The sequence below is a fragment of the Anomaloglossus baeobatrachus genome, chromosome 4 (assembly GCF_048569485.1).
Source record: "Anomaloglossus baeobatrachus isolate aAnoBae1 chromosome 4, aAnoBae1.hap1, whole genome shotgun sequence".
NCBI classification, from domain to species: Eukaryota; Metazoa; Chordata; class Amphibia; order Anura; family Aromobatidae; genus Anomaloglossus; species Anomaloglossus baeobatrachus.
In genome coordinates, this window is record NC_134356.1 from 679,729,629 (window position 1) to 680,012,128 (window position 282,500).

The 282,500-nt window shown below is 46.9% G+C and overlaps 1 protein-coding gene and 3 non-coding genes across 4 annotated transcripts; all 4 read right to left on the bottom strand.

Moving 5' to 3' along the window:
* Window positions 1-11,987: 11,987 nt before the first annotated feature.
* On the bottom strand, window positions 11,988-12,059 carry TRNAD-GUC (transfer RNA aspartic acid (anticodon GUC)). Its single transcript has one exon. It is a non-coding gene; the product is annotated as a tRNA-Asp (tRNA).
* Window positions 12,060-72,736: 60,677 nt separating this feature from the next.
* GUCY2D (guanylate cyclase 2D, retinal) lies at window positions 72,737-201,634 on the bottom strand. Its single transcript, XM_075343205.1, has 18 exons — window positions 200,974-201,634; window positions 199,943-200,241; window positions 199,491-199,842; window positions 196,727-196,811; window positions 192,686-192,779; window positions 192,478-192,609; window positions 187,421-187,501; window positions 93,438-93,614; window positions 91,500-91,656; window positions 91,258-91,407; window positions 91,024-91,172; window positions 77,905-78,068; window positions 77,601-77,793; window positions 77,341-77,515; window positions 76,401-76,499; window positions 75,452-75,546; window positions 75,282-75,367; window positions 72,737-72,893 (listed from the first exon to the last, which is right to left on the bottom strand). The coding sequence occupies exons 1-18, from the start codon at window positions 201,632-201,634 to the stop codon at window positions 72,794-72,796; spliced, it is 3,249 nt and encodes a 1,082-aa protein (XP_075199320.1). The 3' UTR covers window positions 72,737-72,793.
* Window positions 167,885-167,958, bottom strand: TRNAI-AAU (transfer RNA isoleucine (anticodon AAU)). The gene has a single exon. It is a non-coding gene; the product is annotated as a tRNA-Ile (tRNA).
* Window positions 201,635-275,822: 74,188 nt separating the features above from the next.
* Window positions 275,823-275,894, bottom strand: TRNAQ-CUG (transfer RNA glutamine (anticodon CUG)). The gene has a single exon. It is a non-coding gene; the product is annotated as a tRNA-Gln (tRNA).
* Window positions 275,895-282,500: the final 6,606 nt, after the last annotated feature.

Below are 282,500 nucleotides of genomic sequence, written 5' to 3' on the forward strand. Positions count from 1 at the left end.
AAACAGGTCAGGGTACCTAATCCTGGAAAAACCTATACGATCTCCCCATCGGAGAATTGAACATCGGTCTCCCACGTGACAGGCGGGGATACTCTCCACTATACTAACGAGGAGTGGCTTGTGCCCAATTGGAGGCATCATTTCGTTTTCAGCTTAGCAATTCAGGTCAATAAGAAGAAATTCAATTAACTGCCCCAAAATACACCAAGAGTTGAAAAGATCAACGGAATCAATAAGATTCATGAAAAGATCACAAGACATGTACACCGAATACAAGCCAAAACAGTTGGGACCCACCACACAAAAAACGTTGCGCCAAACACGTCAGGGTACCTAATCCTGGAAAAACCTATACGATCTCCCTGTCGGGGAATTGAGCCCCGGTCTCCCGCATGACAGGCGGGGATACTCTCCACTATACTAACGAGGAGCGGCTTGTGCCCAATTGGAGGAGTAACAGTTACATGTTACTGACTGGGCACTGGGTAACTATGGTGAGAGATGGAGAAGGGTTTGCTGTACAAGTCTAGCCATCCCCATGAGTTGTGTGTCAATCCTTCCTCTGTATGTACAAGTTCCTCCACTGCTTCTGCCTCCTCAACCTCATGTGGGTCCTCCACCTCGGCCCTAACCCTGTGTGATCAGGCCACCCTTCCTTGTAACTGCGCCCAAGGAATCCCACACACCTCCTTACTATGCTGGCAGCACAGCTCAAGGCCATCAGGCAGTCAAATGTTTACTTTGTAATGTAGGGGAAATGTGAGACACCGCTGAGGAATTGTGGACGGTTAGCTCTGGAGAGTGAGACCGAGTTTCATCAATGGTTGTCTCCACTCAACCAGCAGTCAGGGAAGGTCAGGTGCGACAATGATGCAAACCAGTCTGCGACCCTTCTTCAGGGCAATTTGACACACGTGCCTTGTATGGCTCACGTGGTGAACCTGGTTGTCCACCAATTTTTAAAACACTATCGAGGCCTGGATGGCCTTCTGCAGAGGACACAGTGTAACGCCTGCCTGGATCGACACACTCAAATGGGCTGTAAAGGATAGGCTAGAGGCAAGCCACTCACCAAGCTGGACACCCAGAACCCTGAAACCCTTTAACCCCTATACAGTGATTTGGAATTGCACAGGGCCCAAGTTGATCAATACCTGTGGAAGGCTGCAGTTCCAGAGGATAGTAGTCATGCAGGGTCAAAAACATTAATTTAGGAAGAGGAACAGAATGGGATGGCCAGGACTTAATCAGAAAACAAGCAGAGGTGAAATGCGGATCGGCCAACGAGGTACATAAACAGCAAGCAGGAAAAGTAGTCAGGTAACAAGCACACAAACTCATAAAACTGAACTGGGGGTAACAGTAACAAGAGGTTCATAGCTTTGTCTGGCAGTGGTCTGCAGACAGGAGGGGCCTAAAAAAAGGTGTGGTGTCTTCCCATTGGTTGTAGCTGAATGATGGTACTTCATCTGTGAGATACCCACCACCTACATTCAGCCTGTGGTTCTGTATCTGTCAAGGTAACGCAACCCAGTGGGTGACCATAACCTGCGTCCACCTGCGCCGAAGTCATCGACTCCTTTCCCATCATCAGCACTATGCACGAAAGGAACACGTTGTCACCTGGCGACCGGAGTACAAATTGATTGAGTGGACTACGTTGGTGACTTAACAGCCGTGTGCGGCAATGATGCAAACCTGTCTGTGGCCCTTCGTCAGGGCAATGTGACACACGTGCCTTGTATGGCTCACATGTTCAATCTGATTCTCCAGCAATTTTTAAAATACCATCCCGGCCTACATGGCCTTGTGCAGCGGGCACGCTGCTATGTGCTCACTTTCATCCTTCGCACCCAGCAGCTCAACAACTTTCATCGCTCCTGAAGTCTTAGGGTCTGGCGGTTAAACGCCGGAAATGCGATGTTCCGCCACGCAGGAATTGGAATCTGAACATGTTGCAGCGTCTGTGGCAGCACCGCAGAGCCCTGCTGAAATACGGTATGACGTATACCCTGAGCTAACTTGATCCAGAGGTGGAGCAGATCACGCTGCTGGAGTGGTGTCAGATCAAGGATCTATGCACCCTTCTACACAGTTTACAAATGTCGACGAAGATGTTTAGTACTGGCGATGCCATTCTCAGCGTGACAATTCTGGTCATCTACAAGATGGAGCACACTGTAAGCATTATTCGGAGTCAGGTGTTGGTACAAGAGGAAGGTGAGGAAGTACAGGAGGAGTCATATGCAGAAGGGATAATAAGATCTACAAGGTCCATAAGGTGAGCGGCACCTAGGCGGCAGTCATGGTGGGGGATAGGGATTAACAAGGGTGCATAGTATCAGCAAAAATTGTTGAGGAAGGTGCAGGAGCCCATGAAGAAATGGAGGACGAACTGGCGATGGGCATGGAAGACTCAGCAGATGAGTGAGAGCTTGCTCACATTTCAGTTGTGCGAGGTTGGGGGGAGAGGGCAGAGGAAGGAGGCACGATTCTCACCTCTCTGTCACCAACACACCAAGGACTTGGTCCTCCTGGATGCACAAGACACATGAGCGCCTTCTTGCTGCACTACCTACAACATGACCCTCGGATTGTACGAATTCGAAGTAATGCTAACTACTGGGTTGCCACACTGTTAGATCCCTGGTACAAGACAAAATTTGGCGAAATAATTCCTGCCATAGAAAGGGACGCACGTATACAGGAGTATCTGCAGAAGATGGTACAGATTCTTAGATCTGCTTTTCCAGTAAACACCAGTGCTACACAGAGTGAATCTCAACGCTTTGTCATGGATAGGAGGAAATGGGCTTTTACTTGTCCACATCTGAGGGACCGAGGGCTGGCTGCTGTGCTGAGATGGCATTGAGTACGGTGTCCCTGCAGAGTTGCACTTTTGGTCATATACCAAATGAGTTGAAAAAGGACAAATGGTGGTGGAAAGGGGAACAGGTGTGTTGGAAAGGGGAAAAAAGTTTTTGTCCTTGGGTTTGTTGGTTAAGCAAAAGTAACATTTGATGAAGAAACACCATGTGTTACGGTGGGACTGGCAGATTTGGATAAGGTGGTATATACTATGTTACCGCTATATAACGAAAATTAATAAGAAAAGAAAGAGAAAGGTATATATCCCCATCAGCAGTCAATGTCCACCGTGCTCCCAGATGGAAAAGGAGAGGTTGGCAACTGGAAGGTTTGGTGGAGGATACAGATCTGTGTGGCTATGACACTAATAGTTGCCTAAACCGAGTTGGACGCCACTCGGATCTTGAGACTGGGAGCCCTGTTAGCGTCACAGGGTCCACACGCCCACCCAGACCAGGAACTCCCTGTTAACATCACAGGGGCCATTGAGTACGCTGACCGTGTGCATTGGAGCCACACCTGTGGACAGCAGGCGCATCAGCAGCAGCAGGCCTGTTAATGCCACTGGGCTGCACAAGCAGGACTGGTAGGACAGGAGCTGGTCTTAACCGTTCTGCGTTACCAACTGTGGTGGCGGCCTGCATCGACGCCCTATCCCTGCCTATCTCTGGCCTAAAGCCGCAACGGGTTCAACACATGGAGGTGTGCTCTTTCGGAGCATAATAGAAGACTGCGCACCTCCTTGTTGGCTCCAGCCCGTTTTATAACCTGGGTCCGCCCCAAACCAGGGTGGACCACAATGCACCTCCTGGAGACAAAAGCAGAGTGACACGTCATGAGTGGCATAACTAGCGTCCTATTTGGAACCGCAACTTCAATAATGACCTCATGGCTGCCACGACACAAACACCTCACCAGTCATCGTCTGACCATCAATAATGAGGTGACAAGTCATAGGGGCGGGCCTCTGCAAGCCATTTGGGAGTGGCCTGGCCACATCGTCAGGACACCTGATGCCCTGTGGTCTATATGGGCCCCCCACATCAGGGGCAGGGCCAAAGAGTTCATTACCGGACCTAGTCTCTGATGCAGTAAGTGCCTGACCATGGTCAGTTGCATGAAATACAGTCTCTGAAAAAAGACTATCAGCTTTAGCATGGTGTCTAGGCACAAAACAGGACTTAGACCCGGCACGGAATGCAAGTACCTGTGCAAAGAGGTTTTTCGCACTAAGTGTGGGAGCATGCGCTGTATCCCGAAATGAAGACTTAGCCTCAGGAATGGCACAGTCAGGCTGAGCATACTCACTAGGTGAAACACTGTAATTAGGCTGCGGCTGGGGTAAATCGGCACACGCATGCGCACTAGCTGCCTCTCCACACTTACACGTGGAGGAGAAATTGCTCTTCGGGTGTGGACTTGGAGATGCTGTCTATGAACAGAAGGAAAAGCTAAAGGAAGCCTCACTTTCTATCCTTCCGAATTATCAAATGCAGCAATGAATTTCCTGAGTTTGCTATAACATTAGCGTAGCAAAATGTGCATAAGGGTGTCCTGCACAGGTGCTAGAAATAGCTTGGCACAAGTGGGACAATAATGAAATACAACATCCAGTTCTATGATGCCGCTAAATGGCAGTATTTTTTGCTATCATTATAGCTTATTAAAAACAGAGCAGGAGGGTGTCCTGCACAGGTGCTGCAAATATCTTTGCACTAGTGGGACAATAGAGAAGTCCAACAGCCACTTTTAGGATGCCATAAGTTCACTCAGTGTTTGCTAGTATAATGGCTTAGTAACTATCAGTTTGAGTGTTCAATGCAGGCAGACGTGCTGCAAATATCTTTGCACTAGTGGGACTATACAGAAGTCCAAGAGCCACGTTTAGGATGCCACTAAGTTCACTCAGTGTTTGCTAGTATAATGGCTCATTAACTATCAGTTTGAGTGTGCAATGCAGGCAGACGTGCTGCAAATATCTTTGCACTAGTGGGACAATACAGAAGTCCAACAGCCACTTTTAGGATGCCATTAAGTTCCCTCAGTGTTTGCTGGTATAATGGCTTAGTAACAATGAGTTTGAGTGTGAAATGCAAGCAGACGTGCTGCAAATATCTTTGCACTAGTGGGACAATACAGAAGTCTAACAGCCACTTTTAGGATGCCACTAAGTTCACTCCGTTTTTGCTAGTATAATGGCTTAGTAACAATGAGTTTGAGTGTGCAATGCAGGCAGACGTGCTGCAAATATCTTTGCACTAGTGGGACAATACAGAAGTCCAACAGCCACTTTTAGGATGCCACTAAGTTCACTCAGTGTTTGCTAGTATAATGGCTTTGTAACAATGAGTTTGAGTGTGCAATGCAGGCAGACGTCCTGCAAATATCTTTGCACTAGTGGGACAATACAGAAGTCCAACAGCCACTTTTAGGATGCCACTAAGTTCACTCAGTGTTTGCTAGTATATTGGCTTAGTAACAATGAGTTTGAGTGTGCAATGCAGGCAGATGTGCTGCAAATATCTTTGCACTAGTGGGACAATACAGAAGTCCAACAGCCACTTTTAGGATGCCACTAAGTTCACTCAGTGTTTGCTAGTATAATGGCTTTGTAACAATGAGTTTGAGTGTGCAATGCAGGCAGACGTCCTGCAAATATCTTTGCACTAGTGGGACAATACAGAAGTCCAACAGCCACGTTTAGGATGCCACTAAGTTCACTCAGTGTTTGCTAGTATAATGGCTTAGTAACAAGTATTTTGAGTGTGCAATGCAGGCAGACGTGCTGCAAATATCTTTGCACTAGTGGGACAATACAGAAGTCCAATAGCCACGTTTAGGATGCCACTAAGTTCATTCAGTGTTTGCTAGTATAATGGCTTAGTAACAATGAGTTTGAGTGTGCAATGCAGGCAGAGATGCTGCAAATATCTTTGCACTAGTGGGACAATACAGAAGTCCAACAGCCACTTTTAGGATGCCACTAAGTTCACTCAGTGTTTGCTAGTATAATAGCTTAGTAACAATGAGTTTGAGTGTGCAATGCAGGCAGACGTGCTGCAAATATCTTTGCACTAGTGGGACAATACAGAAGTCCAACAGCCACGTTTAGGATGCCACTAAGTTCACTCAGTGTTTGCTAGTATAATGGATTAGTAACAATGAGTTTGAGTGTGCAATGCAGGCAGACGTGCTGCAAATATATTTGCACTAGTGGAACAATACAGAAGTCCAACAGCCACGTTTAGGATGCCACTAAGTTTACTCAGTGTTTGCTAGTGTAATGGCTTAGTAACAATGAGTTTGAGTGTGCAATGCAGGCAGACGTGCTGCAAATATCTTTGCACTAGTGGGACAATACAGAAGTCCAACAGCCACTTTTATGATGCCACTAAGTTCACTCAGTGTTTGCTAGTATAATGGCTTAGTAACAAAGAGTTTGAGTGTGCAATGCAGGCAGACGTGCTGCAAATATCTTTGCACTAGTGGGACAATACAGAAGTCCAACAGCCACTTTTAGGATGCCACTAAGTTCACTCAGTGTTTGCTAGTATAATGGCTTAGTAACAAAGAGTTTGAGTGTGCAATGCAGGCAGACGTCCTGCAAATATCTTTGCACTAGTGGGACAATACAGAAGTCCAACAGCCACGTTTAGGATGCCACTAAGTTCACTCAGTGTTTGCTAGTATAATGGCTTAGTAACAAGTATTTTGAGTGTGCAATGCAGGCAGACGTGCTGCAAATATCTTTGCACTAGTGGGACAATACAGAAGTCCAATAGCCACGTTTAGGATGCCACTAAGTTCATTCAGTGTTTGCTAGTATAATGGCTTAGTAACAATGAGTTTGAGTGTGCAATGCAGGCAGAGATGCTGCAAATATCTTTGCACTAGTGGGACAATACAGAAGTCCAACAGCCACTTTTAGGATGCCACTAAGTTCACTCAGTGTTTGCTAGTATAATAGCTTAGTAACAATGAGTTTGAGTGTGCAATGCAGGCAGACATGCTGCAAATATCTTTGCACTAGTGTGACAAAACATAAGTCCAAAAGCCACGTTTAGGATGCAACTAAGTCTCCTCAGTGTTTGCTAGTATAATGGCTTAGTAACAATGAGTTTGAGTGTGCAAAGGGCAGGAGGGTACAGTGGCAGGGTTGTGGTTCTCTGGGTAGAGGAAAGTAAGCCTGCCTTTCTATCCCTCCTAATGAGGAAATGCAGCGAGGAAATCCCTGACCTTAGCTACACAGACGCTGTCATCTTGTGTAGCTGGTAAACTCTGTTTTCACGGACCTGTCACCTATGTCTCTGACCCTGCCGGTATTAGCCCTTAAAAGGACTGATAAAAAGTGCTATCCCTATTCTGTACAGCGCTGTGTATAGAGCGTTCACAGCAGTATCGGAGATAGGCGCTGCGCCGGCGGTGACTGACACCAAGGACGCAGAAGAGATAATGGCGTCCGGACGGGCAGATACTCGTTTTTATAATGCAGGGACATGTGACATGGACATCCTATCACACATGCCGTTGCTTCTCTGGCTAAAAGTACACTTAGCTGTGTGTGTGTCTGGGATTGGCTGACATGCTGGCCCGCCCCACTACACGCGCGCGCTTAGGGAAGGAAGACAAGGAAAAAAAAAAAAAATGGCGATCGCCATTATCCATACAGCAGTGATCTGAATGCGCTGTTCCCGCACACTATACACTGAAATTTCATATTAGTGTGAGTCACAGAGTGACTTACACAATTACAGCGGAAAGCCAGCTAGTAATTAGCTGGTCTTTTTGCTGCTAGAACCGTTCTCGAACGTATCTAGAACTATCGAGCTTTAGCAAAAAGCTCGAGTTGTAGTTCTATCTAGAACAGCCCCCAAAATCACTCGAGCCGCGAACTGGAGAACATCGAACCTCGAACCGCGCTCAACTCTAGTTGGGACCCACCACACAAAAACCATTGCGCCAAACAGGTCAGGGTACCTAATCCTGGAAAAACCTATATGATCTCCCCGTCCGGGAATTGAACCCCGGTCTCCCGCGTGACAGGCGGGGATACCCTCCACTATGCTAATGAAAAGCAGCTTGTGCCCAATTGGAGGCATCATTTCTTTTTGAGTTTGGCAAATAAGGTCAATAAGAAGAAATTCAATTAACTGCCCCGACATACACCAAGAGTTGAAAAGATCAGCGGAATCAATAAGATTCATGCAAAGATCACAAGACATGTACACCGAATACAAGCCAAAACAGTTGGGACCCACCACACAAAAACCATTGCGCCAAACAGGTCAAGGTACCTAATCCTGGAAAAACCTATATGATCTCCCCGTCGGGGAATTGAACCCCGGTCTCCCGCGTGACAGGCGGGGATACCCTCCCTATCCAAACGAGGAGCAACTTGTGCCCAATTGTAGGCATCAGTTCTTTTTGAGTTTGGCAATTAAGGTCAATAAGAAGAAATTCAATTAACTGCCCTGAAATACACCAAGAGTTGAAAAGAACAACGGAATCAATAAGTTTCATGCAAAGATCACAAGAATTGTGCACCGAAAACAAGCCAAAACAGTTGGGACCTACCACACTAAAACCATTGCACCAAACAGGTCAGGGTACCTAAGCATGGATAAACCTATATGATCTCCCCGTCCGGGAATTGAACCCCGGTCTCCCGCGTGACAGGCAAGGACACTCTCCACTATACTAACGAGGAGCGGCTTGTGCCCAATTGGAGGCATCATTTCTTTTTGAATTTAGCAATTAAGGTCAATAAGAAGAAATTCAATTAACTGCCCCGACATACACCAAGAGTTGAAAAGATCAGCGGAATCAATAAGATTCATGCAAAGATCACAAGACATGTACACCGAATACAAGCAAAAACAGTTGGGACCCACCACACAAAAACCGTTGCGTCATACAGGTCAGGGTACCTTATCCTGGAAAAACCTATATGATCTCCCCATCGGGGAAATGAACCCTGGTCTCCCGCGTGACAGGCAGGGATACTCTCCACTATACTAACGAGGAGCAGCTTGTGCTCAACTGGAGGCATCATTTCTTTTTGAGTTAAGCAATTAAGGTCAATATGAAGAAATTCAATTAACTGCCCCGAAATACACCAAGAGTTGAAAAGATCAACGGAATCAATAAGATTCATGCAAAGATCACAAGACATGTACACCGAATACAAGGCAAAACAGTTGGGACCCACCACACATAAACCGTTGCGCCAAACAGGTCAGGGTACCTAATCCTGGAAAAACCTATATGATCTCCCTGTCGGGGAATTGAACCCCGGTCTCCCGTGTGACAGGCGGGGATACCCTCCCTATCCAAACGAGGAGCAACTTGTGCCCAATTGTAGGCATCAGTTCTTTTTGAGTTTGGCAATTAAGGTCAATAAGAAGAAATTCAATTAACTGCCCTGAAATACACCAAGAGTTGAAAAGAATAACGGAATCAATAAGTTTCATGCAAAGATCACAAGAATTGTGCACCGAAAACAAGCCAAAACAGTTGGGACCTACCACACTAAAACCATTGCACCAAACAGGTCTGGGTACCTAATCCTGGAAAAACCTATATGATCTCCCCGTCCGGGAATTGAACCCCGGTCTCCCGCGTGACAGGCAAGGATACTCTCCACTATACTAACGAGGAGCGGCTTGTGCTCAATTGGAGGCATCATTTCTTTTTGAATTTAGCAATTAAGGTCAATAAGAAGAAATTCAATTAACTGCCCCGACATACACCAAGAGTTGAAAAGATCAGCGGAATCAATAAGATTCATGCAAAGATCACAAGACATGTACACCGAATACAAGCAAAAACAGTTGGGACCCACCACACAAAAACCGTTGCGTCATACAGGTCAGGGTACCTTATCCTGGAAAAACCTATATGATCTCCCCATCGGGGAAATGAACCCTAGTCTCCCGCGTGACAGGCAGGGATACTCTCCACTATACTAACGAGGAGCAGCTTGTGCTCAACTGGAGGCATCATTTCTTTTTGAGTTGAGCAATTAAGGTCAATATGAAGAAATTCAATTAACTGCCCCGAAATACACCAAGAGTTGAAAAGATCAACGGAATCAATAAGATTCATGCAAAGATCACAAGACATGTACACCGAATACAAGCCAAAACAGTTGGGACCCACCACACAAAAACCGTTGCGCCAAACAGGTCAGGGTACCTAAGCCTGGAAAAACCTATACGATCTCTCCGTCGGGGAATTGAACCCCGGTCTCCCGCGTGACAGGCGGGGATACTCTCCACTATACTAACGAGGAGCGGCTTGTGCCCAATTGGAGGCATCTTTTCGTTTTCAGCTTAGCAATTCAGGTCAATAAGAAGAAATTCTATTAACTGCCCCGAAATACACCAAGAGTTGAAAAGATCAACGGAATCAATAAGATTCATGCAAAGATCACAAGACATGTACACCGAATACAAGCCAAAACAGTTGGGACCCACCACACAAAAACCGTTGCGCCAAACAGGTCAGGGTACCTAAGCCTGGAAAAACCTATACGATCTCTCCGTCGGGGAATTGAACCCCGGTCTCCCGCGTGACAGGCGGGGATACTCTCCACTATACTAACGAGGAGCGGCTTGTGCCCAATTGGAGGCATCTTTTCGTTTTCAGCTTAGCAATTCAGGTCAATAAGAAGAAATTCTATTAACTGCCCCGAAATACACCAAGAGTTGAAAAGATCAACGGAATCAATAAGATTCATGCAAAGATCACAAGACATGTACACCGAATACAAGCCAAAACAGTTGGGACCCACCACACAAAAACCGTTGCGCCAAACAGGTCAGGGTACCTAAGCCTGGAAAAACCTATACGATCTTCCCGTCGGGGAATTGAACCCCGGTCTCCCGCGTGACAGGCGGGGATACTCTCCACTATACTAACGAGGAGCGGCTTGTGCCCAATTGGAGGCATCTTTTCGTTTTCAGCTTAGCAATTCAGGTCAATAAGAAGAAATTCTATTAACTGCCCCGAAATACACCAAGAGTTGAAAAGATCAACGGAATCAATAAGATTCATGCAAAGATCACAAGACATGTACACCGAATACAAGGCAAAACAGTTGGGACCCACCACACATAAACCGTTGCGCCAAACAGGTCAGGGTACCTAATCCTGGAAAAACCTATATGATCTCCCCGTCGGGGAATTTAACCCCGGTCCCCCGCGTGACAGGCGGGGATACACTCCACTTTACTAACGAGGAGCGGCTTGTGCCTAATCAGAGGCATCATTTCTTTTTGAGTTTAGCAATTAAGGTCAATAAGAAGAAATTTACTTAACTGCCCCGAATTACACCAAGAGTTGAACAGATCAGCGGAATCAATAGGACTCATGCAAAGATCACAAAACATGTACACCGAATACAAGCCAAAGCAGTTGGGACCCACCACACAAAAACCGTTGCGCCAACCAGGTCAGGGTACCTAAATCTGGAAGACCTATATGATCTCCCCGCCGGGGAATAAAACCCGGTCTCCCGCGTGACAGGCGGGGATAGTCTCCACTATACTAACGAGGAGCGGCTTGTGCCCAATTGGAGGCATCATTTCTTTTTGAGTTTAGCAATTAAGGTCAATAAGAAGAAATTCAATTAACTGCCCCGAAATACACCAAGAGTTGAAAAGATCAATGGAATCAATAAGATTCATGCAAAGATCACAAGACATGTACACCGAATACAAGCCAAAACAGTTGGGACCCACCACACAAAAACCATTGCGCCAAACAGGTCAGGGTACCTAATCCTGAAAAAACCTATACGATCTCCCCATCGGGGAAATGAACCCTGGTCTCCCGCGTGACAGGCAGGGATACTCTCCACTATACTAACAAGGAGCAGCTTGTGCTCAACTGGAGGCATTATTTCTTTTTGAGTTGAGCAATTAAGGTCAATAAGAAGAAATTCTATTAACTGCCCCGAAATACACCAAGAGTTTAAAAGATCAACGGAATCAATAAGATTCATGCAAAGATCACAAGACATGTACACCGAATACAAGCCAAAACAGTTGGGACCCACCACACAAAAACCATTGCGCCAAACAGGTCAGGGTACCTAATCCTGGAAAAACCTATACTATCTCCCCGTCGGGGAATTGAACCCCGGTCTCCCGCGTGACAGGCGGGGATACTCTCCACTATACTAACGAGGAGCGGCTTGTGCCCAATTGGAGGCATCTTTTCGTTTTCAGCTTAGCAATTCAGGTCAATAAGAAGAAATTCAATTAACTGCCCCGAAATACACCAAGAGTTTAAAAGATCAACGGAATCAATAAGATTCATGCAAAGATCACAAGACATGTACACCGAATACAAGGCAAAACAGTTGCGCCAAACAGGTCAGGGTACCTAATCCTGGAAAAACCTATATGATCTCCCCGTCGAGGAATTTAACCCCGGTCCCCCGCGTGACAGGCGGGGATACACTCCACTATACTAACGAGGAGCGGCTTGTGCCTAATCGGAGGCATCATTTCTTTTTGAGTTTAGCAATTAAGGTCAATAAGAAGAAATTTACTTAACTGCCCCGAATTACACCAAGAGTTGAACAGATCAGCGGAATCAATAGGACTCATGCAAAGATCACAAAACATGTACACCAAATACAAGCCAAAGCAGTTGGGACCCACCACACAAAAACCGTTGCGCCAACCAGGTCAGGGTACCTAAATCTGGAACACCTATATGATCTCCCCGCCGGGGAATAAAACCCCGGTCCCCCGCGTGACAGGCGGGGATAGTCTCCACTATACTAACGAGGAGCGGCTTGTGCCCAATTGGAGGCATCATTTCTTTTTGAGTTTAGCAATTAAGGTCAATAAGAAGAAATTCAATTAACTGCCCCGAAATACACCAAGAGTTGAAAAGATCAATGAAATCAATAAGATTCATGCAAAGATCACAAGACATGTACACCGAATACAAGCCAAAACAGTTGGGACCCACCACACAAAAACCATTGCGCCGAACAGGTCAGGGTACCTAATCCTGGAAAAACCTATATGATCTCCCCGTCGGGGAATTGAACCTCGGTCTCCCGTGTGACAGGTGGGGATACCCTCCACTATGCTAACGAGGAGCAGCTTGTGCCTAATAGTATACATCATTTCTTTTTTACTTTAGCAATTAAGGTCAATAAGAACAAATTCACTTAACTGCCCTGAATTACACCAAGAGTTGAAAAGATCAACGGAATCAATAAGATTCGTGCAAAGATCACAAGACATGTACACTGAATACATGCCAAAACAGTTGGGACCCACCACACAGAAACCACTGCTCCAAGCAGGACAGGTTACCTAATCCTGGAAAAACCTATATGATCTCCCCGTGGGGGAATTGAACCTTGGTCTCCCGCGTGACAGGCGGGGATACTCTCCACTATACTAACGAGGAGCAGCTGGTGCCCAACTGGAGGCATCATTTCTTTTTGAGTTTACCGATTAAGGTCAATATGAAGAAATTCAATTAACTGCCACGAAATACACCAAGAGTTGAAAAGATCAACGGAATCAATAAGATTCATGAAAAGATCACAAGACATGTACACCGAATACAAGCCAAAACAGTTGGGACCAACCACACAAAAACCGTTGCGCCAAACAGGTCAGGGTACCTAATCCTTGAAAAACCTATATGATCCCCAAGTCGGGGAATTTAACCCTGGTCACCCGCGTGACAGGCGGGGATACTCTCCACTATACTAATGAGGAGTGGCTTGTTCCCAATTGGAGGCATCATTTCTTTTTGAGTTTAGCAATTAAGGTCAATAAGAAGAAATTCAATTAAGTGCCCCGAAATACACTAAGAGTTGAAAAGATCAACGGAATCAATAAGATTCATGCAAAGATCACAAGAAATGTGCACCGAAAACAAGCCAAAACAGTTGGGACCCACCACACAAAAACCATTGCGCCAAACAGGTCTGGGCACCTAATCCTGGAAAAACCTATATGATCTCCCCGTCTGGGAATTGAACCCCAGTCTCCCGCGTGACAGGCGAGGATACTCTCCACTATACTAACGAGGAGCAGCTTGTGCCCAATTGGAGGCATCATTTCTTTTTGAGTTTAGCAATTAAGGTCAATAAGAAGAAATTCAATTAACTGCCCTGAAATACACTAAGAGTTGAAAAGATCAACGGAATCAATAAGATTCATGCAAAGATCACAAGACATGTACACCGAATACAAGCCAAAACAGTTCGGATCCACCACACAAAAACCGTTGCGCCAAACAAGTCAGGGTACCTAACCCTGAAAAAACCTATATGATCGCCCCATCGGGGAAGTGAACCCCATTCTCCCACGTGACAGGCAGGGATACTCTCCACTATACAAACAAGGAGCTGCTTGTGCTCAATTGGATACATTATTTCTTTTTTAGTTTAGCAATTAAGGTCAATAAGAAGAAATTCACTTAACTGCCCCGAATTACACCAAGAGTTGAAAAGATCAACGGAATCAATAAGATTCCTGCAAAGATCACAAAACATGTACACCGAATACAAGCCAAAACAATTGGGACCCACCACACAAAAACCGTTGGGACAAACAAGTCAGGGTACCTAACTCTGAAAAAACTTATATAATCTCCCCAACTGGGAAGTGAACCCCAGTCTCCCACGTGACAGGCAGGGATACTCTCCACTATACTAACAAGGAGTGGCTTGTTTCCAATTTAATACATGATTTCTTTTTTAGTTTAGCAATTAAGGTCAATAAGAAGAAATTCAATTAACTGCCCCGAAATACATCAAGAGTAGAGATGAGCGAACCGGCCGCGGTTCGGCTCGAGTTCGGTTCGTCGAACGGAGGTCCCGTTCGAGTTCGGTTTGTCGAACGTTCGACGAACCGATCTCGAACTGCATAGAAAACAATGGCAGGCAATCACAAACACAGAAAAACACCTAGAAAACACCCTCAAAGGTCCAAAACGTGACAAACAACACAAACACATGGGAAAGTGACAAGGAAATATACTCATGCGAAAACAAAAGAGCTGGACAAGGAAAAAGAGGAGGACACACAGATATAGGCATGGCACGCCCTTCAAAAATCATGTAAAACACCGCAAGGTGACTCCAAGCGGAGTTCTCCCTTTTTTCCAAAAATTGGGCCACAAACACACCCACCCCTTCAGTGGTAGCACTTGTGCCCCAGTTGTACACTTCACAGCTAGATTTGCATCAAGCACATTCAAAAATACGCCATACTTAACCGTTTCCAGGATGACCCCGGGGTAGGTAGCAAAGGCTTTCCTGATCCCAGATCTGTTCATCTTGAATCATTTTAAAAAACACAGCAAGCAAGGGTTACTCTAAGCGGAGTCTCCCTTTTTTCCAAAAATTGGGCCACACAGACACCCCATCAGTGGCAGCAGTTGTGCCCCAGTTGTACACTTCACAGCTAGATTTGCATCAAGCACATTCAAAAATACGCTATACTTAACCGTTTCCAGGATAACTCCGGGGTAGGTAGCAAAGTCTTTCCTGATCCCAGATCTGTTCATCTTGGATCATTTTAAAAAACACAGCAAGCAAGGGTTACTCCAAGTGGAGTCTCCCTTTTTTCCAAGAATTGGGCCCCACACACACCCACCCATTCAGTGGCAGCAGTTGTGCCCCAGTTGTACACTTCACAGCTAGATTTGCATCAAGCACATTCAAAAATACGCCATACTTAACCGTTTCCAGGATGACCCCGGGGTAGGTAGCAAAGTCTTTGCTGAACCATGACTTGTTCATCTTGGCTCCTTTTAAAAAACACAGCAAGCAAGGGTTACTCCAAGCAGAGTCTCCCTTTTTTTTCCAAAAATTGGGCCACACACACACCCACCCCTTCAGTGGCAGTAGTTGTGCCCCAGTTGTACTCTTCACAGCTAGATTTGCATCAAGCACATTCAAAAATACGCCATTCTTAATCGTCCCCAGGATGACACCGGGGTACGTAGCTAAGTCTTTCCTGAACCATGACTTGTTCATCTTGGCTCCTTTTAAAAAACACAGCAAGCAAGGGTTACTCCAAGCGGAGTCTCCCTTTTTTCCAAAAATTGGGCCCCACACACACCCACCCATTCAGTGGCAGCAGTTGTGCCCCAGTTGTACACTTCACAGCTAGATTTGCATCAAGCACATTCAAAAATACGCCATACTTAACCGTTTCCAGGATGACCCCGAGGTAGGTAGCAAAGTCTTTCCTGATCCCAGATCTGTTCATCTTGGATCATTTTAAAAAACACAGCAAGCAAGGGTTACTCCAAGCGGAGTCACCCTTTTTTCCAAAAATTGGGCCACACAGACACCTAATCAGTGGCAGCAGTTGTGCCCCAGTTGTACACTTCACAGCTAGATTTGCATCAAGCACATTCAAAAATACGCCATACTTAACCGTTTCCAGGATGACCCCAGGGTAGGTAGCAAAGTCTTTTCTGATCCCAGATCTGTTCATCTTGGATCATTTTAAAAAACACAGCAAGCAAGGGTTACTCCAAGCGGAGTATCCCTTTTTTCCAAAAATTGGGCCACACAGACACCCCACCAGTGGCAGCACTTGTGCCATAGTTGCAAACAGGATGTTTTGATTTGCATCAAGCACATTCCAAATCCACAAGCATTTACTCTCCCCAGGATGACACAGGGGTAGTAAATTCCTTGTGGATCCATGACTTGTTCATTTTTATGAACGTTAGTCTGTCCACATTGTCACTGGACAGACGCGTGCGCTTATCTGTCAGCACACACCCAGCAGCACTGAAGACACGTTCAGAGACAATGCTGGCAGCTGGACACGACAAAATCTCCAAGGCGTAAGTTGAGAGCTCTGGCCATTTTTCAAGATTTGAAGCCCAAAATGAGCAAGGCTCCATTTGCAAAGTCATGGCATCGATGTTCATTTGGAGATACTCCTGTATCATCCTCTCCAGCCGTTGACTATGTGTGAGACTTGTTGTCTCTGGTGGCCTTGCAAAGGACGGTCTAAAAAAATTATGAAAAGATTCCATAAAATTGCTGTTACTAGCACCAGATACGGTGCTACTAGGACGGGTAGACTGTTGAAGATGACAAGACCGTCCCATGTTTGTCAAGTTACAACTGGGAGATTCACTCCCTGCACCTGCACGGTTGTTTGGTGGAAAAGCCGAGCTAAGATCGAGTAGCAGCTTCTGCTGATACTCCTGCATACGTGCGTCCCTTTCTATGGCTGGAATTATGTCACAAAATTTGGACTTGTACCGGGGATCTAATAGTGTGGCAAGCCAGTAGTCATCATCACTTCTAATTTTGACAATACGAGGGTCATGTTGGAGGTAGTGCAGCAAGAAGGCACTCATGTGTCTTGCGCAGCCATGCGGACCAAGTCCACGCTGTATTTGTGGCATAGAGGTGCTAACCGTTCTTTCTTCCTCTGACATCTCCCCCCAACCTCTTTCAACTGAAATTTGACCAAGGTCTCCCTCATCCGCTGAGCCTTCCATGTCCATGGACAGTTCGTCCTCTATTTCTTCATGTTCTCCTGCACCTTCCTCAACATTTTGCCTGCTACCATGCGCCCTTGTTGATCCCTGTCCCCCATGGTCCCATGCCTGCCGCGTTGGTGATGATGAACGTCTGGACCTTGGTGATGTTGTTGTGTCTTGCGCATATGAATCCTCCTGTAGTTCCTCCCCTTCCTGTTGTCTCACCTCCTGACTCCGAATAGTGTTTAGCGTGTGCTCCAGCATGTAAATGACTGGAATTGTCATGCTGATAATGGCATTGTCAGCGCTAAACATATTCGTCGCCATGTCGAAACTGTGCAGAAGGGTGCATAGGTCCTTGATCTGAGACCACTCCATCAGGGTGATCTGCCCCACCTCTGCATCTCGTTGGCCCAGGCTATACGTCATGACGTATTGCACCAGGGCTCGGCGGTGCTGCCACAGTCGCTGTAACATGTGGAGAGTCGAATTCCAGCGTGTCGGCACATCGCATTTCAGGCGATGAACCGGCAGGCCGAAAGACTTCTGGAGCGATGCAAGTCGCTCAGCTGCGGCGGTTGAACGGCGGAAGTGAGCAGACAGTTTTCGTGCCCAGTCAGAAGGCCATCTAGGCCGGGATAGTGTGTTAAAAATTGCTGGACAACAAGGTTCAACACGTGAGCCATACAAGGCACGTGTGTCACCTTGCCCAGGCGAAGGGCCGCACCCAGGTTTGCAGCATTGTCGCACACGGCCTTACCATGCTGTAGGTTGAGTGGAGACAACCATTTATTAAACTCAGTCTCCAGAGCTGCCCACAACTCAGCCGCTGTGTGACTCCTATTTCCAAGACATGTCAAGCTAAAGACCGCCTGATGCCGTTGCGCTCTGCTGCCAGCATAGTAATGAGGGGTGCGTGATTCCTTCTGCACAGTGAGAACGCTGGTGGCCTGACCAGGCAGGCTTGGGGGGAGGTGGAGGACCCAGATGAGGTGGAGGAGGCAGAAGCAGTGGCGGAACTTGGACAGACAGAGGATTGACACACAAGTCGTGTGGACGGCAAGACTTGTGCAGCAGACCCTTCACCATCTATCACCATAGTTACCCAGTGCCCAGTCAGCGACATGTAACGTCCCTGTCCATGCTTACTGGTCCAAGTATCGGTGGTGAAATGCACCCGTTCACACACAGAGTTTCTCAAGGAAGCGGTGATGTTGTGTGCGACATGCTGGTGTAGCGCGGGCACACCTTTCTTAGAGAAGTAGTGGCGACTGGGCATCTGGTACTGGGGCACAGCGACAGACATAAGGTCTCTAAAATCCTGTGTGTCCACCAGGCGGAAAGGCAGCATTTTGGTAGCCAAGAGCTTACAGAGGGATAAAGTCAACCTCTTAGCTTTTTCATGGGTCGGAGGAAATGGCCTTTTATTTGTCCACATCTGAGGGACAGAGATCTGACTGCTGTGTGTAGACAGTGTTGAGTAGGGTGTCCCTGGAAAAATGCAGGTTTGTGAGGAAAGTGCAGGCATAGACATGATGTCGCCTTCATCAAACGTTGGTGCTATCGATGTCTGAGAGAGCTGTACACACGTACTTGTTTACCCTTCCAAACCAACTGACGACCTACCAAGCAAACTGCCTGTTGCGGTTACAGTGGTGGAAGTTGTGCGTGGAAAACCAGGTGTGACAGCTGTCCCCACAGTCCTAGAAGATGAAGAGCGCGCAGATGCACTAGAAGGGGCAGGTGGTGGATGGTTCGCTCCGCTAGGCCGCATTGCAGCACGGTGAGCTTCCCACCGGGACATATGATATTTATTCATGTGACGATTCATGGAAGAAGTTGTCAAACTGCTGAGGTTTTGCCCTCTACTAACAGAATCATGACAAATTTTACAGATCACATAATTTGGGCGATCTTTTGCTATGTCAAAAAAGGACCAGGCTAGGCAAGGCTTAGAGGGCATGCGACCTGCTGATCCACCCCGACTAGTGCTCAGAGGCACAGTGGTGGCTGAGGATGCAGTTGTAGACGTGCTACCAGTACTCCTACTCTGTCCAGGAAGGCGCAAGGTAACTTCGTCGTCAGTTGCATCTTCCTCCACCGTCTCTGTTGACCTCCTCGAGGGCCTGACTGTGGGTTGACAGTAGGTGGGATCTAGAACTTCCTCATCAATTGTTGTGTTTGCACTCCCCTCACCCTCAGACCGAGCCTCTTCTTGCCCTGACCGAATATTTAAGTTGTCATCCCAATCTGGTATCTGCGTCTCATCGTCATCAGTATGTTCCTCATTGTCTATAACAACAGGTGTTACAGTTTGTGAAAAAGGGTCAACATTATGCTCAGAAACTTGGTCCTCACGGCCTGAATCAGAGTCACAAAGGTTCTGGGCATCACTGCAGACCATTTCCTGGTCTGTTCTCACTGTAGCTTGGGAGCAGACCTCTGATTCCCAGGCTATAGTGTGACTGAACAGCTCTGCAGACTCAGCCATCTCAGTTCCACCATACTGTGCAGGGCGGATGGAGACTTCAGAGCTGGGAGAAAGCAAGTTTGATTGGGATGACAACTCAGAGGACTGGTGTTTTTTGGATGCGGTAGTTGAGGTGGCTGAGAGTGCACTTGTTAGACCACTTGAAATCCATTCAAGCATTTTCCTTTTTTGGCCATCATCTACCTTTGTTCCAGTTGTCCGTGTCTGTAAAAAAGGGAGCACATCGGATTGTCCACGGTAAGTAGTAGACATCTTACTTTTGCTGGAAGACGGTCTATCTTCAGCAGATGTTAATGGAGCTTTGCCACCTTCCCCACGGACAAACCCTTTTTTTCCTTTTCCAACATGCCTCTTCCCCTTTCCACCAGCATCTGTCATTTTGCCACTCATTTTGATTGCGACAAGATTGTGCACTTAAAATGTGGTAGTAAAAATTGAGAGGTGGTGTAGATTTCAGCGGTGGTCTAGCTTTATTCACAGGAGAATAAACAACAATAATTATTCCTGACAATGCAACTACGGCCCTTAAACTGGCAACAGTGTTTGCTAGTATAATGGCTTAGAGTTAGTAACAATAAGTTTGAGTGTGCAATGCAGGCAGACGTGCTGCAAATATATTTGCACTAGTGGAACAATACAGAAGTCCAACAGCCACTTTTAGGATGCCACTAAGTTCACTCAGTGTTTGCTAGTATAATGGCTTAGTAACTATCAGTTTGAGTGTGCAATGCAGGCAGACGTGCTGCAAATATCTTTGCACTAGTGGGACAATACAGAAGTCCAACAGCCACGTTTAGGATGCCACTAAGTTCACTCAGTGTTTGCTAGTATAATGGCTTAGTAACTATCAGTTTGAGTGTGCAATGCAGGCAGACGTGCTGCAAATATCTTTGCACTAGTGGGACAATACAGAAGTCCAAGAGCCACGTTTAGGATGCCACTAAGTTCACTCAGTGTTTGCTAGTATAGTGGCTTAGTAACTATCAGATTGAGTGTGCAATGCAGGCAGACGTGCTGCAAATATCTTTGCACTAGTGGGACAATACAGAAGTCCAACAGCCACTTTTAGGATGCCACTAAGTTCACTCAGTGTTTGCTAGTATAATGGCTTAGTAACTATCAGTTTGAGTGTGCAATGCAGGCAGACGTGCTGCAAATATCTTTGCACTAGTGGGACATTACAGAAGTCCAACAGCCACTTTTAGGATGCCACTAAGTTCACTCAGTGTTTGCTAGTATAATGGCTTAGTAACTATCAGTTTGAGTGTGCAATGCAGGCAGAGATGCTGCAAATATCTTTGCACTAGTGGGACAATACAGAAGTCCAAGAGCCACGTTTAGGATGCCACTAAGTTCACTCAGTGTTTGCTAGTATAATGGCTTAGTAACTATCAGTTTGAGTGTGCAATGCAGGCAGACGTGCTGCAAATATCTTTGCACTAGTGGGACAATACAAAAGTCCAACAGCCACTTTTAGGATGCCACTAAGTTCACTCAGTGTTTGCTAGTATAATAGCTTAGTAACTATCAGTTTGAGTGTGCAATGCAAGCAGACGTGCTGCAAATATCTTTGCACTAGTGGGACAATACAGAAGTCCAAGAGCTACGTTTAGGATGCCACTAAGTTCACTCAGTGTTTGCTAGTATAATGGCTTAGTAACTATCAGTTTGAGTGTGCAATGCAGGCAGACGTGCTGCAAATATCTTTGCACTAGTGGGACAATACAGAAGTCCAACAGCCACTTTTAGGATGCCACTAAGTTCACTCAGTGTTTGCTAGTATAATGGCTTAGTAACTATCAGATTGAGTGTGCAATGCAGGCAGACGTGCTGCAAATATCTTTGCACTAGTGGGACAATACAGAAGTCCAACAGCCACTTTTAGGATGCCACTAAGTTCACTCAGTGTTTGCTAGTATAATGGCTTAGTAACTATCAGTTTGAGTGTGCAATGCAGGCAGACGTGCTGCAAATATCTTTGCACTAGTGGGACAATACAGAAGTCCAAGAGCCATGTTTAGGATGCCACTAAGTTCACTCAGTGTTTGCTAGTATAATGGCTTAGTAACTATCAGTTTGAGTGTGCAATGCAGGCAGACGTGCTGCAAATATCTTTGCACTAGTGGGACAATACAGAAGTGCAAGAGCCACGTTTAGGATGCCACTAAGTTCACTCAGTGTTTGCTAGTATAATGGCTTAGTAACTATCAGTTTGAGTGTGCAATGCAGGCAGATGTGCTGCAAATATTTTTGCACTAGTGGGACAATACAGAAGTCCAAGAGCCACGTTTAGGATGCCACTAAGTTCACTCAGTGTTTGCTAGTATAATGGCTTAGTAACAATGAGTTTGAGTGTGCAAAGGGCAGGAGGGTACAGTGGCAGGGTTGTGGGTCTCTGGGTAGGGGAAAGGAAGCCTGCCTTTCTATCCCTCCTAATGGGGAAATGCAGCGAGGAAATCCCTGACCTTAGCTACACAGACGCTGTCATCTTGTGTAGCTGTTGAACTCTGTTTTAAACTCTGTCACCTATGGCTCTGACCCTACCGGTATGAGCCCTTAAAAGGACTGATAGAAAGTGCTATCCCTAAGCTGTCCAGCGCTGTGCATGTAGCGTATACAGCAGTATCGGCGATAGGAGCTCCGCCGTGATGTCTGACACCAAGGACGCAGTAGGCAGATAATGGCGTGCTGGAGGAAAATGTCCGGTTTTAAAATGCAGGGACATGTGACATGGACATCCTATCACACATGCCTTTGCTTCTCTGGCTAAAAGTACACTTAGCTGTGTGTGTGTCTGGGATTGGCTGACATCCTGGCCCTCCCCACTACACGCGCGCGCTTAGGGAAGGAAGACAAGGAAAAAAAAAAAAATGGCGATCGCCATTATCCATACAGCAGTGATCTGAATGCGCTGTTCCCGCACACTATACACTGAAATTTCATAATAGTATGAGTCACAGAGTGACTTACACTATTACAGCGGAAAGCCAGCTACTAATTAGCTGGTCTTTTTGCTGCTAGAACCGTTCTCGAACGTATCTAGAACTATCGAGCTTTAGCAAGAAGCTCGAGTTCTAGTTCTATCTAGAACAGCCCCAAAATCACTCGAGCCGTGAACTGGAGAACCTCGAACCTCGAACCGCCCTCAACTCTAATCAAGAGTTAAAAAGATCAGCGGAATCAATAAGATTCATGCAAAGATCACAAGACATGTACACCGAATACAAGCCAAAAGAGTTGGGACCCACCACACAAAAAACATTGCGCCAAAAAGGTCAGGGTACCTAATCCTGGAAAAAACTATATGATCTTCCTGCCGGGGAATAGAACTCCTGTCTCCCACGTGACAGGCGGGGATATTCTCCACTATAATGAGGAGGAGCGGCGTGTGCCCAACTGGATGCATCATTTCTTTTTGAGTTTAGCAATTCAGGTCAATAAGAAGAAATTCAATTAACTGCCCCGAAATACACCAAGAGTTGAAAAGATCAACGGAATCAATAAGATTCATGCAAAGATCACAAGACATGTACACCGAATACCAGCCAAAACAGTTGGGACCCACCACACAAAAACTGTTGGAACAAACAGGTCAGGGTACCTAACCCTGAAAAAAGCTATATGATCTCCCCGTCGGGGAATTGGACCCCGGTCTCCCACGTGACAGGCAGGGATACTCTCCACTTTACTAACGAGGAGCTGCTTATGTCCAATTGGATACATCATTTCTATTTTAGTTTATCAATTAAGGTCAATAAGAACAAATTCACTTAACTGCCCCGAATTACACCAAGAGTTGAATAGATCAGCGGAATCAATAAGATTCATGCAAAGATCACAAAACATGTACACCAAATACAAGCCAAAACAGTTGGGACCAACCACACAAAAACCGTTGGGACAAACAAGTCAGAGGACCTAACCCTAACAAAACTTATATGATGTCCACATCGGGGAACCGAACCCCAGTCTCCCACGTGACAGGCGGGGATACTCTCCACTATACTAATGAGGAGCGGCTTGTGACCAATTGGATACATCATTTCTTTTTTAGTTTAGCAATTAAGGTCAATAAGAATAAATTCTATTAACTGCCCCGAAATACACCAAGAGTTAAATAGATCAGCGGAATCAATAAGATTCATGCAAAGATCACAAGACATGTACACCGAATACAAGCCAAAACAGTTGGGACCCACCACACGAAAAACGTTGCGCCAAACAGGTCAAAGTACCTAATCCCGGAAAGACCTATATGATCTCCCCATCGGGAAATTGAACCCCGGTCTCCCGCGTGACAGGCGGGGATACTTTCCACTATACTAACGAGGAGCGGCTTGTGCCCAATTGGATGCATCATTTCTTTTTGAGTTTAGCAATTAACCCCTTAACGACCTTTGACGTACTGGGTACGTCACGGTGACATGGTGCTAAACGACCCATGACGTACCCAGTACGTCATGGCGAAATCGCGGTCCCGGAGCCCCGGGGAGTCCAATTTCTCTGATTAAACGGTAGATTCGGGAAGGAGGGGACCTCTGCCTGACCGCAGGAGGGGTGGTGCCTCCTCCCCGAACCTACAGAGGCTGTGATTGGCTGACAAACGCCGCTCAGCCAATTACAGTCACTGTAATGTTCCAGCCATTGAAAATGGCTGGAACATTTAAATCCAGCCCTGATCTGTGCTGCTGTAGCACTGGCCATTGGCTGGAGCTGGGTGATCGGTCCTTCACCCGCCCCAGCTCTGATTGGAGAGACCGGTCTTGTGACCGCTCTCTCCAATCAATGTGGATCTGCGGCCTGTGACCGTCCCTGGAAGCCGAGGAGAGCGGTCTCTGTGGGTGCCCATCGGTAAGTTGCTGCCCCCGCCGCCCGCCCCTGTCTCCGATCGCCCGCCCCTGTCCCCGATCGCCCTGCCAGCCCCGCCGCTGTCTCCGATCGCCCCGCCCGCCCCCGCCGCTGTCTCCGATCGCCACCGCCAGCCCCACCCGCCACTGTCCCCGCCGCCATGCTCGCCTCTGTCCCCGCCGCTGCTATCGATCCACCGCTGTCCCCGCCGCCACGCTCGCCACTGTCCCCGCCGCCGCTCCCGATCCACCGCTGTCCCCGCCGCCGCTCCCGATCCACCGCTGTCCCTGCCGCCACTGTCCCCGCCGCCATGCTCGCCACTGTCCCCGCTGCTGCTCCCGATCCACCGCTGTCCCCGCCGCCATGCTCGCCACTGCCCCCGCCGCCGCTCCCGATCCACCGCTGTCCCCGCCGCCACGCTTGCCACTGTTCCCGCCGCTGCTCCCAATCCACCGCTGTCCCCGCTGCCACTCTTGCCACTGTCCCCGCCGCCGCTCTCGATCCACCGCTGTCCCCGCCGCCGCTCCCGATCCACCGCTGTCCCCGCCGCCACGCTCGCCACTGTCCCCACCACCACTGTCCCCGCCGCTTCTCCCGATCCACCACTGTCCCCGCTGCCACTGTCCCCGCCGCCACGCTTGCCACTGTCCCCGCCGCCACGATCGCCACTGTCCCCACCGCCGCTCCCGATCCATCGCTGTCCTCGCCGCCACGCTCGCCACTGTCCCCGCCGTCATGCTCACCACTATCCCCGCAGCCATGCTCGCCACTGTCCCCGCCACCACGCTTGCCACTGTCCCCGCCGCCATGCTCGCCACTGTGCCCACGGCCACGCTCGCCACTGTCCCCGCCGCCGCTCCCAATTCACCGCTGTCCCCGCCGCCACTGTCCCCGCCGCCATGCTTGCCACTGTCCCCGCCGCTGTCGCACCCACCTTTTTCAGCCGCTGCTGCCCCCGAATCGGCCCCCACTGTTCCCGATCGGCGGCCGCCGCCGCCTCCTTCATCGGCTGCCCCTTCTCCATCGCCACTACACCTCCTATCCCTCCATGTGCTGCAATCCACCCTCCCCCCACATGTGGGGGGAGGGTGGCTTGCAGCACATGTGGGGGGAGGGTGGCTTGCAGTGTGCAAATTACAAAATTTTCAAAATTTTCGCCAAATTTCCGAAATTTTCACAAATAAACGCAAAACATATCGGCCTAAATTTACCACTGACATGAAGTACAATATGTCACGAAAGAACAATCTCAGAATCGCCAGGATCCGTTGAAGTGTTCCAGAGTTATAACCTGTCAAAGTGACACTGGTCAAAATTGCAAAAAATGGCCGGGTCTTTAAGGTGAAAACAGGCTGGGGCTGAAGGGGTTAAGGTCAATAAGAAGAAATTCAATTAACTGCCCCGAAATACACCAAGAGTTGAAAAGATCAGCGGAATCAATAAGATTCATGCAAAGATCACAAGACATGTACACCGAATACAAGCCAAAACAGTTGGGACCCACCACACAAAAACCGTTGGGACAAACAAGTCAGGGTACCTAACCCTGAAAACACTTATATTTTCTCACCATCGGGGAAGTGAACCCCAGTCTTTCTCGTGGCAGGCGGAATAAGAAGAAATTCAATTAACTGCCCCGAAATACACCAAGAGTTGAAAAGATCAGTGGAATAAATAAGGTTCATGCAAAGATCACAAGACATGTACACCGAATACAAGCCAAAACAGTTGTGACCAACCACACAAAACCCGTCGTGATAAACAGGTCAGGGTATCTAACCCTAGAAAAACCAATATGATCCCCCCATCAGGGAATTGAACCCCCGCCTCCCGCGTGACAGGTAGGGATACTATCCACTATACTAACGAGGAGCGCCTTGGGTCTAATTGGATACATCATCTTTTTTTTAGTTTAACAATTAAAGTCAATAAGAACAAATTCAATTAACTTCCCCGTAATACACCAAGAGTTTAAAAGATCAGCGGATTCAATAAGATTCATGCAAAGATCACAAAACATGTACACTGAATACAAGCAAAAACAGTTGTGACCAACCACACAAAAACCATTAGGACAAACAGGTCAGGGTACCTAATCCTGGAAAAACCTATATGATCTCCCCGTGAGGGAATTGAACCCCGGTCTCCCGCGTGACAGGCAGGGATACTATCCACAATACTAACGAGGAGCGCCTTGGGTCTAATTGGATACATCATCTTTTTTTTAGTTTAACAATTAAGGTCAATAAGAACAAATTCAATTAACTGCCCCTAAATACACCAAGAGTTGAAAAGATCAGCGGATTCAATAAGATTCATGCAAATATCACAAAACAAGTACACCGAATACAAGCAAAAACAGAAGTGACCAACCACACAAAAACCGCTGGGACAAACAGGTCAGAGTATCTAACCCTCGAAAATTCTATATGACCTCTCCGTCGGGGAAGTGAACCGCGTCTCCTGCGTGACAGGCAGGGATACTCTCCATTTCACTAACTAGGAGCGGCTCGTGCCCAGTTGGATACATCATTCCTTTTTCAGTTTAGCAATTAAGGTCAATAAGAACAAATTCAATTATATTGCCCCGCGATACACCAAGAGTTGAAAAGATCAGTGGAATCAATAAGATTCATGCAAAGATCACAAAACATGTACACCGAATACAAGCAAAAACAATTGTGACCAACCACACAAAAACGTTTGGGACAAACAGGTCAGGGTTAGAGATGAGCCAACCTCTAGAGGCTCAAGTCCGGTTCGGTTAGTTGAACGAAGCCCGTGTTAGAGTTCTTTTCGGCGAGCCATTCGACAAACCTCTCGAACTCCATAGAAAACAATAGGAGGCAATCACAAGCACATAAAAAAACATAGAAAACACCTTTAATAAAGGTGTCCAAAAGGTGACATACAACTCTCAAGACAACACAAAAACATGGAAAAGTGACAAGGACAAATACTTATGCGAAAACAAAACAGCTAGACGAGGAAAAAGAGGAGGAGACACAGATATAGTCATGGCATGCCCTTCTAAAATCATGTAAAACACAGCAATGGGACTCCAAGCGGAGTCTCCCTTTTTTCCACAAATTGGGCCCCACAGACACCACTTCAGTGGCATAACTTGTGCCCCAGTTGTACACTTCACAGGTACATTTGCATCAAGCATGTTCAAAAGTACGCCAGCCTTAACTGTCCCCAGGATGACACCGGTGTAGGTAGCAAAGTCTTTGCTGAACCATGATTTGTTCATCTTGGCTCGTTTTTAAAAACACAGCAAAGGGAACTCCAAGAGGAGTCTCCCATTTTTCCAAAAATTGGGTCTCACAGAGACCACTTCTGTGGCATCACTTGTGCTCCAGTTGCAAACTGGACAGGTTGATTTGCATCATAATAATAATAATAATAATAATCTTTATTTCTATAGCGCCAACATATTCCGTAGCGCTTTACAATTCAGGAGGATCATATACAAACAAGTAACAGTTATAGAAATACAATATTTAAAGGGGAAAAAAAAATACAACCCTGCTCGTGAGAGCTTACAATCTACAATGAGATGGGGGGAGAGGCAAGGTTCAAGTGCTTATTTACAATGACAATCCAACCATCTCACGGAAATGGGGCTGGATAATGGTTTCCTGGACCAGTGGGCCCGAGCCTTGAGATGCCTTTGGGTGCCATGGAGTTTGATGTGGAGCTATGTTGTGAGAGGTTGTAGAGGGACTATGTGAATCGAATCTAATTAGGGAGTGTGATAGGCCGCCCTAAAAAGATGCGTCTTTAGGGTGCGTCTGAAGCTGAGTAAGTTGTGATTTGTCCTAACTTCTTGGGGTAGAGCGTTCCAGAGGGTTGGTGCAGCTCGGAAGAAGTCTTGGATCCGGGAGTGGGAGGTTCGAATTAGTGTGGATGTTAGTCGAAAGTCGCTTGCAGAGCGTAGAGAACGGGTGGACTGATAGACAGAGAGGAGGGTGGAGATGTAGGGGGGTGCTGCACTGTGGAGAGCTTTGTGGGCGAGAACAAGCAGTTTGAATTGGATCCTATGATATATGGGCAGCCAGTGCAATGACTGGCACAGAGCAGAGGCATCCGAGTAGCGGTTAGCCAGATAGGTGACCCTGGCTGCTGCATTAAGGATTGACTGTAGAGGAGAGAGTCTAGTTAGGGGGAGACCAATTAATAGAGAGTTACAGTAGTCCAAGCGAGAGTGGATCAGGGCCACGGTGAGGGTTTTTGTCGTTTCCATTGTGAGAAAGGGGCGGATTCTAGAGATGTTCTTGAGGTGCAAGCGGCAGGTGCGGGCAAGAGATTGTATGTGGGAGGTGAAGGAGAGATCAGTGTCAAGTATAACCCCCAGGCAGCGGGCTTGCGGCCTAGGACTTATCGTTGTGCCACACACAGAGAGGGAGATGTCAGGTTGAGGAAAGTTGGAAGATGGAGGGAAAAGAAGAAGTTCAGTTTTGGAAAGGTTAAGTTTCAGATAGAGAGCAGACATGACATTGCAAACTGCAGTCAGGCAGTCACTGGTGTTCTGTAGTACAGCGGGGGTGAGCTCAGGGGAGGAGGTGTATAGCTGTGTGTCATCAGCATAAAGATGGTACTGAAAGCCAAATCTGCTGATGGTCTGACCAATTGGGGCAGTGTAGAGGGAGAAAAGAAGAGGGCCAAGGACTGAGCCTTGAGGGACCCCAACAGTGAGAGGAAGAGGAGAAGATGTGGAGCCAGCAAATGATACACTGAATGAGCGGCCAGAAAGATAGGAAGAGAACCAGGAAAGAACAGTGTCCTCAAGCACATTCAAAAATACGCCAGCTTTAACTGTCCCCGGGATGACACCGGTGTAGGTAGCAAAGTCTTTGCTGATCCATGATTTGTTCATCTTGGATCATTTTTAAAAACACAGCAAGGGGACTCCAAGCAGAGTCTACCTTTTTTGCAAAAATTGGGCCTCACAGACACCACTTCAGTGGCAGCACTTGTGCCCCAGTTGTACACTTCAAAGGTACATTTGCATCAAGCCTATTCAAAAATACGCCAGCCTTAACTGTCCCCGGGATGACACCGGGGTCAGTAGCAAAGTCTTTGCTGAACCATGACTTGTTCATCTTGGCTCGTTTTTAAAAACACAGCAAGGGAACTCCAAGCGAAGTCTCCCTTTTTTCCAAAAATTGGGCCCCACAGACACCACTTCAGTGGCAGCACTTGTGCCCCAGTTGCAAACTGGACAGGTTGATTTGCATCAAGCACATTCAAAAATACGCCAGCCTTAACTGTCCCCGGGATGACACCGCTGTAAGTAGCAAAGTCTTTGCTGATCCATGATTTGTTCATCTTGGACCGTTTTTAAAATCACAGCAAGGGGACTCCAAGTGAAGTCCATCTTTTTTCCAAAAATTGGGCCCCACAGACACCAATTCAGTGGCAGCACTTGTGCCCCAGTTGCAAACTGGACAGGTTAATTTGAATCAAGCACATTCAAAAATACGCTAGCCTTAACTGTCCCCAGGATGATACCGGGGTAGGTAGCAAAGTCTTTGCTGAACCATGACTTGTTCATCTTGGCTCGTTTTTAAAAACACAGCAAGGTGACTCCAAGTGGAGTCTCCATTTTTTCCAAAAATTGGGTCCCACAGACACCACTTCAGTGGCAGCACTTGTGGCCCAGTTGCAAATTGGACAGGTTGATTTGCATCAAGCACTGTCAAAAAAATGACAGTCTTTACTCTCCCCAGGATGACACAGGGGTAGTAAAGTCCTTGCAGATCCATGACTTGTTCATCTCGATGAACGTTAGTCTGTCCACATTGTCACTGGACAGACACTTGCGCTTATCTGTCAGCACACACCCAGCAGCACTGAAGACACGTTAAGAGATTTCGCTGGCTGCGGGACACGACAAGATTTCCAAGGTGTAAGTGGTGAGCTCAGGCCATTTTTCAAGATTTGAAGCCCAAAATGAGCAAGGCTCCAGTTGCAAAATCATGGCATCGATGTTCATTTGGAGATACTCCTGTATCATCCTCTCCAGCCGTTGACTATTTGTCAGACTTCTTGTCTCTTGTGGCCTTGCATTGGATGGTCTAAAAAAATTATGAAACGATTCCATAGAATTGCTGGTACCAGCACCAGATACTGGTGTTGCTGGTACGGTTTGACTGATAATGATGAGACAGTCTCATGCTATGGCTGGAATTATTTCACCAAATTTGAACTTGTGCCGGGGATCTAATAGTGTGGCAACCCAGTAGTCATCATCACTTCTAATTTTGACAATCCAAGGGTCATGTTGTAGGTAGTGCAGGAAGAAGGCGCTCATATGTCTTTCGCATCCATGTAGACCAAGTCCTTGCTGTGTTCGTAGCACAGAGGTGTTAACCGTGCTTTCTTCCTCTGACATCTCCCCCCAACCTCGTTCAACCGAAATTTGACCAAGGTCTCCCTCATCTGCTGAGTCTTCCATGTCCATCGAGAGTTCGTCCTCCATTTCTTCATGGTCTCCTGCACCTTCCTGAACATTTTGGCTGCTACCATGCGCCCTTGTTAATCCCTCTCCCCCACCATCTTATGCCTGCCACCTTGGAGATGATGAACGTCTGGACCTTGTAAAAACGAAATTTGAAATTGGTGAACCTCTATTGAACTGGTTTGCTCATCTCTAATCATGGGATCTCTCCCCAGGAGAAACTGCCTCAAACGTACTCACAAATCAATCCTCTGCATCATGCACAGACTCTCATCGCCAATAAAGCTGCCAGATCTTCACTTTTCTGATAGATGAGTGGAACTCCTCCGCTCATGCAGAAACCGAATGCCGACCCCTACCTGATGCTTTATTCCTCTCCACCTTCAGAGACACCAGCTGTTCCGACACAATGGACTGTGAGTTAACGTCCAAATCTTCCTCATCTTGCTGGATTGCAGACTTTCTCTACTAACAGGATACACTTGCCTTTCTGTGCAGTGAATGGCAGATTGGGTTAACCACAGTCGAAATGTTCTTTAGGTCAACATGTGAAAGACCGATGTATTACAGTAGACAAATAAAAAGGATTATTACTAGTGATGGGAGAATAGTGAAAGGTTCAGGTTTGGATTATTGATCTTGAACATCTTGTTCTAGTCATGAATTTGTCATGAATCTAATACAAGTTAATGGGAAACTGGAATAATTACATAGTCACTGGTGTGCATACCTTATCTCCCCATAGTGATGTTTTTTTAGGTTTTTGCACCCAGTTTAGACTTAGAATGGTGTTCCAAACGTTATTCATTATTTATTAGATATATGAAACTGAAATAGCTGTTGCAAAATCTCAAATTGTTATAAAGAAAAAAGGTTAACATTAATAGGGGTGCCCAAACTTTTTCATATGACTTTATATACCTCGGTACCCTTGCTGGTAGTGTGACGCCCTGGACTAGCCAGGTAGTCACATACATACCAACAAACACACCCCCTCCCTAGGCAGTTACAACAGTCAATCAAAAACCCTTGTTGCCTCCCTCCAGAGTCTGATGTCCACACCAGGTGGGGCGGAGCAAGGCAGTTGGCCCCACCCACCGAGGAGTTCACAGGCCTGGAGGCGGGAAAAGTGTCAGTTCAGTCTTGGAGGTGAAAGTGAGAGGAGTGAACACTTGAGGTGTCTGGGTTGGAGCCCAGACACTGACAGCAAGGTTGCAGACGGTGGTGGCCGTCTGCAGGAGTTGATGGAACTTCGCAGAGCCGTAAGGACCGGGGTCGGGCATCGGTCCGCCGGTACCGGACCGGGGAACGGAGTGAAGCTAAGCACACAGGCAGGCCCATCGGACCCCGACCAGGCTTGGAGCCGCCGTCAATAGTCAAATCCGAATGTGACAGGAACCCCAGGGGTTTCCAAACTACTAAGTCCCGATTGAAGGCAACCGTCCACCCAGAGAGGAAATACAGCCACCGCCACAGGATAGAGATCCAAGGGCCAGCGCCTGCGGGCAAAACGGGCTCCTATGGCACCAATATGCCGGGGAGCAGACTACCGGTGGGCAACCACAGGAGTCAAGAGCATTCTCAAAGGTGCAGGGAAAGACAGCCCCATCAGCCGTCCAGGGAGAGCACAACAACAACACTGCAGCCGGCTGCGGGACCCGTCCATCCGGCCGTTTTGGTTTACCTACGACTCTGTCAGTGATTGTCTGAGTGTGTACACCAGTGCCGTCCGACACCGCGCCGCGCAGTCCCTGCACCCCAGCCATCCGGCCTCCCCGTTACACCATCGGGCCCCGGGATCACCAACCCCTGCCCACGGAGGGGACAACATCTCAGCTGCACCCTACCATCTCTCCAGGGATCCCGCTACCAGCAACGGTGATGCCAATATCACCATGACCCGTGGGTGGCGTCACGAACAATCTCCCTAAATACAAACCATCCCCATTTCACTCACGGGTGAGGAGCGCTGCTCGAGTCCCCGGGTCCGGTCCACCGCTCGAGCCACCACGCAGCAGCAGCAGAAGCCCCGGACCCGAGCGTGGCGAGCGCGTCCCCTCCGCCCGCGATAGTAGCATCCCAATAATCCTATGCAATAATATTCTAGCTGCCACCACCATACTTTATGGGAAGATTGGAGACACGTTTCAGACAGCATAAGGCTTTTCGAGTTTGGGGTTTATATATAGATCAAGAGGAAAGAAGTTATTACATTTTATATATTTAACCCAAAATAAAAGGCAGTGTTTATAAAATATACAGGAATTTACAGCAGGGCACAATACAATATAAACAGTTACATAAAACTAAAAAAGGGAAAAACTGAGAGAACACAACTGGTCATGGATATGGCTCAGATATAGGGGAGAGGCACCTTGGAAGAAGATGATGGACAATCCTATACACAGCATGTATTCCTCTTGTCATTGACCCAGAGTATTATGAGGTATTTGATTATATTAACTTCAGTCACACCCACAGACCCACCTCTGGTGACATCCTATAGGGGAGGGGGCTCCAACTCTCACAGAAGTATGGAATTCTCACTGTCCTCATATCTCCACCTGGTTGCGTACCACACAGAAGATATTGCCCTCATATGTCGAATTACGATTTTAGCAGAATAAGGATACTAAACAAGAGACATCTAATGTGAATCAACAGTATCCCATGCACCACTCCCCCACTCGTGCTGCTTGGTGCAGCTCTCCACCATCTGCAACTTTGTAAATAATCCAAAAAATTCCAAGGCACCGAGAAGCTCCTCTCCGTTTATAAATCTTTATTTGTTCCAGCATACAGAAGGAAAAAGAGAAAAAGAAACACATTTCCACCGACGAAGGGCGGTTTTCAAGGCATAAAAATTGCATACACACATTACAAAACTTGGTGTTCTTATATGAGGTTTGATTGCAGATCATTCCCTTCCTTCCTCCCACAGGGTTGCAACAATAGCAACACTAAATACAAATTAAAATACAATTAAAACACACAATATTAGGCTATGTGCCCACGGGAGATCGTACCTGTAGACTTTTCTGCAGGTATTTCCGCAGTTCACGCAGCAACCCCCCGGAATCCGCAGCTATCCATTGTTGTGGTATATCTGCAGAGTTGTTGCAGTAAACCTGCGGAAACCGTGCGGATTTTGTGCGGAATTCATGCGAAATTTCCACCCTGTATCTCCATAGTGGAGGGGCGGGAATTCCGCAGATAATTCCAAATGAATAATGGACATGCAGTTACGTACGGCTGCGGGACATACGCAGCATTTTCCGCAGCATTGATACAGCACCCCCTAAATAACAAAGGATAACATGGGGAGTGTCTGTACTTGCGTAAACCCGCAGATTTATCTGGAAAATCTAGAAAATCCGCGGTTACTTTCTCACGTGGGCATATAGCCTTAAGGCCCCGTTACACGCAACGACGTATCTAACGATATATCGCCGGGGTCACGGATTCCGTGATGCACATCCAGCATTGTTAGCGACGTCGTTGCGTGTGACACCAACGAACGGCCGTTAATGATCAAAAATACTCACCTTATCGTTGATCGTTGACACGTCGTTCATTTTCAAAAAATCGTTGATTGTTGAGGACGCAGGTTGTTCGTCATTCCCGAGGCAGCACACATCGCTACGTGTGACACCTCGGGAATGACGAACTGCAGCTTACCTGCGGCCACCGGCAATGAGGAAGGAAGGAGGTCGGTGGGATGTTACGGCCGCTCATCTCCGCCCCTCAGCTTCTATTGGGCGGTCGCTTAGTGACGGCGCTGTGACGCCGCACGAACCGCCCCCTTAGAAAGGAGGCGGTTTGCTAGCAAAAGCAATGTCGCTAGGCAGGTAAGTCCATTTAACGACTCCTATTTTGTGCGCCACGGGCAGCGATTTGCCCGTGACGCACAAACGATGTGGGCGGGTGCTTTCACCAGCTATATCGCTAGCGATGTCGCTGCGTGTAAAGCCCCCTTTAGACATTGAACATAACATCACATTAAATATTTTTATAAAAACATATAAATTATGTAACTCGTATCACTTAATTCATCTTCTTATCATAAATCCAACCTGCATATAGTGTCAGATCAATCAGACATTACATCATCCTCACATTCATTTTTTTTTTTGCATTTTTTCCTTCTGTATGCTGGAACAAAAAAAGATTTATAAACGGGAGGAGCTTCTCAGTGCCTTGGAATTTTTTGGATTCTTTACAAAAAGACATCTAGTATAGTGATGAGCAAGTACTAAAAAGCTCGGGTGCTCGAGGCTCGGGCCGAGTATCCCAAGATACTCGTGTACTCGGCCCGAGCACTGATCCCAATGTTATCCTATGGGAGACCCGAGGATTTTTATGAAATGACCCCCTGGCAGCATGTAGAAACCCTAAAAATGTCACAAACGTCTCAGAAGAGTGATCAAATGACATGGCAACAGCATGGGGAAGACCCCTTGATGCATTTATCACTCAAAAGTCACAGCTGTGAACAATTTTGTCTGCGTTTTACGCCATTTTTATGGACTCACCAGAAAACCTTCAAAAATGACACCAAAATGAATTTTCATGGCGGAAATGTTAAGGGCACATACCCAATAGTGAGATAGAGCTGGTGTATGTTACTTTTGGAGATTACATGAAAGATTTTACATGAAAACATTATGTGGCACTCCGATGTCCCTGAGAAAAGACGTACATGAAGGCCTCTTGAGTCTAATGTGCCCATTTTGAGGAAGTGAGTCTTTGTAGTATTTTCATTTGCCAGGGAAGTCCAAAATTGTGAGGTTCACCAATGCCCCTGCATACAGACGTGCATGAGGGCCTGTAAACCTGAAGTACCCATTGTAAGGAAGTGGGTCTATTGGAGTATAGCCCTTAGGCAGGGCAGCCAAAAATTGGGAGGCTCCACATTGTCCCTGGATAGAGACGTGCATGAGGGCCTGTATACCTGAAGTGCCCATTGTAAGGAAGTGGGTCTATTGTAGTATAGCCCTTAGGCAGGGCAGCCAAAAATTGGGAGGCTCCACATTGTCCCTGGATAGAGACGTGCATGATGGCCTGTAAACCAGAAGTGCCCATTGTAAGGAAGTGGGTCTATTGTAGTATAGCCCTTTGGCAGGGCAGCCAAAAATTGGGAGGCTCCACATTGTCCCTGGATAGAGACGTGCATGATGGCCTGTAAACCAGAAGTGTCCATTGTAAGGAAGTGGGTCTATTGTAGTATAGCCCTTTGGCAGGGCAGCCAAAAATTGGGAGGCTCAACATTGTCCCTGGATAGAGACCTGTTAGGTTCTTAGTGCATCCGTGCTTGCATTTAAAAACCGCACGCGTGTGCCTGTTGGTGGCAGCGTTCAGGTGCACTTGTGTGCGTTTTGCACAAACTTGGATATAACGCACAAGTCTAGTGAATACACATCAGCACAGCATTGCAAAATGCGCAAGGGCATTGGCAACGAACAAGGAAGTGGACGTGATGGTGGTGCAGGCAGAGACCGAGGTCGTGTGCAAGCTCTAATTTCGCCACAACAAAGGGCCACATCTACTCGCTCGCACATCCTGTCCCAAATTCTTGGGGACCGCAGCAGTACACCGCTCTTGAACCAAGACCAGTGTCAACAGGTTGTTAGTTGGATAGCGGATAATGCTTTCAGTCAGATTGGCACCACCACAAACACTCTGTCTTCCACACGGTCAAGTGTCAGTAGCCGTGATACTGCACCGCACATTTCAGAACCTGATCCTCCTTCCTACCACCAGGCCGAGTACACGTCCACGGACATTACTGATCCCACATTTGGACACTCGGAAGAGCTCTTCACGTTTCCATTCACACATTCTGGCCTCTCGCCAGCTCCTGTTGAAGTGGGTCATTACAAGATTGTATGTACAGATGCCCAAATATTTGAGCAGCCACGTTCTCACGAAGTTGGCAACGTGTCTCAACAAGGGGTGGACGATGATAAGACACAATTGTCAGGAAGTCAGGAGGAGGAGCAGGGTGCGGAAGAGGAAGACGACGTGGTGGATGATCCAGTAACTGACCCAACCTGGCAGGAGGATATGCAGAGCGAGGACAGCAGTGCACAGGGGGAGGGAGGCGTAGCATCCCAACAGGCAGTAAGAAGCAGGGTGGTGGCCCCAGGCAGAAGTCAGGCAACCGTTCCCCGGAACAACAACACGACACAAGGTGCCTGTACAAATGTTAGGTCTTCCCGAGTCTGGCAGTTTTTTAAGCTGGCTCCAGATGATTCTAAAAAGGCCATTTGCAACACCTGCCATGCCAGCATCAGCAGGGGTACCAAAACTAGCAGCCTGACCACCACCAGCATGATCAGGCACATGTCAGCCAAGCACCCGACTTTGTGGGATGTACAACAGAGTCGAGGAGCAGTGCTTGCTGATGTCACTGCTACGTCTTCGCTTGTTGTGCATGCGAGCCAATCCCCTGTCCATGCTGCCCGCGAACAAGCCTCCTCCGGCCCTGCACCTGTAGTTGCCCACGCAGAAATAACACCATCATCAAGCACGTCCTTCTCCCAGCGCAGCGTTCAGTTATCCATTCAGGAAACCTTTGAACGCAGGCACAAATACACTGCCAACGCCCCACATGCCACAGTTCTAAATGCTAACATTTCGCGACTGCTTGCGCTGGAAATGTTGCCTTTTAGGCTGGTGGAGACAGAAGCATTCCGCGACCTGATGGCGGCAGCTGTCCCACGTTACTCGGTCCCCAGCCACCACTATTTATCCCGGTGTGCCGTACCCGCATTGCATAACCACGTGTCACAAAACATCACACGTGCCCTGAACAATGCTGTTTCAGCCAAAGTCCACCTAACCACAGACACGTGGACAAGTGCTTGTGGGCAAGGCCGCTACATCTCGTTGACGGCACACTGGGTTAATATTGTGGAAGCTGGGACCCAGTCTGAGCGAGGGACGGAACACGTCCTTCCCACACCAAGGTTTGCAGGCCCTACCTCAGTCAGGGTTTCACCCACACTCTACAGCTCCGGAATGTCATGCTTCTCAGCCTCCTCCTCCTCCTGCGCATCCTCATCCACTTTACCCTCCACACCAGTCCCAAGCTGGAAGCACTGCAGCACTGCCTCGGCGAAGCGGCAACAGGCTGTGCTGAAGCTAATCTACATAGGTGACAAACCCCACAATGCAGAAGAGATGTGGACAGCTCTGAAACAGCAGGCAGATCCCCGGCTCACACCTCTGAACCTAAAGCCAGGAAAGGTCGTGTGTGACAATGGCCGGAACCTGGTGGTGGCTTTGAGGCGAGGCCAGCTGACACATGTTCCATGCGTGGCCAATGTGCTCAACCTCGTGGTTCAGCGGTTTCTAAAGTCATACCCAGAGCTGTCTGATCTGCTGGTAAAAGTTCGCCACCTGTCTGCACATTTTCGAAAGTCACCTACTGCTTCAGCCGGCCTTGCTGGCTTTCAGCGCCGTTTGCATCTTCCGGCTCACAGACTGGTGTGTGATGTCCCCACGCGTTGGAATTCAACTCTGCACATGTTGGTCAGGATATGTGAGCAGAAGAGGGCAGTTGTTGAGTACCTGCATCACCTAAGCCGTCGGGAAATGGGTCAAACTCCACACATAACACCCAAGGAGTGGAGATGGATGTCCGACCTATGTACCATCCGCCAAAACTTTGAGGACTCCACCAAGATGGTGAGCGGCGATGACGACATTATTAGCGTCACCATACTGCTTCTCTGCCTTCTAAAATGGTCTCTACTCAAAACCAAACATGATGCATTGCAGGCGGAGCGTGATGAGTTGGAACAAGAAACAGTAGTGGGTGTGGGTGATAACACACAGCCCAGCCTCGTCTCATCACAACGTGCAGTGGAGGACTATGACGAGGAGGAGGATGAAGACATGGAGCAACTCTCCAGCCAAATTGAGGATATGACATGCAGTCATATCCTCGGTTCAGCGTGGCTGGCCAGAGGACAGGGTAGATGATGAGGAGGAGGACAGCATGTTCAGTCATCGTGTTGGTCAGGATACTGAAGTGATGGCTGTTAAGAGTCTGGCACACATGGCTGACTTTATGGTAAGCTGCCTGTCTCGTGACCCTCGCGTTAAGAACATCTTGGCCGACAATCATTACTGGTTGGTAACACTGTTAGACCCACGCTAAAAGGAGAACTTTATGTCTCTTATTCCCGAGGCGGAGAGGTCAGGCAAAATGCAGCAGTTCCAGAAGGCCATAGTCACGGAAGTAGGCAAAGCATTACCCTCACAAAATGCTAGCGGCATAGGTCAGGAATCAGTGGACAACCAAGGCGTACAGCCGAGAGGGGCACAAGTCCAATCCGCCAGAGGTAGGGGAACAGTCTTTAAGATGTGGGACAGTTTTCTCAGCCCCTCACATACCACAGCCCCTGAGGTGAGGGGTAGTGCTATAAGAAATCCTAAGTTTGCCCAGATGCTCAAGGAGTACCTTGCAGATCGAACAACTGTACTCCGACATTCCTCTGTGCCTTACAATTATTGGGTATCCAAGCTGGACACGTGGCATGAATTGGCTCTCTACGCCTTGGAAGTCCTGGCCTGCCCTGCCGCTAGCGTTTTGTCAGAGCGTGTTTTTAGTGCCGCAGGTGGAATCATTACAGATAAACGCACCCACCTGTCAACTGAAAATGCTGACAGGCTGACTCTGATCAAGATGAACAAGGGTTGGATTGGGCCAGACTTCACCACACCACCAGCAAATGACAGCGGAATTTAAAGTTTGTAACGGGAATTTGCCATGTACCTCCACTCACCCATGGGTACACACTTCTGGGCTTTGGCTAATCGCTGGACTGCTCCTCCTTCTCCTCATGCGCCACCATGATGACCGTTACAATAGTTAGGCCGTTGTTTCAGGTATAACCCCAGTGGTAAATTTTTTCGCCCATTCTTTCAGAATGGGCATTACAACGACAGGAGACCTGCTTCTTTGCAATGGGAACAATGTTTTGAGGCCCTCATGCACATCTCTATCCAGGGACAATGTGGAGCCTCCCAATTTTTGGCTGCCCTGCCAAAGGGCTATACTACAATAGACCCACTTCCTTACAATGGGCACTTCAGGTTTACAGGCCCTCATGCACGCCTCTATCCAGGGACAAGGTGGAGCCTCCAAATTTTTGGCTGCCCTGCCTAAGGGCTATACTACAATAGACCCACTTCCTTACAATGGGCACTTCAGGTTTACAGGCCATCATGCACGTCTTTATCCAGGGACAATGTGGAGCCTGACGCTGCTACCGACTGCCACACACGTGCGGTTTTTAAATGCAAGCACGGACGCAATAAGAACCTAACAGGTTTTTAGGAGCGACAATTACTGAGAAGTTTGACACTATCAGACACTGCTGACGTGTAATATTCACTAGACTTGTGCGTTATATACTAGTTTGTGAAAAACGCACACAAGTGCACCTGTACACTGCCACCGACAGCCACACACGTGCGGTTTTTAAATGCAAGCACAGATGCAATAAGAACCTAACAGGTTTTTAGGAGCGACAATTACTGAGAAGTCTGACACTATCAGGACTGTTTTAGACTGTGTACACCAGCCCCAGATATGATGAAGGCTGGTATACGGTCACCACTAGGAATGGCTATATACCCTGCCTGCCTGCCTGCCTGCCTGTATACAGCTACAATAGTCCTGAGAAGGACTCTTCTGGTCACTAGCCTGTATTCCAACCTGGCTATACCCTGCCTGCCCTGCTTGTATACAGCAACAATAGTCCTGAGAAGGACTCTTCTCCTGTACTCCGACCTGGCTATGCCCTGCCTGCCTGTATACAGCTACAATAGTCCTGAGAAGGACTCTTCTGTTCACTAGCCTGTATTCCGACCTGGCTATACCCTGCCTGCCCTGCCTGTATACAGCAATAATAGTCCTGAGAAGGACTCTTCTCCTGTACTCCGACCTGGCTATACCCTGCCTGCCTGTATACAGCTACAATAGTCCTGAGAAGGACTCTTCTGGTCACTAGCCTGTATTCCGACCTGGCTATACCCTGCCTGCCCTGCCTGTATACAGCAACAATAGTCCTGAGAAGGACTCTTCTCCTGTACTCCGACCTAGCTATACCCTGCCTGCCTGTATACAACTATAATAGTCCTGAGAAGGACTTCTTGTCACACTGTTTGCAGCCCTGCTACGGAAATAACTATAAAGGGCCGCAAACCTTTCCCTGAAGCAGCAACACTCTCCCTGCACTGACTGTCTGGATGGCTGTGTGCAGAGCACAGCGTGCCCGCCGGTATAAAGGCTCGGTCACGCTGTGCAGGCCGGCCAATCACTGCAATTCCACAACTAACAGGGCTGTGGCATTGCAGTGGTCTGCCAGCCAATCCCTGCATGAGGGCTGGCTCTCAAAAGAGCGCCAACATGCAGGGATGAAGACCACGAGTACAGCACGAGTATCGCGAGATTACTCGATCCCCGACGAGTAGCCCGAGTACAGTGATACTCGTGCGAGTACCGAGTAGTGACAAGCATACTCGCTCAACACTAATCTAGTATATTCTGGATGGCAGATATTAATTTGGGGCTTATCCATATGTCCTACAATTAAGCTAACATATGTCTTACGAGTGTGATGGAATCCTCAGACCCACGGTATACCCGCCATATTTGTGTGACTTATTTATCTTGAAATATTAATAATTCTCCAATAATGCTAGTCCTTTGCCAATGGTGCCAGTCTGGCTACTGAAGTATTTTCATCAGAGGAACTGTCTTCCTGCAGGATGCTTCTACTCTGCCCTGGTGTGCACAAATTGTAACCGGACCATCTCTTAGCACTCGTTTCCTAAATTCAAAGGGTTTTTGTATCCTTTCCTTAATTAAGATAGTCACACATCTGCTAGGTGAACATTTGCCTGTATGTATAGGTTTCCATAGGGAGGAGGGTCAGGTAGACATATCTGACCATTATATTTTCATGACACTCAACTTCTTCTTTGTGGCAAAAAAAACAGCAGCCCTGTGCTCTTCTAAGCAGATGACTAGCACTTTGAAAATGAAAATGGTGAAGGCCCAGAAAGCAGGAGAAGGCTATAGGAAGGTTGCAAAGCATTTTCAAGTGTGATGATGACTATGGGATAGTGGGGAACTGAGGCTCTTAAGTTGTTCCTAAAGCAAGAGGGCCTTACGCTATCACTAACCCCTAACTCCTGGTAATGAAGAGGCTTGAGTCTCCTTCCTGGCACTGGTCCTGACCAGTCCTGATCTCATTCCCCCTCTCCTCACAGCGAGGGATGGGACAGGAGTATGATTAATCCCACAGATAAGGACAGACAAGGGAAAACCAGAACTCTGTCACACAGCATGTACACACACACAAAGGTTAAGACAATAAGATATTCAAGAGGAAAAAAAGAGCAGGAAGGAAGAACAAAACAGAGGTAAATACCTAGCAATAAGCACAACTTTTACCAGAAAGTCTTGGACACCACACCTCACAAACTAAAAAACTATAGCTGGCGTAGGTGGAAGCATTCAACCAGCATAAGTAGGAGGGGAGAAGATATGATAGGCCACCACAAAACTCGTGATCAAAGGAGCAGGCAGAACAGCAGAGGTTAACTGTTGCTAGCCTGCTTATGAATCAGCACACAGCAGGTCGACTGCTGAGTCTAATTATGTTGATCCCAGACTTCAGAGATTTAATTCAGCGAAGTATCAGAATCTGCAATCTGATCAGAGGCTGACACTGCATTGACAGTAGACGAAGTTTGTGCAAAACTCTATGTGACATCAAGTTGCCCTTTCTTCAGTTCGAAATGCAATTAAGAAATGGCAGTTAACAGTAACAGTGGAGGTCAACATAACGTTCTGGAAGACCAAGCAAAATTTTGGAAGTTGCTCATAGGATTGTTAGAAAGGCAAATCAGAACCACCACTTGACTGCAAAAGACCTTCAGGAAGATGTAGCAGATTCTAGACTTGTGGTACATTGTTCTACTATTTGGAGATAAGTACACAAATATGGCCTTCACAGAAGAGTCAATAGAAGAAAACTTCTCCTGCATCCTCACCATAAGTATGAAACCAATACTTAAACAACTTGATGCATTTTGGAAACAAGTCCTACGGACTGAAGAGGTTAAAATAGAAATCTTTGGTCACAACGATCAAAGATATTTGTATAGAAGAAAGAGCACAGAATTTCAGGAAAATAACATTTTGATAACCATTAAGCATGAGGATGAATCAATCATGCTTTGATGTTGTGTTGCAGTGAATGGCATGGGGAACATTTCACGGGTAGAGGGAAGAATGGATTCAATGAAATTTCAACAAATTCTTGATGCAAAACTAACAACATCTGTAAAAAGCTGAAGTTGAAAAGAGGATGGCTTCTACAAATGGATAATAAATAGGGATGATCGAATACCAAAATATCCGCTTCGACGAATATCCAACGAATAGGTTGCCGCTATTTGCGTATTCATGAATATTCGACTTCCAATGTAAGTCTATGGGAATCCTGAATAATTTCACGTTGGACCTGACGGTGAGCTGTGGTGACTGAGGAAAAGGCTGAAATGGATGGGAAAAGGCAGAAACAGTATGGGCACAGCCTGTAGAAGGTGCGTGACTGCATTTCTGCCCCCCCTACCCCCAAACCCCTCCTAATCATCCAAGATGGCAGCGCGCACACCACCGTGCCTCCTGCATTCACTCTTTTCCTCTGCCATGACACATGCAACAGAAAACTCCTCCCCGGGTCCGGCTAAGTAACCCCCAATATCCCCCGGTGTTCCCCGGTGTCTCTGTACCTGGTGCAGCGATGATCCCCTGTGATCCCTCCTATTTCACAATAAACGCTGCTTGCATGAGCAGAGAGCAACTGTGAGCTTAGCTTCCTGATTTGAGAATGGCTGTGCTGGAATCATGCCTGGTCTTTCTCTCTCTCTCTGCTTTACACTGCAGCTCTGCTCTTTCTCGTTTCCTTTCCCATGCTTTACACTGCAGCTCTACTTATTCACATTTGCTTTCCCAAACTTTACACTGCAGCTCTGCTCATTCACATTCCCTTCCTCATACTTTACACTGCATGTGCATTTCAAAAAGCATCCAAAACGCTGCATTTTTGATGCATTTTGAATGCATTTTTGACAGTGCGGTCCCACTCGGCTCTGCTACATCTACATAGAGCATCAGTGGCTTCGAGACAGAGCCGCGCGATCAGAATGAACTCGGATGAACTTCACCCGACTTTTTTGTCATCGCATGGCTCTGTGTGTGTGTGTGCCGCGAATCCCCTGAGTGACTGAAGTGAGCCACGCGATCAGCGGTGCCGTAACTCAGGTGACCCGTGGCCAGCTGCAGTCCTCCACCTGAGAGTAGTGGCCGTGGGTCACCTGAGTGACGTCATCGCTGATTGCGTGGCTCACTTCACTTGCTGAGTGGAGCTAACAGGAGTGACAGTGTTCTACGGCTGCTCCTGTCAGCTTCATGTATCAGAGCTGAAAGCGTCATGTGACCGCGGACCTGGAGGGGTATTTGGGGATTTTAATAAAGTGGTGAAAGAGGTTGATTTTTTTGTCTTTTATTCCAACTAAAGGATTTTTTCCGATGTATGTGTTTATTTACTTTCACTTACAGCTCCATGACTAACCTAGGGCTTAGTGGCAGCTATGTGCTGCCATTAACTCCTTATTACCCCGATTGACACCACACCAGGGCAATTCGGGATGAGCCGGGTAGAGTCCCAGGACTGTCGCATCTAATGGATGTGGCGATTCCGGGCGGCTGCTGGCTGATATTTTTAGGCTGGGGGGCTCCCCATAACGTGGGTCTCCCTATCCTGAGATTACCAGCCTTCAGCCGTGTGGCTTTACTTTGGCTGGTATCAAAATTGGGGGGAACCGCACGCCGTTTTGTTTTATTACTTATTTATTTATTTTACTGCACTACATAGACCCGCCCACTGGCAGCTGTGATTAGTTGCAGTGAGACAGATGTCACTCAGCATGGGGGCGCATCTGAATACAACCAATCATAGGCACCGATGGGCGGGGGAAGCAGGGAATACGAGATGGAATAATGAGAGGTCGGCATTTTCAAAAGCTGGAGAAGCCGCCGGAGCAGTGTGACAGCCGTGCAGCGCCGCGCTGGTGATAGGTCAGTGATCGGTGAGTATGAGAGTGGGGGGAGAGGGAGAGACTGACAGACAGACAGAAAAACCAAAAGACCTGCGTTCCATTTGTCAAAAAATGTATTTATGGAGCTGCTAGCAGGTACTGGACACTGTGTTCAGCCCTTACAAGGACTATTTTTTAGTTAGATCTATGAACGCTCTCCTGCACACAGTAGAGTCTATCTACACCGCCAGCTCCCTATGACTGCATGTTCACAAAATGGCGGCAGCCTTATATAACCCCTATGACGCTGTGCAGCCAAGTCAATCACAGTAACACCACAACAAAGATGGCTGTGGCATTACTGTGAGGGCAAGCAACATCAGATGTGTTCATTGGCTGGAAAACAGGCGCAAGAAAGTCAGAAATTAAAATGAAAGTATCGGAGCGGATGCTGTTTTATCCATCAGATAGCGAATAGTGTGAATAGCTTGTTATCCGTCGAATACTGAATAGTGGGGAATACATTCACTCATCCCTAATAATAAACCTAAACACACGTCAAAGTTCACAATAGATGACCTGAAAAGGCCCAAGCTGAAGGTTTAATATGGCCCTCACAGTTCCCTGATATGAAAATAATTGAAAATCTGTGGCTAGACCTCTAAAGAGCAGTGCATGCAAGACGAGCCAGGAATCCCACAGAACTGGAAGACTTTTCCAAGGAAAAATGGATGAAAATTCTTCAAACAAGAAGTAAATGACTCTTGACTGTCTACAAAAAGCGTTTACGAGCTTGGATACTTGCCAAATGGGGGTGCTAGGTACTAACCATGCAGGGTGCCCAAACTTTTGCATCAGCCCATTTTCCTTTTTTGTTCATTTAAAAATGTAAAATATTAAAAAATATATTTTTGGGGCCTAAAATACAAATGTAATGTGTCATCTTTAAATTTAAGGGGTTTTTTTAGAGATCATTTCATCTTCAACTGGCTTAACTGTTCAAAATAACAGAACTTTTGAGCAGAGGTGCCCAAACCTTTGCATGCCACTATGCCTGCCTAATAATTTTGATCCCATTGTAGAACATAGTAGCTGATGAAGAGACATGATAATGCCCGTCCATGAGGGGCATGTATTCAATAACTATGCAAATAACATATTCAGAGTTGTTGGAGGCCACTGACAATCAGGTCTGGTCATGTGTTTTTATGATATGGAAGAAAAAAAACTGAAATGAGGACATCAGCATTACTTACACACATTTCTTTCTTTCGGGGGTTTAGACACAATTACTAAATGACTGAGTGAACATTTTATATAACATCTGTTTCAATTGAACGAGTTGACAGCTGGTAGCTCCAGCTTGAACTAAGGGGACTTTTGTGGTAATAAAGTCAACTGTTAAATATCATCTTTCATCTTTCAGTCCATTCTCTGCAACATAAGTAGCCGATTAGCAAAAACGTGTGTAAATGCAGCCAAAGGTCTAATACATCACTTCAGAGTTACGTAGCGCCCTCTTGTGGTGCCAATAGAAGGTATTTCTTGATACACTTGTGCACAGATTGTAGATTGTACACTTATGGCCCGATTCCTTAAAATTGACATTATACTTACTGGACTTACTGATTATGAGTGCTGGAGGGAGATGCATCTAACTCCTTCTTTTATTTATTTTAACAGCCATCTGCTCGGTTTTGAGCCATGGGGACTTGATGGATGAACACGCAGTATTAAGATCGATCTTGTGCGAGCATAAGTAGGTCCACCAGGGTCTAAAATTGTGTGGGAGCTGGTATATCCTCTCTTAAGGGTGCTTTACACACAACGATATCGCTCACAATATATCGTCGGGGTCACGTCGTTAGTGACGCACATCAGGCGCTGTTAGCGATATCGTTGTGTGTGACTAAAAGGAGCGACGATCAACGATCGCAAAAAACGTTGATCGTTGACACATCGCTCCTTTTCATAATATCGTTGGTGGTGCATGACGCTGGTTGTTCGTCGTTCCTGTGGCACCACACATCGCTGTGTGTGACACCGCGGGAACGACAAACATCTCCTTACCTACATTCACCGGCAATGCGGAAGGAAAGAGGTGGGCGGCATGTTCCGGCCGCTCATCTCCGCCCCTCCTCTGCTATTGGGCGGCCGTTTAGTGATGCCACAGTGACGTCGCTGTGATGCCGAACGCACCTCCCCCTTGAAGGAGGGATTGTTCGGTGGCCGCAGCGACGACACTGAAAGGTTTGTGCGTGTGACGCTGCCGTAGTGATAGCAGCGATCACAAAATGACGCACGGGGGTGGGTGCTATCACTCTCGACATCGCTAGCAATCGCTAGTGATGTCGCAGCGTGTAAAGCACCCTTTAACCCTGTAAAGGGGTGGAAGTTCAGTGTGAAAAACCATGTGAGACTGCTGTCCCCACAGTCACAGAGGATGAAGAGCATGCAGATGCACTTGATGGGGCAGGCGGTGGTTGCACAGGCACGCTAGGCCGCATTGTAGCACAGTGAAATTCACATTGCGACTTATGCTTCATTTTAAGTCGTGTACAGGGTGGGCTCTCCAGTATGCAGCAAAACCAGGCAACAGGAAAAGGACACTAGTCAGTTGGGTTGATAAATGATTGTTTAACTTTACCAAAACAAACAATAAGAACCATGCATACAATTTAAATAATTGAACAATCTATTCTGTTGCCTACTACCTGCTAATCCCTCTGCGTAGCAGTAATTGTGTGTTTGTGCGTGTGTGTGTGTGTGTGTGTGCGAACACGACTTATCAGTGGCGCATCACAAGAGCTTCCCAGTTATCTACCTAAACAAAGACAAAACACATTACCCCCCCTGAATACCCTTGTTAGCTGAAGCCTCACAGATAAGGCAGATGATAACAGTGTGAATGCAAACCACACAGCTCTGCAACACAGTCATGGAAATATTGAAAATCAACAATCAATGCAAACATGTGTCGCTGTCCCTCTATGATTTAAACTGTACGTGACAATTTGACAGTGCAGAGGAAGCAAGTCTTATTGTCTATAAATAGTCGGCCTACCCAGAACAGATATGTGTTTTGCTAATAAAACAAAGTGTTGCGTGCCCGCATTATTGTCTGGGCACAGCCTACCGTACCCGGGTACTATGATGTCCAGTTGCCAGAAATACAGACTTTACGCTCCTCTCACGGTAAACAGTATAGACAGCACCGTAAGAATGTTGGTCTGTGGCACAGGATGCTGCTCACTGGCGTTATGGTACTCCTCACCAAACTCCAAAATGACTCCCCTCACAATTGAACGAAGTGTTTCCGCGGTGGCTCCTTGCTGTAACACACACCTTTAGCTTTTCCTTCTGTTCATAGACAGCATCTCCAAGTCCACACCCGAAGAGCAATTTCTCCTCCACGTCTAAGTGTGGAGAGGCAGCTAGTGCGAATGCGTGTGCCGATTTACCCCAGCCGCAGCCTAACTACAGTGTTTCGCCTAGTGAGTATGCTCAGCCTGACTGTGCCATTCCTGAGGCTAAGTCTTCATTTCGTGATACAGTGCATGCTCCCACACTTAGTGCGAAAAGCCTCTTTGCACAGGTACTTGCCCTCCGTGCCGGGTCTAAGTCCTGTTTTGTGCCTAGACACCATGCTAAAGCTGATAGTCTTTTTTCAGAGACTGTATTTCATGCTACTGAGCATGCACAGGCACTTACTGCTTCAGAGACTGGGTCCGGTAATGAACTCTTTGGCCCTGCCCCTGATGTGGGGGGCCCATATAGACCACAGGGCATCAGGTGTCCTGACGATGTGGCCAGGCCACTCCCAAATGGCTTGCAGAGGCCCGCCCCTATGACTTGTCACCTCATTATTGATGGTCAGACGATGACTGGTGAGGTGTTTGTGTCGTGGCAGCCATGAGGTCATTATTGAAGTTGCGGTTCCAAATAGGATGCTAGTTATGCCACTCATGACGTGTTACTCTGCTTTTATCTCCAGGAGGTGCATTGTGGTCCACCCTGGTTTGGGGCGGACCCAGGTTATAAAACGGGCTGGAGCCAACAAGGAGGTGCGCAGTCTTCTATTATGCTCCGAAAGAGCACACCTCCATGTGTTGAACCCATTGCGGCTTTAGGCCAGAGGTAGGCAGGGATAGGGCGTCGATGCAGGCCACCACCACAGTTGGTAACGCAGAACGGTTAAGACCAGCTCCTGTCCTACCAGTCCTGCTTGTGCAGCCCAGTGGCATTAACAGGCCTGCTGCTGCTGATGCGCCTGCTGTCCACAGGTGTGGCCCCAATGCACACGGTCAGCGTACTCAATGGTTCCTGTGATGTTAACAGGGAGTTCCTGGGCTGGGTGGGTGTGTGGACCCTGTGACGCTAACAGGGCTCCCAGTCTCCAGATCCGAGTGGCGTCTAACTCGGTTCAGGCTATTATTAGTTTCATAGCCACACAGCTCTGTATCCTCCACCTAACCTTCCAGTTGCCAACCTCTCCTTTTCCATCTGGGAGCACGGTGGACACTGACTGCTGATGGGGATATATACCTTTCTCTTTCTTTTCTTATTAATTTTCGTTATATACCGGTAACATAGTATATACCACCTTATCCAAATCTGCCAGTCCCACTGTAACAGATGGTGTTTCTTCAGCAAATGTTACTTTTGCTTAACCACCAAACCCACGGACAAAAACTTTTTTCCCCTTTCCACCAGCATCTGTCCTTTTTCAACTCATTTTGTATATGACCAAAAGTGCAACTCTGCAGGGACACCATACTCAATGCCATCTCAGCACAGCAGCCAGCCCTCGGTCCCTCAGATGTGGACAAGTAAAAGCCCATTTCCTCCTATCCATGACAAAGCGTTGAGATTCACTCTGTGCAGCACTGGTGTTTAGTGGAAAAGCAAATCTAAGAATCCGTACCACCTTCTGCAGATACTCCTGTATACGTGCGTCCCTTTCTATGGCAGGAATTTTTCCGCCAAATTTTGTCTTGTACCGGGGATCTAACAGTGTGGCAACCCAGTAGTTAGCATTACTTCGAATTCGTACAATCCGAGGGTCATGTTGTAGGTAGTGCAGCAAGAAGGCGCTCATGTGTCTTGAGCATCCAGGAGGACAAAGTCCTTGGTGTATTGGTGGCGGAGAGGTGAGAATCGTGCCTCCTTCCTCTGCCCTCTCCCCCCAACCTCGCACAACCGAAATGTGAGCAAGCTCTCACTCATCTGCTGAGTCTTCCATGCCCATCGCCAGTTCATCCTCCATTTCTTCATGGGCTCCTGCACCTTCCTCAACACTTTTTGCTGATACTATGGGCCCCTGTTAATCCCTCTCCCCCACCATGACTGCCACCCAGGTGCCGCTGACCATCTGGACCTCGTAGATCTTGTTATCCCTTCCGCATATGACTCCTCCTGTACTTCCTCCCCTTCCTCTTGGACCAATACCTGACTCCGAATAATAATTACAGTGTGCTCCATCATGTAGATGACCAGAATTGTCACGCTGAGAATGGCATTGCCAGTGCTAAACATCTTCGTCGACATTTGTAAACTGTGTAGAAGGGTGCATAGGTCCTTGATCTGACACCACTCCAGCAGCGTGATCTGCACCACCTCTGGATCAAGTTAGGCCAGGCTATATGTCATAACGTATTGCAGCAGGGTTCGGCGGTGCTGCCACAAACGCTGCAACATGTGCAGATTCAAATTCCTGCGTGTCGGCACATCGCATTTCAGGCGTTTAACCACCAGACCTAAAGACTTCTGGAGCGACGAAAGTTGTTGAGCTGCTGTGTGCGAATGATGGAAGTGAGCTCATAGCGAGCGTGCCCGCTGCACAAGGCCATGTAGGCCGTGATGGTGTTTTAAAAATTGCTGGAGAATTAGATTCAACACGTGAGCCACACAAGGCACGTGTGTCACATTGTCACGGCGAAGGGCCGCACCCATGTTTGCATCATTGTCACACCCGGCCTTCCCTGGCTGCTGGTTGAGTGGAGACAACCATTGATGAAACTTGGTCTCCAGAGCTAACCGTCCACAACTTCTCAGCGGTGTGACTCACATTTCCCATACATTTCAAAGTAAATGTGGCGCCCCTGACCTGGTCAGGCACCACTGAGTACTGCACCCATGCTGGGGACAGTACAATACAGGTAATCCAGAAGGCTGACCGGGGTGTGGTACACAGGCGCATAGTGATCAGGTCTCACACATGTACCTATGAGAGGACCCCTGGGGATTCCAGGAGGGGGTGAAGCATGAGCACAGCCTCCATCTCCTCTCAAGGGGTGTGGTAAGAGAGTCTGGTTGCTAGGTGGCGTAGGCAAGAACAGGAGAGGAGGGGCAGTGAGTCAGTTAGAGCAGAACTCCATAGGGCTCAGTGAGGAGCAGACCTGTGGGGCTGTTGCTGTCTAACAGCGCCCGCGCAGTGGCTACTGACGGGGGAGAACGGTCAACTAGGAGTGCTACCCGAAATCCATCTTCAGCTAAAGAGAGGGCACGGAGTGGGAAGTAAGGAGACTGCTAGAGAGTACCAGGCCCAAACGGGCGGCAGATCCCGGAGCGGAGATAGATCCAACTTTCTTTTGCTAAACCTGCCGGTGTGGGGCTCTCAAAGCCCACGCCACAACATTACCAAAAGCCGCAGCCACGTAGCCACAGTTAGGGCCCATAGGTCACAGGAGGCAAGCAGCTGGAGTGGCCTGGTCCAGGCGACAAGCACACGGCAAACGAAGGGGAGAGAGGCTGCAGCATCTTCCCTGGGTGACCCCCATAGGGACTAAAAGTCGGGGTTACCCCAAACCACCAAGGGCTAAGGAAGGCGAGTTAGTAGTCACCCTCACAAGTCAGCCTGAAGGACACCTGGTTCCCACTTGGTTCATCCCAGCTACGCCCGGGTCACTCACCCTGCCATCAACTGTGAGTAAAAACCCTGAAAGACATCCTGCCTGTGTTGAGTCATTCTGCGCCTTGTAGTTCTACACATCTACACAGGGCCCTGGGGCTTGCCTCACTCTCAGGAGGCTACTACATCCGACTGCACCCACCATCAGCCCCAGGCAGCCCTTAACCTGCAGTGGCGGTCCCCACTGACCGCAAATCTGAGAGTGGCGTCACGACAAGAAGAAGATCTCCTACCTGTGACCAGATCCAGCTGAGTGGAGTCCCTGAAGGTAATGCACCGACACTGCATCTACACCGGTGGGGCTTCACATCTGGCGTCACGAACAGGATAAGGACTAGACCTGTTCAGACAGGTGACTATGTGCCTGGGCGGTCCGCTTGAAAAATTGGAAGCGCCGCCATATTGCCACCATGAAAAGCGCGCTGAAAAACAACAGCAGCCCGCGCTGGAAGAAGTTACCGCCCACGAAGAGGTGTGGCTACCCAGAGATCCCCTGCAGAGTTCTGACCTCGCTTGTAAAGGGAGCGGAAGCGTCCAGAGACGGCGGAGCAGAGAAGAAGCCAGTAGCGTGCTAGAAGAAATGGAGTCCAGACACGGATACCCAGAGCCAGGCTCTGCTGCCTGGTGGTGCCGGGAGCTTGCTATCTTCTGCGACCAGCTGGAGGCCAGGATTGTGCGACGGCTCAGAGAAGAACGCAAGGAGCTTCTGGAGATGGCGGCGGCGGTTCGGACCTACGAGGAGGGAGCCGCGCGACGCATGCCAGACCGAGCGGCGACGACTCAGACCCCGATGGTGCCACCGATGGGTGAGTCCAGAGATGCCCCGGCCAGCGCAAGTGCCCCGACCCCTGCTGCCACGCCCGCGGTCCCAGAAGAGGCGCCCGGCGCGGCGCCACCGAACCAGGCCGCAGCCACGCTAGATGCGGCCCGCCAAATCCAGGCCGCCGCAGCCATGCCCCGCCTGGCCCGCAAAGGTCTGACCACCACTGCGATACTGATCCGTGCCGCAGGTGTGACGCTGACCCAGGCTGCCACCCTGCTGAGCCCAGTCCGCCAAGACCCCACCGCAGCAGCGACGCTCGTCCGCGCCGCAAGTGAGATGCTGAACCAGGCCGCAGCCCCGCCAGGTGCGGCCCGTCAAGCCCCGATCACAGCAGCGACGCCCAGCTCAGCCTGCACAGAGCCCTCTGCAACAGCGACGCTGATCCAGGCCGCCGCCATGCCAGGCGCGGCCCGCCAAGACCAGGCCGCCGCCATGCCAGGCGCGGCCCGCCAAGACCAGGCCGCCGCCATACAGGGCGCGGCCCGCCAAGAGATTGCATCACCATTTTCCCCGGCCTGCAAGGCCAGAGCAGATACCGCTCCCCGGTCTGAGGAAGTCCCTACTAGGAAATCCCTGATAGGTGAAGACTCCGCATACTGGCAGCTGAAGGCTGACCTGGAGGCCAAGTTCCCACAGGAGATGGTGGACAGATACATGCTCCCTCCGCATACCCCTAAGGCAACCCCTGCAGCGACTACGCTGAAGAGTCCACCGCCTGGGCCAGCTGAGGAACACTCATCCCCAGCGCTGCCACAACCAGAGTGCAGCGAAGAACTAAGGGGGAGAGGAGGCCAGGAAGCTGAGGAGCTGACTCCGGAGCCACCAGCAGTGGATCTATACTCAGAGCCGGAGATGTTGCCCTATTCCCGTTGGGATGAGGAAGACCTGACACCGTCCGCTGACGAAGATCTGCCTAAAAGTCTCACCTGGGAGCTTGCAAGCTGTACCACGCAGAGTTCAGGCCGCAAGACAAGGCGTCGCAACAGAACAACGCTGTCCCCTGCACCGCCATCTCCAGAGCAGAGAGAAGTCACGGCCAGAGACCTACAAGAAAAAAGGTTCCTGAGAAGAGCCCAAGCACAGGTTAGAGGACCCCTTTGTCGAGGAGTTGTGGAAGACTTTAACTTGAAAAGCGGATACGGCTTTATTGTGGCACCGGGTATGAAAGAGGGCATTTTCGTTAATAGGAGGGATGTGAGAGCCCACTTGCCCAGAGGACACCCTGGCAGAAACTTAAAAATGGGAGACACAGTGCAGTTCACCATGCACCAAGGAGAAAGAGGCTGGTATGCCTTAGATGTAGCACCATGTCCCAAAGAAGAAAGAAAAGACAGAGATAAAGAAACAGATGCAGCAAAGGAAACAGATGAAGATCAAGAAAGAAAAGACAAGGAACCTACAGATGAGACTACCTCAGACGACGACAAAGAGCAAGAAAGCAGCAGGTGCCGCAGCCCAACAGGCCCAAGCCCTGGTATGGAGGAGTAAAGGAAAGTAAGAAGTTCAGCAGTTAGAAAGTTAAAGTTTTGAAAAGTTTGTTTTGCAACGTTTACGTTTAAGCATGTGCCCACAAAAACTATTGTGAGAAAACCATAAACCTTAAGGCTATGAACTGGCTATAGCCACAAACTCTCGCAGTGTAAATAGTTACACCAGAGGGCACCACCACCACCAGAGTCAGCCTGTTTAGGGGCTTGGCTCGTCTGCAACCAGGAGGAGCCCGTCCGTATATAGGGCCTTGGCTCACCTGCGACCAGAGAGCATGCCTGTTTATGGGGCCTGGCTCTCCACCACAAAGAGGGTACCTGGTCAGCACCAACTGTGGAGGCCGCCTCTACATCCTGCCAGAAGAGGCTGAAGGCGCGGATCCACCAGGCCAGGTATACCCTGAAAACCACCAGCCCATGAAAGCCGCCTCTACATCCTGCCAGAAGTGGCTGAAGTCGCGGCCAACGGGAGAGGCAGATTGGAGGAAAGGTCTGGAGAAGTGGATGGCCCAGACCTGGTTACCAAAAGAAACCGGTGACCTGCCTCCTGAGAGGGTTTTTGGGTGGGTTAACGGACTTGTGGGTGGAGGGTGGTGATGTATGGTACCTGGTGCTTTTAAATGTTTTACATGTTTTAATGTTTTATGCATTTTAAAATGTTGTCTTGCAGCCCGAGGACGTGCTGGTGATAACTAAGGGGGAATGTGGCGCCCCTGACCTGGTCAGGCACCACTGAGTACTGCACCCATGCTGGGGACAGTACAATACAGGTAATCCAGAAGGCTGACCGGGGTGTGGTACACAGGCGCATAGTGATCAGGTCTCACACATGTACCTATGAGAGGACCCCTGGGGATTCCAGGAGGGGGTGAAGCATGAGCACAGCCTCCATCTCCTCTCAAGGGGTGTGGTAAGAGAGTCTGGTTGCTAGGTGGCGTAGGCAAGAACAGGAGAGGAGGGGCAGTGAGTCAGTTAGAGCAGAACTCCATAGGGCTCAGTGAGGAGCAGACCTGTGGGGCTGTTGCTGTCTAACAGCGCCCGCGCAGTGGCTACTGACGGGGGAGAACGGTCAACTAGGAGTGCTACCCGAAATCCATCTTCAGCTAAAGAGAGGGCACGGAGTGGGAAGTAAGGAGACTGCTAGAGAGTACCAGGCCCAAACGGGCGGCAGATCCCGGAGCGGAGATAGATCCAACTTTCTTTTGCTAAACCTGCCGGTGTGGGGCTCTCAAAGCCCACGCCACAACATTACCAAAAGCCGCAGCCACGTAGCCACAGTTAGGGCCCATAGGTCACAGGAGGCAAGCAGCTGGAGTGGCCTGGTCCAGGCGACAAGCACACGGCAAACGAAGGGGAGAGAGGCTGCAGCATCTTCCCTGGGTGACCCCCATAGGGACTAAAAGTCGGGGTTACCCCAAACCACCAAGGGCTAAGGAAGGCGAGTTAGTAGTCACCCTCACAAGTCAGCCTGAAGGACACCTGGTTCCCACTTGGTTCATCCCAGCTACGCCCGGGTCACTCACCCTGCCATCAACTGTGAGTAAAAACCCTGAAAGACATCCTGCCTGTGTTGAGTCATTCTGCGCCTTGTAGTTCTACACATCTACACAGGGCCCTGGGGCTTGCCTCACTCTCAGGAGGCTACTACATCCGACTGCACCCACCATCAGCCCCAGGCAGCCCTTAACCTGCAGTGGCGGTCCCCACTGACCGCAAATCTGAGAGTGGCGTCACGACAAGAAGAAGATCTCCTACCTGTGACCAGATCCAGCTGAGTGGAGTCCCTGAAGGTAATGCACCGACACTGCATCTACACCGGTGGGGCTTCACATAAACATTTGACCACATGATGGCATTGAGCTCTGCTGCCAGCATAGTAAGGAGGTGTGTGGTATTCCTTGTGCGCAGTTACAAGGAAGGGTGCCCTGACCACACAGGGTTTGGGCCGAGGTGAAGGACCCACACGAGGTTGAGGAGGCAGAAGCAGTGTATTAACTTCTACATACAGAGGAAGGATTGATACAACTCGTGGGGACAGCAAGACTTGTACAGCAGACCCTTCTCCATCTCTCCCCATAGTAACCCATTGCCCAGTCAGCGACATGTAACGCCCCTGTCCATGCTTACTGGTCCAAGTATCTGTGGTGAAATGCACCCTGTCACACAGTTTCTCAAAGAAGCGGTGATGTTTGGTGCGACATGCTGGTGTAGCGTGTGCACGCCTTTGTTGGAGAAGGAGTGGCGCCTGGGCATCGGCTCTTGGGGCACTGCGATGGGCATAAGGTCTCGAGAATCCTCAGTTAAAAAGGTTGAAAAGGAAGCATTTTGGTAGCCAACAGTTTGCAGATGCTGAAAGCCAAGCTCTAAGCCATGTCATGCCCTTCTAAAAGCATGTAAAACACAGCGAGGGGACTCCAACCACAGTCTCCCTCGTTTCCACTAATTGGGCCACACACACCCCACTTGACTGGCATCAGTTGACCCCATTTTCAAGATGAAAAAGATGCTTTGCATGAAGCACTCTCAAAAATACGCGTGCCTTTCACCTTCCCTGGCTGAGCCAGGAGAAGAAAAGTCCTCTGAGAGCCATGACTTGTTCATCTTGGTTCCTTTTTCAAAAGCGAGGGGACTCCAACCACAGTCTCCCTCGTTTCCACTAATTGGGCCACACACACCCCACTTGACTGGCATCAGTTGACCCCATTTTCAAGATGAAAAAGATGCTTTGCATGAAGCACTCTCAAAAATACGCGTGCCTTTCGCCTCCCCTGGCTGAGCCAGGGGAAGAAAAGTCCTCTGAGAGCCATGTCCACATTGTCAGTGGACAGACGCGTGTGCTTAGCTGTTAGCACACCCCCAGCAGCACTGAGGACACGTTCCGAGAAAACGCTGGCTGCGGGACACAAGATCTCCAAGGCTTACGTGGTGAGCTCAGGCAATTTATCCAGATTGGAAGCCTAAAATGAGCAGGGCTCAAGTTGCACAGTAATGGCATCGACGTTCCCTTGCATATACTCATATCTGTGTCTCCTCCTCTTTTTCCTTGTCCAGCTCTTTTGTTTTCACATGAGTATATGTCCTTGTCACTTTCCCATGTGTTTGTGTTGTGTTGTGAGTTGTTTGTCACCTTTTGGACACCTTTGAGGGTGTTTTCTAGGTGTTTTTATGTGTTTGTGATTGCCTGCCATTGTTTCCTATGCGGTTCGAGTTCGGTTCGTCGAACGTTCGCAGAACCGAACTCGAACGAGACGTCCGTTCGGCGAACCGAACTCGAGCCGAACCGCGACCGGTTCGCTCATCTCTATTAACAACACTTAAAAATAGGCGCATCTTACAACTGTCATTCGCCATGAGCAAATATTTTAGTCTTTTCAAAGACATTTCTGGGGAAAAGACCGTCATGAATCAAGGCATTGGTATAGATTGTGTAGGAAAAGCTATTTTTTTTTTTTTTTCATTTTCAGGCTCCTATAGTCCTGAGTAGAGTTGAGCGCGGTTCGCGGTTCTCCAGTTCGCAGTTCGAGTGATTTTGGGGGTTGTTCTAGATCAAACTAGAACTCGAGCTTTTTTGCTAAAGTTCGATAGTTCTAGTTACGTTCGAGAACGGTTCTAGCAGCAAAAAGCAGGGTTTTTTACAGCTACAGTGTGCAGGAGCCATCGCTGGCAGCCTGCCAGAAGCTGGTAACCAAGATAAACATCGGGTATCCAAGCAAAGCGCTTTGGTTAGTAACCCAATGTTTATCCTAGTTACGTGCAGGAAGCCCACACTTCCCCGCACAGCTCACTCCGCCCCCTCCTGCACGCGGCATGTGTACACACACACACTCACACTCACCTGTCCCCAGCCATGCAGTCCACGACACTGACGTCCTCAGCGTCACATGACCCCGCTAGGCTCCACCCACTTCGCACTCCGCCGCCAGCACACATGGCTCCGCCCACCTGTCATTCTGCACACATGGTCCCGCTAGGCTCTGCCCACCTGTCACTCTGCACGCACGGTCCCGCTAGGCTCCGCCCGCCTGTCACTCTGCACGCATGGTCCCGCTAGGCTTCGCCCGCCTGTCACTCTGCACGCACGGTCCCGCTAGGCTCCGCCCACCTGTCACTCTGCACGCACGGTCCCGCTAGGCTCCGCCCGCCTGTCACTCTGCACGCACGGTCCCGCTAGGCTTCGCCCACCTGGCACTCTGCACGCACGGTCCCGATAGGCTCCGCCCACCTTGCACTCTGCACGCACGGTCCCGCAAGGCTCCGCCCACCTGGCACTCTGCACGCACGGTCCCGCTAGGCTCTGCCCACCTAGTACTCTGCACGAACGGTCCCGCTAGGCTCCGCCCACCTGGCACTCTGCACGCACGGTCCCGCTAGGCTCCGCCCACCTGGCACTCTGCACGCACGGTCCCGCTAGGCTCCGCCCGCCTGGCACTCTGCACTCACGGTCCCGCTAGGCTCCGCCCACCTGGCACTCTGCATGCACGGTCCCGCTAGGCTCCGCCCACCTTGCACTCTGCACACATGGTCCCGCTCAGCTTACCTGCGGTGATGAAGTCCCGACCTCGGCGCTGTCACTGTCCTCCATGGCCGCCGCTTGTCACATCACCTTCTCTCGCTTCCGACCCGAGACTGACTAGCGGTGACGTCACGGGCCGCTCGTGATACTTGGCTGTGAAGATGATTGAAGTCAGTGTGCAGGAGATCAGCGCAGGTAATGTACCTCGCTGACAGCAGCACTTGTCATCCCCTGCAGTGACCTGGGCTGACCTATTGATGTTAGCTCAGGTCACTGCACTGCTCTCCCAGCCAATGGGGAACATCCTGCTCTTCATTGACTGGGACAGTGTGGATCGTCATGGCAACCCCTTGGATTACACCAGACCTGGATTTGTTTTTCTTTCTAATAAATTTGTTAAAGAGGGAATGTATTGGGGAGTGTTTTTTCAAATAAAAATGTGTTTGTTTATTTTTTTTTATTACTGACTGGGTTGGTGATGTCGGGTATCTGATAGACGCCTGACCTCACAAACCCCAGGGCTTGATGCCAGGTGACATTACACATCTGGTATTAACCCCATATATTACCCCGTTTGCCACCACACCAGGGCACGGGATGAGCTGGGGCGAAGCACCAGGATTGGCACATCTAATGGATGCGCCACTTCTGGGGCGGCTGCGGCCTGCTATTTTTAGGCTGGGGAGAGTCCAATAACCATGGACCTCCCTAGTCTGAGAATATCAGACCCCAGCTGTCTGCTTTACCTTGGCTGGTGATCCAATTTTGGGGGGACCCCTACGTGTTTTTTTTTTTTAATTATTTATTTAATTTAAAATAACAGCGTGGGGTGCCCTCAGTTTTGGATTACCAGCCAAGGTGAGGCTGCCAGCTGTGGTCTGCAGGCTGCAGCCGTCTGCTTTACCCTAGCTGGCTACAAAAATAGAGGGAACCCTACGTCATTTTTTTTTTCATTTTTTTGGCTAAATACAAAGCTAAGCACCCCTTAATGTCACATGAAAGGCATCAAAGGGTGCAAAATTACAAAATGCAGGAGAGTGGGACATTATGTGTCTTTCTGCCATTATAATGACAGAAAAGACTGATATGAAGTGCACAAGCACTGTAAAATCACCAGAGCGCGCTACGCTGTAAAAAGCAGTAGAAAATGGCACTGGAGTGAACATGTGACCGCCTCATGTAGGATGAAGCTATGGATCCTGGGTAAATTTATGTATTTTCCCTCCTTCAGTTTTTTTGAAGTACACAAAAAAATGGAAGGCACACGGATGACAAACGGATGACATACGGACCGTCTACGGAACGGAAACGGATGCCACACGGATGCACCCGTGAAAAAAAACGGACTGTTTTTTGCAGAAAGCAAAAATGGATCGGTCGTGTTAATGTAGCCTTATTCTGATCTGCCGTTTATAAACAGCAGGCAGAAATAAGTGAATAACGCCCCCCGGCGTCAGAAAATCTCCGGGGTTTCAGGGCTAGCTGAGACCCTGGAGATCATGATTCAGGACGGTTTTTCCGGTCCCCGCTCACGTGATCACAGGTATACACCGTACACCGAAGATCACGTTACAGTAAATGACAGCGCCGGTAAAAAATTATTTATCTCCCATCTGGCATGAACAAACATGATAAATCTCCTCCCCGGTCCCCCGGTGTCGCCAAAGTGCCCCCCCTGATGCCCTCCCAGAAATCCAAGATGGCCGCGCGCACAGCAGCGCGCCAGCCGCATTCACCCTACTCCTCTGATTTCTGTCGCATGTGCCATGACACATGCTACAGAAAACTCCTCCCCAGGCCCTGCCAGGTCACCCCCTATAACCACACCGGTGTTCCCCAGTGTCCCACGGTACCTGTGCAGCGTTGATCCCCCACGGCCCTCTCCTTCACAATAGATGCTGCCTCATGCACAGAGTGGCTGTGAGCTCAAGTTCCTGTGTTCAGACACAGTGAGTGGTGGTTATGCGTCTGTAAGCTAAATGGGTGGCATGGTGGCTCAGTGGTTAGCACTGCAGTCTTGCAGCGCTGAGGTCCTGTGTTCAATTCTCACCAAGGACACCATCTGCGAGGAGTTTTTATGTTCTCCCCGTGTTTGCGTGGGTTTCCTCCGGGTACTCCGGTTTCCTCCCACACTCCAAAGACATACAGCGCTATAGAATTAATAATGCTATATAAATTATTATTATTACTGCAACGCCCTGCTCATAAGGTAAGGAACATAATTGATCAGGAGAGCTATATACTACATTTCCAAATGGAGGGATTTGCTTTTATAGTTTCCCTGCTGAACGACTACCAAACATGAGAGTCCGTTATACGCCACAAGAAAACACATCTAAATAGCGAGCTCTGTTGTTAAGTATTCATTCAGCTGGATAAGGCTACTTTCACACATTCGGTTTGAGCCGTGCGGCTCAATCCGGCTGTGAAACATATGCAACAGATGCGGCGAAAATACCGCATCATTTGCATAAGTTTTTACATGCGGCCGGTCCATTTTTTTCCGGTTGCGGCAAGCTACTGAGCATGCGCAGTGGAAGAAGCCACATGTGGCGGCCGGATGCGTTTTTTTTTGCCGGAGCAAAAAACGTTGCAGGCAACGTTCAATCCGGCCGCGGCATCGGCTAAATCTGCCGCATGCGGCAAAAACCGGACCGAACGCAAGCCCATGCAGCACAATACGGCACTAATGTAAGTCTATGCAAAAAAAACCCGCAACCGGCGGCAAAAAAAAACGGTTGCGGTTTTTCTGCAGAGTGCCGTATTGTGCCGCAGAGCAAAAACCGGATGTGTGAAAGTAGCCTAACTGGACCTAAAGGGGTATTCCATCTCCAAGATCCTATCCCCAATATATAGTAGGTGGAATAGCAATAATATCAGCAAATACCAATATTTGGAAATGTAGAATAGTTCTCCTGATTAGGCATGCCCTTACCTCATGAGCAGGGCATTGCAGCTTTGGTAGCAACCATTACGACATGGACTCTGCTGCTGTGGACCCAGGGAGAGTGAGTGCAGATTCATTGCACCCACACTCCTCACATGAAGGGTCTGCACTCCTAGAAAATGGGGGATACGTTCCCTGAGTGTCTCCCCCCATATTCTAGACGGTCCAGAGTCGTCGTGGGACCCCTTTATTTTTTTTCTTACAATAAATTGGTGAAAGAGGAAATGTTTTGGGGACTGTTTTTTCAAATAAATTTCTTTTGTCGATTTTTTTTTGTTAGTACTGACAGTTTATGATGTTGGGTATCTAATAGACGCCATGACATCACAAACTGCTGGGCTTGATCTCAGGTGACTTTACAGCTAGTATCAACCCGATTTATTACTCCGTTTGCCACTGCACCAGGGCACGGGATGAGCTGGGGTGAAGCTTCAGGATTGGCGCATCTAGTGGATGCGCCACGTCTGGGGTGCCTGCGGCCTGCTATTTTTAGGCTGTGAAGGCCCAATAACTATGGACCTTCCCACCCTGAGAATACCAGACCACAGCTGTCCGCTTTACCTTGGCTGGTGATCCAATTTGGGGGGGACCCTCCTTTTTTTGTGTAATTATTAATATTTATAAAATAATTATAAAAAAAAGAGCCTGGGGGGACCTCCACATTGGATCCCCAACCACGGTAAAGCTGACAGCTGTGGTTTTCAGGCTACAGCCGTCTGCTTTACCCTAGCTGGCTATCAAAAATGGGGGGACCCAACGTCATTTTTTTTTAACTATTTTTTAAATAGAAAAAATTAATGGGCTTCCCTGTATTTTGATTGCCAACCAAGGTAACGGCAGGCAGATGGGGGTGGCAACCCATAGCTGTCTGCTTTATCTGCGCTGAGAATCAAAAATACCGCGGAGCGCTACGTCATTTTTTTTAAAGATTTATTTTTACAGCACTGTGATGTCCAGCAATCAAAATACAGGGAAGCCCTTTTTGTTTTTAGTTATTTAAATAAATAATTAAAAAAAATATATATGGGCTCCCGCTGCATTTTTTGTATTTGCTAGCTAAGGGTAATCCAAGCAGCTACTGGCTGCTAACCCCCACTGCTTGGTGTTACCTTCACTGGCAATGTAAAATCCAGGGAAGCATTTTTTATATTTTTTGCCAAAAAACTACAAAAAAAGGACGTGAGCTTCGCCATATTTTTGTATGCTAGCCAGGTATAGCAGGCAGGGGCTGGAAGAGTTGGATACAGCGCCAGAAGATGGCGCTTCTATGAAAGTGCCATTTTCTGAGGCGGCTGCAGACTGCAATTCGCAGCAGTGGGGCCCAGAAAGCTCAGGCCAACCTGTGCTGCGGATTCCAATCCCCAGCTGCCTAGTTGTACCTGGCTGGACACAAAAATGGGGCGAAGCCTATGTCATTTGTTTTCTAATTATTTCATGAAATTCATGAAATAATAAAAAAGGGCTTCCCTTTATTTTTGGTTCCCAGCCGGGTACAAATAGGCAACTGGGGGTTGGGGGCAGCCGTACCTGCCTGCTGTACCTGGCTAGCATGAAAAAATATGGCGAAGCCCACATAATTTTTTCAGGGGGCAAAAAACTTCTGCATACAGTCCTGGATGGAGTATGCTGAGCCTTGTAGTTCTTCAGCTGCTGTCTGTCTGAAGAAGAGCAGACAGCAGCTGCAGAACTACAAGTCTCAGCATACTCCATCCAGGACTGTATGCAGAAGTTTTTTGCCCACCAAAAAAATGACGTGGGCTTCGCATATTTTTGTATGCTAGCCAGGTACAGCAGGCAGCCACGGGCTGCCTCCAACCCCCAGTTGCCTATTTGTACCCGGCTGGGAACCAAAATTATAGGCAAGTCCGTTTTTTTTAATTATTTCACTTATTTCATGAAATAATTAAAAAACAAATGACGTGGGCTTCGCCCCATTTTTGTGTCCAGCCGGGTACAACTAGGCAGCTGGGGATTGGAATCCGCAGCACAGGTTAGCCCGAGGTTTCTGGGTGCCTCTGCTGCAAATTGCAGTCCGCAGCCGCCCCAGAAAATGGCGCTCTCATAGAAGCGCCATCATCTGGCGCTGTATCCAACTCTTCCAACAGCCCTGGAGCCGGGTGGCTTGTTGGGTAATAATGAGTTAATACTAGCTTTGTTTTACTAGCTAGTATTAAGCCAGAGATTCTTAATGTCAGGCACGTTTGACCCGGTCATTAAGAATCTCCAATAAAGGGTTAAAAAAAAGACACCACACAGAAAAAATACTTTAATAGAAATAAATACACAGACACATTAGAGACTCTATCTTTATTACCCCCTGTCAGCCCTCCACGATCCATGGTCTTCTGTCTTTCTCGTTCAACAAATGCAGCTCTGCTCCATCACTGCTGCATGGGGGAAGACGCTGCTTCCTGTGCAGCCTTCACTCCGTGGACTTATGAATAAGGACTTATTGTGTTTTTAATGTGAGTCCGAAACTCGTAAAGTTCCCATGCATGCTACCCCTTCTTCCCTCGGTCTCCACAGAATTTTTTAATGATTCAATAAAGTTTTGAATGTTTTTATTCTAAGAAGAAATTGGTGCCGGATCCTTTCCTTTTTCCCTTACATCTTTGCTTTTACCGGTTGGACCTACCGGTGGATCCCAGGCACCCGCAAGGAACAGCAGTCCAGGTTGCAGGTGAGCTGAAAAACTTTTTTGCTATTCCAGAGAATGATTGAGCCATTTGATTAGCAGTGATGTCACCCTCATATTTGCGATCACAGCTGGATGTTCCCGTGGTCCTCCACCTATGACAGCAGGTAACCTGATCTCAGATGACCTAAGTAAAGTCAGTGACCTCACCTCAGGTGAGACCTTCATCTCCTTGCAGAAAACTGTGGGGGGGTTTGCCAAGAGATGTAGATTTGGTGCTGAAAATTTGACACCATATTCCTGTAACTAATGTACACCTCCTGACAAAAAAAACACTTTTTTTATGCTTTTTTTGCTCCAGTTTTGATTTGATGCAGTTTTCTGCCAGGAGGTGGAAATTCGATGCTGAAATGTCTGCACCAGATTTGAGCACCAAATTTGCACTTCCTGGCAGAAAAATCTTTTTTTTGCATTTTTGATCAAGAGATGCAAATTTACTGGAGACATTTTTACACCATATTCCTGCACCCAATCTACACCTCCTGGCAAAAAAAATCTTTTTTTTTTACACAGGTTTTGCCTCATTTTTTAGCCATGGTTTTTTGCTGCGGTTTTGATGCAGTTTTCTGCCAGGAGGTGCAAATTTGGTGCTGGAATGTGTGCACCAGATTTCAGCACCAAATTTTCATCTCCTGGCAGGAAAAAAACTTTTTTTGCATTTTTGGGCAAGAGATGCAAATTTGGTGATTACATTCTTACACCATATTACTGCACCTAATCTACACCTACTGGTAAAAAACCCACATTTTTTATGTGCTTTTTCTTGTTGCGCTTTTTTTTGCCGTGATTTTGATGCAGTTTTAAAACTGCCAGGAGCTGCAAATGTGGTGCTGAAATGTCAGCACCAAATTTGCATCTCTTTGCAGAAAAAAATGTGTTTTTTTTGCCTTTGAATGAGGCAAATTTGGTGAAGAAATTTTGACATTATATTAATGCACCCAATCTACACCTCTTGGCAAAAAATGCATCAAAACTGCATGAGGTATGATGCAGTAGTGAAGAGATTTTTTTTGCTAGGAGGTATAGAATGGGTGCAGGACTATGGTGTAAAAATTTCAGCACCAAATCTGTATCTCTTGGCAAAAAATGCTGTTTTCTGCCAGGAGATGCAGGTGAGTTTATTGTTTATCAGTTTAATCAGGTCATCAGAGGTCCTTTGAGGCCCGGTTACCTGCGGTCACAGGTGGAGAACTCCAGCTGTGACTGCAACTAACCTGAATGACGTCACCATTGATCGCTGCAGATCATTTATTCTCTAGAGCTCAAAGCGGCCAGTCATGTTCCATGATCGTGCGCTGTGAGGTTTAGATGTACCAGAGCTGAATCGTTGTGGGACCTTGTGTAGATTACGTCAGACCTGCAGGGGTGTTTTGTGGTTAATAAAGTGGTGAAAGAGGGGTTTGTTTGTATTTTATACCAAAATAAAGGATTTTTTTGGTGTTTGTGTTTATTTACTCTCACTTACAGATTAGTGATGGGGGTGTCTCATAGATGCCGGCCATTACCAATCCAGGACTTAGTGGCTGCTGTGAGCTGCCATTAACTCCTTATTACCCACTGCACCAGGGCAATTGGGAAGAGCCAGGTAAAGCGCCGGGCTTCATGTAAGGGATGTGACAATTCTGGGGCGGTTGTAGGTTGCTATTTTTAGGCTGGGGCAGTCCTATAACCATGGACCTCCCCAGTCTGAGAATAGCAGCCCCCAGATGTAGGATTTATCTTGGCTAATTGTCAAAATTGGGGGGACTGTACGTTTTTTAATTAATTATTTATTTAAATTATAAAAAAAAGCCGCATGCGATTCCTCTTATTTTTATACACAGCCAAGATAGGCACATGACTGGGGACTGCAGCCTGTAGCTGTAGGTTTTATCTGTGCTGATATCATAATATGGGGACCCTACTCCAATTGTTTTATGTATTCATTTGGTTTTTATACCACGATAATGACCCGCAGACAATTGCACTTCCTTCCCTGCCCACCAGCCTTCCTGGCCTATCTGATTGGCTACAGTAAGCTGAAACACTGACACTCCGGATGGGGGCACGTCTGACTGCAACCAATTACACGTGCCGCTGGGTGGAGAAAGCAGTGAATATTCAATGAGGGTTAATTATTGGCTCCAGAAGTGAATGCGAGACCTGAAAGCAGTGTGCCGCCATGACTGATCCTCCATACGTACAGCGCATGCTCCAACCCCCCTATTCCCTCTACCAACATGTTTAATTTCCGGATTCTGGTCCCTGTGGAATTATATGGGGACTGGATTCCGGACCATAACTGGATTTTTGAAAAAGAGAACAGGGACCTGCCGGTCCCAGTTATCTGCGAGTCTGCACATCTCGTAATGCCGAAAAAAATCAAAAAGCCAGAATTACGTTTTTTTTGTCTCCGCAGCAATTCATTAAAATGTAATAAGAGGCAATCAAAACATCACATCTACAGCAAAAATAGTGTAATTAAAAAGCCAGCTCAAGATGCAAAAAATAAGCCATCACTGATCCCCCGAACCCAAAAATTAAGAACGAGACGGGTCTCAAAAAATGGCAACAAAAGTACAGTTCATTTTTTTTTTTTGGCAAATTTCAGATTCTTTTTTACTTTGTAAATAAAAAAAACTATACATGTTTAGTATGTATGAACCCAGGTCTGTTTTACCATATAGTGAACATGGTAAATAAAAATAAAACAAAAATATGTTGGAATTGCACTTTTTTCACATTTTCCAGTACAGTTTGAGGCAGAATGAGTGGTGTCAATCAAAAGTACAACTCATCCTGCATAATAACAAGCCCTCGTATGGCTATATTGATGGAAAAATAAAAAAAAGTTACAGCTCTTGGAAGAAGAGAAGGAAAAAACAAAAATGAAAAGCTGAAAATCACCCAGTGGTGAAGGGGGTTAAAGCAAACCTGTCAGGTGCAATATGCACCAGGAACCACGAGCAGTTCTAGGTGCATATTAGTAATCCCTGCCTAACCGTCCCTGTATACACAAGCATAGATAAAGGGATCTTTAGAAAAAGTATTTGTAAAGATCTTTTATAGTATGGTAAGGAACTCGGGAACTACTCCCAAGGGCGTTTCTCCCCTTAGCTAGTCGGCCCACATAGCCTACCAGCACGCCCTGTGGGCGTACGATCATGATAATGAATACCTCACTGTTCATGGCAGCCGGCAGAGGATAGAAGCGCACTGGGCATGATCTGGAGTCCTCAGCACTTCCGGTATTGTGCACTGTACCTCACTGAAGCCTGTAAGCTTGCACCCGGCATCAGTTTAATGCGCATGATCGGGAGCCTCGGGTACTCTGGATCATGCGCAGAGTGTATCCATCCTCCGTCGCCCACCATGAACAGTGAGTTATGTGCACATCACTGCGCATTCATTAGCATGTTAGTACACCCACAGGGGCGTGCTACCATGCTATGTGGGCCGAGTAGCTAAGGAAACTAACACCCTTGGGACTAGCCTCGGTACTCCATATCATGCGCAGAGTGCATCCATCCTTTGCCGGCCACCATGAACAGTGAGGTATGTGTGCATCGCTGTGTATTCATTAGCATGTTAGTACACCCACAGGGGAGTGCTACCATGCTATGTGGGCCAACTAGCTAAGGAAAGTAACACCCTTGGGACTAGTCCCTGCACTTGCATTAGCATATTATAAAAGGTCATTAGAAATACTTTTCTAAAGATCTCTTTATCTGTGCTAGTGTATACAGGGACAGTTAAGGGGGCTTTACACACTGTGATATCGCTAACGATTTATCGTCAGGGTCACGGTGTTTGTAAAGCACATCCGGCGTGGTTAGAGATATTGCAGTGCGTAACACGTACGAGTGAACTTAAACGATGACAAAAGAGACAAAAATCGTTGGTTTTGGAGAGGTCGTCCAAACACCAAAAATCGTTGTCTCGTACATAGCGATGTTGTGCCTCATTGCTGCGGCATCACACATCGCTATGTGTGACACCACAGGAGCGACGAACATCTCCTTAACTGCCTCCACCGGCAATGTGGAAGGAAGGAGATGGGCGGGATGTTACATCCCACTCATCTCCGCCCCTCCGCTTCTATTGGACAGCTGCCGTGTGATGTCGCTGTGACGCCGCACGACCTGCCCCCTTAGAAAGGAAGCGGATCGCCGGCCAGAGCGATGTCGCATTGACGGTAACTCCATGTGACGGGTATTAGTGATGTTGTGCGCCACGGGCAGCGATTTGCCCGTGACGCACAACCGACAGGGGCAGGTACACTCGCTAGCGATATCGGTATCAATATCGTAGCATGTAAAGTACCCTTTAGGCAGGAATTAGCAATATGCACCCAGAACTGCTCGTGGTTCTTGGTGCAAATTGCACCTGACAGGTTCCCTTTAATATTTTTACCCCATCTTAGCCCTCTGTTTATTATACTTTGGGGTCCAGATAAACCTCAGTGCATAATACATGTCTTTTTGGGGCAGATTCAACTCAGAAGAAACAAATGTTATTAGGAGGTGATAGAATCCAGCAGCCGATTCAAGAAAATCTGCGAAAAATGAAAATTTGGGGGATCTCCACATTGTTAGCAGTTGGGTTCAGCCATATTTTTTGGCATAAAGTTTTTATTAACTCACAATTTAGCCTATTGTAACATACTTCCACCACTACTGTGGTAAAGCTTCTATTACAAATTCAAACACACAAAAATCTGTTATAGATATACAGATTTTTAGAAAAGCTCAAGAAAGTCAAGAATAAAATACTTTTTCTTTATTGAAATATTTTCTCTATTAAAAAAATACATATATACAAAACTCCACTGTATAATACCCATGGACTGGTCAAAACAGGTCAAAATTCATAAGCCCGCATTAACAAATGGATTTAAGGATTCATGATGCCCTATACTTGAAGAGAACATATATAAGGCTCTAATGAAAATTCAAACTTCCCTTTTTCCAATTGCAGGGTTACTTAGTAAACAATAGACATAGTTACATCTCATGTGGTAAGTGATAATTAGGTGCAGATACCATATAATAATACTCTGTACCACTATGGGTTTCTTAATCTATTTAGTACATTCCCAAGTTTTGTGGATATGCAAACGAATTGTAATGCTATCAGGGTTGCACCAATACGCCACCCAGTTTACAATAAGAGCAGTGAACCCACTGACCCACCACAGAGATAACTAATGTCCGTTACCTATTAGAAGACCTGAATACCACGTCCTGCGACCCCAACACGTGTTTCGCCTTTTCTTCTTCAGGGGGCGTGTTCACGCCCCCTGAAGAAGAAAAGGCGAAACACGTGTTGGGGTCGCAGGACGTGGTATTCAGGTCTTCTAATAGGTAACGGACATTAGTTATCTCTGTGGTGGGTCAGTGGGTTCACTGCTCTTATTGTAAACTGGGTGGCGTATTGGTGCAACCCTGATAGCATTACAATTCGTTTGCATATCCACAAAACTTGGGAATGTACTAAATAGATTAAGAAACCCATAGTGGTACAGAGTATTATTATATGGTATCTGCACCTAATTATCACTTACCACATGAGATGTAACTATGTCTATTGTTTACTAAGTAACCCTGCAATTGGAAAAAGGGAAGTTTGAATTTTCATTAGAGCCTTATATATGTTCTCTTCAAGTATAGGGCATCATGAATCCTTAAATCCATTTGTTAATGCGGGCTTATGAATTTTGACCTGTTTTGACCAGTCCATGGGTATTATACAGTGGAGTTTTGTATATATGTATTTTTTAATAGAGAAAATATTTCAATAAAGAAAAAGTATTTTATTCTTGACTTTCTTGAGCTTTTCTAAAAATCTGTATATCTATAACAGATTTTTGTGTGTTTGATAAAGTTTTTATTGTAGCTTGGTACTTGCGATTGTTCGTTGGTGTGGTTATATTACTGAGATGAAAGAAATTATATATTAGATTTGGTGTAGAAAACTGTAGCATTAGCAATAGTTGGTTATAGAAAAATTACTCTTATGCGGGCGTCACACGAGACAAGCTATCGTGCAATGCATCGTCGGGGTCACGGTTTTTGTGATGCACATCCGGCATCGCTTGCAACGTCGTTTCATTATACACCTCCAAGCGACACAGAATCTCTCACAAATCGTGGGTCGTGTACTTGTCGCTTATTTTTAAAAAATTGTTTGCGCCGGTTGTTCATCGTACCCGGGGCAGCACACATCGCTCCGTGTGACACCCTGGGAACAATGAACACAGCTTACCTGCGTCCCGCGGCTCCCACCGGCAATGCGGTAGGAAGGAGGTGGGCGGGATGTTTACGTCCCGCCCATCTCCGCCCCTCCGCTTCTATTGGCCGGCCGCTGTGTGACGTCACTGTGACGCCGAATGTCCCTCCCCCTTCAGGAAGTGGATGTTCGCCGCTCACAGCGAGGTCGCTCAGCAGGTAAGTATGTGTGATGGGTGTTTAACGACTTTGTGCACCACGGGCAACTAATTGCCCGTGACGCACAAACGACGGGGGCGGGTACGATCGCTCGTGCAATCGCACGATAGATCATACCGTGTGAAGCCCGCATTAGAGAATATAATAAAATACTGTTGTGATAAAAAAAAAAAAATAATAATACTTTTGACAAAAAGTCAGATATAGAAGACAATTCCCCTTCGAAGAACTAGGACCAGCACTAAACCAGTCCTCAAAACAAGAGGCCTCGTAGAACCTGTAGTCACAAGGGAAAAGCTTACATTTTGAAAATGTTTAACATATTTGAAAAAAAAATGAAAAATTCCTGATCCTTATCTCTCCACACATCATTGGTTAGAATCAAGAACCCACATAGACATGATGGTTATCCAGTCTCACCAAATTCAGCAGGCGACTCTAATCTAAAGGCGCAGCCAGTGGATTTTTTTCCCCTTCCTCTTTATATTTTATATTGGGATGTCCGATGTAAACTTTATTGTACAAAATGTTTTCCATCACTCTTTTAATTATGGTGAAAAATTCTATTCACATTTTGAAAAATACAAATATAATTGACCATTCTACATTTCCTTCTATGGAACTGATGCTGAACGGGTTTATTTACAAAGTCACATACAGAATAATCCAATGAAGACCTTTTAGCAAACTTCCAGGTACGTCCAAAGAGTCTCCAAATCTTAACAAAATACAATCACTTTGTGTCCTCCCGTTCACAATAGTAATATGGTTATGTGCAAGTTAAAAATTAAACCACCCATAGAAATATATGGGCCAGTAGCATACTCCTAATGTGCCTCTGATTTGTTTTCTGGAATATTTTATATTATTTTGAAAAAATCAAGATTGAACCATTTTACATTATAGCATCGTCACATTACACTGGGATTGTCACCTAGAAGCACTGCTTCAGGGAAAGGATACCCCCCTTAAATGAGATTTCCCAGCAGGATGAGTCCTGTCCATCTGCCCACCTAGGACTTGAGAGCCTCATTTTCCCCATGAATCAAAATGGAGACTACTGGTAAGCAGCTGTTTTCGTTGTGCCGTAAGTCATGAATGGCCATTCATCTCATGGATGAAGAAGACATGGTCCTTGAAGTAATAATGGACAATATTGAAGAAGTTCATCACTTTTGATTCAATCACTATCCATTTTATTAGATCCCCATGCATTGTCTCAATGTACCCATTAATGTCTCATAAACTCATCTTAAAAAGTCCTTCAGAGTCATGAAAGCTAAACTTAGTCCAGTGACTCCACATACAGAATGCCGGGCGCTTGATGACCTTACAAAGAAATGTGGTTTAGATTATCTTCAACAGGGAACATCTACATTGTTCTACTGAACGACTTCCATGTGGTTGGAAGGATGTCCTTCCTTTGAAGATATAGTCATTGGGCTGTTAAAAGCACCGTCTCATTTGACAGACGGTGGAGTAATGCAGTGCGATAAACATGCTATCAGGCTGGACAACCTGGGTCACATGTCTGACGAAGCCATCTTTGAATTCATGACTTGTATTCGATCAAGTCAAAGCATATAAGAAGATGTCATTGTTGTGGTTTCCATAAAAAAAAATAACTTGAACAAAGTTGCATTATGTTCATATGATTCTCCAAAGGCTTTTGTTGGTAGAGTCACGGACATATGACAAGTCAATCACTTCATTTTTTGCTTGTTGACTATGTCTCTTTCCATCTCAAGCTTCTTTCTCCTGTTTTCGGGAATTTCATCAAGGCTGATTCCATGATTTCCCGCTCTGTGAGAGGTAGTATTGAAAGAATGGCAGCATTAAGCAGAGAATACAAGGGCCTGACTTTATCAAAGCCATGAGACAAATTAACAACTGGAATTTTTAAATCATGGCTTCAACGGAAAGAAAACAGCATGCTCCGAAAGCCGCATAGATATACTGAACATAAATATAAATGCAACACTTGTCTTTGTTTCCATTTTTTTAACTCAAATATCTAAACTTTTTCTATGTGCAGAGAAGGCCTTTTTCTCTCAAATATTGTTCACAAATTTGTCTAAATCTCTGTAAGTGAGTACTTCTCCTTTGCTGAAATAATCCATCTCACAGGTGTGGCATATCAAGATGCTGAATAGACAGTATGATTATTGCACAGGTATGCTTTAAGCCTGCTTTACACGCTGCAATGTATCTTACAATGTGTCGGCGGGGTCACGTCGTAACTGATGCACATCCGTCATCATAAGGTACATTGCAGTGTGTGACAGGTACGTGCGATTGCAATTAAACGGTAAAACGTTCATCGCATACACATCGTACCTTTCTCTAGAATTGCACGTCAGATTGTTCATCGTACCCGGGGTATCACACATTGCAGTGTGTGACACCCCGGGAACGATGAACAGATCTTACCTGCGTCCTGCGGCTCCCAGCCCACAATGCGGAAGAAAGGAGGTGGGTGGGATGTTTACGTCCCGCTCAGCTCCGCCCCTCCGCTTCTATTGGCTGCCTGCCGCGTGACGTCGATGTGACGCCAAACGTCCCTCCCACTCCAGGAAGTGGACGTTCGCCGCCCACATCAAGGTCGCATGGAAGGTAAGTACGTGTGATGGGGTTAATCGTTTGTGCGGCACGTTCAACAAATTGAACGTGCCACACATAAGATGGGGGCGTTGCAAATCGCATACGATATCGTATGCGAAATTGCAACGTGTAAAGCAGGCTTTTAGGCTGGCCACAATGAAAGACCATTTTAAAATGTGCAGTTTTATAGTACTGGGCAGTCTGCATCTGGTGTGATCACCATTTGCCAGTCAACCATCTGTCCTGTACAGTAAAAAATGGGATTCATCTGTAAAAAGAACATCTCCCCAACGAGCCAGACACCATCAAACGTGAGCATCTGATCACTCAAGTTAGTTACGATGACAAACTGCAGTCAGCTGGAGACCCCGATGAGGATGACGAGCAGCAGATGAGCTTCGCTAAGATAGTTTCTGACAGTTTGTGCAGAAATTCTTGGGTAATGCAATGATAGTTGCAGCCGCTGTTCAGGTGGCTAATCTCAGACAAACTTGGAGGTGAAGATGCTGGATGTGGAGGTCCTGGGCTCATGTGGTTAAGGCTGCTTTACACGCTGCAACATCGCTAGCAATGTCGTTAGCGATCGCACCCTCCCCGTCGTGCGTGCGTCACAGGCAAATCGCTTCCCGTGGTGACCAATATTGCTAGTAAGCGTCACACGCACATATCTTCCTAACGACGTTGCTGTGGTCGCCGAACAAACTCTTGTTTAAGGGGGAGGTTCGTGCGGCGTCACAGCGACATCACACAGTGGGCCACCAATAGAAGCGGGGGGGGCGGAGAGCAGCCGCATTAATATCACTCTCACCTCATTGCCGGAAGATGCAGGAACACTGTTGTTCGTCGTTCAGGGGGTGTCCCATGTAGCAATGTGTGCTGTCTCAGGAACGACGAACAACTTGCGTCCTAAAAGATCAACGATTTTTTTGGAAAGGAACGACGTGTCAACAATCAACGATTTTTCCCTTTTTTCGGATCTTTAGCGGTCGCACGTAGGTGTCACGTGCAACGACGTCGCTAACGACGCCGGATGTGCGTCACAAATTCCGTGACCCCAGTGATATCTCGTTAGCGATATTGTTGCGTGTAACAGGGCTTTTACACTTGGTCTATAGTTGTGAGGCTAATTGGACGTACTAACAAATTCTCTAAAATGCCTTTGGAGATGGCTTATTGTAGAGAAGTCAACATTAAACTCATGAGAACAGCTCTGGTGCACGTTCTTGTAGTCAGCATGCCAAAAAGTGCTCACTAACACTGATTTTGCCAAATTTGTGAATAATATTTGAGAGAAAAATGCCTTTCATGTACAGAAAAAAAGTCTTAGATTTCTAAGTTAAGCTCATGAAAAATGGGAGCAAAAACAATAGTGTTGCGTTTATATTTTTGTTTAGTGTAGTTAACATATAGCATATAACATTTAAAGTGCACGAAGGTCAGATAAATCTGATAGCTAAACTCAAGCTAAGGGTTTGCTCAAAACATCTTCCCACAATCCCCTCTCCTCTCCAAAAAAAAATTGGCACAAAAATGTATACAGAAGAGGAAGACCATTAACGAGTCGACCATTAACCATTGAGACACACTTACCCTGGCCCGACATCTGGAGGTTTCGGTATAGGTTTATCGTATCCTTCCCTTCCTACTAGCCAGAAGGTATCTTCTACACCTTTACCCTGCAAACCAACCAAAGTTTAACTGTTAAGCACATGGAAGTAACATGTAAGGTTTGAGCTGCCTGGGGAAGAATAACTATTTACCTTGAGTTCAGTTTTACCCCGTGTTTCAAACTTGTATCCTTCCTTTAATGAGTTCAGGATATTGACAGTGCTGAGATTGACATGAATACGGTATGCTGGAATGGATGGGAAAGAAGTCAGTATGTTTTGACGTTACACCTCAATTTTATCAACATCTTTAAGTTCAGATTTTTTATTTGTAACATTCTAAGAATTAATGACTGCTGTTGTGGCGCACCTGAGGCTCAGTCACCACAGGTTATTGCATCTGACGTAAGGTGCAGTACCCATCCCGGGTAAGGAAGAGGTTAACCACTGGTTTTCAATTACACAACACACACTCACATCTCAGGTGCTTTCCCACTGGAACTGGGCTAGGGGTGGTCACCATAGGAACATGACTTCCCCATCACCGTGACAGTGAGTTATCAGGAAGGTGGGGGCAGCATCAGGGAAGTGAAGAGCACGCAGACTTTTACCTCAGAATAGTCTGCCACTCAGAACAACATGGTCACTGTGGAGAGTGCTTTAGGGCTTCCACAGTTAGGACCGGGCAGACTGGAAGGAGCAGAGGATGACCAGTGGAGCTGTGGGACACAGGAGCAACAGGGTAGCTGGAAGTGGAGCTCAATAGTTCCCTCAGCACCGGTGCAGTTTAGGATACAGAGCCCTGGTCGCATAGCAACTCCTATCATCCTCATCATCACCCATCCTCATCCCATCTCCCTTTTGGTGTACACTTCAGGGCCATGAAGCCAGGCAGGGCCACCCTTGACATCCCAGACCTGACACCACGGGCCCGGCGATGAGTACATTTAACCCCTGCCCCGTGGGTGCTACACTGTAAAGTAGGAAGCGAACATTTAATAGATTGACATGTATGCATAAATATTAAATCCATCAGTTGTCATATTTAAAAAGAAAGTGTTGACTAATCTTAATAGAAGAACATTCCAAGATGAACACTCACGAAGCCCGGTAGATTCCATACGGGATGCCGTATTGACAGTATCACCAAAGAGGCAATATCGTGGCATTGTGAGCCCAACAACTCCAGCTACACATGGTCCTGTGAAAAAGATATGGCATAAGATTCCAAATATGAGCACAAAACAATCAAAAATCCTTATTTAAGCACTCACATAGGCTCTCAACCCTTTAAAAATGACTGAATTTTATTCCAGTAGGATTAAATCCTACTCAAATGTTATAAAAATATGTATTCTCCAGAATTTGATCTTTGTGAATTCAGCAAGAAAGCTGTCATCATTTTGCTGAAGCACAGAGAGTTGGCAAAAGGTTAAACTAAAATAAAAAAAAAAAATCACTGGCCACGTGTACTGCTTGTTCTCTTCCACATGCTACTTGCCACCTCTTCTTTCCATGTGCTGAAACCCTAGGCTTCTATACAATAGACCAGAACTTCTGACTGTGACCAGGCCCAGGACATCTCTTCACATAAGCACCATTAGATCACAGTGACACAATACTTCAAGACGTTCGCCATGACCTTACAATGCACACTGTAGGCCGAGACTCCTGGCCACAATTAGGCCCATGTTGTCTCTGCACATGAGAAGGGACATACTGGGTCTAATCAGGGCTAAAAGTCCTTGCTTAGCATGAAAATAGCCAGAGTTTCAACATGTGGTGCCGATAAGAAGAGGTGCTGAAGACCATAAAGGGGTAAAGAGTAGAGGAGGTGAGCCGTGAGGTATTGTTCTTTTTTTCTTGCATGTCATGTTTTTTATGCTTTGGGGTATTTCTAGATCCCAGAGCATAGCAAGGTACATTCAACTAGCATAGAAGACATGAGTTAAAAAGCAAGTTTAATTTAAAATCTATCAGTTTTGGTGAATCATTCGTTCTGCTTTTCTCTACTGCCCATGACATGTGGAAGCTCTGCTCACCAGAATGGAGCCCGATGCGTATTTTGACTGGCACTTCAGGCATATGCCTCATTTTAAATGACCCCACAGAACTTAGGATATCCAGAGACATGTTGGAAATTTCAGCTGCATGACGAGTCCCATTTCTTTTAGGCAATCCAGATGCCACCATGTAGGCATCACCTATGGTCTCCACCTTTTACGAAAGAAAGACCGAGAGGACAATTTTTAGAATAGCTCTCTACCAAACAGTAAAAACAAATCTGAAACTTCCACTCCACCTTGTAGACATCGTGAGATCCAATGATGGCATCAAATAATGTGTATAGATCATTAAGAAGGTCCACAACTTCGATTGGATCACTCAGGGAGGAGATGGTTGTGAAACCTACAATGTCACTAAAGTAAATTGTGACTTGGTCAAAGTACTCTGGTTCCACAGGAGCACCTGTTTTCAGAGCTTCGGCTACAGATCTGAAAAAATGAAGGTCCACAGGAAAAGCATAAAATGGATATTACATTGAAGTCTCCTTTGCCATCATACACTAATTAATTTGTTTTGCATACTCCATCAATACCACTTACGGGGGAAGCATCTGAGTGAGAAGTTTGTCTGTCTTCTGTTTTTCTACCTCTAGTTCTTCAGTTCTCTCTCGGATCAGGTCCTCCAAGTTACTCGAGTACTGCTCCAGCATTCGAAGCATTGAGTCAATGATATTTGTTTTGCGTCCACGATTAATCGTCTTAAACTAAAGACGATGATCCAAGAAGAAAGGTTTAAGTTAAGAAAAAAGAAAATAAGACAATGTTTGCCCAAACAATATTTGGATTAGCCCTGTGAATAAGCTCATTTGAACAACTTAACTTTTTGCATGTTTCAATTCTCATTTTTTACTTTAAGTTTGCTGATATCACAAATAATAATAAAAACAGGCAAGTGCCATAAATAGTGATGAACAAATCTGGAATTAGGAAAGTCGATTGGCATGAAACATCAAATGTGTCTTATGCTCTGTGGTTGCTACTGATTGTAGGGTGATTTAAATGTAGGAGAAAAACAATAAAATAAATCAATACTCACCTCTCCTTAGCCCTCACCTTATCTCCCCATTTGGTCCTTGTTTTGTTTAGTCCAGGCTCCATTTATATGCAGCTGTTCTTCTTCATCAGACTTGGTGACTTCATGCCATCGTTGCCTGATGCATGTCATGAAGTTGAGTAAAGCCTAGTCAGTCTAGGCCTCATGCAACATCATGGATGTTCTTTTTCGTGGCATGGGTCCCTTCAGGTCTTTGGCACGTTCAGAACCCACTAGGCCTTGTGACATCATAGCCCAAAATATAGTTATGTAGAATGAGGCATAGATAGTCAGGGTCTTATTGTAAGTCGGGGACATAGGTTAGACCACAACATCATAGCGTTATTAGACATTGTAGGCTCTAAAGGTGCCAAAAACACAACAGGACCCATGGTTCAAAGAAGACTGTTATCCTTTGAAAAGAAATCGAACTGGAACGACTAAGCAGGGTCCAGGTAATAGCCCAGAGAGATAAACATTTTGTATCCCCTTCCTAGCCATCTTAAATTCAGTAGAATGGTAGCTAGCTGCTAATTTGATGGATGTTACAAGAATATAAAAAATGTGGATTCTAGTTAAATCTAACATTTTACGAAACTCAAAGCAAATTTAATTAGCCTTGAATTGATTCTCTCATCCCTAACCACAAACTTACTAGGTGGAAAAACTGGTAGAGCGCATCCTGCCTCTGGGAGTCATATTTTCCATGAAGGATATATACACCATGTTCCACATTATTATGCAAATTGGATTTAAGTGTCATAGTGATTAATAATGAAACTCATTGATGTATTGTGTCTCAGGGTTCTTTGGATCACTGAAATCAATCTCAGATACCTGTGATAATTAGTTTGCCAGGTGAGCCCAATAAAAGGTAAACTGGATGCTCCACAAAATTAAGCAGCCACAGTTTTCAAGTAACATGGGAAAGAAAAAGGATCTCTCTGCTGCTTAAAAGCATCAAACAGTGCAATGCCTTGGACAAGAGATGAAAACATTAGATATTTCATGAAAACTTATTGATTGATTGTTCTCAGTGAGAAACAAAATTATAATTTTGTAGTTGTGATACCTTTTAATGGCTAACTAAAACAAAATAAAATGGTGTAACAAAGCAAGCTTTCGAGACATCTCAAGTCCCTTCATCAGGCATGGTATGACAAAATATCTGAAGAAACAAAAATATATACACAAACCAGAGCAGTGGGATGGCATAATAAGGACATTTAAATAAACAAACACTGAGCTTAGAGAGTGAATCCTTAATTAGCGTGATCATCGTACTGTGAAGAGATTTGTGGCTGATTCTGAGCACATACGTGTTCGTGCTGATAAAGGCAGAATGAGGAAGGTTTCTCCCAGGTAAGTTCATTGGATTAAGAGAGCATCTGGTAAAAAGCCATTACAAATCAGCAAACAGATATTTGAAGCTGCTGGTGCCTCTGGAGTCCCTCAAACCTCAAGGTGTAGGATCATTCAAAGGCTTGCTGTGGTGCATAAACCTTCTATTCGGCCAACCCTAACCAGTGCTCACAGGCAGAAAAAGTTCCAGTGGGCCCAGACATACATGAAGATTAATTTTCACAGTCTTGTTTACTGATGAATGTTGAACAACCCTGGATGGTCCAGATGGATGGAGTAGTGGATGGTTGATGGATGGCCACCATGTCCCAACAAGGCTGCAAAGTCAGCAAGGAGGTGGAGGAGTCATGTTTTGGGCTGGAATCATGGGGAGACATCTTGTAGGCCCCTTTAGGGTTCCTGAGGTGTGAAAATGATCTCTGCTAAGTATATAGAGTTTCTGACTGACAACGTTTTTCCATGGTACAAAAAGCAGGAACGTGCCTTCAGAAGCAAAATCATCTTCATGCATGACAATGCACCATCTCATGCTGCAAAGAATACCTCTGCGTCATTGACTGCTATGGGCATAAAAGGAGATAAACTTATGGTGTGGCCATCATCTTCCCCTGACCTCAACCCTATAGAGAACCTTTGGAGTATCATCAAGCAAAAGATCTATGAGGGTTGGAGGCAGTTCACATCAAAACAGCAGCTCTGGGAGGCGATTCTGACATCATGCAAAGAAATTCAAGCAGACACTCTCCTAAAACTCACAAGTTCAATGGATGCAAGAATTGTGAAGGTGATATCAAAGAAGGGTTCCTATGTAACATGTACTGTAACTTGGCCTGTTAGGATGTTTTGGATTTAAATAGCTTTTTATTTCAGTGAATGTGACCTCCTAATGCTGCAAATTCCACAAATGAGCATTTTCAATTCTTTAAAACATATACAATGTTTAGAAACTCTACTGTGCCTAATAATTTGGAACAGTGCATTTTGAGTGGGTTTTTTTATTTTGAAGATTATACTGTTATCATTGGGAGGTTTCTTCAATAAAATTCGATGTATACTCTAACGGGTGATGACTTTTATTAGACTGACTCATTTGCACCCACCATGTAGGAAAATCAAAGAAAAATATCATTTGCATAATAATTTGGAACATGGTGTAAGGGAGAGTGGAAGGTTTTTTAAACAGCAAGTTTGTATGAAAAGTGGTAGCTTTAGGTTTCATTCAAGGGTTTGGATGGTTTTAGAGAGTCTTATGTGATGGTACAATAAATTCCAGAACGTGGCAGATGCATTGTAGAAATCTGATGATGTGATGTGAGGACTAGTGATGAGCGAGCATGCTTGTAACTACTCGGTACTCGCACGAGTATCGCTGTACTCGGGCTGCTCGGCGGGGACCGAGTAATCTCGCGATACTCGTGCTGTACTCGTGGTCTTCATTTCTGCATGTTGGCGCTCTTTTGAGAGCCAGCCCTCATGCAGGGATTGGCTGGCAGACCACTGCAATGCCACAGCCCTGTTAGTTGTGGAATTGCAGTGATTGGCCGGCCTGCACAGCGTGACCGAGCCTTTATACCGGCCGGCGCGCTGTGCTCTGCTCACAGCTATCCAGACAGTCAGTGCAGGGAGAGTGTCGCTGATTCAGGGAAAGTTTTGCGGCCCTTTATAGCTTTTTCAGTTGCAGGGCTGCAAACAGTGTGACCAAAAGTCCTTCTCAGGACTATTCTAGTTGTATACAGGCAGGCAGGGTATAGCCAGGTCGGAGTACAGTAGCAGAGTCCTTCTCAGGACTATTGTTGCTATATACAGGCAGGGTATAGCCAGGTCTGAATACAGGCTAGTGACCAGAAGAGTCCTTGTCAGGACTATTGTACCAGTATACAGGCAGGCAGGCAGGCAGGGTATATATAGCCATTCCTAGTGGTGACCGTATACCAGCCTTCATCATATCTGGGGCTGGTGTACACAGTGTAAAACAGTCCAGATAGTGTCTGACTTGTCTGTAATTGTCGCTCCCCAAAAAAACCTGTTAGGTTCTTATTGCGTCCGTGCTTGGTTTTTAAAACCGCACGTGTGTGCCTGTTGGTGGCAGCGTACAGGTGCACTTGTGTGCAATTTCCACAAACTTTGATATAACGCACAAGTAGTGAATATACACGTCAGCAGTGCACAGCATTGCAAAATGCGCAAGGGCATTGGCAAGGAACAAGGAAGTGGACGTGATGGTGGTGCAGGCAGAGGCCGAGGTCGTGGGCAAGCTCTAATTTCGCCACAACAAAGGGCCACATCTAGTCGCTCGCACGTCCTGTCCCAAATTCTTGGGGACCGCAGCAGTACACCGCTCTTGAACCAAGACCAGTGTCAACAGGTTGTTAGTTGGATAGCAGATAATGCTTCCAGTCAGATTGGCACCACCACAAACACTCTGTCTTCCACACGGTCAAGTGTCAGTAGCCGTGATACTGCACCGCACATTTCTGAACCTGATCCTCCTTCCTACCACCAGGCTGAGTACACGTCCTCCTCGGACATTAATGATCCCACACTTGGACACTCGGAAGAGCTGTTCACGTTTCCATTCACACATTCTGGCCTCTCGCCAGCTCATATTGAAGTGGGTCATGAGGAGATCGTCTGTACAGATGGCCAAATATTTGAGCAGCCACGTTCTCACGAAGTTGGCAACGTGTCTCAACAAGTGGTGGACGATGATGAGACACAATTGTCAGGAAGTCAGGAGGAGGAGCAGGGTGCGGAAGAGGAAGACGACGTGGTGGATGATCCAGTAACTGACCCAACCTGGCAGGAGGATATGCAGAGCGAGGACAGCAGTGCACAGGGGGAGGGAGGCGTAGCATCACAACAGGCAGTAAGAAGCAGGGTGGTGGCCCCAGGCAGAAGTCAGGCAACCGTTCCCCGGAACAACACGACGACACAAGGTGCCTGTACAAATGTTAGGTCTTCCCGAGTCTGGCAGTTTTTTAAGTTGGATCCAGATGATTCAAAAAAGGCCATTTGCAACACCTGCCGTGCCAGCATCAGCAGGGGTACCAAAACTAGCAGCCTGACCACCACCAGCATGATCAGGCACATGTCAGCCAAGCACCCGACAACAGAGTCGAGGAGCAGTGCTTGCTGATGTCACTGCTACGTCTTCGCTGGTTGTGCATGCGAGCCAATCCCCTGTCCATGCTGCCTGCGAACAAGCCTCCTCCACTCCTGCACCTGCAGTTGCCTACGCAGAAAGAACACCATCATCAAGCACGTCCTTGTCCCAGCGCAGCGTTCAGTTATCCATTCAGCAAACCTTTGAACGCAGGCGCAAATACACTGCCAACACCCCACATGCCACAGTTCTAAATGCTAACATTTCGCGACTGCTTGCGCTGGAAATGTTGCCTTTTAGGCTGGTGGAGACAGAAGCATTCCGTGACCTGATGGCGGCAGCTGTCCCACGTTACTCGGTCCCCAGCCGCCACTATTTCTCCCGGTGTGCCGTCCCCGCGTTGCATAACCACGTGTCACAAAACATCACACGTGCCCTGAACAACGCTGTTTCACCCAAGGTCCACCTAACCACAGACACGTGGACAAGTGCTTGTGGGCAAGGCCGCTACATCTCGTTGACGGCACACTGGGTTAATATTGTGGAAGCTGGGACCCAGTCTGAGCGAGGGACGGAACACGTCCTTCCCACACCAAGGTTTGCAGGCCCTACCTCAGTCAGGGTTTCACCCACACTCTACAGCTCCGGAATGTCATGCTCTTCAGCCTCCTCCTCCTCCTGCGCATCCTCATCCACTGTACCCTCCACACCAGTCACAAGCTGGAAGCACTGCAGCACTGCCTCGGCGAAGCGGCAACAGGCTGTGCTGAAGCTAATCTGCATAGGTGACAAACCCCACAATGCAGAAGAGCTGTGGACAGCTCTGAAACAGCAGGCAGATCACTGGCTCACACCTCTGAACCTAAAGCCAGGAAAGGTCGTGTGTGACAATGGCCGGAACCTGGTGGCGGCTTTGAGGCGAGGCCAGCTGACACATGTTCCATGCGTGGCCCATGTTCTCAACCTCGTGGTTCAGCGGTTTCTAAAGTCATACCCAGAGCTGTCTGATCTGCTGGTAAAAGTTCGCCGCCTGTCTGCACATTTTCGAAAGTCACCTACTGCTTCAGCCGGCCTTGCCGGCTTTCAGCGCAGTTTGCATCTTCCGGCTCACAGACTGTTGTGTGATGTCCCCACGCGTTGGAATTCAACTCTGCACATGTTGGTCAGGATATGTGAGCAGAAGAGGGCAGTTGTTGAGTACCTGCATCACCTAAGCCGTCGGGAAATGGGTCAAACTCCACACATAACACCTGAGGAGTGGAGATGGATGTCAGACCTATGTACCATCCTCCAAAACTTTGAGGACTCCACCAAGATGGTGAGTGGTGATGACGCCATTATTAGCATCACCATACCGCTACTCTGCCTTCTAAAACGGTCTCTGCTGAAAAACAAACATGATGCATTGCAGGCGGAGCGCGATGAGTTGCAGCAAGAAACAGTAGTGGGTGTGGGTGATGATAACACACAGCCCAGCCTCGTCTCATCACAACGTGCAGTGGAGGACTATGACGAGAAGGAGGATGAAGACATGGAGCAACTCTCCGGCCAAATTGAGGATATGACATGCACACCAGTCATATCCTCGGTTCAGCGTGGCTGGCCAGAGGACAGGGTAGATGAGGAGGAGGAGGAGGAGGAGGAGGAGGAGGACAGCATGTTCAGTCATCTTGTTGGTCAGGCTACTGAAGTCCTGGCTGTTAAGAGTCTGGCGCACATGGCTGACTTTATGGTAAGCTGCCTGTCTCGTGACCCTCGCGTTAAGAACATCTTGGCCGACAATCATTACTGGTTGGTAACACTGTTAGACCCACGCTACAAGGAGAACTTTTTGTCTCTTATTCCCGTGGAGGAGAGGTCAACCAAAATGCAGCAGTTCCGGAAGGCCATAGTCACGGAAGTAGGCAAAGCATTCCCCTCACAAAACGCTAGCGGCATAGGTCATGAATCAGTGGACAACCGAGGCGTACAGCCGAGAGAGGCACAAGTTCAATCCGCCAGAGGTAGGGGAACAGTCTTTAAGATGTGGGACAGTTTTCTCAGCCCCTCACGTACCACAGCCCCTGAGGTGCGGGGTAGTGCCACAAGAAATCCTAAGTTTGCCCAGATGCTGAAGGAGTACCTTGCAGATCGAACAACTGTACTCCGACATTCCTCTGTGCCTTACAATTATTGGGTATCCAAGCTGGACACGTGGCATGAATTGGCTCTCTACGCCTTGGAAGTCCTGGCCTGCCCTGCTGCTAGCGTTTTGTCAGAGCGTGTTTTTAGTGCCGCAGGTGGAATCATTACAGATAAACGCACCCGCCTGTCAACTGAAAATGCTGACAGGCTGACTCTGATCAAGATGAACAAGGGTTGGATTGGGCCAGACTTCACCACACCACCAGCAAATGAGAGCGGAATTTAAAGTTTGCCATGTACCTCCACTCACCCATGGGTACACACTTCTGGACTTTGGATAATCGCTGGACTGCTCCTCCTTCTCCTCATGCGCCACCATGATGATGACCGTTACAAATTGCAATACTTAGGCCTTTGTTTCAGGTATACCCCCAGTGGTAAATTTTTTCGCCCATTCTTTGCAGAATGGACATTACAACGACAGGAGACCCGCTCCTTTGCAATGGGAACAATGTTTTGAGGCCCTCATGCACGTCTCTACCCAGGGACAATGTGGAGCCTCCCAATTTTTGGCTGCCCTGCCTAAGGGCTATACTATAATACACCCACTTCCTGACAATGGACACTTAATGTTTTGAGGCCCTCATGCACGTCTCTACCCAGGGACAACGTGGAGCCTCCCAATTTTTGGCTGCCCTGCCTAAGGGCTATACTATAATACACCCACTTCCTGACAATGGACACTTAATGTTTTGAGGCCCTCATGCACGTCTCTACCCAGGGACAACGTGGAGCCTCCCAATTTTTGGCTGCCCTGCCTAAGGGCTATACTACAATAGACCCACTTCCTTCCAATGGGCACTTCAGGTTTACAGGCCATCATGCACGTCTCTATCCAGGGACAACGTGGAGCCTCCCAATTTTTGGCTGCCCTGCCTAAGGGCTATACTATAATACACCCACTTCCTGACAATGGACACTTAATGTTTTGAGGCCCTCATGCACGTCTCTACCCAGGGACAACGTGGAGCCTCCCAATTTTTGGCTGCCCTGCCTAAGGGCTATACTATAATACACCCACTTCCTGACAATGGACACTTAATGTTTTGAGGCCATCATGCACGTCTCTATCCAGGGACAACGTGGAGCCTCCCAATTTTTGGCTGCCCTGCCTAAGGGCTATACTATAATACACCCACTTCCTGACAATGGACACTTAATGTTTTGAGGCCCTCATGCACGTCTCTACCCAGGGACAACGTGGAGCCTCCCAATTTTTGGCTGCCCTGCCTAAGGGCTATACTATAATACACCCACTTCCTGACAATGGACACTTAATGTTTTGAGGCCCTCATGCACGTCTCTACCCAGGGACAACGTGGAGCCTCCCAATTTTTGGCTGCCCTGCCTAAGGGCTATACTACAATAGACCCACTTCCTTCCAATGGGCACTTCAGGTTTACAGGCCATCATGCACGTCTCTATCCAGGGACAATGTGGAGCCTCCCAATTTTTGGCTGCCCTGCCTAAGGGCTATACTATAATACACCCACTTCCTGACAATGGACACTTAATGTTTTGAGGCCCTCATGCACGTCTCTACCCAGGGACAACGTGGAGCCTCCCAATTTTTGGCTGCCCTGCCTAAGGGCTATACTACAATAGACCCACTTCCTTCCAATGGGCACTTCAGGTTTACAGGCCATCATGCACGTCTCTATCCAGGGACAATGTGGAGCCTCCCAATTTTTGGCTGCCCTGCCTAAGGGCTATACTACAATAGACCCACTTCCTTACAATGGGCACTTCAGGTTTACAGGCCATCATGCACGTCTCTATCCAGGGACAACGTGGAGCCTCCCAATTTTTGGCTGCCCTGCCTAAGGGCTATACTACAATAGACCCACTTCCTTACAATGGGCACTTCAGGTTTACAGGCCATCATGCACGTCTCTATCCAGGGACAACGTGGAGCCTCCCAATTTTTGGCTGCCCTGCCTAAGGGCTATACTATAATACACCCACTTCCTGACAATGGACACTTAATGTTTTGAGGCCCTTATGCACGTCTCTACCCAGGGACAACGTGGAGCCTCCCAATTTTTGGCTGCCCTGCCTAAGGGCTATACTATAATACACCCACTTCCTGACAATGGACTCTTAATGTTTTGAGGCCATCATGCACGTCTCTATCCAGGGACAACGTGGAGCCTCCCAATTTTTGGCTGCCCTGCCTAAGGGCTATACTATAATACACCCACTTCCTGACAATGGACACTTAATGTTTTGAGGCCCTCATGCACGTCTCTACCCAGGGACAACGTGGAGCCTCCCAATTTTTGGCTGCCCTGCCTAAGGGCTATACTACAATAGACCCACTTCCTTCCAATGGGCACTTCAGGTTTACAGGCCATCATGCACGTCTCTATCCAGGGACAATGTGGAGCCTCCCAATTTTTGGCTGCCCTGCCTAAGGGCTATACTATAATACACCCACTTCCTGACAATGGACACTTAATGTTTTGACGCCCTCATGCACGTCTCTACCCAGGGACAACGTGGAGCCTCCCAATTTTTGGCTGCCCTGCCTAAGGGCTATACTACAATAGACCCACTTCCTTCCAATGGGCACTTCAGGTTTACAGGCCATCATGCACGTCTCTATCCAGGGACAATGTGGAGCCTCCCAATTTTTGGCTGCCTTGCCTAAGGGCTATACTACAATAGACCCACTTCCTTACAATGGGCACTTCAGGTTTACAGGCCATCATGCACGTCTCTATCCAGGGACAACGTGGAGCCTCCCAATTTTTGGCTGCCCTGCCTAAGGGCTATACTACAATAGACCCACTTCCTTACAATGGGCACTTCAGGTTTACAGGCCATCATGCACGTCTCTATCCAGGGACAACGTTAAGCCTCCCAATTTTTGGCTGCCCTGCCTAAGGGCTATACTACAATAGACCCACTTCCTTACAATGGGCACTTCAGGTTTACAGGCCATCATGCACGTCTGTATGCAGGGGCATTGGTGAACCTCACAATTTTGGACTGCCCTGGCAAAGGAAAATACTACAAAGACTCACTTCCTCAAAATGGGCACATTAGACTCAAGAGGCCTTCATGTACGTCTCTTCTCAGGGACATCGGAGTGCCACACAATGTTTTCACGTAAAATCTTTCATGTATTAATCTCAAAAAGTAACATACACCAGCTCTATCTCACTATTGGGTATGTGCCCTTAACATTTCCGCCATGAAAAATCATTTTGGGGTCATTTTGGAAGGTTTTCTGGTGAGTCCGTAAAAATGGCGTAAAACGCGGACAAAATTGTTCACAGCTGTGACTTTTCAGTGATAAATGCTTCAAGGGGTCTTCCCCATGCTGTTGCCATGTCATTTGAGCACTCTTCTGAGACTTTTGTGGCATTTTTAGAGTTTCTCCATGCTGCCGGGGGGTCATTTCACAAAAATACTCGGGTCTCCCATAGGATAACATTGGGCTCGTTGCTCGGGCCGAGTACACGAGTATCTTGGGAGGCTCGGCCCGAGCTTCGAGCACCCGAGCTTTTTAGTACTCGCTCATCACTAGTGAGGACCAAAGATTACATGTCAATAGGTATCAGAAGATTAGGGAAGAGATGTATGAAGGGCAGAAGTTGGGGACTGGAGATTACACACGGGTTAACATTGGTATAATAGGAAAATATGTATGAGGGTTCAGTTTGTGAAGAAGAGAGCAGTGGAAAGGTACTGGAAGATTAGGCCAGAGATGAACAGAGGGTGCAGTTTTGGATGGTCATAGCCAGCCTGTGAAGGAATTTGTAGAAAAGAGAGACGGTAGAGCAATAAAAGGAGAGGTGAATGAACAGGACCTGGATTGAAGTGGTGTAAAAATGTTAGATAAGACCACAAAACAGGTGTTGCAATAGGCTGAGTGGGTAATGATGATGGCACATACAACTAATTTTGAAAGCTCGAAGATAAGAATTAACAAATGTTGTTGAGATGATAAGCAGAAAAATTGAGGGTTTCTATGTGTGGTTCCTAATGATAGGCAAGTGTGCTCAGGTACTCACGGTGCAAAACCTAGTATCGGATGTTTCGTTCATGAAACATCGAACACAAACCACAGGCTCGCTCTACTGTATGATGTGAGCCGACACACCAGTGAAAGTCACTTGCAGTCTCTGAGTGACCCTCACTGCAGATAAAAACAATGCTGTTGGAAATGCTTCCATTCCCGACAAATGCTTTGTTTATGGATGGCTGTATGTTGGCATGGAGTTGAACTGGCCAATTATTGACTTTCATTATACTTGTTACTTGAGTTGAGGCTATCTGAGCGTCTGAGCTGCTCAACTCATGTAAAGAGCACTCGAACATGATAGTGATCACTCATTTCGATTACTGAGCACCAAGCATTGTACTGCTCGCCCATCATTGGTGGTCTCATATATGGGCAGAATCTGAAAAAGTAGAAAGTGTGCAGCCGTTTACAGTGATAGTAGTGAGATTTAATTGCATGGGAAAGGCAATGAATGTAGTTTATACAAAAAGGAGAATCGTGGATTGTAGAGAGGTGACATCAGGGCCTAAAGCCTGCTTTACACGTTGCAATTTCACATAAGATAGTGTATGCGATTTGCAACGCCCCCATCTTATGTGCGGCACGTTCAATGTGTTGCACACACAATTAAACCCCGTCACACGTACTTTCCCGTCCATACGACCTCGCTGTGGGCGGCGAACGTTCACTTCCGGGAATGGGAGGGACATTCGGCGTCACAGCGACATCACGTGGCAGTGGCCAATAGAAGCGGAGAGGCGGAGCTGAGCGGGACGTAAACATCCCGCCCACCTCCTTCCTTCCGCATTATCGGAGGCAGCCGTGGGAGGCAGGTAAGTTCTGTTCAATGTTCCCGGGGTGTCACACACTGCGATGTGTGCTACCTCGGGAACATTGAACAACCACATGTTCAATTCTAGAGACAGGTACGATGTGTATGCGATGAACGTTTTACCGTTCAATCGCAATCGCACGTACCGGTCACACACTGCAATGTACCTTACAGTGCCGGATGTGCGTCACTTATGACGTAACCCCGCCGACACATTGTAAGATACATTGCAGCGTGTAAGCGGGCTTTAGACACGATAAATGTAGAGTTTGGCTCCAGTCAATTATAGAGATGAGGAAATCTGCCAGAAATTAAAGTTGGCCAGAAATTTTTGTTTGCATTGAATTTATACAATATAAATCAAATGTGACTTATTATACTCTGAGCTCTCTCCAGAACCCAGAACATAACAAACTTAGTGCACAAAGGTTTTAAATAAAATAATACTCACCTCTGTGCCACCACAACCATCATCTGGTCCTCTACACATCTCCTTCTGGACCTTTCCTTACTTCTCCATGGCATATAATGACTTCTCCTTTTATCTTAACTCCACCATAGTTTCTAGTGTTAAGTAGGCCTCTGAAGTCATGAAGGGGCCACACCTGTTAAACTGTAATGCAGGTGTCAAAGAATGAGCAACAGAAACCTTCCGTGGTTAAGAAGGGCTAAAGTTTGTTTTGAGGAATGACTTTCAATAGATTGCAGGATTCAGAGAGCTGTTCTCCTACATACAAACCCTTGAGAAGGAATAAGGTTGTCTATGCATGATTTAGACGAGGGGTTTCCAGTCAAATTTGCTCCCTGAGATCTCCTTTAAACACTAGTATTACCGTTTGACATGGAGGAAGACGAAGTCATGCGCAATGGAGAAATAAAGAAGGGATTAGAGGGAGCTGCAAGAAGGCTCAACATTATATCATATGTATATGCTACAAGTCTGTGGACCAAGGGAAGGGTCTGAGGTTGTAAAACACATCTGGTGCCACAAATAAAAAAAACCTCAAAATTCCAGAAACAGGTGTTCAGTAGAGCTTGAAGGCCCTTATCAGACATCACAGTCCGCAGTGAGATGTCTCCAGGTGGTGTATAATCCAGTGATTGTTCTAGTGATTTCATTTCTATCCACTTCTCACCTGATCAAAAATCTGATCTATGTTCGGCCGTCGATCTGGATGTTCACTCCAACACTGTTTCATTAAATGAATACATTCAGGAGGGGCTTGGTCTAGAGATACCGATGGACGGCAAAGTGGAGGAGGGCGGCGAACCTTACGTATTATATCTGCAAGAAACATCACAAAAACATCTGTACAACTTTTTGGGAAAGATTGATGGAAGAAGAAGGGGAAATATATCAGCGTTCTTACCTTCTGCAGAAAGTTCCAGCATACAGTAAGGCGTCCCTCGAATAATAACCTCCTGCATTATAATAGCAAAACCATAAACATCTCCTCGATAGGAACCTTTATGACATGCAACTGGGTCACGTAAGAGTTCTGGGGCTGTCCAGAAAAGATCTAAAATAGTAACAAACTTTATGAAGTGATGAAAATATAAAACATATGCTGTGGTAGAAAATATATGACACATTTACATCTCAGAGCCCTACCTTCAGGTCTGTTATCAGCTGCAGTTAGTCTTTGAGCTTCATACAGTTCATTCACACCGTGATCCGTCACTTTCAGGACAAATCTACCATCTACTACACAGTTCCTTGACTTTAGACGTCCATGAGCAACTTCTCGGTGATGAAGGAACTTCAAGCCCTTAAATATAAAACAATAACACAAAGAATCTAAATTTATATTTCTATTAAACTTAAAAACACTCATTGTACAGAACATGTATCTAGGGATCTAAAAGGAAAAAAAAATACTGTTTTGAAAATTTTAAAAGGTTCTAAAAATGTATAAGTGGTAGGACTCCTTTCTAAAATGTTCTATGCTGCCCAGTATTTTCTAATTAACGAGATTTTCACCCAGTATATTAGTTATCGACAAGATAAGGGATCACATGCTAAGTTCTGTGGATCCGACCATTTGGATCCACACCAATCTTGACTAGAGATAAGTGGACCCGTTGAAGCTCGGCTCAGTAGCTTCATCCTGTCTTCAGAAAAAAAATGCAGTTTGGGACCCAGACTTGACTTGAACCCAAATGGAAGTCACTAATTGGACAGTTTGGGTCTCTGCCCACATACAGCCAGCCATAAACAGAAAACTTTGGGGGGCACGTGGGCAGGGTTTTTCCAATTTCTTTTTTTACTGCACACAACATCCAATTATGCTGTTGTTACCCCAAGTGCAAGCCATTCAAACACTGCAAGTAGCTCACTCTAGGCTGAGCACCATGCGAACCTGAGCACAGTGATACTCACAAAAATTGTGGTCATATGTAAAACACCTAAACTCCAAATCCAAACTGTTTTTTGGGGAAAGTCTATGTTTGGTACAGACACTGAACACCAAACCTCGGATGCTCTTATCTATAATCCTGACAACTGGGCTCTGCAGTCTCATCAGAATGGAGGTCGAGTATGCGCACCTTTGCTTCATTCATTTGCAATGGGAGGTTTGGAGAAAGGCAAGTTCTAGAGCCACGATGCCAATGCTCAACCTCCTTTCTATTCAAAACAACTATCATTTATCAAAATGTTATCTCCTATTCTATCAATATCAGATAACTTTTACACCTAGTGTAACTCTTTAAGTTATTATTTGTATAAATAGCCCATATCATTCTCAACTCTGGGACCCCACTTTTCGAGCAAATGAGTTCCCATCTCAGATGTCCCCTCAAGTCCTGTATACTTCAGTATAGAAGGCAATGTGAATGTCCAACCAACTACCTCCCTTATGTTAACAAAGGGTGTCACATGGCTTGAGATTTTAGATGAGGTCCACACCAAACTTAATCCAGATTCATGCTGAACAATACAAGACACGAGACCCTTATGTGATCTGCAAAATTCTATATGATCCTGATGCTTCCTAGAACACAACATCCTAATATTGCACCGTAATCAAGGGAGGGCTGGACTTGGAATCAGAGGGGAAAATACCTACCAGGTTTGTCTGATAGTAACTGTTGAATAACGCGCATACCTATGTTCATTGTGACTTTGTTTCTGCGCAGTATGAAGCTGGGTGTACGCGTCCCAGCTTCAGAGAGGTCTACTGCGCATGACTGGAAGTGCCAGGCATTTAGAAATGCAGTCACAATGAACACAGGTATGCGCATCACCGCTGATGATGCTGAATTGCATAACATGTTAGTACACCCTTGTGCGCATACTAGCATGCTAAGAGGGCAGACTAGTCGGGGGACATAACTCCCTTGTGACTAGTCCCCGTGCTCATTAGCATACGATAAAAGATCTTTAGAAATACTTTTTCTAAAGATCTCTTTATCTATGCTAGTGTATACAGGGACCGTTGGGCAGGGAATAGCAATATGCACCCAGAACTGCTCTTGGTTCTGGGTGCATATTGAACCTGACAGGTTCGCTTTAACCACCTTACAATATTTTGCTTTGCTATGTCCTCACCTTGATGAGATCGAGAAGCAGTGAAGATTTGAACATCCAGTCGAGCTTCATATCCTGGTTCTGGATGAGATCCTCCAGGCTTCCACGAGAGCAATGTTCTGCCACTACTCCAAGGACTCCCATGTCATTAAAGATACCCAAATAAAGATTCACATTTTCATGTCGCAGTTCTCGAAGCTGAAAAATATACAAGAAAAACAAGAAAAATGTATTTTGTTGTAATAGCTGTTTCAAATGATAATTAGCATTTTCGCAAGAACCAAAAATATCATGCTGAGGATCTTCTTCAAAGAGTACATCCACACATGCCAAAGTTATATGATCTACATTAGCAGCAAAGTGAAAGAAAATGTCATATTTTTCCTTGCAAAAAATGACTTGTGGTGTGGATTATTTAATGTACAGTGTGTCAATTTCTGATATGAACACATTACAGCTTTGTCACGTTTACTTAATGAGGAAATTAGGGCTTAATGAGTGACAGTTTGCGGCCCTATGGAACCATTGCTGTGTAGAGCTATCAGTTTGGTGAGTGACCACTCAGCCACTCAATTTAGTGCTGGGGCTTGCTGAGCTGTCGGTATGTTGATTAACAGATCAACCGTCCAATTTGAGATTGGGAGGTGCTGGGCTTTGGCAGGTGTTCCCTGTTTTGGGGGATTGGCCAGTTACTTAGCTGAGAAGTCAGTCCCAGATCACTATCAGTAGCATTGATAATTGGTGCATGTTGGCCTTGCTTATCTGTGCTCTGTGGTTTTGATCTGTTGCTGCCAAACCTTGCACTTCTTCTGACCATCCATTTGCCTTGTCCCTGTGCTTTCATCCACTATCCTCCTTAGTTTCTGACACCAGGCCATGACCTAAAAGAGTTTTTGTCTTCACCTTTAGTTCTCTCTTCGTATCTGACTCCAGAACATTTGACCATCCTGCCACACGGTTTGTCCGTAGTGGCAAACATCTTAAGTAATGATGAGCGAATGTGCTCGGCACTGCTCGGTACTCAACCAAGCATCAAGGTGCTTGGGTACACTCGGTGCTCGGCCGAGTATCATGAGTACTCGGATGTGTCATTCCTGAAACATCACACACAAAGTACTGGCTCCTTTCACTGAATGATGGGAGCCGACACTTGTAGCCTCTGAGACTTGTAGTCTCTGAATTGCTCTTACTGAGGGTAAAAACAAAGTTTTGGGATTTAAGGTGTCCCAAAAAACCCTGCCCTTCCCTGAAAATGTGTGATTATCACTTGCTGTATGTGGGTGTAGAGCAGAACTGTGCAATCATTGTCTTCCATCATACTCATTACTCAAGTTGAGCCCTTCCAAGCTTCTGATCTACTCGATTTGAGTAAAGACCACTCAGGCATCCTAGTGTTCACTCATAATTAAAAGTACCAAGCACCACGCATGGTAGTGCTAGCTCATTAGTAGTCACAAGCTTTATTGAGTTAAATGGGGAAGGGAAGATAAAATACTAAAGATAAGCAAATCAATACCAAACTAATTATATTCATTTACAATATCTGAAAGATACAGGCGAGTCCAAATTTTGGCAAATATGCTTTGCACGAATCCAATAACATATTAGCTTGCCTCCTCCTACCCTGTGACAAAGCGACTTTCCATTTTGTCAATGTGATTAGCCCCTTCCCACTGAGTAAGCCTCAAAAGATCATGGCATCCACCACAGGGGTGAAGTGTTCACATTTTGATACCTAAGATAAAAAAGCTCTGCACACGAGGAAAGACACATGGCTATATCAGGAGAACTATACTACATTTATATTTGGAGGTATGTGAGAATATGATTATTATTACACCTACTACATATTGAGTAGGATCTTGGAGATGGGAATAACCCTTTAAGGTATTCGCGATATCATTAGGCATCGAGTATTTTGCTCCTCACATACGTTTTGAGATTCCTTCCCAGCTTGTTTGGTGCCTGATTTTCAGCCTTTAAACATGTGGGTCTTGCTTGCCAATCACAATAATGCCATAGCCATCTTTGCTACTCGCATTACTGTGATTGGGAGGCGCACTGAAAAAATAAAAAATAAATGACATGCAATAAAGCAGGAGATAATACTTTACAGAATTTCCCCACGGCTGTTACACTGCTTCCTGGTTCGATCATTAAAGTTCATGAATATTCACTGCTTTCCCCACCCACCCTCTGTAACAGTGTCTGTGATTGGTTGCAGTCCTGCTTCTCCCACCCTCTATGCTGGCATCTCTATTAGGTTACCCTCACACTAGCTATCTGGGTCCCTAGAATGGAGTTTAGGAATAAATAATTGGAAAAAATGGCAAAGCGTCCCCCATATTTTGATACCGAGAGCAGATAAAGCAAATTGCTACAGGCTGCAGTCCCCAGCTGTGTGCTTCATATTGACTATGTATCAAAATACAAGGGACCGATATGGTTTTTAAATAAATAATTTTAAAAAATGATGTGAGGTCCCCCCCCCAATTTTGATATGAAGCCAATATAAAGGGTACAGCTGGGGGCTAGTTTTTATTGGCTCGGGAGGACCATGATATGGGTATTGGGTCACCTCAACCTAAAACTAACAGCCTGCAGCGGCCCCAAAGTTGTCGCATCTATTTGATGCACCAATTCCGGCACTATGCCCATCTCATCCTGATTGCCCTGGAACAGTGACAATCAAGGAAATATAAGGGGTAAATTGTCAAAAAATTACAGCAGTCATTAAGCTCAAGGTTAATAATGGGAAGGAGTCTATGAGACCCCCATTTTTAACCAAGTAAGTAAAAAAAAAAATTCAAACCACAGAGCAATCCGCAAAATACCCCTACAAGTCCAATGTAATCAACAGACATGACGTCCTACGATGATCCTGGTTCTGCTCCATCTGCAGTGCATGGTCACATTAGAAAACACGGTGATGTCACTGAGTTTATGTGACATAACAGCTAGCAACATGCCTAATCCAATAATCCGTTAATGAGTTCAATGGTGCCATAGTAACCCTAGCTGTAACTTCAGGTGAAGTCATTGCACGCATTCAATATTGGTTGCAGAAATTTCTGCACAAAATTTGCATCTCCTGACGAAATGCCACACAGATACCACATGCGTTTTGATGTAGTTTCAGTGTGGTTATTTGACAGGAACTGCAGATTTGGTGCAGAAACGTCTGCAACCGAATAGTCAAAATGTGCACATCATTTAATCCGGTAATCCGGCCCTGAGGTCAATGACTTCACCTGAGGTAAAGTCACTGAGTTCAATGAGTTCCTCTCAGGTCAATTCACCTGAGGTCACAGCTGGGGTAGCATGGTGTTCAAGAACTTTTTCATTTGTAACGCGTGTGGTTCTCTTTTTACATCACCCTCTACTTTCTATTTGCAATGTTGTCTGAGATGTCCTAACTATTGTTAAGTTTTTTTAAATGGAATTTTTCAAAATAAAGTTGAAACAAGATTTTTATTAACACCCTGGTGTGTGTGTGAACTGGATCCATTTTTGTATCACTCTATCCTCAAATTGAGCCATGTTAATAATTTTTGCTAGAGCAGAATGTGGACACCATGTTCCATCAAGAGAGCCCCTTAGATGGTTAAACAACAGAAACCCCCACAAGTGACATCATTTAAACTACATCCTTTGTGGAATGTGTCTAAGGTTGTAGTGTTAATTTTAAACTCAGATGATTGTATAACATAGGGCGGTGAAAATAAAAATGACATTGTTTCCACTAAAAGGTTGTTTTAGCTCCAAGTGTTTGATATTTTAAATGGCAGATACTTATCCTGAGTACAATGATACCTCATATGTGATGAGAAACTACTTTTCCACAACAGTGCACCATTTCAAAGGAAAACAGCTCCATATTGAGGTACAGATTTTGCTTGCTAGGTCGTGAGTGCTATGTCATTTTGGCAATTTTGGCAGAGCCTCTGAGGTGCCAGGACAGCAGACTCCTATAAAGTGACCCCATTTTACAAACCACACACCATCAACTAATTAACCACTTCCCAATATTGGATGTACTGGGTGCATCCTGATAGGCAGTGCATTGCCAGCTAATTACATATCCAGTACATCCTGGGGTTCCCAGGGGTACTTTGGCTGTGACCTCGTGATTGTCGCTGGGAGTTTTCACGGCCAGGGACAGTCCACAAGCTGTCCGTGCCTTTTAATTACACAATCGATATCACTCATGGTCACGATATCGCAGCGTGTAAAGCGGCCTTTAGTCTCTATATGGAACATCATCTTTTGCTGCTTTGTTTGCAGCTACACTGAATTGCAATGATCAAACCTGATACAGCACAGACAGAATAACTTAGAATCATGTTCCTGGTATGATCTCAGATGATTTCTGTAGCATGGTGACCCGGATGTCATCATGAAAAACAAATATGCTTTTCATTGTAGAGCTGACATAAAAGTGGAATAAAACTCGATCAAAAAGTCATATATAAATAAAAATTGCAAAGCTGAAAACGTCATCTTGTCTTGAAAAAACAAGACTGCTCCATCACCAAAAAAATAAAAAAGCTATAGCTCTCAGAATACAGCAATGCAAAAACTATATTTTTCTTTAAAATAATATTTATGGTGTAAAAGCAGTGAAACATAAAAAAACTATATAAATGTGATATCGCCGTAATCGCACTGACCTAAAGAAAAACCTGTGTTATCCCTTTAATGACATGGTGAATGACGTAAAAGAGAATAAATCCTGAATTGCTGTTTCTTCATGATTTGGCCTCACAAAAAGCGCAATAGAAAGTGATCAAAAATACTATGTGGCCCAAAATGGTAAAGATAAAAACTCCAACTCATCCTGCAAAAAAGCAAACCCTCACATAACTCTTTCAGTAAGACAAAACGATCACTGATCTCGGGGAGACACTGACGGCAGCCAGCAAAGGCGCTCAACACAGTGAAATCCTAGGTGCATTGCCCCCTGGGAAGTATGCAAATCAAAAAGATCCGTGGAGCCTCTGTTAGGAGTCTTGACACAGAAAATAGCCAGATATCCCTCCGCCAAGGACCTAGCCAAGGAGTGGCTCTTTCTAAGGAGACCACCATAACCACCATATTAAGTAGCCCTTTTAGTCAATATCCAACTCTTTGCTCCAGCTGTTTCGGGGTATTGCCCCTCATCAGTGTGGAGTAGGATTCTGGCTAGGTGGGAGCAATGCCTAGTAGACCAGTAAGACAAAACAATCAATGATCTCGGGGAGACCAGCCAGAGAAAACACTCAAAAAGCACTCAACACAGTGAAATCCTAGGTGCATTGCCCCCTGGGAAGTATGCAAATCAAAAAAGGTCCAGCACAGAAAATAGCCAGATATCCCTCCGGGAAGGACCTAGCCAGGGACACAGAAAATAGCCAGATATCCCTCCGGGAAGGACCTAGCCAAGGACCTTTTTTGATTTGCATACTTCCCAGGGGGCAATGCACCTAGGATTTCCCTGTGTTGAGCGCCTTTACTGGCTGCGGTTAGTGTTTTCTCTGGCTGGTCTCCCCGAGATCAGTGATTGTTTTGTCTTGCTGGCCTGCTAGGCATTGCTCCCACCTAGCCAGAATCCTACTCCCCGAAACAGCTGTCTGTGGATGGATACCTGGTCTTGGTATTTCCCTTGTCATATCTTTAAACTTGTCAAAGAGTTGGATATTGGAACAACCACGGGAAGGGCAGTCTCCAGTCAAGGAAACTGCCTATACCAAAACATGGTATCCATCCACAGACAGCTGTTTCGGGGTATTTGCCCCTCATCAGTGTGGAGTAGGAAACTTGCTAGTGGGAGCTATGCCTAGTAAAAGACTACATAAGCAAGGATGATTGACCTTAGGGAGATCAACATCCAGCACCACGGAGACACCATCACGTGTTTCTCAACGCAGTGATTCTAGAACAAGGCCCCCTGGGAAAATATGCAAAACAGGACTGCCGCAGAAACACCATCACATGTTTTAACGCTGGCAGGAAACTAGCCAGGTCTTTCACCGGGAAGGAAGAACCACGGGAAGGGCAGTCTCCAGTCAAGGAAACTGCCTATGCCAAAACATGGTATCCATCCACAGACAGCTGTTTCGGGGTATTTGCCCCTCATCAGTGTGGAGTAGGAAACTGGCTAGTGGGAGCAATGCCTAGTAAAAGACTACATAAGCAAGGATGATTGATCTTAGGGAGATCAACATCCAGCACCACGGAGACACCATCACGTGTTTCTCAATGCAGTGATTCTAGAACAAGACCCCCTGGGAAAATATGCAAAACAGGACTGCCGCGGAAACACCATCACATGTCTCAATGCTGGCAGGAAACTAGTCAGGTCTTTCACCGGGAAGGAACAACCACGGGAAGGGCAGTCTCCAGTCAAGGAAACTGCCTATGCCAAAACATGGTATCCAACCACAGATAGCTGTTTCGGGGTATTTGCCCCTCATCAGTGTGGAGTAGGAAACTGCCCTTCCCGTGGTTGTTCCTTCCCGGTGAAAGACCTGGCTAGTTTCCTGCCAGCGTTGAGACATGTGATGGTGTTTCCACGGCAGTCCTGTTTTGCATATTTTCAAGGTCAATCATCCTTGCTTATGTAAAAGAGTTGGATATTGACTAAAAGGGCCACTTAATAAGCTGGTCTCCTTAACACTAGAAGTCCCATAAATTTCAAGCTCCCCCCTGAAGTCCCGAAAGTGGGTCAAATGACCCTTAAGGCCACTTTACACGCAGAGATAAATCTTTGGCGGATCTGTGGTTGCAGTGAAATCATGGATATATTGTTCCATTTGTACACAGCCACAAACCTGGCACTGATTGTCCACAATTTCACTGCAACCACAGACCTGCCACAGATTTATCTCTGTGGGTAAAGTGGCCTTTAGTCCAAACTGTATAGAACTAACTAGAAACTAAATGGCTAAACTCAATGGAAAACAACAACCTCCTGTGGTGTGACAGTAATGACCTTAATTACAGAACAAAAGATGGTGATTATAGGATGTTAGCTAAAATCCTTCAGGTCATTCGACCCATCTCTGGGTTCCAAAGGTAGAAATGTTAAATGACCCCTCTCTGGGACTTCTAGTGTTAAAAAGAGCCACTCCTTGGCTAAGTCCTTCCCGGAGGGATATCTGGCTATTTTCTGTGTTGAGACTCCTAACTAGAGTTGAGCGCGGTTCGTGGTTCGTGGTTCTCCAGTTCTAGGCTCGAGTGATTTTGGGGCATGTTCTAGATCGAACTAGAACTCGAGCTTTTTGCAAAAGCTCGATAGTTCTAGAAACGTTCGAGAACGGTTCTAGCAGCCAAAAAACAGCTAAATCATAGCTTGGTTTCTGCTGTAATAGTGTAAGTCACTCTGTGAATCAAACTATTATCACATTTCAGTGTATAGTGTGCGTGAACAGCGCCTTCAGATCACTGCTGTTTCTATAATGGCGATCGCCATTTTTTTTTTTTTTTTCTTGTCTTCCTTCCCTAAGCGCGCGCGTCTTGTGGGGCGGGCCAGCATGTCAGCCAATCACAGACACACACACAGCTAAGTGGACTTTGAGCCAGAGAAGCAACGGCATGTGTGATAGGATCTGCATGTCACATGTCCCTGCATTATAAAACCGGACATTTTCTTCACGAACGCCATTATCTGCCTTCTGCGTCTTTGGTGTCAGACATCAGTGTCGCAGCTCCGTCCTCCTGAGTCCTATAGCCGATACAGCTGTATGCGCTGCATACACAGCGTTAGACAGCTTAGGGAGAGCACTTTCTAGCAGTCCTTTTAAGGGCTCAAAGCGGCAGGGTCAGAGAGCCATAGGTGACAGGTCCTGCAAACAGCAACAGCGTCTGTGTAGCCCAGGTCAGGGATTTCCTCCCTGCATTTCACCATTAGGAGGGAATAGAAAGGCAGGCTTCCATTCCTCTACCCAGAGCACCACAATCCTGCCACTGTACCCTCTTGTCCTCTGCACACTCCAACTCATAACTAAGCCATTATACTAGCAAACACTCAGTGTACCTAGTGGCATCCTAAACGTGGCTATTGGACTTTGCTATAGTCCCACTAGTGCAAAGACATTTGCAGAGCACGTCTGCCTGCATTGCACACTCCAACTCATTATAACTAAGCCATTATACTAGCAAACACTCAGTGTACCTAGTGGCATCCTATCTGTGGCTATTGGACTTTGCTATAGTCCCACTAGTGCAAAGACATTTGCAGAGCACGTCTGCCTGCATTGCACACTACAACTCATTGTTACTAAGCCATTATACTAGCAAACACTCAGTGTACCTAGTGGCATCCTATACGTGGCTATTGGACTTTGCTATAGTCCCACTAGTGCAAAGACATTTGCAGAGCACGTCTGCCTGCATTGCACACTCCAACTCATTGTTACTAAGCCATTATACTAGCAAACACTCAGTGTACCTAGTGGCATCCTATACGTGGCTATTGGACTTTGCTATAGTCCCACTAGTGCAAAGACATTTGCAGAGCGCGTCTGCCTGCATTGCACACTACAACTCATTGTTACTAAGCCATTATACTAGCAAACACTCAGTGTACCTAGTGGCATCCTATACGTGGCTATTGGACTTTGCTATAGTCCCACTAGTGCAAAGACATTTGCAGAGCACGTCTGCCTGCATTGCACACTACAACTCATTGTTACTAAGCCATTATACTAGCAAACACTCAGTGTACCTAGTGGCATCCTAAACGTGGCTATTGGACTTTGCTATAGTCCCACTTGTGCAAAGACATTTGCAGAGCACGTCTGCCTGCATTGCACACTACAACTCATTGTTACTAAGCCATTATACTAGCAAACACTCAGTGTACCTAGTGGCATCCTATACGTGGCTATTGGACTTTGCTATAGTCCCACTAGTGCAAAGACATTTGCAGAGCACATCTGCCTGCATTGCACACTCCAACTTTTTTAAACTAAGCAATTTTACTAGCAAACACTCAGTGTACCTAGTGGCATCCTCAAAGTGGCTATTGGACTTTGCTATAGTCCCACTAGTGCAAAGACATTAGCAGAGCACATCTGCCTGCATTGCACACTCCAACTTTTTTAAACTAAGCAATTTTACTAGCAAACACTCAGTGTACCTAGTGGCATCCTATACGTGGCTATTGGACTTTGCTATAGTCCCACTAGTGCAAAGACATTTGCAGAGCACGTCTGCCTGCATTGCACACTCCAACTCATTGTTACTAAGCCATTATACTAGCAAACACTCAGTGTACCTAGTGGCATCCTATACGTGGCTATTGGACTTTGCTATAGTCCCACTAGTGCAAAGACATTTGCAGAGCACGTCTGCCTGCATTGCACACTACAACTCATTGTTACTAAGCCATTATACTAGCAAACACTCAGTGTACCTAGTGGCATCCTAAACGTGGCTATTGGACTTTGCTGTAGTCCCACTAGTGCAAAGACATTTGCAGAGCACGTCTGCCTGCATTGCACACTCCAACTCATTGTTACTAAGCCATTATACTAGCAAACACTCAGTGTACCTAGTGGCATCCTATACGTGGCTATTGGACTTTGCTATAGTCCCACTAGTGCAAAGACATTTGCAGAGCGCGTCTGCCTGCATTGCACACTACAACTCATTGTTACTAAGCCATTATACTAGCAAACACTCAGTGTACCTAGTGGCATCCTATACGTGGCTATTGGACTTTGCTATAGTCCCACTAGTGCAAAGACATTTGCAGAGCACGTCTGCCTGCATTGCACACTACAACTCATTGTTACTAAGCCATTATACTAGCAAACACTCAGTGTACCTAGTGGCATCCTAAACGTGGCTATTGGACTTTGCTATAGTCCCACTTGTGCAAAGACATTTGCAGAGCACGTCTGCCTGCATTGCACACTACAACTCATTGTTACTAAGCCATTATACTAGCAAACACTCAGTGTACCTAGTGGCATCCTATACGTGGCTATTGGACTTTGCTATAGTCCCACTAGTGCAAAGACATTTGCAGAGCACATCTGCCTGCATTGCACACTCCAACTTTTTTAAACTAAGCAATTTTACTAGCAAACACTCAGTGTACCTAGTGGCATCCTCAAAGTGGCTATTGGACTTTGCTATAGTCCCACTAGTGCAAAGACATTAGCAGAGCACATCTGCCTGCATTGCACACTCCAACTTTTTTAAACTAAGCAATTTTACTAGCAAACACTCAGTGTACCTAGTGGCATCCTATACGTGGCTATTGGACTTTGCTATAGTCCCACTAGTGCAAAGACATTTGCAGAGCACGTCTGCCTGCATTGCACACTCCAACTCATTGTTACTAAGCCATTATACTAGCAAACACTCAGTGTACCTAGTGGCATCCTATACGTGGCTATTGGACTTTGCTATAGTCCCACTAGTGCAAAGACATTTGCAGAGCACGTCTGCCTGCATTGCACACTACAACTCATTGTTACTAAGCCATTATACTAGCAAACACTCAGTGTACCTAGTGGCATCCTAAACGTGGCTATTGGACTTTGCTGTAGTCCCACTAGTGCAAAGACATTTGCAGAGCACGTCTGCCTGCATTGCACACTCCAACTCATTGTTACTAAGCCATTATACTAGCAAACACTCAGTGTACCTAGTGGCATCCTATACGTGGCTATTGGACTTTGCTATAGTCCCACTAGTGCAAAGACATTTGCAGAGCGCGTCTGCCTGCATTGCACACTACAACTCATTGTTACTAAGCCATTATACTAGCAAACACTCAGTGTACCTAGTGGCATCCTATACGTGGCTATTGGACTTTGCTATAGTCCCACTAGTGCAAAGACATTTGCAGAGCACGTCTGCCTGCATTGCACACTACAACTCATTGTTACTAAGCCATTATACTAGCAAACACTCAGTGTACCTAGTGGCATCCTAAACGTGGCTATTGGACTTTGCTATAGTCCCACTTGTGCAAAGACATTTGCAGAGCACGTCTGCCTGCATTGCACACTACAACTCATTGTTACTAAGCCATTATACTAGCAAACACTCAGTGTACCTAGTGGCATCCTATACGTGGCTATTGTACTTTTGTCAATTCACAGTATTGGAACGTTATTTGCAGCACGTCTGCCTGCATTGCACACTCTAACTTTTTTAAACTCAGCCATTATACTAGCAAACACTCACTGTACCAAGTTGTATCGTAAACGTGGCTTTTGTACTTTTGTCTATTCACAGTATTGGAACGTTATTTGCAGCACGTCTGCCTGCATTGCACACTCTAACTTTTTTAAACTCAGCCATTATACTAGCAAACACTCACTGTACCTAGTTGTATCCTAAACGTGGCTATTGTACTTTTGTCAATTCACAGTATTGGAACGTTATTTGCAGCACGTCTGCCTGCATTGCACACTCTAACTTTTTTAAACTCAGCCATTATACTAGCAAACACTCACTGTACCAAGTTGTATCCTAAACGTGGCTATTGGACTTTTGTCAATTCACAGTATTGGAACGTTATTTGCAGCACGTCTGCCTGCATTGCACACTCTAACTTTTTTAAACTCAGCCATTATACTAGCAAACACACAGTGTACCTAGTTGTATCGTAAACGTGGCTTTTGTACTTTTGTCTATTCACAGTATTGGAACGTTATTTGCAGCACGTCTGCCTGCATTGCACACTCTAACTTTTTTAAACTCAGCCATTATACTAGCAAACACACAGTGTACCTAGTTGTATCCTAAACGTGGCTTTTGTACTTTTGTCTATTCACAGTATTGGAACGTTATTTGCAGCATGTCTGCCTGCATTGCACACTCTAACTTTTTTAAACTCAGCCATTATACTAGCAAACACACAGTGTACCTAGTTGTATCCTAAACGTGGCTTTTGTACTTTTGTCTATTCACAGTATTGGAACGTTATTTGCAGCACGTCTGCCTGCATTGCACACTCTAACTTTTTTAAACTCAGCCATTATACTAGCAAACACACAGTGTACCTAGTTGTATCGTAAACGTGGCTTTTGTACTTTTGTCTATTCACAGTATTGGAACGTTATTTGCAGCACGTCTGCCTGCATTGCACACTCTAACTTTTTTAAACTCAGCCATTATACTAGCAAACACTCACTGTACCAAGTTGTATCCTAAACGTGGCTATTGTACTTTTGTCAATTCACAGTATTGGAACGTTATTTGCAGCACGTCTGCCTGCATTGCACACTCAAACTTTTTTAAACTAAGAAATTTTACTAGCAAACACTCAGTGTACCTAGTGGCATCCTAAACGTGGCTATTGGACTTTGCTATAGTCCCACTAGTGCAAAGACATTTGCAGAGCACGTCTGCCTGCATTGCACACTACAACTCATTGTTACTAAGCCATTATACTAGCAAACACTCAGTGTACCTAGTGGCATCCTATACGTGGCTATTGGACTTTGCTATAGTCCCACTAGTGCAAAGACATTTGCAGAGCACGTCTGCCTGCATTGCACACTCCAACTTTTTTAAACTAAGCAATTTTACTAGCAAACACTCAGTGTACCTAGTGGCATCCTAAAAGTGGCTATTGGACTTTGCTATAGTCCCACTAGTGCAAAGACATTAGCAGAGCACGTCTGCCTGCATTGCACACTCCAACTTTTTTAAACTAAGCAATTTTACTAGCAAACACTCAGTTTACCTAGTGGCATCCTATACGTGGCTATTGGACTTTGCTATAGTCCCACTAGTGCAAAGACATTTGCAGAGCACGTCTGCCTGCATTGCACACTCCAACTCATTGTTACTAAGCCATTATACTAGCAAACACTCAGTGTACCTAGTGGCATCCTATACGTGGCTATTGGACTTTGCTATAGTCCCACTAGTGCAAAGACATTTGCAGAGCACGTCTGCCTGCATTGCACACTACAACTCATTGTTACTAAGCCATTATACTAGCAAACACTCAGTGTACCTAGTGGCATCCTAAACGTGGCTATTGGACTTTGCTATAGTCCCACTAGTGCAAAGACATTTGCAGAGCACGTCTGCCTGCATTGCACACTCCAACTCATTGTTACTAAGCCATTATACTAGCAAACACTCAGTGTACCTAGTGGCATCCTATACGTGGCTATTGGACTTTGCTATAGTCCCACTAGTGCAAAGACATTTGCAGAGCGCGTCTGCCTGCATTGCACACTACAACTCATTGTTACTAAGCCATTATACTAGCAAACACTCAGTGTACCTAGTGGCATCCTATACGTGGCTATTGGACTTTGCTATAGTCCCACTAGTGCAAAGACATTTGCAGAGCACGTCTGCCTGCATTGCACACTACAACTCATTGTTACTAAGCCATTATACTAGCAAACACTCAGTGTACCTAGTGGCATCCTAAACGTGGCTATTGGACTTTGCTATAGTCCCACTAGTGCAAAGACATTTGCAGAGCACGTCTGCCTGCATTGCACACTACAACTCATTGTTACTAAGCCATTATACTAGCAAACACTCAGTGTACCTAGTGGCATCCTATACGTGGCTATTGTACTTTTGTCAATTCACAGTATTGGAACGTTATTTGCAGCACGTCTGCCTGCATTGCACACTCTAACTTTTTTAAACTCAGCCATTATACTAGCAAACACACAGTGTACCTAGTTGTATCGTAAACGTGGCTTTTGTACTTTTGTCTATTCACAGTATTGGAACGTTATTTGCAGCACGTCTGCCTGCATTGCACACTCTAACTTTTTTAAACTCAGCCATTATACTAGCAAACACACAGTGTACCTAGTTGTATCATAAACGTGGCTTTTGTACTTTTGTCTATTCACAGTATTGGAACGTTATTTGCAGCACGTCTGCCTGCATTGCACACTCTAACTTTTTTAAACTCAGCCATTATACTAGCAAACACTCACTGTACCTAGTTGTATCCTAAACGTGGCTATTGGACTTTTGTCAATTCACAGTATTGGAACGTTATTTGCAGCACGTCTGCCTGCATTGCACACTCTAACTTTTTTAAACTCAGCCATTATACTAGCAAACACACAGTGTACCTAGTTGTATCCTAAACGTGGCTTTTGTACTTTTGTCTATTCACAGTATTGGAACGTTATTTGCAGCACGTCTGCCTGCATTGCACACTCTAACTTTTTTAAACTCAGCCATTATACTAGCAAACACACAGTGTACCTAGTTGTATCGTAAACGTGGCTTTTGTACTTTTGTCTATTCACAGTATTGGAACGTTATTTGCAGCACGTCTGCCTGCATTGCACACTCTAACTTTTTTAAACTCAGCCATTATACTAGCAAACACTCACTGTACCTAGTTGTATCCTAAACGTGGCTATTGTACTTTTGTCAATTCACAGTATTGGAACGTTATTTGCAGCACGTCTGCCTGCATTGCACACTCTAACTTTTTTAAACTCAGCCATTATACTAGCAAACACTCACTGTACCAAGTTGTATCCTAAACGTGGCTATTGGACTTTTGTCAATTCACAGTATTGGAACGTTATTTGCAGCACGTCTGCCTGCATTGCACACTCTAACTTTTTTAAACTCAGCCATTATACTAGCAAAACACTCACTGTACCAAGTTGTATCCTAAACGTGGCTATTGTACTTTTGTCTATTCACAGTATTGGAACGTTATTTGCAGCACGTCTGCCTGCATTGCACACTCTAACTTTTTTAAACTCAGCCATTATACTAGCAAACACTCACTGTACCTAGTTGTATCCTAAACGTGGCTATTGGACTTTTGTCAATTCACAGTATTGGAACGTTATTTGCAGCACGTCTGCCTGCATTGCACACTCTAACTTTTTTAAACTCAGCCATTATACTAGCAAACACACAGTGTACCTAGTTGTATCCTAAACGTGGCTTTTGTACTTTTGTCTATTCACAGTATTGGAACGTTATTTGCAGCACGTCTGCCTGCATTGCACACTCTAACTTTTTTAAACTCAGCCATTATACTAGCAAACACTCACTGTACCAAGTTGTATCCTAAACGTGGCTATTGGACTTTTGTCAATTCACAGTATTGGAACGTTATTTGCAGCACGTCTGCCTGCATTGCACACTCTAACTTTTTTAAACTCAGCCATTATACTAGCAAACACTCACTGTACCAAGTTGTATCCTAAACGTGGCTATTGGACTTTTGTCAATTCACAGTATTGGAACGTTATTTGCAGCACGTCTGCCTGCATTGCACACTCTAACTTTTTTAAACTCAGCCATTATACTAGCAAACACACAGTGTACCTAGTTGTATCGTAAACGTGGCTTTTGTACTTTTGTCTATTCACAGTATTGGAACGTTATTTGCAGCACGTCTGCCTGCATTGCACACTCTAACTTTTTTAAACTCAGCCATTATACTAGCAAACACTCACTGTACCTAGTTGTATCCTAAACGTGGCTATTGTACTTTTGTCAATTCACAGTATTGGAACGTTATTTGCAGCACGTCTGCCTGCATTGCACACTCTAACTTTTTTAAACTCAGCCATTATACTAGCAAACACTCACTGTACCAAGTTGTATCCTAAACGTGGCAATTGTACTTTTGTCTATTCACAGTATTGGAACGTTATTTGCAGCACGTCTGCCTGCATTGCACACTCTAACTTTTTTAAACTCAGCCATTATACTAGCAAACACTCATTGTACCTAGTTGTATCCTAAACGTGGCTATTGGACTTTTGTCAATTCACAGTATTGGAACGTTATTTGCAGCACGTCTGCCTGCATTGCACACTCTAACTTTTTTAAACTCAGCCATTATACTAGCAAACACACAGTGTACCTAGTTGTATCCTAAACGTGGCTTTTGTACTTTTGTCTATTCACAGTATTGGAACGTTATTTGCAGCACGTCTGCCTGCATTGCACACTCTAACTTTTTTAAACTCAGCCATTATACTAGCAAACACACAGTGTACCTAGTTGTATCCTAAACGTGGCTTTTGTACTTTTGTCTATTCACAGTATTGGAACGTTATTTGCAGCACGTCTGCCTGCATTGCACACTCTAACTTTTTTAAACTCAGCCATTATACTAGCAAACACACAGTGTACCTAGTTGTATCCTAAACGTGGCTTTTGTACTTTTGTCTATTCACAGTATTGGAACGTTATTTGCAGCACGTCTGCCTGCATTGCACACTCAAACTTTTTTAAACTCAGCCATTATACTAGCAAACACTCACTGTACCAAGTTGTATCCTAAACGTGGCTATTGTACTTTTGTCTATTCACAGTATTGGAACGTTATTTGCAGCACGTCTGCCTGCATTGCACACTCTAACTTTTTTAAACTCAGCCATTATACTAGCAAACACACAGTGTACCTAGTTGTATCCTAAACGTGGCTTTTGTACTTTTGTCTATTCACAGTATTGGAACGTTATTTGCAGCACGTCTGCCTGCATTGCACACTCTAACTTTTTTAAACTCAGCCATTATACTAGCAAACACTCACTGTACCAAGTTGTATCCTAAACGTGGCTATTGTACTTTTGTCAATTCACAGTATTGGAACGTTATTTGCAGCACGTCTGCCTGCATTGCACACTCCAACTTTTTTAAACTAAGAAATTTTACTAGCAAACACTCAGTGTACCTAGTGGCATCCTAAACGTGGCTATTGGACTTTGCTATAGTCCCACTAGTGCAAAGACTTTTGCAGAGCACGTCTGCCTGCATTGCACACTACAACTCATTGTTACTAAGCCATTATACTAGCAAACACTCAGTGTACCTAGTGGCATCCTATACGTGGCTATTGGACTTTGCTATAGTCCCACTAGTGCAAAGACATTTGCAGAGCACATCTGCCTGCATTGCACACTCCAACTTTTTTAAACTAAGCAATTTTACTAGCAAACACTCAGTGTACCTAGTGGCATCCTAAAAGTGGCTATTGGACTTTGCTATAGTCCCACTAGTGCAAAGACATTAGCAGAGCACATCTGCCTGCATTGCACACTCCAACTTTTTTAAACTAAGCAATTTTACTAGCAAACACTCAGTGTACCTAGTGGCATCCTATACGTGGCTATTGGACTTTGCTATAGTCCCACTAGTGCAAAGACATTTGCAGAGCACGTCTGCCTGCATTGCACACTACAACTCATTGTTACTAAGCCATTATACTAGCAAACACTCAGTGTACCTAGTGGCATCCTAAACGTGGCTATTGGACTTTGCTATAGTCCCACTAGTGCAAAGACATTTGCAGAGCACGTCTGCCTGCATTGCACACTCCAACTCATTGTTACTAAGCCATTATACTAGCAAACACTCAGTGTACCTAGTGGCATCCTATACGTGGCTATTGGACTTTGCTATAGTCCCACTAGTGCAAAGACATTTGCAGAGCGCGTCTGCCTGCATTGCACACTACAACTCATTGTTACTAAGCCATTATACTAGCAAACACTCAGTGTACCTAGTGGCATCCTATACGTGGCTATTGGACTTTGCTATAGTCCCACTAGTGCAAAGACATTTGCAGAGCACGTCTGCCTGCATTGCACACTACAACTCATTGTTACTAAGCCATTATACTAGCAAACACTCAGTGTACCTAGTGGCATCCTAAACGTGGCTATTGGACTTTGCTATAGTCCCACTAGTGCAAAGACATTTGCAGAGCACGTCTGCCTGCATTGCACACTACAACTCATTGTTACTAAGCCATTATACTAGCAAACACTCAGTGTACCTAGTGGCATCCTATACGTGGCTATTGTACTTTTGTCAATTCACAGTATTGGAACGTTATTTGCAGCACGTCTGCCTGCATTGCACACTCTAACTTTTTTAAACTCAGACATTATACTAGCAAACACACAGTGTACCTAGTTGTATCGTAAACGTGGCTTTTGTACTTTTGTCTATTCACAGTATTGGAACGTTATTTGCAGCACGTCTGCCTGCATTGCACACTCTAACTTTTTTAAACTCAGCCATTATACTAGCAAACACTCACTGTACCTAGTTGTATCCTAAACGTGGCTATTGTACTTTTGTCAATTCACAGTATTGGAACGTTATTTGCAGCACGTCTGCCTGCATTGCACACTCTAACTTTTTTAAACTCAGCCATTATACTAGCAAACACTCACTGTACCAAGTTGTATCCTAAACGTGGCTATTGTACTTTTGTCAATTCACAGTATTGGAACGTTATTTGCAGCACGTCTGCCTGCATTGCACACTCTAACTTTTTTAAACTCAGCCATTATACTAGCAAACACACAGTGTACCTAGTTGTATCGTAAACGTGGCTTTTGTACTTTTGTCTATTCACAGTATTGGAACGTTATTTGCAGCACGTCTGCCTGCATTGCACACTCTAACTTTTTTAAACTCAGCCATTATACTAGCAAACACACAGTGTACCTAGTTGTATCGTAAACGTGGCTTTTGTACTTTTGTCTATTCACAGTATTGGAACGTTATTTGCAGCACGTCTGCCTGCATTGCACACTCTAACTTTTTTAAACTCAGCCATTATACTAGCAAACACACAGTGTACCTAGTTGTATCCTAAACGTGGCTTTTGTACTTTTGTCTATTCACAGTATTGGAACGTTATTTGCAGCACGTCTGCCTGCATTGCACACTCTAACTTTTTTAAACTCAGCCATTATACTAGCAAACACTCACTGTACCTAGTTGTATCCTAAACGTGGCTATTGTACTTTTGTCAATTCACAGTATTGGAACGTTATTTACAGCACGTCTGCCTGCATTGCACACTCTAACTTTTTTAAACTCAGCCATTATACTAGCAAACACTCACTGTACCAAGTTGTATCCTAAACGTGGCTATTGTACTTTTGTCTATTCACAGTATTGGAACGTTATTTGCAGCACGTCTGCCTGCATTGCACACTCTAACTTTTTTAAACTCAGCCATTATACTAGCAAACACTCACTGTACCTAGTTGTATCCTAAACGTGGCTATTGGACTTTTGTCAATTCACAGTATTGGAACGTTATTTGCAGCACGTCTGCCTGCATTGCACACTCTAACTTTTTTAAACTCAGCCATTATACTAGCAAACACACAGTGTACCTAGTTGTATCCTAAACGTGGCTTTTGTACTTTTGTCTATTCACAGTATTGGAACGTTATTTGCAGCACGTCTGCCTGCATTGCAAACTCAAACTTTTTTAAACTCAGCCATTATACTAGCAAACACTCACTGTACCAAGTTGTATCCTAAACGTGGCTATTGTACTTTTGTCAATTCACAGTATTGGAACGTTATTTGCAGCACGTCTGCCTGCATTGCACACTCTAACTTTTTTAAACTCAGCCATTATACTAGCAAACACTCACTGTACCAAGTTGTATCCTAAACGTGGCTATTGGACTTTTGTCAATTCACAGTATTGGAACGTTATTTGCAGCACGTCTGCCTGCATTGCACACTCTAACTTTTTTAAACTCAGCCATTATACTAGCAAACACACAGTGTACCTAGTTGTATCCTAAACGTGGCTTTTGTACTTTTGTCTATTCACAGTATTGGAACGTTATTTGCAGCACGTCTGCCTGCATTGCACACTCTAACTTTTTTAAACTCAGCCATTATACTAGCAAACAGTCACTGTACCTAGTTGTATCCTAAACGTGGCTATTGTACTTTTGTCAATTCACAGTATTGGAACGTTATTTGCAGCACGTCTGCCTGCATTGCCCACTCTAACTTTTTTAAACTCAGCCATTATACTAGCAAACACACAGTGTACCTAGTTGTATCCTAAACGTGGCTTTTGTACTTTTGTCTATTCACAGTATTGGAACGTTATTTGCAGCACGTCTGCCTGCATTGCACACTCTAACTTTTTTAAACTCAGCCATTATACTAGCAAACACTCACTGTACCAAGTTGTATCCTAAACGTGGCTATTGGACTTTTGTCAATTCACAGTATTGGAACGTTATTTGCAGCACGTCTGCCTGCATTGCACACTCTAACTTTTTTAAACTCAGCCATTATACTAGCAAACACTCACTGTACCTAGTTGTATCCTAAATGTGGCTATTGGACTTTTGTCAATTCACAGTATTGGAACGTTATTTGCAGCACGTCTGCCTGCATTGCACACTCAAACTTTTTTAAACTCAGCCATTATACTAGCAAACACTCACTGTACCAAGTTGTATCCTAAACGTGGCTATTGTACTTTTGTCAATTCACAGTATTGGAACGTTATTTGCAGCACGTCTGCCTGCATTGCACACTCTAACTTTTTTAAACTCAGCCATTATACTAGCAAACACTCACTGTACCTACTTGTATCCTAAACGTGGCTATTGTACTTTTGTCTATTCACACTACTGCAAATCTATGTGCAGCACCTCTGCATGACAACCTCGTGCTCTGTTTTTAATAAGCTATAATGATAGCACAAAATACTGCCATTTTGTGGCATCATAGAACTGGCTGTTGTATTCCATTAGTGCCCCACTGGTGACAAGCTATTTCTAGCACCTCTATATCACACCCTCATGCACATTTTGCTACGCTAATGTTATAGCAAACTCATGGAATTCATTGCTGCATTTCATAATTCGAAGGGATAGAAAGTCAGGCTTCCTTTAGCTTTTCCTTCTGTTCATAGACAGCATCTCCAAGACAAATTTCCCCTCCACGTCTAAGTGTGGAGAGGCAGCAAGTGCGCATGCGTATGCCGATGTACCCCAGCTGCAGCATAATTACAGTGTTTCGCCTAGTGAGTATGCTCAGCCTGACTGTGCCATTCCTGACGCTAAGTCTTCATTTCGGGATCCAGCGCATGCTCCCACACTAAGTGTGAAAAGCCTCTTTGCACAGGTGCTTGCATTCCGTGCCGGGTCTAAGTCCTGTTTTGTGCCTAGACACCATGCTAAAGCTGATAGTCTTTTTTCAGAGACTGTATTTCATGCTACTGAGCATGCTCAGGCACTTCCTGCATCAGAGACTAGGTCCGGTAATGAACTCTTTGGCCCTGGCCCTGATGTGGGGGTCCCATATAGACCACAGGGCATCAGGTGTCCTCCCAAATGGCTTGCAGAGGCCCACACCTATGACTTGTCATCGCATTATTGATGGTCAGACGATGACTGGTGAGGTGTTTGGGTCATGGTAGCCATGAGGTCATCATTGAAGTTGCGTTTCCAAATAGGACGCTAGTTATGCCACTCATGACGTGTCACTCTACTTTTGTCTATAGGAGGTGCATTGTGGTTCACCATGGTTTGGGGCGGACCCAGGTTATCAAAGGGGCTGGAGCCAACAAGGAGGTGCACAGTCTTCTATTATGCTCCGAAAGAGCACACCTCCATGTGTTGAACCCATTGCGGCTTTAGGCCAGAGGTAGGCAGGGATAGGGTAATGGATGCAGGCCACCACCACAGTTGGTAACGCAGAACGGTTAAGACCAGCTCCTGTCCTAACAGTCCTGCTTGTGCAGCCCAGTGGCATTAACAGGCCTGCTGCTGCTGATGCGCCTGCTGTCCACAGGTGTGGCCCCTACGCACACGGTCAGCGTACTCAATGGCCCCTGTGTTGTTAACAGGGAGTTCCTGTGCTGGGTGGGCATGTGGACCCTGTGACGCTAACAGGGCTCACAGTCTCCAGATCCGAATGGCGTCTAACTCGGTTCAGGCTACTATTAGTTTCATAGCCACACAGCTCTGTATCCTCCACCAAACCTTCCAGTTGCCAACCTCTCCTTTTCCAACTGGGAGCACGGTGGACACTGACTGCTGATGGGGATATATACCTTTCTCTTTCTTTTCTTATTAATTTTCGTTATATAGCGGTAACATAGTATATACCACCTTATCCAAATCTGCCAGTCCCACTGTAACAGATGTTGTTTCTTCAGCAAATGTTACAGTTGCTTAACCACCAAATCCACGGACCAAAATTTTTTTCCCCTTTCCAACACACCTGTTCCCCTTTCCAACAGCATCTGTCCTTTTCCAACTCATTTTGGGATATGACCAAAAGTGCAACTGTGCAGGGACACCGTACTCAACGCCATCTCAGCACAGCAGCCATCCCTCGGTCCCTCCGATGTGGACAAGTAAAAGACCATTTCCTCCTATCCATGACAAAGCGTTGAGATTCACTCTGTGCAGCACTGGTGTTTAGTGGAAAAGTAGATCTAAGATTGCGTACCACATTCTGCAGATACTCCTGTATACGTGCGTCTATTTCTATGGCAGGAATTAGTTCGGCAAATTTTGTCTTGTACCGGGGATCTAACAGTGTGGCAACCCAGTATTCTGGATTACTTTGAATTCGTACAATCCGAGGGTCATGTTGTAGGTAGTGCAGCAAGAATCCGCTCATGTGTCTTGTGCATCCAGGAGGACCAAGTCCTTGGTGTGTTGGTGGCAGAGAGGTGAGAATCGTGCATACTTCCTCTGTCCTCTACCCACAACCTCGCACAACCGAAATGTGAGCAAGCTCTCACTCATCTGCTGAGTCTTCCATGCCCATCGCCAGTTCGTCCTCCATTTCTTCATGGGCTCCTGCACTTTCATCAACACTTTTTGCTGATACTATGCGCCCTTGTTAATCCCTCTCCCTCACCATGACTGCCGCATAGGTGCCGCTGACCATCTGGACCTCGTAGATCTTGTTATCCCTTCCGCATATGACTCCTCCTGTACTTCCTCCCCTTCCTCTTGTCCCAACACCTGACTCTGAATAATAATTACAGTGTGCTCCATCATGTAGATGACCAGAATTGTCACCCTGAGAATGACATTGCCAGTGCTAAACATCTTCGTCGACATTTCAAAACTGTGTAGCAGGGTGCATAGGTCCTTGATCTGACACCACTCCAGCAGCGTGATCTGCACCACCTCTGGATCAAGTTATCCCAGGCTATATGTCTTACCGTATTTCAGCAGGGCTCTGCGGTGCTGCCACACACGCTGCAACATGTGCAGATTCCAATTCCTGCGTGTCGGAACATCGCATTTCCGGCGTTTAACTGCCAGACCCTAAGACTTCCGGAGTGATGAAAGTTGTTGAGCTGCTGTGTGCGCACGATGGAAGTGAGCACATAGTGAGCGTGCCCGCTGCACAAGTCCATGTAGGCCGTGATGGTGTTTTAAAAATTGCTGGAGAATTCGGTTCAACACGTGAGCCATACAAGGCACGTGTGTCACATTGCCCTGACGATGGCCCACAGCCAGGTTTGCATCATTGCCGCACACGGCTGTTAAGTCACCAACGTACTCCGCTCCGTCAATTTGTACTCCGGTTGCCAGGTGACAACGTGTTCCTTTCATGAATAGTGCTGATGATGGGAGAGTAGTCGATGCCAGCGGCGCAGGTGGACGCAGGTTATGCTCACCCACTGGGCTGCATTACCTTGACAGATGCAGAATCTCTGGCTGAATGTAGCTGGTGGGTATCTCACAGATGAAATACCATCATTCAGCTACAACCAATGGGAAGACACCACACCCTTTTTTATGCCCATCCTGTCTGCAGACCACTGCCAGACATAGCTATGAACCTCTGGTTAATTTTACCCCCAGTTCAGTTTTATGATTTTGTGTGCTTGTTACCTGACTACTTTTCCTGCTTGCTGTTTATGTACCTTGTTGGCCGATACGCATTTCACCTCTGCTTGTTTTCTGATTAAGTCCTGGCCGTCCCATTCTGTTCCTGTTCCTCAATTAATGTTTTGACCCTGCCTGACTACTATTCTCTGGAATAGCGGTGTGACTCACATTTCCCATACATTTCAAAGTAAAACTTTGACTGCCTGATGGCATTGAGCTCTGCTGCCAGCATAGTAAGGAGGTGTGTGGTAGTCCTTGTGCGCAGTTGCAAGGAAGGGTGGCCTGACCACACAGGGTTTGCGCCAAGGTAGAGGACCCACACGAGGTTGAAGAGACAGAAGCAGTGTATTAACTTCTACATACAGAACAAGGATTGAAACAACTCGTGGGGACGGCAAGACTTGTACAGCAGACCCTTCTCCATCTCTCACCATAGTTTGCCAGTGCCCAGTCAGTGACATGTAATGACCCTGTCTATGCTTACTGGTCCAAGTATCTGTGTTGAAATGCACCCTGTCGCACACAGATTTTCTCAAGGAAGTGGTGATGATGTTGTGTGCGACATGCTGGTGTAGCGCGGGCATGCTTTTCTTTGAGAAGCAGTGGTGATTGGGCATCTGGTACTGGGGCACAGCGACAGACATAAGGTCTGTAAAATCCTGTGTGTCCACTACGCGTAAAGGCAGCATTTCGGTAGCCAACAGCTTACAGAGGGATAGAGTCAACCACTTAGCTTTGTCATGGGTCGCAGTAAGTGGCCTTTTATTTGACCACATCTGAGGGACAGAGATCTGGCTGCTGTCTGTAAACGGTGTTGAGTAGGGTGTCCCTGGAAAAATGCAGGTTTGTGAGAAAAGTGGAGGCGGAGACATGATGTTGCCTTCATCTTGCCTTCAGATCTGTTCATCTTGTATCATTTTTAAAAAACACAGCAAGCAAGGGTTACTCCAAGCGGAGTCTACCTTTTTTCCCAAAATTGGGCACACAGACACCCCATCAGTGGCAGCACTTGTGCCCTAGTTGCAAACAGGATGTTTTGATTTGCATCAAGCACATTCCAAATCCACAAGCATTTACTCTCCCCAGGATGACACAGGGGTAGTAAATTCATTCTGGATCCATGACTTGTTCATTTTGATGAACGTCAGTCTGTCCACATTGTCACTGGACAGACGTGTGCGCTTATCTGTCAGCACACACCCAGCAGCACTGAAGACACGTTCAGAGACAACGCTGGCAGCTGGACACGACAAAATCTCCAAGGCGTAACTGGAGAGCTCTGTCAATTTTTCTAGATTTGAAGCCCAAAAGGAGCAAGGCTCCATTTGCAAAGTCATTGCATCGATGTTCATTTGGAGATACTCCTGTATCATCCTCTCCATCCGTTGACTATGTGTCAGACTTGTTGTCTCTGGTGGCCTTGCAAAGGAGGGTCTAAAAAAATTATGAAAAGATTCCATCAAATTGCTGTTACCAGCACCAGATACGGTCCTACTGGTACGGGTAGACTGTTGAAGATGACGAGGCCGTCCCATGTTTGTCAAGTTACAACTGGGAGAATCACTCCCTTCACCTGCACGGTTGTTTGGTGGAAAAGCCGAGCTAAGATCGAGTAACAGCTTATGCTGATACTCCTGCATACGTGTGTCCCTTTCTATGGGTGGAATTATGTCACAAAATTTGGACTTGTCCCGGGGATCTAATAGTGTGGCAAGCCAGTAGTCATCATCACTTCTAATTTTGACAATACGAGGGTCATGTTGGAGGTAGTGCAACAAGAAGGCACTCATGTGTCTTGCGCAGCCATGCGGACCAAGTCCACGCTGTGTTTGTGGCATAGAGGTGCTAACCGTTCTTTCTTCCTCTGTCATCTCCCCCCAACCTCTTTCAACTGAAATTTGACCAAGGTCCCCCTCATCTGCTGAGTCTTCCATGTCCATGGACAGTTCGTCCTCCATATCTTCATGTCCTCCTGCACCTTCCTCAACATGTCGCCTGCTACCATGCGCCCTTGTTGATCCCTGTCCCCCATGGTCCCATGCCTGCCGCGTTGGTGATGATGAACGTCTGGACCTTGGTGATGTTGTTGTGTCTTGCGCATATGAATCCTCCTGTAGTTCCTCCCCTTCCTGTTGTCCCACCCCCTGACTACGAATAGTGTTTAGCGTGTGCTCCAGCATGTAAATGACTGTAATCGTCATGCTGATAATGGCATTGTCAGCGCTAAACATATTCGTCGCCATGTCGAAACTGTGCAGAAGGGTGCATAGGTCCTTGATCTGAGATCACTCCATCAGGGTGATCTGCCCCACCTCTGCATCTCGTTGGCCCAGGCTATACGTCATGACGTATTGCACCAGGGCTCGCCGGTGCTGCCACAGTCGCTGTAACATGTGGAGAGTTGAATTCCAGCGTGTCGCCACATCGCATTTCAGGCGATGAACCGGCAGGCCGAAAGACTTCTGGAGCGATGCAAGTCGCTCTGCTGCGGCGCTTGAACGGCGGAAGTGAGCTGACAGTTTTCGTGCCCTGTTCAGAAGGCCATCTAGGCCGGGATAGTGTGTTAAAAATTGCTGGACGACAAGGTTCAACACGTGAGCCATACAAGGTACGTGTGTCACCTTGCCCAGGCGAAGGGCCGCACCCAGGTTTGCAGCATTGTCGCACACGGCCTTACCAGGCTGCAGGTTGAGTGGAGACAACCATTTATTAAACTCGGACCGCAGAGCTGACCACAACTCCTCAGCTGTGTGACTCTTATTCCCAAGACATGTCAAGCTAAAGACCGCCTGATGCCGTTGCGCTCTGCTGCCAGCATAGTAATGAGGGGTGCGTGATTCCTTCTGCGCAGTGAGAACGCTGGTGGCCTGACCAGGCAGGCTTGGGGCGGAGGTGGAGGACACAGATGAGGTGGAGGATGCAGAAGCTGTGGCGGAACTTGGACAGACATAGAATAGACACACAAGTCGTGGGGACGGCAAGACTTGTGCAGCAGACCCTTCACCATCTATCACCATAGTTACCCAGTGCCCAGTCAGCGACATGTAACGTCCCTGTCCATGCTTACTGGTCCAAGTATCGGTGGTGAAATGCACCCGTTCACACACAGAGTTTCTCAAGGAAGCGGTGATGTTGTGTGCGACATGCTGGTGTAGCGCGGGCACACGTTTCTTAGAGAAGTAGTGGCGACTAGGCATCTGGTACTGGGGCACAGCGACAGATATAAGGTCTCTAAAATCCTGTGTGTCCACTAGGCGGAAAGGCAGCATTTCTGTAGCCAACAGCTTACAGAGGGATAGAGTCAACCTCTTCGCTTTGTCATGGGTCGCAGGAAGTGGCCTTTTATTTGACCACATCTGAGGGACAGAGATCTGGCTGCTGTGTGTAGACGGTGTTGAGTAGGGTGTCCCTGGAAAAATGCAGCTTTGTGAGGAAAGTGCAGGCGGAGACATGATGTTGCCTTCATCCAAAGTTGGTGCTATCAATGTCTGAGAGAGCTGTACACACTCACTTGTTTCCCCTTCCAAACCAACTGACGACCTACCAAGCAAACTGCCTGTTGCGGTTACAGTGGTGGAAGTTGTGGGTGGAAAAACAGGTGTGACAGCTGTCCCCACAGTCCTAGAAGATGACGAGCGCGCGGATGCCCTGGAAGGGGCAGGCGGTGGATGGTTGGCTCCACTAGGCCGCATTGCAGCACGGTGAGCTTCCCACCAGGCCATATGATATTTATTCATGTGACGATTCATGGAAGAAGTTGTCAAACTGCTGAGGTTTTGACCTCTACTAAGATAACCATGCCAAATGTTACAGATCACATAATTTGGCCGATCTTTTTTTATGTCAAAAAAGGACCAGGCTAGGCAAGGCTTAGAGGCCATGCGACCTGTTGATCCACCCCAAATAATGCTCAGAGGCAGAGTGGTGGCTGAGGATGCAGTTGTAGACGTGCTACCAGTGCTCCGACTGTGTCCAGGAAGGCGCCAGGTTACTTCGACGTCGGTTGCATCCTCCTCCACCGCCTCTATTGACCTCCTCGAGTGTCTGACTGTGGGTTGACAGTAGGTGGGATCTAGAACTTCATCATCAATTGTTGTGTTTGCACTCCCCTCCCCCTCAGACCGAGTTTCTTCTTGCCCTGACCGAATATTTAAGTTGTCATCCCAATCGGGTATCTGCGTCTCATCTTCATCAGTATGTTCCTCATTGCCTATAACCACAGTTGTTGGAAAGGCAGCATTTTGGTAGCCAACAGTTTGCATATGATGAAAGTCAACCTCCAAGCCATGTCATGCCCTTCTAAAAGCATGTAAAACACAGCGAGGGGACTCCAACCACAGTCTCCCTCGTTGCCACTAACTGGGCCACACACACCCCACTTGACTGGCATCGGTTGAGCCCCCTTTTGAAAAAGAAAAAGATGCTTTGCATGAAGCACTCTCAAAAATACGCGTGCCTTTCCCGTCCCCTGGCTGACCCAGGGGAAGAAAAGTCCTCTGAGAGCCATGACTTGTTCATCTTGGTTCTTTTAGAAACACAGCGAGGGGACTCCAACCACAGTCTCCCTCGTTGCCACTAACTGGGCCACACACACCCCACTTGACTGGCATCGGTTGAGCCCCCTTTTGAAAAAGAAAAAGATGCTTTGCATGAAGCACTCTCAAAAATACGCGTGCCTTTCCCGTCCCCTGGCTGACCCAGGGTAAGAAAAGTCCTCTGAGAGCCATGACTTGTTCATCTTGGTTCTTTTAGAAACACAGCGAGGGGACTCCAACCACAGTCTCCCTCGTTGCCACTAACTGGGCCACACACACCCCACTTGACTGGCATCGGTTGAGCCCCCTTTTGAAAAAGAAAAAGATGCTTTGCATGAAGCACTCTCAAAAATACGCGTGCCTTTCCCATCCCCTGGCTGACCCAGGGTAAGAAAAGTCCTCTGAGAGCCATGACTTGTTCATCTTGGTTCTTTTAGAAACACAGCGAGGGGACTCCAACCACAGTCTCCCTCGTTGCCACTAACTGGGCCACACACACCCCACTTGACTGGCATCGGTTGAGCCCCCTTTTGAAAAAGAAAAAGATGCTTTGCATGAAGCACTCTCAAAAATACGCGTGCCTTTCCCGTCCCCTGGCTGACCCAGGGGAAGAAAAGTCCTCTGAGAGCCATGTCCACATTGTCAGTGGACAGACACGTGTGCTTATCTGCCAGCAGACCCACAGCAGCACTGAAGACAGGTTCCGAGAGAACGCTGGCTGCAGGACACGACAAGATCCCCAAGACGTACGTGGCGAGCTCAGGCAATTTATGAACATTGTAAGCCTAAAATGAGCAGGGCTCAAGTTGCACAATAATGGAATCGATGTTTCCTTGCATATACTCATATATCTGTGTGTCCTACTCTTTTTCCTTGTCCAGCTCTTTTGTTTTCGCATGAGTATATGTCCTTGTCACTTTCCCATGTGTTGTGAGTTGTTTGTGACCTTTTGGACACCTTTGAGGGTGTTTTCTAGGTGTTTTTCTGTGTTTGTGATTGCCTGCCATTGTTTCCTATGCAGTTCGAGTTCGGTTCGTCGAACGTTCGACGAACCGAACTCGAACGGGAGGTCCGTTCGGCGAACCAACCTCGAGCCGAACCGCGACCGGTTCGCTCATCTCTACTCCTAACAGAGGCCCCACGGCCTTTTTTGATTTTTGATATTTGCACTTTAAGCCTTAAAAACTTCTTGGATTTAGGTTTGAGGAGAGCGTTTTTTAGAATGGTATGAAATCTCAGAAGGAAACTGGGTTTCAATGTCACGCTTATCACCAATTTCAAGCTGGAATAATTTAATCCAAGTCTTTATTGTATGAGGTAAATAGATGTCAACGTGTTTCAGGGGTCACAGCCCCCTTCCTCAGGACAATATAGCAATGACAAGGATAGTTTTTTAGAATGGTGTCACTTTTGGGTATTTTTTGTCACCTAGGGCTCTCAAAGTCCCTTCAAAGGTGATGTGGTCCCTAAAAAAAATCTTTTTAGAAATTTTGTTTGAAGTTTTAAAATGGTTTTGGGTGGTATACAGGGGTGAGTCAGTGGATAATATACAGTCCCTGACAAAAGTTCTGTCGCTTATCCATGTAATAAAAGCTTATAACCTGACTTTAAATTCATCCATTGGTTTCATAAATTACTCTTTTGAAAGCTGAAACCCTCCCAAATTTCTCAAATTTGGTTTAGGGCATGAAAATAAAGTTGCTGCAAAGCTGAAATATTGATCATTTTATGAAAAAAGAAAGGTCAGATTTTGGCAAGACAAAAGTTTTGTCACCTTGTCATATAAGGTAACAAGTCCTAGTTTACATCCTCACCTGTGCTCACTAAATGATCGGTTAATTAGTGGGTGTGTATAAAAAGAAACCCAGCACCCCAGACCTTCAGTTGAACTGCAACTTGACCTCTGACAACATGCCAAAAATCCACCCTGCAACCAAAGCCTCGATTATCAAGAGGCTGAAGACCAGATCCACTGCAGAGGTGGCTGGCACCTTCAATGTGTCTCAGCGTCAAGTAAAAAGAATTAAAAAAAGATTTGAAGAGACTGGAGATGTTTTTGGCATGCCCAGGTCCGGCAGACCCCGCAAGACAACTGCTCAGGAGGAACGTTTGTTGGTTAGAAAATCCAAAGCCAGCCCCTCTTCCACTGCAGCAGAGCTCCAACAGGCCTGGTCACCTCAAGTCCCTGTGTCAACTAGAATAGTTTGTAGGATTCTGTTTCGAAATGGCGTCCATGGTCGAATCAGTGCCCGGAAGCCAGCACTAAACAAAAGGCAATTAAAAAACCATGTGGCATTTGCAAAGTCCCACAGCCTGCTAAACAGTTGGACGCTGGAAAAGTGGCAGAAGGTGGATTTCTCTGATGAATCTTCAGTTGAATTACACCACAGCTGCTGCAAATACTGCAGGAGACCTACTGGAGCCCGTATGGATGTAGAAAACAGTTGTTTGGTGGTGGAAAGATCATTGTCTGGGGTTACATTCAGTATGGCGGTGTGCGAAACATTTGCAAGGTGGAAAGCAATATCAATAGACTAAAATAACACGCCTCCTGGAAGAAGCCCAGACGCGAAACGGCTGTCGGAGGTGGAGGGATGTGTATGCTGCCAGCGTTCTTTTGAATGATCACTTCAGCTGCTTCAGGTATTAGCGGTTAAACTGGTTTATTATGAACCGATTTATTATGAACTCCTTACACTTAGACTATTCCTGCAGCTTACTATTTGTTTATAAGTGGTGTTCCTAATGCATGGCCAGTGTTAAACGCACAGGACTTTGACTTTGTATTGCTTTTTGCAACATATCACAATTGGGTCAATATTTGCTGGCCCCATATATACTGTATATGCCTTTATGTGTGCTTTCCACCTAGGACCATTTGCATTAATGGAACATTGTGATATTTAATTCAATGTAATGCATTTGTTGAAAAAAGAGAAAAAAATGTGTTTGACGTGGTACCGGTCACATTAAGGGAAAGAGAAAAAAAAAAAAACCCGCCTGTGCTAAGCTGCAGTAAATAATTTTGAATAAATTGTGATCCTATTTTCCATATTTATTATACCAAGGCTCCTATATTCAACATTGTCCAAGATCATGCAGACCCCGGATATTTTTGAGGGTTTTTTTTTTTTTTTTTTCCCCACTGTATGGTATATATATTTAAATATAATTGTCAGGGGTCTGTATGATTAGGTAATACCGATTGATACCTTGCAGCTATATAAAAAATATATTGAAAATATTGTCTGGCATGCATTTCAGTTCCTCAAGGAAGTGTTTCTGTTTGTGATGTTTGTTTACTTTGTATCATTAAAATCTTATTAAAAATATTTTTCGCATGAATCTCTTGTTCCCATTGTTTGATTTAATAATGGTTTGTTGAAAAAATAAAATAACAAGAAGTATTAGCCACCTCTTACATTCCCAATCATAAAAGTGGTCAAAATCTGCAGCAAGATGGTACTCCATCTCAGACATCCATCTCTACAACAAAGTTACTCCTAGCAAAGAAGATCAAGGTGCGCAAGCCTAGCCAGACCAGTCACCAGACATGAACATCATTGAGCATTTTTGGGGTAGGATGAAAGAGGAAGCTTGGAAGACAAAACTAAAGAATCTAGATGAACTTTGGGAGGCATGTAAGATTGCATTCTTTGCTATTCCTAATGACTTCATCAATAAATTGTATGAATCATTGTTGAACCGCATGGATGCGGTCCTTCAAGCTCGTGGAAGTCACACAAAATATTAAATATGGCTCTAATAGCACCACAACTTCATTCACTAATGTTATGCAGCATATCTTTGTATTAGAAGTTAATTATTTGTTTGAATTTCACATTACTTTCTGTGGGCCACAAAACTTTTGTCTTGCCAAAATCTGACCTTTCTCTGTTCATTAAAAGATCAATATTTCAGCTTTACTGCAACTTTATTTTCATAACCTAAACCAAAATAGGTTTCAAAATAGTAATTTATAAAACCAATGGATTAATTTAAAGTCAGGTTATAAGCTTTTATTTACATAACATCGATAAGCAACAGAACTTTTGTCAGGCACTGTATACTTTTATGAAATGCAGAATAGGTGCCGCTAAGGATGCTAGTCTTTATTCAGACATGAAAAAACTGATGATAGGATCTCTTTAAGACTAGTTTTTGAGGGTATTGACCAGGTTTAACACTACATTTCCAATATACTATATCTTACAAGGTATCTGTCAGTACAATCATTACAGGTCATAGGAAAGTGAATAAATTGATTAAATCTGTGTTCTGATGTCTTATTTCTGAAGAATCCATTTTTTTATATATATATACAGTACAGACCAAAAGTTTGGACACACCTTCTCATTCAAATTGTTTTCTTTATTTTCATGACTCTGAAAATTGTAGATTCACATTGAAGGCATCAAAACTATGAATTAACACATGTGGAATGAAATACTTAACAAAAAAGTGTGATACAACTGAAAATTTGTCTTATATTCTAGGTTCTTCAAAGTAGCCACCTTTTACTTTGATTACTGCTTTGCACACTCTTGGCATTCTCTTGATGAGCTTCAAGGGGTAGTCACCGGAAATGGTCTTCCAAAAATCTTGAAGGAGTTCCCAGAGATGCTTAGCACTTGTTGGACCTTTTGCCTTCACTCTGCAGTCCAGCTCATCCCAAACCATCTTGATTGAGTTCAGGTCTGGTGACTGTGGGGGCCAGGTCATCTGGCGTAGCACCCCATCACTCTTCTTAGTCAAATAGCCCTTACACAGCCTGGTGGTGTGTTTGAGGTCGTTGTACTGTTGAAAAATAAATGATGGTCCAACTAAACGCAAACCGGATGAAATAGCATGCCGCTGCAAGATGCTGTGGTAGCCATGCTGGTTCAGTATGCCTTCAATTTTGAATAAATCCCCAACAGTGTCACCATCAAAGCACCCCCACAGCATCACACCTCCTCCTCCATGCTTCACGGTGGGAACCAGGCATGTAGAGTCCATCCGTTCACCTTTTCTGCGTTGCACAAAGACACGGTGGTTGGATCCAAAGATCTCAAATTTGGATTCATCAGACCAAAGCACAGATTTCCACTGGTCTAATGTCCATTCCTTGTGTTCTTTAGCCCAAACAAGTCTCTTCTGCTTGTTGCCTGCCCTTAGCAGTGGTTTCCTAGCAGATATTTTACCATGAAGGCCTGCTGCTCTCCTGCATACACTTGTGAATGGAGCATGCTGAGCCTTGCAGTTCTGCAGCTGCTGTCTGCTCTACTCCATACAGACAGACAGCAGACAGCAGCTGCAGAACTACAAGGCTCAGCATACTCCATCCAGGACTGTATGCAGGAGTTTTTTGCCCCCCCCGAAAAAATTACATGGGCTTCGCCATGTTTTTGTATGCCACCCAGGTACAGCAGGCAGCTATGGGCTGCCCCCAACCCCCAGCTGCCTATTTGTACCCGGCTGGGAGCCAAAAATATAGGGAAGCCCTTTTTCTTTTTAATTATTTCATGAATTTCATGAAATAATTTAAAAGAAAATGACGTGTGCTTTGCCCAATTTTTGTGTCCAGCCAGGTACAACTAGGCAGCTGGAGATTGGAATCCACAGCGCAGAGTGCCCAAGATTTCTGGGCACCCCTGCTGCGAATTGCAGTCTGCAGCCACCCCAGAAAATAGTGCTTTCATCAAAGTGTCATCTTCTGGTGCTGTATCTAACTCTTCCAGCTGCCCTGGTGACGGGTGGCTCACTGGGTAATAATGGGGTTAGGGCTAGCTGTATATTATCAACTGGCCCTAAGCCCGAAGTTCATGGTGTCACGTCAATATTAGACATGGCCACCATGAATTTCTAGTACAGCTAAAAAAACACAACACAGAAAAATATTTTTATTATAAATGAAACACAACACTACTAGTGACTCCATCTTTATTGAAATAAAGAACCCCCCTCCGCAGTAATCCTGGGTCAAGGGTCCCGTGCCATCTAATCCGGATCCAATATCATCTGATCGGTTTGCTTGAAGGCAAAGTGATCAGATGATGTGTCAGGTTCAAGGGCCTGAATCACATGACACAGCAGCTGATTGTATAAACAGCTTTTATTCAGTCAGCTGATGCATCAGTGCAAAAAACAACTACACACTTCTGTGCAGACTCCTGTCCAACAGCAGCAGCTGATAGTTTAGCTGGCTGGGCGGTAAAAAGCTAGCCTCACCGTTCAACTAATAGTGTCAGCTGATTCAGTCAGGTGACCACATCAGCTGATCATCGCCAGGTCTGAGAGAGAGAAAAGAGAGAGAAAAGAGAAGAGAGAGGGAGAGAGAGAGAGAAGAGAAAGAAGAGGAGATAAAAGGAGAGAAGAGAGATAGAGAAGAGGAGAGAAGAGAGTGAGGATAGAGAGAGAAAAAGAGAGAAAAAGAGAGAGAAAGAGAGAGAAAGAAAGAAAGAGAGAGAACAAGAGAGAGAGAGAACAGCAGAGTGAGAACAAGAGAAAGAAAGAGAGAAGAGAGAGAGGAGAGACAGAGGAGAGAGAGAAGAGAGAGAAAAAAAGAGGGAAAGAGAGAGAGAAAGAGAGAACAAGAGAGAGAGAGAGAGAACAAGAGAGAGAAAGAGAGAGAGAGAGAAGAGGAGAGAAGAGAAGAGAGGGACAGAGAGTAAGAGAGAGAGATGAGAGAGAGAGTGAAAGAGAGAGAGAAGAGGAGATAAGAGGAGAGAAGAGAGAGGAGAGAGGAAGAAAGAGGGAGAGAGAGAGAAGAGAGACAAGAGTGAGAGGATAGAGAGAAAAAATAGAGAAAAAGAGAGAGAGAAAGAGAGAGAAAGAACAAGAGAGAGAGAACAAGTGAGAGAGAACAAGAGAGAAGAGAGAGAGAAGAGAGAGAGAATAGAGAGAGGAGAGAAAGAGAGAGAAAGAGAGAGAAGAGAGAGAAAGAGAGAGAGAGAACAAGAGAGAGAGAAAGAGAGAGAGAGAAAGAGAGAGAACAAGAGAAAGAGAATGAGAGAGAAAGAGAGAGAAAGAGAGAGAGAACAAGAGAGAGAATAAGAGAGAGAGGACAAGAGTGAAGAGAGAGAGAAGAGAGAGAAGAGAGAGAAGAGAGAGAAGAGAGAGACAACAAGAGATAGAGAACAAGAGAGAAGAGAGAGAGAAGAGAGAGAGGAGAGGAGAGAGAGATAAGAGAGAGAAGAGAGAGAGAGAGAAAGAGAAAAAGAGAGAAAGGGAGAGAAAGAGAGAGAAAGAGAGAGAAAGAGAGAGAGAGACTAGAGAGAGACGAGAGAGGAGAGAGAGCAATGCAGCCTCATTCCGTGAACTGCTCTGAGGTCCAGGAGCTCCAGGTCTGAGAGAGAGAAAACAGTGAGAAAACAGAGAGAAAAGAGAAGAGGGAGGGCAAGAGAGAGAGAAGAGAGAGAGAGAGAAAAGAGAGAGAAGAGAGAGAGAAGAGGAGAGAAGAGAGGGAGAGAGAGAGATAGATATACTGAACGGGCGCACCAGGGGTGACTCATTAGGGAGATATACACTAAACTCCCACATGGGCAGCAGTGTAGTGGATTATTCCATAACAGACATAGACCCAGCAAACATAAATGCCTTCATAGTCACCCACGACACCCACATGTCAGACCACAACCAGACACTGCTGTACTTGAGATCAACGGACAAGTCACCCACACAAAAGCCCCACTTGAGCTGTCTCCACAACTTGCCACCATCCTTCAAGTGGCCCAAACAGTTAGCCATTGAATACACCAACATGACCAACAGAACAGAGATTAATGAGCTGCTTGTAAACTTTCACACAAAATCCTATACATCAAACCAGCAAGGGGTCAACCTGGCAGTAAACGACTTTAATAACATCCTATATACCATGGCAGAGCTAGCAGACCTCAGAAGGACCAACTCCAAGAGATCTACAAATAAACAAAGTCAAAAATGGTTTGACAAAGAATGCAAGGCACTGCGCAACTCCCTAAGGATAGCCTCAAATCAAAAACACAGAGACTCGGACAACAAGGAGCTAAGAGTGGTCCATGACACCCTACAGAGGCAATACAAGCGAACCCTCAAGGAGAAAAAACAAAAGCACATCTCCCACAAACTGCAGCAGCTCTAAGACTCCCTCCAGGACAACTCATTCTGGGAGACATGGAGCCATATCGGTTCAAATCCCAAGCAAAGTACCCTCCACATTCAAAATGGCAACATCTGGCACAGCTACTTCAAGGGCCTCTACAAGAATATCCCAGAAGATGACCTAAACCCAGAACAAGAGCATATAATGACTAAACTGAGGGACATGGAGGAGACAATCAAGGACTTTCAAAATCCTCTAGCCCCATTACGACCGCGTTACGTTTTAAAACGGCACTAAAAAAGGGTACTTATTCCTTTCTGCCGTTTTAAAACGGCGGTCGGAAAAAAGGGTCTAGCGCCCCCCAGAGTCAGAAAATTTCCGGGGTCTCAGCTGCCGGGGGTAGCTGAGACCCTGGAGATCATGATTCGGGCCGGTTTTTCCGGTCCCCGCTCACCTGATGACCGGTATACACCGTATACCGATCATCAAGTTATAGTAAATGACCGCGCCGGTAAAAAATCATTTATCTCCCATCTGGCATGATCAAACATGCCAGATGGGAGATAAATCTTTTTCCCGGTTCCCTCCGGTCCCCTCGGTATCCCCAAAGTGCCCCCCCCCGACCCCCAACCCCCTCCCGAAAATCCAAGATGGCCGCGCGCATCGGAGAGCACAGAAGCGCGCCGGCCGCATTTACAGTGTTCCTATGGTTTCTGTCGTATGTGCCATAACACATACGACAGAAACCTGCTCCCTAGGCCCTGCCGGGTCCCCCCCTACCCCCCCCCCTGGTGTCCCCCGGTGTCATACATACCGGAGCGCTGATCCCCCGCGGCCCCCTCCTCCTTCTCTGCAGACTCCGGTCACATGTGCCGAGCAGATGACAGCTTCCTGTGTTCAGGACGCTGGCTGCTGATGCTGCTCAGCACTGTGCAGCTGTGACCCGGGGAGGGTGGGTGCAGCTTTTTGCACCCACTCTCCTCAAATGGAGGGTCTGCCCTCCTAGAAAATGGGGGATACGTTCCCTGAACGTGTCCCCCATATTCTAGAAGGTCCAGAGGCGACGTGGGACATCCAAATGGATTATAGTGGATTTTTTTTTTCTTTTCAATAAATTGGTCAATCAGGGAATGTTTTGGGGAGTGTTTTTTCAAATAAATTTTTTTTTGTTGTCAATTTTTTTTCTTATTACTGTCAATTAGTTATGTCGGGTATCTGATAGACGCCGTGACATAACTAATTGCTGGGCTTGATGCCAGGTGACATTACACACCTGGTATCAACCCCATTCATTACCCCGTTAGCCAACGCACCAGGGCGCGGGATGAGCTGGGGCGAAGCGCCAGAATTGGCGCATCTAATGGATGTGCCACTTCTGGGGCGGCTGCGGCCTGCTATTTTTAGGCTGGGAAGAGTCCAATAACCATGGCTCTTCCCATCCTGAAAATACCAGACCCCAGCTGTCAGCTTCACCTTGGCTGGTGATCTAATTTGGGGGGACCCCACGTTTGTTTGTTTTTTTTAATTATTTATTTATAAATAATTAAAAAAAAAAAAACAGCTTGGGGAGCCCTCCAAATTGATCACCAGACAAGATGAAGCTGTCAGCTGTGGTTTGCAGGCTACAGCTGTCTGCTTTACCCTAGCTGGCTATCAAAAATAGGGGGGACCCCACGTCATTTATTTTAATTTTTTTTTTTTTTTTTGGGCTAAATACAAGGCTAGGCATCCTTTAGTGTCACATGAAAGGCACTAAAGGGCGCCAGCTTAGAATATGCAGGGGGGTGGGACGTTATATATGTTTGACATCTATCCATTCATCCACTGTAGCATTTTACGCTGTGTGCCCACAATCAGGGTTTGCAGCGTTTTGGGCGCAGAGTGTTTTCCCTGCGTCCATAACGCTGCGTTGTGCAGTAGAAGCACAGTGGCAGGATTTTTAGAAATCCCGTGCCCACTGTGTTTCTTTTCTCCGCAGCATAAACCGACCTGTGGCGCAGCTTCCCGAGCCTCAGCATGTCAATTTATGCTGCGGAGATGAGTGTTCTTTGCAGGTAGAATAAAACTAAAGTCCACAGCAGCCTGAACCCAAATCGTGGGCATGGGCAGCTGCGTTCTCCCGTGGACAACACTCACATTTCTGCAGGAGGCTGACACTGTGTACTAGACGCCGTGTCGCTGGATCATGGCCACATAGCCTAAAGGCTACTTTACACGCTGCGATATCGGTCCCGATATCGCTAGTGTGGGTACCCGCCCTCATCTGTTGTGCGACACGGGCAAATCGCTGCCCGTGCCGCACAACATCGCGCAGACGCATCACACATACTTACCTGCCCGGCGACGTCGCTGTGACCGGCGAACCGCCTCCTTTCTAAGGGGGCGGTCCGTGTGGCATCACAGTGACGTCACTGAGCGGCCGCCCAATAGAAGCGGAGGGGCGGAGATGAGTGGCCGGAACATCCCGCCCACCTTCTTCCTTCCTCATAGCGGCCGGGAGGCAGGTAAGGAGAGGTTCCTCGTTCCTGCGGCGTCACACATAGCGATGTGTGCTGCCGCAGGAGCGACGAACTACATCGTTACTGCTGCAGTAACGATAATCGAGAATGGACCCCCATGTCACCGATGAGCGATTTTGCACGTTTTTGCAACGATGCAAAATCGCTCATCGGTGTCACACGCAGCAACATCGCTAATGCGGCCGGATGTGCGTCACCAATTCCGTGACCCTAACGACTCCGCATTAGCGATGTCGCAGCGTGTAAAGCCTCCTTAACAGTGAGAAATTTGTTGCTACAGCAACATTTTTGTGAAGTACCTGTGGATTCAAAATGCTTACTATACTCCTGAATAAAATCCTTGAGGGGTCCAGTTTCCAAAATGAGGTCACTTGTGGGGGGTTTCTGATGTATAGGTACCCAAGGGGCCCTGCTAATGTGACATGGTGCGCGCAATTTACTTCAACTTTTCCAAAATTCAAATGGTGCTCCTTCCATTCCAAGCCCTCCCATTTATCCAAACAAAGGTTTTTGGCCACATGTGTGGTATCCCTGCGCTCACAAGAAATTAGATAACAACCTGTGGGGTACACGTTTTGTTGTTGCCTCTTGAAAAAGTGAAAAATGTGTCGCTAAATCAACATTTTTGTGAAAAAAATGAAAATTTCAATATGGCAACCTAAGCTTATCAAATTCTGTGAAGTATTCGTGGATTCAAAATGCTCAATATACACCTAGATTAAAGCCTTGAGGGGTCTTATTTCCAGAATGGGGTCACTTGTGGGGGACCTCCACTGCTTAGGCACCTCAGGGGCTCTCCTAATGCAACATGGCGTCCGCTATTGATTCCAGCCAATTTTGCAGTCAAACTGCACTCCTTCTCTTCTGAGCCCTGTAGTGTGCCCAAACAGTTGATTTCCACCACATACAAGATATCAACAAACTCAGGAGAAATTGCGCAATAAATTTCATGGTGATTTATTTCCTGTTACCCTTGTGAAAAAAAAAGCTACCTGGTTGAAGTAACAATTTTGTGGTAAAATTTTATTTTTTTATTTTCATGGCTCAACGTTATAAACTTCTGTGAAGCACCTGGGGGTTCAGGGTACTCACCAAACATCAAGATAAATTCCTTGAGGGGCCTAGTTTCCAATATGGGGTCACTTGTGGTGTTTTTTTGCTGTTTACGTACCTTAGGGGTCCTCCAAATGCGACATGGTGCCTGCAATCTTTTTCAGCCAAATTTCCTTTCCAAAATTCAAATATTGCTCCTTCCGTTCCAAGCCCTCCCATTTCTCCAAACAAAGGTTTCAGACCACAAGTGAGGTATCACCGCGCTCATAAAAAAGTGGGTAACAAACGTTGGGGTCAAATTTTTGGAATTACCTCTTGAAAAAGTGAAAAAATTGATGCTAAAGCAACATTTTTGAGAAAAAAATGAAAATTTTCAATGTGACAACGTAACGTTATCAAAATCTGTGAAGTACTTGTGGATCCAAAATGCTCACTATACCCCTAGATAGAAGCCTTAAGGGGTCTAGTTTCCAAAATGGTGTCACTTGTGAGGGGTTTCTGCTGTTTAGGTACCTTAGCGGACATGTAAATGCAACATGGTGCCCGCAATCTATTTCAGCCAAATTTGCTTTCCAAAATTCAAATATTGCTCCTTCTGTTCCGAGCCCTCCCATTTGTCCAAACAAAGGTTTCTGACCACATGTGGGGTATTGGCGCGCTCATAAGAAAGTGGGGAACAAGTTTTGGGGTTCATTTTGTTGTGTTATTTCTTCTAAAAGTGAATAAATTTGGGGTAGAGCAACATTTTAGGTAAAATTTTATTTTTTGCTTTTTTTCATTCCACTTTGCTTTAGTTCCTGTGAAGCACCTGAAGGGTTAATAAACTTCTTGGATGTGGTTTTGAGTACTTTGAGGGGTGCTGTTTTGAGAATGGTGTCACTTTTAGGTATTTTCTGTCACTTAGGCCTCTCAAAGTCACTTCAAATGTGATGTGGTCCCTAAAAAAATGGTTTTGTGAATTTTGTTGAAAAAATGGGAAATTGCAGATGAACTTTGACCCCTTCTAACTTCCTAACCCCAAAACATTTTGTTTCAGAAATTGCGCTAATGTAAAGTAGACATGTGGGAAATGTTATTTATTAACTGTTTTGTGTGACATAACTCTCTGGGTTAAGGGCATAAAAATTAAAAGTTTGAAAATTGCAAAATTTTCAAAATTTTCATCAAATTTCCGATTTTTTCACAAATAAAAGCAAAAAATATCGTTCTAAATTTATAACTATCATGAAGTACAATATGTCACGAAAAAACAATGTCAGAATCACCGGGATCCGTTGAAGCGTTCCAGAGTTATGACCTCATAAAGTGACACTGGTCAGAATTGCAAAAAATGGCCTGGGCATTAAGGACAAAACTGGCTTCGTCCTTAAGGGGCTAGACATACCAACCAGTGTGCTAGAAATAAAAGACAGAATCAAACTGCTAAAATGTAAGAAGGCCGCGAGCAGTGACGGCATCCTGCCTGAAATGATCAAATAGATATACATGCAGCACTGGCAAAACTATTCACCCACGTCCTGAGTGCTGGCTACTTCCCTCAAAGCTGGAAACAAGGTCTCATAACGCCCATCTACAAGAATGCAGACCGATATGACCCAGCAAACTACAGAGGGATCTGTGTCAACAGCATTCTGGGAATACTGTTTAACAGCATCATTAATAAAAGGATTATCGCCTTCCTCACCCAGGGTGACATCCTCAGCAGAAGCCAAGCTGGGTTCATGCCAAACCACCGCACCACAAACCACATTTACACCCTGCAAAGCCTCATCACGACCCACGTCCACGGCAAAAAACGGGAAATATTTGCATGTTTCGTGGACTTCAAAAAGGCATTTGACTCAGTTTGGCATCCAGGCCTGTTCCTGAAACTTCTGGAGAGCGGAATAGGTGGCAGAACCTACAATGTGATCAAGAGCTCATACACTGAGAACCGGTGCAGCGTGAAGGTGAACGACAAGAGGACGGCTTTCTTCCGACAGGGCTGTGGGGTCAGACAAGGCTGCAGCCTGAGCCCAACTCTATTCAACATCTATATAAATGGACTAGCAACAGCTCTAGAGTCCTCCCCCACTCCAGCCCTCAGTCTGCATGACCCATAGGTGGAGTTCCTGCTGTACGCAGACGACCTCCTGCTACTCTCCCTAACTGAGAAAGGCCTCCAAGGTAGCCTGGCAGTACTGGAAACATTCAGCACCACATGGGCGCTTCCCATCAACCAAAAGAAGACCAAAGTCATGGTGTTTCAGAAGAGGAACCAGAATAAAATAAACTCTCCCTCTTTCACATAAAATGGCTCCATGCTGGAGAAAACCAGCAGCTATACCTACCTCGGTCTGGAGCTAACCAATAACGGGAGCCTCAAGCAAGCAGCAGAAGGCCTGAAAGGAAAAGCGTGCAGAACCTTCTACGCCATCAGAAGACAACTGTACCACCTCAAACCAACTGTGAGAGTCTGGCTCAAGATATTTGACAGCGTCATCACCCCTATACTGCTATATGGGAGCAAGGTATGGGGCCCAGTGACCTACCCAGACCACACAAAGTGGGATTCCAGCCCAACTGAAGTTTTCCACATGGAGTTCTGTAAATATCTCCTCCAAGTCCATCGCAGCACCTCAAACATAGCCTGTCGGGCAGAGCTGGGCCGATCCCCCTTATGGTTCAGTATACACAAGAGGGCGCTATCACACCAGGTGCACATACAGAACAGCAACCCCAGCTCCTACCATCATAAAGCCCTGCTGAGCCAGACCCCAGAGCAAGCCAGGAACCCTGGCAGCCAGTACAGCCAAAGTCAGCAACACACCCTGACAAAAGCCCAAATAAAAGAGATCTCAGAGAGCTGCAAGATGCAATACATAGAGGACTGGAAGAGTGAATTAGAGAACTCCCAGAAACTCACCATTTACCGGTCACTGCGGAGGAACTACACTCTGGCCCCATATCTGGAAAGGTTACGCCACCCCAAAGACAGGCAGACCCTGAGCCTGTACAGACTGAGTGCCCACAGCCTAGAGGTGTAAACAGGGCGGCACCGACAGACATACAAGCCGCGGGAGAGCAGACTGTGACAGCACTGCCAGCAGGGGGCTCTGGAGGACGAGGCGCATTTCCTGCTGCACTGTGACAAATACTCAGCAGTGAGGGCCTCCCACTTCCAGAAATTTACCACCCACACCCCGGACTTTCCATCCATGGACGAGGATATGAAACTCCGCTTCCTACTGGGGGAAGAGGAATCAATGGTGGAGATCGCCGCCCAATATGTCACCACATGTCATAAGCTGAGGGGAACATAAGGCCCCTAAATGGACTTTCAGAGCCCAAATTGTGCCCTCAACTCCCCATAACCTTTATCCCCTCCCACCACACTTACTGTATTTCTCTTGATTTGGCAACACTAATTGTATTTTGGTCCTGCCAATAAAGCATATTTGAATTTGAATTTGAGAGAAGAGAGAGAGAGAAAAGAGAAAGAGAAGAGAGAGGAGAGAGAGAGAGACAAAGAGAGAAAAAGAGAGAGAAAGAGAGAGAAAGAAAGAGAGAGAAAGAGAGAGAAAGAAAGAGAGGGAAAGAGAGAGAAAGAGAGGGAGAGAAAGAGAGAGAGACACACAGAGAGAAAAAGAGAGAAGAGAGAGAAGAGACAGAGGAGAGAAGAGAGAGAAGAGACAGGAGAGAGAGAAGAGAGAGAGAAAGAGAGAAGAGAGAGAGAAAGAGAGAGGGAAAGAGAAAGAGAGAACAAGAGAGAGAGAACAAGAGAGAGAAAGAGAGAGAAGAAAGAGAGAAAGAGAGAACAAGAGAGAGAGAACAAGAGAGAGAACAAGAGAGAGAAGAGAGAGACAAGAGAGATCAGAGAGAGAGAGAAAAGAGAGAGAGAGAGCGAGTACAAGAATGAGAGAGAAAACGAGAGAAAGTGAGAGAAAGATAGAGAGAGAGCGAACAAGAGAGAGATATACTGCAGTAGAGAATCCATAAGCAGATTGTTCAGCTGTAAGGCTAGCTTTGCACACTACGACATTGCAGGTGCGATGTCGGTGGGGTCAAATCGAAAGTGACGCACATCCGGCGTCACTTGCGATGTCGTAGTGTGTAAAACCTTTTTGATACGATGAACGAGCGCAAAAGCATCGTTATCGTATCATCGATGTAGTCTCCGACATTTCCATAATGCCGGTGCAGCGACAGGTACGATGTTGTTCTTCATTCCTGCGGCTGCACACATCGCTGTGTGTAAAGCCGCAGGAGCGAGGAACATCACCTTACCTGCGTCCCGGCTGCTATGAGAAGGAAGAAGGTGGGCGGGATGTTTACATCATGCTCATCTCCGCCCCTCAGCTACTATTGGCCGCCTGCCGTGTGACGTCGCTGTGACGCCGCACGGCCCGCCTCCTTAGTAAGGAGGCGGTTCGCTGGCCAGAGCAACATCGCAGGACTGGTGAGTGTATGTGAAACTGGCGTAGCGACAATGTTCGCTACACCAGCAATCACAAGATATCGCACGTACGACGGGGGCGGGAACTATCGCACTTGACATCGCAGCATCGGCATGCGATGTCGTAGTGTGCAAAGCCGGCCTAAGGATGGATGGATGGGCGGATGGATAGATGGGCGGATGGATGGGCGGATGGATGGACGGATGGGCGGACGGACGGATGGACGGATGGATGGGCGGATGGGCGGGCAAACACCGGCAGTACCGCACTCATCACCGCACACACGCAGGCACTACAACCCCCATCATCACTGCACACACAGGCACTACAACCCCCGTCATCACTGCACACGCAGGCACCACAACCCCATCATCACTGCACACGCAGGCACTACAACCCACATCGTCACTGCACACGCAGGCACTACAACCCCCATCATCACTGCACACGCAAGCACCACAACCCCCATCATCACTGCACACGCAGGGACTACAACCCCCATCATCACTGCACACGCAGGCACTACAACCCCCATCATCACTGCACGCGCAGGCACTAGATGGGTGAAGTCTCCGCTGACAGCGCAGCTCGCTTCATTGCTCCAAGGATGTGACACAGAGCGCTCCTCTTCTACGGCGCTCCTGTAAGATTCATCTAGCAGAGCTGGATGCATTGCAAGACCTCTATGGATTACGCCGGACCTGGAGGGGTATTTGGGGATTTTAATAAAATGGTGAAAGAGGGAGTTTTTTGTCTTTTATTCCAAATAAAGGATTTTTCGTTGTTGTTTCTTTACTTTCACTTACAGGTTAATCATGGAAGGTGTCTCGGGGAGACGCTTGTCATGATTAACCCCTTTGACACCCCGATTGCCACCACACCAGGGCAATTCGGGATGAGCTGGGTAGAGTCCCAGGACTGCTGCATCTAATGGATGCGGCAATTCCGGGCGGCTGCTGATTGGTTGCAGTAAGACAGCTGTCACTCATCGTGGGGGCGTGTCTGACTGCAACCAATCATGAGCGCCGGTGGGCGGGGAAGGCACGGAATACCTGATTGAATAATGAAGAGGCAGCCATTTTCAAAAGAGGAAAACCCGCCGGAGATTTGTGACAGCCGTGCAGCGAGGGGCCCGTGATCGGTGAGTAGGAAAGAGAGAGGGATTGTGCTGGGGACGCAGGACGCATGCAGATACACAACGTGTGCACATACTTACTGTGAAAAGCCACTCTTTTGGTGATCGAACCGTTCTCGAATGTAACTCGAACTGCCGAACTTTTAGAAAATCGTTCGAGTTCGTCGAACGACTCGAACACCCCCAAAATCACTCGAACATGAAATTGGCGAACCTCGAACAACTCTAGTGGCAACCTGGCATCACGAACAGGATTCTTACCCATTTACTTCGTGAAAGTGCGCCTTGCTCTAGACAGTCAACAGTGCTCCACTGCAAAAACTTTGAAAATCGCCATTTTAGCCGCCATTTTTAGGCGCGAAAAATTATAACCCAGCGTCTTCTTCCCTGAGAAAGGGTGTAAAGTTGAAGCCCTGCCCCCTGGGAACACGGCCGGAAGAAAGACCCTGAGGCCGAAAACAAAACTAGCAAGCCACGTCGAGAGACTGCTCCCGAAAAACCAGGGGGGAGAAGCGGCAAGATGTCCGCGCCCGATAATGCTGCTGCTGGGGCGGCGGCGCCCACGAACAAAGCGGTTGACAAAAAAGCCACGGCTCCCGCTCCAGTCACAGGAGCGGTGGGGCCTGTTGTTCCGGCAGTCACCCAAGTTATGCCAATCACCTTACCTTACGTGCCCGCCGGTGCTGCCTGTAGTATGATGGATGACCCGATGCTCTGCAGGTATTCAAGAAGAAAATATGCACTGTTCTTGATATGTACACCATGACTGGCAAGCATCGCGCATCGGTGGTGTTGGTACAGCTGACCGGTGCCGCTGAGCAGGAGGTAGAGACTTGGGCCGACACCGACAGGGCCCCGGTAACCGCCATTTTTGACAAATTGCAAGTCGCCTTCGAAACCCGTACAGAAGCGGAGTTGTGTATGCAGTTTTACCATTCTGACAGCGTCCTCAGGACAGCATCCGGGACTATGCCTTGAGACTGCAGACTGCTTTGCGTACACTGAGACAGACAGACTCCATCACCAAAATTGAGAGCAATAAGATGCTGGTGGAGAAGTTCTTGCAGGGGCTGGAGTCCGCTGAAGACCGCAAACAGCTGCGGCTGTGGGCCCCGGAGCATTCAGACTTGGACTTTGCGGTCCTCAAGGACCGGGCCATTAAGGCCTTACAAAAATCTGAAGCTGGTGCCCCTGAATCGCCGCCATGGCCGGCTCACACTGCTCCTCTCTCAGTGGCGCCCCCCTTATTAGCTCTACTGGCACCTCCAGTAGCGCCTGGAGCTCCTGAGGACTTATCATCACAAGGATAGCGCCTGAGCCAGGACGTCGCCAGGATCCTTGCAACCCTCCAGCTACCGCTGAAGGCCAAGCCAGCAGAGAAGATCCAGCTCGCTGACAGACCCGAGAACGTCCCCTGGATGCAAAGGAGAAGGAACAGCAACAACAACAACCGGTATGGACAGCCCGTTTGCTACAAGTGAAACAAGACTGGTCACTACTCCCGCTGGTGTCCTTTAAACAAGCAACCCCTGGGACCAAGGGCCAATCCTCAGGAATAGACTCTCAAGGCCCAGCTGATTGGCATGATCGGTATGTCGGAGGTTGCCCTATCATCTCCCTTGCTGTAGACGGTATCCCGACGTCCGCCCTTCTGGACACTGGCTCGTAGGTAACGACTATGCCTTATGTACTATACAAACGTTACTGGTCTGACACTGAACTCACCCCACCTGATGCCAGTTTGACCATCATAGCGGCTAACGGACTCCCTCTGACCCAAGTCGCGTTTAAGGAAGTATCTTTAAAGGTGGGGCAAGTGGAGCTGCAGCATCAAGGACTCATTGTGGTGCAAAATGACCCTAATGATCGCAACCCGAAAATGGTCCTAGGGACAAATGTAATTGAGAACTGCATGGGAGAAGTACTGCATTTGTTACAGCAACTGTCTGCCATGGCAGGAGCGGGCCGGCAGAGGGCTCTGCAACGGGAAATTCATGCCCTCCTGCAGTGGCAACAGGTGAACATGTCAGGTGGAGAGATTGGAAGTGTGTGGGTGATGGATGTAGCGCCTCTAGTGGTGCCTCCGCGGAGTGAAATGATGATCTGGTGTGGGGCCCGACGTATCAAGGACAGGTCCGGCATTTTAACCCCAGAAGGGATGGGGCTTTATTCACGAGCCAGACCTGGAGGCTGAGATTTTTGTATCCTGGAGAGACGTGGCCCCTCATCTGCCTACGGGACACCCGGATCGAGACCTGGAGCCCGGAGAGCTGGTCTCCGAATACCTGGCACTGTGGAGAGAGGGGGTGGTTCGCCCTCGATGTAAGGAGATGGGTGGCCGCTGGTGAGCAGTTGTACCTCCAACCCTCTCCACCATCTCCAAGCCAAGAGGATTAAGGTAGCGGTTCCCGGCTACCCCAGTTAAACCCCGTTGGGTTCCTTCAGTTTTTACATGGACCATGGCTTTGGACTGGAAAGCCAACCTAAAAACTTTTGGGCTTTGTAAATACCGACCAACCTTCTTGTCAGCAGCCTCTGGAGAGGCTGATTGGAGGAAGGGCCTGCGGTAGAGTCAGCCGAGGCCCAGTCACTACTGAAACCGGTGACTAGCCTCCAGGCCAGGTGTCCCTGGACTTGGGGCCCTTGAGATAGACTGCCGGGTAAGGAACTTTTTACCCGTTCCTGGACTTGGGAAAAGGGGTGCCAACCAGTTCTTAGAGGTGGCACCAGGGTCAGGTTTGCTTGGGTGGGCGCAGCAAGAAGGTGGTCCGGTCCATCCAGTTATGTTTATATGTGCAACGTTGAGATTTGTGCCTCCCGTAAGGGAAGAAATTGTATAAATGTTAATATAATTGTATCCTGTTTTTACCCTTTTTCACAGTTCCAGTTAAAAATAAACAGTGGTGGTCGGACAGCCCGCGGACAGTCTGTATTAAACCAAGGGGGAATGTGACGCCCTGGCAAAACCAGGTAGTCACACAGAATAGCCCCCGCATAACACTGCTCCCACACAGGGTTAAACCAGCCGACAAAATCCTAGTCACCCCCTCAGGGAAGGACAGACACACCAGTGGGCGGGACCAGGCAGAAATGAAACGTCCACTTAGGTGTCTGGAGAGCCCGGGGTGGGAAAACAGTTAGTTGAGTTTTAGAGTTGAGTTTTGGAGTCAGGAGGAGAAGCTGACAGGTGTCAGGGTCAAGCCCTGACACATTGGCTAGGTGGATTACGGTGGTCAGCGCCAGCAGGAGACGGGAAGATGGCTCGGCAGATCCGAGGTGGACCAGGGCAGGGTTGTAGCCCGCCGGTACCGACACCGGAGAAGTGACCCAGAAACTGTGCACACAAGGGGGTACTCGGACCCTGAAGCCAGGACTGGCACTGACGGCCTAGCTAATTAACCGATTGAGGGCAGGATTCCAGGTCCTGTCCCAACCTAAGTCCCGAAAAGTAGACAACCACCCACAGAGAGGAATAGGGATTCTGCCAGGGCCCGGTAGATCCCACGTGTCAGCATCTGACGGGCACGGCTCCCAACCAGAGGACCGGGAGCGGACTCCTGCGTTACACACCGGGAAGTCTACATAAGAAAACACTAAGTGCAGAGGAAAGGGGCATTGACCACCAGCCCGGGTGTGGGACCAAATACACCCGTCTGTGGCAGCCGGCCACCATCTCCTTGGTTTACCAAAAGACTTGTGTGATTGATTCAACAGTGAATAACATTCCCGGCCTGACCGGGTTCACCGACCCCTGCTGTTATCATTCCCTGCACAGAGACATTGGGCCCTGGGGCATCCATCTCTGCCCACGGAGGGGTTAACATCCAGCTGCCAGCCCATCACCCCTGGGAGCCCCACAGCAGCAGCGGTGGTGCTACATCTCACCACACACCATGGGTGGCGTCACAGACCGTTTTCAACAACTCCCGTACAAATACGTCCCCCTTTTATTCGAAGTGTTCGCGTGACCACCGGGTCCGGTAGAGTCCCTCGAGCCATACCGCAGATCCGGATCCGAGCAGCACGGCTGCTGACACGGGGGCGGCACATGTGCAAAGCAGTAATCAAAGCAAAAGGTGGCTACTTTGAAGAACCTAGAATATAAGACATATCTGCAGTTGTTTCACACTTTTTTGTTAAGCATTTCATTCCACATGTGTTAATTCATAGTTTTGATGCCTTCAATGTGAATCTACAATTTTCAGAGTCATGAAAAGAAAGAAAACTCTTAGAATGAGTAGGTGTGTCCAAACGTTTGGTCTGTACTGTATGTAAATGAGGTGTTAGATCTATGGGCTGAACATAGGTCTCCCTGTAAAACTGCATCCAGAACTTAAAATGAGGTGTTACCAACGTGAGACATGTATATCAGGAGAGCAGACTGTCAGTCATTACATGTCTCTGAAGGCAGATTCTCAGGGAAATTAGTGTCCTGCCCATAGATGTTAACAGTTAATTTACATCTTAAGAAAAATTTTGTTATCTCTAGAATAGGACTTCTAAAGATGGAACAGATCCTGTCTGCCCAAACCATGAACAGCATATATTTTAATATGGCTGCCCAAACCATGGGCAGCATGGATCAGAGCCTGGCTGCCCAAACCATGGTCAGCCTGGACCAGAGCCTGGATACCAAAACCATGGGCAGCATGAACCAGAGTCTGGCTGCCCAAACGATGGGCAACATGGACAATAGCCTGGCTGCCCAAACCCTGGGCATCATGAATCAGACCCCGGCTATCCAAACCATGTGCATCATGGATCAGAACCTGGCTACCCAAACCATGAGCAGGATGGACCAGAACCTTTTTTTCCCTCACCACGGGCAGCAAGGACCAGAGTCTGGCTGTCCAAACCATTTTTGATATTGATGCCTGATCCTCAGTAGTTTATACACCATTGGCTTAGGTATACAGAAATCCACCTACTAAGTGGTAATAATGGGTATGCCTCTGGACTTGAGAACTCCTGTAGAGAGAAGCGCGTAGCTGGTGAGCCTGGACATTGCTTGAGATAGGCATCAATATCCCCTAACCTGATCTAGGTGGTTTTCCTTCAACTGAACTGCCTTTTGATTCCTGTTCTTCACAATGACACAATTGCACCTTTTTCACTAAAGGAATACGCTAGTCACATTTATTTTGATCTACTTTCTGATAAAAAATTATTTGCAAACATTGCTGTCCACTGGTGGCCCCTTTTCATTAACATTCATCTTCTGAGTAATTAACTCCCTAGTGATACCCCTCAGTGAGCCCAGTAACCTCTCCTAAACCAATATGATTGCATACTAGGCATAACCTGCATTTTTCTAATATTCTTTGAATATACAGTATACACCATTAATTATCGTTTAGACTCACTACCCTGAGAAAGGCTCCTTACAGAGCTGAAACGTCGGTGTTTCTAATTTTTTGTGTTTTTTGCAATAAAAACCCACATTCAAGTCTATGCAGTATAATTTTTCTCCATTTTTTCCAAATTACTTTATTGTGTGCTGAAGTCTACCCATTCTAGATATGTGTTTGTCACTTCTGAGCACCAACGGTTCAGCGAGCCAGGTTCAATTTATATCCAACCCTCTCTTGATCTCCAAATATCAGACGTTCTATTATTTTTTCTTTGAACTCAAGGTAAGATCCTTGGTTTCCAATTGGTTTACTTTGATTAGGTGTACCACATGCTTTTTGTACCATACGTGAGACTTGTGAACAGTGCTGTAGGGCTGCGGCATCTGATCTGCAAGGTCCTCGCCACCCCACATAACTTTATTGAAATTTTGTACGCAGACAGGCTACGGATATCATGACTTACCCAGTGTACAGAAGACGAGAAACATGTCCTCCTTACACAGTCCCTTAATGTCATCTGCGTTTAAAGGAAAGGTGTCATGTTTTTTTAAGTTTAGAATTAATAATAGTGATTATGGAATTAATTATTTTTAATGCAAAATTAAATTAATTGTTTATTTCGTTTTTATTTTATTCTATTTTTACTGAAACACTCGGGGGCTGCCATATTGGAGTAATAACAGTTACTCACCTCAAATACGGCAGCTCTCTGTGTATTGGGTCTGATAGTCGGCGTCTGACCCTATACTTAACACCGAGAGCTCCCTGCTGTGAGATGGAAACACGCAGTGGGATGTCCAGAGCACAGCAGAGGGAGGCTTTCACAACCATCTTTGTGGAGCCCACAGCGTATGCTGTGTGCTGCACTTTCCCCCTGTCACTCGCTTGGGATGTTGTAAGTACTGGTGCCGGACAGCGGTGATTGCACCCTTACTGATCCTGGTGTGCTGCTACAACCACCCCACCCCCCCCGCTGCCACTCCATCCCCCACCGCCGCTCCCCCCACTCGTGTGCGCTCACCTTGGGCCTCCGCTTCTAGCATCTCCTCACTGCTCTGTGCTGTGATCACTGACGGAAGGAACAGACACCAGGCTGACAGGAGAGAAGCGGTGATCACTGCGTGACATCTGTAGTGCAGTGCCACTCAGGATGCAGATCCCCCCTCCTCGCCGCATGGCACCTTAGACTCCAATCTCGGCCGGCAGCTTCTCTTGTCAGACTGGTGTCTCAACAGTTCCTCCCCTCAGCACTCAGAACAGAGTATATTGGGGCACAGTATATGCGGCAGAATATATGGGGGCACAGGAATATGGGGGCAGAGTATTTTGGGCACGGTATACAGTGGGGCACAGGAATATGGGGGCACAGAAATTTCGGGCCACAGTATATGAGGGGGCAGAGTATATGCGGCATGGTAAAAAGTGGGGCACAGTATACAGTGGAGCACAGTATACAGTGAAGCACTATGCCAGCGGTCCTTGGTGCTACTTTAGATATATTAGGATCACTTTGCAGTCACCAACAAAAAGGCTCTGCACTGTGATGCTAAATTTTATCTTCTCATATCATTTTGGAAACACTCAGAGCAGGAAGGAGAGCTGCGACATCACACACAGGAGAGCAGATTCTGCCCACTTTTATTGCAGTTGTAATGTGAGCTAGTTTTACACTAGGTTTTCAGCAGCTGCTCCCCCTAGTGTTTAAGAGTAGAGAATATCAAACTTTTAAAATATTATTTTTATAATTTACTCAATTAAAACCAAGTAATAATATTTAAACAAAACATTAATAATACTTTTCATTTTTTCAGTTGTTGAATTTTTTTTTATCATGATGACTTCCCTTTAATTTCTGGGTGACAAGTGTCTTGGGCAGTGCTGTGTGATTCCATTGTCTGGTGCCACAGGCCACAGGTTTTTTTGCACCTGAACAGAGGTCACATGTACAATAGTTATAAATGTACAAGTTGTACCTCTTATCTAAGAGGGGATATACCAGCTCCCAGACAATTTTCCCAGCTTTGTTCGGTGTGGGGGCACTCGGGAGGAACAATTGGATGTCTTTCTCCACATACACCCTGAATTTGTGCGTGTCTGAAGAGTGTCTTTTGCACAATTTATAGATTTTCTGTCTGAATTGGGCCTTTTATTAGGAAAATACTGCTTGAAATGCAGCCTGACCTTGAAAAGGATCAGAGACTCATCGATACAAATCTTTTTGTGGGGTGTTTATGTGGGAAAAATTATGATTAAAATATTATTTATCAGGGTCCTGACTTTGTAAAGTTGATCATGGCTGGGGGCAATGTGAATTTTCTGCAAAGTCTAGGAATGGCAGAATGTTTTCAAATCATTGCCAGACCTAGAGCCATATTTAATAATAAACACTGGAGATTTGATGTCTAGGGCGGCAGGTCGCAGGGCATGGAGCCAAGGTCGATATTTAAAAAAAATAAAATATATATATATATATATTTTAAATCTTCCTTTGCCTCACCCAGACACCATTTGCAGAGGAGGGAGGCAGAGTATCTGTGGCGCCCATGAGGCTTCAGTCACCACAGGGTATTGCATTTGTCTTAAGGCGCAGTACTTATCCTGGATAAGAAGAGGTTAACCACTGGTGCTCAGAGCTTATACAACATCCTGTGCGCATAGCTTACACAACACAGCCAGTCAGCAGTTACACAACACAGGTGGTCACCATAGCAAAGAGTTTTTGGGTTTTTCCTGGGCAGGGTGAGTCATCAGGAAGGTGGGGGCTGACTGGGGAAGTTGCAGAACACACAGGAAATCACTTCAGATCAGTCTGAGAAGCAGGATAATGAACAGGTCACTGAGGGGTGTGCTACACAGCTCCCCTCAGAAAGACCGCCCGGGAAGAGTGCTTTAGAGCTATCCCAGGAAAAGAGAGAAGGAGAGTACCAGGACATCATGGCCTCATAGGACCACGGCGGTGGAAGGGCGTGCTTCAGAGCTTCCTCCATTAGGACTAGGCAAACTGGAAAGGACCGGGCAGACTGGCAGAAACAGGAGACGGCTGGGTGGAGCTGGTGAGACAGAGGAGCAACATGATAGCCGGAGGGTGAGCCCCAACAGCCCCTTCGGGATTGGCGCCAGCATGGTGCCGAGCACTAGGGTAGAACATACTCCACATTGGAATACCAGAATCTGCAGGAAAGGGGGATTTCATGTCCCATTGCCCACCACCACAGAGATCCTGGGGCACAGAAGCATATAGAGACAGAAGTGAAGACCACGGTCGGCCCCATAATTGTTTCCCGCTGCCTGCGAACAAGATGGTAACTAAAGCCAAGGACATTGGGGTTCCCAAGTAGCTTCACACCACGGAGATCCACACTACAAGGTGCAAGGAGGAAGGTCTCACATGCTCCACAACACCGGTAGTGACCTCTGATTCATTCGGGATCGTGACCGGTACCCTGAGGGCAGCATCTTAAGAACTGTGAGTAAAAGACCTGGACCCGCAACCGCTGCCTCAGACTCTTATTACCGGCGCCGGCGCTCCACACTTTGGTACCAACGGCCCTTCTGGACTATATGAGCTGTGGTAACATCAGCCCTGGAGGAGAGCAACATCTCGTAGAGGCGGCTAATCCCTGGCCGCGCACCATGGGTGGCGCTGCAAAGCAAAAAACCCCATCCCCCTTGCTCCCTCTTTTCATGTAGCCGACAGGGCCACGGATCCATGTCAGGCCAGTCACAGCAACACCAAAATACCACTGGCCTGGTGACGAGTAGCCCTGCAGGCCCCGTGGGATGCTACATATCTACATTCATTTGTATTAGCACCTTTACGACGCTAACACAAATAGACTTTTGTGCACACTAGCACTTCTGAGTTCAGTGGAGCTCCAATCAGCTCCCTGACCCAAGATGCATGATGTACTCTCATTTCTGGGGTCACAGCAATGTGATGAGTTTACCTCATCATGTAGTCAGCATCTCTGCAGAACACCACTGATGAGGAGATTTTACTTGACCAAGAGATGTCGCCAGAGCAGGTAAGTGCTCTTTGAGTCTAAGGTACCGAGGGCAGCCAGGGATGGGCTCACGATGGAAAAGGGGGCAGTGTGTGGTGGGATCACTATGGAGAAAGGGGCAGCCTGGGGAGTTCTCAAAAGAAGAACACTGGCAGTTTCCAGTGGGCTCAGCATGGAAAAGGGGCAGCATGGGCTAGGCTCTGTTTGTAAAAAGGGTCAGCATGAGATGGGCTCATATGAAAAATGGGGCAGCAAGGGGTGGGCTCAGTATAGAAAAATGGGCAGCTTGCAGGTTAAGATCAATATGGAAAAGGGGATAACATGGAGTGGGATGTGTATGGAAAAATAGGCAGCCTGCAGGGTGGGCTCAGTATGGAAAGAATGCAGCATAGGGAGGGCTCAGTAAGGAAAACTGGGCAGCCTGTGGGGTGGACTCAGTATGGAAAAATGGGCAGCCTGCGTGGTGGACTCAGTATGGAAAAGGGGGAAGCATGACGTGGAATCAGTATGGAAAAGCAGGCAGCCAGGTGGGCAGGATCAGTGTGGAAAGGGGGACAGCATGGGGTGGGATAAGCATGAAAAAGCAGGCAGCCTGTGGTGTGGGTTCAATATGGAAAAGCAGGCAGCCTGCGGGGTGGGCTCAGTATCTAAAAGCAGGCAGCATGGGGTGGGATCAGTATGTAAAATGGACAAGCATAGGGTGAGATCAGTATGGAAAACTGGGTAGATGGCACGATGGGATCAGCATGGAAAAATGGGCAGCCTGAGGGGCGGGCTTACTATGAAAAAGGTGACAACATGGGGTGGGATCAGTTTGGGAAATCTGGCAGCCTGCAGGGTGGGTTCAGTATGAAAAAAGGGGCAGCATGTGAGAGATCAGTATGAAAAGTGGGACCGCATTGGGTGGAATCAGTATGGAAAGGGGGCAGTGTGTGGTGGATTCATTATGGAAAAGGGGGCAGCCTGCAGTGTGGGTTCAGTATGGAAAAGGGGGCAGTCTACGGGGTATTATCAATGTGGAAAAGGGGGCAGCATGAGATGGCCTCCCTATGGAAAAGGGGGGTGCATGGTGGGATCACAATGGAAAAGGAAGCAGTTTGAAATGGGGTTCAGCATGGAAAAGAGGCAGCGTGGGGCAGGTTTTGTATGGCAAAAGAGGCAGCGTGAGATGGACTAATATGAAAAAGGTAACAAAATCTATTCACTCAAAAAATGTACCCTTTGCAGGAGTAAAATGTAAAATATAATTTTTATTATAACATGGTGTCTAAGGGGGAAGACAAGCCAGCCTGGTTTCCAGTGAGGAGTCTTATAGCTGTAATGCCCCTCTGGGAAATATCCAAATTGTTTCTTCATGGAGGAAGGAGACAAACTCTATTGCCACCTATAGGAAGTAGCAATCCTAAAAGTCAAAAGTGTCCCTTTTCATATGACTAAGGATTTATGCCAGATCAGAACCTCAATTTGCAGACACGGTGTTTCGGGGTGATTGCGCCTCATCAGTGCAAAGTATGAGAAACTATAGTGGGGTCTAAGGAGAAAACGTTTCTCCATGTGGAAACCTGACAAACCATAAAATTGTAATAAGGCAGGAAACAAGGACTGTACACTAGATGGCAGCACATCACAACAGAAGGAGATGAAATGGTCATATGTGGCGCCCCTGACCTGGTCAGGCACCACAGAGTATTGCACCCATGCGGGAACAATGCTTCCAGGTAATCTCCAAAGGCCAGGATGAGGCGCACACACAAACACATAGTGACCAGGCCTCCCAATCACCAGACGGGACCCTTGAGTAGCCAGAAGGGGTTAACTTTCAATTCCCAGCTGGGGGTGTGTTCAGAGGCTAGTTGCTAGGAAGCAGGGCAGAGAGAGAGAGGAAGAGGAGAGTCGAGAGGAAGAAGTTGAAGTGTATGGAGGGGGAGCAGAGAAGCTCCCGTGCAGACAGGTCCTGAGGAGTGCTGTAGCTGAAAGCGGAGGAGAACGGAGTACTGTGGGTCGGCCTGAAGAGCATCCAGAGAAAGAGGGGTGGCTGAGTACGGAGATCCCAGTATCCGAGCACACAAGGGGAACTAGGTCCCCAGAACAGGCAGCAGATCATCCAGAGCTGCTTAACCTACAGGTTGGGGGGGTACTTCATGCCCTCACCACGACTACACAGAGCTTGAGCCAAGCAGCACACCAGGCCCATAAGGGGACAGGGCCAGAAGCCATCCCACCAAGGCCACGCTGCCGGCAGACGAGCCAGAGAGAGGGGAGCAGGGTGGTAACAGCTTCCCTGGAGGGGTCCTACTACGCTTCAAGCAAAGGATCCTCCTAAAACAGAAAGAGTGCAAGGAAGGCGAGTGGACAGCTACCCTCAGAACGGCCTCCTGGAATTCCTGGTTCCACCTGGTTATCACAGTGTCGCCCGGGCATCTCACCGTGACCTCCAAACAGTGAGTAAACACGTTAAAAGACTTCTTGGACTGTGTTTGAGTCATTCCGCGACTTGTGGTACTACAAACCCCCACCGGGCCCTGGGGCTTGCCTCACTCTCAGGAGGCTACTATATCCGACTGCACCCACCATCAGCCCCAGGCGTCCCCTAACCTGCAGTGGCGGTCCCCACTGACCGCAATACTGAGAGTGGCGTCACGATCAAAACTGAAGATTCCCTACCTGTGACCAGCACCAGCTACGTGGAGTCCCTGAAGGTATGCACCGATACAACACCTGTGGGGCTTCACATCATCTGGCGTCACGAACAGGATAAGGACTAGACCTGTTCAGACAGGTGACCGTGTGCCTCAGAGGTCCGACCGCAAAAATTGAACCACTGCCATATTGCCATCTTCAAAAGCGCGCGCTGCAGCCCGCGCGAGGGAGAAGAGCACCGCCCACGAAGAGGTGTGGCCGCCCCAGAACCCCCACAATTCAGAGAGCGTACTGACCCAGGAAGTGAAAAGGGAGCGCGCAGATTTTTGAAGAAAAATGGACGCTGCAGGAGGTAATGCCCCTGGTCAGGGCGACGCAGCCCAAGCGATGCCAGCCCCCGTCGCGCTGGACGCAGCAGCGCCTGGTGCCGGTGCCGCGGTCGCAGCCGCGCCGGCTGAAATCTCCCCCATAATGCCAGTTTCCTTGCTGTATGTCCCAGGAGCGCAATGGCTGCCCCAATACGCCGGTAAAATAGACACGCTGACCGGGTTTAAGAAGAAGATCAGCACCCTGCTAGACATGCACGCGATGACTGGTAAGCAGAGGGCCGCTGTGGTGCTGGGACAATTGACTGAGGCAGCAGAATTGGAAGCTGAGTCCTGGACCAATGATGACCGGAGCTCTGTTGAGACCATCTTTGCCAAACTAGCAGCTGCTTTTGAACACCGCACCGAGGGAGAGCTGAGGACGGACTTCTATAACTGCCGGCAGAAGCCCCAAGATAGCATAAGAGCCTATGCCCTCAGGCTGCAGGCTGCACTACGGGCTCTCAAGCTGGTGGACCCTGTCAGTGATCAGGAAGGAAACCGGATGATGAAGGAACAATTCTTGCGGGGCCTGCGCTCTCCTGAGGATGGGAAGCAGATGAAGCTGTGGTCCCTGGAACACCCTGACGTGGACTTTGCCATTCTGAAAGACAGGGCAGTGAAAGCACTCCAACCTCCTGTGGACACAGACCCCGTCGCACCAGCATGGCCTGCCAGTTCCACGGCTGCAGGAGCGGAATCCTCCTCGCAGGCCCTGGTAACTGCAAAAGGACTCAACACGCCAGCAGAGACCATAAATACACTATCCTCCCAGGTGCAACAGCTCACTAAGGACGTCGCACAAATCATGAAAGCAATGCAGTTGCCCCCAGAGACCAAAGTCCCTCATCGGATCCTGCTAGCTGACAACCCAGAGGACGTCCCTTGGATGCGGAGGAGAAGAGGTCCCCCAACCCGAGGCAGGAGCAGTGATCGCTATGACTCATCTGGACAACCCATCTGTCGTCGTTGCCAGGAGGCAGGACACTATGCAAGGGCCTGTCCTTTAAACGAGCCAAACCTGGGGCCGGGGGCCAGTCCTCAGGATTAAGAAGATCAGGCCCAAGTCGCTGCTGTGATCAGTACGTGGGTGGACGTCCTGTCCTGTCCATCGTCCTGGACGGGATCCCTACCCCGGCGTTATTGGACACCGGCTCTCAGGTCACCACGATCCCGTATGTCCTTTATCGGAGGTTTTGGTCGGACGACGATCTCCGACCACCGGACCCCTCCCTCACCATCTATGCTGCCAACGGACAACCTATAGACCAGATCGGGGTCAAAGAGGTAAGCATAAAGGTGGGAAGGCAGGAAATGAAGGGACAAGGACTGATTGTTGTGGACACTGATATTAGAGAAAGGAACCCGCAAATGATTTTAGGCACTAATGTCATAGAAAATTGCCTAGGGGAAGTGTTGTTGTTGCTTCACCAGATTGTTGAAGGTGCTGAGGGCAGGTCGCAAAGAGCCTTGCAAAAGGAGATCCGAATCATTCTGAGGAAGCAACAGGTAAAACAGGCTGGCGGTGAGATTGGTAGTGTACGGGTGATGGATGCAAACCCCATTGTGATACCCCCACGGAGTGAAATGATGATGTGGTGTAGAGCAGCGGTAGGTCTCAGAGGACAAGATTACCAGGCTGTACTAGAGCCCACTCATTCAGACCACTGGCCCACGATTCTGACAGCCAGGGGGGTAGTTGATGTACACAAGGGACGAGTGCCTGTACGAGTGTTGAACTGTGGGGAGGAGGAAGCCAGACTACCAAGGTACGCTACCATAGCCAAACTGTTTACATGCTCAGATGACGCCATAACACCTGTAGGTCCCCTGACACAAGCTGACTCAAAAGAGGGCGAGACCTCCCAAAAGCAGTTAGAGGATTGGTGCCAGAAACTACACGTGGGGACTGACTCTACACCCGACTACCAGAAACATGGGGTTTACAGGGTCGTGCAGGAATATGAGCAGGTCTTTAGTAAGAACCCACTAGACTTTGGTAGGATCAAAGGGGTGCAACATCACATACCCACAGGCAGTCATCCTCCCATTAAGGAAAGACATAGGCCTATTCCACCAGCCCATTACCAGCGCACAAAGGACATGCTGAAGGACATGAAGAAGGCAGGCGTCATAAGGGACAGTTGTAGCCCCTGGGCGGCTCCCCTGGTCCTGGTAAGAAAGAAGGATGGCACGATGAGGATGTGTGTGGATTACAGACGGATAAATCAGATAACACACAAGGATGCCTACCCTTTGCCAAGGATAGAGGAATCCCTCGCTGCCTTGAAAGCCTCTAACTACTTTTCTACCCTAGATCTTACTAGTGGCTACTGGCAAGTATCTGTAGCAGAAGAAGATCGGGAGAAGACGGCCTTCACCACCCCAATGGGCCTCTGTGAGTTCAACAGCATGCCATTTGGACTCTGCAATGCCCCCGGGACCTTCCAGAGGCTTATGGAATGCTGCCTAGGGCACCTCAACTTTGAAACCGTCCTGCTCTACCTGGATGATGTCATCGTGTACTCCAAGACCTACGAGGACCACCTGAAACACCTGGCTGAAGTCTTTGAAGCACTATCCCGATATGGAATGAAGTTGAAACCATCCAAGTGCCATCTACTGAAGCCAAAGGTCCAGTACCTAGGTCACGTGGTCAGTGCAGAAGGAGTAGCACCGGACCCAGAGAAGGTCACAGTCATCCAGGAATGGCCCACACCTACTACCGTCCGGGAGGTACGTCAGTTCCTTGGCTTGGTAGGCTACTACAGAAGGTTCATCAAGGGCTACACGAAAATGGCAGCGCCTTTGCAAGAGCTCCTGGTAGGCCACCCAAAGAAGAGAGGAAAGGTCTCCGGCCCGCCATTTCACTGGGGAGAAGCAGAAGAACACTCCTTCAGACAAATGAAAGGGGCCTTGACGGGTGAAGAGATCCTAGCCTACCCTGACTACGGTCTGCCATTCGTACTGTACACAGATGCCAGTAATGTGGGACTGGGAGCAGTGCTTTCACAGGTGCAGGGAGGCAAAGAGCGTGTGATTGCTTACGCCAGCAGGAAGCTCAGGCCTACTGAAAGAAACCCGGAGAATTATAGCTCATTCAAGCTAGAGTTCCTGGCCATGGTATGGGCTATCACAGAGCGGTTCAAGCACTACCTGGCAGCCACCAAATTCACTGTCTTCACGGACAACAACCCCCTGACCCACTTGGATACTGCTAAATTGGGTGCCATGGAGCAGCGTTGGGTAGCCCGACTGGCGAATTATGACTTTACTGTCAAGTATCGAGCTGGCCGCAAGAACGGCAACGCAGATGCTCTGTCCAGGATGCCTCACCTAGCAGACGAGGGTGAAGATGTAGATGATCTTGAAGAGATTGAGCTGCCAGCGTTCCATCGCCATGGAGCAAAACAGTGTCGGCAGTCGCGTGCCAACCGCCAAGAGGTGACCCTGAACCCACTACCTCACTACAACTGGAAGGAGACCCAGGAAAATGATCCAGCGGTAGGCTTGGTAAAGAAACTGATCAGCCAGCCGGGCGCCAGCCTTGACAAAGGAGCCCCACCTGAGGCACAGTACCTATGGAAGGAGAGGGGTCGATTATTCATCTATCAAGACAAACTTTACAGGAGCATCATTGACCCGAGGACGCATGAGAAGGTGTGGCAAGTGATTGTACCACAGAAGGATACGAGGATGGTGCTAGAAGCCTATCACAATGGTGCAGGCCACTTTGGTTGGAAGAAACTGGAGGCCCTACTTAAAGTAAGATTCTACTGGGTGGGCATGAGATCTGCCCTAGAGAAGTGGTGTCGAAACTGCGGGCCCTGCAATCTTAGAAGAAAAGACCAGCACAGCCAGAGAGCACCACTCCAGCCAATCCAAACTAAACGGCCCTTGGAGATCGTGGCCCTGGACCATGTAAAGTTGGCACCCAGCAGACAAGGCTACAACTACGCTCTCACTATGGTTGACCACTACTCCAGATTCCTGGTGGTAGTACCAGTCAAGGACTTGACAGGTCAAACTGCAGCCAAAGCTTTCCAGACACACTTCTGTCGACCACATGGCTATCCAGATCAAGTGCTCACTGACCAAGGACCAGCCTTTGAAGCTGAAGTGTTTAAGGAGTTTTGTAACCTATACGGCTGCCAGAAGATCCGTACTACGCCTTACCATCCTCAGACCAATGGCATGTGTGAGAAGATGAACCACATCATTCTCGACCTTCTGAAGACGCTCCCACTAGAAGAACGAAGTCAGTGGCCGGAAAAACTGCCCGATCTAGTGGACATGTATAACAACATCCCTGTGAGTTCCACGAACTGCACACCGGCATACCTGATGAGGGCCAGACCAGGGAGATTGCCAGTAGATCTGGAAATGGGAGTTGAGACCCCTGAAGACCATCTACAAGGTGCTGATTGGGATTCCAACCGCCAAGCCCAATACAAGAAAGTACAAGAGTGTGTGGAGCGAAGCCTGACTCAGCAGCGTGAGAAACAAGAAAAGGCCTACAATCGAAAAGCACCTGCTGTTCCTTTGATGCCAGGAGATATAGTTCTCAAAAGAAAGAGAAGACGTCATAAACTTGACAATCACTGGGAAGAAGAACCCTATACTGTGTTACCATCGACGCTTAGCAATGAAAAGACATGCCTTATCAGCAAAGATGGAGGAAAAACAACAGCTGTCGTTTCTAGAGATCGCCTAAAGAAATGTCCTGAACAACTAAGAACCCCTGAAGAAAGTCCCAACCCTTTGCCAGTTCAAGAACCAAAAGAAAAGATGATCCATACTGTACTTGGAGATTTTCCAGCAAGTTGGCCTCAATACAATGGAGCAGTAGTTATTCCAGTCATTACATTCCCTCAATCTAGAGAAGTAAGAGACCCAGAAGAACCTGTTCAGAACCTGGAAGAGCCAAATGTAGCTGAAGCAGAAGACCATGCACTGGTATCAATACCTAGCACACCCATTATTCACATTGAGACACATACATCGGGTGGGAGGACACAACCTCAGACAGATGACAGCATAGTACTGCGTAGATCAACCCGCAGCAACTTTGGTCAGCTCCCATTACGCTATAGAGAAAGTACAGTTTAGTTCAAAGTGACGGTATGAAAGGTAATGTTTAACCTGTTTATAGTTAAGTAACGTTTAAGCGAAATGTGCCCACAAGGACTATTGTGAGACCTCTTTAAAATGTTTTCTTTGCACTAGTTCACGTGCACTTTAAAAAAATGGACCACCGGTTATGAACTGGCTTTAACCACAAACTTTTGCATTGTAAAAAGTTACCTCCTTGGTATCAACCACAGAGTCTGCCTGTTGAGGGGCATGGCTCTGCACCAACAAGGGGGCACGCCTGTTTATGGGGCCTGCCCTCCAACACTCGGAAGCGGGTACGCCTGTTTATGGGGCCTACCTTACACCACTCTCCTCAGGAGAGGAAGATTGGAGGAAAGGTCTGGGGAATGTGATGGCCCAGCCCTGGTCACCAAAAGGACCGGCGACCTACCTCCTGGAGGTTTTTGGGTGGGGTTCGGACATGTGGGTGGTTGGTGGTGGAATGGTACCTGGCATGTTTAAATGTAAATAATTGCCCCTGTGTGGGAAAAGTTTGTATTTACCTTTATCTTTCTCTTGTCTTTGCAGCCCGAGGACGTGCTGATGATAACTAAGGGGGAATGTGGCGCCCCTGACCTGGTCAGGCACCACAGAGTATTGCACCCATGCGGGAACAATGCTTCCAGGTAATCTCCAAAGGCCAGGATGAGGCGCACACACAAACACATAGTGACCAGGCCTCCCAATCACCAGAGGGGACCCTTGAGTAGCCAGAAGGGGTTAACTTTCAATTCCCAGCTGGGGGTGTGTTCAGAGGCTAGTTGCTAGGAAGCAGGGCAGAGAGAGAGAGGAAGAGGAGAGTCGAGAGGAAGAAGTTGAAGTGTATGGAGGGGGAGCAGAGAAGCTCCCGTGCAGACAGGTCCTGAGGAGTGCTGTAGCTGAAAGCGGAGGAGAACGGAGTACTGTGGGTCGGCCTGAAGAGCATCCAGAGAAAGAGGGGTGGCTGAGTACGGAGATCCCAGTATCCGAGCACACAAGGGGAACTAGGTCCCCAGAACAGGCAGCAGATCATCCAGAGCTGCTTAACCTACAGGTTGGGGGGGTACTTCATGCCCTCACCACGACTACACAGAGCTTGAGCCAAGCAGCACACCAGGCCCATAAGGGGACAGGGCCAGAAGCCATCCCACCAAGGCCACGCTGCCGGCAGACGAGCCAGAGAGAGGGGAGCAGGGTGGTAACAGCTTCCCTGGAGGGGTCCTACTACGCTTCAAGCAAAGGATCCTCCTAAAACAGAAAGAGTGCAAGGAAGGCGAGTGGACAGCTACCCTCAGAACGGCCTCCTGGAATTCCTGGTTCCACCTGGTTATCACAGTGTCGCCCGGGCATCTCACCGTGACCTCCAAACAGTGAGTAAACACGTTAAAAGACTTCTTGGACTGTGTTTGAGTCATTCCGCGACTTGTGGTACTACAAACCCCCACCGGGCCCTGGGGCTTGCCTCACTCTCAGGAGGCTACTATATCCGACTGCACCCACCATCAGCCCCAGGCGTCCCCTAACCTGCAGTGGCGGTCCCCACTGACCGCAATACTGAGAGTGGCGTCACGATCAAAACTGAAGATTCCCTACCTGTGACCAGCACCAGCTACGTGGAGTCCCTGAAGGTATGCACCGATACAACACCTGTGGGGCTTCACACATACAATAGGTAGGTAAGTGTAAGAGAGCAGTACATATAATGATAAAGTATCCAACTGTCCAGAACCAGGTAAAGATAGAAAGACAAGACATCAATAATTTAGACAGAAGAGTATAATGTGCATATAATAAATTACATACCCATGGACATCTATTCCTGTTGGATTGACGCCAGCAGAAAAAAGGGGCAGCATGGAGTGGGCTCAGTATGGAAAAGCGAGCAACATGGGGTGAGCTCAGGATGGAGGAGTGAGGTGGGCTTAGAATAGAAAAGGGCACAGCATGGGGTGGGCTCAGTATGGAGAAAGGGCAATATGGCTCAGCATGTAGAGATCTAATGTGAGGGAGATAGTTTGAAGAGGAGGGCAGCATGGGGTGGGGACAGTGTGGAGATTGTAGTTCATATGTGAGGAGGGTGTAGTGGGTGTAACTCATAAGGTGGGACAGTCTGGTGGTCATGGTATATGAGGGGGGATGGTTTGGTGGTCATAGTATATAAGGGGGGATGATGTGGTGGTCATGTTATATAAGGGGGAACAGTGTGATGGTCTTGGTATATAAGGCGGACAGTGTGGTAGTAATGGTATATAAGGGGGACAGCGTGATGGTCATGGTATATAAAGGGGGATAGCGTGGTGGTTGTGGTATATAAGGGGGAATGACATGGTGGTTGTGGTATATAAGGGGGTGGTGTGGTGGACATGGAAAATAAGGGGGGTTGGTGTTGTGGTCATGGTATATAAGGGGGAAAAATGTGGTGGTCATCGTATATAAGGGGGAATGGTATGGTGGTCATGGTATATAAGGGGTGGTGTCAGGGCCGGATTATAGGCAGGGCAGGCGGGGCTTCAGCCCCGGGGCCCCCACCAAAAGAGCTTCCAAGGGGGCCCCCACCACCAGGGCCATACTTGCCACCCATCAGCAATTTTTTTTTTCTTCACACCCGCTCCCCCTCCGTAAAGACAGCCTAAATCAGCTGTACCAGCGTCTGTACTTCCGGGGTCAGAGGTGTGCCTGCTCCCTGCTCTGCTGCGGCGTCCAATGCTGCGGACGTCACAGCAGGACGCCACGGCCGCGGAGGAGAAGACGACCCACGCCGCGGCCGCGGAGAAGACGACCCACGCCGCGGCCAGGAGAAGAGACTCACTGGAGCAGGAGGATGGCCGCGGCACCGGAACAGCAGCAGGAGGACGGCGGCCTATACCGGAGCAGCAGGAGGATGGCATCAGAGCAGGTAAGGGCAGAGCTGAAGACAGATGTGTGGTGTGATGCAGAGCTGTGTGTGTGTGTGTGTGTGTGTGTGTGTGTGTGTGTGTGTGTGTGTGAAGCAGAGCTGAAGAAAGATGTGTGGTGTGAAGCAGAGCTGTGTGTGTGTGTGTGTGTGTGTGTGTGTGTGTGAAGCAGAGCTGTGTGTGTGTGTGTGTGTGTGTGTGTGAAGCAGAGCTGTGTGTGTGTGTGTGTGTGTGTGTGAAGCAGAGCTGTGTGTGTGTGTGTGTGTGTGTGTGAAGAAGAGCTGTGTGTGTTTGTGTGTGTGTGAAGAAGAGCTGTGTGTGTGTGTGAAGCGAGCTGAAGAAAGATGTGTGGTGTGAAGCAGAGCTGTGTGTGTGTGTGTGTGGTGTGAAGCAGAACTCTGTGTGGGTGTGTGTGTGTGTGAAGCAGAGCTGTGTGTGTGTGAAGTAGAGCTGTGTGTGTGAAGCAGAGCTGTGTGTGTGTGAAGCAGAGCTGTGTGTGTGTGTGTGAAGCAGAGCTGAAGAAAGATGTGTGGTGTGAAGCAGAGCTGTGTGTGTGTGTGAAGCAGAGCTGAAGAAAGATGTGTGGTGTGAAGCAGAGCTGTGTGTGTGTGTGTGTATGAAGCAGAGCTGTGTGTGTATGAAGCAGAGCTGTGTGTGTGTGAAGCAGAGCTGTGTGTGTGTGTGTGTGAAGCAGAGGGGTGTGTGTGTGTGTGTGTGTGTGTGTGTGTGTGTGTGTGAAGAAGAGCTGAAGAAAGATGTGTGGTGTGAAGCAGAGCTGTGTGTGTGTGGTGTGAAGCAGAACTGTGTGTGTGTGTGTGTGTGTGTGTGTGTGTGTGAAGCAGAGCTGTGTGTGTGTGAAGCAGAGCTGTGTGTGTGTGTGTGTGTGTGTGAAGCAGAGCTGAAGAAAGATGTGTGGTGTGAAGCAGAGCTGTGTGTGTGTGTGTGTGTGTGTGTGTGTGTGTGTGTGTGTGTGTGAAGCAGAGCTGTGTGTGTGTGTGTGTGTGTGTGTGTGTGTGAAGCAGAGCTGAAGAAAGATGTGTGGTGTGAAGCAGAGCTGTGTGTGTATATATGAATCAGAGCAGTCTGTGCGGCCCCCCAGAACTATATGGGTCCCCCACAGCGCTAAGCCACCCATCCCAGTAATCTGTACGCCACCAGAGCTGTTTGCCATTCCAGTAACGTCTATGCCCCCCCCCAGTATCGTCTATGCCCCCTGTCCCTCCTGTAATGTATATATTGTAGGCTCCAGCCCCTCCTGTGATGTATATACAGCAGTGCTGTGTCAGTGTGCATGGTGTGCAGTCATGTCAGTTAGTGATGGCTATCATGCAACACAGCCATATGTCCTGGAGGAGCTGGAAATAAGCGGGGGAGGTGAGTGAGGCTGCTAGTGACTTCTCCATATTAACACCTGTAATGCGTCTGTGTCTGCATGTAAATCAGTGTATATGACTGTGCATATATTTGTCTGTTTAAATGTATTTTTGTGAATTTGTCTTCAAATATGTATATGTACGTATGCCTGTATGTGTATGTGCGTGTCTGCATGTGGATGGGGCCTACTGAGACTCAACCGGAGACCACAAAAACCTGGAGGCGACCCTGGCTGCCTTAACATTGGGATCAATTAAAAATATGTGAGTAACTCTTCTTTCTGTGTATAAGTGACGGCTGTGAGTGATTCTGGACTGTATCTGTATTGTACTGTGTGTATAAGTGACGTCTGTGAGTGATCCTGGACTGTATCTGTATTGTACTGTGTGTATAAGTGACGGCTGTGAGTGATCCTGGACTGTATCTGTATTGTACTGTGTGTATATGTGACGGCTGTGAGTGATCCTGGACTGTGTCTGTATTATACTGTGTGTGTATAAGTGACTGCTGTGAGTGATCCTGGACTGTGTCTGTATTGTAGTACTGTAAATCTGAATGTGGCAGAACAGGATATGATCCATGCTCAGTGGATTTATATCTAAATGCTACAGTTCGCGCTCTACTGTTATGGCTAAAAATGTTAACGTTTATGGGGTCCCCACCAGATTTTCTGCCCAGGGGCCCCCACCAACCTTAATCCGGCCCTGGGTGGTGTGGTGGTCATGGAAAATAAGGGGGGCAGTGTTGTGGTCATGGTATATAAGGGGGAAAGGTGGTGTAGTCCTGATATATTAGAGTGTGGTGTGGTGGTCGTGGTATATAAGGAGAGACGGTGTGGTAGTCATGGTAAATAAAGGGGAAAGGTGTGGTGATCATGGTATAGAAGGAGGAATAGTTTGGTGGTTATGGTATATAAGGCAGTGATGTGGTGGTCATGATATGTTAGGGGGTGGTTTGGTGGTTGTGGAATATAATGGAAGATAGTGTGGTGGTCATGGTATATAAAGGGGGACAGTTTTGTGTTCATGGCATATAAAAGGGGTTTGTGTGGTGGCCGTGGTATATGAGGTGGGACATTGTGATGATCATGATCTATAAGTGGGATGGTAATCATGGTATATAAGGGAAAACAGTGTGGTGGTCATGGTATATAAAGGAGGTTGGTGTGGTGGTCATGGCATATAAGGGGGAATGGTATGCTGGTTATGGTATATAAGGGGCGAGGTGGTGGTCATGATATATTAGGGGAGGTGTGGTGGTCGTGGTATATAAGGGGAAATTTTGTGGTGGTCATGATATATAAGGGGGATTGGTATGTAATTCATGGTATATCAATGGGGACGGTGTGGTGGTCGAGGAATGTAAAGGGGTACGGTTTTGTGGTTGTGGCATATAAGAGGGGTTTGTGTGGTGGTCGTATTATTTTAGGATGGGACAGTGTAGTGGTCATGGTATATAAGGGGGACAGTGTGGTGGTCATGGTATATACGGGGGAATAGTATGATGGTTATGGTATATAAGGGGACGGTGTGGTGGTCATAATATATTAGGGGGCAGTGTGGTGGTCGTTGTATATATGGGGAGATAATGTCATGGTCGTGGTAGAAAAGGGGAAATGTGGTGTTCATGGTACAAAGGGGGATTGGTGTGGAGCTTGTGGTATATAAATGGGGACAGTATGATATTTGCGATATATAAGGTGGGGTGGTGTTGTGGTCATGGTATGTAAGAAGGACGGTTTTGTGGTCGTGGCATATAAGAGGGATTTGTGTAGTGTTTGTGGTATATAAGGTAGGACATTGTGGTGGTCATGGTATATTAGGGGGTAGTGTGGTTGTTGTGGTATATAAATGGGATGGTGTGGTGGTCGTGGTATATAAGGGGGCAGTGTGGTGGTCATGGTAAATAAAGAGGGGATGGTGTGGTGGTTGTGGTGTATAAAGGGGAATGGTATGTTGGTCGTGGTATATAAGTGTGCAATGTGGTAGTCATTTTATATAAGGGAAGATAGTGTGGTGGTCATGGTGTATAAGTGGGGGATGTCGTGTTGGTAGTGGATTATAAGAGGGAATGGTATCGTGGTTGCGGTATATAAGGGAGCGGTGGGGTGGTCGAGGTATATAGAGGGAGATGGTGTGGGGTTCGTGGTATATAAATGGGGACAGTGTGATGGATATGGTATATAAGGTGGGATGGTGTGGTCGTAGCGTATAAGAGGGGTTTGTGTGGTGGTTGTGGTATATATGGGGTTATATGGAGGTCATGGTAAAAATAATGGAGACAGTGAGATGATCATGGTATATAAGAGCGAAGGTGTGGTTCTCGGGGCATATAAGGAGGGATGGTGTAGTGCTCGTGGCATATAAGGGGGGACAGTGTGATGGCCCTGGTTTATAATGGATCACAGCAAGGGCAGTTATTTATTTGGAGCCACAGCTTCAGACTTATTTAGAACACAGTATGGGTGTGTAGCACAATATCGAGATGTACTACAGAAGAGCAGAGAAGATGGAGGTCTGCAGAGATGAGCTGAGGATGTGAAGTCATCATGGCACCAGGATTTCTGAGGTACTAAGATCTAAGGCAGCTAAATGCAGGAGGTGGTAAGTACTTTGGCTCAATGCAGGTTTTAAGCGACCGTTGATCTATATCAAGCAGATCATCAGTCATTCAATAGCCTGTTTAGCCTGTGACTGCTCTTTCATTGCACTGTACGGTCTTTAACATGATTTTCCTGTGCATATAGAATAACATTGTTCTTGGCAGCGTGTGTTCACAGGACAATGTGCAGCATGAAAGATAGTATTTAAAGGTCACCAGCAAATGACAATATAGTGGCACTAGCATTTATTTAAGTAACATAGCCCATATAAAAACCATACCAGGTGTATGCAACCTGATAATGAAAACTATTATTTTATTTATTATGCAGTGAGGTAGCATTGGTGCACTTTTGGCCTGGCCTGTGCTATAAATAAATGTGTTTATTTTTTTATAAAATGTTAAGTTAAGCTGTATAAACCTGGTACGATTATTGTATGAGCTACATTCCTTATAATGAATATGTGCCGCCTCCATGCCAGCAGCCGGTGCTGCTCGGATCTGGACCTTCTAAGGGGGTGGCTCGAGGGTCTCTGGACATGAGGGTGTCGCGGACACGCCGAATAAAAAGGGGGGACGTAGATGTACGGGCTAGGCCGTATTAAGTTTGTGACGCCACCCACGGTGTGTGGTGAGGTGTGACACCACCGCTGCTGTTATGGGGCACCCGGGGGAGATGTTGTGCAGCAAGTTGTTAACCCCTCCATGGGCAGGGATGGTGGCCCCGGGACCCGATGGCTTGGTGCAGGGGATAGCGACCAGAGGGAGTGTTGGTGTACTCATGGTTAATAAACCACACAAGTCTCTGGTAAACCAAGGTGATGGTGGCTGGTGCCGCAGCCGCTTGCATTGGGGTCCCCCACCCGGCTGGTGGTCTCTATCCTTTTCCTCTGCACTGTTTGTGTAAGGTGGACTTTCCTAGTGTGAAACTGAGGAGTCCACTCCCAGCTGGATGTGGCCTAAGGAGCTGTGCCCGCAGACGCTGGCCCATGAGATCTATGGGCCCTGGCGGTGACCTCTTATCCCTATTGGTGGGCTGTCTTCTATGAGGACTTTGGGTAGGACAGGACCTCTAGTCCTGGCCTCAATCGGTTAATTAACCAGTTCCGCTTGGTTCCGGTCCTGGCTTCAGAGTCCAAGTACCCCCCTTTGTGCTACGGTTTCCGGGTCGGTTCCCTCGTGTCGGTACCGGCGGGCTACAACCCTGTCCCAGTCCACCTCGGTTCTGCCGAGCCGTCTTCTCGTCTCCTGCTGACGGAGACCACCGTCTGCCTCCTAGCCAGTGGCACCAGGGCTCCTACCCTGGTACCGTTCAACTTGAACTTTCCTGGTGGAGCTACACTTAGCTCCAGCCCACACTCCTCTCCAAATACTTTCTGCCTGTTTTCCTGCCCCGGGCAGTCTGGACCCCAGGGTGGGCATGTTCCAACCACCTGGTCACGCCCACTAGTGTGTCTATCTTTCCCTAAGGGGGGGTGACTAGGGTTTCTGGTTGGCTGTGTGTTTCCTAGTGAGGGAAGGTGTTATGCGGAGGCCTATTTGTGACTACCTGGTTTTTCCAGGGCGTCACAAATATATATGCAGTGTAATCGGCATTTTGTGGGTGACACTTTACGACCTAAGTCATACCTATAACTTATACATTGTTGGTCGTATTTGTCTTGTTAATGGGGGCTCATGCAGCGAGCCCGCATTATTTCTCGTACATGACATATCCATCTGACAGGTGCAGTTGCCTGTAAACCCCTTAGATCACGCTGTCAAACTCTGACAGCGCAATCTAACATGGTCCGGCAGACTTCCAACTGTTTTCCACCACCATTGATGCTCCCTTGACGCGATCACAGGGCGCCAATGATTTGTGATAACAGCGCATGGCTAGACGATGACCCCTAAGTCTCTCATAACTGACTTTCTGTGAATGCCGGCAGAGTGAAGGGGGCTAAGCTTAAGAATTTCACCATAGGAAATGTTTGCTCCTGCATCAGGTGATTGACGGCTTGTTTAGGTATAATTGGATGCCGCATAAATTCATATTAAAGAATAACTAAGCATTTGAGAAATGATTTTATATGCTTTAAGGTTTTTTACATTTTGAGCAGATCTGTGCGTAAAATGGTCCCGTGTCCCCATCAATCATTCATAAGAGCTCTTAAAAAAGTGCAGCTGATGAGACCAGAGAGCACACAAAGCCTCGCGAATTCAGTAGAAAGTCATAGTGCTGTCTCCTCAGATGTGCACTTCATTTATGGCATCTCAGGACACATTGTTGCCCCAATCTGCTAAGAATTAATGGACCTAAAACAAGATATCTCCCAAAAGTTAAAAGGGAGGGCACTAAGGAAAAGCTTTTCTATATTTTTTCACTACTTCCTTTTCAACGACACTTCATTTGAGAATCCCAGTGCATGGTGCATGTTGAGATACTCAAAAGAAGCATCATCAGGGAGCACTGGTGCAGCCTCTGCCCTTCCCTGAAACAAAGTGTCATCAGAGACATACATTTCAGGGGCTGGGCTAGACTCTGCACCGTCCAATGGACACAATCATAGTGCGCAATCTGTTGCCACCTCAGATCTGGAATAACGAGCCGGCATCAGAGTGGTGTTACATTACCCAGAGTGCAGAGACCAGAGACGTTATCTTCAGGGTCAGCACTGGTCTCTGCACGCCAGATGTTCTGACAGTGATCAGATGCCGGCCCATTTCTACTGATCTGAGGCAGCAACAGAGCATGTCCTGTCATCTGACAGTGTACATCATGCAGGGACTAACCCAGCCCCCGATGACATCTCGTTTGACTATCCCAGAATTCACTGGCATTCTCAAAGGAAGTTATCAAAAAAGAAGCATATAAAAGGGAAAATAGCAGTTAGATAGTGTAGTTAGGGAAGAATAGGTAATTATTAATGCAAGTATATTAAAAAATAGTTTACGTTTTGGCACTAAATAAATAAGGATTTAGAATGAAAATGACTTTACCTTCGGATCACTCCTTTAAGTTTCTCTTTAAATGTTTGCTTGTGATGCTACCTGCAAGTAATCAGTACTGTGGCTCCTGTATGATCTATAGTTTGATAATGGATGGTAACTAAAGATGAGCTAGCAGTTTGAGTCTCCGCTCACATACAGCCAGCTATAAACTGATTTTTCAAAATGATTTGGGTTGCACAGTATATGTGATCACGCTGTTGTTACTCCCAGTGTGCGCCGTTCAAACACTGCAGGAGTCTTGCACAGGAATGAGCAACAAGCATACCTAAACACAGTGATGCTTGCTCGAGTTAAGTTCACATGTAAAACATCTGAACTCGAAACCCAAGCTGTTTTTTAATTTGGAGTTCGGTTTGGAAACCGAACCTTGGGTTTGCTCATCTTCACTGGTAACAACAACAATGCTAATTATCTCCTTACCATTGTTACTGGCAGTTGCAGTTTTATGCAATTTATATACTAGAGGTTAACCTGACATTGAAAGTAATCGCTGTACTAACCTTGGTGATGTATTTATATACTGGTGGTGGTTCTGGTGCTGTATTTCTGTACTGATGATTGTTCTGGTGAGGTAGTCATGTACTGACTGTGGATCTGGTGACACGTTCATGAACTGATGTAGCTTTATACTGATGATGAATTTGATAATGTACTCGTGTACTGATCTGGTAATTTATCAATGTAATTTATTAGACCTGTTTGATCATTATAAGTTCATTGTGCTGGGTTGATAATATAGCTGTCTGAATTAGGCCATATTTGTCAGTTAAACAAGTGTTTACCTAATGCCCCAATACAAATAGACACGGCTGATTATTTAGCTGGCGGCTATCTCACCAGACTCTCCCATACACAGGACTGTTCACTTTGCCAAGCGCTGCTGCGCTCTCTATAAGAGAGCCACTCTGTAGGCTTAACCATGCGTGTGACTGGTACCTGATTAAACACGAATGTCTGAAACCAGCCATAGGCTAGGTTTGCACACTGCGTCTTTTTGACGCTGCATTTTTGTGCGTTTTTGGCCGCTAAAAACGCACAAAAACGCACCTGCGTCAGAAAAACGCATCAATAAACGCATGCGTTTTTGCCGCGATTTGGTGCGTTTTTGGCTGCATTTTGCTGCGTTTTTGATCTCTGCGTCTTGCTGCGTTTTTTCAATGCATTGCATGGGGGGAAAACGTAGAAAAACGCAGGAAAGAACTGACATGTACATTTTTTTTTTTTTAACTCAAAAACGCAGGTAAAAAAAACAGATGTGTGCGGACAGCAAAAATGAAAACTCACTGGGGAAGCAAAGTCCTGCAGTTTTGAGGCCAAAAACGCACCCGAAAAAACGCGCAAAAACGCCGCGAAAAACGCACTGTGCGCACATAGCCTTAGTCTGCTTAACCATTTAATTTAGTAGTTCTTCAGAGAGGAAATTTTTTTTAAAAATCAACCTCCCTAAACCCTGTAGTGTCCACATGACAGAAGTAAATTCTAGCACACACGGAGTATATGATACCCTGGGAACATACTCATTTTCAAGCTATTTAATCATAGCTGATCATTAAACATTAACCAATCAGCAGTAGTTTAACTCTGTAAAATCCGCTGGTGTAAATGTAACTAAACAGTATCACAAGCATCTATGATGTTGCTACTTAGGAACATCATTTCAAAATCAGGTGTTAATGTCTTTAATGTCTATCTGTTTTATAGATATAAAATTACCCCCATTACTGCTTATTGAATAATGCCATACACTCGTTGAAATGCAGCTTGATAAAAAAAAACTCTGGCCCGTACGGGGATCGAACCCGCGACCTTGGCGTTATTAGCACCACGCTCTAACCAACTGAGCTAACCGGCCATGTAAGTGACACTGTGCAAAGAGAGAATGATGTAACTTAACCACGCTAGTTGCTTAAGCAAACTATTGACTATTGTGCCACATTTTCTATACTATAACCACCTGACCTTCTTATGTTTATGTCTCAACATTTTGCTATATTTTAACTGAACTAATGCTTAAGGTTTAAGGGGAAAACTTTTCTCCTTGCGGAAACTGACACCAATCTGGCTGTCTGCGAGGAGACTTATAGCTGCAATGTTCTTCTCGGATATATTCAAATTGTCTCTCCAAGGAGGAAGGAGACAAACTCTAGTGCCACCTATAGGAAGCAGCAATCCTAAAAGTCAAAAGTGGCCCTTTAATGAGCCTTTTCATATGACTTAGCATTTATACCAGATCAGAACCTCAAATTGTAGATATGGTGTTTTGGGGTAATTGCCCCTCATCAGTACAAAGTATGAGATCTCTCTTTCGGCCAGATCAAAACTTACCCCTTAGGGCAGGGGTCTCAAACTCAGCTGGGTGTATGGGCCGCATATAGAAAAAAAAAATGAGGGGGGCCGCATTATTTGCAGGACAAAGTGAACATTTTTAATGAATCCATGTTTTTTTTTCTATACATCTTGGATCACTTTTGTAAACATTTTTCGCTTGTTTATTATAACAAACGTGCACTTTTTTTGTTAAGTTTATATACAGAAAAGCATTTTTAATGTAAATAAAAAAGTCATGCTTTAGGATTTTTTTTTTTTTTTACATTTTATCACCTTCTTGTAATTGTTTTACAATTAGCAGCATCATATAGTAATCTTAGCCAAAATCTTGTAGTAATGTGCCCATCCGTGTGCCCTGTAGTAAGATGCTCATCCTTGTGGTATTGTGCCCAGTAGTATAGTGCCCATCCTTGTGCCCTGTAGTATTGTGCCCAGTAATATTGTTCCAATCCTTGTAGTATTGTGCTCATCCTTGTAGTATTGTGCTCTGTAGTATTCTGCCAATTCCCGTAGTATTGTGGCCACCCCTGTAGTATTCAGCCCATCCCTGTAGTATTCAGCCCATCCCTGTAGTATTGTGGCCATCCCTGTAGTATTGTGGCCATCCCTGTAGTATTCTGCCCATCCCTGTAGTATTGTGGCCATCCCTGTAGTTTTCTGCCCATCCCTGTCGTATTGTGGCCATCCCTGTAGTATTCTGCCCACCCTTGTAGTATTGTGGCCATCCCTGTAATATTCTGCCCATCCTTGTAGTATTGTGGCCATCCCTGTAGTATTCTGCCCATCCTTGTAGTATTGTGGCCATCCCTGTAGTATTCTGCCCATCCCTGTAGTATTCTGCCCATCCCTGTAGAATTGTGGCCATCCCTGTAGTATTGTGGCCATCCCTGTAGTATTCTGCCCACCCTTTTAGTATTGTGGCCATCCCTGTAGTATTCTGCCCACCCTTGTAGTATTGTGGCCATCCCTGTAGTATTCTGCCCACCCTTGTAGTATTGTGGCCATCCCTGTAGTATTCTGCCCACCCTTGTAGTATTGTGGCCATCCCTGTAGTATTCTGCCCACCCTTGTAGTATTGTGGCCATCCCTGTAGTATTCTGCCCACCCTTGTAGTATTGTGGCCATCCCTGTAGTATTCTGCCCACCCTTGTAGTATTGTTGCCATCCCTGTAGTATTCTGCCCATCCTTTAGTAATACGCAAACAAAAAAAAAATCTCCTCACCTTTCCTCCGTTCCCTGTGTGCCCACGATCAGTACTTGCAGAGTTTTGGATGCAGCATGCTTCAGCTGCGTCGAAAACCCTGCTATGTATGGTAAAAGCACAGTGGGCATGGGATTTCTAAAAATCCCATGCCCACTGTGCGTGTACGGCCCGCAGTGAAAACGGAACTGCGGTGTGGCTTCCAGAGGCCGCAGCATGTGAATTTATGCTGCGGCGTCTGAAGCGTCCTCCCTAGGCAGAGCACAGCGAGGAGACCGCAGCGGCCCGAACTCCTGATCGCAGGCACGGGCAGCTGCGGTCTCCTAAGGAGTAGACTTGCGGCCCCGCCGATCAGGACTCGCTGTGTCCAGCACGCAGCGGGTCCTGAACTTGAGCACGTACCTTACCTGCTTGTCGCGGCCCGTGATGATCGCGGCTCTGTGCTGAGGGTCGGCGCCGGCAGGAACTTCACTGCATTTGAATCCATTTGCGGTGCAGCGCAGAGGAGCTGTGTCTGGACCAATGGCTGCTGCCTGCCAATCAGATGCAAGGAAGTGACGTCGCTGTATGACGTCACCTCCTTGCATCTGATTGGCAGACAGCAGCAGCAACTGGGATAGAACTGACAGCTCCTTGCGCGGCACCGCAGATGGATTCAAATGCAGTAAAGTTCCCTCAGCATAGAGCCGCGATTTGTCACGGGGTCTGCGGGCCGCAACAAACAGCCTCAGGGGCCGCATGCGGCCCGCGGGCCGCGTGTTTGAGACCCCTGCCTTAGGGTATGTTCACACAGGGCTTTTTTGGTACGTTTTTGCTGCATTTTTTAGCTGCAAATTTGCCTTGGTTTTATGAAAATCCATGCTAATAAAACACTGCTTTTTACAGTCCCAGCAAAGTCTACAAGATTTCTGAAATCTCATGCACACACAAACACCTGCAGATTTTTTTCCTGACTTCTGTCAAATACCTGCATTTTTTGCTGCAGATTTCAAAGAATGAGCATGTCAATTCTTTGCATTGCTTTTGCAACGTTTTTTCATTGATACAACCCATTTTGTAGAAAAAAACACACCAAAAAATCCACTAAAAACGCATCAAAAACGCAGATGACTCAAAGGAGATTTACTGCCACAAGATAACTTATATATAAAAAAAAAAAAAAGCCCTGTGTGAACATAGCCTTAAATTGTCACCTGTATAAAAAATTGCTGTCCACAGAGTCAACTAATCAGTCAGACTCTAAGGCTATGTTCACACAGGGCTTTTTCTGGTAATTTTTTTTTCCTGAGCAAAACCTAATCTTGTGGCAAGAAATCTCTTTTGAGTCATCTGTGCTTTTAGTGCGTTTTTGGTGTGTTTTTCATGTGTTTTTTAGTGACTTTGCTGCAGATTTGGTGTGGATTTGCAGTTTTTTTTCCAACAGAATGGGTTGTGTTAATGAAAAAATGCAGCAAATCTGCAGCAAAGAATTGACATGCTCATTCTTTAACCCCTTCATGACCTTGGACGGATCTATCCGTCAAGGATCGTGTCCTGTTAAGCCCCGCCCCCTGCCGCGGGTAGGCGGCGGCGGTCGACACACATATCAGCTGTTTTCAACAGCTGACATGTGTGCCTGCATGTTGCGAGTGGAATCGCTTCCACTCGCAACATTTAACCCCTTAAATCTCGCTGCCAAAGTCTGTCAGCGAGATCTACAGTATATGCGCGCGGCCATGTTTTTTACTTACCGCTGCCCTAACCGGAAGTCACGTGAGTGATCATGTGACGTTCGGTGGTTGCCATCGTAGCACAGGGTCATGTGATGACGCCTGCAGCTACGAAGTTTCACTTTCGTTTTTCCTCGGCACGGAGCAGAGGGAAACCGGAAGTGACTGAATCCCCTTTCACCCCATTGAAAATTAAAGGGTTAAAAAATAAATAAATATACACATATTTGGTATCGCCGCGTTCAGAAATACCCAATTTATCAAAATATAAAATCAAATAATCTGATTGGTAAACGGCGTAGTGGCAAAAAAGTTCCAAATGCCAAAATTACGTTTTTTTGGTCGCCGCATGTTTTATGCAAAATGCAATAACAGGCGATCAAAACGTAGCATCTGCGCAAAAATGGTACCATTAAAAATGTTAGCTCGAGATGCAAAAAATAAGCCATCACTGAGCCATAGATCTCGAAAAATGAGAACGCTACGTGTTTCGGAAAATGGCGCAAAACATATTTTATTGGACAAACTTGTGAATTTTTTTTAACCCCTTAGATACAAGTAAACCTATACATGTTTGGTGTCTACAAACTCGCACCGACCTGAGGCATCACATAGATATATCAGTTTTACCATATAGTGAACACGGTGAATAAAACATCCCAAAAACTATTGTGCGATCACACTTTTTTTGCAGTTTTTCCACACTTGGAATTTTTTTGCTGTTTTCCAGTACAATATATGGTAAAAGCTATGGTTTCATTTAAAAGTACAACTCATCCCGCAAAAAACAAGCCCTTAGGCTATGTGCGCACGTTGCGTCGGAGTACCTGCAGTTTATTCTGCACGTTTTCCTTCCCTTGGTTTTTGACCAAATGGCTTTTGACCATTTTTTAGCGCTAAAAACGCATGCGTTTTTACCCCGTTTTTAGTGCGTTTTTAGCGCTTTTTACCTGCGTTTTCACCTGCGTTTCTGCAGATGCGTTTTTTAGATCAAGACACAGAAATAAAGTTGAATTAGTCAAAAAGAATGAAAAAAGAGAAAAAAAGTATAAAATTAACTTTTAATAAAACTATATGGGAAATTATCAATTTTAATGAAAAAATAGTGGTTATGCACATTTTATCAGAAAAATAGGTGAAGTTTATAATTTTTTAACATTTAAATTTTCGGTTATTGTGTGTGTCTAAAGGAACATTAGAACCCATTAATTTTTGTCCAGAAAAGCATGCGTTTTTGGAGCCAAAAACACAGTGGAAAAGCAGGTAAAAAGCATGAAAAACGCAGGAATTGTGATTTTGGTTGCGTTTTGCCATTTCTCATTGACTCCAATGTTAAGGAAACACTGCAGAAATGGCAAAAACAACTGACATGCTGCTTCTTTTTCAGCATGGTTTTTGACCACAAATATGCAAATTAAACGCTGCAGAAAAAAAAGCAAAGTGCAGACAGGATTTCTGCTTTTCCCATAGACTTTGCTGGCAATCAAAAACGCTGCTGCTAAAAACGCTGCAGAAACGCGGAAAAAAACGCAACGTGCGAACATAGCCTTATATGGCAAGATTGACGGAATAATAAAAAAGTTACGGCTCTCGGAAGAAAAGGAGCAAAAAACAAAAACGTAAAAACGGAAAGTGTCTGGGAGCTGAAGGGGTTAAAAACCTGACCAAAAATGTAGGTATTTGACAAAACCGTCAGGAAAAAAACCTGATGTGTTTGTGTGTGTGTGTGTGTGCATGAGATTTCAGAAATCTCCTAGACTTTGCAGAAAGCAGATTTTTGTTAGCATGAATTTGCATAAAACCAAGGCAAATCTGCAGCTAAAAAATGCAGCAAAAACTTACCAAAAAAAAGCCCTGTGTGAACATAGCCTAATCTCTACAACATGGGCAAGACCAAAGAGCTTTCTAAGGAAGCCAGGAACGAGATTATAGACCTGCACAAGGCTGGAATTGGCTACAAAACCATAAGTAAGACGCTGGATGAGGAGACAACTATTGGTGCAATAATAAGAAAATGGAAGACATACAAAATGTACGCACAATTTGCCTTTAATTCATTTGACCAAAGTTGCCTTTTTCCCAACTTTAGCACTGAAAACGCATGCGTATTTACCACGTTTTTGATGCGTTTTTAGCGCTTTTTACATGCTTTTTCACCTGCGTTTTGACAGATGCGTTTTGAACATCAAGACACTGGTAAATAAAGATTAATCTGTCAAACAAAATGAAAAGAGAAAAAAAGGAACACATATATAATTATTGAAATAATAAAGAAATTAGAAATATTTAATAAAATTATAGCGGTAATATACTATTTATCGGAAAAATAGCAATAAATTATTATTTTTATTTTATTTTATTTAATTGTTGGACTATGTGTGTGTGTAAAGGGACATATGAAATCATTTTTTTGTAGTCCAAAACGCATGTTTTCTGCACCTAAAAAGCAGGTGAAACGCTGGAATTTGGAGGATTCTTGGTTTTTGCAATTTCTCATTGACTTCATTGTTAGCAAAACGCAACCAAAATGGCAAAAAAATTGCAAGAGTCCTTTTCTGGACGTATGGTTTTTGCCCAAAATTATGGACATTTTTAGATGCGTTTTGAAACGCAAAGTGAAGACAAGAAATCATGATTTTACATAAACTTTAATGGAAAATCAAAACGCATGCGTTTTGGCATGAAAACGCTGCAGTTCAAAACGGACCTAAAAAGCACCTGAAACGCAGGTGGAAATGCAAAGTGCTCACATAGCCTAAGGGCTCATGCGCACTTTGCACCGCAGCATAAATGCATGCGACCTGCGTCCCCTGCACAATCTATGAAGATTGTGCATAATCCATGTGCGCGTTGCGTTTGAGAGCGCAGCGATTTGGATGCCAAAATTTTGTTCCAAATCGCTGCGTTCTAAGAGGCAACATGTCAATTATTCCGTTCGCTTTGGATGCAGCTCCCGATCTGTCTATGGGAGAAGTTGCATCCAGAACGCATGAAATCAGCTTTTTTTCTGCAGAAACACTGCATTCGTTATGCAGTGTTTCTGCAGCAATTTGACATGCACATGTGCTGTCAAATCCCTGCAGAAATTTCTGCAGGGATACGACGCAACGTGCACACACAGCCTAACACAACACTAACTACACTAAACAGGGAACTTGTTGATATCAAGCCAGCTGGGATCTCTGTCCCCAAGAAAACCATTGGTAACACATTTCGCTGTAAGGGTATGTGCGCACGTTGCTTTTTACCTGCTTTTTACCTGCTTTTTTGCTGCTTTTTCTTCTGCGCTGTTTACTGCCAAAATGGATGGGTTCTTCTATTCAAGCAAAGTCTATGGGAATTTGGGTTTCTTGTTCACACTATGTTGTTCAAAATGCTGCCTTTTTGTGGCAGAACTTTGGTCAAAAACTCAGCTTTGCAGTGCAAAACCCAAATGGCAAAAACAATTGACATGTTGCTTCTTTGAAAAGCTGAGTTTTTGACCAAAGTTCTGCCTCAAAAAGGCAGCATTTTGAACAACATAGTGTGAACAAGAAACCCAAATTCCCATAGACTTTGCTTGAATAGAAGAACACATCCATTTTGGCATTAAACAGCGCAGAAGAAAAAGCAGCAAAAAAGCAGGTAAAAAGCAGGTAAAAAGCAACGTGCGCACATACCCTAATAGCTTAAAATCCTGCAGTGACCTAAAGTGCCACTGCTCAAGAAGGCCCATGTGCAGCCGACCCATCTGAATAAGGCCCATGTGCAGCCGACTCGTCTGAATAAGGCCCATGTGCAGCCGACCCATCTGAATAAGGCCCATGTGCAGCCGGCCTGTCTGAATAAGACCCATGTGCAGCCGACCTGTCTGAAGAAAGCCCATGTGCAGCCGGCCTGTGTGAAGAAGCCCCATGTGCAGCCGGCCTGTGTGAAGAAGGCCCATGTGCAGCCGACCCATCTGAATAAGGCCCATGTGCAGCCGACTCGTCTGAATAAGGCCCATGTGCAGCCGGCCTGTCTGAATAAGACCCATGTGCAGCCGGCCTGTGTGAAGAAGCCCCATGTGCAGCCGGCCTGTCTGAATAAGGACCATGTGCAGCCAGCCCGTCTGAATAAGGACCATGTGCAGCCAGCCCGTCTGAATAAGGACCATGTGCAGCCAGCCCGTCTGAATAAGGACCATGTGCAGCCAGCCCGTCTGAATAAGGACCATGTGCAGCCAGCCCGTCTGAATAAGGACCATGTGCAGCCAGCCCGTCTGAATAAGGACCATGTGCAGCCAGCCCGTCTGAATAAGGACCATGTGCAGCCGGCCCATCTGAATAAGGACCATGTGCAGCCGGCCCGTCTGAAGAAGGCTCATGTGCAGCCGGCCTGTCTAAATAAGGCCCATGTGCAGCCAGCCCGTCTGAATAAGGACCATGTGCAGCCGGCCCGTCTGAAGAAGGCCCATGTGCATTTGGCCTGTCTGAATAAAGCTCATGTGCAGCCGGCCTGTCTGAAGAAGGCCCTTGTGCAGCCGGCCTGTCTGAAGAAGGCCCATGTGCATTTGGCCTGTCTGAAGAAGGCCCATGTGCAGCCGGCCTGTCTGAAGAAGGCCCATGTGCAGCCGACCTGTCTGAATAAGGCCCATGTGCAGCCGGCCCGTCTGAAGTTTGCCAATGAACACCTGGATGATTCTGAGAGTGATTGGGAGAAGGTGATGTGGTCACATGAGCCATAAATTGAGCTCTTTGACATTAACTCAACTCGCCATGTTTAGACGAAGAGAAAAGCTGCCTATGACCTAAACAACACTATCCCCACTCTCTAGCATGAAGGTAGAAACATTATGTTTTGGGGGTGTTTCTACGCAAAACTCATCATCAATTGCAAAAACCGTCTGACTGCTGGGCTGCCAACAAGGGTTTTGCCACCAAGTATTAAGTCTCATTTGCCAGAGGGATCAAATACTTAATTCTCTCTGCAAAATGCAAATAAATTAAAATTTATTCAATGTGATTTTCTGGATTTTATTTTGGATATTCTATCTCTCACTGTTGAAATTAACCTACCCTTAAAACTACAGACTGTTCATGTCTTTGTCAGTGGGCAAACTTACAAAATCAGCAAGGGAGTTAATAATTATCTCCTTCACTGTATATATGTACATTTTGTATTGATTACTTTTTTATAAAACACAAAGTCCCTAAACCTGTACCCAATGCTAATTCCCGTACCGTCAACTTATCCCGAGCTAACTATTTCTAAATTACTGATGGATGGATGGACAGAAGTAAGAAAAAAAAATAATATGAAGGTATATCAAAATATATATATATATATATATATTATATAAAACGGAGTGTTTGTATGCGTGTGTATGTATGTATGTGTGCGTGTATGTCCGCTAAAGGAATTTGCACCATCACATGTACAATCAAACGAAACTTTGCAAGGACACTCCATTTGACTAGGGGAACGTAATAGACTATGTTTTGAGGGGAAATTTTAACACTGTGCTTTACAGTTATTTGACAAAAAACCTGATTACATTAAAGTCAATGGAGCTGGGAGCCACAGTGCAGCCAGAACTTCATAAGGATGCGCAGCCACGCCCTTAAATGGAATGTTGGCATGTCACAATGCAGCTAGGGAGAGAGACAGACAGAGACAGATAGACAGACAAAGAGACAGGGAAATAGACAGACAGAGAAAAAGACGGGGAAATATACAGACAGACAAAGAGACAGACACTGACAAAGAGAGACACAGACAAAGAGACAGACACAGGCAAAGAAACAAACAAGCAAAGAGACAGACAGGCAAAGAGACAGACAAGGATAGAGACAGACAGAGACAGACAGGGAAAGAGAGAGAGACAGAAAAGGAAAGAGACAGACAGGGATTCTGATTTGCAGCTTCTGTAGAGGTAATCAGCACCAACCCTAGCTTTTACCACAGGAGCTCAGCTATGAGCTGAGTCGAGCTGTGGCGGTTATCATGCGGGAAGCATGAATATTTCAGCATCTCCCACACTTCATGGTGTGACTGACCAGATTGACTGACCAAGTACAGTGATCACAGAGCGGGGACCTATAAAATGGGTCCATGCATACCTGGCAGTGCCGGTCAGCTGTCAGTGACCACTGGAGGTATGGAGCTATCACTGAGTGTTTTCACACATATGGACATAGCGCGTCATGATGAAGGTGCTGATATCCGCTTATGACGTGCTATTTCCTTAATTTATTCTGAAAGGGGTTAAAGTCCATTCTATACTGCTTTGACAGTTTTGTTTTCTTTATGTTTGCCATTGTGGGTGGAGGAGCATTTCCAGAGGTTTTTGGCTAATTCATCAATTTTGACTTTCTAAAACATCTCAAACTTTTTCTGCAAGTACACACAAGGAATTGTTTGGAGCATATTTTGTGACATTTTAGCAGAACATACAACTTTTTGAACTGAAAAGTCACAAAATAAATTTACAGAGAAAACTATAGGGCATAATGTGTTTTTTAAACCACTTTTTAACTCATGATATTCGTTGCTATTTTTTAACCTAATTCATCAAAAACACACATCACTCATAACATTTATGCAAAATCAAAAATACTCTTTTTTTTGTTTTTAACCCATTTTGTGACTGTTTAGAACAAAAAGTCGCACGGTGTACTGAAATGTTGCAAGTTTGCACAAACAAAAACTTTCAGGAGTCCACAAAGTTTCTCGAAGGTAGTAATACAATATCTAGAAACTGAAAACCCTGACCACAATAATAAACAAAATAAAAGAAAAAAAAAGGGGGGGGCAAAGAGAAAGAAGAATATGAAAAGTTCAAGTTTAATAATGAATCGTAATTAAAGCGCATTTTTGATAATGTGCAAAATTCATAAACTGTGTGAACCATTTGAAGAATTTGGAACAAAAATATAATCGAATACCTCAAGACAAAAAAAGGAAAGTGACTTCATTGAGCAGAATGTGGGACTTGCAAACCCATTGAAAGTCTAGAATTTTTTTACATGATCAGAAATAAATATACAGAGTGGAAATATCTGTTGCCTGTACAGTAATTCTTTGTATATAAATTAATTGGTTTATCAATGCACAAAATCTCATCTTTCCCATTACATTAGTCAACCCACAAGGTAGGCACCTTAGAAGGTGAGTTCACAAGTCACCAAAAGAGAAAGGAGCCAGGCCAAATTTACAACAACTGTCTTTAAACTCCCCGGAGTTTTTCACATTAAAGAGGTTTTCCACTACTAATGATAACCCCTTTCTTTTATCCTAACTTTTCCTAACTAACTCTTTCCTAATATACTTTTGCTATTTACTCTGCTCTCATGAACTGATCTTTAACACTAGAACTACTGGACTTGTGACACCTATATAGAAATACATGATGCAAAGTAGTCAAAATGACTACCTCAGTAGTTCTAGTGTTAAAAGGCTTGGAAATACCTTTATTGTTGTAGCTTTGATTTATCTGGCTACAGAATAGAATTGGATCAACTAAGTCAGGAACATCACTGGTGGGGGCTGAGAGGAGAGTGTGATCTGGGCATGTGTGCCCAGACTGCTGTCACTCACAGAGAGGCAGCCCTGTCCCCACTAGTGACATGCCCTGCTCAGTTGGTCTAATTGTGATCTGCAGCTTTTTGATCTAAGGATCAAGGCTACAAAAACAATAAAGTTATTTTCCAGTCTGTTTGAGATCAGCTTATTTGAGCAGAGTAAATATCTGAAGTATATTAGGAAAATGTTAGTTAGGAAGAGTTAGTGTCGCGGGCGGAGGGGCGCGCTCGCTACACTCGGGTCCAGGGCTTTTGCTGCTGCTGCTCGGTGGCTCGAGTGGTGGGCTGGACCCAGGGACTCGAGCAGCGCTCCTCACCCGTGAGTGAAAAGGGACGGTTTGTTTGGGGGAGATAGTTTGTGACGCCACCCACGGGACGTGGTGATGATGGCACCACCGCTGCTGGTGACGGGGATCCCGGGAGCGATGGTAGGGAGCAGCTAGGGTGTTGTCCCCTCCGTGGGTAAGGGTTGGTGTTCCCGGGACCCGGTGATGATGCGGGGAGGCTGGATGGCTGGGGTGCAGGGTTGCAGGGGCAGCGCGGTGCAGTGCCGGATGGCACTGTTGTACTCACTCAGACAGAAAGTCACAAAGACTCTGGTAAACCAAACGGCCGGATGGATGGGTCCCGCAGCCGGCTGCAGTGTTTTTGTGCTCTCCCCGGACGGCTGATGGTGGCTGTCTTTCCCTGCACCTGTTAGAATGTTCTGACTCCTGTGGTTGGTATTATGAGTCCTTTCCTGCACCTTCTTGTACGCTCCTCCTGTGCTCCGGTTTCCAGCTGGCTCCCCGGTTCGGTACCGGATGGGCCACCACCCTGTCCCGGCTACCTACGGTTCCACCAAGACTGTCTTCCCAGCTCCTGCAGACAGCTACTACTGTCTGCTTGGCTGGCTACACGAGGGCCCTAGGCTCCAACCTAGGCCCCAGTCTGCGTCTGCCTCTCTGCACACCTCCTCTCTCTTCCTCTGCCTGGACTTGTCTGAACTTGTTTTCTGCCTCAGGCCAGCTAGACTCCTCGGTGGGCGTGCCCATCTGCCTCACTCCGCCCACCTGGTGTGTCTGTCTGAACCCGAGGGAAGAAATCAGGTCTCACTGGGGATGACTGCTGTGAACTGCTGGGGGTGGGGGGTGTGTGTGTGTTGTTACCTGTGACCCCTGGCTAGTCCAGGGCGTCACATTAGGATAAAAGAAAGGGGCTCACGTTAGTAGTGAAAGACATCTTTAAACCCATCTCTTGACCAGTACTAGATCAGATTTTTTTTTTTGTGGAAAAGGAATGGTGTAAAAAAATTAGAAGAAAATTACACTTTTCTGAAAAGTATGAGCCAACAAGTTCATATCTCTGCCATTTAACCCCCTCAGACCTAAAACACACTTCCGCAAAAAAAAGTACGTGTCTTACGGTCCGTTTTTCGGGTCCGTGTTCCGTTTTTTTGGGGCGTTTCTCCGGTACGTATGGCATCCGTATGATGGTGTATGCGAGCCGTGTGTGCGTGTGGAATGTCCGTATTGACGTAAAATACGTATGTGTGCAGTCCGTGTGTCGTCCGTTTTTTAAGATCCGTATTCTTACCCAATTAACGATTTTAATCATTCATCATGAGATCCTGGTGTTGTTGTTTGCTTTCAATTGACCTGATAGATTGGAAACAAGTGTTTCTGATTTTGTGATGAAAAACGGACACGGACGATACGTGCTAAACACGGACATACTCCATGTGCGGTCCGTGCAGGTACGGACCCATAGACTAAAGCGGGTCCGTGCCTGCGTGCTGCCAGCCAAAAACGGACATGTCATCCGTGTAGAAAAGCGCACACGCGTACTTACCACACGGACACACGTTCCGTGTGATTTTACGTGTGTGTGCCATCTACCATTGAATAACATGGGTCTCCGTGTGTACGTGTCTCCGGTACGTGCAAATACGTACCGCACACGTACAAAAAAAACGGATGTGTGTTGCGGGTCTCAGATGCAGGATTAATAATGACAGTGGCACCTAGGCAGTGAAATCCCTATGAGACATTTTGGTGAGTTTTTGACGCTGCTTGTTTTTTGCTGCATCAAATATGCAGCAGTTTACAGATCCAGGAAAGTGGATAGAATTTCTAGAAATGTCATGTCCATTGTGCTTCTTTTTTACTCTGCATAAACTCATTTGCAGCGTGTTTATCAAATCCGCAGCATGTCAATTTCTCTTGTGGGTGTGCTCACTTTTCTGTGCAGATTTTTGTCATAGACTTTCATTAGATGCGGAACATCCACAAGTAAAATACACACTTTCGTTTTTGGTGCATTTCGGAGGCATAAACATAGGAAAAATGCATGTAATTTGCACCTATTGTCAATAAAATTTGTCAAAGCCAAAAACCAGGAAGTATAAAAAAAAATCAACGTCAACTTTATGTAAAGCATGACACACCAAAAGACACAAAAAATAGTGTGAAAAATCCAATAAAAACTCATATTATAAAAATGCACAAAAAATGCAAGTAAACTAATTTACATAATAATAGATGCAGAAACTCTGCAACATCAAAAACACTCCAAAAACTCATTGTGGGAATGTCGCCGTTTTCATGGCTGCAGTCGGCCTATTGACATTCCCAGTCTGACATCTTTGTGCTCCCAGTACTGTAAAATATACAATACACTCCTATACCTATGTAGTAATCAAACAATCGCAGGTTTAAGCTCAGGAGGTTTTGGAAAAAATGTTAAAATGAGTTTGAAAATAGTAAAAAGACCCATAAAAGTTAAATTTTTGAAAACATTCCAATATTTATCACACCTTTTAAAAAAAAAAAAATCAAAATTGCAGGGTTTTTTTTATCACCTTTACCATTGCAAAAAAAGATTGAATAAAAAACAATAGAAAAGTCACATATACCCCAAAGTATTAGGCTAGGTTCACATTTCCGTTGTTTTAAATCCGTCAGGTCCGTCAGCAATGGATCAGTCATTTATTAGATGTCAACTGACGCAACAGATGTGTTTTTCACAGGATTACGTTCACAGGAATCCTGTGAAAAAACTGATCCATCGCGTCCATTACATCCGCTGTGCATCCGTTTTTTGACAGATCAATCATGATCCGTTTGTGTTTGGGACAGCCCAGTGGGTGTGCCAAACATCCTAGGCATGCTCAGTAGAGCATGATGGAATCCAGTGATGGATTCCGTCGTAAGACGGATTACGACGGAATGCAGCACCATAGACATACATTACAAGCTTGACGGATGGCGACGGATTCCAGCGCGGTGCGTTAATTTTGACGGCCCAAAAACCGTTACATTCTCACGCCCAGCGGTGAGTCAAAAAACGACTGACCGTGGCGCAGCGGATGCAATGCAAGGTCATCAGTCGCAATCCGCCACTAATACAAGTCTATGGGACACAACGGAATCCGCTAAAAGGATTGCGTTGTTCACCATAGCCGCAGATTGTTACTGATACATTTTAACGGAAATGTCAACCTAGCCTTATCATTAATAACAGTCTCCCTGGAAAAAAACACAAATCCTCATAAAGCTTCATCCACAGAAACACAACAATTCAGTACTACAAACCACATTTTGTGGGGAATTTTAGGGGTTTTTTTTAAATATTTCAAAGTGATACGAATTTGGTATTGCCATAATTATACAGTGCGCAATAAAAACTAAATCTGAGCAGCAATGTCATAATTCTGTACTATTCAAATAAAAAAAATCTTATTTGGCATATTTTATGAAAAAATAAATGGTAGTAGTAAAACATACAAATTTTTAACAAAACTCAAGTGCTATGTCAATAAAAAAAAATTAAAAAATTTAAAAAAATCCTCTATACTAGTCACTTCCCTAACCTACTGTATTCTCACCTATCTCTTGTAGACGGTGAGCCCTCGCAGGCAGGGACCTCTGTCCTCCTGTACCAGTCTGTCCCTATTATGTATACCCCTTTCACATGTAAAGTGTCATGGAATAAATGGCGCTATAATAATAATAAATAATAATAATAATAATAATAGGAGTTTTGCACAAAACTCACAGATTGCCATGGCAGCATCAAATGCTGTTCATATTACAGATCCGGACACTTAATCCTATGGATTCTCTGGTGCTTCTGAGCTACACAGGCAGGCTCAGGATTAACCTCTGCTAGCCTGCTTGTTACTACTGGAATGACATGTCGGAAGCCTATAACATTGGCTCCCTTCCTATTTAAGGCCTCTGCCACACTCACGTGCCTCCGGTACATGTTTGACATTTTTCTCACGTACCGGAGACACGTACACACGTTGGCCTAGGTAATCCTAATGTTTTGGACACACGTAAGTATTTAGGAACTGAACATGTGTCCGTTCCGTACTTACGTGTGTCTGTGTTTTCCATACGCTGACATGTCCATTTTTCTCCAGCAGCACGGGTGCCACACGGCCCGCACCTGTACCACACGGATGTAGTGTGGATGCGGGCCCGTTTGACACATGCCGGAGAAACACACGTGTCAGGTTAAAAATAAAAAAAACACATACTCACCTCCACGAGCCCTGCAGTCTCTGCCGCGGCTGTCACCTGCATCCATCCCCCAGTGAATTTGAACAACGGCATCTTCTTCACTGGGGGCCAGAAGCAGCATCAGCGGGGCGGGGCTTGTCCCAGACGCTGTCATTCAGCACCACAGACAGCTCCGGACGAAAAAGGTAAGGCGGGGTTTCCGTTCTCCGTGTGTTATTACGTATAACGCACGGAGAACACGTACGTGCCACAAACACGAAACACGGGGAGCAAACCATCCCTTTAACACGTACGTGAAAAAACGGTTTGTTTTTTTCACGTGCGTGTGACAGAGGCCTAAGATGGTGGAATCTGTCCTCTCATGCTGTCTATAGTTTATTGCTGTGTTGGTCTGTGTGCTGTTGTGCCCTGCTGGTGATTATATGGCTTTGTGCTTGGAGTTAGTGTGGATTTCTCCCATCGTCTTGTTGTTTTCTCCCTGCTCTTATTTTCCTCCTAAGCTCTTATTGTAATATACCTCTGTGTGAGCGTGCCGAGAGATAGTTATGGTTTCCCCTGTTTGTCTATTTCTGTTGGCTTACTCACTCCTGCCCTAGCCCTCCCCTGAGGTTGGGAGGAGGGAATGAAAGATCAGGGCTGGGCTGGAGCAGGGCCAGAAAGGTGACTCAGACACCCTCACCCTCAGAGGTAACTCTAAGATCAGGGGTAGCTAGAGATCTCTAGCCTGAGGGCCAGTCAAGTAGTCCCTGCCACTAGCTTTCTCTGTAATTATCATGACAATACCATTACAAAGATCTGGGGTTTTTAATTCAGTGCAAATTTGTCTGACTTTACAAGGGGTGTTGTTCACTGAATAGTTATTGCAAAGCAGCCTAAAGTCACCCACTCACCCCTCACTGAAGAATTCTGCGAGTCACAACCCATAGGTAAAGACCTTAATCTCTTCACGACAAATGGTGTACTGGGTACGTCATGGATCATGTGAGGTTAATCCCCGCCACCTGTGGTCAGTAGTCCGCGATGATCCGCGCACATATCAGCTGATTTCAACAGCTGACTACATATATGCCTTCCAGGCACAAGTGGAATTGTGTTCCACCCAGGCCTATTAAACCCTTACATCTCGCTGTCAAAATCTGACAGCAAGATGTATCAGCGCGCCGCCATAAGCATAACTTACCCAGTCCCATCAGATGTCACGTGATGTGATCACGTCTCTTCCGGTGATTACTATGGTAGCACAAAGTCATGTGATGACTACTGCAGCTATCATGAGTCACTTTCACTGCCGGCAGACTGCTGTGTGTGAGAGCAAAGCAGCTTTTCTCCAGATCTCAGCTGTGTAGCTGTGATCTGGAGAAATGCATGAGTGATCAGAATGCTGATTGTTATAGTCCCCTAAGGGGGCTATTAAAATAAAAAAAAGTTAAAAAATAAAAAAGCCTAAAAGTTCAAATCACCCCCCTTTTGGCCCATTGAAAATTAAAGGGTTAAAAAAATGAAAAATATACACATATTTGGTATCACCATGTTCAGAAACACCTGCTCTATCAAAATATAAAACCAATTAATCTGATTGGTAAGAGACGTAGCGGCAAAAAAATTTCAAACGCCAAAATTATGTTTTTTGGTCACCACAAATTTTACGCACAATCGAATAACAGGCCATCAAAACGTAACATCTGCACAAAAATGATACAGTTTAAAACATCAGCTCAAGATGCAAAAAATAAGTCATCACTAAGCCATAGATCTTGAAAAAAGAGAACACTACGGATTTCGGAAAATGGCACAAAAAGTGCGGCACTTTTTTTGGACAAACTTGCAAAACAATTTTAACCCCTTAAATAACAGTAAACCTATACATGTTTCGTGTCTACAAACTCATACTGACCTGATACATCATACCGATACATCAGTTTTACCATATATTGAACATAGTGAATAAAATATCCCAAAAACTATAGTGTGATCACACTTTTTTTGCAGTTTTTTTACACTTTAAAATTTTTTTCTGTTTTCCAGTACACCATATGGTAAAGCTTATGGTACAATTTAAAAGTACAGCTCGTCCTGCAAACAACAAGCCCTTATATGGTAAGATTGATGGAAAAAAAAAGTTACGGCTCTCTAAAAAAAGGAGAGGAAAAAAAAAGAAGAATGGAAAAACGCCCAGGGTTGAAGGGGTTAAAAATTAGCAATAAACAAAAAAGGCCTATATCTCTAGAATTGTATAGAGGATTTTAAAACAGAAAAAAGGTAGAATGCTCAGGGGAGGAATAAGAATAAAATAAGAGTAAAAAGTGGTCACTTTTGACCTGCTGTCAAGTCTTCTTTAAATAACCATTAGGGTATGTGCGCACGTTGCTTTTTACCTGCTTTTTACCTGCTTTTTTGCTGCTTTTTCTTCTGCGCTGTTTAATGCCAAAATGGATGTGTTCTTCTATTCAAGCAAAGTCTATGGGAATTTGGGTTTCTTGTTCACACTATGTTGTTCAAAATGCTGCCTTTTTGAGGCAGAACTTTGGTCAAAAACTCAGCTTTTCAAAGAAGCAACATGTCAATTGTTTTTGCCATTTGGGTTTTGCACTGCAAAGCTGAGTTTTTGACCAAAGTTCTGCCACAAAAAGGCAGCATTTTGAACAACATAGTGTGAACAAGAAACCCAAATTCCCATAGACTTTGCTTGAATAGAAGAACACATCCATTTTGGCATTAAACAGCGCAGAAGAAAAAGCAGCAAAAAAGCAGGTAAAAAGCAGGTAAAAAGCAACGTGCGCACATACCCTTAGAGTTGAGTGATCGTGGTCGGTGCTGCTCAACAAGGTAAAAGGGTGTTCGATATGATCGATTTCCCAAGTGAGAAAAAAAGAGAAAGAGAAAAAGAAAACAAGAACTAGAAAAAGAAAAATAGAAAGAGAAAAAAAGAAAAAAGGGAAAGAGAAAAAGATAGAGTAAGAGATAAAGAGAGAGAGACGGATGCTCAATGTGCTCGGTTTCCTGGGTGACAGAGAGAGAAAGAAAGAAAAAAGAGAAATAGAAAAAAAAGGAGAAAGAGAAAAAAGAAAAGGAGAAATAGAGGAAAAGAGAGTAAGAGTAAGAGAGAGAAAGAGAGAGGGAGACAGAGAGAGTGATATGCTCGTTTTTTCCAAGAGAAAGAAAGGAAATGAGAGCCAATGCTCAAGACGCTTGGCACTCAATCGAGTATTGTGTGGGTGCTTGATATGCTTGCGTTACCGGTAGAGAGAAAGAAAGAGAAAGTAAAAAAATGAGAAAAGGAGAGGGATAGAGGGGGAGAGGGAGAGAGAGCGAAAGAGAGATTTTGTCTCCGGGCCTCTCTGTTAGGGAGTTCCAGAAAAAATGCTAGAGTTTCCCATTGACTGCCACTATGCTTGTTACTCGAGTAGAGCCCGTCCAAGCATTCGACCTGCTCAATTCAAGTATTAAGAATTAGAACATTTTAGTGCTCGCTAATTACTAATACAATTACAACAAGTAAAATATAGGTTAGTTTAGCAACCCATTAAAAGCAATTGCATGAAGTCTCAGTAGCCAGATATGTTTGTACAAACTGTGGAATGTAAAGTTACATTAATTATTGGGAAGATCGTGCAGATTTGAAATTAGCTAAAATGTTCAAACTATTTGTCTTACATTATAAAGAAATAAAAATATCCAAAATATCCTCTACCCATTGACTCTCCAAATTGATCAACAATATCTACTTTTGTATCATCAGCAATGATGATGCCTCAATGTATTTTCGTTATGTGCTCGAAGGGACTGGATGAAAACAAGGCCTACTTAGCTGAAAAGCCTAGCACAGGATTTAATGCTCTCAACCTTTCTACTCTAATTACTTTGGACTTATCTTCTGTCTTAGTAAAAGTCCTCATTCCAGGGTTAAAAACTCATCCGAACATAAAGCTGTTCTCTTGTGTATATACTACACGTCAGATAACATTATGGTTTTAAGAAAATGTTTTCAAAATCATTGAAAATGGAAGATGTAACAGACCACTCATTTACCTTACAGAAAGCGTTCCTTGTGGCCGGCCTGATGTCTCCTTGCTTTTCACCAGGAAATCTTTTCAGCCAAACCCAATCCCCCTAGAGAAAAGTAACATATGAAGCTGTCACTGGAAAAATTAGTCACAAAAAATATCCACAAATAAGAATGTCCTTGGAAGTATTAACATTAGTGATGAGCGAGTATGCTTGTTACTACTCGGTACTCGCACGAGTATCACTGTACTCGGGCTACTCGGCGGGTACCGAGTAATTTCGCGATACTCGTGCTGTACTCGTGGTCTTCATCCCTGCATGTTGGCGCTCTTTTGAGAGCCAGCCCTCATGCAGGGATTGGCTGGCAGACCACTGCAATGCCACAGCCCTGTTAGTTGTGGAATTGCAGTGATTGGCCGGCCCGCACAGCGGGACCGAGCCTTTATACCGGCGGGCGCGCTGTGCTCTGCACACAGCCATCTCATATTCCCTGCTTTCCCCGCCCACAGATGCCTATGATTGGTTGCAGTGAGACACGCCCCCACGCTGAGTGACAGGTGTCTCACTGCACCCAATCACAACAGCCGGTGGGCGTGTCTATACTCTGCAGTAAAATAAATAAATAAATAATTAAAAAAACCGGCGTGCGGTCCTCCCAATTTTAATACCAGCCAGATAAAGCCATACAGCTGAAGGCTGGTATTCTCAGGATGGGGAGCCCCACGTTATGGGGAGCCCCCCAGCCTAACAATATCAGTCAGCAGCCGCCCAGAATTGCCGCATACATTAGATGCGACAGTTCTGGGACTGTACCCGGCTCTTCCCGATTTACCCTAGTGCGTTGTCAAATCGGGGTAATAAGGAGTTAATGGCAGCCCATAGCTGCCACTAAATCCTAGATTAATCATGTCAGGCGTCTCCCCGAGATTCCTTCCATGATTAATCTGTAAATTACAGTTAAAAAACACACACACACGAAAAATCCTTTATTAGAAATAAAAAACAATAACAAAGTCCCTCATCACCAATTTATTAACCCCGACAAAGCCTCCATGTCCGGCGTACTCCACAGTCCTCCAGCATCGCGTCCAGCTCTGCTGCATGCAGGTGACAGGAGCTGCAGAATACACCGCCGCTCCTGTCAGCTTCACACAGCAACTGAGGTGAGTAGCGCGATCAGCTGCTGTCAGTCAGGTAACTCACGGCCACCGCTGGATCCAGCGGTGGCCGCGATTAACCTCAGTGACAGCTCAGCTGATCGCGCTACTCAACTCAGTTGCTGCATGGAGCTGACCGGTGCGGCGGTGAGTAGCGCGATCAGCTGAGCTGTCACTGAGGTTACCCGCGGCCACCGCTGCATCCACCGCTGGATCCAGGTAACCTCAGTGACAGCTCAGCTGATCGCTATACTCACCTCAGTTGCTGCGTGGAGCTGACCGGTGTGGCGGTGAGTAGCGCGATCAGCTGAGCTTTCACTGAGGTTACCCGCGGCCACCGCTGCATCCACCGCTGGATCCAGGTAACCTCAGTGACAGCTCAGCTGATCGCGCGGCTGTCTTCAGTTGCTGTGTGAAGCTGACAGGAGCGGCGGTGTATTCTGCAGCTCCTGTCACCTTCATGCAGCACAGCTGGATGCGACGCTGGAGGACTGTGGAGTACGCCGGACATGGAGGGTTTGTCGGGGTTAATAAATTGGTGATGAGGGACTTTGTTAGTGTTTTTTATTTCTAATAAAGGATTTTTCGGGTGTGTGTGTTTTTTAACTGTAATTTACAGATTAATCATGGAAGGAATCTCGGGGAGACGCCTGACATGATTAATCTAGGATTTAGTGGCAGCTATGGGCTGCCATTAACTCCTTATTACCCCGATTTGCCAACGCACTAGGGTAAATCGGGAAGAGCCGGGTACAGTCCCAGAACTGTCGCATATAATGTATGCGGCAATTCTGGGTGGCTGCTGACTGATATTGTTAGGCTGGGGGGCTCCCCATAACGTGGAGCTCCCCATCCTGAGAATACCAGCCTTCAGCCGTATGGCTTTATCTGGCTGGTATTAAAATTGGGGGGACCGCACGCCGTTTTTTTTAATTATTTAATTATTTTTTTCACTGCACAGTATACACACCCACCGGCTGCTGTGATTGGGTGCAGTGAGACACCTGTCACTCAGTGTGGGGGCGTGTCTCACTGCAACCAATCATAGGTGCCGAAAAGCAGGAAAACAGGGAATACGAGATTGTTTAATGAGCGGCCGGCTTTTTCAAAAGAGGAAAAGCCGCCGGAGTTTAGTGAACAGCTGTGCAGCGCCGCGGCAGTGATCGGGGAACGGTAAGTAAGAGAGAGGGGGGAGAATGACCGACAGACTGTGAGAGGGGGACAGACAAGACAGAGAGAGACAGACAGAGCGAGACCGACCGACGGGAGATAGAATGAAAAAAAAAAATGACCGACATCGCTAGTAAAAAGCACAAAACGTGCGTTTTGGACATCGGAGTGCCACACAATGTTTTACGTAAAATCTTTCATGTAATAATCTCAAAAAGTAACATACACCAGCTCTATCTCACTATTGGGTATGTTCCCTTAACATTTCCGCCATGAAAATTCATTTTGGTGTCATTTTGGAAGGTTTTCTGGTGAGTCCGTAAAAATCGCGTAAAACTCGGACAAAATTGTTCACAGCTGTGACTTTTGAGTGATAAATGCTTCAAGGGGTCTTCCCCATGCTGTTGCCATGTCATTTGAGCACTCTTCTGAGACTTTTGTGACATTTTTAGGGTTTCTACATGCTGCCGGGGGTCATTTCAGAAAAATACTCGGGTCTCCCATAGGATAACATTGGGCTCGGTGCTCGGGCCGAGTACACGAGTATCTTGGGATGCTCAGCCCGAGCCTCGAGCACCCGAGCTTTTTGGTACTCGCTCATCACTAATTAACATCATAAATGAAGGGATGTTTCTAGAAAACATACCAATACCAATGGTGGTATAACCTTTCATATAACCATGCACAATAAAAAGAAGATGGTTGGCCAACACAGCTATCTTTCCAAACTCCTCCATAGTCTCCTTTCCAAGACTTCTTTGATGGCAGTTTATGTCAGGCAGTAGAAACAGATTAAAAGTCAAAAACCCTTCTCTCTCACGATATCATCTGAAGAGTTATGCAACCTCGATAGACAAAACACTATTGGCCAGTCCTATAGATATTGAAGAGCTGTTCAGTCATAGTCATGAAAAATTTTACCCATTACGGTTAATGCCAATGACAATGAGGTACAAAAGGGCTGCAAATTCATACAGTCATGGCCAAAAGGGTTGGCACCATTGAAGTGGTTCCAGAAAATAAAGTATTTTTTCCACAAAATTATTGTAATTACCACATTTTTCGATTTTTTAAGACGCACCGGAATATAAGACACATAAAAATGGGGTCCGTCTAATACTCTGGTGTTGTGTTACCGGAGGGGGGAGACAGCGATGGTGGAGTGGGGTCACAGGAGGCAGCGGTGGCAGCAGCGGCAGGTCAGTGGTGGAGCAGGCCAGTGCGGTGAGTGTCCCAGTCTGTCCGTGGTAACAGTTCAAATGATGGCACTTGGAGTGGCATGTACGCAGGTGGAGCTCTCATCCAAAAGCTCTATTTGCGCACGCGCTGACTCGCGGCACCATCATTTGAAACCGAGACCACGGACAGACCAAGACACCCGTCACACAGTCACTGAAGTCTGCACAGTCACCCGCCTGCCCACACAGAATGGCAGCCAGCAGGCCACCCGCCCACCCACACAGCAAGACAGCTGGCCACAGGGACAGAGAGGCATCTGGCCGCTGGCACCGACAGGCCCTCGGCCACCCACACGCAGCGACAGGCACGCGGCCGCCCGCACACAGAGCTGCACAGACAGCCCCCCCAGTAAGCTATATTCGGATTTTAAGACACACACCTCATTTTCCTCCCAAATGTTTTGGAGAAAAAATGCGCCTTATAATCCAAAAAATACGGTACATGTTTTGCTATAAATATATTTATTTTCTTTGTGAGTATTGGAACAACACAAAAAATAGAGTAAAAAAGAAAAACTGGACATAATTTCACACTAAACTCCAAAAATGGGCCAGACAAAATTGTTGGTACCCTTAACTTAATATTTGGTTGCAGACACGTTTACCATAAATAACTGCAATCAATCGCTTAATATAATCATCAACAAGCTTGTTACACCTCTCACATGGAATTTTGAACTCTTCTTTTGCAAACTGGCCTCTCATATTTGTAGGTGCCTTCTTTCAACAGCTATTTTAAGATCTCTCCACAGGTGTTCAATAGAATTTACATCTGGGCTCATTGGTGCCACTCCAAAACTCTCCAGTGATTTTTTTATATCCATTTCTGGGGGCTTCTTAAAACCCCTTTGAGAGTACCTAACCTGCTCATCTCGAATAATGAGCACGTGAGCATTTTAGTGCTCACCCATTTCTAGCAATAACATATTAGTAGTGATGGGTGAGCCCTAAAGTACTTTTGAGCAGGTTGGATTCTCTGAAAGAGCTCAACTCAAGTAACGAGTATGATGGAAGTCAATGATTGGCCAGTTGGGCTCTCTGCCCAAATCCAGCCAGCCATAAACAGAGCATTTCCAGAGGAAGGGAGGGGGTTTTAGACACAATACATCCAAAAACTTTGTCTTAATACCCAGTGAGAGCGATTCAGAGACTGCAAGTGGCTCTCACTGAGGTGCCTGCTAGCACCATGCAGTGAAGCAGACTGTCCATTTTGTTGATTGTTTCATGGACGAAACATCCGACCACCCGTGATACTCGTCCGAGCACTCTGATGCTCAATCGAGTATCAAGCCAAGCAGTTCCAAGCACACTCACCCATCATTACGTATTAGTTTTCAAAAGTACTTATTATATCTTTAAACTTTTACTCATTGACAAAACCAAGCCCAACGCAACTTGGGTTTAGAATCTCACAAATCTTGGAACAATAAAATGCCTAACAGTCCAAATAGATTAATAATGGAAAGAGATAACAGAATGGTTTAATGTAGGCCCTGCGACAATGGGCAATGCTTACCTCATAGACTGCAACATTGGTCGTATAAGGAGTAGCTGCTGCCACACTTTTCCCAGATATGGAATGACGTGGGGTCCTTATTTCACTGACACTTTTACCCAATAAGCTGGACCTGCTATCATCCCCTAACTTCTGTGAAGAAACAGAAGGTCTAGATTAAAATGTATTTTCCTCTTCTTACACTTCCAATTTATTCACTCAGTTTTACCTTTTTGCTCTGGGTGTAGATAAATACTAAGTCATCCATGGTAAGAATAATTTTATTAGGACCTTTCAAGAGCTTGGCGTGCTGAATCCTTCTCCTGCAATGAGAAAAAAGTAAGTGTTTGATCATGTTAGATGTGTGTTGGATCATTGCTACATGGGAATATCTCTTATCACATCATCTGTCGGTGACTCTACGGAAAAACCTTCAGGTTATGGGTTGCACCCATAAAATGGTTGTCCCCTTTTCCCACTTGAACACTTGGCATGATCATGTATCACATGTCCACCATTTATATATTTTAGGATACATTAGAGGACATTTTTGGATCACATCTAGCCATTCTGAGAAGGAGAAAATTTGGCAAAAAGAGAGGACTCCAAGCAATGGACATCCACTCCCCCCGCTTTCTAAGATATCCTAATAGGGTATACGTTAAGTGTCATGTTCATGATACAACACCTGTACATTGCCATTCAGACAGAGTAGTCAGCAGTGTCACAGTAAAGAGGGCTTATGAGATATTTTTGCCAGTTCATTAACCAAGCCATTTACCTTCTTTCCTAACCGTCACAATTTAGTTTTTTCATATGTTCGGTTTAAACAGCTGTCTTTTTTTTATCTGGATATTCAATTAATTTCTGGGTCTTATATTCATGATATATGGGTCTTAATTTTTCTTTTATTGTCATACAGTACTCTCTTCTTTTAATTTTTCTGCCAATATAATTGGGAAAGTAAAGAAAATGTGTCAATTTTTCACATTTTCCTTGTTTTATGATCACTTTATTTTACCTGCTTTTAGTTATTTTAATTTATTTCACATATTGTGCCTCCCATAATGTCATAAAAGACAATTGGTGGGTATTCCAATATTTACATACTTTTTTTAACTGAAGTCCTTTGTAACTGGGGATGGTATATTAACTCAGTTACAGTAGAAATCCTTCCTCCCAGCTGATAGCAGAACTTACTGGATCCCCTAGGACCCAGATGCTGCTGCTCCCTCCTTAGGCGGGCTTTACACATTGCGACATCGCTAGCAATTGCTAGTGATGTCCAGCGCGATAGCACCGGCCCCCGTCGCACATGCGATATGTGGTGATTGCTGCCGTACATTATCGCTACGGCAGCTTTACATGCACATACCTGCTCAGCGACATCGCGGTGACTGCCGAACAATCCCTCCTTCAAGGTGGAGGTGTGTTCGGCATCATAGAGACGTCACTAATCGGCCGGCCAATAGAAGCGGAGGGGACATAACATTCCGCCCACTTTCTCCCTTCCGCATTGCCGTCGGGACGCAGGTAAGGAGATGTTTGTCGCTCCTGCGGGTTTACACACAGCGATGTGTGAAGCTGCAGGAACGACAAACAACATCGTACCTGCGGTCGAACCGACATTATGGAAATGAACGACGTTACACAGATCAGCGATATTGTACGCTTCTGTGCTCGTTCATCGTCGCACCCAGGATTTACACGTTGCGATGTCGCTACCGGCGCCGGATGTGCGCCACTAACGACGTGACCCTGACGATATATCGGTAGCGATGTCACAACGTGTAAAGCCCCCCTTACACCCAGCGATCAAATGACCACTGGGTTTCTGCATACATAGATCATATTTAGTGCTGTGTATACAGCAATGGAGAATGCATAGATATTAATAAACCATTTGTGACTTCTCTATGGGGAGTCTGACAGCTGGATCTCACATCTGAACGGTCTCATTCAGCTATTCTACTGTGCAGTAACATTTCAGAAAATCAATGCAGAGTAAAAGGTGGACCTCTATGACCTTTCACGTTTATCGGTGGTTCTTTAGTAGTTAATTAATGGTGGGTGCAATAACACTCAAGAAAGTTTTACCTTCTCTCACTGAATATTTTAGATATGTAGATATGTGATAAATGCATATTTGGTAGTGCTGGGCGGACCCTGACTGTAAAAATCTGGATCCGTGTGGTTTCAAAAGTATCCGGGTTCTGGACACAGGCCTGGAATTTTCTGGGAATTCCGGCTAATGATCGGAGTCCAGCAACTAGGAAAATAAAGGAAAAATAAGAATAAAGCAAGCGCGCTATATTTACTGAGTCTCTGACATGGCTGTAACTGCTTTCGTGCAGTTCACTCTTCTTCCAGAGCCATTGCTCGTCCATATTCACTGTTCCCTTTCTCTCCGCAATTCCTGGCATCTGTAACTGGTTACAGTCAGACGCGCCCCCAGCCTGTGTGACAACGTGTCTCACTACTTGCGATCACAGACCCTGTCTGCGTGTTACTGTTTTTGTATAAAAATAAATAAATTGCCATATTTTGATACCGAGCACAGATAAAGCATACGGCTACAAGCTGCAACCCCCAGCCTTTCGGTTATCTTGGCTGTGTATCAAAATAAGAGGAACGGCATGTGGCTTTCTTATTTTAATTATTTAAATAAATAATTTTATAATAATAATATATATAATAATTTTAAAAAAATGGCATGCTGTCCCCCCTAATTTTCATACCCAGCTATGAAAAAGCCCGGCAGCTGGGGGCTATTTTTTCTCTCAGGATGAGGAGACCGCTGAATATTGGGACCCAATAGCCTAAAAATAGCAGTCTGCAGCCACCCAGGACTGCCACATCAATCAGATGTGACAGTCCCGAAACTTTACCCAGCTCTTCTCGATTGCCCTACTGCAGTGGCAATTGGGGTAATAAGGGGTTTATAACAGCCCACAGCTGCCACTAAGCCCTAGATTAGTAATGCGAGGCATCTATGAGATCCCCCATTACTAATCTGTAAGTGAAAAGAAATAAAGACAAACACCAAAAAAAGTTCTTCATTTGAAATATAATACAAAATAACCCACCCTCTTTCACCAATTTATTAACCCCCAAAACACCCAGGTCTGACGTAATCCATAAGAAGTCCCATGACAATAATAGCTCTGCTACATTTGAAGTGAAAGGGGGCAACAATAGAACATGAACACCCGCTGTGAGCTTAAGCCAGAGAATGAACCCCAATCAGTGGTGACCTCTCAGGTTATTTGTGGTCACAGCTGGTGGTTCCCACGGTCCACCACATGTGATCACAGGTAAGCTGACCTCAGGTAACCTCAGTAAAGTCAATGTCCTCAACCTGAAGGGAGGTCACTGACTTTACTGGTTCACGGACCTGCATCTCCTGGCAGAAAACCGCGTTTTTTGCAAAGAGATGCAGATTTGATGCTGAAATTTCAACAGCATTTTCCTGCACCCAATCTACACCTGCTGGCGAAAAATGCATTGAGTTCCTTTTATTTTAATACAGAGCCAAGATAGCACATGGCTGGGGGCTGCAGCCTGTAGCCATATGCTTTATCTGTGCTGGGTATCATAATATGGGGGTTCCTATGCCAATTTGTTTAGTTATATATTTTTATACCATGATATAGACAAGCAGACAGGGTCTCTGTTTGCAAGCAATCAGACGCTGCGCCAAAGGCTGGGACACGTCTGACTGTAACCAATCACAGAGGCCAGTACTGCCGGTGGGCTGGGGAAGCAGTGAATATGCATGAAGATAAAGAGTGGCCCCGGAAGAAGAGTGAGCGGCCCAAAAGCAGTTATAGCTGCACCAGATACTTGGTAAGTATAGCACGTTTGCGTCAATCCCCTTATCTCTTCTACCACCATTTTTAAGTGGCGGATTCTGGTCCTTATAGACTTATATGATGACCAGCATCCGACCAGATATCCAGGATCAATTTCAGGCTGAAACTGATTTTTTTTTTAAGTCCGGTTAGTCCTGCCAATCCTGGATATCTTTAAGTCCAGCCATCACTAATATTTGGCCAAAACGTGCCAGTGAGTATAGGAGGAGATGGCATCACCTACTATAATGGGATTTTGAAAATTTCAATCTCAAAACTCTCCACAATCCTTCATCCCCAAGGTCTTTACCATGGACACAAAGTCAATAATAATAATGAGCCTTCAAGGTGTTACTGTCTCACCAAGTCTTTTAATGTCATAAAACAAAATTTACACAAAGTTATGGAGGTGTACCTACCTTATGTAACAACCAAGTGACGCTCCTGCAAGCACAAAACTAGTGATAAGTATGAAAATCAGCAGAACAAATGCAGGATCCACACCTGTAAATAGAATTAGGATAGGTGAACCTCCATAGAACATCTATTCATTAAAGCAATAATAGGGGGATCGCGCATATAATGAACAGGAGAGGAAAAATTAACTCAAGTGAAAAATCAGATTAATCTATTCCTTGTTTGCCGGTGAACCCTTCTGTTTGAAATAGGTCAGTTGAGAATTTATCATGTAGGGAAAGGGGAATATTGCATTACACATTAAGCCACAGTACCGGAGAATTCCTTGGTAGGCCTAATAACTAAAACAGAGTTGTACAACCTGTGGTCATTTCATGTGGCCCCCAAACAAAACATTTTGGTTGAAGCATTATCTGTATGAGAACAGCCAACACACAGATGAGCTGTGGTAAGTAGCTGAGGACCCAGCAGGTACTAATGTTGCACTGTGTAGACATATCTGGATGGCTCATACACCAAGAGATTGGGGTTTCCTAACCCATTTGGTTCTCCACAGAGGAGCTTGTGAATTAGACAGGTGGCCTTCTGTTCACTAAATGGGAGATGTGAAATGTTGGGTCTAGCTGACCTCTTCCACATTAGGGTACATTCACACCATTTGTTAATGAGAATTTGGAAATAGATTTTACTACAAAATGCACGTAAATAGCTTCCTATGGATTTTACTGGTATATGCTCGAAACATCGTTAAAAAAATAGCACTGTATGCACAATTTGATTTTTTACTCATTGAACTAAATCGTAAGCTTATTCAAAGGGTATTTGACGCAGTTTTTGATGTGGATTTCAGAGCAAAATCTATTTCTAAATTCTTGTAAAAAAAATTATTTGTGAATATATCATTAGTGTCCTGATTGCTGGAGTTAAGAGTCCTTTAAGTAGAATTTCCAACTATCAAATATTTATGGTATATTATTTCATTATGCCATAATCGTGGCCATAGGGTTTGGTTCATTACGACAATGTGGCCTTTGGACCAAAAAAATTTGTGCACCCTTGCTATAAGACAAAGCACAATTCATACATATAGTATATTCCAGTAGAAGACCCATTTGGAACTAATTTTAGAGATCCTACTGGAGCTAAATTTGGAGAATACCAGGTGTTACTATAATGTATTCCTTATGAATTGTTTATTATTAGTAAAGGGGGAATAGTAACAATTCATGTTCGGGTAATGCTTACCAAATACCAAGTATTATTCCAGTATTTGTGACGGCAAAAAAATGCTTGTGTTCCCCATTAACTTACACAAAGTTCATTATTGGTCATGATTACCAGAACACTACTTTGAGATTTGTTACGAATAACCCCAACACAAATAGCTTCTATTGTCCCATCACTAATTATTATACAGGGTGGGCCATTTATATTAATACACCTAAATAAAATGGGATTGGTTGGTGATATCAACTTCCTGTTTGTGGTTCATTAGTATATGGGAGGGGAGAACTTTTCAAGATGGGTGGTGACCGTGGCGGCCATTTTGAAGTCAGCCATTTTTTATCCAACTTTATTTATTCAATGGGAAGAGGGTCATGTAACACATCAAACTTATTGAGAATTTCACAAGAAAAACAAGGATGTGCTTGGTTTTAACGTAACTTTATTTATTCATTAGTTATTTACAATTTTATGACCACTTATAAAATGTGTTCAAAGTGCTATCCATTGTGTTGGATTGTAAATTCAACCCTCTTCTCCCACTCTGGACACACTGAAAGCAATATTGCAGAAGAAATGCTAGCACAGGCTTCCAGTATCCGTTGTTTCAGATGCTGCACATCTTGTATCTTTACAGCATAGACAATTGCCATCAGATGACTCCAAAGATAAAAGTCTAAGGTGGTCAGATCGGTAGACCTTGGTGGCCATTCAACTGGCCCACGATTACCAATCCACTTTCCAGAACTCTGTTCATATAGGAATGCTCGGACCTGATGGTGCACCATCACATTATGGGTGTCAGGTCCGAGCATTCTTACATGAACAGTGTCCTGTAAAGTGGATTGGTCATCGTGGGCCAGTTGATAGGCCACCAAGGTCTCCCGATCTGACCCCTTTAGACTTTTATCTTTGGAGTAATTTGAAGGCAATTGTCTATGCTGTGAAGATACAAGATGTGCAGCATCTGAAACAACAGATACTGGAAGCCTGTACATTTCTTCTGCGGTGTTGCTATCAGTATGTCAAGAGTGGGATAAGAGGGTTGCATTGACAATCCCACCCAATGGGAAGCACTTTAAACACATTTTATAATTGGTCATAAAATTGTAAATAACTAATGAAAAAATAAACTTACATTAAAACCAAGCACACCATTGTTTTTCTTGTGAAATTCTCAATACGTTTAAAGTGTTACATGACCCTCTACCCATTGGAAAAAATAAAGTTGGATCCAAAATGGCTGACTTCAAAATGGCCACCATGGTCACCACCCATCTTGAAAAGTTTCCATCCTCCCATTTACTAATTAGCCACAAACAGGAAGTTGATATCACCAACCATTCCCATTTTATTTAGGTGGATCCATATAAATAGCCCACCCTGTATATAATCCAGACATGTAACGACAGTAAAGGGAGGACAGAGGAAGCAGTTTATCAAAGACCCAAAGGCCACTTGGACTTAGAAGAAGACGCCATTTTCATGAGCAGCAGTGCCCGGACAATAAGCATAAAAATAGAAAGTAACACAATATCATACCTCCAATGCAAATTGAGCTACGATCAAACCAACAATCAGAGTCAGTGCCGGGATGATAATTGTATGGAAATTTAACTTTTTTAATAAAATGCAGGTCTCTTGTGGCTGGATTAATATTATAGACAGGGGTAAGTATTCTGCTCTCTCCATCGGTATCCAAAATAACATATTGTGTCTGTGAGTCGCCATCTTCATCCAAGTTTAGCGGATAGCCAAAACCTTCCACTTGTAAATCTCCAACATGTCTTTCAATAGACGTAGCAGTCACTTTATGTCCTGCTCGGTAAGTTCTTTCAATTAATCTGGCCATAAGGTAAACAGAGTTGTAGATGGTTGCAAAAAGTGGTGACACCTAAAAGATAGGCACAAAACACAAATGTAAATTAAAAAAAAAAGCTGGCATTACATCAACAAAAGTACTACTGCTTGACCTAGAAGCAAATAGGAGTTACCTCCATCGGATCAATATCTTGTGGAACTTCATGATTGGCCTTCGCTTCTTGAAAAGTATTATAAAAGTTGCCATTTTCAGAGGTAATGGTGATGGTGAGGACAGCATCATATGCCCGCCGTAGATTACTATTGTTGGTGAAGACCGGAAAAGGACGGTCATATGGAAGACTGTACAGTAGGGTGTCATAGGGAATAAAAACTGTTGAGCCATCTGTCATGCGAAGTTCGTTAGCTATTTCTAGAATGTGACGTTGCTCCTCTCCACCAATCAAGACGGAGTGCATGCACATGACCACCACTACGGAAGATAAAAGAGATTATTCTACTATTTTTATATATTGACGTGTATTAAGGTATTTTTAAGTGCTTCACAAGGGTACTGGTACAATTTTTTTGTATTCTATTATTGTAGCAGGACACTAGCTGCAATAATGCCAAAATATTCAAAGATTTGTGGCTTGGACTGTTTTGGTAACATAAGAAAGTAGAGCAGTAAATCGAAAGAAAAGGATTAAGAAGAAAATAATGGTATACACGAATGCATATATGCAAATACAGCCCAGACTATAGGTGGCAAATGGGATTTACTTTTGGTCTCGGCACTCTAAAAACGATATCGAAAAACTACAGAGGGTTCAAATATGGGCAACTAGATTATTAAATGGAATAAATTAGAAGACAGGAAAAGTGGGCTTGCACCATTTAGAAAAAAGAGACCTTAAAGACACCAAAAATTGGCACACACAATTTATTCCTACTAAAGACCATACAAAGGACTTGCATGGAAAAAGAAATAAAGACCTATATAGGAGAGGTTCATTACAGTTCAAGATGACAAACTATGGAATGTCTTACCCCAAGAGATAGTAATGGGAGATCCTATCTCAGTAATAAAAAAAAAAAGACTAAATGTTGTCTTTAAAACAAAAGTTAGAGGATAATAATTAATCTAAGGATGGATATTGTATGACTGGTCAAGAATGCTTCAACATGGTGGAAATGTATTATATCTAATAAAACTAGAGCTTACCTCTCACTCTTTTCCGTCTTTTAATCCTCTTTAATGCTTCCCTTGCTCCAAGGGCACCCTCTTCCATGGTAACAACAGGTCCAACAGGAAGGCCCCAGTTTCGGAGAGCATCAGCTAGCTCCCTACCAGCATCAACCCAATGTTCTTGTGGGGCCATCACAATAGCTACTCCAGCCCAGTGAAAGAAACTTAGCACAGCGTAAATGATGTGTACTGGATGTGGAAGGGGGCTCAGAACTCCAAGGCAAGACCAAGATAGCATTGGTTTGTTCCAACCTTTTGCAAGGAGGCTCGCAGCGGAGCAGTAGGCAGGGTTAGCAGGTCCAACAAAAGCAGCTACTGAATGTTCCATAAGAGCAAAAGCTGCTAAAGCACGGGGTGCAGAACATCCTTGGGTCAATAAAACATGGTCAAACCAAATACCAGATACAAGTCTATGGTCTGAGTGTAAGTCAGAGATTGCTAGACGAGCTGCCACATCAGGAAGAGCCTTTGCTATCAATGGGTCACATGTCCAAGGACCCACTAAACCAATTCGAAAGGTGGCTGCCAAAATTGGGTTTGGTAAGATGATTAAAATGAGCAAATATAAGACTGTTGAAGATGATAAGGCCCACCTTGGGTGGTTTGAAAGAAAAAGTAGAGATCTTAGATGAGGCATGATACCAGCACAATCTCAAAGATGGTTGGAAGTCATCGTAAAGGTTGATGGGTAGATTCTTGGCTATTTGTTTCGTGTTTTGATGGATGAAAGATGAAAGTGGATGAATCAAGAAGAGTCAAGTAAAAGAAATAAAAATAAAAGTTTTAGTACATTGTAGTAGAAATCTTCAAGGATTAGCAGTTATGGCCCTTGAGAAGACTGCCTGATACCAAGATCCAGGGATTTTCTATACAAAGGCCACAGAGAGGTCAAACGGGATTTGGACAACCTTATCTTTGTCACATTTGTTTTGTAACCAAATCACAATTTAACATCGCTTACCTTTATACATTTCATTTATCTAAGAGTAATGAATATAGAATCCTTACTAGATACATATGGAAAAAAAAACCTTTAACACCACAAAATATTCTTCAAATATGGAAAACCATGAAACCTCTCTAAAATCAGTTGACTCTTTGGCCCTGACTTGATTTCCCATGATATACTCTACATACTGCCCATTTGTTTTTATTTTTCAGAAGGCAATCCCTCTCGCAGACCATTTTCTATTGCAATTTTGGTTTGTGATTTCATAAAGAGTTTACTACGCGTAGTCTTGATCTATTAATTTCTTTGGGCATATACAGTGGAATCATAACAAGTTTAGACATTTATCAGAAATCTTTAGGCACAAACTATTTTCAATTCTACCATATATCCCCAAAACATTTCCTAAATATAAGATTGCACAATTTTGAAATAAGCACTAACCTGTACATCCTGAGTTTTGATCGGAAATTTTGGAGTCTTGTTTAATTTGAAAGGTTGATTCCTAGAGAACCACGGATCCGTGCAGCGACGAGAAGATGGAGAGAGCCAGAAAGACACCTAATCCTGATCTTTAATCTGCTTTTTCTTCCTTACCCTATCTTCTACTTATCGGACAGTTCTTTTTCTTCTCTCTCCTCCTCCTAATCTCTCCTCATTCTCTATCTGCTGTCATATTCTCCAGTCCTTCTTCTCGGTTGTTCTTTTACTATCTTTTAGACTTTAGTGTGACTTCATCGCATTCTGACATTTTGCAATGTGGCTTTGTGATCGCAGTTCCCAAAATTAATCCGCCGAAAAAATTAGAAATTTGATCTTGTAAAAATTGCCTTTTCTCAGTCATTCACGGATATTTTCCAACTAACTACTGGTCTAACATCTGAGGTGGAAATAGTCTTCCTTTTTCTTCATAGTTGAATGTCAGGGCTCCTTCTCCACCTGTCACACTAACCCCCTATGTAGCAATTCTCTCAGAACTCATTAAGCTGATTAGCCAAAGCGCTGTTGAAGGGGGGTAAAGATTAGGTCACCTCTTACTGTGTGTCAGAATAGCATCCGCCCTCGGAGGTCTGTAGCTTTTTATTAGAGAGGAGGAGTGAGAGATAGCCGTGTACTTTATACAATAGATAGGTCGATATATTTTAGCGAGGAGGAGGTAAGTTTATACCACGAGGAGTAGAGTGAGTGACATTGTATAATGTGACCATAGAAATCTTTCAACTGCATACATCCAATAGTTGTGTCTCCTGCTTGTTATATAAGCGTTATATAATCCATCCTCATGATCTTATATATCAACTGTACATGTGGCATAGCTGTAGGCGGTGCAGAGCAGACGCGGACATATCTTTGGTTCAACCTGGGTCAAAAAGTTAAAAGAGGCCCATTTCTACTTACAAAACAGGTGGAGTTGTGCAATTTTAAGGGCTATTGGACTGAAAAGGGCCCCATTATTGTTCTTGCAAAGGGTGCCATTGGAGAGGTAGCAGTTTTGCCCAACTCAAGGTGCCTAGAGGCTTTAGTACAGCATAAGGAGATACCAGAATTATACATCATACGTAATTGAATTGGGCACTGTTACAAATTTTGCATTAGGGACAATAAGCTTGCGTAAAGGGATACTCCAAGATAATCATGAATGAGAATTGTTAAAAAATGCTTTGTTCACGATTTTCCTGCCATGAAAAGAGGATGGCAGATCAACTGATAAAATAACAAAACGCTCATTCATCTGATGACATAACCTTTCGAGCAGCGTAAAAGATCATCATCCTTGGCAGTGCATCATCTGATTTAAACAGTATCAGTCCTGCCGAGATCCATGGCAGCCTATGTGCATAGCATAATTTATAATGATGGGTGACCAAGCTCAGCACTGCTTGGTACTTGATCGAGCATCGGGGTGGTCTGGTTCTAGCAGTGCTTGGCCAAGTATCATGGGTGCTCGGATGTTTGGTCCATGAAACAATGAACACAAAGCAAGGGTTCACTTCACTGCATGATGCGAGCCAGCATCCCAGTGAGAGCCACTTGCAGTCTCTGAATGGCTCTCACTAGAGGTAAAAAAAAGTTTTCAGATGTAAGATGTAAAAAAAAAAAAGAAAATAAACCCTGCCCTCACTCCTCTGGAAATGCACTATTTATGGCTGGTTGCAGAGAGCTGAACTGGACTTCCATTATACTTGTTACATCGAGGTGAACCCATCCGAGCATCTGACCTGCTTGGCTTGAGTAATATGCACGATAGCATTCTAGTACTCACCTATTAATAGTGATCTAGCATGAATCGCTCATTGTGCATCCTTTCCTTTGATGTGAACAGGCAGTTAAATGACCGCTGATCAGTAAAAGTTTACCAATCATATTGTGCCACCGGTCAGTCCGTGTAAAGTTGCTAATACCATGACTTACAGACTAAAGACATTAGTCATTGTTAGTGATGAGTGAGTACTACTATGCTCAGATGCTTGGTACTAGAGATAAGCGAACCGGTCGTGGTTCGGCTCGAGTTCGGTTCGCCGAACCGAGGTCTGGTTCGCGTTCGGTTCGGCGAACCACTCGAACCGCATAGGAAACAATGGGAGGCAATCACAAACACATAAAAACACCTAGAAAACACCCTCAAAGGTGTCCAAAAGGTGACAAACAACTCACAACACAACACAAACACATGGGAAAGTGACAAGGACATATACTCATGCGAAAACAAAAGAGCTGGACAATGAAAAAGAGGAGGAGACACAGAAATAGGCATGGCATGCCCTTCTAAAATGATGTAAAACACCGCAAGGTGACTCAAAGCGGAGTCTGCCTTTTTTCCAAAAATTGGGCCACACAGACACCCCTTCAGTGGCAGCACTTGTGCCCCAGTCGTACACTTCACAGGTAGATTTGCATCAAGCACATTCAAAAATATGCCATCCTTAACCGTCCCCAGGATGGCACCGGGGTAGGTAGCAAAGTCTTTGATGAAACATGACTTGTTCATCTTGGCTCCTTTTTAAAAACACAGCAAGCAAGGGTTACTCCAAGCAGAGTCTCCCTTTTTTCCAAAAATTGGGCCACACAGACACCCACCCCTTCAGTGGCAGCACTTGTGCCCTAGTTGTACACTTCACAGGTAGATTTGCATCAAGCACATTCAAAATCCACAAGCATTTACTCTCCCCAGGATGACACAGGGGTAGTAAATTCCTTGTGGATCCATGACTTGTTCATTTTGATGAACGTTAGTCTGTCCACATTGTCACTGGACAGACGCGTGCGCTTATCTGTCAGCACACACCCAGCAGCACTGAAGACACGTTCAGAGACAACGCTGGCAGCTGGACATGACAAGATCTCCAAGGCGTAAGTGGAGAGCTCTGGCCATTTTTCAAGATTTGAAGCCCAAAAATGAGCAAGGCCCCAGTTGCAAAGTCATGGCATCGATGTTCATTTGGAGATACTCCTGTATCATCCTCTCCAGCCGTTGATTATGTGTCAGACTTGATGTCTCTGGTGGCCTTGCAAAGGATGGTCTAAAAAGATTAAGAAAAGATTCAATAAAATTGCTGTTACCAGCACCAGATACGGTGCTGCTGGTACGGTTAGACTGTTGAAGATGACGAGACCGTCCCATGTTTTTCGAGTTACAACTGGGAGATTCACTCCGTGCCCCACGGGTGTTTGGTGGAAAAGCCGAGTTAAGATCGAGTAACAGCTTTTGCTGATACTCCTGCATACGTGCGTCCCTTTCTATGGCTGGAATTATGTCACAAAATTTGGACTTGTACCGGGGATCTAATAGTGTGGCAAGCCAGTACTCATCATCACTTCTAATTTTGACAATACGAGGGTCATGTTGGAGGTAGTGCAGCAAGAAGGCGCTCATTTGTCTGGCGCAGCCATGCGGACCAAGTCAACGCTGTGTAAGGGAGAGTATCCAGGGCACTGATCCGCACCAAATATCATGGAAGATAGTAAGTCCTTCAATATCGGCTGAAAAATACCGCTCTGCGGTGCCACTGATGCGATCAAGATTGTGACATAAAAGCAGCAGGAGAAAAAAACATCAGGCACTCACCATGGCTTGCTTGTGCAGGTTTATGATTTATTCAAACATTCGAGCTTACATGTGCATAGGGGCTGGTGGGGAGGGAGAGGACGCTAAACACATCCAACGACGATGGCTGTTTCGCACCGGTCTGGTGCTTCAGACCAGCTGAAGCACCAGACGGGTGCGAAACGGCCGTCATCGTTGGACGTGTTTTGCGTCCTCTCCCTCCCCACCAGCCCCTATGCACATGTAAGCCCGAATGATTGAATAAATCATAAACCTGCACAAGCAAGCCATGGTGAGTGCCTGATGTTTTTTTCTCCTGCTGCTTTCAAGTCAACGCTGTGAATGTGGCATAGAGGTGCTAACCGTTCTTTCTTCCTCTGACATCTCCCCACAACCTCTTTCAACTGAAATTTGACCAAGGTCTCCCTCATCCGCTGAGTCTCCATGTCCATGGACAGTTCGTCCTCCATTTCTTCATGTTCTCCTGCACCTTCCTCAACATTTCGCCTGCTACCATGCGCCCTTGTTGATCCCTGTCCCCCATGGTCCCATGCCTGCCGCCTTGGTAATGATGAACGTCTGGACCTTGGTGATGTTGTTGTCACTTGCGCATATGAATCCTCCTGTAGTTCCTCCCCTTCCCACCCCCTGAGTCCGAATAGTGTTTAGCGTGTGCTCCAGCATGTAAATGACTGGAATTGTCATGCTGATAATGGCATTGTCAGCGCTAAACATATTCGTCGCCATGTCGAAACTGTGCAGAAGGCTGCATAGGTCCTTGATCTGAGACCACTCCATCAGGGTGATCTTCCCCACCTCTGCATCTCGTTGGCCCAGGCTATACGTCATGACGTATTGCACCAGGGCTTGGCGATGCTGCCACAGTCGCTGTAACATGTGGAGAGTCGAATTCCAGCATGTCGGCACATTGCATTTCAGGCGATGAACCGGCAGGCCAAAAGACTTCTGGAGCGATGCAAGTCGCTCAGCTGCGCCAGTTGAACAGTGGAAGTGAGCAGACAGTTTTCGTGCCCTGTTCAGAAGGCCATCTAGGCCGGGATAGTGTGTTAAAAATTGCTGGACAACAAGGTTCAACACGTGAGCCATACAAGGCACGTGTGTCACCTTGTCCAGGCGAAGGACCGCACCCAGGTTTGCAGCATTGTCGCACACGGCCTTACCAGGCTGCAGGTTGAGTGGAGACAACCATTTACCAAACTCAGTCTCCAGAGCTACCCACAACTCAGCCGCTGTGTGACTCTTAGTTTCCAGACATTTCAAGACAAAGACCGCCTGATGCCGTTGCGCTCTGCTGCCAGCATAGTAATGAGGGGTGCGTGATTCTTTCTGCGCAGTTACAACGCTAGTGGCCTGACCAGGCAGGCTTGGGGCGGAGGTGGAGGACTCAGACGAGGTTGAGGAGGCAGAAGCAGTGGAGGAACTTGGACAGACAGAGGATTGACACACAAGCCGTGGGGACGGCAAGACTTGTTCAGCAGACTCTTCACCATCTATCACCATAGTTACCCAGTGCCCAGTCAGCGACATGTAACGTCCCTGTCCATGCTTACTGGTCCAAGTATCGGGGGTGAAATGCACCCGTTCACACACAGAGTTTCTCAAGGAAGCGGTGATGTTGTGTGCGATATGCTGGTGTAGCGCAGGCACACCTTTCTTAGAAAAGTAGTGGTGACTGGGCATCTGGTACTGGGGCACAGCGACAGACATAAGGTCTCTAAAATCCTGTGTGTCCACCAGGCGGAAAGGCAGCATTTCGGTAGCCAAGAGCTTACAGAGGGATAGAGTCAACCTCTTAGCTTTGTCATGGGTCACAGGAAATGGCCTTTTATTTGTCCACATCTGAGGGACAGAGATCTGGCTGCTGTGTGTAGACGGTGTTGAGTAGGGTGTCCCTGGAAAAATGCAGGTTTGTGAGGAAAGTGCAAGCGTAGACATGATGTTGCCTTCATCCAACGTTGGTGCTATCGATGTCTGAGAGAGCTGTACACACGCACTTGTTTCCCCTTCCAAACCAACTGACGACCTACCAAGCAAACTGCCTGTTGCGGTTACAGTGGTGGAAGTTGTGGGTGGAAAACCAGGTGTGACAGCTTTCCCCACAGTCCTAGAAGATGAAGAGCGCGTGGATGCACTGGAAGGGGCAGGCGGTGGATGGTCCGCTCCGCTAGGCCGCATTGCAGCACGGTGAGCTTCCCACTGGGACATATGATATTTATTCATGTGACGATTCATGGAAGAAGTTGTCAAACTGCTGAGGTTTTGCCCTCTACTAACAGAATCACGACAAATTTTACATATCACATGATTTGGGCGATCTTTTGCTATGTCAAAAAAGGACCAGGCTAGGCAAGGCTTAGAGGGCATGCGACCTGCTGAGCCACCCCGACTAGTGCTCAGAGGCACAGTGGTGGCTGAGGATGCAGTTGTAGACGTGCTACCAGTACTCCTCCTCTGTCCAGGAAGGCGCAAGGTAACTTCATCGTCAGTAGCATCCTCCTCCACCACCTCTGTTGACCTCCTCGAGTGCATGACTAAGGGTTGACAGTAGGTGGGATCTAGAAATTCCTCATCAAGCGTTGTGTTTGCACTCCCCTCCCCCTCAGACCGAGCCTCTTCCTGCCCCGAACGAATATTTAAGTTGTCATCCCAATCGGGTATCTGCGTCTCATCGTCATCAGTATGTTCCTCATTGTCTATTACAACAGGTGTTTCAGTTTGTGAATAAGGGTCAACATTATGCTCAGAAACTTGGTCATCATGGCCTGAATCTGAGTCACAAAGGTTCTGGGCATCACTGCAGACCATTTCCTGCTTTGTACTCACTGTAGCTTGGGAGCAGACCTCTAGTTCCCAGGCTATAGTGTGACTGAACAGCTCTGCAGACTCAGCCATCTCTGTTCCACCATACTGTGCAGGGCGGATGGAGACTTGAGAGCTGGGAGAAAGCAAGTGTGATTGGGATGACAACTCAGAGGACTGGTGTTTTTTGGATGCGGTAGTTGAGGTGGAGGAGAGGGCACTTGTTGGACCACTTGAGATCCATTCAAGCATTTTCTTTTTTTGGGCAACATCTACCTTTGTTCCAGTTGTTCGTGTTCATAAAAAGGGAGCACATCGGATTGTCCACGGAAAGTAGTAGACATCTTACTTTTGCTGGAAGATGTCCTATCTTCAGCAGATGTTAATGGAGCTTTGCCACCTTCCCCACGGACACAAACTTTGTTTCCTTTTCCAACACACCTCTTCCCCTTTGCACCACCATCTGTCATTTTGCCACTCATTTTGCTAGCGACAAGATTGTCCACTTAAAATGTGGTAGTAAAAATTGAGAGGTAGTGTTGATTGCAGCGGTGGTCTACCTTTATTGACTGCAGAATAAACAACGATACCTATCCCGGACAATGAAACTATGGCCATTAAAATGGCACCACAGTTTGCTAGTATAATAGCTTAGTAAAAATGAGTTTGAGTGTGCAATGCAGAGGTGCTGCAAATATCTTTGCACTGGTGGGACAGTAATGAAGTCCAACAGCCACTTTTAGGATGCTACTAAGTTTCCTCAGTGTTTGGTATTATAATGGCTTTGTAACAATGAGCTTGAGTGTGCAATGCAGAGGTGCTGCAAATATCTTTGCACTAGTGGGACACTAATGAAGTCCAACAGCCACTCTTAGGATGCCACTAAGTTTCCTCAGTGTTTGGTATTATAATGGCTTTGTAACAATGAGCTTGAGTATGCAATGCAGAGGTGTTGCAAATATCTTTGCACTAGTGGGACACTAATGAAGTCCAACAGCCACTTTTAGGATGCCACTAAGTTTCCTCAGTGTTTGGTATTATAATGGTTTTGTAACAATGAGCTTCAGTGTGCAATGCAGAGGTGCTGCAAATAGATTTGCACCAGTGGGACACTAATGAAGTCCAACAGCCACTTTTAGGATGCCACTAAGTTTCCTCAGTGTTTGGTATTATAATGGCTTTGTAACAATGAGCTTGAGTATGCAATGCAGAGGTGCTGCAAATATCTTTGCACTAGTGGGACACTAATGAAGTCCAACAGCCACTTTTAGGATGCCACTAAGTTTCCCCAGTGTTTGGTATTATAATGGCTTTGTAACAATGAGCTTGAGTGTGCAATGCAGAGGTGTTGCAAATATCTTTGCACGAGTGGGACACTAATGAAGTCCAACAGCCACTTTTAGGATGCCACTAAGTTTCCTCAGTGTTTGGTATTATAATGGCTTTGTAATAATGAGCTTCAGTGTGCAATGCAGAGGTGCTGCAAATATCTTTGCACTAGTGGGACAGTAATGAAGTCCAACAGCCACTTTTAGGATGCCACTGTTTCCTCAGTGTTTGCTAGTATAATGGCTTAGTAACAATGAGCTTGAGTGTCCAATGCAGAGGTGCTGCATATATCTTTGCACTAGTGGGACACTAATTGGCTGAAATGCTGGCCCGCCCCACTCTACACGCGCACTTAGGGAGCGAAGGAAGAACAGAAAAAAAAAATCCCAGCAGCAGTGATCTGAACGCGCTGTTTCCGCACACTATACGCTGAAATATCATAATAGTGTGAGTCACAGAGTGACTTACACTATTACAGCGGAAAGCCAGCTAGTAATTAGCTTGGCTTTTTGCTGGTAGAACCGTTCTTGAACGTAACTAGAACTATCGAGCTTTTAGCAAAAAGCTCGATTTCTAGTTCGATCTAGAACAGCCTCCAAAATCACTCGAACCGCGAACTGGAGAACGACGAACCACGAACCGTGCTCAACTTTACTTGGTACTCGTTAAGAGCAGTTGGATACTCAGTTGGGCACGACTCAAGTACCCAAGTATAATAGAAGTCAAAGGGGAACTCAAGCATTTTTCCGGAAGATTCCGAGTTCCCCATTAATTTCCATTATACTCAGGTACATGACTCGCGCTCATTCGAGCATCCAAGTGCTCTTAATGAGTACCAATCACCCGAGCCTAGTAATGCTTGCTCATCAATAATCATGGTGTTTAGTACAAAGTGCAATTTAGTTTAAAAATTAATACCCCTAATAGAACTAAACCAAGTTGCCTTGACATAAAACCATGTGATTACTGGGTTGCCAACCATGCAGAAACTATAGGTCGTCCATAAATGTAAGGTACTTTATTGCCCATCTGTAAAAAAAAATAACGTTTCCGGGATTTATTTCAATTTGTGGAAACCTATACAGATTCTTTTCAATTATCATTATCTTCCAGTTTACAGTGAATGCAGCCGATGTTTTCATATCAGAGCTATGCATTGTAGGCATAGATTACTTACAATCATAATGATTTATTACGTTTTTTCAATGTTTCCGTTCAAAATATTGCTTTTCCGTGATTTTTTGATAAACCATCCAAAAAAAAAGTAAAGTTGCTTACCACGGTAGTTTATCATCCAAAACTCGTAGATCTCTACACTTACAGCAGAGTGGTCAGAGTATAGACAAGGAATCCCTTTGGGCCTACTGGTGTTGCTCCAAATCCTTGAAAATGTACTTCTCTATACAATATCAAGTGTATTTATAATCCGTAAAAAATAGTTCTCATGTTTTTACTGTTTCTTTTTTTAACTTTCATTAGTTTTGTAGGCGCTTTTAAGATCTTGTTAGGTAGACAATTATTCGCATAGTTACCTTTTTGGCTGTGGAATTTAAGTATAGGCAATGCCTTAACCTTTTTTGCTTTTTTAATTTTAACTGTTAGAAAACACATATTGACCATTTCACTCTGGAACATCTCATATTTTTGATATTTTTCCCCACATAAAAAGATACGGGTGTGAAGAACCAAGAACGGCTCATAGACAATAGAGGGGATCATTCTGGAAAAAGTTCAGACTTTCTCATTTTAACCAGTCTTTTAGATTAGGGCTGCATATGGGATTCTGGTACTGATTGATTACACTATTATTTGGAGAGGATTCCCACAACATGAATGAATAATTAAGGTACTTTTTCTATAAAAGGTACTTGTTAGTAGAGCAGTCAGTAATCAAACCTTTTTGACATGAAGAAGAGTAGGTTTCAATTCCTCAAAAAGTAGATATGCAGTGTGGAGCTTGCGTCATATTTCATTAAAATTGCGGTTTTGCGTGAATTTCAACATTTTAACCTTTGGTTCAGAAAAAAATGAAATTGCACGGCATTATTTCTCACACTACTAAAGCATCAGAGAGGAGGCAAGCAAGGTCTCCCCATAATGCTCTGCGGCTATGACATCTAATGGATTATTACTGTGTGTACAGTGGTGGTCAGTAAAGATGAGTGAACCTGAAGTTTGGTGTTTGGTTTCCAGCCTAACACTGACTTTTAAAAAAAATAATACATGGAGTTCAGTTGCTTTACGTATGCTGACCGCTCATACGAGCATCACTGTGCTCAGTTATGTTTGATGCTCAGCCCAGCTCATGTCACTTGCAGTGTTTGAACAGCTTGAACTGGGGGTAACAACAGCGTGATCGGATGTAGTGTGCAACCCAATTAAAAAATGGGAAAACACCGCCCTCACTCCCCTGGAAATGAACTGATTATGACTGGCTGTACGTAGCTGGTGACTCAAACTGCCAATCAATGACTTCCACTGGGGGTTCGGGCCAAGGTCAAATCCATGGAGATATTGTTTGGCTGAACCCGCCAAACCAAACTTCCACAGGTTTGCTAACCTCTATTGGTCAGTACCCGAAGCATCACAGATCACCGGTTGCCAGGAAAGCACAGTTTGTTATGCAATGCTCCTTCCATCTCTAGGGTCACTGGGTAAGTATCTCCTATAGCAGTGATGGTGAACCTATGGCACGCGTGCCACCAGGGGCACGCAGAGCCCATTCTGCTGGCACGCGTGCTGTGTCCTCATCCTGCCGCTTTGACCTGCTGGTGCAGTTATGCCGGCAGATCAAAGCTGTGTTGGAGCGGAGGAGACATTTCTTCTCGCTCTGACACTCCTCCTCCCCCAGGCTGCAGGTCTGTTGCCTAGGAGACGGAGGAGCGTCAGTGAGCGGTGCCGGTGTAATGAGGTCTTCTGGCCACGTCGGAACTGAGGACTCAGGGGCGCGCAGCGGGGCAGCGTGTGCATGAAGGTGAGTTGTATGTTGTGGTTTGGTTTTTTTTATAACTCGTGTGCGGCTGTGCCAAGGTGGGGCCAGTGCCAGCGGCACCATGGGGTGGGGGAGAACACACATGCCAGCATGGGGGGTGGGGGGAACACACATGCCAGCATGGGGTGGGGGAGAAACACAAACATGCCAGCATGGGGTGGGGGAGAAACACATACATGCCAGCATGGGGTGGGGGAGAAACACACATGCCAGCATGGGGTGGGGGAGAACACACATGCCAGCATGGGGTGGGGGAGAAACACACACATGCCAGCATGGGGTGGGGGAGAAACAAACATGCCAGCATGGGGTGGGGGAGAACACACATGCCAGCATGGGGTGGGGGAGAAACACACATGCCAGCATGGGGTGGGGGAGAAACACACATGCCAGCATGGGGTGGGGGAGAACACACACATGCCAGCGTGGGGTGGGGGAGAACACACACAAGCCAGCATGGGGGGGGGACACATGCCAGCATGGGGGGGAAACATGCATGCCAGCATGGGGGGGGGCATGCATGCCATCATGGTGGGAAATATACATGCCAGGATGGGGAACAATGCATGCCAGGATGGGGAATTTATAAACCAATTCCAATATTAAAGTAGATATTACGTTCAACCAAAATTTATTTACTACTTTTTTTTAAAAACCATGTGCTTTATTAGTATCAAATGAACATACATACATAAATTTTATAAAAACAGGGGAGAAAGGGAGGATAATTGATCCTATCCTTTTTCCTACCTCTAATACGGGGGTCGGCGTCCTACATATACAGACGCCCCCGTTCCACGACGACTGACCCTGGGTTGCCCTCCCTACTGATTAATGAGTGCAATCCCTCTAAAGAATGAGTTAACCCCAAGGATGGGGGAACATGCATGCCAGGATGGAGGAAACATGCATGCCAGGATGGGGAAAACATACATGCCAAGATGGAGGAAACATGTAGAAATGTAGATGTGGATTACAGGGTGACATCTGATTGCATTTCATGCTAAAATCTCTGTCTAATATGCTGCAATTTTTTCCAGAAAGATCAATCCAACTGCTGTGTCTGGAAAGGGTTCAGCTTTAATGTGTGGTAAGCATGAGCGTGATGCCCCCTGCTGAAGAGAAGACTGCAAAGGTAAGATTAAAATCAATTATTTACATGATAGGATTGGTTGGCACTTCGGAAAAAAAATTGGATTTAGGGCTACAGTTTGGGCACTCGGCCTGTAAAAGGTTCGCCATGACTGTCCTATAGAGTGTAAGTTCTTATGGTCAGTAGGGTCATCTCTCTCTTGTAGAATGTAAGCTCTTATGGTCAGCAGGGTTCTCTCTCTCGTTCCCTCTAATGTAGAGTGTAAGCTCTTATGGTCACAGGAATCCTCTCTCTCTTACCTGTAGCATGTAAGCTCTCTTGGTCAGAGGGGTCCTGTATCACTCTCCTTTAGATTGTAAGCTATTATGATCAGTGGGGTACTCTTTATCTTTCCTGTCAAGTGTAAGCTCTTATGGTCACACTAGAAGGTGGCCCGATTCTAACGCATTGGGTATTCTAGAATTTATTGTGTAGTTAATGTATGATTTCTGTTATATATATACAGTTAGGTCCAGAAATATTTGGACAGTGACACAATTTTCGCGAGTTGGGCTCTGCATGCCACCACATTTGATTTGAAATGGAACCTCTACAACAGAATTCAAGTGCAGATTGTAACGTTTAATTTGAAGGTTTGAACAAAAATATCTGATAGAAATTGTAGGAATTGTCACATTTCTTTACAAACACTCCACATTTTAGGAGGTCAAAAGTAATTGGACAAATAAACCAAACCCAAACAAAATATTTTTATTTTCAATATTTTGTTGCGAATCCTTTGGAGGCAATCACTGCCTTAAGTCTGGAACCCATGGACATCACCAAACGCTGGGTTTCCTCCTTCTTAATGCTTTGCCAGGCCTTTACAGCCGCAGCCTTCAGGTCTTGCTTGTTTGTGGGTCTTTCCGTCTTAAGTCTGGATTTGAGCAAGTGAAATGCATGGTAAATTGGGTTAAGATCTGGTGATTGACTTGGCCATTGCAGAATGTTCCACTTTTTTGCACTCATGAACTCCTGGGTAGCTTTGGCTGTATGCTTGGGGTCATTGTCCATCTGTACTATGAAGCGCCGTCCGATCAACTTTGCGGCATTTGGCTGAATCTGGGCTGAAAGTATATCCCGGTACACTTCAGAATTCATCCGGCTACTCTTGTCTGCTGTTATGTCATCAATAAACACAAGTGACCCAGTGCCATTGAAAGCCATGCATGCCCATGCCATCACGTTGCCTCCACCATGTTTTACAGAGGATGTGGTGTGCCTTGGATCATGTGCCGTTCCCTTTCTTCTCCAAACTTTTTTCTTCCCATCATTCTGGTACAGGTTGATCTTTGTCTCATCTGTCCATAGAATACTTTTCCAGAACTGAGCTGGCTTCATGAGGTGTTTTTCAGCAAATTTAACTCTGGCCTGTCTATTTTTGGAATTGATGAATGGTTTGCATCTAGATGTGAACCCTTTGTATTTACTTTCATGGAGTCTTCTCTTTACTGTTGACTTAGAGACAGATACACCTACTTCACTGAGAGTGTTCTGGACTTCAGTTGATGTTGTGAACGGGTTCTTCTTCACCAAAGAAAGTATGCGGCGATCATCCACAACTGTTGTCATCCGTGGACGCCCAGGCCTTTTTGAGTTCCCAAGCTCACCAGTCAATTCCTTTATTCTCAGAATGTACCCGACTGTTGATTTTGCTACTCCAAGCATGTCTGCTATCTCTCTGATGGATTTTTTCTTTTTTTTCAGCCTCAGGATGTTCTGCTTCAACTCAATTGAGAGTTCCTTAGACCGCATGTTGTCTGCTCACAGCAACAGCTTCCAAATGCAAAACCACACACCTGTAATCAACCCCAGACCTTTTAACTACTTCATTGATTACAGGTTAACGAGGGAGACGCCTTCAGAGTTAATTTCAGCCCTTAGAGTCCCTTGTCCAATTACTTTTGGTCCCTTTAAAAAGAGGAGGCTATGCATTACAGAGCTATGATTCCTAAACCCTTTCTCCGATTTGGATGTGAAAACTCTCATATTGCAGCTGGGAGTGTGCACTTTCAGCCCATATTATATATATAATTGTATTTCTGAACACGTTTTTGTAAACAGCTAAAATAACAAAACTTGTGTCACTGTCCAAATATTTCTGGACCTAACTGTAGATGTTGTTGTGTGTAGTTGCCAGTGTTTGTGTAGGGCACTGTAAATATTCTGGGTGTTGTCTGGGTGGGGCAGTGTGAGAGCGGTGTTGTATGTGTGTTGCGTTGTGTGTGTTGCGTTGTTTGTGGAGCGCTGTGTGTCTGCAGCGTTCTGTGTGTGTGGTGCTGTGTGTGTTGTGCGGATTGTGTGGGTGTGGCTGTGGGGTGCGTGTGTGTGTTTTGGAGGAGGTATGTTTTGTGCAGTGTGTGTGTTGCGTGGTATGTGCGTATATTTGTGTATGCCGCGGTGTTTGTGTGTTGGCTGTTGTGTGTGTGCGGCGTTGTCTGTGTGTGTGTGGGTGTCTGTGTAGGGCGGTGTTTGTGGTTCCCAGTGTGTGTGTGGTGTGTTGTGCGGTGTGTGTGTTTTAGGGGGTGGTGTGCACCCCCATCGTGCTCCATCCCCCATGCTGCGCACCCCCATCGTGCTCCTTCACCCATGCTACGCATCGCCATCGTGCTCCATCCCCCATGCTGTGCACCCCCCATCGTGCTCCATCCCCCATGCTGCGCACCCCCCATCGTGCTCCATCCCCCATGCTGTGCACCCCTCATCGTGCTCCATCCCCCATGCTGCGCACCCCTCATCGTGCTCCATCCCCCATGCTGCGCACCTCCCATCGTGTTCCATCCCCCATGCTGCGCACCCCCATCATGCACCATCCCCTATGCTGCACCCCCCATCGTGCTTCATCCTCCATGCTGCGCACCCCCCATTGTGCTCCATCCCCCATGCTGCGCAGCCCCTATTGTGCTACATCCCCCATGCTGTGCACCCCCCATACTGCTCCAATCCCCATGCTGCACACCCCCTATAGTGCTCCATCCCCCATGCTGCGCACCCCCCATCGTGCTCCATCCGACATGCTGCGCACCCTCCATCGTGCTCCATCCGAAATGCTGTGCACCCTCCATCGTGCTCCATCCCCCATGCTGCAAACCCCCCATCGTGCTCCATCTCCCATGCTGCACACCCCCCATCGTGCTCCATCTGACATGCTGCGCATCCCCCATCGTGCTCCATCCCCCATGCTGCGCACCCCTCATCGTGCTCCATCCCCCATGCTGCACACCCCTCATCGTGCTCCATCCCCCATGCTGCGCACCTCCCATCGTGTTCCATCCCCCATGCTGAGCACCCCCATCATGCTCCATCCCCTATGCTGCACCCCCCATCGTGCTTCATCCTCCATGCTGCGCACCCCCCATTGTGCTCCATCCCCATGCTGCGCAGACCCTATTGTGCTACATCCCCCATGCTGCGCACCCCCCATCCTGCTCCAATCCCCATGCTGCCCACCCACTATAGTGCTCCATCCCCCATGCTGCGCACCCCCCATCGTGCTCCATCCAACATGCTGCGCACCCCCCATCGAGCTCCATCCGAAATGCTGTGCACCCTCCATCGTGTTCCATACCCCATGCTGCACACCCCCCATCGTGCTCCATCTCCCATGCTACACACCCCCCCATCGTGCTCCATCTGACATGCTGCGCATCCCCCATCGCGCTCCATCCTCCATGCTGCGCACCCCCATCATGCTCCATCCCCCATGTTGCACACCCCCCATCGTGCTCCATCCTCCATGCTGCACACCCCCCATTGTGCTCCATCCTCCCTGCTGCGCACCCCCCATCGTGCTCCATTTCCCATGCTGCACACCCCCCATCGTTCTCCATCTCCCATGCTGCGCACCCCCCATCGTGCTCCATTCTCCATGCTGCACACCCACCATCATGCTCCATCTCCCATGCTGCGCACCCCCCATCGTGCTCCATTCTCCATGCTGCACACCCACCATCGTGCTCCATCTCCCATGCTGCACACCCCCCATCGTGCTCCATCCGAAATGCTGCGCACCCCTCATCGTGCTCCATCCGACATGCTGCGCACCCCCCATCGTGCTCCATCCCCCATGCTGCACACCCCCCATCGTGCTCCATCCCCCATGCTGCACACCGCCCATCATGCTCCATCCGACTTGCTGCGCACCCCCCATCATGCTCCATCCCCCATGCTGCGCACCCCCCCCATCATGCTCCACCCCCATGCTGCACACCCCCCATCATGCTCCATCCTCCATGCTGCACACCCCCCTATTGTGCTCCATCCTCCATGCTGCGCACCCCCCATCGTGCTCCATCCCCATGTTGTGCACCCCCAATCGTGCTCCATCCCCCATGCTGCGCACCCCCCATCGTGCTCCATCCGACATGCTGCACACCCCCCCATCGTGCTCCATCTCCCATGCTGCACACCCCCATCATGCTCCATCCCCCCATGCTACACACCGCCCATCGTGCTCCATCCGACATGCTGCGCACCCCCCATCGTGCTTCATCTCCCATGCTGCACAACCCCATCGTGCTCCATCTCCATGCTGCGAACCCCCCATCGTGCTCCATCCTCAATGCTGCACACCCCCCATCGTGCTCCATCTGCCATGCTGCACACCCCTATCGTGCTCCATCCCCTATGCTGCGCACCCCCCATCATGCTCCATCCGACATGCTGCGCACCCCCCCATCGTTCTCCATCTGACATGCTGTGCACCCTCCATCGTGCTCCATCCCCCATGCTGCACACCCCCATCGTGCTCCATCTCCTATGCTGCTCACCCCCCATCGTGCTCCATCTGACATGCTGCGCACCCCCCATCGCGCTCCATCCCCCACGCTGTGCCACCCCCATCATGCTCCTTCCCCCATGTTGCACATCCCCCATCGTGCGCCATCCCCCATGCTGCGCACCCCCCATCGTGCTCCATTTCCCATGCTGCACACCCCCCATCGTGCTCCATCTCCCATGCTGCGCACCCCCCATCGTGCTCCATTCTCCCATGCTGCGCACCCCCCATCGTGCTCCATTCTCCATGCTGCACACCCACCATCGTGCTCCATCCCCCATGCTGCACACCGCCCCATCGTGCTCCATCCGACATGCTGCGCACCCCCCATCGTGCTCCATCTCCCATGCTGCACACCCCCCATCGTGCTCCATCTCCCATGCTGCGCACCCCCATCGTGCTCCATCCTCATTGCTGCATACCCCCCATCGTGCTCCATCTCCCATGCTGCACACCCCTATCGTGCTCCATCCCCTATGCTGCGCACCCCCCATCGTGCTCCATCTCCCATGCTGCACACCCCCCATCGTGCTCCATCTCCCATGCTGCGCACCCCCATCGTGCTCCATCCTCATTGCTGCATACCCCCCATCGTGCTCCATCTCCCATGCTGCACACCCCTATCGTGCTCCATCCCCTATGCTGCGCACCCCCCATCGCGCTCCATCCGACATGCTGCGCACCGCCCATCGTGCTCCATCCGACATGCTGTGCACCCTCCATCGTGCTCCATCCCCCATGCTGCACACCCCCCATCGTTCTCCATCTGACATGCTGCGCACCCCCCATCGCGCTCCATCCCCCATGCTGCGCACCCCCATCATGCTCCATCCCCCATGTTGCACACCCCCCATCATGCTCCATCCTCCATGCTGCACACCCCCCATTGTGCTCCATCCTCCATGCTGCGCACCCCCCATCGTGCGCCATCCCCCATGCTGCGCACCCCCATCGTGCTCCATTTCCCATGCTGCACACCCCCCATCGTGCTCCATCTCCCATGCTGCGCACCCCCCATCGTGTTCCATTCTCCATGCTGCACACCGACCATCGTGCTCCATCTCCCATGCTGCACACCCCCCCATCGTGCTCCATCCGACATGCTGCGCACCCCTCATCGTGCTCCATCCGACATGCTGCGCATCCCCCATCGTGCTCCATCCCCCATGCTGCACACCCCCCATCGTGCTCCATCCCCCATGCTGCACACCGCCTATCGTGCTCCATCCGACATGCTGCGCACCCCCCCATCATGCTTCATCCCCCATGCTGCGCACTCCCCATCGTGCTCCATCCCCCATGCTGCACACCCCCCATCGTGCTCCATCCTCCATGCTGCACACCCCCTATTGTGCTCCATCCTCCATGCTACGCACCCCCCATCGTGCTCCATCCTCCATGTTGCGCACCCCCCATCGTGCTCCATCCGACATGCTTGCTTGATGCGCTCACCTCAGGGCGAGAGGCCATTCAGTGGGGGGCGGATCCTGGGCGAGCGGCCAATCCATGCGTGGGGGATGGAGCCGAGGCGAGGCGAGCGGCCAGTCCGTGCGGGAGGAGGAGCCGAGGCGAGCGGCCAATTCGTGCGGGGGGTGGGTGGCGCCATGGCGAATCCGTGAAGCCGAGCGGCCAATCTGTGCGGGGGGGCGGGGCCATGGCGAGCCCAGCGGCCAATCCGCTGTTTGTCACCATAAGGACATGGCCAATCCGTGCGGGGGGGGGGGGCGGACCCGAGGCGAGGCGAGCGGCCAATCCGTGCGGGGGGAGAAGCCGAGGCGAGCGGCCAATCCGTGCGTGGGGCGGGGCCATGGCGAGGCCAGCGCCAATCCGCTGTTTGTCACCGTAAGGACATGTCACGGTAAGGACACAATTTTGGAGCAAGACAGACAGACAGACAGACAGAATAAGGCAATTATATATATAGATGTTATATGTATATATTCTTGTCATTACTCCATTTTGATTTATTGTATGTTTCTTTCACCTAGCGACTCTTGCCGAAGACTCAGGTGTGGTCGAAACATCGAACGACTTCACAGTCGCCGCAATAAATTTTAAAAAAAATTTGCATCACAATCTATGAGTGCAGTGAATTTATTTGTTATTTTGGATTGGACCAATTTTTCACTTGCACCACCACCCACTTGCCTGAGTGCAGACCAATTTTTTTGATCTATGCATTATACATGGAGCATGGGGGGCTGCCTGCATTATACATGGAGCATGGGGGGCTGCCTGCATTATACATGGAGCATGGGGGACTGCCTAAATTGTACATGGAGCATGGGGGGCTGCCTGCATTATACATGGAGCATGGGGGGCTGCCTGCATTATACATGGAGCATGGGGGGCTGCCTAAATTGTACATGGAGCATGGGGGGCTGCCTGCATTATACATGGAGCATAGAAGGGATGCATTATACATGGAGCATGGGGGCTGCCTGCATTATACATGGAGCATGGGGGGCTGCCTGCCTTATAAATGGAGCATGGGGGGCTGGCTGCATTATACATGGTGCATGGGAGGCTGGCTTCATTATACATGGAGCACGGGGGGCTGCCTGCATTATACATGGAGCATGGAGGGCTGCCTTCCTTATTATACATGGAGCATGGGGGCTGCCTGCATTATACATGGAGCATGGGGGGCTGCATTATACATGGAGCATGGGGGGCTGACTGCATTATACATGGAGCATGGGAGGCTAGCTGCATTATACATGGAGCATGGGGGGCTGGCTGCATTATACATGGAGGTCTATGGGGCTGCATTATACAACATGACAAACACCTTATACATGGACTATATGGATGCATTATACATTGAGGAGTATGGGGCTGCATAACACAATGAAGGTTTTATGGGGCTGCATTATAATACATATAGGACTATGGGGGCTACATTATAATATATGGAGGACTATGAAGGCTACCTTATACATGGACTATGGGGGTGCATTATAAAACATGGAGGACTATGTGTTGCAGTATAATATATGTAGTACTATGGGATGCATTGTAATATATGGAGAACTATGGGGTGAATTATAATATATGGAGAACTGTGGGGTGAATAATAATACATGGAGAGCTATGGTAAATCCATTATAATAATTGGAGGGCTATGAGGGCTACTTTATACATGGAGGACTATGGGGTGAATTGTAATATATGGAGAACTGTGGGGTGAATAATAATACATGGAGAGCTATGGTAAATCCATTATAATAATTGGAGGGCTATGAGGGCTACTTTATACATGGAGGACTATGGGGTGAATTGTAATATATGGAGGACTATGGGGTGCAGTATAATACATGGAGGAATGTGGGGTGATTTATAATACATAGAGAACTATGGAAGTGTATTCTAATATATGAAGGTTTATGTGGGACCCGTTATACTATTTGGAAGGCTATGCAGGGGCCATTATTCTATTGGGAGAACTATACAAGGGGGGACAAAGATACAAGCATGGGATGGGAACGTTTTGTGCTGAGGGAAAAGGCTCTTTCCCTCAGCACCCCGCTTTCCCATACTCTACTATACATCTTCTCTCAACACCCAGGTTTCCCATGCTCTGATATGGGAAAGCTGGGTGCTGAGGGAAAGATGTATAGCAGAGCATGGGGAGGCTGGGTGCCAAGGACAAGATGGATAACAGAACATAGGAAAGCTGTGTGCTGATAGAGGGATTTCAGATCATGGGAAACCTGGGTGCTGAGGGTAAGAGCCAAGTGTCAGTGTCACTGTCCCGTACCCCAAGTGTCGGTGTACGTGGAGGGGGGCCCAGATCCGAACTTTGCACCAGGGCCCATCAAACTCTAGTTACGCCAGTGGAAGTATCAATTCACTAATGAGGCAGAAGAGTTACTCCTGACTCTGTATTGCCTCTTTTCAATGGTGTCTGTGTGAAGCCCCACAGGTGTTGTGTCGGTGCATTACCTTCAGGGACTCCACGTAGCTGGATCTGGTCACAGGTAGGAGATCTTCTTCTTGTCGTGACGCCACTCTCAGTATTGCGGCCAGTAGGGACCGCCACTGCAGGTTGAGGGTCGCCTGGGGCTGATGGTATGTGCAGTTAGTTGGAATAGCCTCCTGAGAGTGAGGCAAGCCCCAGGGCCCGATGTAGGTGCGTAGTACCACAAGGCGCAGAATAACTCCACACAGGCAGAATGTCTTTCAGGGTTTTTACTCACTTCAGGTGGCAGGGTGAGTAACCCGGGCGTAGCTGGGATGAACCAGGCGGGAACCAGGTGTCCATCAGGCTGACTTGTGAGGGTGACTACTAACTCGCCTTCCTTAGCCCTTGGTGGTTTGGGGTGACCCCGACTTTTAGTCCCTATGGGGGTCACCCAGGGAAGTTGCTGAAGCCTCACTCCCCTTCGTTTGCCGTGTGCTTGTTGCCTGGGCCAGATCACTCCAGCTTCTTGCCTCCTGTGAGCTATGGGCCCTAACTGTGGCTACGTGGCTGCGGCTTTTTGTGGTGTTGTGGCGTGGGCTTTGAGAGCCCCACACCGGCAGGTTTAGCAAAAGAAAGCTGGATCTATCTCCGCTTCGGGATCTGCCGCCCGTTTGGGCCTGGTACTCTCTAGCAGTCTCCTTACTTCCCACTCCGTGCTCTCTCTTTAGCTGAAGATGGATTTCGGGTAGCACTCCTAGTTGACCATTCTCCCCCGTCAGTAGCCACTGCGCGGGCGCTGTTAGACAGCAACAGCCCCACAGGTCTGCTCCTCACTGAGCCCTATGGAGTTCTGCTCTAACTGACTCACTGCCCCTCCTCTCCTGTTCTTGCCTACGCCACCTAGCAACCAAACTCTCTTACCACACCCCTTGAGAGGAGATGGAGGCTTTTGGCCCCCTCCACTATTCCAGTGAAGGTCAAGGCTTTTCCCCCTCCTGGGATCCCCAGGGGTCCTCTCATGGGTACATGTGTGAGAGCTGATTACTATGCGCCTGTGTACCACACCCCTGTCAGCCTTCTGGATTACCTGTGTTGTACTGTCCCCAGCATGGGTGCAGTACTCAGTGGTGCCTGACCAGGTCAGGGGCGCCACATTCCCCCTTAGTTATCACCAGCACGTCCTCGGGCTGCAAGACAACATTTTTAAAAATGCATAAAACATTAAAACATGTAAAACATTTTAAAAGCACCAGGTACCATACATCACCACCCTCCACCCACAAGTCCGTTAACCCACCCAAAACCCTTTCACGTTGGCCGCGACTTCAGCCACTTCTGGCAGGATGTAGAGGCGGCTTTTATGGGCTGGTGGTCTTCAGGGTATACCTGGCCTGGTGGATCCGCGCCTTCAGCCTCTTCTGGCAGGATGCAGAGGCGGCCTCCACAGTTGGTGCTGACCAGGTACCCTCTTTGTGGTGGAGAGCCAGGCCCCATAAACAGGCATGCTCTCTGGTCGCAGGTGAGCCAAGGCCCTATATACGGACGGGCTCCTCCTGGTTGCAGACGAGCCAAGCCCCTAAACAGGCTGACTCTGGTGGTGGTGGTGCCCTCTGGTGTAACTATTTACACTGCGAGAGTTTGTGGCTATAGCCAGTTCATAGCCTTAAGGTTTATTTCTCACAATAGTTTATGTGGGCACATTGCTTAAACTTGTAAAACGTTGCAAAACAAACTTTTTCCAAAACTTTAACTGATAACTTCTTTCTTTCCTTTACTCCTCCATTTCACCAGGGCTTGGGCCTGTAGGGCTGCGGCACCTGTTGCTTTCTTGGCCTCTTTCTTCATCTGTTGTTGTCTCATCTGCAGGTTCCTTGTCTCTGCTTTCTCTATCTTCATCTGTTTCCTTTCCTGTATCTGTTTCTCTTTCCTGTAGCATGGGGTGGCTGTAAGGTTTGCTGGTACATAGTGCTACGTCAAGCGCGTACAGTCCTCTTTCGCCTTGATGCATGGTAAACTGTACTGAATCCCCCATCTTTAGGTTTCTGCCAGGGTGTCCTCTAGGCAGATGAGCGCTCACATCTCTTCGGTTGACAAATATCCCTTCCTTCACACCAGGTGCTACAATGAATCCATATCCACTTCTCAAATTGAAATCCTCCACTACTCCTCTGCAAAGGGGTCCTCTGACCTGGGCTTTGGCTCTTCTCAGGAACCTTTTCTCCTGTAGGTCTCTGGCTGTGACTTCTCTCTGCTCTGGGGATGGCGGTGCAGGGGAAAACTGGGTTCTGCTGCGGCGCTGTGTCTTGCGGGCTGGATTCTGCGAAGTGCAGCTTACAAGCTCCCAGGTGAGGCTTTGGGGCAGATCTTCTTCTTCAGCAGGAGGTGTCAGGTCTTCCTCGTCCCAACGGGAATAGGGTAACATCTCCGGCTCTGAGTATTGCTCCACTGCCGGTGGCTCCGGAGTCAGCTCCTCAGCTTCCTGGCCTCCTCTCCCCCTTAGTTCTTCTTGGCACTCCTTTGGTGGCAGTGCTGGGGATGGGCTTTCTTCAGCAGGCCCAGGCGGGGAACTCTTTGGCGTGGTTGCTGCAGGGGTTGCCGGAACCCTCTTGGGGGTGTGCGGAGGGAGCAGATACCGATCCACCATCTCTTGTGGGAACTGGGCCTCTAGGTCAGCCTTCAGCTTCCAGTATTCGGGGTCCTCTCCTATCAGGGACTTCCTAGCAGGGACCTCTTTGGACTGGGGAGCGGTGTCTGCTCTGGCCTTGCAGGCCGGGGTAAATGGTGATGCAATCTCTTTGCGGGCCGCGCCTGGCATGGTGGCGGCCTGGTCTTGGCGGGCCGCGCTCGGCATGGCGGCGGCCTGGTCTTGGCGGGCCGCGCCCTGTTTGGCGGCGGCCTGGTCTTGGCGGGCCGCGCTCGGCATGGCGGCGGCCTGGTCTTGGCGGGCCGCGCCCTGTTTGGCGGCGGCCTGGATTGGCGTCGCTGTCGCGATGGAATCGGTGCAGGCTGGGCTGGGCGTCGCTGCAGGGACTGGGTCTTGGTGGGCCGAGCAGGGCATCGCTGCGGCGGCCGAGGCTTGGCGGGCCGAGCAGGGCATCGCTGCGGCGGCCGGGGCTTGGCGGGCCGAGCAGGGCATCGCTGCGGCGGCCGGGGCTTGGCGGGCCGAGCAGGGCATCGCTGCGGCGGCCGGGTCTTGGCGGGCCGCACCTGGCGTGGCTGCGGCCTGGCTCAGCGTCGCCGCGCCGGGCGCCTCTTCAGGGACCGCGGGCGTGGCAGCAGGGGTCGGGGCATCCGGGCCGGCAGGGGTAATACTGGACTCACCCATCGGTGGCAGCATCGGGGTCTGAGTCGTCGCCGTCCGGTCTGGCACTCGTCGTGCGGTTCCCCTCTCATAGGCCTGAACCGCGGCAGCCATCTCCAGAAGTTCCATACGTTCTTCTCGGATCTGCTCCACGACCCGGGTCTCCAGTCGGTCGCAGAACTGGGCCAGCTCCCGATACCACCAGGCAGCGGAGCCCGGTTCTGGGTTTCTGCGGTCAGACGCCATTTCTTCTGCGCCGTCTTCTGCACGATTCTCCAGCTGTGGACTCGCCGTTGCCTCTAGTAGCAAGCTGTTCAGTTTCTGCTCTGCCTCTTTCAGCAGCTCCTCTCCCAGCAGCAGGCTTCTGGCTCCCTTTCTGTCCCGACGTCTCTGGACGCTTCCACTCTCATAGCTGGCAAGGTCAGAACCCTGCAGGGGATCTCTGGGTAGCCACACCTCTTCGTGGGCGGTAACTTCTTCCAGCGCGGGCTGCTGTTGTTTTTCAGCGCGCTTTTCATGGTGGCAATATGGCGGCGCTTCCAATTTTTCAAGCGGACCGCCCAGGCACATGGTCACCTGTCTGAACAGGTCTAGTCCTTATCCTGTTCGTGACGCCAGATGTGAAGCCCCACAGGTGTTGTGTCGGTGCATTACCTTCAGGGACTCCACGTAGCTGGATCTGGTCACAGGTAGGAGATCTTCTTCTTGTCGTGACGCCACTCTCAGTATTGCGGCCAGTAGGGACCGCCACTGCAGGTTGAGGGTCGCCTGGGGCTGATGGTATGTGCAGTTAGTTGGAATAGCCTCCTGAGAGTGAGGCAAGCCCCAGGGCCCGATGTAGGTGCGTAGTACCACAAGGCGCAGAATAACTCCACACAGGCAGAATGTCTTTCAGGGTTTTTACTCACTTCAGGTGGCAGGGTGAGTAACCCGGGCGTAGCTGGGATGAACCAGGCGGGAACCAGGTGTCCATCAGGCTGACTTGTGAGGGTGACTACTAACTCGCCTTCCTTAGCCCTTGGTGGTTTGGGGTGACCCCGACTTTTAGTCCCTATGGGGGTCACCCAGGGAAGTTGCTGAAGCCTCACTCCCCTTCGTTTGCCGTGTGCTTGTTGCCTGGGCCAGATCACTCCAGCTTCTTGCCTCCTGTGAGCTATGGGCCCTAACTGTGGCTACGTGGCTGCGGCTTTTTGTGGTGTTGTGGCGTGGGCTTTGAGAGCCCCACACCGGCAGGTTTAGCAAAAGAAAGCTGGATCTATCTCCGCTTCGGGATCTGCCGCCCGTTTGGGCCTGGTACTCTCTAGCAGTCTCCTTACTTCCCACTCCGTGCTCTCTCTTTAGCTGAAGATGGATTTCGGGTAGCACTCCTAGTTGACCGTTCTCCCCCGTCAGTAGCCACTGCGCGGGCGCTGTTAGACAGCAACAGCCCCACAGGTCTGCTCCTCACTGAGCCCTATGGAGTTCTGCTCTAACTGACTCACTGCCCCTCCTCTCCTGTTCTTGCCTACGCCACCTAGCAACCAAACTCTCTTACCACACCCCTTGAGAGGAGATGGAGGCTTTTGGCCCCCTCCACTATTCCAGTGAAGGTCAAGGCTTTTCCCCCTCCTGGGATCCCCAGGGGTCCTCTCATGGGTACATGTGTGAGAGCTGATTACTATGCGCCTGTGTACCACACCCCTGTCAGCCTTCTGGATTACCTGTGTTGTACTGTCCCCAGCATGGGTGCAGTACTCAGTGGTGCCTGACCAGGTCAGGGGCGCCACATCTGTCTTTTCAAAGGTGAACTAAAGTGTTGATGACGGCATTTTTGTGCATATTTAAAAAAATACCTGAGCACCCCAGTGCTCAACTAAGTACAGAGCTGTGCTGAGTATAGTCGCCCATCGTTATTCATTACCAATGTGTGTTCAGTACTGCTCGGTACTCAGTCGAGCATTGGAATAACTTGGATACTTGCTGTGCTCGGCCGAGTATTGCTGGGGCTCGGATTCTCGGATTTGTCGCCCATGAATCATTGAACACAAAGCACAGTCTCATTTCGCTGAATCATTTAGTGAGAGGAAATGGCCCTCAATGAGGTTTAAAACAATGTTTTTAGATGTAGTGTATTAAAAAACCTCTGCTGCCCTTCTTTACCCTGGAAATGCTCATGTTATGGCTGGCTGTATGTGGGCAGAGAGCTGACTAGCCAATCATGGACTTCCATTATACTCATTACTCCACTTCAGCCCGTCTGAGCATCTAACCTGTTTGTTGCCACTAATGAGCACCCGAGCATTTTTGTGTTCGAGCATCACTACTCGTTACGAATACTAACCACACGAGCATGGTAGTGCCCACTCATCACTAGTCCTGATCTAAAGGTCCATTTACTCTGTTCAGTTAGGCTACTTTCACATTAAACCACATACAACCGGATCCTGCGCATTGAATGTGCAACGCATGCAACCGCAATTGTTATTTTACCGGATCCTGGGTGCAGCGGGACACAGAATTTATCGGCCGGCAATGGAGTCAACTGATCGGGAGTCAGCTGAACTCCTGATCTCACAGCCCACACATGCTACAATCGATGAAGGTTAACAGCAGTCAATGGCTGCTGCCGGTCACATATGACTATGCACGGGCTGTGTGGTCAGGAGTTCAGCTGAGTTCAGATCAGTGTCAGCCGATTACTTGTTCTGTGTCCCTTGTATCAAATAATTCATTTTAATTATTTTATGAAATAATTAAAAAAAAATGACGTGGGCTTCACCATATTTTTGTATGGTAGCCAGGTACAGCAGGCAGGTATGGGCTGCCCCCAACCCCCAGCTGCCTATTTGTACCCAGCTGGGAACCAAAAATATAGGGAAAATTTTAAAAAATGACGTGGGCTTCGCCCAATTTTTGTGTCCGGCCAGGTACAATTAGGCAGCTGTAGATTGGAATCCACAGCACAGGGTAGTCTAAGCTTTCTGCACCTCCCCGCTGCATATTGCAGTCTGCAGCCGCCCCAGAAAATGGCACTTTCATAGAAGAGCCATCTTCTGGAACTGTATCCAACTGTTCCAGCGGCCCTGGTGCTGGGTGGCACGCTGGGTAATAAGAGGTTAATACCAGCTTTGTTTTACTAGCTGATATAAAGCCTGAGATTCTTAATGTCAGGCCAAGTTTGACCCAGCCATTAAGAATCTCCAATAAAGGGTTAAAAAAAGACACCACACAGAGAAAAAATATTTTATTAGAAATAAATACACAGACACACTTAGAGACTCCATCTCTATTACTCCCTCTTATCACTCCACGATCCTGGTCTTCTTTCTTCTGTCTTCTTTCTTCAACTGATGCAGCACCACTAGAAAGCATGGGGGAGGAACTACTTTCTTGGCATGCTCAGTACTGAAAACAGGATCCTGCCTACCAGAATGTGGTGACTTCCAGTAGAGCAGGATCTGGCTCATTGAAAAGCATTGCAGGTACTGCCGCAATATGAAGGATCCGGTGAGATGCAGTATTTTGTCGGAAGTGAAAAGCGCTACAAGTAGCGTTTTTGAATAAAGATAAAATACTGCATCTCACCGGATCCAGTGTTTGCCGCACGCAAACCGCAAGTGACCGCATATTGCCGCGATTCCATTGCAAATGCATTGAAATGACAATGCATTTGTCATGGATCCGGCTTTGTGGCAAAAATTCAATTTGTGCCGCAGTTTAAAAACGCTGATGTGAAATCAGCCTAACCATGAACTAGCATTCCTGAGAATTGTGCAGAGAATCAAGCAGTCTAAACAAGCTGCTGACCGTCTGATGAAAAAGAAAACCACTTGTTCATCAGGTGAAATGATTTTTTGGTCTGCACAAAAGGTCATTGTTCATGGAAGAACATTATACTATAACTGTATAACAAAAGAACCTTGTCAAGTTGTCAAGAGCAATGGCATCCTATGCGCATTGTATGAACTATGACAGCTCGTCCTGTGCACATATAGAGTGGTCTGCCTATACAGTGTGGCCACACATATCCTGTCCACTGCCATTAACATGAGAACAGCAGCAGCTATAGGCATAGAAGTGGTGTCTAGGTATAGTAAAGTAGCCATGTGCTACGCAATGAAACCACCTACAGTCATATGAAAAAGTTTGGGCACCCCTATTAATGTTAACCTTTTTTCTTTATAACAATTTGGGTTTTTGCAATGTGACGCCATGGACTAGCCAGGTGGTCAAAGGTAGGCCCCTAAAAAGGTATCAGCAGCCAACCTAAAAACCCTGAGTCACCCCTCTCAGGTCTTGACGTTCACACCCGGGGGCGGAGCCAGGTGGTTGGCCATGCCCACCGAGGAGTTCGGATAGCCTGAGGCGGGAAAACACAACAGATCTGTTAGGGAAGTGGAAAGGAGAGGAGGTGAAGTGGAGTAGAGAGAAGTAGCATCTGTCAGGGATCTGGGTAGGAGCCCGGATACCCTGTGGCTAGGAGGCAGATGGTGGTGGCCACCTGCAGGAGTCGGGAAGACAGCCGGTGGAACCGTCAGTGACCGGGACAGAGTAGTGACCCGCCGGTACCGAACCGGAACGAGTCAAATTCACTGATTGGGGTCTGGACCTTAGGTTCTTTCCCACCCAAGTCCCGACTGAAGGCAACAGCCAAACGAGGGGGATAGAAAGCCACCACCCAGGCATAGAGATCCCACGTGCCAGCGTCTGCGGGCAAACGGGCTCCCCCGACATCCACTAGCCGGGGAGCGGACTCCTGTTGCTGAAGCAAAGGAAGTCAGCATTCTACTACAGAGGTGCAGGAGAAAGGCGGGGACCACCAACCTGAGTAAGGGGCAAAGCGCAGCCGGCTGCGGGCACCGACCACCATCCTTTTAGTTTACCAGAGACTCCGGTGTATTTATAATAGTGAGTACAACAGGGCCCTCGGCAGCGCATCGCGCCGCACCATCCTGCCCGCATTTCTAGCCCCCCAATCGGGCCCCCGGGGCCACCAACCCCTGCACATGGAGGGGATCAACACCAAGCTGCACAATATCGTTCTCGGGAGCCTAGTCAATGGCAGCGGTGGTGCCCACTCACTCACCACAACCCGTGGGTGGCGTCACGAACTTAACCCCCAAACAACCGCGGCGGGGTTCCGTCCGTGAACCTCCCCACCGAACACTACCCCTCACGTAGCGCCAGCATCCCCATCCAGCCAGCCGAGCCCCGGGGCGGTACACATCGACTCTTCTGGCGTCACGAACAGGATTGAACCTATCCACTTACCGGTGGAAGTGCGCCTTGAGTCCAACGTCAGCGGCGGCCCGCTGAAAAATCGCAGAATCCACCATCTTTGGGCACGAAGTTTCCCGCTAAAGCCGTCTTCCCCACGAAAAGAGTGGGAGAGTGGAGCCCCGGCACCTGGGACCAGAGCGGTGCAGAAAGAGAGAGTGCCCCGAAAAGACCAAGGGGGGGTGGGTGAAGATCCAGTGCCATGTTACCGAGTGGATAAAGGGCATGGACTCCAGGACTCTGCTACCCGTTGTGTTCCTGGGCCCCGAGTGTGCACAATGTCCGCCCCGTCTGGCAAGCCCGAGATCCCGGAGCCCGCGCCTGGAACAGCCGCGTTGATGGGAGCGCAGACTACGTTGATATGCCGCCGCAACCAGGCCCAGGTGCGCCGCCTTATGGAGCAATGGACGGCCGAGATGGAGGAGCTGGCCGCGGTCACGCGGGCACATTAGGTGGAGGCAATCTTGGCGGAGGTGGTAGGTGACCCATGCCCCTGTGTCCCTGAGGGACCGGCCACTGCGGCTGAGGGACCCGGTCTACCCCTAGCCCCTCTACTGCCTCACACGTTGCCTGTACTGACTGCCGCTGCACCCCTGCCCAGCTCGCTGCCACCAGCACTGGCAGCGGGGCCTGCCGCACTGGCGTGCAAGGATCCACCTGCAGGGGAAGCCGCTGGCCTGGAGGAAGAAGCTGGGGCTCCCGTGAGGGCTGAAGAAGAGGCGGACTCAGAGGCGTCGGTGGTGACCCCCCCGTGCGACAGTTGGCGGCAACCCGCCTGCCGCAGAAAGGTTGTTGGCCCCGGCAAGTCTGCCCGGCCAAGATGGAGGTGGAACCCGGTCCAGAAGGACCCATCAACAGCCGTGCGGAGGCAGATGATAGCGGCTCAAATGCCGACACGGAACCAGTCTCGGAAGATGAGGGGGGCCCCCGGTGTTGTCGACATAGAGGCCACGTACATCCCACAGTGTAGTGGGAATGGGTACCGAATGGCCCTCTCCCGCCGTGCCTGCTGTGTGCTGGAGATGTTCGAGGGTGAGGCAGAGTCCACTTCCGAGGATGAAGCCCCTCGCCCCGGACCGGAACCACAAGATGAAAAGTAACAGGGCAGTGGTTCCCGGCTATCCTGTCAGTTGTTATTGTCCCCGTTGGGACCCTTTTGAACCCCATTGATGTCCCATTTAAAATGAACATGGCCGAGAACTTGCAGGCCACCCGATAACTTTTGGGTTTGTAAATAATTCCCGGACCGCCCTATCCCGTCCTACAGTCTCCGGAGAGGCTGGTTGGAGAAAGGACCTGCAGCAGAGGCGGCCGGGGTCCCGTCACCAATGCAACCAGTGACAATCCTCCGGGTCCAGGGGTCCCCTGGACGTGGGGCCTCTGAGAGACTGCCGGGTAAGGAACTTTTTACCTGGCCTGTATGGGCAATACCCGGACCTTGACCCGTTCCTGGACTGGGGAAAAGGGGTGCTGACCTAGTTTTAGAGGCAGATTCAAGGTTTAGGCTTGCTTGGCTGGAAGGAACTGGTCCCGTTCCCGTTAATAAAACTGTTTATATGTGTAACGTTTAAGAATGTGCCTCCTGTAAGGGATGATTCTCCAAAAATATGCTTGAATTGTAAAACGTTTAGTATACTTGTACTTGTGTTTTCCCCGTTTTATCTTTTGCAGAAACTAAAAATAAACCGGTGGTGGTCGGCCGGCCCGTGGACGGTCTGCATTAAACCAAGGGGGAGTGTGACGCCCTGGACTAGCCAGGTGGTCACAGGTAGGCCCCCTGCACAAACACCAGCCCCTAAAAAGGTATCAGCCAACCTAAAAACCCTGAGTCACCCCTCTCAGGTCTTGACGTTCACACCCGGGGGCGGAGCCAGATCTGTTAGGAAAGTGGAAAGTAGAGGAGTTGAAGTGGAGTAGAGAGGAGTAGCATCTGTCAGCGATCTGGGTAGGAGTCCGGATACCCTGTGGCCAGGAGGCAGACGGTGGTGGCTGCCTGCAGGAGTCGGGAAGACAGCCGGTAGAACCGTCAGGGACTGGGACAGGGTAGTGGCCCGCCGGTACCGAACCGGAAAACCGAACAGAAACCAGAGCACCAGGAGGGGTCCTCAGTCCCAGTACGAGGCCCAGAAGCCACTGGACCGAGTCGAATTCACTGATTGGGGTCTGGACCTTAGGTTCTTTCCCACCCAAGTCCCGACTGAAGACAACAGCCCAACAAGGGGGATAGAAAGCCACCGCCCAGGCATAGAGATCCCACGTGCCAGCGTCTGCGGGCAAACGGGCTCCCCCGACATCACCTAGCCGGGGAGCGGACTCCCGTTGCTGAAGCAAAGGAAGTCAGCATTCTACCACAGAGGTGCAGGAGAAAGGCGGGAACCATCAACCTGAGTAAGGGGCAAAGCGCAGCCGGCTGCGGGCACCGACCACCATCCTTTTAGTTTACCAGAGACTCTGGTGTATTTATAATAGTGAGTACAACAGGGCCCTCGGGCAGCGCATCGCGCCGCACCATCCCGTCCGCATCTCTAGCCCCCCAATCGGGCCCCCGGGACCACCAACCCCTGCCCACGGAGGGGATCAACACCAAGCTGCACAACATCGTTCTCGGGAGCCTAGTCAATGGCAGCGGTGGTGCCCACTCACTCACCACAACCCGTGGGTGGCGTCACGAACTTAACCCCCAAACAACCGCAGCGGGGTTCCAGACGTGAACCTCTCCACCGAACACCACCCCTCCCGTAGCGCCAGCATCCCATCCAGCCAGCCGAGCCCCGGGGCGATACACATCGACTCTTCTGGCATCACCGCAACAGCTATTTCAGTTTCATATATCTAATAACTGATGGACTGAGTAATATTTCTGGATTGAAATGAGGTTTATTGTACTAACAGAAAATTTGAACGGTGCAAAAGTATGGGCACCCTTATCAATTTCTTGATTTGGACACTCCTAACTTCTTTTTACTGACTTACTAAAGCACTGAAACTGAAATAGCTGTTGCAAAAACCCAAATTGTTATTTATTTATAAGGTTAACATTAATAGGGGTGCCCATACTTTTTCATATGACTGTATAGCACCACCTGGTGGAAAACAGAGGAGTTAGCATTTTTATCTCAAAAATGGAACGAGATAGAGAAAAAAAGTGAATTACAAAGTTGTAGGGCTTCATCAATTCAATACAAATCAACACCTTGCATACAGAAATGCTATGATTTGAAACCAATGACTCCTCCCCAAAACATTGAATGCTGATCACGCATATGGCACTCATTTAACTTTGAAGCTCAAAGTGGCCCCCGTCACCTGCAATGCACATCTGGACTCTGGACAGCATACTGCATCTTGCTACATGTTGTGCAATATGGTGGGTGACACGTTTGCACAAGCATCTGTGATACGTCGTCATAGTGTAAGAGAGTGAACTATGACAATACAGGGTGAGCATTAGGACCCTGTAGAGTCTGCCTGTCTGTCTGAGCGATAAACAGGAAGTAGTTGTGGAGATCCAGGAAGTGCGAGGAGGGAGTTGGGTGTCCATGGCAACGGGTTTTTGAAAACGTAGTTGGTGAAGCAATATGGGCCTTAAAAAGTTGGTTGTAAGCTCCGGTTGGTGACCAAGAGACTTGTTGGTGAACAGAGCCAGTGACAGTATCTGAGGAGAGTGAAGGGAAACAGAAATTGCGAAGACAATACCACATCACTGTGTGATAAGCGATCCAGTTGTGCGGACCTGGGTCCAACTGAAATAGCATCTGAGGAGAAGCTGAGGAGATGTTTCCCTCCCTGACAGAGCAAGTGATTGATGTCCAGTAAGGCCGGGAGTGACTGCGACAAGAGAGACGGCGTCCGGTGTCATCCCCATTGGAAGGATTCTGACAAGCCCTGGAAAGGAGTGATCCCCAGACTGCACCCTGAGGCTACAGAATTAAAGTGCTTGACAGGTGACTGGCATTGGCTGATAGCTGCCAAACTTTGTTTTTTTTTTGCAATAAGTACTTATTTTTGGCGCCAAAGTTTTATTTTTATTTTTCTGGACTTGCTGCAGCCCACGCGGAAACACACCGGTGTAAAGTTACATTGGAGTTTAATGGTACCATAGGTTGTGAGATACCCGGGTATCCCTGTGATAAGTGTATAGTCATCATTAATTTAGTGTATTGTATTATTATCTGTGATAAGTTATACTCAGTGCGCCTTCTCAGAGGTTCCATCAGGCCACCCTCACCTAATTTACATCGTCTTTCCAGTTTGATAAGTTTAACGTGTAGGTAAATTTGTTCCGGGTCCCAAATGTGATTTACATATACTGGGATCTCTGAGATCGGTGCATTGATTTTCGGCTAGCGCTTAGTGTGTGAAAATTATTAATGGTAATGTTTTTAAGGGGATTTTGAGCTTATTATATTCTACATTTCACCATAATTTGATCCCCATTTCAGTAAAATACTGTTGTTCATTTCTGCCTCAGTCTCGGTCTGTGACTCACTGGATCTTAATAGGACCTCTGGTCATTACATTTTTGGCGTAGTCGGCAGGATCCAGTGTTTGTCATGGACGGAGGCGGCGAGGGAAGAAATGATCCCACCGCATCAGCAGCCCCGCTGCTGGGTGCGGGTCTTTTGGCAGCCGCGGCGAATGTGGGAGGGCATGTACCGGTAGGAGCTTTACTCCAGCACATGCCGAAATACGACGGGCGTAATATGGCATTGCAGGATTGGGCAGAGAGGGTCCAGAGTATTCTGCGGATGTGTAATCTGACTCCCGCATTACGAGCAGAACTGGCATTGAACGCACTAGAAGGCGACGCTAGGCGGACGGTGATGGTACGACCTGAGGCTGAGAGAAGTACGTTAGAGAAAATTTTGGTACTGTTAGAGGGGAGTTCTGGAGGCCGGGCCCGTGTGACCCAGCTTCGATCATTTTTCTTTAACCGCCCTCAAAAGGAAAGTGAGTCTCTGATGCAGTACTCTAATACGCTACAGGAAACATTGAATGAAGTGCAGCGACTAGACCCAGGGGCCCTGGGAGCGTTCCGGGAGGTAGACCACTTGCTCCGGGACCAATTCATCACAGGGTTAGCTAACAGGCTCCTTCGGGATAAACTGTATGAGGTGGCCCGGGCTACCCCAGAAATATCTTTCTGGCAGATTTACCAGGTCGCGGTGGAAAGGGAGGCAGAGTCCATTCTGGTAGTTCAAGGGGCTGTGGACAGTACACAGCTGGAGGGAGGCGGAATGCAATTGTCAGGAGCGGAAGGACTGGTAGATGTTGTACAAGCTCTCCGTGCTGAGTTGAAGGAGCTAAAGCTGGAAGTGTCTAAAATCAGAGCTGGGTCGTCCCCTACTCCCCTGGAGAGGCCACCAGCTACACCCTCTGGGATGGTGATTCCACTGACAGCCGGACCGCCCTCTATGAATGACTCAAGCCCCCGTCCCCGGGGAGCAGTCACCTGCTGGAGGTGCGGGCGCCGGGGACACATCTCACGATACTGCCGGATGTCCACAGTCCCCGAGACTCCTCCGCCCACGTTAAACTCCCAGCTGCTGCCTTGAGGGGGCAATTCGCAGCGGTCCCCCCTCGCAAAGCCCCCAACGGAATGAGCAAGATTTGTTTGCATGGAGTCCAGTCTTAGAAGCAGAATTTGAAGGACGGAAGATGAATTGCTTGGTTGATACGGGATCTGAATGTACCATTATTCCTCTAGAAGTTTTCGAGAAATACTTCAGTCAACTAGTGGTTCCCGAAGATGGTCGAATGATAAGACTTACTGCCGCTAACAATGGCCAGCTGACGGTGAAAGGGATCGTGTGGATGAGACTGAAAATGTTTGGTCAAGAGCTGGGTCAGAAAGGGGTAGTGCTGGTGGACCACCCCCCTAGAAGAGGGATGGAAGTGACACTGGGAATGAACATTCTGCGAGATCTAAATCATCAGATGTATGCCCGTGAGCGACCCCATTACTGGACTCGTGCTACAGGTCACCGACCGACACAGAGAATGTTACACCGCCTAGTGCTGAACTGTGATCTGCTGAAAAGTGCTGTCCCTGGAGGCCGGGTGGGCCTTGTCCGAGTGCCATCATGGACCACGATTTCACTGGCGCCCCGACAGGAGGAACTCTTGATGTTGCCAGTGGGGGCGGCGCAGAGGCTGAATGGACTTGAGGTATTACTTGAGCCAGCCCCAGAGAAGTCCTCTTGTGCCAAGGTGCATGTGGCCCGGTCTCTGACGATTGTGAAGAATGGACGGGTGCCAGTCAGATGCATTAACGTGTTGGAGGAGGCTATTACCATTCCTGCTGGGACCATCCTAGCTGAACTGTTCGTGCCAGAGGGGAAGATGCCTGACAAAGCGGTGTTTGAATTGCGGCCAGACCCACAGTCATCCTGGACATATGCGGTCGAAGTAGCAGGGCCTGAATCTCCTACCAAAGAATGGAATGGTCGTGTGATCATGGATCAGATGGGAGTAGATCAGGAGGAACTGACTTCCGTGCAACTAGAACAGTTGGAGAGGGTCGTGTGGGAACATAAAGAGGCCTTCTCGCGACATGCAGAAGACTTCGGGTGCTCACCGACGATTGAGCATGAGATTCCCACGGGGGACACCCCTCCCATTAGAGAACGTTATCGTCAGATTCCCCCGACACTTTATCAAGAGGTGAAGGGCATGGTCGCCAGTATGCTCGACAATCAAGTAATACGAGAGAGCCAAAGTCCTTGGGCTGCTCCTGTTGTCCTTGTCCGAAAGAAGGATGGGACCCTCCGATTTTGTGTGGATTATCGGAAATTAAACGCGCACACTGTGCGAGACGCATACCCGTTGCCTCGGATAGAGGAGTCCCTGTCTGCATTAGGACGGGCCAAATACTTTTCAACGTTGGACTTGGCGAGTGGATATTGGCAGGTACCAATGGCTGAGAAAGATCGGGCAAAGACAGCATTTGTTATGCCAATGGGGCTCTATGAATTCAACCGGATGCCGTTTGGACTCAGTAATGCCCCGGGGACCTTTCAACGCCTTATGGAACACTGTTTAGGCGACCTGAATTTTGAATCGGTATTGATATATCTAGATGACATCGTGGTGTTCGGAACGTCATTTGAAGACCATCTTGAGAAGTTGCGCCAAGTGCTCCAACGTCTCAGTCGCCATGGCTTAAAGATAAAACCAAAGAAATGTCAACTGTTCAAGAGTCGCATAGAGTATCTAGGCCATGTGGTGACTTCCGACGGGGTGTTACCCTCAGTCAGTAAGATCTTAGTGGTACAGGGGTGGGCACCTCCTCAGACTCTACGGGAGGTGCGGGCTTTCTTGGGATTGGCAGGGTACTATCGACGATTTGTGCCCAGGTTTTCACAAGTAGTGGGTCCCCTGAATGAACTTTTAAGAGGGACGGCGCTGGGTCCTCGCAACCGCCCTATCCAATGGGGGCCTCAGCAGCAAAAGGCATTTGACGAGGTGAAAGCCGCCCTAACGAGTGCCCCTTTGTTGGCATATGCCAGGTTTGATACCCCTTTCCTGTTGTACACTGACGGTAGTCTTCACGGGTTGGGGGCGGTACTGGCCCAAATTCAGGATGGCCACGAGCGGGTCATTGCCTATGGCAGCAGGTCTTTAAGGGACACTGAGCGCAATCCAGCTAATTATAGTTCGTTTCGCCTAGAGCTGTTAGCCCTGGTGTGGGCAATGACGGAGCGCTTTGCTGAGTATCTAACGGGAGCTGAGGTGTTGGTCATGACCGATAATAACCCTCTTGCTCACTTAGAGAATGCGAAACTGGGAGCGTTGGAGCAGCGATGGGTCGCTCGCCTTGCTAAGTTTAATTATCAGATTAAGTTTCGCTCGGGGCGAGAAAACGGTAATGCGGACGCATTGTCGAGGGTACCCCTTGGATTTAGGGGAGAAAGCATTGATGACCAGCTCGAGGACACAGAGACCCCTGACTTGGGGCAGGTACCTATCTTCCGCAGTGTGGTACAGGTACATTCAAGTGGGGTGGCATCAGGGATGCCGTGTGTCCTGGGAAAAATGCCATCAGATTGGGCAAAAGATCAGAACGAGTGTCCAGACATCTCGCGAGTGCGCACCTGGATACAAAATGGGATTTGGCCGAGTGCAGAGGACAAGGCCCAACTATCCGCAGAAGGAATTAAACTATTGCGACAGTGGGATAAGTTGTGTGTAGAACAGGATCTTTTGTATCGTAAGGTGTATCTGCCATCTGAGCTGCAACACCGGTACCAACTGGTAATCCCTGTAGGGATGGGTCCGATGGTTGCCCGCGAGGCACATGAGAAAGGAGCCCACTTTGGTAGTGAAAAGACACTCCAGTGGTTACAGCGAATCCTCTATTGCCCTGACTTGGGAGGGATGGTAGCGGAGGCATGTCGGCAATGTCGGGTCTGTGGGCTCAGTAAGAGTCCTGAGCAGCGGGCCCTACTCAAACCATTAAAACGTCTGCCCCCTTGGAATTGCTCATGATTGATTATGTCCTGATAGGATACTCGACGTCTGGGTGCTCCTATTGCTTGGTAATGACAGACCACTTCACTAAATATGCTGTGGCAGTGCCGACAAGAGATAAGACAGCGAAGTCGGCGGCTAAGGCTGTGTGTCGTCATTTTCTCTAAGTGTTTGGGTGTCCGCAAAGGATACTCTCAGACCAGGGGGCATGTTTCCAGGGGACACTAATGGAAGAGCTGCGCCGGCTGTATGGCATAGCACATTCAAGAACGACACCTTACCATCCCCAAGGAAATGGGGCCTGTGAGCGTTTCAATCGTACCTTGATACAGATGATGAGAACATTAGAGGAAGGGCAGCAGGGCCACTGGCCTGAGTACCTCCCTGAACTAATGTGGGCCTACAACAATCGATTGCACAGCACTACGGGCTATTCGCCACACATGTTGATGTTTGGGAGACCCGGGAGGGATATTGAAGATTTGAACATGCCAGATCCCTCCTCTGATTCCCCTCGGACTGCATCTGAATGGGTTCGGGAACACCAGCGGCGACTGAGAGTGGTGCATCAGGTGGTGGGTAATAGACTCAATCAGGTGTCTCATAGGGACACGAGGCCTGTGCAGACGGAACCTTTCTCCCCAGGGGATAGAGTGTTGGTGAGGGTCAAACGACCGACAGGGAAACTGGCCGATCGATGGGAGGCGACCCCATACCTGATAAAGAGACGAGTGAACCCTGAGATTCCAGTTTATGAGGTCGAGCCCGTGGGGGCAGGGGGGCTCACTCGTAATCTTCACCGTAACATGCTACAACGGTGCTGGTTTGAGGACGTGGCTCCCGTTTCTACGGAACTAGAGGCTGTGTCCCAAGGGTCAGGTACTCCTGATGTTTTTGAGTTTGATGATGAGCCCTCCTCTGCGCCTGTTTATCTGCCCCCTGTGAATGATCTGCACCTGTGTGGAAAGAGTGTTGAGCCGGTGGAATGTCCTTCCGAGGGTGAGGGCTTGAGTCAGCCACCTGACATGAATAATGGGTCACGGGGTGTCGCACTTCAAGAGGGGGCAGCGTCACGCCTTTCCTCTGATGACACTTCTGAAGGGACTCCTGCCCCTTCGGGAACAGAATCCGTTGGGAAGGACCTTCGGAGAACCACTCGACCTACGGCAGGAATACCCCCTCAGCGCTACGCACAGGATGATTTTGAGTGGGGAGGTATGTCGAGGACGCCAACCTCTAGTGGGGTGGCATGTAAGAGAGTGAACTATGACAATACAGGGTGAGCATTAGGACCCTGCAGAGTCTGCCTGTCTGTCTGAGTGATAAACAGGAAGTAGTTGTGGAGATCCAGGAAGTGCGAGGAGGGAGTTGGGTGTCCATGGCAACGGGTTTTTGAAAACGTAGTTGGTGAAGCAATATGGGCCTTAAAAAGTTGGTTGTAAGCTCCGGTTGGTGACCAAGAGACTTGTTGGTGAACAGAGCCAGTGACAGTATCTGAGGAGAGTGAAGGGAAACAGAAATTGCGAAGACAATACCACATCACTGTGTGATAAGCGATCCAGTTGTGCGGACCTGGGTCCAACTGAAAGAGCATTTGAGGAGAAGCTGAGGAGATGTTTCCCCCCTTGACAGAGCAAGTGATTGATGTCCAGTAAGGCCGGGAGTGACTGCGATAAGAGAGACGGCGTCCGGTGTCATCCCCATTGGAAGGATTCTGACAAGCCCTGGAAAGGAGTGATCCCCAGACTGCACCCTGAGGCTACAGAATTAAAGTGCTTGACAGGTGACTCTGGCATTGGCTGATAGCTGCCAAACTTTGTTTTTTTTTTGCAATAAGTACTTATTTTTGGCGCCAAAGTTTTATTTTTATTTTTCTGGACTTGCTGCAGCCCACGCGGAAACACACCGGTGTAAAGTTACATTGGAGTTTAATGGTACCATAGGTTGTGAGATACCCGGGTATCCCTGTGATAAGTGTATAGTCATCATTAATTTAGTGTATTGTATTATTATCTGTGATAAGTTATACTCAGTGCGCCATCTCAGAGTTTCCATCAGACCACCCTCACCTAATTTACATCGTCTTTCCAGTTTGATAAGTTTAACGTGTAGGTAAATTTGTTCCGGGTCCCAAATGTGATTTACATATACTGGGATCTCTGAGATCGGTGCATTGATTTTCGGCTAGCGCTTAGTGTGTGAAAATTATTAATGGTAATGTTTTTAAGGGGATTTTGAGCTTATTATATTCTACATTTCACCGTAATTTGATCCCCATTTCAGTAAAATACTGTTGTTCATTTCTGCCTCAGTCTCGGTCTGTGACTCACTGGATCTTAATAGGACCTCTGGTCATTACAATAGGTCCTGCAATGTTGGTGGAGGGGTCGCATACACCTGCTGTTTGATGTAACCTCACATAAAGAAGTCCAATCAGGTCAGGTCAGGTGAGCGTGGAGGCCACTCCACACAGCCACCATACCCAATGACTTGTAGGAAGGTCTCTATGAGGTATCACTTCACGTCCGCAGCCTTGGGAGTTTTACACATTCAGGAAGAAAGAACTGTTAGCACCTCTATGCCACAAACACAGCGTGGACTGGGTCCACATGGCTGCGCAAGACACATGAACGCCTTCTTGCTGCACTACCTCCAACATGACCCTCGTATTGTCAAAATTAGAAGTGATGATGACTACTGGGTTGCCACACTATTAGATCCCCGGTACAAGTCCAAATTTTGTGACATAATTCCAGCCATAGAAAGGGACGCACGTATGCAGGAGTATCAGCAAAAGCTGTTACTTGATCTTAACTCGGCTTTTCCACCAAACACCCGTGGTGCACGGAGTGAATCTCCCAGTTGTAACTTGACAAACATGGGACGGTCTCGTTATCTTCAACAGTCTACCCGTACCAGCAGCACCGTATCTGGTGCTGATTACAGCAATTTTATTGAATCTTTTCATAATTTTTTTAGACCATCCTTTGCAAGGCCACCAGAGACAACAAGTCTGACACATAGTCAACGGCTGGAGAGGATGATACAGGAGTATCTCCAAATGAACATCGATGCCATGGCTTTGCAAATGGAGCCTTGCTCATTTTGGGCTTCAAATCTTGAAAAATGGCCAGAGCTCTCCACTTACGCCTTGGAGATTTTGTCGTGTCCAGCTGCCAGCGTTGTCTCTGAACGTGTCTTCAGTGCTGCTGGGTGTGTGCTGACAGATAAGCGCACACGTCTCTCCAGTGACAATGTGGACAGACTAACGTTCATCAAAATGAACAAGTCATGGATCCACAAGGAATTTACTACCCCTGTGTCATCCTGGGGAGAGTAAATGCTTGTGGATTTGGAATGTGCTTGATGCAAATTAAAACATCCTATTTGCAACTAGGGCACAAGTGCTGCCACTGAAGTAGTGTCTGTGTGGCCCAATTTTTAGAAAAAAAGGGAGACTCTGCTTGGAGTAACCCTTGTTGTGTATTTTAAAAGGAGCCAAGATGAACAAGTCATGGTTCAGCAAAGACTTTGCTACCTACCCCGGTGCCATCCTGGGGACGGTTAAGGATGGCGTACTTTTGAATGTGCTTGATGCAAATCTACCTGTGAAGTGTACGACTGGGGCACAAGTGCTGCCACTGAAGGGGTGGGTGTCTGTGTGGCCCAATTTTTGGAAAAAAGGGAGACTCCGCTTTGAGTCACCTTGCGGTGTTTTACATGATTTTAAAAGGTCATGCCATGCCTATATCTGTGTCTCCTCCTCTTTTTCCTCGTCCAGCTGTTTAGTTTTTGCATGAGTATTTGTCCATGTCACTTTCCCATGTGTTTGTGTTGTGTTGTGAGTTGTTTGTCACCTTTTGGACACCTTTTGAGGGTGTTTTCTAGGTGTTTTTATGTGTTTGTGATTGCCTCCCATTGTTTCCTATGGGTTTGAGTGGTTCGCCGAACCGAACTCGAACCAGACCTCGGTTCGGCGAACCGAGCTCGAGCCGAACCACGACCGGTTCGCTCATCTCTTCAAAGCACATGCCTTTTGGTATGAAAACGCTGCGGAAACGCAGGTGAAAACGCAAAGTGCGGACATAGCCTAAATCTTGTTGGCTTTTGTAGCTGCTGCCTGACATTGAGAGCTGCTGCTCAGCTTTCCTGTCACCAGAATCCCCGAGTCCTTCTGTTCTGTAGTCCCAAGTTTACTTCCATTTAATGTATATGCAACAATAGGTTTATTCACGTATTATCTAATCTTCTGTGAGTGATTCCTGTGAGTTTGAGTTTTGTTGTCCCCTCCGTTGTGTGAGAATAATCACTCCTCTCTGGGCCCTCCCCTGTGTGGAGGGAGGGGTGCCATTAGACCAAAAATGTTGAGGAGCTAGGGCAAGGAAGTGTTCTAAACATTGCCACCTTTAGACGTATCTTTGTGATTATAGGAAGCGAGGGTTCCCCTAGTCTGAGGGCCAGTTTAGACTGGTTTCACATCAGCGATTTTCTGCCGGTCTGCAAAAAAACGCTTGTTACCGGATCCGTTGTTTGCTCAATGCAATGCCAATGGACTTGCGGCAACATGCGTTTGCGTGCGGTAGTGTCAGGATCCGGTGAGTTAGTTTTTTACCTTTTATCAAAAACGCAACATGTTGCGTTTTTCACTTCCGTTCAAAAACTGCATGTCACCGGATCCTGTACATTGCGGCAGTAGCTTCAATGTATTTCAATGGGCGCCGGATCCGGTTTTCACAGTTGCATTTGTATGCGGCTTGAAGGAACTGGTTTGCTATACAAAACATGGCCTGAAAACGAGCATATCGCTCTCTCTCTCTCTCTCTCTCTCTCTCTCTCAAAAAACAATAACACTAAAGGAGGCTTTACACGCTACAATATCATTAATGTTTCATCGTCGGGGTCACGTTGTTAGTGACGCACATTCAGCGTCATTAATGATATCGCAGCGTGTGACACTTACCAACGACCTTAAGCGACCTCAAAAATGGTGAAAATCGTTCACCATGGAGAGGTCGTCCCAAAACCAAAAATCGGTAATGGTTGATTATCGATGTTGTTCGTTGCTCCTGCGGCAGCACACATCGCTGTGAGTGACACCGCAGGAGCGAGGAACATCTCCTTACCTGCCGCCGGTCGCAATGTGGAAGGAAAGAGGTGGGCGGGATGTTACGTCCCGCTCATCTCCGCCCCTCCGCTTTGATTGGCCGGCCGCTTAGTGACGTCGCTGTGATGCCGAACGTCCCTCCCCTTTCAGGGAGGGATTGTTCGGCAGTCACAGTGACGCCGCCGAAAAGGTAAGTGCGTGTGACGCTGCCATAGCAATAATGTTCGCTACGGCAGCAAACACACGATATCGCACACACGACGGGGGCGGGTGCTTACACGCTCGATATCGCTAGCAATTGCTAGCGATATTGTAGCGTGTAAAGCCCCCTTAAGGCATAGTACTGAACAATGCAACTTTAAATATGTAAACAAGACTATTGCAAAAAAAAAGAATGAAAAACTGAGTAAAAACTCCCTGTCTGAACATAGTTTAACAAATACTGAAGTAAACTACTCATTAAATTCTCAGCATGTGCACGAGGCCTTATACATACTGAGGTAAAAACTCACCAAATACTGAATATGTGCACGAGGCCTTACACATACTGAGGTAAAAACTCACCAATACTGAATATGTGCACGAGGCCTTACAGATACTGAGGTAAAAACTCACCAATACTGAACATGTGCACGAGGCCTTACACATACTGAGGTAAAAACTCACCAATACTGAATATGTACACGAGGCCTTACAGATACTGAGGTAAAAACTCACCAATACTGAACATGTGCACGAGGCCTTACAGATACTGAGGTAAAAACTCACCAATACTGAACATGTGCACGAGGCCTTACAGATACTGAGGTAAAAACTCACCAATACTGAACATGTGCACGAGGCCTTACAGATACTGAGGTAAAAACTCACCAATACTGAACATGTGCACGAGGCCTTACAGATACTGAGGTAAAAACTCACCAATACTGAACATGTGCACGAGGCCTTACAGATACTGAGGTAAAAACTCACCAATACTGAACATGTGCACGAGGCCTTACACATACTGAGGTAAAAACTCACCAATACTGAACATGTGCACGAGGCCTTACAGATACTGAGGTAAAAACTCACCAATACTGAATATGTGCACTAGGCCTTACACATACTGAGGTAAAAACTCACCAATACTGAATATGTGCACGAGGCCTTACACATACTGATGTAAAAAACCTCACCAATACTGAACATGTGCACGAGGCCTTAAGGCTATGTGCACATGCTGCGTTTTTTGCTACGTTTTTACGGTGCGTTTTTGGGCTCAAAACTGCATGACTTTGCTTCCCCAGCAAAGCCTATGAGATTTTATTTTTGATGTCCGCACAGTGCAGTTTTGTTTGGCTGCGTTTTTTAACTAAAAAATAAAATGGACGTGTCAATTCTTTTCTGCGTTTTTCTGCGTTTGTCCACCCATGCAATGCATTGGAAAAACGCAGCAAAACGCAGCCAAAAATGAGGTAAAAAGCTGTGCGTTTTCGCCACTGCGTTTTTGCCGCGGGTGCATTTTTTGCGGCCAAATGAGATGTACAAAAACGTCAACGTGCGCACATAGCTTGAGGCTATGTGCGCACTTTGCTTTTTACCTGCTTTTTACCTGCTTTTTCAACTGCAGCGTTTAATGCCAAAATGGTTGTGTTCTGCTTTTCAAGCAAAGTCTATGGGAATTTGGGTTTCTTGTGCACACTATGCAGTTCAAACTGCAGCCTTTTTGTTGCAGAACTTTGGTCAAAAACTCAGCTTTGCAGGGCAAAACCCAAATGTCAAAAACAAAAACATGACAATTGTTTTTGCCATTTGGGTTTTGCACTGCAAAGCTGAGTTTTTGACCAAAGTTCTGCAACAAAAAGGCTGCAGTTTGAACTGCAAAGTGCGGACAAGAAAACCAAATTCCCATAGACTTTGCTTGAAAAGCAGAACACAACCATTTTGGCATTAAACGCTGCAGTTGAAAAAGCAGCAAAAAAGCAGGTAAGGGCTGCTTCTCACTTTCGAGTTTCTCGCAGTAGAGCAATGCGAGAAAATCTCGCATTGGAATCGGACACATGTTAGTGAATGATTCAGCTCTCATCTGCGATTTTTTTTCTCAGTCCAAATCGGACTGAGAAAAAAATCGCAGCATGCTGCTTTTTTGCGAGTTTCTACTGCGAGTTTCTCCAATGCAAGTCTATGGGAGCGTGTAAAAAATCGGATGTCACGGGACGGCATTCACACCATCCTAGTGACATCCGATTTTCTAAATACATTTCTCGCATGTTTCCTAAAACACTGGAAACGAGCGATGTCTCCCAATGTCTGTCAATCACTATTCTCTGTCAGTCGGTCTCTCCCTCTCGGTCTCTATTCTCTCTCTGTCGGTCCGTCACTATCTCTGTCCCTCTCTCACAGTCTGTCGGTCAGTTTCCCCCCCTCTCTCATACTTACCGTTCCCCGATCTCCGGCGCGGCGCTGCACGGCTGTCACACTGCTGCAGCGGCTTTTCCTCTTTTGAAAAAGCCGGCCGCTCATTAAACAATCTCGTATTCCCTGCTTTCCCCGCCCACAGGCGCCTATGATTGGTTGCGGTGAGACAGGCCCCCACGCTGAGTGACAGGTGTCACACTGCACCCAATCACAGCAGCCGGTGGGCGGGTCTATACTGTGCAGTGAAATAAATAATTAAATAATTAAAAAAAATGGCGTGCGGTCCCCCCCAATTTTAATACCAGCCAGATAAAGCCATACGGCTGAAGGCTGGTATTCTCAGGATGGGGAGCTCCACGTTATGGGGAGCCCCCCAGCCTAACAATATCAGCCAACAGCCGCCCAGAATTGCCGCATACATTATATGCGACAGTTCTGGGACTGTACCCGGCTCTTCCCGATTTGCCCTGGTGCGTTGGCAAATCAGAGTAATAAGGAGTTATTGGCAGCCCATAGCTGCCACTAAATCCTAGATTAATCATGTCAGGCGTCTATGAGACACCCTTCATGATTAATCTGTAAGTTACAGTAAATAAACACACACACACATGAAAAAATCCTTTATTAGAAATAAAAAACACAAACACATTCCCTCATTACCAATTTAATAAGCCCCAAAAAGCCCTCCATATCCGGCGTACTCCACGGACCTCCAGCGTCGCTTCCAGCATGAAGGTGACAGGAGCTGCAGAAGACACCGCCGCTCCGGTCACCTCCAAGCAGCAACTGAGGTGAGTAGCGCGATCTGCTGAGGTGTCACTGAGGTTAATCGCTGTCACCGCTGTATCCAGTGACAGCGGGTAACCTCAGTGACAGCTCAGCTGATCGCGCTACTCACCTCAGTTGTTGCTTGGAGGTGACCGGAGCGGCGGTGTCTTCTGCAGCTCCTGTCACCTTCATGCTGGATGCGACGCTGGAGGTCCGTGGAGTACGCCGGATATGGAGGGCTTTTTGGGGCTTATTAAATTGGTAATGAGGGAATGTGTTTATGTTTTTTATTTCTAATAAAGGATTTTTTCAGGTGTGTGTGTGTTTATTTACTGTAACTTACAGATTAATCATGGAGGGTGTCTCATAGACGCCTGACATGATTAATCTAGGACTTATTGGCAGCTATGGGCTTACCATACCATATAGAGCACACGGGCTCACATGTGCTCCACATGGAGGCACGGGCCAATGGCTGAACACGTGCGTGCACATAAACCCATTGATTTTAATGGGTTTACGTGTGCCCGTGTCTCAGGTACATGCGGGCACGGACCTAGCACGTACCGGAGGCACGTGCGTGTGAAGGGAGCCTAAGGTTGTGTGAGCACGTTGCAGTTTTTCATGCGTTTACGCAGCATTTTGCACTACAGCGTAAACGCATGCGTTCTGCGTCCCCAGCAAAGTCTATGAGAATTTAGCAAAATCCATGCGCACGTTGCGTTTTAAAACGCAGCGTTTTGCATGCCAATTTTTTTACCAAAATTCTGCATTCTAAAAAGCAACATGTCACTTCTTTTGTGCGTTTTGGATGCTTTTCCCACTCTGTCTATGGCAGAGCACGCATACAGAACGCATGAATTCTGCATGAATTCTTCATTCACAACGCATCCAAAACACAGCTTTTCTGCTGCGTTTTGAAATGCACATGTAGTAACAAAACACTACAGAATATTTGTCACGGCAGAATACAGACGTGCACGCATATCCTAATACTGAACGTGTGCATGAGGTCTTGGGCCACATGAACACATTGAGTATTTGATGAGTGTGTGCACGTTCAGCATTTTCTGTCTTTTCTCCTCCGTATTTGTAAAAAAAAAACCCTCAAATACTCAATGTGTGCACGTGGCCTTATTGTAGTAGTGAAAATATATATGTGGTATGGGATTGGTGTGGGCAGATGTCCCCAGCCTGCACACTGTGTGCCCCTACATTATATTTGTAGTGCCCAGAGAAGGAGGTACTCGGTCCCAGGCAGTAATAAATGGCAATCTCACTCTGGTGGCTGTTGCCCGCTCCCGTGCTCTGGGCACCTTTTGTTAATGGGGGGTATTTACAGGGGAGCTAAGCGTTTTTGTCCTGTGACACCACCTGCGGGTTGCAGTTAGGGATGGAGAACCGCTGCTGCTTAATGTAGGTGCTCCCCAGGGCTGGTGGTAGTAGCAGCTGTGATGGTAGGCCCTCCGCAGGTAGGGCTGTGCCTGGGAGATGTAGTGGGGCAATAATGGAGACCACACCAGGTTGTCTTTAACAGTCTCTACTCACTGTGGACCCAGGGGTTGCTGGATCAGGTCCCCGGAGGACCAGTGCCAAAATAGTGACCCAGGTTGGTGTCTCCCCGCCACTCTCTGTAGATTGAGTCCCCGTAGCGTGGAGCGTTTGGGGACCCCGACTGTCCCTTTTGGGGTACAGTCTCCTTCTCCATACGGCGGGCAGTGCCGACCCTGCGGGGAGGTAAGTGTCTGAACCACGGTCCTAGTTTACTTCTGATGCCCCCAGATTATTTGGTTCGGTGAAATCCATGAAGGTGTCCTCACCGGGCAGGCAGGGGCGGACTGGCCCACCAGGAGGTCGGGAGAACCCCCGGTGGGCCCCTGTTATTGATGGCCACGCCCCCTAGGCCCCGTCCCCCTACCCCCCCTGGGCCCCTATGGATGTGTGTGAGAGGCTCCCCCCCGGCCGGTAATTTCACTAATCATATCGGCACATTGCCGATATAATTAGTGACAATCCCATTCCCTCTGGAGCGGCAAGCAGGGAGAGCGATCTCCCCGCTCTCCCTGCTGTCACTGTCTGACTCATCTGCGCAGCGACACTGCAGGAGGAGGCAGTCTTAGAGTGATGACTGCTTCCTTCCTGTGCAGGTGCTGGCAGCATCGCGCTGCGCGCTGCGGAGGACGGACCGGCGTAACCCCACTGACTGCAGCAGCACATGAGTATAGAAGGCGGGGGCCCCGGGGGAGGGTGCGGGGGCCTGGGGAGCAAGCAGGGCCCCGGGGGGTGCAGGGGCCCGGAGAGTGAGCAGGGGCCCCGGGGGGGGTGCAGGGGCCCGGAGAGCGAGCAGGGGCCCCGAGGTGGGAGTGCAGGGGCCCAGGAAGGGAGTATGGGGGCCCCAGAGGGGGGTTGCGGGGTCCCGGGGAGTGAGCAGGGGCCCCTCATACTCACCTGTCTGCAGCCTCCCGGTGCCATGTCCGCTCCCGGTACCGCGGCTCCAGCTGTGTGCAGACGGCCGGGACACCTCCGATAGCTGCAGGACCTGGCGCTGATCACCTGATGCGGTCACCTGATGGAATCAGCTGACAGTGATCGTGACAGCGGTGACGCCGGCTTTTTACTACCCGGCCGGGTAAACTATCAGCTGATGCCGTCAGGAAACTTTATCAGCTGATTAACGCCGGGTCCTGCATTGATTAGTCTGACAGGAGTCTGCACAGAAGTGTGTGGGTTTTTTTTCTTTTTTTTTTGCACTGATGCATCAGCTGATTGTATAAACGGCTTTTATACAATCAGCTGCTGTCATGGAATTCACATCCTTGATCCTGAGTCCTGACACATCATCTGATCGCTCTGCCTTCCAGCAAACGATCACATGATATTGGATCTGGATTGGACGGCGCGGGACCCTGACCCAGGATAACTGCGGAGGGGGGTTCTTTATTTCAATAAAGATGGAGTCACTAATTGTGTTGTGTTTTATTTCTAATAAAAATATATTTCTGTGTGTTGTGTTTTTTTTTTTCTTTACTAGAAATTCATGGTGGCCATGTCTAATATTGGCGTGACACCATGAATTTCGGGCTTAGGGCCAGCTGATAATATACAGCTAGCTCTAACCCCATTATTACCCAGCGAGCCACCCGACATCAGGGCAGCTGGAAGAGTTGGATACAGCGCCAGAAGATGGCGCTTCTATGAAAGCGCCATTTTCTGGGGTGGCTGCGGACTGCAATTCGTAGAGGGGGTGCCCAGAAAGCTTGGGCACCCTGCACTGTGGATTCCAATCCCCAGCTGCCTAGTTGTACCTGGCTGGACTCAAAAATATGGTGAAGCCCACGTCATTTTTTTTTTAATTATTTAATGAAATTCATGAAATAAAAAAAAAGGGCTTCCCTATATTTTTGGTTCACAGTCGGGTACAAATAGGCAGCTGGGGGTTGGGGGCAGCCCATAGCTGCCTGCTGTACCTGGCTAGCATACAAAAATATGGCGAAGCCCACGTCATTTTTTTGGAGGGCAAAAATCTCCTGCATACAGTCCTGGATGGAGCATGCTGAGCCTTGTAGTTCTGCAGCTGTCTGCTCTCCTGCATACACTAGTGGAGAATGAAGAACATATTGAAGAAGGAAATGACATCAGATCTTTTTTTTCAACAATCCTTAATGGCATTGTTCACTGATAAAAAAACGCATAAAAAAGCAGTGAGCAAAAACGCAGCCAAAAACGTAAAAACGCATCGCATTTTTACCGCGGGTGCATTTTTGTGCGTTTTTCTGCGGCCAAAAACGCACAAAAAACAGCTAGTGCGCACATACCCTTAGTGTGCAGAGAGCTGCGGAGGAGGACGGAAGACAGAGGAGAGGCCACCGGTGCTTGGAGCAGATAAGCGCTCAGTAACCCGAAGATGCAGGGAGAGGGGCCACATAAGATGGCAGCTATATGTGGCTATATGTGGAGAGGGGCCACATAAGATGGCAGCTATATGTGGCTATATGGGGAGAGGGGCCACATTAAGATGGAAGCTATATGTGGCTATAAGGGGAGAGGCCACATAAGATGGGAGCTATATGTGGCTATATGTGGAGAGGGGCCACATTAAGATGGCAGCTATATGTGGCTATATGGGGAGAGGGGCCACAATAAGATGGCAGCTATATGTGGCTATATGGGGAGAGGGGCCACATTAAGATGGCAGCTATATGTGGCTATATGGGGAGAGGGGCCACATTAAGATTGCAGCTATATGTAGCTATATGGGGAGAGGCCACATAAGATGGGAGCTATATGTGGCTATATGGGGAGAGGGGCCACATTAAGATGGCAGCTATATGTGGCTATATGGGGAGAGGGGCCACATTAAGATGGCAGCTATATGTGGCTATATGGGGAGAGGGGCCACATAAGATGGCAGCTATATGTGGCTATATAGGGAGAGGAGCCGCATTAAGAGGGCAGCTATATGTGGCTATATGGGGAGAGGAGCCGCATTAAGATGGCAGCTATATGGGGAGAGGGGTCACATAAGATGGGAGCTATATGGGAAAAGGAGCACATGGGATGTGATCTGCTGGTGAAAGAAGCCATAATGGGATGGGACCTGCTGGGGAAAGAGGCCATAATGGGATGGGATCTGCAGGGTAAAGAGGCCATAATGGGAAGGGATCTGCAAGGGAAAGAGGCCATAATGGGATGAGATCTGCAGGGGAAAAGAGGCCATAATGGGATGGGATCTGTAGGGGAAAAGAGGTCATAATGGGATGGGATCTGTAGGGGGAAAGAGGCCATAATGGGATGGGATCTGCAGGGGAAAGAAGCCACATGGGATGGGATCTGTATGGGGAAGGTCGTCCATTCCAATTTTAGCAGGGCTCCTTTAGTAATAATTTTTAAAAACTGTAGAAAAATCATTTAATACAATAAGACTGACAGTGACTGGAACAACTGATGCTGGACAGGAGAGGAAGGGGAAGGAGATTTTACTTTAAATCACTTGTATTTTTTGGTTGAGGAAATTGCGTGAAAATGGGTGTGGCTAACAGAATGGGTGTGGTTACAGAATGGGTGTGGTTTTCAAATGCGCGGGGTTTACAGATAACCTGTTAAAAATTAGAATCCCACCCCTGCTATATATAGTACGGTAACTGCATGGTGCTGGTGGGCCCCAAGATTGATTTTTCCTGGTGGGCCCCAGGTACTTCAGTCCGCCGCTGTGGGCAGGTATTTGCCAAACAGTGTAAAACTTGTGCTTGACCTAGTGCCCTGTGCCACGTGAGTGCTCCGGTCCCAGCGGTATCTCGGTACCCATCCTGGCGACCTCTCTCCTGTGCCCCCGGGGTCACCGTTACATGGACCCAGCTCAGGCACGTCTGCACACCTCTCCTGTGTGCTACTCGACTCTCTCCTTACTACTGACTGACTGACCCCTCCCACCAGGCTTGCTATACCCAGGGACTCATTCCCATGGCGACCATCCCCTTACGTGGTTAACCCTCTATGCCCAGTGTGGAGGGGAGAACTAGGATTTAGATTGTGTTTTGATGGAAAAGTCACTGGTACTCTAGGTCGCAAGGGGTAGGTACTGCATCCCCAAGATGATGTGTGCCTCCTCCATGCCAGCAGCCGGCGCTGCTCGGATCCGGGGCTTACAGTACGGCTCGAGGGGTTCCCCGGACCCGGGGGTCGCGGGGACACTCCGAATAAAAAGGGGACATATTTGTACGGGATGAATGGTAGAATGTCTGTGATGCCACTCACGGTATGTGGTGAAGTGGGACACCACCGCTGTTGTCGTGGGATACCCGGGGGAGATGTAATGGCAGCCGGATGTTAACCCTTCCATGCGAAAGGATGGTTGCTCCAGGGCTCAGTGTCTCTGTGCAGGGTATGGTGACGGCAGGGGCTTGCTCACCCAGATAGACCAGGGGATAGTTGGTTACTCACAATTGAATGAATCACACGAGTCTTTTGGTAAACCAAGGTGCTGGTGGCCGGCCACCGTGGCGGGCTGGTGGTCGCTGTCCTTTCCTCTGCACTGTTTTTGTGTATTGTGGGCTGCCTGGTTTGGAACTCAGGAGTCCGCTCCTGGCTTTCTTTGTGCCTAAGGAGCCGTGCCCGCTGACGCTGACCCGTGGGATCTATGGGCCCTGGTGGTTGCCCTATCCCTCTCTGTGCGTGGTTGTCTGCTTTTGGGACTTTGATTGTGACAGGACCTGTAATCCTGCCTTCAATCGGTTAATTAGCTAGGCCGCTGGTTTCGGTCCTGGCTTCACTGTCCGAGTACCCCTCTGTGCACGGTTTCTGGTCGGGTCTCCGGTGTCGGTACCGGCGGGCTCCAACCCTTCTCCGGTCCTCCTCGGATTTGCCGAGCCATCTTCCAGTCTCCTGCTGATGGAGACCACCGTCTGCCACCTAGCCAAGGTACCAGGGCTCCAACCCTGGCACCGTTCAACTTGAACTTCCTCTGCTGGAGCTACACCTAGCTCCAGCCCACACTCCTCTCCACTTGAACTACAACTTGAACTCTTTACTCAACTAACTATTTTACCGCCCCGGGCTGTCTAGACCCCTAGGTGGGCGTTCCCTAACTGCCTGGTCCCGCCCACTGGTGTGCCTGTCTTGCCCTAAGGGGGGGTGACTAGGGTTTCAGGTCGGCTGAATGTCACCTAGGTAAGGGAAGGTGTTATGCGGGGGCCTATGTGTGACTACCTGGTTTTGCCAGGGTGTCAAAGATGCAGTTCCCTGTAATGCCCTGAGGGTCTCAGGGGCGCTACATATCCACTACATACATCATGATACATGCAGAATATCCTGATGGAGGGATACACACAGTATGTGGAGTCATACATTGGATTTATCCACGATGGAGGGAGGGCCAGTGGGGCTCAGTGTGATGGGGCATTTCACCCATGGAGTTTCAATCCCCCATTCCCGATCTATACATACACAGTGTATGGACTGAGAATGGAGGAATGAAACTACATATGTAAAGGTAAGCCTGTCCCAATCCTCCCTGGGATGTATTCCACCTGTCTGGTAGCTCAAGAAATTGCAATTTTTTTGCCAAAAATCTCAAAATTTTTATAATAAGTACAGTTTGGAATTTTTAGTGCTGAAGTGCACATTTAGTGCTGGCTTTTTGTTTTTTCTTTATTGAATTGGTCGGTGGCTGACCCCCACCTTGCTATGCACCCCAATTTGGGATGTATTCCATCTGTCTAGATTTTGGCGGTTGGTGACTGTACACATTCAGTCATCAGGCCCTGTCCACAGGCTATTTACTTCATTCAGCATTTGCTTGGACCTGTCCCGCCCACAGCCATGACTCAGTCATTGGTATGGGATTGAAATAGACCAGGTGAGTGCTGCTAAGAGCAGTTCTACTATTCATATGTGAGGCCGTCTGGCACATTTTATAAAAAACATTTTAGTGTAGGACTGCCCCAAATGAGATTTGCCATGACGTGGCGGGGTAGCTCAAGAAATTGCAATTTTTTTTGCCAAAAATCTCAAAATTTTTATAATAAGTACAGTTTGGAATTTTTAGTGCTGAAGTGCACATTTAGTGCTGGCTTTTTGTTTTTTCTTAATGTGTAAAGGTATGCCTGTCCCAATCTTCCCTGTTTTAACTCCGGGAGGAGGTTACTATATGCCTCCCCTACATCAGAGAACAACCGAACAGACTCAGGAGCTGTTACCCATACCCCTGGTCCCCCCCATACCTGCAATGCCATCTCTCCCCCCACCAGCCAGACTGGCGTCACGCTCCCCAGTTACAAATCCCCTCCCCTTGGATCCCCCTTCTTCCTCTAGGACACATAGTGAGCCTTACCCCGAACCTGAAGAGGACCAGCCCTCATTCAAATATGTCCCTTTCAACCCCACCCAGTCAGCTACATTACTCCACGGCCTGCCAGATCCCAAAATTAACCCTATGCGATTTTATAGGGAAATGCTACAGGTCCATCAGTGGTATTTAGCTGCTCAGAAGGACCTTGTTAATCTCACCAAGGTAAAAGCGGGAGATAGTTTTTGGCCCTTAAAGCCACAGCATATCCAACAGCAACCAAACCCTATTGTGAATCCGCACCGGTCCAAAAATAGATCCAATAAGCGTTGTGGCAACTATCAACAAACCCAACGAAGCCAATATCTGATCTGTTGGCATTGTGGCCAGCCCGGTCACCTCCAGAGAGAGTGCCATACCCCCCAATCCCCGTGTTTGGTCTTGTATAGAGTTGAGCGCGGTTCGTGGTTCGTGGTTCTCCAGTTCGCGGTTCGAGTGATTTTGGGGGCTGTTCTAGATCGAACTAGAACTCGAGCTTTTTGCTAAAGCTCGATAGTTCTAGTTACGTTCGAGAACGGTTCTAGCAGCAAAAAGCCAAGCTAATTACTAGCTGGCTTTCCGCTGTAATAGTGTAAGTCACTCTGTGACTCACACTATTATGAAATTTCAGCGTATAGTGTGCGGGAACAGCGCATTCAGATCACTGCTGCTGGGATAATGGCGATCGCCATTTTTTTTTTCCTTGTCTTCTTTCCCTAAGTGCGCGCGTGTAGTGGGGCGGGCCAGCATGTCAGCCAATCCCGGACACACACACAGCTAAGTGGACTTTTAGCCAGAGAAGCAACGGCATGTGTGATAGGATGTCCATGTCACATGTCCCTGCATTATAAAAACGGGTATCTGCCCGTCCAGACGCCATTATCTGCCTTCTGCATCTGGGTGTCAGTCACCGCTGGCATAGCTCCTGTCTCCGATACTGCTGTGTACGCTCTATACACAGTGCTATACAGAATAGGGATAGAAGTTTCTATTAGCCCTTGTAAGGGCTAATACCGGCAGGGTCAGAGCCATAGGTGACAGTCAGGTCTGTGGAAACAGATTTTAACAGCTACAGAAGATACCAGCGTCTGTGTAGCTAAGGTCAGGGATTTCCTCGCTGCATTTCCCCATTAGGCGGGATAGAAAGTGAGGCTTCCTTTCCTGTACACTGACCCACAACCCTGCCACTGTACCCTCCTGCCCTTTGCACACTCAAGCTCATTGTTACTAAGCCATTATACTAGCAAACACTGAGTAAACTTAGTGGCATCGTAAAAGTGGCTGTTGGACTTCCATTATTCTCCCACTGGTGCAAAGCTATTTGCAGCACCTCTGCATTGCACACTGAAACTCATGGTTACTAAGCCATTATACTAGCAAACACTGAGTAAACTTAGTGGCTGCTGGACTCCATTTGTGCCCCACTGGTGCAAAGCTATTTCTAGCACCTCTGCATTACACCCTCCTGCTCATTTTTAATACGCTATAACAATAGCAAAAAATGCTGCAACTTAGTGGCATCCAAAAAGTGGTTGTTGTACTCCATTTGTGCCCCACTGGTGCAAAGCTATTTCCAGCACCTCTGCATTACACCCTCCTGCTCATTTTTAATAAGCTATAATAATAGCAAACACTGAGGAAACTTAGTGGCATCCAAAAAGTGGCTGTTGTACTCTATTTGTGTCCCACTGGTGCAAAGCTATTTCCAGCACCTCTGCATTACACCCTCCTGCTCATTTTTAATATGCTATAATAATAGCAAAAAATGCTGCAACTTAGTGGCATCCAAAAAGTGGCTGTTGTACTCCATTTATGCCCCACTGGTGCAAAGATATTTCCAGCACCCCTGCATTATACCCTCAAGCTCTGTTTTTAATACGCTATAATAATAGCAAAAAATGCTGCAATTTAGTGGCATCCAAAAGTGGCTGTTGTACTCCATTTGTGCCCCAGCTATTTCCAGCACCTCTGCATTACACCCTCCTGCTCATTTTGCTACGCTATTTTTATAGCAAACTCATGGAATTCCTTGCTACATTTCATCATTAGGAGAGATAGAAAGTAATAATTTCCCCTGTCTCCTGTAACTCGCTGCCTCAACACGTCAGATTATTTGCTACACCCACAAGCTTCAAACGGAACCTGAAAACTCATCTGTTCATAAACGACTATAACCGTTAACAGGGCTAACAGGGCTCCCAGTCTGAAGATCCAAGTGGCGCCTAACTCTGTTCAGGCTACTATTAGTTTCATCAACAACAACTTTGTCTCCAGATTTCAACTCAGGAGACACTAGGAGTGTATTTATGCATATCAATAAATTCAATAAACTTTTTTAGGATAAAACCCAAATTTTATTAAACAGTCAAATATACAAATATTAAAAATAAACAGGGAGACACACCTTGTTGACGGACGAGTATAAGCCCCTATTTTATACACACATCAGTATTGTTCGTCAGATATAAAATCAAGATCACTAATTTTTTTATTTTATTAATATATCCAGTACTTTACTGTTAATAAAGGATCAATTTTATTGCCTAGGTACTAGTGCTGTACAACCACAATATATTACTAATTTTGTTTCGGCTATATGCAGCGCTCCAACGGGGATGTTATCAAATTCTAATGAGTGATCAAAAGCTGTTGTCTACCTCAAAAACAATTACGTTCACCCGACAACATGAAATATAATAGCATGCACATAGACAGAGGCACAGATGGCAGTGCATCAGAGGGATTTGTTCATTATACCCATACAGACACCGCGTTATCCCTGCGTTTAGGTCAGGTGCCCAAGGTTCACCAATTTTGTTTATTTAGACGCTTGGAAAAAAAAAAATATATCATTCAATTGGACTTATATTCAAATTGATGCACTATCATCGGTGCCCTCATATCGTGTGCATAATCTGCCCTAAAAATTGCAGAAATATATAAAGGTATTACAGACAACTTTTATCCCATCATGGACGTGCGTCATTGGATGCTGGTACAAATGTATATTTATGGATATTTTTTAGACATGTTTAATATATTAATTAATATTTTTATATTTTACATCTTAATATCCTCAGAATCTTACAAATTGTCTCTCCAGTAAAGGAGACAAACTCTAGCACAGCGCCACCTATTGGAAGTAGCGATCCTAAAAGTCACAAGTGGATTTTCGACAATCCTTTGCAATATGACTCAGGATATATAAGCCAGATCAGAATCCCAATTTGCAGACACGGTGTTTCGGGGTGCTTGCCCCTCCTCAGTGCAAAGTATGGGGGTGTCTGATCTGGCTCATGAGAAAGCTATGTGGGGACCACGGGGGAACACTATTCTCCTTAAGGAGACTTTGCAAGCCAGTCTGGCTGCCAGGTAAGGGGACTTATCGCTGCAATGCCCCTAAAATTCCACGGGGGAACACTATTCTCCTTAAGGAGACTTTGCAAGCCAGTCTGGCTGCCAGGTAAGGGGACTTATAGCTGCAATGCCCCTCTGGGAAATATTCAAATTGTCTCTCCAGTAAAGGAGACAAACTCTAGCACAGCGCCACCTATTGGAAGTAGCGATCCTAAAAGTCACAAGTGGATTTTCGACAATCCTTTGCAATATGACTCAGGATATATAAGCCAGATCAGAATCCCAATTTGCAGACACGGTGTTTTGGGGTGCTTGCCCCTCGTCAGTGCAAAGTATGGGGGTGTCTGATCTGGCTCATGAGAAAGCTATGTGGGGACCACGGGGGAACACTATTCTCCTTAAGGAGACTTTGCAAGCCAGTCTGGCTGCCAGGTAAGGGGACTTATAGCTGCAATGCCCCTAAAATTCCACGGGGGAACACTATTCTCCTTAAGGAGACTTTGCAAGCCAGTCTGGCTGCCAGGTAAGGGGACTTATAGCTGCAATGCCCCTCTGGGAAATATTCAAATTGTCTCTCCAGTAAAGGAGACAAACTCTAGCACAGCGCCACCTATTGGAAGTAGCGATCCTAAAAGTCACAAGTGGATTTTCGACAATCCTTTGCAATATGACTCAGGATATATAAGCCAGATCAGAATCCCAATTTGCAGACACGGTGTTTCGGGGTGCTTGCCCCTCGTCAGTGCAAAGTATGGGGGTGTCTGATCTGGCTCATGAGAAAGCTATGTGGGGACCACGGGGGAACACTATTCTCCTTAAGGAGACTTTGCAAGCCAGTCTGGCTGCCAGGTAAGGGGACTTATAGCTGCAATGCCCCTAAAATTCCACGGGGGAACACTATTCTCCTTAAGGAGACTTTGCAAGCCAGTCTGGCTGCCAGGTAAGGGGACTTATAGCTGCAATGCCCCTCTGGGAAATATTCAAATTGTCTCTCCAGTAAAGGAGACAAACTCTAGCACAGCGCCACCTATTGGAAGTAGCGATCCTAAAAGTCACAAGTGGATTTTCGACAATCCTTTGCAATATGACTCAGGATATATAAGCCAGATCAGAATCCCAATTTGCAGACACGGTGTTTCGGGGTGCTTGCCCCTCGTCAGTGCAAAGTATGGGGGTGTCTGATCTGGCTCATGAGAAAGCTATGTGGGGACCACGGGGGAACACTATTCTCCTTAAGGAGACTTTGCAAGCCAGTCTGGCTGCCAGGTAAGGGGACTTATAGCTGCAATGCCCCTAAAATTCCACGGGGGAACACTATTCTCCTTAAGGAGACTTTGCAAGCCAGTCTGGCTGCCAGGTAAGGGGACTTATAGCTGCAATGCCCCTCTGGGAAATATTCAAATTGTCTCTCCAGTAAAGGAGACAAACTCTAGCACAGCGCCACCTATTGGAAGTAGCGATCCTAAAAGTCACAAGTGGATTTTCGACAATCCTTTGCAATATGACTCAGGATATATAAGCCAGATCAGAATCCCAATTTGCAGACACGGTGTTTCGGGGTGCTTGCCCCTCGTCAGTGCAAAGTATGGGGGTGTCTGATCTGGCTCATGAGAAAGCTATGTGGGGACCACGGGGGAACACTATTCTCCTTAAGGAGACTTTGCAAGCCAGTCTGGCTGCCAGGTAAGGGGACTTATAGCTGCAATGCCCCTAAAATTCCACGGGGGAACACTATTCTCCTTAAGGAGACTTTGCAAGCCAGTCTGGCTGCCAGGTAAGGGGACTTATAGCTGCAATGCCCCTCTGGGAAATATTCAAATTGTCTCTCCAGTAAAGGAGACAAACTCTAGCACAGCGCCACCTATTGGAAGTAGCGATCCTAAAAGTCACAAGTGGATTTTCGACAATCCTTTGCAATATGACTCAGGATATATAAGCCAGATCAGAATCCCAATTTGCAGACACGGTGTTTCGGGGTGCTTGCCCCTCGTCAGTGCAAAGTATGGGGGTGTCTGATCTGGCTCATGAGAAAGCTATGTGGGGACCACGGGGGAACACTATTCTCCTTAAGGAGACTTTGCAAGCCAGTCTGGCTGCCAGGTAAGGGGACTTATAGCTGCAATGCCCCTAAAATTCCACGGGGGAACACTATTCTCCTTAAGGAGACTTTGCAAGCCAGTCTGGCTGCCAGGTAAGGGGACTTATAGCTGCAATGCCCCTCTGGGAAATATTCAAATTGTCTCTCCAGTAAAGGAGACAAACTCTAGCACAGCGCCACCTATTGGAAGTAGCGATCCTAAAAGTCACAAGTGGATTTTCGACAATCCTTTGCAATATGACTCAGGATATATAAGCCAGATCAGAATTCCAATTTGCAGACACGGTGTTTCGGGGTGCTTGCCCCTCGTCAGTGCAAAGTATGGGGGTGTCTGATCTGGCTCATGAGAAAGCTATGTGGGGACCACGGGGGAACACTATTCTCCTTAAGGAGACTTTGCAAGCCAGTCTGGCTGCCAGGTAAGGGGACTTATAGCTGCAATGCCCCTAAAATTCCACGGGGGAACACTATTCTCCTTAAGGAGACTTTGCAAGCCAGTCTGGCTGCCAGGTAAGGGGACTTATAGCTGCAATGCCCCTCTGGGAAATATTCAAATTGTCTCTCCAGTAAAGGAGACAAACTCTAGCACAGCGCCACCTATTGGAAGTAGCGATCCTAAAAGTCACAAGTGGATTTTCGACAATCCTTTGCAATATGACTCAGGATATATAAGCCAGATCAGAATCCCAATTTGCAGACACGGTGTTTCGGGGTGCTTGCCCCTCGTCAGTGCAAAGTATGGGGGTGTCTGATCTGGCTCATGAGAAAGCTATGTGGGGACCACGGGGGAACACTATTCTCCTTAAGGAGACTTTGCAAGCCAGTCTGGCTGCCAGGTAAGGGGACTTATAGCTGCAATGCCCCTAAAATTCCACGGGGGAACACTATTCTCCTTAAGGAGACTTTGCAAGCCAGTCTGGCTGCCAGGTAAGGGGACTTATAGCTGCAATGCCCCTCTGGGAAATATTCAAATTGTCTCTCCAGTAAAGGAGACAAACTCTAGCACAGCGCCACCTATTGGAAGTAGCGATCCTAAAAGTCACAAGTGGATTTTCGACAATCCTTTGCAATATGACTCAGGATATATAAGCCAGATCAGAATCCCAATTTGCAGACACGGTGTTTCGGGGTGCTTGCCCCTCGTCAGTGCAAAGTATGGGGGTGTCTGATCTGGCTCATGAGAAAGCTATGTGGGGACCACGGGGGAACACTATTCTCCTTAAGGAGACTTTGCAAGCCAGTCTGGCTGCCAGGTAAGGGGACTTATAGCTGCAATGCCCCTAAAATTCCACGGGGGAACACTATTCTCCTTAAGGAGACTTTGCAAGCCAGTCTGGCTGCCAGGTAAGGGGACTTATAGCTGCAATGCCCCTCTGGGAAATATTCAAATTGTCTCTCCAGTAAAGGAGACAAACTCTAGCACAGCGCCACCTATTGGAAGTAGCGATCCTAAAAGTCACAAGTGGATTTTCGACAATCCTTTGCAATATGACTCAGGATATATAAGCCAGATCAGAATCCCAATTTGCAGACACGGTGTTTCGGGGTGCTTGCCCCTCGTTAGTGCAAAGTATGGGGGTGTCTGATCTGGCTCATGAGAAAGCTATGTGGGGACCACGGGGGAACACTATTCTCCTTAAGGAGACTTTGCAAGCCAGTCTGGCTGCCAGGTAAGGGGACTTATAGCTGCAATGCCCCTAAAATTCCACGGGGGAACACTATTCTCCTTAAGGAGACTTTGCAAGCCAGTCTGGCTGCCAGGTAAGGGGACTTATAGCTGCAATGCCCCTCTGGGAAATATTCAAATTGTCTCTCCAGTAAAGGAGACAAACTCTAGCACAGCGCCACCTATTGGAAGTAGCGATCCTAAAAGTCACAAGTGGATTTTCGACAATCCTTTGCAATATGACTCAGGATATATAAGCCAGATCAGAATCCCAATTTGCAGACACGGTGTTTCGGGGTGCTTGCCCCTCGTCAGTGCAAAGTATGGGGGTGTCTGATCTGGCTCATGAGAAAGCTATGTGGGGACCACGGGGGAACACTATTCTCCTTAAGGAGACTTTGCAAGCCAGTCTGGCTGCCAGGTAAGGGGACTTATAGCTGCAATGCCCCTAAAATTCCACGGGGGAACACTATTCTCCTTAAGGAGACTTTGCAAGCCAGTCTGGCTGCCAGGTAAGGGGACTTATAGCTGCAATGCCCCTCTGGGAAATATTCAAATTGTCTCTCCAGTAAAGGAGACAAACTCTAGCACAGCGCCACCTATTGGAAGTAGCGATCCTAAAAGTCACAAGTGGATTTTCGACAATCCTTTGCAATATGACTCAGGATATATAAGCCAGATCAGAATCCCAATTTGCAGACACGGTGTTTCGGGGTGCTTGCCCCTCGTCAGTGCAAAGTATGGGGGTGTCTGATCTGGCTCATGAGAAAGCTATGTGGGGACCACGGGGGAACACTATTCTCCTTAAGGAGACTTTGCAAGCCAGTCTGGCTGCCAGGTAAGGGGACTTATAGCTGCAATGCCCCTAAAATTCCACGGGGGAACACTATTCTCCTTAAGGAGACTTTGCAAGCCAGTCTGGCTGCCAGGTAAGGGGACTTATAGCTGCAATGCCCCTCTGGGAAATATTCAAATTGTCTCTCCAGTAAAGGAGACAAACTCTAGCACAGCGCCACCTATTGGAAGTAGCGATCCTAAAAGTCACAAGTGGATTTTCGACAATCCTTTGCAATATGACTCAGGATATATAAGCCAGATCAGAATCCCAATTTGCAGACACGGTGTTTCGGGGTGCTTGCCCCTCGTCAGTGCAAAGTATGGGGGTGTCTGATCTGGCTCATGAGAAAGCTATGTGGGGACCACGGGGGAACACTATTCTCCTTAAGGAGACTTTGCAAGCCAGTCTGGCTGCCAGGTAAGGGGACTTATAGCTGCAATGCCCCTAAAATTCCACGGGGGAACACTATTCTCCTTAAGGAGACTTTGCAAGCCAGTCTGGCTGCCAGGTAAGGGGACTTATAGCTGCAATGCCCCTCTGGGAAATATTCAAATTGTCTCTCCAGTAAAGGAGACAAACTCTAGCACAGCGCCACCTATTGGAAGTAGCGATCCTAAAAGTCACAAGTGGATTTTCGACAATCCTTTGCAATATGACTCAGGATATATAAGCCAGATCAGAATCCCAATTTGCAGACACGGTGTTTCGGGGTTACAGGATTTTTTATAAGTTAGAAAAAACAAGTCTAGTTATAGTCACACAATTGCAGACCAGCTGCATATAATTAATATTTCCAATGCACGTCCACGTTGCTTAATCATTAATAAATTTGCAACATACGTTTAGTCGTAAACCTAGCCAATGCTATAATGAACAGAGCTAGCCGCTGTTACACTCAATTAGATTATACCCGTTATATCTGTTCACAGTTAATGCATATGCACACATATCCAGTGGTACACCTTAATTTAAACACATGTGCCTGTGATGAAAACCATATTAGCACATAGACAGAGGCACAGATGGCAGTGCATCAAAGGGATCTTTTCATTGTACCTATACAGACACTGCGTTATCCTTGCGTTTGGGTCAAGTGTCCAAAATTCACCCATTGTGTGTATTAATTTAAACGCATGGATAAAAATATATCATTCCATTGGATTTATATTCAAATCGATGCACTATCATCAAGTGCACCTGTACCATGCGCATCAATCGCCCTGAAAATTGCGGAAGTATATAAAGATATTATAGACAAAACTTATATCGCATCATGGACGTGCATCTTTGAATGCTGGTACATGTGTGTGCTTATAGATATTTTTTGGACATGTTTAATATATTAATTAATATTTTTATGTTTTAAATCCTAATATCCTCAGAATCTTACAGGGTTTTTTTTGAAATTTAGAAAAAATATATATGTCCAGTTATAGTCGCACAATTGCAGCCCAGCCGTATATAATTTATATTTCCGATGCACATCCACGTTGCTTGATCACTAATAAATTTGCAACATACATATAGTCGTGAATCTAGCCACTGCTATGATGAATAGAGCTAGCCGCTGTTACATTCAATTATAATATACCGAATATATCTGTTCATTATCAATGAACATACACATATATCTAGTGGTACAACTTAATCTAAACACATGTGCCTGTAGTAAAAGTCATATTTGCTAAATAGCAAGGATGTATAGTTTATTAGGCACATATACCAAAAGGCAAACTGACATAAATTCATTTACCTGGGTGTGGGGCAGCCCGTCCTTCCACCTTTGACGCACGTTTCACTAATGCTTCTTCAGCAACGTGGATGTAAGATTCTGAGGATATTAAGATTTAAAACATAAAAATATTAATTAATATATTAAACATGTCCAAAAAATATCTATAAGCACACACATGTACCAGCATTCAAAGATGCACGTCCATGATGCGATATAAGTTTTGTCTATAATATCTTTATATACTTCCGCAATTTTCAGGGCGATTGATGCACATGGTACAGGTGCACTTGATGATAGTGCATCGATTTGAATATAAATCCAATGGAATGATATATTTTTATCCATGCGTTTAAATTAATACACACAATAGGTGAATTTTGGGCACTTGACCCAAACGCAAGGATAACGCAGTGTCTGTATAGGTACAATGAAAAGATCCCTTTGATGCACTGCCATCTGTGCCTCTGTCTATATGCTAATATGGTTTTCATCACAGACACATGTGTTTAAATTAAGGTGTACCACTGGATATGTGTGCATATGCATTAACTGTGAACAGATATAACGGGTATAATCTAATTGAGTGTAACAGCGGCTAGCTCTGTTCATTATAGCATTGGCTAGGTTTACGACTAAACGTATGTTGCAAATTTATTAATGATTAAGCAACGTGGACGTGCATTGGAAATATTAATTATATGCAGCTGGTCTGCAATTGTGTGACTATAACTAGACTTGTTTTTTCTAACTTATAAAAAATCCTGTAAGATTCTGAGGATATTAAGATGTAAAATATAAAAATATTAATTAATATATTAAACATGTCTAAAAAATATCCATAAATATACATTTGTACCAGCATCCAATGACGCACGTCCATGATGGGATAAAAGTTGTCTGTAATACCTTTATATATTTCTGCAATTTTTAGGGCAGATTATGCACATGATACGAGGGCACCGATGATAGTGCATCAATTTGAATATAAGTCCAATTGAATGATATATATATTTTTTTCCAAGTGTCTAAATAAACAAAATTGGTGAACCTTGGGCACCTGACCTAAACGCAGGGATAACGCGGTGTCTGTATGGGTATAATGAACAAATCCCTCTGATGCACTGCCATCTGTGCCTCTGTCTATGTGCATGCTATGATATTTCATGTTGTCGGGTGAACGTAATTGTTTTTGAGGTAGACAACAGCTTTTGATCACTCATTAGAATTTGATAACATCCCCGTTGGAGCGCTGCATATAGCCGAAACAAAATTAGCAATATATTGTGGTTGTACAGCACTAGTACCTAGGCAATAAAATTGATCCTTTATTAACAGTAAAGTACTGGATATATTAATAAAATAAAAAAATTAGTGATCTTGATTTTATATCTGACGAACAATACTGATGTGTGTATAAAATAGGGGCTTATACTCGTCCTTCAACAAGGTGTGTCTCCCTGTTTATTTTTAATATTTGTATATTTGACTGTTTAATAAAATTTGGGTTTTATCCTAAAAAAGTTTATTGAATTTATTGATATGCATAAATACACTCCTAGTGTCTCCTGAGTTGAAATCTGGAGACAGAGTTGTTGTTGTCTAAATTGAGTGATGCTTCTTATTTTGAAGTTGGGACTAAAGTGTTAATTAATTACTATTAGTTTCATAGCCACTCAGCTCTGTATCCTCCACCTAACCTTCCAGTTGCCAACCTCTCCTTTTCCATCTGGGAGCACGGTGGACACCGACTGGCGATGGGGATATATACCTTTCTCTTTCTTTTCTTCTTAATTTTTTTATATAGCGTTAACATAGTATATACCACCTTATCCAAATCTGCCATTCCCACCATAACAGATGTTGTTTCTTCAGCAAATGTTACTGTTGCTTAACCACCAAACCCACGGACAAAAACTTTTTTCCCCTTTCCAACACACCTGTTCCCCTTTCCACCAGCATCTGTCCTTTATGACCAAAAGTGCAACTCTGTGGGGACACCGTACTCAACGCCGTCTCAGCCCAGCAGCCAGCCCTCGATCCCTCAGATCTGGACAAGTAAAAGACCATTTCCTCCTATCCCCGACAAAGCGTTGAGATTCTCTCTGTGCAGCACTGGTGTTTAGTGGAAAAGCAGATCTAAGATTGCGTACCACCTTCTGCAGATACTCCTGCATACATGCGTCCCTTTCTATGGCCGGAATTATTTTGCAAAATTTTGTGGTGTACCGGGGATCTAACAGTGTGGCAACCCAGTAGTCAGCATTACTTCGAATTCGTACAATCCGAAGGTCATGTTGTAGGTAGTGCAGCAAGAAGACGCTCATGTGTCTTGTGCATCCAGGAGGACCAAGTCCTTGGTGTGTTGGTGGCAGAGAGGTGAAAATCGTGCCTCCTTCCTCTGTCCTCTCCCCCCAACCTCACACAACCGAAATGTGAGCAAACTCTCACTCAGCTGCTGAATCTTCCATGCCCATCGGCAGTTTGTCCTCCATTTCTTCATGGGCTCCTGCACCTTCCTCAACAGTTTTGCTGATTATATGCATCCTTATTAATCCCTCTCCCCCACTGTCCCATGACTGCCGCCTAGGTGCCACTGACCGTCTGGACCTTGTAGATCTTGTTATCCCCTCCTCCTGTACTTCCTCCCCTTCCTCTTGTCCCAACACCCCACTCCGAATAATGCTTACAGTGTGCTCCATCATGTAGATAACCAGAATTGTCATGTTGAGAATGGGCATCGCCAGTTGTAAACATCTTCGTCGACATTTGTAAACTGTGTAGAAGGGTGCATCGGTCCTTTATCTGACACCACTCCAGCAGCCTGATCTGCACCACCTCAGGATCAAGTTAGCCCAGGGTATACGTCATAACGTATTTCAGCAGGGCTCGGCGGTGTAGCCACAGACGCTGCAACATGTGCAGATTCAAATTCCGGCGTGTCGGCACATCGCATTTCAGGCGTTGACCCGCCAGACCAAAAGACTTCTGGAGTTATGAAAGTTGTTGAGCTGCTGGGTGCGAACGATGGAAGTGAGCACAAGGCCATGTAGGCCGGGATGGTGTTTTAAAAATTGCTGGAGAAGCAGATTCAACACGTGAGCCATACAAGGCACGTGTGTAACAATGCCCTGACGAAGGCCCGCAGCCAGGTTTGCATCATTGCCGCACACGGCTGTTAAGTCACCACCGGAGTCCGCTCAATCAATTTGTACTCCGGTCGCCAGGTGACAACGTGTTCCTTTCGTGCATAGTGCTGATGATGGGAAAGGAGTCAATGCCAGCGGCGCAGGTGGACACAGGTTATGCTCACCCACTGGGCTGAGTTACCTTGACAGATGCAGAACCACAGGCTGAATGTAGGTGGTGGGTATCTCTCAGATGAAGTACCATCATTCAGCTACAACCAATGGGAATACACCAAAACCTTTTTTAGGCCCATCCTCTCTGCAGACCACTGTCAGACAAAGCTATGAACCTCTTGTTACCCCCAGTTCAGTTTTATGACTTTGTGTGCTTGTTACCTGACTACTTTTCCTGCTTGCTGTTAATGTACCTCGTTGGCCGATCCGCATTTCACCTCTGCTTGTTTTCTGATTAAGTCCTGGCCGTCCCATTCTGTTCCTCTTCCTCAATTAATGTTTTGACACTGCTTGACTACTATTCTCTGGAACTGCAGCCTTCCACAGGTATTGATCAACTTGGGCCCTGTGTATCACTGTCTAGGGGTTAAAGGGTTTCAGGGTTATGGGGGTCCACCTTGGTGAGTGGCTTCCATCTAGCCTATCCTTTACAGCCCATCTGAGTGTGTCGATCCAGGCAGGCATTACACCGTGCCCTCTGCAGAAGGCCATTTAGGCTGGGATAGTGGTTTAAAAATTGCTGGACAACCAGGTTCAACACGTGAGCCATACAAGGCACGTGTGTCACATTGCCCTGAAGAAGGGCCGCAGCCTGGTTTGCATCATTGTCACACCAGGCCTTCCCTGGCTGCTGGTTGAGTGGAGACAACCATTGATGAAACTCGGTCTCACTCTCCAGAGGTTACCGTCCACAACTCCTCAGCGGTGTGACTCACATTTCCCATACATTTCTAAGTAAAGAGTCGACCGCATCATGCTGTTGAGCAATGCTGCCAGCATAGTAAGGAGGTGTGTGGGATTCCTTGGGCACGCTTACAAGGAAGGGTGGCCTGACCACACAGGGTTTGGGCCGAGGTGGAGGACCCACACGAGGTTGAGGAGGCAGAAGCAGTGGAGGAATATGTACATACAGAGGAAGGATTGACACACAACTCGTGGGGACGGAAAGAGTTGTACAGCAGAGCCTTCGCCATCTCTCACCATAGTTACCCAGTGCCCAGTCAGTAACATGTAACTCCCCTGTCCATGCTTAATGGTCCAAGTATCTGTGGTGAAATGCACACTGTCACACACAGTGTTTCTCAAGTAATCAGTGATGTTGTGTGCGACCTGCTGTGGTAGCGCAGGCACGCCTTTCTTGGAGAAGGAGTGGCGAATGGCCATCGGCTCTTGGGGCACCGCAATGGGCATAAGGTCTCAAAAATCCTCGGTCTCAAAAGGGTGTAAAGGCAGCCTTTCTGTAGCCAACAAGTAGCAGATGCTGAAAATCAACCTCTTAGGCATGTCATGCCCTTCGAAAAGCATGTAAAACACAGCAAGGGGACTCCAACCACAGTCTCCCTCGTTTCCACTAATTGGGCCACACACACCCCACTTGACTGGCATCAGTTGACCCGCATTTTCAAAATGAAAAAGATGCTTTGCATGAAGCACTCTCAAAAATACACCAGCCTTTCGACTCCCCTGGCTGACACAGGGGAAGAAAAGTCCTCTGTGATCCTTGACTTCCTCATCTTGGTGAACGTTAGTATGTCCACATTGTCAGTGGACAGACGCGTGTGCTTATCTGTCAGCACACCCCCAGCAGCACTGAGGACACGTTCCTAGAGAACGCTGGCTGCGGGACACGACAAGATCCCCATGGCGTATGTGGTGAGCTCAGGTAATTTATCCAGATTGGAAGCCTAAAATGAGCAGGGCTCAAGTTGCACAGTAATGGCATCGATGTTCCCTTGCATATACTCATATATCTGTGTCTCCTCCTCTTTTTCCTTGTCCAGCTCTTTTGCTTTCGCATGAGTATATGTCCTTGTCACTTTCCCATGTGTTTGTGTTGTGTTGTGAATTGTTTGCCACCTTTTGGACACCTTTGAGGGTGTGTTCTAGGTGTTTTTATGTGTTTGTGATTGCCTGCCATTGTTTTCTATGCGGTTCGAGTGGTTCGTCGAACCGGTTCGCCGAACCGAACTCGAACAAGACCTCCGTTCGGCGAACCGATCTCGAGCCGAACCACGGCCGGTTCGCTCATCTCTAGTCTTGTACCCTCAAAACCATAACCAAAACTTGCAGCACATAAATCTATAATAAAGGTGTTCCCTGTAGATTCAGTAATTATCTACCTGAAACCATGTGTGTCTTTTCCCAGAGTATCACAGTATCCCTTTAAATCAGCCCCAGGAGATCTCCCAATATACCGCCCACAGTGCGGGCTGCACCCACGAGTCTGCCTCAAACTTCCCTAATGACACAGAGGGGAGCCCCGGACTGCTTGCCCCCTTGCTGCAGTGTTTTCCAGTCCCAAGCCACCCGTCCTAATAATACCTTCCATTCCACCCCATCCATGTTAAAGCTTCTGTAATATATGTTTCTGTAGTGGTTTTTTCTCTACTGGCTAACACAATACAAAGATATATTTTACATGTTTCTGTAATGAAAGTTCTGCCCATGGCCTCTCTTGTATATGTTTCTCCCCACCAGCCGTTCTGACACCACGCACCCTGAAGGAGAGGTGGGGGTCTATTAAAACCCATAGGGATGTGTGGGAGGGTGTACTCATTGTAAGCTGCAGCAGACTGTAGCTTATCACAAGTTGTAGAGAGACAAAAAAAACTAACTGAGTAGAGGAAAAAAAATGGTTTCAGCAGAGATTTGCAGGGTTGCATATGTTTCACTCCTTACTAATGAGTGCTTTTCTTAGCTGGTTGGGTGGATTTTGTTAAACCCTTAGAGTTCAAAATTTCACAGGAAATTATTAATAGTATCCTGCTAATACCTAAATAATTAAATTAATTTTGCAAAAAAAAAAAATCTTAAAATATGCTAATTAGTTAGGTTTTTTTATGGTTATATTTTGATTTTATGTTTCTGCATACAGACTGCCAGTATTGATTAGTTTCCTTTCTTTTATAGATTCAGAATATATATACGAATCGTGTTGTCTATTGTAAGGTTTCAAAATTCCCCAGTAGTGAGTAAGTTATATTCATTGGTTGTTCAATCATATTGTCTGCTGTTATAAAACTGTGAATTTTGTTAAATTGGTATATAAAAACAAAAAATAAAGGGGGGGGGGGAAATATCTATTATATTTTCCAGCAGTAGAAGGCTCAGCAGATATATTGGATAGGTTTTAAATCTGGCCTTTCTTTTGCAACAGTCATGTCATGTTTATTGGACTACTAAAAAATATGTCTGTTATAAGAATGATCTAATGCATATTTCTTTTAGTTTTTGTTTTTATAGATGGAACAAGATGGTGGTCGATTCTGCACTGGATATGCTACAGTTTTCACAACATGAGGAAGTCTAAATTTGAACCACTCCCCCCCTCCTATCGGTACAGGAGGAAGTGACGTATTAATGCCTCTCTAGATGGGTGGAGCAGTAGTAGGTAAGATAGTCAAAATGTGTATGTAGGATGTAGATCTTTCCTGTTGTCAAGTGAGCTAGGTATGCTGAAGATAAAGTCTAGATCTGAGTTGATGGAATCGGATGGAGATCCCTGCACAGGTGCAGCTGACCAAGAAGCAATGAATGGGCCTAGAGTTGAGGAGTCCTTTACCAATGCATATGGACCATACCTTGGTGGCACCTGTCACGTCAGTGACTGTCACTCCTTGTGTTCTTAAATCCCTACAGGAACAAGCGAATCAACAAGGAGTGGAGTGCGAGACGCAGAGAGCCAGCTGACTGAGGAAGGCCTGTGGATAAAGGGTTGTAAGCTTTCTCTGCCATGAGATCTCTTCTTAATGATGGCCCAAGTAACTTATGGACAAAAATGTGTGGAAAAACAAATATCAGTGTGCGCTTTGGTGACGCCAGGGTTTAGTACCCAGGTAGGCAAACTCACCCGGTCTTGTAAAACACGTTTTTAAAATCAATGTGTGAAGGGAAAAAGGAAAAAACTGTAAAGAGTCCACAGAAACACACCCTGCACCTGCTCTATCTATTTTTAGAGACTGCAAACTGATTATAGATGTATATCATGAGCACGTTGTATGCAAGTCTGTGCGTGCTGTGTAGATTTCTTTCCAGGTTTGGTCAGAGGCATTCCAGTGCAGAAAACTTCGTCATTGCTGAAAATCCACATAATGCAAGTGGTATGTAAAAAAACTAACAAGTTGTGAACCAATGCGTGTTTTATCTCTCTTTAATAATAAACAGGTTTCTATGTAAAATGTTTTTTGGTTTAGCACAAGGCACATACAACTTTTATATGATTGACTAAATAGTGAAATAAACAAGTGTATTTTCTAATTCCAGATTCTAAATCAGAGTTAGTAGTATATGGTTTTCAGTCAGGAGACTGATTAATCCTAAAAGGACGAGTGAGAAAGAGCCATGATTTAAGATTAGATGAGCTGGTCCAACTTCTCCCAGTCACAGAAATTTCACTAATGAAGCAGCAGAGTTACTCCTGACTCTGTTTGGCCTCTTTTCAGTGGTGTACGTTATTTGAAAGGTGAACAAAAATGCTGATGACTGCACTTTGTGCACATCTATAAAGAGTACCTGAGCACCCCGATGCTTGATTGAGTACGGAGCAGTACCAAGCATGCTCGACCATCATTATTCATTACTAATGTGTATTCAGCACTGCTCGGCATTCGATCGAGCATTGGGATGCTCGGACACTTGCTGTGGTCTGCCGAGTATTGCTGGAGCTCGGATTTGTCGTCCATGAAACATCAAAGCAAAGGCTCGCTTCACTGAATGATCCAGTGAGGACCATTTACAGTCTATGAAATAAGGCCGCTTTACATGCAAGGACATCGCTAACGAGATGTCGTTGGGGTCACGGAATTCGTCACGCACATCCGGCCTTGTTAGCGACGTTGTTGCGTGTGAAACGCACGAACGGCCGCAAACGTTCAAAATTACTCACCTAATCGTTGACACGTCATTCTAATCCCAAATATAATTGCTGTTGCAGGACGCAGGTTGTTCATCATTCCTGTGGCAGCACACATCGCTATGTGTGACACTGCTATGTGTGACACTGCAGGAACGAGGAAAAACATCGTACCTGCGGCCGCCGGCAATGAGGAAGGAAGGAGGTGGGGGGGATGTTCTGGCCACTCATCTCCACCCCTCCGCTTCTATTGAGTGGCCGCTTAGTGACGCCGAATGAACCTCCCCCTTAAAGGAGAGATTGTTCGGCGGCCACAGTGACGTCGGTGAAGAGGTAATTGCGTGTGACGCTGCCGTAGCGATATTGTTCACTATGGCAGTGATCACCCCGTGACGCGCCACCAACATGGGAGGGTGCCAACGCTCGCGACAATGCTAGCGATGTCGCAGCATGTAAAGCTCGCTTTACTCTCACTGAGGGTTAAAACAATGTTTTCAGATGTAGAGTGTTAAAAAAAAAACCTTCTACTTCCTTCCCTTTCACTGGAAATGGTCTCTTTATTGCTGGCTGTATGTGTGCAGAGAGCCAACTGGCCAATCATTGACTTCCATTATCCTCTTTACTCTAGCCCATCCCGATCGTCTGACCAGCTCAACTCCAACAATGAGCATCCAAGCATTTTTGAGTTCGACCATCACTACTTTTTACAAGTACTGAGCACCCGAGCATGGTAGTCCTCGCTCATCACTAACCCTGATATAATGGTCTATTTAATCTGTTCAGCTACCATGAACTAACATTCGAAAGAATTGTGCGAAGAATCAAGCAGTCTAAACAGGCTGCTGATCATCCGATGAAAGAGAAAACCACATGTTCGTCAGGTGAAATGATCTCTTGACCTTCATAAAAGGTTTAATAAAAATTCACAGATTTAATCATAGCTGATTAGTAAACATTGACCAATCAGCTGTAGTTTAACTGTAAAATTCGATGGTGTAAATGCAACTAAACATTATCACAAGGGTCTATGATGTTGCTACTTAGGAACTTAGACATTAGACTGATGGTGAAACTATTTGTTTTATAGATATAAAAATCTGCTTTGTGAATAAGGTCATACACTCGTTAATTTACAGCTTTGTCATAAAAGAAAGACTCTGGCCCGTACGAAGATCGAACCCGCGGACCTTGGCGTTATTAGCACCACGCTCTAACCAACTGAGCTAACCGGCCATGGATTTTCTGTAAAGGAGATGATGATAGAATCTAGCCCCCTAGGTGCCACAAAAAATGAAAACTTTGCAAGTAATGCAAAATTTTCATGGAAAAAATATAATATTTCATTTTCCTGGCTCAATATTATATAATTCTGTGAAGCACCAGTGGGTATAAGATGCTCATCACTCCCCTAGATGAATTCTATGAGGGGTGGAGTTTCCAAAATGGGGTCAGTTATGGGGGCTACTGCTGTTTTGGCACCAAAAAGTGTAATCTGTCACCTTCATGCCCCAATGTTTTCTTTTCTTCAGTCACTTTGCACTTCGCTAATTGAGGAAACTTATTTATTAACACTTCTACTTCTGAAAACAACGTCACATTGCTCAATTTATTCATCACCGGACAAAAGCTTTTGTACAGCACTTTGTGTGAATGTGTAATATGTTAATATTTTGGATATAAATATATATATACAGTATAGACATGTAGTACCAAGAAATTTTTTTTTGCATTGTTGGAAATATTATATAATATAAAAATATATATATTTAAACATTAATATATGTTCATTTTTTTTGCTTGATTTGCAGAAAGCCCTTTTTTTATTTCAATACTTCATGAAAATAAGAAGTGAAGGTCCCACCGAGATTTGAACTCGGATCGCTGGATTCAGAGTCCAGAGTGCTAACCATTACACCATGGAACCATTATACATAGCTGCATTATCAGAACCATTGGTCACACTGTAAGACAAAATGTTTTCTAAATGTTCATATCATATCTCCATTTTATTGTTTAGTGCAGGGAATCTGCCACATGAAGGAGTTTTTGTTTCTCTAGATCAGGGGTGGGGAACCTCCGGCCCGCGGGCCGTATCCGGCCCGTCACGACTTTTTATGCGGCCCCCAGGCACATTCCCAGGGACCGCTGTGCTCTGGCAGCAGCCGCGCTTTTCCCGGCTGCCGGCCCTTTAAATCTCACTGCCTGATGCCTTAAAGGTAGATGCTAGAATGTACGGGCTCTATCCAGATCCTGACTTCCAGGACCTGACTGCAGCCCATACATTCTAGGCTTAACCCCGGCCTGTGCTAGTGTGCTCTGGTGGGCAGGGTAAGCAGCACGCTGCGATATGTCACAGAAGAGCTGCAGCAGATTTACCAGCCTCCCGGACCTGCTGTCTGCGTGACTCCTCCTCCCCCTCACTGTGAGTACGCAACCCATCGCTGCCCCCCCCCGCTAAGTGCTGTGTACTCCCTCGTGCTGTGTGTACCCCTCAATGCTGTGTTCCCCTAATTCTGTGTGTACCCCCTCGTGCTGTGTGTACCCCCAGTACTGTGTACCCCCCCAGTGCTGTGTGTACCCCCTAATGCTGTGTGTACCCCCTAATGCTGTGTGTACCCCCTAATGTTGAGTACACCCCTAGTACAGTGTGTACCCCCTAGTACTGTGTGTGCTCCCCTAGTGCTGTCTGTACCCCTTGGGTGATGTCTATGCCCCCCCAGTGCTGTCCGCACCACCTAATGCTGTCCATGCTGCCACCAGTGCTGTCCATGCCACGGTCAGTGCTGTCTGTGCCCCCTTATGCTGTCCGTGCTCCCCAGTGCTGTGTGCCACCCCTCAGTACTATGTACCCCCCAGTGCTCTGAACTTGCTACTGCTGTCTGTACCCTCCCACTGCTTTCTATGCCCCCCAGTCTGTGCCCTCCTGTTGATGTCTATGCTCCCCCAGACTTCTCTGTGTCTCCCTAGTGATGCCACCTAGTGCTGTCTGTGCTGCCACCTAGTTCAGTCCGTGCTGCCACCTAGTGCAGTCCGTGCTGCCACCTAGTGCAGTCCGTGCTGCCTCCTAGTGCAGTCCGTGCTGCCTCCTAGTGCAGTCCGTGCTGCCTCCTAGTGCAGTCCGTGCTGCCTCCTAGTGCAGTCCGTGCTGCCTCCTAGTGCAGTCCGTGCTGCCTCCTAGTGCAGTCCGTGCTGCCTCCTAGTGCAGTCCGTGCTGCCTCCTAGTGCAGTCCGTGCTGCCTCCTAGTGCAGTCTGTGCTGCCTCCTAGTGCAGTCCGTGCTGCCTCCTAGTGCAGTCCGTGCTGCCTCCTAGTGCAGTCCGTGCTGCCACCTAGTGCAGTCCGTGCTGCCACCTAGTGCAGTCCGTGCAGCCACCTAGTGCAGTCCGTGCAGCCACCTAGTGCAGTCCGTGCAGCCACCTAGTGCAGTCCGTGCAGCCACCTAGTGCAGTCCGTGCAGCCACCTAGTGCAGTCCGTGCAGCCACCTAGTGCAGTCCGTGCAGCCACCTAGTGCAGTCCGTGCAGCCACCTAGTGCTGTCTGTGCCACGGCCAAGGCTGTCCATGCCCCCTACTGCTGTATATGCCCCAGCCCCCTCCTGTGATGTATATGCCCCAGCCCCTCCTGTGATGTGTACTCCTAGTGTCTCCTGTAATTTATGCACCCCAGCCCCTCCTGTGATGTATATGCCCCAGCCCCTCCTGTGATCTATATGCTCCCAGCATCTCCAGACCGAGACAAACCTGGAAAAGCAGCTGTGAGAAACAAGATGATCAATATCACCGAACATCACAGTCACACCAAACAGAAGCAGCTCCTGCCTCCACAGTAGGGGTGAGTTAATTAATCCTTTGACCAAATATAGCTGGGTTATTTTTCAAGTTGATAATGTTGTGCGGCCCCCAAAGGTTAGTAGGAAATTCCAAATGGCCCCCGGCAGTAAAAAGGTTCCCCACCTCTGCTCTAGATCAACATGTTAGATTATTGTGCGGTTAATGAACTTGTATCTTCTTCACCGTAAAATTGGAATTTCTGCTATTCTGGTAGACATTGAATGGAGCCAAAAACCTGCATATAAACTACATTTCCCAGAACCACCTGCTCTCCACCATGCACAGATATTATAGACTTACCAACAAGGAGCTGATTTTCAGTGATTGACTGCAGCATTCAACAGTTTAACATCTGCAGAACAAACTCCACACCGCGGCTATTAGAGACACATGACGGATGATTAAACTGCATCAGAGACAGGAACATGAGATATGACACATGTATGTCAGAAGTCATGAGAGGGTTAACCAGATTTATCCAACAAGTCTTTAAAATGTATATAAACAAAAAAAATAGAAATTATTGAATCAAAAGCGACCACCATGAAATCACATGTCATATATTTTCATATATCATGTTTTCATGTTTATTCGTAAATAACAAAAAAGTAATACCTCTCCGTCGGGGAATTGAACCCCGGTCTCCCGCATGACAGGCGGGGATACTGACCACTATACTAACGAGGAACTGGTTGCTGTTGTGAATGATCTCTCGGGATCTAATAGCTATCTGTCGAAACCCTAAATCTTGTTTGCTTTTATGTGCTGCCCCAACGCCTGTAGCAGCCGAGCTGCTTGGATTCGGACCTGCTGTGTGGCTTGAGGGATCCTCCGGACCCGGGGGTCATGCGGACACGCCAAAATAAAAGGGGGACGTAGTTGTACGGGCGTGGCCGTATTCAGTTCGTGACGCCACCCACGGTGTGTGGTGATAGGTGGCACCACCGCTGCTATTGTGGGACACCCCGGGGGGAGATGTAATGGCAGCTGGATGTTAACTCCTCCGTGAGTAGGGATGGTTGCCCCGGGGCCCAGTGGCTCTGTGCGAGGGATAGCGGTGGCAGGGGCCTGCGCGCCCGTACATACCAGGGGATGTTTGGTTACTCACAGTTGAATAAAGCACACGAGTCTTTTGCTAAACCAAGGAGCTGGTGGCAGGCCGCCGCAGCCAGTTGTACTCTGGTCCCCCACCCTGGTTGGTGGTCGCCGTCTTTTCTCTCTGCACTGTTTTTGCTTGTGTTGGACTTCCCGGTATGGAATACGGGAGTCCGCTCCTGGCTTGTTGTGTACCTGAGGAGCCGTGCCCGCTGACGCTGACCTGTGGGATCTATCGGGCCCTGGTGGTTGCCCTATCCCTCTCTGTGGGTGGTTGTCTGCTTTTGGGACTTTGGTTGGGACAGGACCTAAAATCCTGCCCTCAATTGGTTAATTAGCTAGGACGTTGGTTCCGGTCCTGGCTTCAGGGTCCAAGTACCCCCTCTGTGCACAGTTTCCGGGTCGGTCCTCTGGTGTCGGTACCGGCGGGATCCAACCCTGTCCTGGTCCACCTCGGAACTCCGACTGCCGTCTTCCCATCGCCTGCTGACGGAGACCACCATCTGCCACCTAGCCAAGGCACCATGCCATGACTTTGCAACTGGAGCCTTTGCAACTTTGCAACTGGATCCGCAAGGACTTTACTACCCCTGTGTCATCCTGGGGAGAGTAAAGGCTTGTAGATTTGGAATGTGCTTGATGCAAATCTATCTGTCAAGTTGGCAAATGGGGCACAAGTGATGCCACTGAAGGGGTGTCTGTGTGGCCCAATTTTTGGAAAAAAGGGAGACTCTGCTTGGAGTAACCCTTGCTTGCTGTGTTATTAAAAACGAGCCAAGATGAACAAGTCATGGTTCAGCAAAGACTTTGCTACCCACCCCGGTGTCATCCTGGGGACAGCTAAGGCTGGCGTATTTTTGAATGTGCTTGATGCAAATCTACCTGTCAAGTTTGCAAATGGGGCACAAGTGATGCCACTGAAGGGGTGTCTGTGTGGCCGTATTTTTTGAAAGAAGGGAGACTAAAGCCTGCTTTACACGTTGCAATTTCGCATACAATATCGTATGCGATATGCAATGACCCCATCGTATGTGTGGCACGTTCAATTTGTTGAACGTGCCGCACAAACTATTAACCCCTGTCACACGTACTTACCCGTCCATACGACCTCGCTGTGGGCGGCGAACGTCCACTTCCTGGAGTGGGAGGGACGTTTGGCGACGTCACGCGGCAGCTGGCCAATAGAAGCGGAGGGGCGGAGCTGAGCGGGACGTAAACATCCCGCCCACCTCCTTCCTTCTGCATTACCAGCCGGGAGCCGCAGGACGCCGGTAAGATCTGTTCATCGGTTCCGGGGTGTCACACACTGCGTTGTGTGCTACGATAGGTATGATGAACAATCTGACGTTCAATTCTAGAGAAATGAACGATGTGCGTGCGATGAACGTTTTACCGTTCAATCGCAATCGCACGTACCTCTCACACACTGCAATGTACCTTACGATGCCGGATGTGCGTCACTTAGAACGTGACCCCACCGACATATTGTAAGATACATTGCAGCGTGTAAAGCGGGCTTAACCCTTGCTGTGTTTTTAAAAATGATCCAAGATGAACAGATCTGGGATTAGCAAAGACTTTGCTAACTAGCCCGGTGTCATCCGGGCGACAGTTAAGGTTGGCATATTTTGGAATATGCTTGATGCAAATCTATCTGTGAAGTTTGCAAATGGGGCACAAGTGATGCCACTGAAGGGGTGTCTGTGTGGCCCAATTTTTGGAAAAAAGGGAGACTCTGCTTGGAGTAACCCTTGCTGCGTTTTTAAAAACGAGCCAAGATGAACAAGTCATGGTTCAGCAAAGACTTTGCTACCTACCCGGTGTCATCCTGGGGACAGTTAAGGCTACTTTCACACATCAGTATTTTTCCATCAGGCACAATCTGGAAAAAAACTGGTAAAACGGATCCGGTACCGCATCCGTTTTATCCCCATAGATTTGCATTGTTACCGAATTGTGCCTGCTGGCTTTGCGTTGCATCCGTTTTTTTCCGAATGCGGCAAAATTAATTAAATCGGCGGCCGGAGGCAACGTATCTTGTAACGTTTTTTTGTCCGGCACAAAAAACCGCATCGCGCCGGATTCGGTGCGATACGGTGTGCTTTACAATGGAAGCCTATGGACGCCAGATCCAGTGTAATGCGGCAAAAAACGGATGCGGCTGCCGGATCCATTTTACCCGTTTTTCTCCGGATTGTGCCTGATGGAAAAAACTGATGTGTGAAATTAGCTGAAGGATGGCGTATTTTTGAATGTGCTTGATGCAAATCTACCTGTGAAGTGTACAACAGGAGCACAAGTGATGCTACTGAAGGGGTGTCTAGGTGGCCCAATTTTTGGAATAAAAAGCGAGACTCTGCTTGCTGTGTTTTACATGATTTTTGAAGGGCATGACTTGCCTATATCTGTGCCTCGTCCTCTTTTTCCTCATCCAGCTGTTTTGTTTTCGCAGGAGTATATGTCCTAGTTACTTTCTCATGTGTTTGTGTTGTCTTGTGAGTTGTTTGTCACCTTTGAGGGTGTTTTCTAGGTGATTTTAGGTGTTTGTGATTGCCTCCCATTGTTTTCAATGGGGTTCAAGAGGTTTGTTGAACGGGGCACCGTTCGACAAACCGAACCAAACTTGAACTCTAGGCGGGTGGCTCATCTCTACTCATCACTAACCCTGATATAATGGTCTATTTAATCTGTTCAGCTACCATGAACTAACATTCGAAAGAATTGTGCGAAGAATCAAGCAGTCTAAACAGGCTGCTGATCATCCGATGAAAGAGGAAACCACATGTTCGTCAGGCGAAATGATCTTTTGACCTATTTAAAAGGTCATTATTCACAGATTTAATGATAGCTGATCAGTAAACACTGACCAATCAGCAGTAGTTTAACTCTGTCAAAATTCGATGGTGTAAATGCAACTAAACATTATCACAAGGGTCTATGACAGGGGTGGGGAACCTCCGGCCCGCGGGCCGTATACGGCCTGTCATGACTTTTTATGCGGCCCCCAGGCACATTCCCAGGGACCGCTGTGCTCTGGCAGCAGCCGCGCTTTTCCCGGCTGCCAGCCCTTTAAATCTTACTGCCTGATGCCTTGAGGGTAGATGCTAGAATGTACGGGCTCTATCCAGATCCTGACTGCAGCCCATACATTCTAGGCTTAACCCCGGCCTATGCTAGTGTGCTCTCTGCTCTGGTGGGCGGGGTAAGCAGCACGCTGCGATATGTCACAGAAGAGCTGCAGCAGATTTACCAGCCTCCCGGACCTGCTGTCTGCGTGACTCCTCCTCCCCCTCACTGTGAGTACGCAACCCATCGCTGCCCCCCCCCCGCTAAGTGCTGTGTACTCCCTCGTGCTGTGTGTACCCCTCAATGCTGTGTACCCCTAATGCTGTGTGTATCCTCTAATGCTGTGTACCCCCCAGTGCTGTGTACCCCCTCGTGCTGTGTACCCCTAATGCTGTGTGTACCCCCCAGTGCCGTGTGTACCCCCTAATGCAGTGTGTACCCCCTACTGCAGTGTGTACCCCCTACTGCAGTGTGTACCCCCTAATATTGAGTACACCCCTAGTACAGTGTGTACCCCTTAGTACTGTGTGTGCTCCCCTA

Excerpts from the sequence above, each read along its gene's own strand:
- GUCY2D (XM_075343205.1), bottom strand. The coding sequence starts at position 201,634 with ATGCCTCATCTAAGATCTCTACTTTTTCTTTCAAACCACCCAAGGTGG. Across the intron at positions 199,843-199,942 it reads AAGATATTGATCCGATGGAG|GTGTCACCACTTTTTGCAAC; the intron begins GTAACTCCTATT and ends CCTATCTTTTAG. Across the intron at positions 187,502-192,477 it reads CCAATGTTGCAGTCTATGAG|GGGGATTGGGTTTGGCTGAA; the intron begins GTAAGCATTGCC and ends ACTTTTCTCTAG.